Below are 287,726 nucleotides of genomic sequence, written 5' to 3' on the forward strand. Positions count from 1 at the left end.
TGGAATAACGCACCTGCGGCCCCGCCCCCGGCCAAACGCTGAGGCGGCGGCGGGCTGGCGAGGCCGGGCGGCTCGGCTCTCGAGGTAGTCACCTTCCCTTCCCCCGCCATTCCTCCCACCCCCCTCGCTCAGCCACGGAGCAGCGGCCGCGCTCCTCAGCCGCCCAGAAATCTAAAGGGGTCCGTCTCCGGCACCACAACCAAATGGCTGAGCCTCCCTGGCCGGCTGCGCAGCCCGCCCATTGGTCCCTTCCCCCGCCGCTGCTGCCGCCACTGGCTGTTGCCCAGAGATCCTCGGCGGCGATTGGCTGCAGCTCCTGCCGCTCATTCGCGCGACCGCAGATCCCGCCTCCACAGCGATCAGGTTTGTGTGCGACGCGGGTGCTGGGGGCTCGAGAACCGAGCGGAGCTGGTTGAGCCTTCAAAGTCCTAAAACGCGCGGCCGTGGGTTCGGGGTTTATTGATTGAATTCCGCCGGCGCGGGAGCCTCTGCAGAGAGAGAACGCGAGAGATGGAGATGGACAAACGGATTCATTTAGAGCTGCGGAACAGGACGCCCTCTGATGTGAGCATTTGCCAAAAATATCTCTGTCGGTCCATTCTCCTACTTTGTGTATGTGTGTGTGCGTTGGGGGCGGGGGGGTGAGGCACTTTTATTGAGGGGGGGAGAGCCCGGGAGGTGTGGGTTTGGGGGTCGGACTGCAAATGAATTGCAAGGTTGGGGGGTTGCAATACCATCAGAGCATGTTCCGGCTGCCGCCGCCGCCGCTGCCCTTGGTGTGTGACTACCTGTGCGTGTGCTCCCGCGTGTGCGAGTGTGGGTGCGAGAGTGTGCGTGCGAGTGTGCACCCATCGGGGGCCAGCGGGCGCACGCGTTTGGGTCGGAGAGAACGAGGCAAAATGACCCTCTAGCTCGTTGCTCCCATGACTCCGTCTGGGGAAAAAGATTAACGAGGGAGGAGGAGGAGGAGGAGGAGGAGAGGGGCTGCCTCCCGGATTTAACAACAAAAAGGGGGGTTTATATTTTATAAATGAACCCCCCCCCCCGTCCACCACCCCCTCCCGCACCTCACCCCTCCCTTTCACTCTCGCTCGCGCACACACAATAAGTTTTGGGCTTCGCGAGTCCGGTTTAGTTTCTGATAAATGTGGACCGGGGCCCCGGGGGAGAGCGCGTGGGGAGGGGGCTGCGGTGGAGTTGGGAATGGCTCTAGTTTAAAGTGCGTCTTCATTTCTTTGCAGTGATGAGGCGAGAGACGGGGGAGCCATATTTGTAACTTTGTAGTGTTCGTGAACGCGCCCTTTCTCTCCCTCCCTCCCTTTCTCTGCCTCTTCCTCTTCTCCTCTTTCTCCCTCACTCTTTCCACCCCACCTTCGGGCCAGATGCTGATATTTCTTTCCTTCGGAGCGGAGGATAAATGGGAAGAAGAGGGGGAGGGATTTCCGAACGTGCAAAGGCACAGATAATCCCCGCGCCTCCCCACCCCGAGCGATCGCTATTGCAAGTTACCCCAAGGCTACGTCCCGGTCCCCCCTCGCCCCCGCTCCCTCCGGACGCCAGCCTCGAACCCTGGCGACCCCTGGCCGGTCTTTCTCCAGAGGGGGCTCCCCGGCAGCCATTCGGTGCCCGGCCAGTAAATGGGCAAGGGAAACTTTGTCAGGACTCGGGCTGCCCGGAGCTGGTGCCCGTAGTGGGCATTGGCTGAGTCCAGATTGATGCGGGCACCGCGAACACGCAGCTCCGGGAGGGAGTTTGCCTGCCCGTCGCCGCTATTGATTGGGCAGCGGCGGGAGCAGGGCCGGAGGAAACTTACACGGCAGGGAACTGGGAGCCTCGGCGAGAGCTCGCCGCTGAGGAAGTGGGAGGCCAGGGTGGGTTACGCGAAAGCTCGTTTTTTGTTTTTGTTTTTGTTTTCCTGGCTCCCTCTCGCTTTCAAGCGCTGTTTTATGCGAGTTGGCGGCTCCGCGTTAGAGAACCCGGGGCTGAGGCAGAGACGCTGGCTGACTCCTAGTGGCCTTTGGGGACCAGGAGAGCGCGGGCGCAGGGTCGGCGCTCCAGCCGCGGTGGCCAGGGTTCCCGAGTTGGCGGAGCACTGTGTGCTGACCTGTCGCCCCTCCAGCTGATTAAACCCCGAATCCCCGGCGAAGACAGGCCTCGCTTCCTCTTTGCTCTAGTTCCTCCCCCAAACCTGAGTGAGACTTTTGAAAACAAGATCCTTTTTGTGCCTCCCCCCCCCCCCGCCCCCCATCATAACGCAGCTGTGGAGTGTAGACGTGCGGAGCCTGATGGCGCGCAGGGCGGGGAGGGGTGCCCGGCGGAGAAGGCAGGAGTTGCCTGGAACAATTTGCGGGCGGCTTGCCTTTCTCTGGTCGGTTCCCTCCCGGCTGAACCCCAAGCCGGAGGGTTTGGGGGCTGGGTGTGGTGATGGGGGAGGGGTCCCGAGCCGCGGTCTTCCCGCGTACTTTCCGGAAGCCCCCCGTGCGGAGGGGGAAGGGCGCCGAGCAGGGGGCCTGGGTCTCGGCGGGTGGCGGCGAGTGGGGGCGCGGATCGCCCGGCCCACCCGTCCACCCTGCCGGCCACCTGGGAGCGAGCTCGAAAGCGGGTCGAACCGGCTCTTTAAACTTCCGAGTGTGTGCGGGGGGAGGGGAGCGCGCCGAGCAGGGAGCGATTTCTCACGCTTCGCCCCCTCGCCGCCCAGGCGCTCTGCCCACGCGCCTGCCCCGCGCCTCGAGGCCGGGTGGGGCTCGGGGAGTGGAGGGGGCACTTTCTGCGCGTTTGGGGAGGAGGGGAGAAAGCTCGCTAATGAGGGACAAAAGAGGTGGGGGAGGAGGAACTATTTTTTTTAACGTTCTTAAGACAAATAGCTTCCGGAGAGCGCCCCCTGCGCCCCTGCCCGCCGCGCCGCCCCCCGGGGCCCCCACACACCCACCTGGCGAGCCTCTCCCAACTCCGATCCGGGGGCTGGTGGCCGCGCCGCGCCGCTGGAATAGGATGAGCAGCCATGTTTCCCGGTCTCGCGCGGCCCGCCCCGCCCCTCCCCCACCGCGCGGCGGCGGAGCGCGGGCCCCGAATGCGGGCGCCGGGCTCCCCGCGGCTCCAGCGGGAGGGCGCTGGGCCTGGTGCTGGCGGGCCGCGGCGCGGGCGCCTGCGGTTGGTCCCCGGGGCGGGCCTTTGGGCGTCCGGAGCTGGTTTGGAGCTCGAGGTGTTTTATTATTTTTTTAATGGCCAGACCCGCCCGAGGCCGAGCCCCAAGGGCGACGAGGCATTATTAGGGGGCCTGGGGCGGCCGCCAGGGCCCTGTTCGCTTGTGGCACGACTGCCGGGCGCCAGGCTGCCATTTTGTCACCGCGGCTGTTGTCGCTGCCGGGGGGGGGGGGGGGGGGGGAAGCCTTGCGCCATCACCCCGACGGGCCTGGACGTGGAGGCAGCTTGGGGTGGTGGCCCCAGCACCCTCAGATGCGCTATGGGACCCGATGGGTGTCCCCTCCCCGTGCCACCCGCCTGAGGCTCTGCTGGAGTGTCGCGATCGCTAGCTCGTTCCTTCTAGTGCCCCCCCTGCCCCCCACGGCGCTCCTCAACCCCCCTCCTGCAGTCGTTTTAGACGTAGTTAAATATGGTCCTGAGGACGAACCTATCACCCTGGTGTTTGTTCTTTCCTCGGAATTGATAGGAGGGGGCGGGGGGAGAAACTGAACCGGGGGGTTCTTTTTGGGGAGGGGATGCGCACGCAACTCTAGCGCCCCGACTGAAGCCAGGACCGCCGCCGCTTCCTCGGGAGGGACGCGGCGCGGGGAAACGCCCTGGAGGCTGGGCTCTCCGGGGAAGGTAGGTCTTGCTCCGCGTTTCAGGTGGGTGTTGCAGCGCCCTGCAGGTTGATAGGGGAGCCCCCCTCCCCGCCTTCTCTCCCCGCCTACATTTATTTTTTACCCAGGGGAAGGCAGCTACAGTACTAAATGTAACCGCAAACGGATAAAAGAAGGGAATAGGTTTGCTTTTTAAAAAGTAAGTGATGTCTTTCTTGCAGACTCCCCTTCTCTGGCTGTTGACTGCAGAGCCAAGCCAGACAAGGTGTCCTGTAGGTGGCATCTCTCTGGGACTTTTTAAAGCCGATAGGATGCTGATTAAACACGTCTCTGGTTAAACTGGTGTCTGCATAGAGACTAGCTTTCATGGCAGCGCCCAGCAAAGGCTGCCCAGTAAGCCAGGTTTAACTTTGACCTTTGGAATACATCGCCTGATGTTTTCCAGTCTGACTTACTGCTTAATTGGGTTCAAGTAGGCTGGTGTTAATTCCAGTTTATGCAAGCCAACGCAGAATCCACAGGCTGAAAATTGAGCATTGAGCTCGGGATAGTCATGGTTAGTTATGTTTTGTTACTGAATTGCTGCTGCTGATGGTAATTTTAAGTTTGGGGGCTGGGTCCACAGTAAATCTTGGTTCTGGAACCACACAGATCTGGGTTTGAATCCTGACCCGCCCCTGCCCCCCCCCCCCCCCCCAACAAAAGAGGTAAGGTAAGTTAACCTGCTCCTGTGAGCTGAGCAGATCAACCTAACCTACCTTTCTGAACTTTGGTTTCCTTACCTGGAAAACGGAAGTAATAATCCTAGTTAGTGCATGAGCGACAAATCTGGCTTGATCTGGCCCTCAGGTGTTCAGTCTATGATAGCCTTGTTTTATGAGAGATATGGAATGCAATGGGGCACAACTCTGAACCCCTCTTCAGATTAGAATAACAATAATAGCTAATGCTTTACATTGTACCCATGCTGTGCCTGGCGCAGTTCCTTGTGGATTGTGCCTATCAGTTAATGTAGTCCCCACAACAGCACTATGCGGTAGAAGATACTCTCACTATTCTTGTGTTACGCATGGGGAAATTGAACACAGGCTGTCACAACCAGTCCGTCCTCAGTCTCTACTCTCCGCTGCCCCTCCTGAAGCACCCTTTTTTGTAAAATACCTTAAGGAAGAGCTTTTTTGTTTCAAACTTACCTTAATGGCAGGTGAGTTTCCTGTGTTGACAGTACGAAGACTGGAGGGCCTCCTGATTGAAGATGTTGGGAGAGTTGGTCAGGACCAGAAGTTCTGTGGATTATCTTTTTTTTTTACTTAAATTTATTGGGGACATTGGTTACTAGGGTCATACAGGTTTCAGGTGTGGGTTTTATGTTAACAAGATCTGTACATTGCACGACCCAAAGTCAGATCATCTTCCGTCACCATATATGAGGCCTCCTTCACCACCCCACCCACACCCTGGGCTATCATTTTAAGGGGGAAGCCATACACTTTCTGAGTTTGGTTTAGCATGTCACCTCTCATTAGATTTGAAGCAAATCTGGCCTTTTAGGTATTGGGGGGTGCATTTGGGGTAATGAAAAGACATGCAGGGGCCACTGTTAGGCACTGGTTTCTATGGGATCTTGTATGTTACACATTTTCATTACTCTCCTCTATAGCCAAAAACTGAACAGAATTGGCACACCCTTGGTGTTTAGGACTAATATGCTAATAATACCGCATGGATCATTTCAGTCCTCTCAAAAACTCCTTCAGGGTAGGCCAAGAATTGTGACATCCTGTTCTCCCTGTTGTGAAAGTGAATCATTGAGGGTGGGAGAGAGGGTGAAACAGTTAGATAGCAGGTGAGTAGCAGAGTTGGGTTCTCCTCTCCTTGTAAAACCAGAGGTGGACAGTAAGGACTTTGCAAATTATAGTCTGTTGATGGTGGCCCATCACCAGAATCATGTGGGGAACCTGTTTTGGTACAGCCCATGAGCTAAGAATAATTGTACATATAAACATTATACACTATTTGATGATATGGAACATTTACCTTTGAATCCCAATTAAGTAAAATGTTATTTCCCCCGCACAAAAGAATTCTGTTAGACCTTTATTACAAAAATTATACTCACATATTTTTAATTTTATCAATAAAGGAATTGTGGCCCTGACTGGTTGCTCAGTGGTTAGAGCATCAGGCCAAAGGGTTGCGGGTTCAATTCTGAATCTAGGGCAGTCCAGGTGTGCAGGGAGGCAACCAGTCGATGTGTCTCACATCGATGTTTCTCTTTCTCCCCGTCCTCCTTCCTTTCTACTCTCTCTCTCTAAAAATCAATGGCAAAAATATCCTCACATGGATATTTTTTATTTTATGGATATTATTTTATGGATATTATTTATTTATATTTTAATATATTTTTATTGATTTCAGAGAGGAAGGGAGAGGAGGAGGAGGAGAGAGAGAAACATCAATGATGAGAAAGAATCATTGATTGGCTGCCTCTTGTAGGTCCCCTACTGGGGATCGAGCCCACAACCTTGGCATGTGCCTTTGACAGGAATTGAACCCTGGACCCTTCAGTCCGCAGGCCGGCGCTCTATCCACTGAGCCAGACCAGCCTGAGCATCACGTGAGGATTAAAAAAAAGAAAAAACTAATAAAAAAGAGAATTGTGGAAACTTGTTTTCTCTCATTATAAAAGTGCCTGTGTAGTACTGTCAGTTTTGCCTTTTGGTAAAGTTTACTATTTGGTCCTTTACAGAAAAAGTTTGGTAAGCTCTGGTTTAGTAGAGTAGGCGGAGGGACCCTGAGATCTGGGTTTTTAAATTAAAATTTTTTTTTATTAAGCCATTCATTTGGTTGGTTCTTTGGGGGCTCTCCAAATCCTTGTATGTATGCCCTTTAACTAGTTGACACCTAGTAGAAATCAGTCTCAATCCAAGAACCTGCATTAGAAGAGAAATTCTCCTTGTCGCCCTCTTAAAATTGAACACCCTTCTATCCAGAGGTCCTGTGTAACCAGCTAAAATTCTTTATCTTGCATATTCAGAATATTTCAAAAGGCTTTTGCATATCTTGTAGTTACATGGTTACTTTTTAGATGTCTTCTTAGAGCTAGAGGGTAGGAGCTTTGAACTGCAACGGTTTGAGCTTTGAGGCCTGGTAAGGTGCCACAGCTGTGCACCCAGTGGCTGACATCAGACCCTCAGAGCACAGATCATTGAAAACCACAGATAACCCTGGAATCTCTGGTTTGGGCATGCTGCTCTTACTCCATGCATGTTTCCTGGAGAACGAACCAGCTGAAAAGTGGCTTTGAGCTTCCAAGCCCTTCTTTCTACCTCTAGCCTCGTGTGCCTGAGCCACTGAACGAAGGGAATGGATGTGAGGTTGGCCAGACCTGGGGGAGGAGATGCCAAATCCAAGAGAATGAGGATAGCAAACCACAGACTCAGTTCCCTGCCTTAGCTGCTGCTGCATCACCAGCCGCTCCGGTGACTTACTCTGTCTAGACGTACACAACCCTTCTTATAGGAAACACAGGCACCGGGTTGAGCTTGGAGAGCTGGTCATCCCAGAGGTTAGGTCCAAATCAGTCATACCACATTGACATAGAAAACTTGGGGCTTTTGGTGATCTGTTATGGAGAGAGTGTAGGATTCTCATCAGATAGATGTCTCCTTTTGCCTGCCCTCTCTACCTTGGTGCAGTCACTTAGGAAGGAGAACTTGCTGCTGAGTGCTGGTGAGCCCTGGCAGAATGAACTTGGCCCAGTTGTTTGGCCTGAATTCTGCCTTGGTAAAGAGGAGACTCATTACACTGGCGTCCAGAGGGGGCACTCCCTTACAGATGTTTGCTGCCATGTCCCCCCATTGTGACCTGCCCATCCCCTGCTGTGGCTAGTTCTCTGGTCTCCTATAAAGGACCCCTCCCGGGTCCCTGTCACCACTGCCTTCCTGCCACAAGTAGAGAAACATGGACCTGACTCTGAATCTTAACATTACATTGAAATGTAATTTTATGACAAACGATAAATGCCCAACAATGATGTTTTCATTAAAGAGATGGAGTCTGGCAGGGATGGAGAATTTCAAAGGCAGGTGTTGTTCAGAACTTCTCATTTAGTAAAATTTGTTGAAAAGGATCCACAAAGCACCCAGGGCCATCTGTCCAGACACGGAAGCACCTTCCTTGTATAGAACTAGTTGTCCGATGAGATTGATTAATGCAAAGTCTGTAAACAAGATAAAACTTCTTTGCTCTACCACACCAGCCCCTGTCCTGTGTCTACTGGGCCATACCCTGCAACCCCCACGTTTTCACTCAAATTCATTTTGTTTTGGCTCTACCGCTGCCCTGATATACTTGTCTATCTTCTCCTTTACCCAAACTTGCTCCAGGCAGCAGATTTAAAAGATCAGCTTACTTACTATCTTTTACTCTAATTTGGATTAAAGTCAGGGCTTTCTTTCCCAGAGTTGTTTGCATTTGGAGATTCCAGTTTGGTGAGGAAATTACCAGAGAACTCTTAGAAACTTGAATGCTGTTCTCAGCTTTGCTGTTAACTAAATCAGGCATATTGTTCAGCTGCTTTGGGCCTCTATTTGCTTCACTCATAATTAGATTAGTGGCTTTCAGACTTTTTGATCCGAACAGTAAGAAATGTTTTATACCACTGCCCAGTGTGTAGATCAGCAGTTCTCAACCTGTGGGTCGCGCCCCCTTTGGGGGTTGAACGACCCTTTCACAAGGGTCGCCTAAGACCATCGGAAAACACATATATAATTACATATTGTTTTTGTGATTAATCACTATGCTTTAATTATGTTCAATTTGTAACAATGAAAATACATCCTGCATATCAGATATTTACATTACGATTCATAACAGTAGCAAAATTACAGTTATGAAGTAGCAACAAAAATAATTTTATGGTTGGAGGTCACCACAACATGAGGAACTGTATGAAAGGGTCGCGGCATTAGGAAGGCTGAGAACCACTGGTGTAGATACATACATGTCATTTGAAAAACTTGACAGTGAGCTCCCTTACTGCGTGTAAAACACTTTTCATTAAAACAAGTGTGCTGACTTTGACCCATATATTGGTTTCATTAATTGTTTGTGTTTGAAAGACATGTAAAATATGAACATTAAGGTTCCTTCACACTCACATATTTTGTGATTTGATTTGGGGGAATGAAACCTGTCTCCCGAGGGTCAGTGATTTCTGCGTTGTTAAGCCAGTGTATCTCAGAGTCCCATTTTCTCAACCTGCTCTCCTTTCTTCTAGCTCTTTCCTAACCAAAACTTTTTCATGGCATTAAAGAATCGTTATCCTAAATTCCTACTCTGGATGGATGCCTTCCTGTGTTCCTGGTTGTGTCAGTGACCCTAAGCCAAGCATGTTCCTCCACTCCCTTCTCTCTACCCTCATCACCCACTCCCCCCATCCTCTGGTGTAGGCACACTGTGCCGGCTGCCTGGGGGCTCCCACATTTATTGGCCGGGGTGGAGGAGAAAGGTTGTCAACAGAAGTTTCACTCGGCTGCTACTCCCACCCAGACTGCCTGCGTGTTCCTCCTGTCCCCCCACTCCTTCCAGCTGTGGTACTTGGACAAGCCCCCTCGCCCCACCTTCCCTTCTTGTCTGTGTAAAATGACGATGTGACAGTACCTGCCACAGCCTGGCACACAGTAAGCGCTCAGTGAGTGTTATATGTTGTTGTTATGGTTTGTTCCGCTAGAACACCACAGTTGTCACCCACTTAAACCTTACATTATCAACAGACACATTATAAATATAAAAAAGTAATGTTTGTTTCAATGGGAAAAGAGGTTAGAAGCTATAGACCAGGGTCCTCAAACTACAGCCCGCAGGCCACATGCAAATACAAATATTGTATTTGTTCCCGTTTTGTTTTTTTACTTCAAAATAAGATATGTGCAGTGTGCATAGGAATTTGTTCATAGTTTTTTTTTTAAACTGTAGTCCGGCCCTCCAACGGTCTGAGGGACAGTGAACTGGCCCCCTGTTTAAAAAGTTTGAGGACCCCTGCTATAGACTCAAACTTGCCAGAAGTTATTTTTCCCCACAAGCAATTCCACAGTAAATGTGTTGCTTCTGAATGTGAGGATCACTATCCCATCTAAACATCGTGGCTCAGCCTGGCATTGGATTGTCAAGTTGTTTCTGCTGAGGAGAATGTCACGACTTGCCGTTCTCCTGGCAACTCCTTTAGTCACTGCCCTCAAGCAACTGTTTTAGGCTCTTCTCAAACTGCCCACTTACCTATCCTCTCAAACCCTTTCCCTCCTAGCTCAGTGGTCGGCAAACTCATTAGTCAATAGAGCCAAATATCAACAGTACAACGATTGAAATTTCTTTTGAGAGCCAAATTTTTTAAACTTAAACTATATAGGTAGGTACATTGTTATTAACTTAATTAGGGTACTCCTAAACTGGCCTTTCCTAAAAACGTCCTCAATCTGAGGGGTCGACCTCAGCGAACGTACCCCCACTTCTTCTAACGCCACTTCTTCAAAATAGACTCGCCCAGGCCGAAAACCGACTTCTGCACCTGGGCCACGAAGTTTCAATCGCACTGTACATGTGCGCCCGCACGTGGTATTTTGTGGAAGAGCCACACTCAAGGGGCCAAAGAGCCGCATGTGGCTGAAGAGCCGCAGTTTGCCGACCACTGTCTTAGCTGCATCCTCCTTCCTTACAGAGAAAATTAAAACCTCCTGGTTTCCAAAGAAATACCTAGAGACCAAGTCCATGCCCAGCTCAGCTGTCCTTTGGGTCTCATCCGTGCCTGCCCTCTGGTCCCTTTCTTCGTTCTGGGCACCTAGCCACTCTCTTGCAGGGATGCTTCTCCAGCGTGGGATGTTTCTCCCACCTTAAAACAAGTGGAAGACCGCCCTTGGTTCTTCTATCTCATTGTGGCTGTTACCTATCTCTTTTCTTTCCATGCAGCTTATCGCATTGTCTATAACCACCTTCTCCGTTCCCTCCTCACACCTCAACCCTCTTCAATCTGGTTTGCTTCCTAAACAGCTTTCCCTGTCTTCTCTTATGTGGCCCCTCAGCATCAGTACTTACACCCTGACCTTCCTGAGACACACTCCCTCTTGCCCCTCCCTTTCTCTGTTTTCCTCCTATAGCGAGGGCTGCTCCTCAGTTCCTGGTGGCTTTGCCCTCCTCTGCAGCCAGGAAGCACTGGACTCAGTTAAGCCTGGGCCCTGGGTCCCGTTCTGTGTTCCCTCCCCATAAAGTCCTGTCCTCCCTCCCCAACAGCTGCAGTTTACATCTCTGGCCCTGACCTCTTGGCTAAGCTCAGGACCCACTGAGTACCTGCAAAGCACCCCACATTCAGTATGTTCAAAAGGAGCCCATGACCTCTGTAACCTCTCCCTTCCCCCTCCCGACATGCACACACGGGATCTTCTTTCTAGCTATCACAAGTTCTGTCGACTCAAAATATTCTCCACTGCTTGCAGCCAATCTCCCTGCATCACAGCCCCCTGGAAGCTATGCTTCAAGCTTCAGCCAGAATGCTCAATAAAACAGATGAAATCATTACCCTATACTTAAAACACATCATTGTTCATAGGATAAAATCCAGAGTCCTTAGTAAGACCAACAAGGTCCTGCATGGACTGGCCACTGCTGGCCTCACTGCCTTTTATTTCTTCAAATCTATTCCACGCTGTAACTGCCACCATCACCTACTTAGCATCTAATCATCTTTACCATCTCCTTCATCATCCACCCCTCCTCAGCTCTAGGTCTGGTTCTTTTGTTAGAAAACTCTTATAGACATTTCCTTCAAAGTGCTTGAGTTTGTAATTATGTATTCCTGAGTGTGAGTGTTTTAATTAGCATCTCTCCCCCTGCTTAGCTGGTAAGCTGCTTGATTTAAAGGACCTGGTCTGCTTTGCACTGTGTATTCTCAGAGCTCAGCACTGTACTTGGCTCACGGTGGGCATTCTAGAAGTGTCGGTTGGATGAAGGAACCATGGGATGTGTAGGTTCTTGTCATTTTCATTGCCCTCTGTTTGGTGAGCCAAGCACAAAGCCACTGAAACAAAGCATCTGAAACGACTAGAGGTTTGGTGCCCTCAGCTCTCCCCTGGATGGGTGTGAGCTTCTGCCACTGGGTGGGTGATTCATACTTTCTCAGCCCAGTGCTCTTCAACTTCTTCCAGTTTTTTATATCCCACTAGAGGCCTGGTGCACAAATTCGTGCACAGGTGAGGTCTGGCTGACCTGCCTCAATTGGGATGATTGGGCTGACTGCTGGGGGGGTGGGGGGGGAGTGGGAGGGCAGGGCAGGGGCAGTTGGCTGGCTGGCCCCGCCCCCTGGTTGAACTCTTGGTCAAACTCCCGGTCAAACTCCCAGTCGAGGGGACAATTCGCCTGTTAGCCTTTTATTATATAGGATAACAGTAAAGAATTTGACCGAGAGCCCCAATATATTTACCAATTAATTACAGATTATTCACACACACACTACAAATGCACATTATAAAATGGAACAGTAAAAATTAAGAACAAGTTAAAAGATATTAAAAGTCCTAATATTTTTTTTTCCTACATCCCAGTAAAAGGGGACCACTGCTTTAATCAGTTGCTTATTTTATTTTTAATTTGGTCATGAAAGTTCACGTCATACAGGAAATGCCTATGCCTTACCAAACACTCTTTCTGTAATTAGATCTTCCCAGCCCTGGTGTGTGATGGGTAGGAGTGGAGAGCATTTTTAATCCTTCTTTGACAAATGGGAAATGCAGTGGTTTGCCTGAGATTCCCCAGCAAATCAAGTGTCCATTTCTGCATGTCAGCTAGGTGTGCCTGGTTAGACTGTGTGCCCAGACCTACCCAAAGCTCCCTCAGGTCATCCCTTAGGGTTCAGCAAGGCCAATCCCTGAGCTGTCCCTGCACATCTGGAGCGGCCCAGAGGGTCTGAGGTGAGGATTCCATCAGTAGACCTAGGCTGCTCAGTGGAGGGGAGAAGTCTCTCTCCTACTTACCCTCAGGCTGGGAATAAATCGAAGGCAGGATCAGCTTCAGGCTGGAAGAGGGGGGATCGAGGGCCAGTGTGAAACTGGAGGACACAGGCCTGAGTGTTTGTGTGAAGCACTTTAGCAAATTGGTGCGGAGACCCAGCAATCACAGGTGTCTAGGACTGTTTTTTTGTCGGATTGTGCTGCCTCCTGCAGAAGTCATGGGAGAGAGAAAGAGAGTAAGTAAGGGTGGTGGGTTTGAGGCAAGATCCTGTAACAGTAAAATTAAAGGGATTATTTTCAGGGGCTTGCATCTCAGGGAAGGACTCATCCCATGTTACGTAACCGCCTTGACCTGAGTTATTGGCCTCACCAGCAGTCCCAAATGATGTGACTGGAGGGGGTGGTGAAGGGAGCCCACTTTCACCGACAGGGTCTGTGTGCCCAGCATCCAGAGTGATGTAGGGAGTTAAAGGAATGCTATTTGGATATCTGTGTAGCAGATTGAATTTGTTTACTCCAGTTCCTGTGACCCACTCCCACCTGGGCCAGGAGGAGTGGGTCACAGGAAGGTGGTGGTATGGGTTTCTGTGGTTGAGGGGGATGGTGGAGAACTCAACATACAGATGCGGGCGGGGGGTGGGTGTAGTTAGGGGAGCAGATTGCAACCCCAGTTGTCAGAACCACCAGGGAAGCATTTATAAGAAATTCCCAGGCTCTGCCCAGCTAAGGAATCCTCCAGGGGGGTGCCCAGGCTGTATTTTTAGAAGGCTCTGAACGGGGCTCTGGGGCACAGTTGGGAGCCACCACACTGAGGCAGGTGCAGCATTCACAGCAGGTAGGAAGAAGTAAACTAAGGAGGTAAAAGGAGAGAAAAATGGAGCAAGGAAAACGGGAAATAGAAAGAAGGATCCAGGACTTAACCTGCTGGGGGGCAGGGATCCAGTCCTTGGCCCGGCCCCCCACAACCCCCATGGCCACGCAGTTGACACACATGCACATTCCTGCTCATGACACTTGTAATGTTTCGTTTCCCTGTATCGTGCTGCCGCCGCCAGAGTGTGGAGTGGGTTTATTGAGCAAGCCTGGACTTGGCCAGCGGGATTTCTAGGGACTTGAGAGGCGGGCCTGTGGGCCTTTTGTAAGGAGGGGCCCTCAGGGCCAACAGTCGGGTGTGGTGGGCAGTGCCCGGGAATACGGAGCTCCATGCCTAGAAGATATCTGGCAAGTACCCTCTTCGAGCCTCAGTTGCCTCATCTGTAAAATGGTGACGAACAAAAATATCTGCTTCCTGGGGGGGGGGGGGGGGCGTCATTAGAACGGAGAGAAAAGAGGTTTGTGCCAGATGTGTGTTGTGGACAGCCTCTGAAGGGTAGTAGATTCTAACCAGCCCAGGCCTGAACAAGCTGTTTGGACAGGGGAGCCAGCCTGTCTGAAGGAGGCCCCTTACTGGGTGTCTGAGCTTGTACATGGCGGGAGCAGTTCTTGGGAGAGCTGCCTTTACCTGCCCCTGAAGGAGGCCTCACTTGAGCTGCTATAGCAGGTAGGAGGGGGCAGGGGGCCCCCGGATAGGGGGCAGAGCCTCCATGTTTGAGGTGGGGCTGGAGCAACATCAACCTAGCTGCGGACTTCCCCTGCCCCAGGGCCTCCCTTTCCCATCGTGGGGTCAGGGTTAGGGGTTCTCTGCCTGGCTAGCCATTCATTTCTGGAGCAGTTGCTCTGTGCCAGTAGCCCCTCCTGCCTCTTAGCTTACCTCCTGGCTGCAGAACTCAGTCTGCTCCCCCCCGCCCCCCCAGGCCTTTACGTTTCGTTCAAACAGCTCCTGAGAGGAGGTCTCCTGGAAGTCAAGAAAGGGAGCAAATTGTGTCCTTCCCAGGTGATTTGAAGATGTGGAAGCCTCAGGACTTCCAGGTGATGCTGCAGCATTCTGTCAGCTAGTTCTAGTAGCACTCACTGGGTGTGCACTGTGGCTTTGCTCCCATTGGGTTGGTCAGTGTCTCTTCATCCTCCCTCTCTGGAGGGCAGTAGGAAGGGCTAGCAGAGCCCGGCATAGCTCCCCTGCAGCTGGGTGCACCAGAAAGGCTTTGTGATGACGTCATCTGTTCGCCAGCCTCCAGCTTGGCTGCCTGTGCGAAAGATCTGTCTGTTCTGGCACAAGGGCCTGTTCCATATGGAGGGCCAGGAACTGGCCATCACACTCACCCAGGGCATTCCTCTCACTTCTGTACACCTCCCTTTTAATGGAATTTTGGGTGCACACTGGGTGTGGCCTGGGAAGAGTGGGAAGGCATGCACTTGGGCAGAGCTCCCCAGCTGTCTCTGGTAGGCCTGGAGAGGCCTCTCTGCAGGGGTTGGCCTGCTGCCATATGATTGGTTCTGCTTCTTTTAGCTCCCATCCAGTTTGCTGCTCTGTGGCAGACATGCCCTTATGTGTTTTGATTAAGAGAGCTGGTGTGTCAGCACGTCTAGGTGTGGTCTGTGAGTCTGGGGAGGCTTCTCCTCAAGTAGGGCCATCCAGGGCTGCTGTTTGGGGTGGAGGTAGAGGAGCAGGCCTGGGAGCTGAAATGGAATGCTGTTCTTGTAGAAGCAAAAGGGTGCTTGGTTCAGGGCAGGCAGCTGACCTCTGTAGATAGATGCGCAGGAGTCTTCCCTCAGTTCAGGTGCCCAGTGTGACCATTCTCAGGGGCCACCACAGGAGACCGTCAGATGTGGGAGTGAAAATGCACCTTCGAGTTTGACCAGCAGCTGTCTGGCCTGAAAGGTGCCCACTCAGCCGGAAACCAGGCCTATATGGGCAAATGGCTTGCCAGCCCCAGGAGGCTTATTAAGGCCACGGGTGTCCCTGATGATGAGCAACATGGCCTGCTAGTGTTTGGTGAACCTGAGTGATGAGGGTGATTTCTGCAGTAGGAAACACTGTGTGTGGAAGGGCCGGCCACCCGTTGCCGCAGAAGGCACACCGCGCTTGATTGCGCTTCACAGATACGATATTCTTCAAAATTGAAGGTTTGTGGCCACCCTGCGCCAAGCAAGTCTGTCCATGCCATTTTCCCAACAGGCTCTTAGCACTTTTTAGCACTAGAGTATATTTTAGTTAAAAGTATACACATTTTTAAAGATATAATGGTGTTGCACACTTAATAGACTATAGCAGGGGTCCTCAAACTTTTTAAACGGGGGGCCAGTTCACTGTCCCTCAGACGGTTGGAGGGCCAGACTATAGTTTAAAAAAAAAACTATGAACAAATTCCTATGCACACTGCACATATCTTATTTTGAAGTAAAAAAACAAAACGGGAACAAATACAATATTTGTATTTGCATGTGGCCTGCGGGCCGTAGTTAGAGGACCCCTGGACTACAGCATAGTGTAAATATAACTTTTATATGACTGGGAAACCAAAAAATTTGTGTGATTCACTTGATTGCAGTTTGCTTTGTTGAGGTGGTCTGAAACCAAACCTGCAGTTATCTCCAAGGTCTGCCTGTACTGATTGAATGCCTGCCCTGTGCCTGTTCTGTTCTCTGCATTCTGCATACGGCTAGCATTGAACTAGATGAGCACATCATTTGTACTGCCCATGTGGGGCTAATATCCCATTGAGGGAGACAGTCAGTAATCCAAGCAAAGGCATAACCGCTGGTGTGGTGGGTCCGTGACGACAAATCAAACTGTGTTAAAGGGAGTGGGTGACCCAGGAAGGCCTCTGTGAGGAGAAGCAGAGACTCACAGAACCTACACTGGACTTCTGGGCCCCCATGAGCCAGAATCTTCAGTATCTATCTGATCAGTAAGTACCCATGAATCACCTGCTGATGAGCAAGCTGAGGCCAAGTGAGGTTAAGATGCAAATTCATGAGGTGATTATTAGGAAAGATGAAATGATACAAAAGAGGGACAAAATATAACTGGCCAGTATTCTGCTCACAACCTTGGGTATTTGCTCTGGCCAGCTTACCCTCTGCCTTTTCATCTCAGAATGTGTTTTATTATCCTCTTGAGACTCACACTTTGAAAAATTTATACTTCCAGATTGCATTTATTAACAATAATATTTTTTCATTTATGGCTGAGGGTGTTGGGGTTGGGAGGCAGAAATGCTAAACACATCTATAACTGCCAGTCAGCCTCCAGGCAAGGGCTTAACCACCTGGAGTTGGTGTTCTGCCTGCCTAGGCAGAGGTATGGCCCAATTTTCTTAACCACAGGCTCTCACTACTGTCCCAGTGGGGTTTCCATTGGTTTTTTTGAAATGGCAGTTTTGTGGAGGCCCCCATTGTACTTTGGATTCCGTCTGGACCAGGCCCTCCCTCCTGTTGAGGGTCCAGATGCCTTTGGGTGGGCTAGGGAGAACCTACCAATGCCTCTGACCAAAGATGGTGAGGCCGGACTCAGGGTGCCCAGGGTTTATTTGAGCGGGAGAAGCCCACAGTTAGTTCAGGTCACAAATCCAGCCCTGACCCACCTCTTCCAAGGATAAGGCTGAGCATTAATTGGCTGATAGTTTTCATCTAGAAGAAGCACGTTCCTGCATGAATTCGAAAGGGGCTTCTGGTGAAGTAAGGCTTCCTTAATTAGCCTGTTAGGGAACCAGCTTCCCACTATTATGGGGGCTGAATAATGTGATGCCTACTCTTCTGCTTCAAGCTTCTAAAGGGAAGGACCCAGATTGTCATCTCTTTACTAAACATTGAGAAACAAAACATCTCTTCTATGTTTTGTTTATTTTTACCTATTGAATGTCTATGTGCCAGACACCCTATTTATTCATATTTAATCAATACAGAAATACTACAGAATGAGTGGGATTATCCCCACTTCACAGACAGGGGACTGAGGCTCAGAAAACTAGTTCAGTAATTAACTCAAGGTCAAGTAGTCCTGAGCACAGCCGTGCTTGGGGGCAAAGCCAGGTCACTGACTTCAGAGCTGTGCACAGAGCCTCAAATCTTCACTTTGACCTCCTGCCTTCTTCCAGCCACATTGGGGCTGCTGAGTATTTCCAGAATATGGAAATACTCTCGTCTCCTCACTTCCATTTCCTTTCTCTGTCATAACAGATGATGCCAACGTTTCTGATTTTTAAAAATGGTTTTTTGTGTGTGTGTGTGAAATAGAATATATATTGAAATGAACAATAAACCCCCATTAAATGATTATTTTACATTGTTGGGGAAATCCCTGTGAAATCCACTTTTCCTGTGTCTGCCCTTACCTTTCTGTGCCAGGGTCTTAATGAGTATGTCTGGATTTCTCTTACACTCTGACTTGCTTCACGCATGAGGGCTTGTACGCGCAGCTGAGAAGCATGCCCAGGGTGCCTCAGATACTAGAGGGTCTGGAAAGTGGGAGAAGGCCACATGGTTTTCCAGTAAAAGTCGGCTAAGGCATAATTAGGGACTGAGGTGCTGCCTCAAAACCAGCAGCAGTGTATTCTGACCTGTGAAAAAAGTCGTGGTGGTTGTGGAGCAGTCGTGGTGATGCATGTGCTTTGCCTGGAGCACCTCCCTGTCCTGGCCATCAGCAAGACCCCCTTCTGGGACAGGAATTAGGTTTTACCCCTTATTGAGCACCTAGTATAGGCCTTGCATCATGCTAGCTAGTTAGCAAGCATTCCTTTTTTTTTTCTTTTTCTTTTTTTAAATGACCGGAATCGACCTGGGACTCTTCAGTCCGCAGGCCGATGCTCTATCCACTGAGCCAAACTGGTCAGGGCAAGCATTCCTTTTTTGATCCCTCAGAACACACACCCCTAAGGTGTAGGTATGGCTGCCCATTTTTAGCCGGGGAATCAAATGGCCTTCAAGGCCCACTGAACTAGCTGCCCCTGTGTATTGTAGCAGTCCCTTCTCATCCCTTGCAGACTGGACACTGAGGCAGAGGGCAGGGATACCTTTATCATTGGATCCCCAGTGCCTGGTGCACTGACAGGCATAGCTGAATGTCTTAATAAATTTGAATTTGAAGATTAAAAAAAATTGTTGGCACTTGGTAGGTTCTGGAGTAGCATTTCTTAAATGAGTGGAGGGGAAGTAACTTGCCTACATAGGTACAGTAGTGAGTCCATTAAATTGGAGAACTCCGAGGCTCTATGATGGCTGCCCATGTAGGTCAGAAGTGGGATCAGATTCCAGCTTCTTGGTTAATAAGCTGGGCGAATGGGAAGTGACATAAGCACCAGCTTATCTGTATTGTAGAATTATTAGAGCAAAATTGGAAGCAACCCAAATATTCATCGATAAGGGACTGGTCAAGAAAAATGATGGCACACCTGCACAGTAGAACACAATGCAAATAAGAAGCGATAAAAATAAGATTCTGAATTTGTTTTTATATGTGTAAACAAATCCTGGTGAGGTGGTTAACTGGATGGGATGGGAGAGAGAATTAACTGTTTATACTTTTTGATTTTGAAACCAGGAGAGTGAAAGTGTTACTTTTTAAAACAAATTTTTCTAAATAACAGAAGTGACTTTGGACCAGCTATTGTACTCATCTGGACAGTTGGATTAGATCGAGGCTTCCTGTGGAGTGAAATGTTGCATATATTGTGAATCTCCAGCTTGTGTAGGCTTTTCCAGGAGACCCTGGCCCTGTCTGACGATGGTATGATGGTATATAGTCCCTTTCATTGGTGGCTGGGACCTGGACGAGCTCAGACTGTTAGAGAAGGTCTGGGTGGAGCCTTCTGCAGAGGTGTCAGGCCTTGTTCCTGGGAGTTTATCCCATGAGAACCCTGCCCTGATGTGACTCAGTTGGTTCTTCCCCAAAAGTGAAGGATTACAGTGAAGAGAGGCTGTTCTGGAGCATTCTGGCAAACTGCAGTTTCACAGGAAGAAAAAAGTGGCAGAATGTTTTCCCAGATTATTTTTAATGCTTTTCAGTTCAGCAAACATTTGTTGAGAGCTGCACGCAAGGCAGTGTGGGGGAATCAGAGCTGCATCACACCTCATCTCGACTCTCTGGGTGCAAAGTCTTGGGTAAGAAACCTTGTAAAATTCCTCCCCTGGCCCCTCCAGGATAGCAGTTTACCTCCTCCGGTCCCACGGAGACCATGGGATTAGTAGGAGTTCTTTGCATTTTACAGATGAGGAAACTGAGTCTCAGTGAAATCTTACCCACATCCACACAGTTCCTAAGTCGTAAAGCCCAGATCCAAACCAGATTTTCTGACTACTTCACATGTGCCCAAGCTCTCATAATCAGCACATCCTGCCATGGGATATTTCCCAGGGGTGTACCCCGTTTCTACCTGGAAACATTGGGCAAGCACAATCCTGACGAAAGCTCCTTCTCTTTTTTCCTTTAAGAAAGGGCAAGGGAAGTCCCAGGCTTATGGTTGGGTCTTAGTTCTTGCCCCTTCAATGTGGTCCAAACAATGTTAATTCCTCTGCCTATGAAACCCACCACCCTACCAGCAGTTAAATGCAGTATATCCCAAATTTGTGACAGACAGCTGCCTTCTCCCCACCCCATGCTCACACCACCACTTCCTCTTCTACACACTCTGTTGCCGCCACCTGTCCTCCTGGCTGTCCCCCAGAAGACCAAGCACACTCCCCACTCTCAGGGTCTTTGCCCTGTCTATTCCGTCCGCCCAGAAGACTCTTCCCAAGGTCTTCCCCTGGTTTCAAGTCCCATTGAAAGCTCAGCTGTGGATAGGCTATCCCTGGCCGCCCTTTCTAAAGGAGTGTCCCTTGTTGCTGTTGCTATCCTCCCCCTTATTTTCTTTGTAGCACTTACGTATATTATGTATAGGTATATACACTTATTGGCTTATTATCTTGCTCCCCCACTAGACTGTAAGCCTGAGGCCAGGCACCTAGTTTTGTTTACTGCTGTATCTCCTATGCCTAGCATGGGTGCCCAGCATCTAATAGATTCTGTAAATATTGTCAAATGAGTAGATGGAACTTGTGGCCTAAATTAGTAACACTTCTTTAAAGAGGAAAGAATCGCCTGGCTGGCATGGCTCAATGGTTTGAGCATCAACCTATGAACCAGGAGGTCACAGTTCAATTCCCAGTCAGGGCACATGCCTGGGTTGTGGGCTTGATCCCCCAGTGTGGGATGTGCAGGAGACAGATGATCAATGATTCTCTCTCATCATTGATGTTTTTATCTCTCCCTCTCCCTTCCTCTCTGAAATCAATCCTATATAATAAAAGCCTAATATGCAAATTGACTGAACGGTGGAAGGCCCCAGGCCAGCCAAGGTGGGTGCCAGCGGCCCGGGGCGGGGGGGAGGGGTGGGGGGGGGCTCGTCACCCCACTGGTCACCCTGCAGATCATCCCGATCGCCGGCCAGGCGTAGGGACCCCAGCCATGCATGAATTTCATGCATCGGGCCTCTAGTAAGAATATATTTAAAAACAAAAGAGGAAAGAATCAAACTATAGCATTGTAAGAGAAGAAAAGACCCAAGGCTCGTCTCTTTTCAGTGCTTCATCATGCAATATTTTTCATTTAATAACTGTTCAGCACTGTTTATGTGTGAAGTTCTTTACAGACAGTCCCTTAGTAGCCTCCAAGGAGCTCACTTATTTTTTATTATTTTCAGAGCAGCCCATTTTATGGAACAGTGTAATGATTTAAATACCCTATTGTATTTTATTTTGGGCCTAAAACTGCCTCTTTGTAATTCGTGCACAGTGATCTTAGTTCTTCACCACCGAGGAACACAGAATAAATGTGCTTCTATTGCATATGACACTCCCTGAAATAGCTGGAGAAAGATAGTGACCAAGAGTCTTTCCGACCCTCCAGCCTAACCATCCCTAGTTCCTGCCATTGCTCTCCCAAGTGTCGGTTTTCAGACGTCTGCCCTCTCTGGTTGCCTCCCTCCAGTGTGTAATGCTGCAGGGTTCGGAATTTGAAGTCCGGCCCTATTGGAGCAGAGTGTTTTGTGACGCTGAGGCAGGAATGTTGGTCCCTCCTGCTTGTTTCTGTCAGCACAGCCTGGGGTGGCCTGGTCTGTGCTGACCACCTTGGAGGACCTCCTCCATGAGCTTCTGGTGAAGACTAACACATTAGATTCTTTTTGACGTCATCTCTGCTCATCTAGCCCCTCTCTGATCCTCAAGGATTATAAAGATTGTAGGGTTTTTATATTTTAGCATTTTGAGATTATAAAGCACCTGTAGATCTGTGAACGACAATGAACTCAACTCTATTAAAAAAACACACACACACGGGAAAGATAGGTCAAGTTCTGTCATCTAACAATAAAGATTAAAAAAAGAAAAGTTCTATCACCAAAATGCAGGTGAAGAGGGAGGAGGTCTGGAAGTAAAGCAAAGCCTACAGCCTGTAACTTCCTCCTCTCTCCCCGTTGTTGACTGCCTGTGTCTTTCTCAGGCCTGTCTGCCTCCCTCCCATGTTTCATCCTCCTCTTCTCCCGGCAGGGCCTCGCCTTCCCATTCCTTCCTTGCTTTCTCTCATTCCATTGCTTTCCATTTCCCCCCCTTCCAGTTACTAGACATAGGAACTAACATTTACTTCTTAGCATTTCTTCTACTTCCATCCCCAATACTTTTATCGTAAGCATTTAATTTATAGACTTAGGCAAGTTGCACATACAGAATTTCTCTAAGGGAGAAGAAAAATCAGGTTAAATTGCTTCTTGTGTGTGACCTTGGATGGAAGGAACGTTCAGCCCCCAGCCTTAGGTTCTAATGCATGACTGGTTTCCGTTTCTGCCAAAATCAGCGGTTTCCGACTGGTGGTTGGACACTAGGGCTCAGTGCAGCAGTGTTTGCTCTGTTTCTGTCACTGCCAATATTTTTGTCACTTCGGGTAGGGCTGGCAGGGAAGGAGGCCAAGGTCGAGGGTTTCATCTCTGAGGCCACTTAGCTTTTCCTGCCTCTTCTGCACTCTATTCATCCTGGGGTGAGTGGAGGCAGGGCGGGAGGGAGGGAGCTGAATTCAGGCAGGGGGCTCTTTTCCTAACAGCTTTTTTCTTTTTCCTACTCTGTTTCCTCTGGCGTCAAGGCGTTCCCTATGGAGAGGCTTTGAGTTAGGGGTGTGGGCCCTAAGTTAGGAGAACGGAGGCTGGCCCAAGGCTGGATTCTGCAGTGGGCTGACTCTAACCTGGGGCGAATCACTGGGTTGGTTCAGTTGCCTGAGAAGCTGGATTGGATCCACTGGTTCCCCAGCAGTGGCAGATGTAGTTCCTTCATTCTCTGAAGCGTTTTTTAAAAGCCAGTTGGGAACTCGGCAGAGGCCTAGTACCAGGGCCGTGGGAAGTGCCTCGATCTCTGAGTCTGAGTGGTGTGCTCTCTTAGATGGGTGATGGTGGTGGGCGGGGCTGGATGGAGGCTTTGAACGGCCAGCTTATGGATCTTAGTAGTAAAACTGAGGAAATGAGTGAACTTTTGTTTTGCAGGCCGTTCTTCTACTCAGGGTAGCTGTTCTGGTCCACACTATACCCATGGCAGAGACCCTGGGCTGTGCTCCCTTCTCACACCCTGCAGCAGACAGCCCCCGCTGTCCACAAGTGGTCCCAGCCCAGCCAGACTTAAATCCTTGAATCTGATCGCAGTAGCCAAAATCAACCGCATTAGTGAGCTGGGACAGAGGGCCCAGGAAGCCATTTTAAAAAATATATTTTTTTGCCCGGCCAGCATGGCTCAGTGGTTGAGCGTTGACCTATGAATCAGGAGGTCGTGGTTCAATTCCCGGTCTGGGCACATGCCCATTTGTGGGCTTGATCCCTGGTAGGGGGCATGCAGGAGGCAACTGATCAATGATTCTCATCATCGATGTTTCTGTCTCTCCCTCTCTCTTCCTCTCTGAAATCAATAAAAATATTTAAAAATTAAAAAATATGTTTGTGTTGACTTGCCCAAGAGTGGAGTTAGTGGGGCACTTTGCTTTAGAAAGTGAGTAAGGGGTCAGTCAGCCTTTGCCCACCCCACTTCTTCCTCTCCTCTAGCTGGAGTGCCCGGTGTTTCTGAAAGCTAGCTCCTCCAGGCAGAGCACCGGGGCCGCTGAGACCTTAGAAAGGCTGTGTCTGGAGGAGAGGAACAGGGATAAAGACCGTCAGATGTCCTGTGGCCGAGCCGTGGCTCTCAGGGGGCCTGGTGGACAGGGACACATTCCCTGGGAGGGTAGAACTCCACTTGTCTCTGGACAAGGTAAATGCGATGATGCCTGGGGAAGCACTTTGTTTACTGTACCATGGGGAAGAAATGCCAGGTGGGGAAGAAATGCCAGGTGGGGAAGAAATGCCAGGTGGTGTCATGGTGCTCACTGCAGGTCAGGGAGCCCGGTAGAGGGGTGAGGCAGGGACAGACTACCTTCAGAGGAGGCACAGGGGGTTTGGTCAGAGAGCCATGATGGTGGGGGGGCTGGAAATCCTCCTCTGGATTTGCACTTGATCCCCATGGCCATTAAAAGCTTTGGGACAGGGACCGATGGGAGGTGATGAAAGCGGCGTTTTAGGAAGATTGACCAGGATTTATCCACCCCTGCTCTCTAGCCCTTCCTCTTCAGTCTCCTCGTGGCCAGTGCTGTGGTTCTGTAATGAGGTCATTGTGGGTGGTGTGGGTTTTTTAAGAATCACAGTGTTGTTGATCAGAGAAGGGACCCCGTCAGCTGAGGTGCCTGCCCCCCTGCTGCCTTGTGAGATGGCTGACGGACATCACATGGAGGAAGCCAGACTCCCACATTTGGAACACAACACCCCAGACTTCTGGGGGCTGTTTTTGTGGTCCAGATGTGTTTTAATCGACTACATGACTGACTTTTGCATTTCAGTAATTATCAGGGTAATTGCCCAGTGTCCTGTATTTCCTTTCTGGCATCCCTTAGTGATGAATTCTGGGCTTCTTTAGCCCATGAAATTTCCCACCTACTTTTGGAGAACAGTGACTGAGATTGGGTATGGGTGGGACTAACAAGTGTGTGGACTACAGGATTTTGGAGCCAGAAAGAATCGCACCTCTGTACTCAGGCTCCATTGTTCAGTATGTGGACTAGGGGCTGGCAGAAGCCCAGAGAGTGGACATGACCTCCCTCAGCGCGCAAGCAAGGTAGTGGCCAAGTGAGCACCAGAGTCCAGGTCAAACAGCGTGTCGAGCATCCTTTGCACTGCACCTGCCCACATCTTCTCCCCTTTCCTTCTGCTGGTCCCATTCACATGCCACCTGCTGGGACCAGGGTCTTCACTGGACTGTGCTTCCAACTTCTGCTGCTTCAGACCTTCCGGGTCTGCTGAAGGTAGGAAGGGACCACTTAGAAGTTGCAGCCTGCTGGATTTTTTTCAATTGATCATGCCACCCACAGATTCCAAGAGCCTCATCTCTCCCTTCTCAACTGCTCCCCACTTCCTGGCTCCCAAACAGCTTTCTAAGCCTGTATTCTCTTGCTCTTGGACTATTTTCATTCCTGTGCTCTTACATCAGGCAGTGCTGGTGCAGGGCTGGGCAATCAGGGAAAGCTTCCTGCAGGAGGTGGAACTGACAAGTCCTTGAAGTGGAGTAGATAGCTGGAAGGGAGAAATGAGATTTTAGGGGAGGAAAGCAAAGGCAGAACATCAGGGAGGGGCCCCAGCCTTGTTGAAGTTCACAAGAAGTTAAACAGGTCCATTGGAAGGCCCAAAGCCCAGGTCCTACACCCACCTGGGCGGGTCCCGGGGTGGTTCCGGCTCAGAGGCTGTCCTGGCTGGAGGAAACATCTGCAGTGGAACCAGCTCCTCTGTCTTGGCGAGACAGCCACCCAGTCCTCCCCACACCCGCCGAGGAGGTAGGAATCCAGTTCCAGGCGGCCAGGGAGCCAGTCACAGGGTTTATGTTAATGCAAGCCCTCCCCCAGCCGGCGCGCAGCCTATTACCCTTGCCGGCCGACAGCTTAATTACCGCTGCTGCAGCGCCCCTGCTTGCGTTGCTCGGTTCCCTAAAATAATAAGGATGGCGTCACCGACTTCCCGCGGCCATGTGCTCCCACCCCGCCCGTGCCTCCAGAGCTCTATTGTAGGAAACAAAATCCAGACGCTCAGATGCTTTTTTTTTTTTTTTTTAAATCTTGGAGAGATTTTCTTTCTTCTTTCTTTCTTTCTTTCTTTCTTTCTTTCTTTCTTTCTTTCTTTCTTTCTCTCCCTCTCTCCCTCCCTCCCTCCCTCCCTCCTTCCTTCCTTCCTTCCTTCCTTCCTTCCTTTCTTTTCTTTCTTCTCTTCTTTTCTTTCTTTCTTTCTTTTTTTTTTTTTTTTTTTTTTTTTAGTAATGTGGGCCCTGCCTCTTTTTAAAAGATCTTTAAGTGGGGTGGACACCTGTCTCAGCTACCATCAAGGCTGAGGAATACCCTCCTCTTAACAGAAACTGAAAGCTACATGGACGATTCCTGGGTCTTCCACAGGGGACTGGCTTCTGACAAGAGCAGCGGTACGGTGTACATGGTTCAGCAGAAGAATCACCCAGCCTGGGGTTCCTAAGCCCTACGCAAACTCTGGTCCTGGCTTCCTCTGAGAAAAGGGCTAAACTAGGCCAGTATTTTGCAAACCATGGGTTTAAAAATTTTTTTTAATGTACTAGAAAGGAGTAATTTTAACAGGGTAAGTTTTGTTTCAGTGTGTGTGTCTATATGCACACAAAAAGGTATGCCCTGAGTCAAGGTGTAAATGGATTTTTTACTGTGCATTGTGGTCAGCAAAGCCACTGGCCTAGATGATCCCTAGGCCTGTCTAGCTTTCGAAATGTCTGACTTTTCTCCCAGAGCCTGACTTTTACCCCATGGAACCTCACTGATTTTTGCAGGTTTTGTCACACCAACTGTGAAGCAAAACTGGATTTTATGGTTACAGAGACAAAATCACAAGCATTTATCACTCTAATCGAACATGTTGGGAGAAGCCCGTTTCTCCTCTACGTTGGTGCCTCAAACAGTCTGGCCTTCTAGCTAGAAATCTGCAACAGGGGATGGCCCATTTAAAAGCTGACCTATTTAAAACCCATGAGCGCGCGCGCGCGCGCGCGCACACACACACACACACACACACACACACACACACACACACACAACCACCGCAGGGTCAATTTGATTTGAGTCTTCTCTTCTGTGCAAGGCTGGAACTGGAAAACTAAATTGGTCAGGGACTGACGAGGTTGAAACCAAAGCTACAAATATGTACTGAAGTCTTGCTCAGTGAAAAAAGACAATCAAGGGTTGAGGTTAGTGGAAAAAAATAATCAAAACAAGGCGTGGATGTAAAATAAAGGGCTGGGTTTGGGGTACACTATCTTAGTTCTCCAAACTGTTAAAAGGCCTTGTATATTCCATGAGGAAGCCTTGCACACAGCTGAGGTAACTCAGATCTGCTGGGGCCTGCCTTTGTTCTCATTATCTCTCTCTCTCTCTCTCTCTCTCTCTCTCTCTCTCTCTCTCTCTATATATATATATATATATATATATATATATATATATATTTGATTTCAGAGAGGAAGGGAGAGGGAGAGAAGGGTAGAAATATCAATGATGAGAGAGAATTATTATCAGCTCCCTCCTGCATGACCCTACTTGTGATTGAACCCACAACCTGGGCATGTGCCCTGACTGGGAATTGAACAATGATCTCCTAGTTCATAGGTCGATGCCCAGCCGCGGAGCCACACCAGTCAGGCTGTTCTCATTCTTGTGCTTTGATGGGGGACACAGCAATAAATGTGTCTGGATCAAGGGGAAGGAAAATGGCTTTTTCCAGAGCTGGGATGTTCAAAGTATTATTTCATTTAATCCAACCCTCAGTGATCAGCACTCTGGTCATTGCAGGAGCTCAGGAGGGGTGAGATGAGCAAGCAAGTGGAGAATGGATTTGAGCCAGGTCTGTCGTGACTCCAGAGCCTGCCTTCTGTCCACCTCTCCACCTTGCCTCAGGAAACACTGGGAAAATAAAGAGCAGTTCTCACTCAGCTTCCTTTTCTCTGGTTCTGGCCCCCAGAGGACTATGTTTGAGGCCCAAGTTGTCCATGTAAATCAGTGCCAGCTTCACAGGCATATGACTTGCACAGTCACACAGGACCCCATGCTTAGAAGGGCCTGCTCTTGGGTTTAATGTGCTGCTGTCACTGTCCTAGAATTCTTAATTTTTGAGTAAGGGTTCTCACATTTTCATTTTGCTCTGGGCCCTACAAACTCCATGGCCAGTCCTGGCTTTGATATGTGTGTCCCCTTTCTTGGTCTTTCTAGGTCCCATAGTATGCCTCCTAGCTGGCACACGGGACTGTAGTTGTTTACCAGCTGTCTGTCTCCTAGCCAGCCACCACACCTCCCGCTCACTGTCCCCTCAGCATTGGCCCAGGTGAACAGTGACACAGGAGCACCCTGTCTGGAGAGAGGGGCAGAGCACGGGGTCAGGAGGGAGGAGTGTGCGCAGTTCACTTGTCTCGGGAAACAAGACATACTGAAAACCATCGCTGCTGCTGCTTACAGAGGGAGGGTGTTCCTTCAACTTGTCTTGGACCAGTTACATTGGAAAGTTCATGGCTTGACTTGCTCTGTGTGCCCCGCACCTACTGTTGTGCCTGGCACGATAGACAGGACATTTGTTAAGCAGTTGCTCCAGTGTCCACTCCCCGCTAGGCTGATTATGGAGAAGGACAGTCCCTGACCTCTAGGAGGCTCGAATGCTTAATACACAGTTAAATGATTCATGCAGCAGCTGCCTTTGGTGCCCTGGGATGCTCAGAGCTGGACGCAGGGGAAGGCCTTCTGGGGAGGGGGGCCTTGTGCAAGGATGAGAACGGGGAGCAATGAGATTGGAGGACGTAGGGGGAGAGCCAGAGTGGAGGGCCTCCACGTTAGTTTAGGGACTTGAAATCCCCCCCCGCGGTGTCCACAAAGTGGGAATGTTTTCTAGGGAGAGTTTGCATTTTATAGGTTAACAAATACCCTTCTGCAGAGGCTGAGCCCAACATCTCAGGGATACAGTCAGGGTTCATTCAGCCCGTCGGCAGGGTCCTTGGCCTCCAGTCAGGGCCTAGTCCCAGGAGTCCAGTGTCCCTGCTGTCACAGAGGCCCCTTGGGAAGCAGAGCAGGCTCAGAGTGACTGACGTGACTGGCCAGGCCCAGGCTGCAGTGTTGGGAACACAGGAATGGCCAAATTGGAGCCACTGTAGAGACACGATTGCACAGTTTTGCAACAAGCAGTGGGCTCCTCAGTAATAATGTGTTCATGTGGATCGTGGCCCTCACAGCTCTCGGTGGTGAGAAATGGCCCCTGCGCTCTTGCTTTGTGGACAAGTTTTTCAGGAAATACCGGGGCCGGGCAGTCTGACTTCTAGGGAAGTTCTTAGTGCCCCACTCGCATCTCTTCGGGGCCGAGTGTGGCTATTCAGGCTTCTCTGGGGTGTCAGCACTGGAGGCATGAGGCAGAGGGTCCTGTGGAGGTTTGTCATTGGCGTGTCTGAAGAGCTCCTGATACACGCAGTGTCGTCCCAGCTGTTGAACTAGAAAGAGAGTAACCACATTCGGATATTTTTAAACAGCCAGTGGAGTTGGGAGAGAGTCTAAACCCAAAGTACAAATTTCCGGTTTAATTTTAACTTTGCACTTAGCTCACACCCAGGATTTGGCAGGAGGAAATGGGCCTTAATTTTTTTTTTTTTTCAAAGAGAACACTCCCTGGAATGTCAGGGATGCTCTCTTCACCTGGAGGGGTTTGGAGCAGTGGTTCTCAACCTTCCTAATGCCGTGACCCTTTAACACAGTTCCTCATGTTGTGGTGGCCCCCAACCATAAAATTATTTTTGTTGCTACTTCATAACTAATTTTGCTACTGTTATGAATTGTAATGTAAATATCTGATATGCAGGATGTATTTTCATTGTTACAAATTGGACATAATTAAAGCATAATGATTAATCACAAAAATAATATGTAATTATATATGTGTTTTCTGATGGGCTTAGGCGACCCCTGTGAAAGGGTCGTTCGACCCCCAAAGTGGTCACGACCCACAGGTTGAGAACCGCTGGTTTAGAGCTTGGTCACCAAGCAGAGACAGGAGGAAGCGGGTGGCAGTTGCGGCAGTTCAAAGTGGTTTAAGGAATGCTGAGGCGCGTTGGAGGTATGGATAGATAACCTGTTCCTATTCGGGAGCTCTAAGAAGTGTGGCCCTCGTCCGAGGTAGGGGTGGGCCCACTGACTTGCGCTGTTGGGCTGGCGTTTTTGTTTTTCCTGTTTGGTCCATTTCAGACTTTTCACAGGCAGCTTACCTGCCATCCCCATCGACCCACAAAGAAGGGGTTTCCCCCAGTGTGGTTCGTACATTTTGGTGAAGGCACCCTGGGGTCTAAGCCTAGACTTGCCCCTCCTCTTTAATCTCACCCCAAAGAGTGCTGGGTGAGAAGGAAGGAAATGCAGGAACCCCGGGGATCCTGCACGCCCCACAGACCTACAAACCCCACAGACCTGGCCCCCAGACACCACAGGCCTCCCTTGCCAGTGACGAAGCAGCCTCTTGCTCCCTGGGGAGAGTGGGGTCCCCCAGCCCCTCTCCAGATCTGTGCTCCCTGACTTCAGCCTCATCTGAGCGAGGGCTGGGTTGTTTTGTGCTTTGGTTACTGAGGAAGTGTAACCAGGGTGGGGACTGCTGGGAGTGGCCCCCACCCGGCTGGTGGAACAGTTAAAAGAGGGGTAGAAGGGGAGCAGGGGGCTGCCAGGGCAGCTTGTTCGATTGAGTTGGGGCTCTGGGAGTGCCTGTGCCCTATATATGAGAATGTCAGAAACCATCGGGAGCCAACACTGACCACCAGGCCCAGCAGACACCCTCCTGTGACCACTCCTGCCCTTGAGAAACGGGAGACTGCCCTGTGGAGCCACTGTGGGTCTAGCGCTTAGAGGGTGCCTGCTGAGGGCTCAGGAAAGAGCCCAGGATTGTTATTAATAACACAGTAGTAATAGTAGCACTTACTTGCATATTGGTCCGGAGAGGAATGGCCACCAGTTTGGTGTGGTGCTGGAGCTGGAGCCTCTGTCTGTAGAATTCCCAGGCAGCACTGCGCTGCTCCGGGAAAGAGGTCGACTTCAAGAAGGAATTCCCTTGACTCTCCAGCACCACCTCCCCCAGCTCTGGGGCCTTCTCCTTAGCTAATGGCCTTAAGAGGAGACGGCGTTGACCCGGTTAGAGAACTCGCATGTCTGAAATCGTTGAGGGCGGATTGGAATCCGTTCTCATATTTGTCTTTCTTTGGTGGAGGTTACGGAACTCCCAAGACCTTCCAAGGAAACAGTAACTAAAGAAAATGGTGGGCCATGTAACTCTGGCGTTTACTACAGACTGAAGGAGGGTCCTCCCTCCCCCAGTACAGTTGCTGTCCCTCCATCTGCTCTGCTCCCCTGAGGCCTGGCTTCCTGGCTCTACACTGATTTCCTGCCCTAGGGTAGGACTTATTCCCAGGCATTCTTGCCACTGACCTTGAGAAGGTGACTTGACCTGGACATCTGGCCTCTCCTGGGGACTGAGAGAGTGGGAAAGGACAGGAGAGGCCCCAGGAAAGGTGGGCCTTGGCGCCAGTGCCTAGGTCCAGAGCTTCTAGCCGTGAGGGGTTAATGCTGTGCTGTGCTCGGCCCCTCCTTGCAAACTGCCACTGTTCTGGGCTGAGCCGCGTGCATTGCTCCAGCAGGGAGGAAGAGAGCACTGTTGTGCCCTGAGCTCCCCTAGTCTGCCCACTGGCAAGGGTAGCCTGAGGAGGGGCACGGCAGGCCTGCTGTGGGTCTGTTCCCCCAAGTTGGCATTTGACCCAGAGATGTCCTAATCAGAGGGGCACCTGGAGGACCTTGGCAAGATGGTCATCCTGGGCCCTGCAGGGAAGAGCTATGCAAACTGCTGCAGGGAAGCGTGGGGCAGCCTGGCAGGCAGGTTAGAGGGTCCGACTGCTTATCCCCGAGAAGAAGAGGCTCTGAGGGGCAGCAGTGACCCTTTGGACATTCTAAGGCTGCTGCTGAGAAGGACGGGCCTATCCATGTGACCCGGGGGTGAGAAGTCAGGCCTGGGGGTGGAAGTCCTAGGGCCAGCATGGCCAGGTGGCAGCAGTGCGTGTTTCCTGGGGGCTGCAGGGAGCAGGCAGGGGTGCTGTGTCAGGCCCAGGTGCGGCCAGGAGGAATCATCTGTAAGGTGCCTGTCAGCCCTGGGGGGCCAGGGCCTCTCAGCCTGTCAGGGACCCTAGTGGGTAACTGGCATCTGCCTGCAGGGCCAGCACCCCGGCTGCCCTGGTTGACTCCCTGGGTCAGTTCAGGCCTGAGACATGATCGCTCTTCTCAGCTAGTGTCCGAAAGCCTGGCCTCCGGCGTCAGCCAAGTCTGCCTTCTAACAACCTAATGAGAGGGCGGCTCTTTTATCAGTTCTTTCTGCCTCATTAGAAACAAAGGATGGGGCCCAAGAGAGGAGAATCTAAGACCCCTAATAGGGCACACTGCCTTCCGGGAAGTTGGGCAGCGGGCAGAGCCATAGAAGTGCCTCCAAAGACCAGCTTTTGGACTTGGTTGCCCTCAGCATTTCGCTATGGGTCCAGCCTGGCTTGTGGATTTCCATTCTCTCCTTCCACATCTACTCAGGTCCCCAAAGGGCAAAGCCGAGAGCTGAGATATCCGATATGGTAGCTGACATGTCTCTTAATATTAATTGAAATTAAATTAAATTTAAAACTCCGTTCTTGGGTCTCACCAGCCACATTGCAGGTGCGCAGTGGCCACCTGTGGCTAGCGGCTCCCCTCTTGGACAGCGCAGGGTTTCCCTGGCCGCAGGAAGTTCTGTGGGACAGCAGTGGTCTAGCGCATGGAGAGTTGGAGGAGCTCGGTGATTGTCTCTCCCTACCCTGGGGTAGGCCAGTTAGTGACCATGGTGACAGATTCCAGGCCAGGGGGGCAGGTTATGACTGGTGGCGAGAGCGGTGTGAGAGCAAGAGAGGGAGGTACGCCAGCAGGAGGAAGGTCACAGACACATGGAGGGGAAGGGAGCACAGGGGCTGAGGAGGGGAAGTAGGGAGCTGGCATCAGGCCGGTCCGGCTGGGGCCATGATGGGCGTGGGGTGAGACTCAGAGGTCCCCTGGCGTTAGAGCGAGGATCTGGAGGCTGTGCTGGTGCATGGTAGGGTTGGAATGAGACCACCAGTGTTGCCGATGCAGCAGGGCTTACTGAATTTATCTTCTGCCATTCAGCCGTGCCTCCCGTCTGGAGTGGCCCCTAGTTCTGCAGCTCCGCTCACCTCAACCTGAGCTCCCGGGTAGAAAGACCAGGGTGGGCATGTGCAGTGCTGTTTTAACGAGGGCCGCTTCCTGGCTTTGTCTCCCTGCCCTCCAAGGAGGCCTGACACCTTTCTGCCTTGCCCCGTTCCTTCCTCCATTCACACAGTCCTTCCCTTTCCAGGTGAAAGAGCTTGTCCTGGACAACTGTCGGTCTTGTGAAGGCAAAATCGAAGGCCTCACAGATGAATTTGAAGAACTGGAGTTCTTAAGTACAATCAACGTAGGCCTCACCTCAGTCGCAAACTTACCAAAGTTAAACAAACTTAAGAAGGTAAATAGAGTGTAGAGGAATGTGTGTGTGTGTGTGTGTGTGTGTGTGTGTGTGTGTGTACATACGTGCACGTGTGCCCTCAAGCAGGCGGTGGGGGTGGGGAGGAGGAATGGCCATCACTTCATGTTTAGGGAGCGTAATTGAGGGTGTATCCAGCTGCCTGCCCCGCTGTCTGCCAGGCTCTGAGCATAGAGCCTTCATTTTAAGAGCTGTTTCTGCTTTTTATTTCCCTGCCTTGTTTAGCTTGAACTAAGCGATAACAGAATCTCAGGGGGCCTGGAAGTATTGGCAGAAAAGTGTCCGAACCTCAAGCATCTAAACTTAAGTGGCAACAAAATTAAAGACCTCAGCACAATAGAGCCACTGGTGAGTCATTGGGTCCTTCCCTCTCCACAGGGCGGGTGGAGGGCGGGATGATAGCAGGGAATGCTGCTTTTGTATAACGCCCCCCCCCCCCCCATTTTACTTTTTTTACTTCATTGGATTCTCACTATGTACTGTGAGATAGAGTTTGAGCAACTATTTCTGCTTCATCTATCAAGAAACTGAGACCTAGAGAAGTTAAGTGACTGGGCCCAGGTCACACAGCCAGGCTGGCAGTCTGGGTGAAGACCAGGACCCTAGTCCAGTGATGGCGAACCTCATTTTTTTTGGTTGATTTTTTCTTTGTTAAATGGCATTTAAATATATAAAATAAATATTAAAAATATAAGTCTTTGTTTTACTATGGTTGCAAATATCAAAAAATTTCTATATGTGACACGGCACCAGAGTTAAGTTAGGGTTTTTCAAAATGCTGACACGCCGAGCTCAAAAGGTTCGCCATGCAGTGTCTGCTTCATTCTGGAAACTGGAGCTGACATTTCTTCAAGCTCCTAGCCCCTCTTTGGGGAGGGAGGATCCATCCAAGAATTAGGCTGATCCCAGAGGAGGCAAATCTGTTTTCTCCTTGGTCACTGACTGCCCCGAGGCTGGTGCCTCTGAAGGGTGAGAGATGGCTTGGCCCCGACACAAGCCGTCTGGGGTGGCAGAGAACTGTGGTCTGGGAGCCTCATGCTGGCCTTCCTCTGCTGTCTTCCTGGAGCTGAACACACCCCAAACATTCTTACTAGCCGGAACGGGCAAGTCCTGGTCAGGATATCAATTTTTACATAAGCAGGATCTGAATGACTGAATTTTCTTGATTTTTTTTTTAAAGGAGGTCAACTGTAAGATGTGTCATTGGTTCATTAGTAGATTTTTTTGAAAGATAGAAATATTACTACACAAAATAAACACACTTATTGTAAATATACACCCAGAGTCACTTCATCCGCCATGCAACTTAGAATCAGGGAAAAGCCCTGAGGGTCTTTTGTCACGTTTCCCTTTTCTGAGGGTGGAGGTTGGAGCATTCCTCAGTTGGGTTTGTACGTTCTTGTCCGAAAAGCACTCTTTGCCCTCTGTGTGTGCTCGGGGGGCTGGTGGATGGCCCCGGTGGCAGAACGGGAAGCTACACATTTTCTGCCCATCTGTGCCATGGGGTCACCCGCTAGAATGGCCTGCCTTCCCATGGAACTTCTTGTCAAGTCCTCCTGATGGGAAAGCAAAACAATTTTGTATATCTGAAAGTCTTAATTTCATTACAAAAGGAAAAATGTGTGGAGGTCTATCTGTGTGTTTGGGAGGTGAGGGACCAAGTGTATAAAACACTGTGAATCAGTCATTGTTAGAGATCAGATATAACACACACACACACACACACACACACACACACACACACACACACACCATGCTCCTCCCACCCAGACCACACGTTTTTGTAGCTTTCTTTTCCTAGTGATCAGTGTGTCCGATGGGTTACACTCACCACTAAAGGGTGGGCAACTGCTTTGGTTGGGGGTGCTGGGCTCACCTACCCAAACCACAGCCCAGATTCCCTCCCTGCCCTTGCCCCTCGGCTGAGAATGGTCAGGTCTCTATCGTGAGCTCTTGAAAGAGCAACCTGGTTTCTGACATTGACCCTGAGGGACAGTGGCTTTAGTCACCTGTTAGGCCTGGCCTCACGGGAGCAGGGGCTTGGCCTGGGGCAGGGTATTCTTGCTATCTGTGACCCTTCCGCTTCCTGGGCCTCAGTTTCCTCAGACACCGAGCAGGAATATATGAGCTTAAACCCTCTTGGATAAAGCTTTGCCAAAGCAAATGTATTCATGTTAAGTGCCATGAACAAAATCTGGATCCTATGCCGGTTTTTCTCTTGTCCTTTTTGACAGGCAGCATGGTGGAGAGTATGCACAGGGGGGGAAGCGGGCCTGCCAAACCCCAGTTCTCTATTTCTTCAGCTGGAAAACAAGCGAATAATTATTTCTACCTTATCAGGGTTCTGAGGACAAACTGAGTTAATACACAAGTGCTGTGTTGACTTCTATTATTCTAGCAGCAGGGGTTAGTATGTTGGCTCATGCTGCCATGTTAGTTCCCGTCTGGCCCTTCGTCACAGGGGCAGGCAGCACAGCTCTTGTCTCATGCACCAAGAGAGCCCCACCTGAATTTCAAGCAGAATGAAAGTGTGGGCATTGGATGAGATCTTAACGATAAAATCCAAGCCTTCATTTTCCAGGTGAAGAAACTGAGGGTGATGTGTTGGGTGGACATTGTGGCCAAGCAGGACCAAATCAGAATTCTTTACCCCCTGTGGCCTTTGCTCTTCACACTGTCTCACTTCATCCCCACCTGTTCCCCTGGGTGGTGTCCCCTCTCCCCACCTGTCCCCTCCTCTCCTGCCTCCCACAGGTCACTCACTGCTGACTTTATTTTTCTGCTTCCAGAAAAAGTTAGAAAACCTCAAGAGCTTAGACCTTTTCAATTGTGAGGTAACCAACCTGAACGACTACCGAGAAAACGTGTTCAAGCTCCTCCCACAACTTACATATCTCGATGGCTACGACCGGGACGACAAGGAGGCCCCTGATTCCGACGCCGAGGGCTACGTAGAGGGCCTGGAGGAGGAGGACGAGGAGGATGAGGATGGTGGGTGGCCAAGTGAAGGCCAGGGCAGGCCCGGTTCCTCCCTGCTCTACAGAGGGGTGGCCTGGGTGTTGGAGGCCCCCACTGGCTGCTGAGGGGTGGGACTGTCAACCTCCTTCCAAAGCTATGGAGAGTGGGGCTCTCTGCTGTGCTTACCGGTGTCCCTAATCTGGGCCATTGGTTGACTCCCCTAAAAGAACTGCGTGAGCCTGAGAAACCCTCAGACTCTGACTGTATAGTAACTTTTTAAAGACCATCTAGCAGAAGCCTCAGTTGGTTTTTTTGTTGTTTTTTTTCCCCCTTTCCAAAGTCCCACTGGAAATGACTCTAGACTCAGACACTGTCCAAGGGAGGGGTGAGCAGAGAGAGGAAGGTGGGGTATGGTCTGAGGTGTCCAGTCATGGAGCTGGAGAGGTTGTGGGGCCCCCTGGTGGCTGCAGCCCAGAGAACCACAGTCCAGGACTTGGGGGTGTGAACTTGTGAGCCCCAGGGACCCGGGCAAGTAGAGGCTGCAGGTAGCATGGTGGGCTCCCTGGCAGTGTGGCGAGCAGCCAGGGCGGCAGGGAGGGAAAGGAAAGGGTGCCTTCTCTTACCTTCCCTCGTCACCAGCACAGTGTGGCTTTTCCATGGGTCTTCATGGCCAGAGTACAGTTGAGAATGGACATTACTTACCTGGTTAATTCAGACCCAAGATTTTGGTTTTCCTTGTTAGATGGGAGTATTTTGCAAGATATTCATGCACTTTGTGACACAATGTAAAGGGCCCAGGACTGGAGTCCTGAGACCAGGTTTCTGGGCACAGACTAATGTGCTGTGTGGCCTTGAGCAAGTCGCTTCTCCCCTCTGCCTCAGGTTTCTTGTGGGGGTGGGGACCTTTTTCTGCCAAGGGCCATTTGGGTACTTATGGCATCATTCGAGGGCCATACAGAATTATCCACTTAAAAATTAGCCTGCTATATTTGGTCAAACAATTAACTCACCCCTAATGCCTTGGCAGGGCCAGACCAAATGTTTCGGGGCCTTATACAGCCCGTAGGCTGATGTACCCCACCCTTGCTTTAACGTGAGCAGTTTGGCTGGATGCTCTTTGTAAAAGAATTAATTTCTCAGCTTTCCCGGCTGTGAAATTAATTCAGAACTGTTCCTCTGATCCCTCCATTTCTCCGTGGCCTCAACCTCCACAAAAGATCTCTCGTTTTTGTACAGCTAGGGGAGGAGGACTTGTTGCTCACACCACTTCAAGGGCTTATCTTTTAGATCATTTCAGGATGTGTTCTGTCACCTTCAGGCATCGAGGCTTTGGGCCTTGGTGGGGTGTGAGGTCATGGACCCCACACTGAGGACCTTACCACCCCTGCCGGGCCCACCAGGCTGGGGCCTGTGCTGTGCAAGGGCGGAGCCAGCTCACCACCAATTCATTCTTGTCCCCATTTCCACTGCACAGAGGAAGAGTATGATGAGGATGCTCATCTAGTGGAAGATGAAGAGGATGAAGAAGAGGAGGAAGAAGGTGAAGAGGAGGATGTGAGTGGAGAGGAAGAGGTAAGTGCCTGGCTGGGTGGGGTACCATCTCCCTGAGCCCCTCTTACTTGCTGCCTTTGAGTCAGTCCCAGGAAATGCCCCCGTGACCCTGGGAAGCCCAGGAGCCCTGGTTGGGGAAATGAGTCCATTTCGGGGCCTTTATTGGGCTGGTTTGAACGAGGCCAGACTTGCAGCAAGCCCTGGGAAGGTGGATTAGGAGCGGGCGAGAGGGGATTCTGGAGGCAGGTAAAGAGGGGACCTCACCTGCTGGGGTAAGCCTGGCCCTCATTTCTGTGTGAAAATTAGTTCTTCCTGCAACCAGGTCCCCATTTCCTGCCCTCTTGCATTCACATGTTAATTCACTGAGCACTCACAGTGTATTAGGGAAAATCAAAGACTGCCCTGAACTGATGGATAATGAAAGACACTGCTGGGTCCCAAATCACAGTGACAAGGGTCTAGTGCACACAGTGGAAGTAGTGCCATTTTCTTCACACACTGACTGGTTCCTAGTTGTTTGGTAAGTCGGTGCTGTGTCTGTGAGTGGTAACATAGCACAGAGATTTAGCTGTGTGTCCCTGGACAAACTCCTTGACCTTTCTGGGCCTATTTCTTCATCTGTGAAATAGCCACCTGGATTGTAAATGGGGATCAACTCACTACACTGTCAAGAGGATAAACTAATTTATGAGTAAAATGCTTAAGGACAGTGTCTGACTAGGATGTTTGACCACTTGCTATTTTAGGCTTTCACACCCTTCCTTCTCCAAGATGCCGGCTCAGCATGCTGGGTTTTGTGTCGGGTGTTCTGAATCTCTCTAGAGCAGAGTCATTTTCCATGATTTGTTCAGAATTCTGCATCAGCTCTTGCTGATTATAAAAGTTAGACGTGGGGAGGTTTAAAATGATAACAGCATGGACAAGGCTCCTGGTTTCTCCCGGTTTTCTGTCTCCTAATTGAGCACACAGACACCCGCCTGCCGAGCACACCCACTTGGGCAGGATCTCCCAGCCGGCACAGCCCAGGCTTGGGAGAGGCAGGCAGGTCCAGGCGGGAGGAGAGCTGGTCGATGGGCTTGGTTCCTGCCTGGTCTCGGTGCAGTTGCCCTTCTCCCTGAGTGTAGGCTGCTAGGCTCACCTCTGAACCCTTAGGAAAACAGGCCTCCCCCGCTCCCAGCACAGGGCAGTAAGTCGTGTTGACTAATGGGCTTCTTTGTCTTGTTCTTCCTGCCACAGAAGCTGCAGCGTGCAGGGTTGGGGTGTGTGTGTATGTGTGTGTGTGTGATCTCATTGACCATCTGCAGATTTCCAGCTTTCAGTAAAGGAGAGCTTACACACACACACACACACACACACACACACACACACACACACACGTCTCAGCAAACAGACTGATTAAGGAATTCTTTTGTGACAAAAGGATATTTCCCTTGACAAAACGAAGTCTATCACCAAGTTCTTTTTAAACAATGGCTTGCCTGATGCTTTAGGAACAGTGTTCAACAGGCAGAGATTTAACTGGCATGTAACACGGGAGCAACAGAAAGCAAGGGTCCTGTGCTGAGAATGAAGTCACACACCTGGCTGGATCTTACCAAGCTGGGATGATGCCCTCAGTTGAATTTATTCTCCCCTCCCAGTGGTCCAAGTTTGCAAGATGGTGCTGGGCTGTGAGGGGTGAGGTTGGACTTGCCCACAGAATCTGTGTTTGCTGGAACTGGGGTCTTCCTTGAAGCCAGCACTAGATTGAGGACAGATGGAAGGATGGCCTACTTTCCATGGCAGAGAGTCTGCTTGGGAACCTGTTCTCCTAAGAGAGCAGCGCATTGATCAGAATGCTGCCTGAGTTGTAGGGACTTCAGCTCAGGAGCTCTTGACCTGGGGTAGGAACCACAGCCCCCTAACATTGTTTGCAAGTATTGTATGTGATAGGGGTATTTTCTGGGGAGGAGTTTAAAGCTTTCCATAGAATCTTAAAGGGGGTCTGTGATGGGAAAGAATGTCCTTGCATGGGGCTCTGAGAGGCTGGGGATGACCTGCCTTTTTTGAGATCAGTGCTGGGGAAAGTGGCTTCCTCAGCAGGTCCGTGGCCTGGGGCGCTACTGATGACGGCACACATCTTCTCTCCTAGGAGGATGAAGAAGATTATAACGACTGGGAAGTAGACGATGAGGAAGATGAAGAAGAGGCTGCTGGTGGTATGGCAGCCTTTGTACTCTTGGCTGGTGGCAGCTAGCCCGTTCTGTTGACAGTAGATTGTGTAGACCCCAGGGACCTGGCAATGGGCAGAACATACCCATCTGAGGCTGCAGGTGCCTGCCTGGCTTTGCAGATGTCCTGGCTCAGTTGCCAGGAGGGCAAAGCTTCCTAGATGTCTGGTCCCCTGGCTTCGGGGGGGCGGGGGGGGGGGAGCGGGGGGCAGGGGGAATCAGAGGTAGGGCCACTCTTTAATCTGAATGCCTTTTCCTTACTCTTCCAGAAGAAGAAAAGGGTCAGAAGCGAAAACGAGAACCTGAAGATGAAGGCGAAGAAGATGACTAAGTGGATACCTATTTTGAAAAATTCCTATTGTGATTTGACTGTTTTTACCCGTACCCCCCAAATCCTGACCCCCGAAACTTATTTTTTTCTGATTGTAACGTTGCTGTGGGAACGAGAGGGGAAAAGTGTACTGGGGGTTGTGGGGAGAGGGTGGGCGGGAGGGGGTGGAATAAAATACTATTTTTACTGCCACTCTTTATTTTTCCCCCTACTTTTTTGTGTCTGTTTTTGTCCCTGTAATTGCAATAGCTGAGTACACACCAAGTGAGCGTTTGTTCCATGCCCTCGGAGAGGATGGTTTGGAGGTCTCACATTTCCTGGCATCTCCCGAGTCTCTTGAGTTGGTTGGAAGGCCGAGGCTGCCTCAGTTTGGTTTCTCAAAGCCCAGGAGCGACTGAGCACCAGCCACATCTTACCTCTTGTTCTGGTTCACGTGGTTTCTGCATTTCTTGGGCCTGTTAGAGACATCCAACGCCCGCCCTGGTTTTAAATAGCAACCTAAAGGCGTATTTTGGCACTGGCTGGGGACAGTCCCCATCTCATTCCCTTTCCCTCTTCACAGATGGTGGTGGGCTTCGTTCTACGAAGAAGACTCTGATGTCGCTCTTAGGAGTAGGAGCTATGAGCCAGAGAGCTGAAAACAGCAGGCTCATGAGTAAAATGGATTTGGTGGTTAGAATGAAAAGAGAAGAAGCAAACCCTTAACCGTTAACCTCTTCAAAAGATTTTTAAAAAACTCCCCTCTCTTGTTCTGTAAAATATTAGAACGCTTTGTTTTACAAAATGACAAGAGAATTCTTCCACATGTACTCCTGTGCTTAGACCATTTTTACAAACCTAAGTGCAGGAGACGTCGCTGCATGTCGGCTGGGTGGGTTGGTTTGTTTTCATACGCCCGAGCACGGACAGACGAGCGCAAAATTGTATTTTCTTACCTAGTGGGAATCTGAGATGACTGCAAATTCCTAGTGAATGTACAGGTTTGCTTTCATTGTCCTCTTCTGGATTGCTTTAGAAGTGACGTGTTTCCTGGCCCGTGTTTCATCTGTACAAAAGAGCATCTGCACCAGTTCCTTTCCTCCCCCTCAGAAGAGCCAAACTTTGAGTTTTATGTCTGTTTGTCATTGATAAATTTCAATAAATCTTTTTATACAATTTTTTTGGGGATGGCTTCTTTGAGTCCAACAGGCCATTGATCTAAGATGCATTCCACACCCCCTGCTCGCTGACAGGGCTCCCTGACCACATAGCTCTTCTCATGGGACGTGTAACCCGGTACTGCGTTTGGACGCTTTGGTCTCAAAGCAAGACTCAGCGGTGTGCGTTCTTCATGAAAAGCTTCATGTTGGAGGGGGGAGAAGTGTAAAGAGAAAAAGATAAAAAACCAAACAGTCACTAAAATGTTAGGCCAACCTTGGGACCAGACCTTAGTCTGAGTACCTTCCATTGTTTTGTTGAGACTGTAAAATAGAACATAGGCCTGGGAGCCTCAGGAATGTGTGGACACATTTGTTCCTTATTGACTTAGCATTGTTACGATCATTTCTCTACCTCTCACGGGTCTTCAAAAACATCTAACCAGGACAGGTAGCGGTCCACTAACTGTTCTGATGTGTTCCATCCTAACCAATGGTTAGATGTTATGTCCAGCTTAGCACCACAGTGGACATTCTGTTACACGTTTTGAGGATTTCTTAGAACAAATGCTTAGAAGTAGTGTCATGGCACCAAAGCTGACATGTCTAACACCCGCATGCAAGGTGCTGTGTTTTCCAGAAGGGTTATGCTAATGTGCTGTGGTAGTTTATACATAGGCACATGTCTTCATCCTCAGCCCTGTAGCCTGGAACCCCATGTGAGCCCTGGCTCCTGTGCAGTTCCAGTAGGTGAGGTGCACCTCACTATTGGGAAACCTCACCCCACCCTCTGGGTGGTGTCCTGGGACTCCTGCACTTCGCTTTGGAGATATCTCCTGACTGCGTGTGTAGGATGGGCGGCGGCCTCCCAGAGGCCTGGTGCTGTGGGAAACGGGGGCCGTGAGGCTGAACGAGGTGGGCACGTTCTGTGCCTCCGGAGCTGGTGAAAGAACACGGGAGTGGGGTGAAATCGAGAGCGGCTCAGGCCTGGCCTTGGGTTTTCTGGCCCTGGCTCCCTTTCTGGGGGTTTTAAGGATCAGTTGACTCACACAGATATGGAAATAGATGCTATAAAAATGGAAGCTAAAATAGACTATGACTGGGTTCATGCTGATGGGACTGAGGGAGGCGAACTGTCTGTCAATCATACTGAACGTTCACATCAGCCTTCGAGTAAAAGTCTCATTGTACCTGTTTCATAGATGAGTAAAACCCAGGCCCAGGGACTTGAAGGTAAGAAGAGGTGGAGCCAGGGTGAAACCCAGGTCTGGACAATTACCAGACCTTGTCATGAATGGCAAGGAGGAGGAGGAAGCTTAGCCAGAGGGGAGAGGCTGACGTTTATCGAGCTCTTGCTGTGTGCCAGGTACTGTGGTTTACACGCAGCATCTCGTTCTTACTGAATTCTCACAGCCCCCTTAGGCAGGTGCCATTACCCAGGCCATACAGCCAGAGAAGAGCATCAGGAGTAATCCAGGGAGGGGTGGTTCCAGAGCCAGCCCCCTCGTCTTAACACTGGCGTGTCTCCTGCTTCCCCGAGACACCTGTATGAGCCAGCTGTGTAAAGCAGTCACCTTGCCCAGTGCACCTGGTGAGTGAGGTTTCCCCACTGAGTGCCAGCAAGTGCCCTATGGACCCCTGAGAGCTGAAATCCCCCAGTCATCAGTCACCCCTCTCATGTCATGAAAGAGGAAACTAGAACCCAGAGAGGGTGAGTGATGTGCTCAAGGTCACACTGCAAGGGCCCGTTCCTGGGCTTCTGCACCAAGTCTCCGGAGGCTGGCCGGTTGCGGGGAGGCCAGCTGTTGAGTCAGTAGATACACAGCAGTGTCTTCCAGGAGGAGCAGCCCAGCCTCGGGTGGACAGGATGCCGCGCGCGTCAGGGCACATCCGTGTGTTGTCTGTGGCTTTGAGTGCATCCTATGTTTTTTAAGTATTCATAGTGGGTTTGGTTCCCCAATAGTGTCAGGCTAGTCACCCCTGAGAAGGGCATTTCTTGACGCAGACTAGTGCCTGGAGAGGAGGATGCTGATGCTGATCCTAGATTATGAGCTCCTGCTCTTGTCATAACTTATATCCATTGCCTCCCTCTTCCTCACACGGATTTCACAGAGGAAACCAAGGCTCAGACAAGCTAGACAACTAGCCCAGCAAGTAAGTGGCAGCTAAGCTTCAAACCTGTGTCTGGCACTGGAGATCTTGTTCTTATCCACTGTGTTCAAAGAGCCAGGCAGACAAGCAATTTGGTTTGTCTCATTTGCTGACTTGCAAAGACTGTTTTTATCCTGGTTCAGAGACTCATTGTTCCTGGTTGGAAGGATTCCCACAGTGGGTCCCTATAAGCAGCTTTGGGCAATGGTGTCCCTGAGTCCCTGGACCAGCCCTTGGACAGGCCTCTGTGGCAACATGGGCTCAGGGCTGACTGGGGCAAGGAGAGGCCTGGAGATGGTTGGACAGACGAGGGCAGGTCTGAGGCTGATCAGCCTGACTGAGGCCCTCTAGGCTGCCACCTGTGACTTGGGAGCTGATGCCAGGGATGCCTGTGGAGTTGCCTGCCAGGCATCCTCTCCTCTTGGTCTGAAAAAACCACTGCAGAGACTCCCATGGACATGGCCCAACCCCTTTCCTGAAGTTCAGGTGGGGCTGATGGTCACCGATCTGGTTCCTGGGCTGAGCAAGTGACCTAGTGCTGGCCAATCAGCATATTCCATACTCTGACCAGAGTGACTGGTACAAGGAAGGGCCTGGGACACAGACTGGTTAAAATGAGGTTTGGTCCCTGAAATTTAAATGATGAACTTCCTGCTGTGGGTATGGGGCTGGGATGAGGGAAGCTTAGGGGAGTGGGGGCCAGTACAACGAGTGAGGACACCAACACGGATTCAGAACTTACCGTTGGGCCTTGCACATCGTTTTGCTTCTTTCTCATAAAAACCCTATCAGGCAGTAATTATCCCCATTTCAAAGATTGAACACATAAGTACTCGCTAAATATTCGCTTAGCGCCAGACACAACACTCCATGCTTTATAGGAGTCAACCTAATGTTTCCCAAATTTCTCTGATAAGAATCCCTAGGGTTTGTCAGACTGCCAGGCCTCCCTCACCCCTGGGAATTCTGGTTCTATAGCTCTGGACTGGGGCCTGGGAATCTGTGTTTTAACAAGTACCCAGAGGATTCTCATCATTGGGGACATTTGGGAAATGCTGCATTAAACGTAATACCCACAACAGCCCAGGGAGGAGGGTGTTATGGCCATGCTCACTCAATGTTGAGGAAAGGAGGCTCAGAGAAGTTAAGTAACCTGCCCAAGATAACACAGGTGGTGAGTGACAGCTGGGATTTGAACCTGGGTCTACATGATGTTCACACTTCTTGGAGAAAGGGGATGATAATAACTACCTGTGTGTCTCACAGGTCATGAGATGGAGGGAAAGGTGGGAAGGAACATTACAAAGTGGAAAGCAAAACTACTTTTGGAAAAGAGAGAGATGCCAGTGTTATGAAAAAGAAGTCTCAGCAACCCAAATATTTTCTGCGAGGAAGGGAAAACAGTCCTACAAACCAGTTGTCATTAAGATAATCTATATGAAAGTGGTTCCCTCCAACCCCCCCCCCCACTTTTAAAATTTACATACAATAAAATTCACTGTGCATCAGCTATCACGATACAGTATATTGAAGATCTTAGTTGTAAAAGGAAGTGGATTTGCACTAAATCTTGCTGATGGCTTTCGCAGGGCCCTCAAGCCTTGACCAGGGCTCAAGAGTTGGGAGACCTGGATGCTCTCCCAGCCCTGAGACCAACTCGCTGGGTGATGGCAGACAAGTCACCTTTACCTCCTGTAAGAAGATCCATGCAGACTAAATGGCTTGACAGCCTTAGTCAGTAGTTTGTTGTATATTCTTTCCCTCGCCCTGAGGCCTTCAGGTAGGTCTCTCTTGACATTAATAAAGGTGTTTCCTGCCAAAACGACGAGGCGGCGGCAGGAAAGATCAACGTGGGAGAAACAGCTTCTACGGCAGGAGCACCCGGATGCAGAATCCACTAAAGGGCCTTCTGAGGTCTGAGGATTGCCTGGGCCCGTGAAGAAGCCGAGGTAAAACAGCGCGGCACGTGTGATCTCATTTCCTTCTCACAGCAGCGTTCTCTTCGAGGTAGTGATTCTCCCCAATTTCCCGATGAAGAAACGGGTTTAGAGACATTATGAAACTTGCCAGGATCGCATCGCCAGGAAGGCACTACTGCTATGAGCACGCACAGCTTCCTGGCCTGAAGGATGGGGGCATTCCCTCAGTTCTCAGGGCCTGTGCAGCCTACAGCTCACTGCAGCAAGATTCATCTCCGAATCTTGGTTTGACTAATTTCACACCTTTTCTCAAGAATCCAGCTCTCAGGCCCCAGCGCGGTCCTCCCACTCATCTCTGCAGTTCCCCAGACTGTGACAACACCAGTCTCCCCACAGTCCCTGGGAACAGATGTCGTGCAACAAACATGACTTGAACCTCGGGAATAGGGAGAACTGATTTCTACCTCTGGAGACAGGGACCCTAGATGTTTTGGGAAAAAACAACAGCAACTCCTTCCAAAACTTGAAAAGTAGAAAGGGGCAGCATGCTGGGCTAGAGCGAGGAGGCCTGTGTGACCCGGGAGGAGCCTCCTCTCTATAGGGTCTGCCTCCCAGAAGTGACAGGAGATAGAAAGCATGTTTGTATGCTGGTGGGAATGATCCAGTGCAAGGGGAGGCATCAATGATGAGAGAGAGACAGAGAGTCTCAGAGAAAATCAGAGGCCTGGGATCCTGTGACATAATAGAAGTTCAGCCTTTGGTAGAGGAAAGGACACTTCATCTTTTGAACAGGAGAGAAAGGCTATCTAGTCCATGTAGGTGGGTGAATGTGATGGAGAGAAGACGGCAAAGTTCCTGTCTGCTTTTGCAGTAATTAAGAGGCAAGATCATCAGTGGGGGATGGGGGCTGAGAGGGGCAGAAGGCAGGCAGTTGTTCTGGAGGGTGGGAAACAACCACTCTCAAATGCCTGGGAGGGGCGAATGGCGACCATGACTTAATTTTTTGAATTTTTTTTTCATTATTTTTTTGGTCTTTATTTATTTTTATTTTTTTAAATTAAACCTCTATTGTTCAGATTATTGCAGTTGTTCCTCTTTTTTCCCTCCATAGCTCCCCTCCACCCAGTTGCCACCTCTCCCTCTGCCCTTATCCCCCCATCCTCATCCATAGGTGTACGATTTTTATCCAGTCTCTTCCCCCACCCCCCACACCCATTTCCCCCCCCGCCCTGAGAATAGTCAGTCCACTCCCTTTCTATGCCCCTGATTCTATTATAATCACCAGTTTATTCTGTTCATCAGATTATTTATTCACTTGATTTTTAGATTCACTTGTTGATAGATGTGTATTTGTTGGTCATAATTTGTATCTTTACCTTTTTCTTCTTCTTCCTCTTCTTAAAGGATACCTTCCAGCATTTCATATAATACTGGTTTGGTGGTGATGAACTCCTTTAGCTTTTTCTTATCTGTGAAGCTCTTTATCTGACCTTCAGTTCTGAATGATAGCTTTGCTGGGTAAAGTAATCTTGGTTGTAGGTTCTTGCTATTCATCACTTTGAATATTTCTTGCCACTCCCTTCTGGCCTGCAAAGTTTCTGTTGAGAAATCAGCTGACAGTTGTATGGGTATTCCCTTGTAGGTAACTGAGTTTCTTTTTCTTGCTGCTTTTAAGATTCTCTCCTTGTCTTTTGCCCTTGGCATTTTAATTATGATGTGTCTTGGTGTGGTCCTCTTTGGATTCCTTTTGTTTGGGGTTCTCTGCGCTTCCTGGACTTGTAAGTCTATTTCTTTCACCAGGTTGGGGAAGTTTTCTGTCATTATTTCTTCAAATAGGTTTTTAATATCTTGCTCTCTCTCTTCTTCTGGTACCCCTATTATTTGGATGTTGGTTCACTTGAAGTTGTCCCAGAGGCTCCTTACACTATCTTCATATTTTTGGATTCTTTTTGCTTTTCTGGTTGGTTGTTTTTTACTTCTTTGTATTTCAAATCTTTGACTTGATTCTTGCGATCCGCTAGTCTGCTGTTGGATCTCTGTATAATATTCTTTATTTCAGTCAGTGCATGCTTAATTTCTATTTGGTCCTTTTTCATATCCTCGAGGGTCTCACTAGATTTATTGAGGGTCTCACTAAATTTATCCGCAGTTTCTAGAAAATTCTTGAAAAACCTTATAACCGTGGTTTTGAATGCTATATCCAGTAGTTTGCTTTCCTTCATTTCTGTCATTTGTGACCTGTTTCTTTGTCTCCGCATTTTGGCTGCTTCCCTGTGTTGATAGGGTGGCTTTCTTTGCTAGGTGTCCTATAGGGCCCAGTAGCTCAGCCTCCCCAATTACCTGAGGTAGACACTCTTGGTGCACCCCTTTGTGGGCTGTGTGCACAGTCTTGTTGTAGGTAAGCCTTGATTGTACTTGGTATCACTGGGAGGAATTGACCTCCAGGCCAATTGGCTGTGAGAATCAGCTGTATCTATGGTGGGAGAACTTCTGTGCTGGAGACACCCTTATGGGGCTAGGCTTGCTTCAGTGGGGCTTTGGTGCTCACTGAGTCTGCCCCCCAAGTGTGCCCCTAATGGATCTGAGGAGTTGTAATCTGGATGGTCCCACTCTGACCACTGGGTACACTGGCACTTGGATCTCTAAGGAGGTGCTAATTTAGCCTCTGCATGAGGCTACCCAGCAGGAGCTAAGGAGAGATCTGCAGATTCCTCTTCTTAGTTTGGGATTTGGAGGTGCCCAGATGAGGCCCAAATGTGAAGCAATGCAAGCTGCTATGGGGCCTTGGGCCTTCTTTTGGAAGTTCTGGGTCTCTCTGACCCAGCTGCAGATTGTTAGGTAATTTTAGATTGCAAAGGGCCAGGTTATTCATATGCAAAAGCCTCTGCCGCAGCTTGAGTGGGGCGGGGTCTCAGGGAATCAACAGGGCGGAGCAAACAGCTATGGCAGATCCTCAGTCCTTCCCTAAGAGGCCCCAGGTCTCAGTGTCCTGGTAATCGCTGCAAGCACCTCTGAGAGAAAGCCACCCTCAAGTTCTGACTGATGCCAGACAGTCCAGTTTCTCCCTGTATAAGTCTGGGTCCCCAGAGACTCATCTGGAACTGGAGTTAGGGCTGTTTGGAGCTTGTGTCTCCCTCCCGATTGAAAAAAGACAACCGGATCCTCAGTTGCCAGCCCTTTCCACGTGTGCCTCTGTACCTCTGCACTTTACTTCTGCACCTCCTCTGAGTCTTAGTGTGCTTTTCTCTTTCCTTCTAGTTGTAGAATTTCCACTCAGCTAGCCTTCCTGTGGTTCTGGATGATGTCCGTTTTGTCTTTTAGTTGTATTTTTGAAGTGGTTGTGCAAGGCAGCAATTTCCGGTGTTTACCTATGCCACCATCTTGGTTTCCTCCAGTCATGTCTCTTTAAAGGAGGAGGGAGGAGAGATGGAGCAGTGATGGGGAGCCAGAACAATTCTCAGTTCCAGGATTGGGGCGTATGAGGGAGGGGGACCTCTGTGGCCCAGAAGACTGCTGGGGAGAGGGGTCATCAGGTTAGAACCAGGTTTGAGTTAACACAAGAGAGGAGGTCCATCAGCTGCTTACTGATGGACCATACAAGGCTCTGGAAGGTCTGAGGAGGGAAAACGGTGGAAAATAGGCCTTCTTCCTAACACAACTTCCTTGTGTGTTCAAGTTGGTGGTGGGGCAGGGCTGGGGCAGGTGAGGGGGCCAGGGTTTCCCCTCCTTTTTAAAATTTACATACTATAAAATCCACTCTGGATCAACCATCACCATACAGTTCAAGGTGGGTGTCCATGGAGGAGCTGGTTCTATTATGTCTGTTAGTCATGCCAGACTCTTTGGAGCTTGCTGGCTTCTCCTCTCAGGGGCTGCCAGCTCCCAGTGGCCCCACGCTCCTGACTTCTCTAGGTAGAGGCGATACCCTGTGCCATTGGCTCAGGCCCACCCATTCTGAGAACTGTTCTGGTTAGAAGTTCCCTAGTGGAGCATTTATTTAGCATCCACTAGCCAACTCTCTAGGCCAGATGTCCCCTCTTACTCGCACTCCTTCGGCCAATGCTCTAAACTTCATTGCTGGAATTCAGGTGGCAGGCAGGAAAGCTGCAACACCACCACCAGCCTAGCCTCCCTGGGACCCAGCCCCTCACAGACTGTGTAGCAGGCATTTTGGAGAGTTGCAGCAAAGACTCCTTTGCCCTCAAACATAAAGGTAGCTCCAGAGCCTCAGCCATTCAGTGGACACTGCTGCTCTCTGCGCTCCCACCTTCCCCCCACCAGGCAACCAGGAGGTGCCTGAGCTGGTTAATCACCAACAATAGGGAGCCCCCTGTTGGTCAGGTTCTGGCTTGGACACCAACCTCTGCTCCAAGCATCTGCTCAGAGATCTCCAACTTGAATTTATAAGCACTATCAACTTGCAGAAAGAGCTGTCTGGGCTCCCTTTCCCAGAGGGGCCATGGGCATGCCTTCCCTTGAAGCTTCTTGGATTATCTGCAGAATCTGAGTTTGAGTTTGGATGCCCACACCTCACCTGCTCTAGGTCTCCTGTGTATTCTTGCCTGCCTGGAAGAGCCTCTGGAAGTATCTTTGACCTCCGTACTGAAGGCTCCTGACCAGTTCCAAGCTGTTGCCATGCATTTATTTGTCTTTTTATCTTTTCAAAATATACGTGTATATCAAAACACCAAGATGTACACATTAAATATACAAAATTTCCATTTGTCAATTATACCCCAAAAAGCTGGGGGGAAAGAAACAAAGTTCCTAGTAAACTGCTTTTATTTTGAAATCTAAGCATACATGTTTTTAAAAGAATATTATTGTGTTTATTTTTATTTATTTATTAAAAATATTTGTATTGATTTTTAGAGAGAGAGGAAGGGAAAGAAAGAGAGAGAGAGAAAAACATCAACGTGAGAGTGAAACATCAATTGGCTGCCTCCTTCTGCACCCTGCCTCCCACTCCACCATTGAGCCCAAAACCCCAGGCCCAGGCCCCAACCCAGAATCAACCTGAAGCTTCTCCATGAACAGAATGACGCCCAACCAACTGAATCACACTGGCCGGGGCAGCATGCAGATTTTTTCTAATTTTTATTTTGAATTGGTTTTGGGTATATGTCTTAGTGGTTAGACAATCATATACCTAGTGTTCCCCTTAATGTTTCCAGTACTGTAACTGGCACTGTGTATAGTTTTGAAAATATTATTGACTATATTTCCTAAGCTATACTTACTTCCCCGTGACTATTTTGTTACTACAAATTTGTGCTTCTTAATCCCTTCACCTTTTTCACTCAGTGCGCCAAACGTCTTTCCCCTCTGGCAACCACCCATTCACTCTCTGTATCTATGAGTCTGTTTTAATTTTGTCTGTTTGTTCATTTTGTTCTTTGGATTCCACATACAGGTAAAAATCATATGATATTTGTCTTTCTCTGATTGGCTTATTTCATTGAGCATAATATCCTCTAAGTCCATCCATGCTATTGCAAATGGTAAGATTTCATGATCTCGTAGCCATTCAATTCTTCAGAAGGCAAAAATACAGAGTTCTCACAGAGAGAGAACTTAAATAGGAGGAGAGACTGATAGTTCTGTTAACACTATGGAGTCAAATTCTGCCCCCAAGATCAATATTTAGTGAAATGGACCACACCACAGAAAACATTAAACAAGTAGTTATTGATCATCTGCCAGCCATAGTAGAAGGTATTGGGTGGGACTACCAAGTTAGGGACACTTATCTTCTACCTTATTTCAAGATGGCAGACAAGCACAATTTGGACTTGAGGTGTCCCTTGAGATTTTATAGTGACAAATTAAATTATGCCAAAATTTATCAGTGGTCACCCCACCTGATAATTCTTAAAATTGTATCATAATGGGAAAAGGCTCATGACACTTTAAAATGTACTAAGTTTCCAGGAGGAAATATAGAGTGGGAAATGTAATAATACTACTAGTGACCTGGTGCACGAATTCCTGCACATTGAAAGGAAATTAATTAGAAGAAATATTTTAATATCGCTACTCACCCTTTCTCTAGAAGTGTCAGCAAAATTCACTGTCAACAATGACAGATGGAAACACACGTGTGTGATTGGTGCCAGTGAGAGCTTTATATGTATTGTGCATGCACAAGTCAACTTAGCCTTTTATATCTATCTATATAAAACCCTAATATGCAAATCAACCAAATGGTGAAACAACCTGCAGAACTACAGGTTGGCGGCGAGTGGGGCCAGCGAGTGGGTGGCACCAGGCCAGCCAAGGTGGGTGCCAGCAGGCAGAGGGAGGTGACCGGCAGCGGCGGTGGGGGGAGGAGCTGGCCTGCAAGCAGCACGAGGCCACCAGCTAAGGCGGTTGCCAGCAAGGACCCCCAGTTTCCCTGCTGGTTGCCCAACAGATCAGCCCTGATCACTGGCCAGGCCTAGGAACCCTACCCTTTATATTGGGAACAGTCTCTTAGATTTAAAAATTAAAACCTGGCAAGGCTATTCTAACACTGGAAAAACAGGATGATGCAGCAATGACATGCATGGACTCTGGCTCGCACATATTGTGGTGTGGTCAGCCCTGACTCTGACACTTATAAGTGTGGCAAAGCCAATTACTTAACTTCTCTCTGCTTCAGTTTTTCCACCAATAAGATGAGGAAAATGGTACTACTGTCTCAGAAGGATCATGTTATGTACTACTTTTTATAATCAGGGCAAAAAAATGGAGCTGCTCATACAACAGCAAGATGCCTTTCACCTGTACAAAAAGTACGGTCACTGGTGCATGCAGCATCCCAGATTGCAAGAGGGATGTCCGACTGTTGGTTTAGGCCCATAAACCGGCAGTCAGATATCCCCTGAGGGGTCCTGGATTGCTGGAGGGCACAGGCCAGGCTGAGGGACCCTCTGCCCCACCATGCATGAATTTTGTGCACCAGGCCTGTAGTATATAGAATAAACTTGTTTAATTAGACCTGCTTTCTGATTTAACTAAACTTTTTCCAGCCTAGTGAAGCACCCCAACTTCTCTTTCAGGTAATTGTCAGGAACACAGCAGTAAATATCAACACGAAGCAGATTATTATTGTAGATCATGCAGGGAGAACAAAGGGTAAAATATTTAAGTGCAGCAGTGTTTGACTATATTCTGCGCAGTGACAAAACCTGAACTCATTTTCAAGGTCCACCATTTCTTACTTCTTTTCAGTTGGGTCAAGTTCTAGGCTTTCTAAATCTCCGTTTTCCAGCTAATGAAAACAAAATAGGATTCCACTGAGTCTCCTATCTACCTATTCCAGGATTTCTGTGAGGATCAAATGAGATGAGGCACAGGAAAACACTTCACAGACATTTGGTTAAAGTGTAAATGTTTCCACCTGGCTATAAAGCAAGTTGTGTTCCTGAGCTGAAGAAACTGCAAGGAGGCTAGTCACTAGGGAGTGGAAGCTGGGTGATGCTATGTGATGTCATTACCTGGCTCCCACAGCCACCATTTCCGGGCTGGGTTGGGCTGTGGGCTACATTTTGTGCCAAGGAGTCTTGGCTGTGTTGGCTGCGATTTGGTGCGATGTTGCTCCAGGGTGGTGGCGGGCCCTGTGTCCCACTTGGGTGAAGCCGAGTGCTGCTTTGTCAGCACCAGGTCCATGCTGCCATTTCTCCATAAATGGCTAGTGCGTGTTACAGCAGCTCCGGGGTTGAGCGTCTGCCCCCTGGTGGCCAGTGCACATATAGCGACCAGTCAGGTGGGCAGAGGGACACTTAGCATGTTAGCCTTTTATATAGAGAGATATTTATTGAAAAGAACAGAAAACAGTCAGTGCCCTCGGCGGTCCCGGATCTGTCTCTTGCTTCAATAGTGTTTGGATGGAACAGACCCAGGGACGCCCCTTCTTACAGCCTCTGACCACTCTCCTGCGTTTCATCCAGTCACCACCTTCAGAAACACCTCCGGGACCAGCCAACACATCGTTTTTTTCTACCTTAACTCCTTATTGTTGAACAACTGCAAGCTCCCAAATTCATCAGAATTATTCCACTGAGCTGGAGGCTGCAGTCAACTGCCTGGCCAACATGCATCTGCAGGCCTCCTACACCTATCTCTCTCTGGGCCACTATTTCGACCTTGACGATGTGGCTCTAGGGTGTGGGCCACTTCTTCCACGAGTTGGCAGAGAAGAAGCACAAGGATGCTGAGTGTCTGTTTAAGTTGAAAAACAAGTGCGGCGGCCGCATTCTCTTCCAGGATGAGCAGAAGCCTTCCCAAGATGAGTGGGGCAAAACTCAGGACGCCATGGAAGCCGCCCTGGCCTTGGAGAGGAACCTGAATCAGGCCTTTGTGGAGCGGCAGGCCCTGGGTTCTCCCCACGCAGACCCTCAGCTCTGTGACTTCCTGGAGAACCACTTCCTGGGTGAGGAGGTGAGACTCATCAAGAAGATGGGCAACCACCTGACCAACACCCGCAGGCTGGCCTGCCCCCAGGCTGGGCTGGGCGAGTGTCTCTTTAAAAGGCTCACCCTCGAGTCCGACTAGGAGCCTCTGGAACCCAGAGGCCTTTCAGAAACCCCTCTGCATTCCCCTGGTGTTTCTGGCTTTTAGCTGAGCCTCTTCCTGAAACTATTAGTCATTCTTTTAATCACCCTGGAGCCCTCTCCCATGCATTGGACCAAATGAAACAATAAAGCTGTTTGCAGAAAAGAAAAAAGAACAGAACACAAATTAGCATGCATACAAGTAAGCACAGTATGTTCATATTATCATATGAAAAGATAATATGCTCTCCAATTCAATAAGAACAAAAACTCCAATGAAAAAATGAACAAATTATTTGAACAGACCACTTCACAGAGGACTTCACCAATGGTGTGGGCACATGAAAAAGTGCCCATATCAATAGCCATCAGGAAAATGCCAATTAAACCCACAGTGAGTTATCACTCACTCCCTCCAGAATGGCTAACATTGAAAAGACTGATAACACCAAAAGTTAGTGAGGATGTGGAGCAACCAAATTCTCACGTATATTTGGTGGATGCATCAATGGCGCAACCTCTTTTGGGAAAGTTCTGGCAGTTTCTTCTAATCTTATCATTGTTTACCTATCCCCTGACCCAGCAATTCCCCACTTATATGTTTACTCAACAGAAATAAACATGTTCACAAGAAAATGTTTACAGCTTCTTTGCAATAGCCAAAAACTGAAAACAACTCAAATGTCCAATAGCAGGTGAACATAGAAACAAATTGTGGTATCCTATATAATAAGGAGGTAATATGCATATTAACCCTCACACCCTCGCAAGATGGCTGCCTACAACCAGGCTGGCAGTGGGGTTAGTGAGGGACGACCAAATGACTGAACAAGCAGGCTGCGTGGGGCGACCAGGCTTGCCGGGGGGGGGGGGGGGGGGGCATGAGGGGCAACCAGGCTGGCAGGGGGTGTGCAGTTGGAGGCGACCAGACTGGCAGGGGGGGCAGTTGGGGGTGACTAGGTCGGGGGGGGCAATTGGGGGCAACCAGGCTGGCAGGGGGAGCAGTAAGGGGTGACCAGGCCAGCGGGGGTCAGAGGGGAGGCAGTTAGGAGCAACCAGGCCAGCAGGGAGGGGGCAGTTGGGGGTGACCTGGCTGGCAGAGGGGGGCAGTTAGGGGTGGCCAGGCAGGCAGGCAGGTGAGTGATTAGGAGACAGCAGTGCAGGATTGTGAGAGAGATGTCCGACTGCCCGTTTCCAGCAGTCGGACATCCTCTGAGGGATCCCAGATTGGAGAATGTGCAGGCTGGGCTGAGGGGGACCCCCCCCAACTTGTGCACGAATTTTGTGCACCGGACCTCTAGTATCTGTATAACAGTATTACCCTCCCTATAAAAAAAAATGAATTACCAATAAAAACAACAATCCAGAAGAATATCAAAACTATTATACTGATCAAAACCAAGTCAGACATAAGAACATACTATATTATTTCACTTGCATAAAATTTAATAATAAGGAAAACTAATCTATAGTGAAAGAAGTGAAACACTGAGGTGTGGGACTGGGGACTGATGGGAAAGGGGCAAGAGGGAATGCTCTGGGGTGATGGAATTATTCTCTATCTTGATTAGAGTGTGGGTTACATGTGTGTACATTTGTCAAAATTCATCACACACAAGATTGGTGCATTTCACTGGGTGTAAATTTTAACTAAAAAATTAAGAACCGTAAGTAAATTGTATTTAACTTTAGCTAATGTTATACAAGCTGAAGTATTTAGAGGTGAAGGGCACTGATTTCTGGAACTTATTTTTAAATATAGAAAACAATAAGATGGGTTGATGGATATGTGACAAAATAAATATAGCAAAATGTTAACTATAGAAGCTAGATGGTAATTATATGAGTGTTTTAATGTACATTTTTTAGGTTTACTGTATGTATGATAAATGCAAAACAAAGATACATTATAGAATTAAGATCATGGATGATTTTTTAAATCTCCTAAAACAAGCATGTCAAATTCACAGCCTGTGGGCTGCATGTGGCCCACAATGAATAATTTTGCGGCCCAGCCAATATAACGGTATGTATGAAAATTTTTAATAAAAATTTTGTAACTTAATTTTTATAATATCCTGTTATACATTACTAGAGGCCCGGTGCACGAGTTCGTGCACCAGTGGGGTCCCTCGGCTTGGCCTGCGGGATCAGGCCCAAACCAGCTCTCCGACATCCCCTGAGGGGTCCTAGATTGCAAAAGGGTGCAGGCCAGGCCGAGGGACCCCACCAGTGCACAATCGGGGCTGGGGAGGGACGTAGGAGGTTGGCCAGCTGGGGAGGGACTGCAGAAGGGCTCCAGGATGTGTCCAGCCCATCTCAGTCCCAATCGGCCAGACCCCAGCAGCAAGCTAACCTACCGGTCGGAACGTCTACTCCCCGGTGGTCAGTGCACGTCATAGCAACTGGTCGACTGGTCGACTGTCTGCCCCTGGTGGCCAGTGCATGTCATAGTGAGCAGTTGAGCAGCCTTAGCATATCATTAGCATATTATGCTTTGATTGGTTGAACGGCCAAGCAGACGACTGGATGCTTAGCATATTAGGCTTTTATTATATAGGACTACAGTAGGTCCTTGGGTTACCTCGGAGATCTGTTCCTATGGCGCAACGTAATGTGATTTTTGCTGTAAGTCGGAACCCACCTACATAAGCACCTACGTCACTCACATGGAGCACATACACAGCAGTAATGAAGTGAAACAACAACAAAAATTTAAAAGTAAGATAATTCCTGACCTTTACTTGTGGTAAATAAATAATAAAAAACAAAGCACATATGTCGAAATGACGGAACTTTTTTTTTTTTTTTATAAATAAATGGGAGATAGTGATGTAACTACAAAACGATGTACGTGGAGTCCAACGTAACCTGAGGGCTGTCTGTTATTAATAACGAACTATAACGTTCACTAATGACTGATTACTATAATTGTGTTGCATTCATTTCACTTACGCGTCTTACACACAGGCACACCATTTCTCTCTACTAATACTAGCAGCGAATATTTTAGCAGCCGATTACCACGTCATTAGTCTTGGACTGACTTGTTTGGTGTGCGCAACAGGAAATATTTTGCTTTCAAAGAACAAGAAAAATAGGTTTATTTGCATTATGCTTATTAATTTGTGCAGTTATTCAGTGTCTGGTAATGTCCAAGAAAAAAATATTAATTTTTATTAAAATGTTCTATTATTCTATGTTAACAATTACTCATTTATTTCAGCCCTTTGCATTCAGCATGTGTCTATTCAAATAAAACTACATTTCTATGAAATTTTAAACTTTTGTTTTTTTGCCGCCCACATAAACTTAAACCTTGTTTATTTGGCACTTGTTAGCCTTTGAGTTTGACATGCTTATCCTAAAACATTGTGCTTGCTGGTTTGGCTCAGTGGATATAGTGTAAGCCTGCGGACTAAAGGGTCACAGGTTCGATTCTGGTCAAGGGCACATGCCTGGGTTGTGGGCTCCATCCCCAGGAGGGGGCATGCAGGAGGCAGCCAATCTCTAATCACTCATGTTTCTTTTTCTCTCTCCCTTCCTCTCTGATATCAATAAAAATGTATTTTTAAAAATCTCCTAAAACATTAACTTTGTATTTTATATTCAACTAAAATACTTTGACATCATTCTGGTATTACCAAACTGAAAAAAAAGGCTTATTATAGAAATTTTGGAATATGCAGAAAAGTAGAAAAACTTGTTTTCATCTATAATTTTATGACTCACAGAAAATCACTTAATGACATATTCATATTTTTACTTATATCTTGAACGTTTCTCTGTCATTAAATATTCTTAAAAATATGATTTTTAGATGGCACTATATTCCATTGTATGCATGTGCTATATATAAATGGTTAATCACCCCCTATTGTTAAACGTTGGCTTGTTTCCCAGTTTTTCTATTGCAAACAAAGCTGGGGAGAACTTGCTGTGCATTCATCTTTGACCACACTTTGATTTTTCCTTAGGATGAATTGATTCCTTGAAGTTGGGTTACTAGGTCAAAAGTTAGAAACGTTTTTTTTTTTTTTTTTTTTTACATCTAATACTAGCAAATTGCTTTCCAGAGAGGTCATAGTAATTTATACACCCCAGGCACTTTAGGAGAGTGTTTATTCCCCTGTATCTTAGTCACCTTTGGATCTGTTTTTTAAATTTAGGTCTTATGGGGGTTTTTTTTGGCCAATTTCATAGGAGGAAGACTGTATCTTATTACTATTGTTTTCATTTGTATTCCTTTGAGTACTAGTAAACATTTATTTTTCCAATTGTTTGAAAATTTTACTGCTATCTTTTTGTTATTGATATCTAGTTTGATTCCATTGTGTTCAAAGAGTAAACGCTGCATGATTTTTTTTGTCCTCACCCAAGGATATTTTTAGAGAGAGTGGAAGGGAAAGGGAGAGACCCAGAGAAACATCGATGTGAGAGGGGAAACCAGCAACTAATGTACATGCCCTTGTCTGAAATCGAACCCAAGACCCTTCAGCCCATGGGCCGATGCTTTATCCACTGAGCCAAACTGGCTAGGGCTACTTAGCATGATTTTTTTACCTAATTTTTTTTAAAAGTATTTTATTGATTTTTTTATAGAGAGGAAGGGAGAAGGATAGAGAGTTAGAAACATCAATGAGAGAGAAACATTGATCAGCTGTCTCCTGCACACTTCCTACTGGGGATGTGCCTGCAACCAAGGTACATGCCCTTCATGGGAGTCGAACCTGGGACCCTTCAGTCCACAGGCTGATGCTCTATCCACCCAGCCAAACCTGTTAAGGTTTTACCTGATGTTAACTGAGACGCTCGTGCTTTCTTTGGAATGATATTTGTACAGAAGCTGTATTTCCTAAAGAGCTTCTTTAAAATGGAAAATGATGAGAATTCTAGTTAAATGCCCTTTTAAAAATATAGAAAATTCTTAGCTATCCATAATGAAAAAAACCTAAGAGTGCAGAGACCAGGTAGCACTGCTAAATTCACTGATTTTGCTTGTTGTGGGTGAACAAATGAGTAAAACAATAGAAGTGAATCCTAATAACTTTGATATGCCTGACTTGAAGCTGGCTTATACCAATCCTTGCAGAACTTATAGCAAAGAACGGAACTACAGTTAGAGGTCTTCTCCTAGTTTCCAATTTGTGAGAACAATTCTCTCCAGACTGTAGACTGCAGAATTTTGCTAGATTCCTCCAGACCTCACATTCACAGAAACATCTTAAATATAAAATTTTTTATCTTCTTTCCAAATGAAATTGTACATAGAACCACACAGACATGCCAATAAAACGGAAAGACGATGTTTATCCAGGGACTCCGAACTTATGGCCCATTCCTGGACCACATTGCTGACCGTGTGCTATGAATTATTATTTTTATGAATTCTGTAATTATCTTCTGATTAACACAAATATAGAATTTTCTTGTTCCTGTTGTTTTCTTTATGTTAAAGGAGTAAATTTACAAATGTAGATATTTAGAATATGCTGTAATTTTTGTGTCCCTATTGGGGCATTTCTTCATTTTTTAACTTACCAGGAATCCAAAAAAAATGGCATTAGCTGAGTCCTCTTTCGATGGCTTAGGAACTCTTCAGGGATCCCTGAGCCCTTGGAGCGGAGCATTCCCTGAACGAGGACGACTAGATTCATTCATATCAGCTGTTACAGAACCGGGAGCTTCCCCCTTGCGCTGGGACAGCCCTGGAAGAATCAGTACTGGCAGGATGATCGCTTTTTACCCACCCTCTGAAACATCAGGCTCAAACACACCATTTAATGAAAACAAAACATATCCCGTCACGTCCTTCATATGAGATGTAGTAGGGGAGCTTCACAAACAAAATACAAATTAAAAGTAGACACTTTATCATCTTTTCTGGAAAGCCAGAAGCTTAGTCAAAATCATCTGAGAGCCAGTGCCACCACTGCGTCGTACAAATACAGGCGATCCAAGCCCTGGCCCTTAAGATAGGATTTTGGAGGGAACCTAGATATTCAAGAGATTTAGATCCTCCAAATTACGATGAAAGAAAATGTCGGAAGAGTCCATGGCCTTAGTAAATTGAACACTATAGTGAATTAAAAGACTTAAAAAATCAATATACAACACATGCTAGTCCACTGTTCACTCACTGGAGGCAACAGCCCGAGACAGCACAGTGGTCACAGAGAAGGGCGGAGTACGCATGGGTTGTACGTTAGCATCCTGCTATTGGCAGGGTCAGGCAGATCCATATATCAGGTGCCATGATGGAAATCATGGTATTTGTGATCAGGATTAATGGACGTTTTCATCTGTTATCTGTTGTTACTTTAAAAACAATAAAACAAAATCTTTTTGAGGCTTAAAAGATAAATACTAAAACAGTAAGTGAATATAGAAATCTCATTAACTGAATACCCAGGGCCACTTCTCTCACACCACTGGTCTATTAATTTTAAGCAAAGTTAAAAATTGCTGTTTTGTTTTAGTCTAAATAGGTAATATACCCACCTGGGTCAAAAATCAAATAACATTAAAAGGTGCACATAAAGTCTCATTCCCCCTCATCCACCAGTTACTCAATTCCTACCCACTACCTACTGATACATTTGCATTGTTTTCTTTCGTTATTTTTCCATTTCTTTTCTTTATTCCCCCTAAGATTCCATCTGCAAATATAAAGATCTATATCTATAATAATAAAAGCATAATATGCTAATTAGACCAGACAGCCAAACGACCTTCCGGATATCCTTCTGGATGAAGCCAGGACTTCGAGGGAAGCTCAGGTCCTGGGTGCCTGCTGGCGGCTGGAGGGAAGCCCACCTGGGTCTCTGGTACCAGAGGGAAGCCAGTGCCAGCAGTCGGGAGAAGGAAGGCCTACCCTTGCACGAATTTCGTGCATTGGGCCTCTAGTCCAATCTAATAATAGACAAACATGGTAACTGACCATACCTTCTCTATGCCTCCCATTGGCTAATCAGCATGATATGCAAATTAACCGCCAACAAAGATGGTGGCTCATTTGCATACTGCAGGCAGATCCTGCTGCACCACCCAGCCTGGGGCTGACGGCAGCGCGATCCCCAGCCGATGGCTGCCCCAGCGGGAGATCCTGGCTTGCTGTGTGTGGGGCGGGGTGGGCGGGGTAGGCGGGGCAGGCAGCAGCCCATCTGACTGGCCGCTCGACCCAGGGTGGGATCTGGGCCTGCCATCTGTGACCGGGGGAGCGGGCCTAAGCCAGCAGGTGGTTATCTCCCGAGGGGTCCCAGACTGTGAGAGGGCATAGGTTGGGCTGAGGAACCCCCCCGCCCCCCACCAGTGCATAAATTATTGTGCACTGGGCTTCTAGTAAAAATATAAAAGGCTAATATGCAATTCGACCCAATGGCAGAACAACTGGTTGCTATGATATGCACTGACCACTAGGGGGCAGATGCTCAATGCAGGAGCTGCCCCCTGTTGGTCAGTGTGCTCCCACAGGGGGAGTGCTACTCAGCCAGAAGCCCTGAGCCAGGCTCACGGCTGGCGAGTGCAGGGGTGGTGGCCATCAGTCAGACATCCCCCAAGGGCTCCCAGACTACAAGACTACTCTAGTATTATTATAACTCCATCCTTTTTTATTTTTTAACACAAAAGGTAGATAGAGAGCATTAAGAGCATGATCTCTGAAGCCAGACTGCCAATGTTCTAAACCCAGTTCTTCTACTAATTAGCTGTGTCTTTAAGAAAGTTTCATAACTTCATATTGCCTCAGTTTCCTCATCTGCATAATAAGGATAATAATAGCCTCTGCTCAAATGGTTATTTGAGGATTAAATGAGCTAATAAATGTATAAAACCCTTAGGACAGGACCTGGCACAGTGAGCTTCCTGGGTGGGATGCGTAGTAAGGTGTCAAGAGTCTAGGAGCATGGGCCCTCCAGCAGGACTGCCCAAGGTCAAATCTCATTTCTTTCCCTGTAAAGTGTAGGAAATAATAGTGCTTCCTCCTACCAGTTGTTGTGAGAGTGAAATGAACAGTGCCTCGCACACGGTAAGCTCTATTGTATTTCATCAAATCCAAGATGCCATGGATTGTAAAACACATCATCATATTGTAGACCAGGAAAGGAAAACCATTCCAATTAAATTATGACATGCCTTTGACTGTAACACATCCTTATTTCAAAAATGTTACAAAGTGAAAAAACGCATACCTTAGAATTGAAGAAATATGGGATACAAGTGTTAGCTATCACATTCTTATTTTCACTTAAAAATACATCTTGGGTATTGTTCTGTATTGGTACAAAGAAAGCTTCCTTTCTTTTTTTTATAAATGGCTATATAGTAATCCATTGTGTGGATGGGCCATAAATTATTTAATGAGTCTCCTATTAGTTTCCAGTCTGTTGCTGTTACAAACAATACCGCAATGAATAACCTTGTAGACATGTCATTTTGCAAGTCGGCTAGTATATCTGTAGGATAAATTCCCAGAATTGGCATCAATGGGTCAAAGAATATATTTTTTTGAAATTTTGACAGGTATTTCTAAGGTCAAGTTTAAGTTGCCAAGCTCAGTGGATAGAGGTCAGCCTGTGGACTGAAGGGTCCCAGGTTTGATTCCGGTCAAGGGCACATGCCTGGGTTGCAGGCTTGATCCCAGGGGGTGGGGGTGTGGGGGTAGGGGCAGGGGGGGTGTGTTCAGGAGGCAGCTGATCAATGATTCTCTCTTATCATTGATGTTTCTATCTCTCTCTCCCTTTCTCTTCCTCTCTGAAATCAATAAAAAAAGAAAACAAATTTTTAAAGTGTTTGAAAAGGATTGACCTAATAAAGGGAAGAACAGAAGAGTTCAACCTTAAAGGGGTGGGAGTAAGAACAATCTCATTCACTGCTGGTGGTCATGTAAACTGATCAATGTTTGAAAGGCAATTTGGCATATCTCTGTATTCTGCTTCTGGAAAGCTATCTTACAGGAACACTAGCACAAGTCAAAGATGTACATAATAACGAAGACAAGCGCTTGTGCTGTGGCAGACTCAGTGCAAAGTGCTTTACGGATATAAACTCATCCAGTCCTCACAGCACTACGAGTTCGGGGCCACTGTCCCAGTTTCACAGGCATGAACACTAGAGATGCAAGAAGAGTAAAGCTAATAAGCTGTAGAGCAAGCATGTCAAACTCAAAGGCTAACACGGGCCAAATAAACAAGGTGTAAGTGTATGTGGGCCCCAAAAAACAAAAGCTTCAATTTTCATAGAAACATAGGTTTATTTCAATAGACATGCTGAATACGAAGGGCTGAAATAAATGAGTAATTGTTAACATAAAATAATAGAACATTTTAATAAAAATTAATATTTTTCCTTGAACATTAACTTTCCAGACACTGAATATCTGCACAAATTAATAAGCGTAACACAAATAGACCTATTTTTGTTGTTCTTCGAAAGCGAAACATTTCCTGTTGCGCACACCAAACAAGTCAGTAGAAGACTAATGATGTGGTAACCGGCTGCTAAAATATTCGCTGCTAGTATTAGTGGAGGGAAATGGTGCGCCTGTGCATAAGGTGCATAGGGAAATGAATGTAACACGATTATAGTAATCAGTCACTAGCGAACGTTGTAGTTCGTTATTAATAATTTTGTATAACAGGATATTGTAAAAATTAAGTTACGAAATTTTTATTAAAACGTTTCTTACACACCGTTATATTGGCTGGGCCACAAAAATATTTGTTGTGGCCCGCATGTGGCCCATAGGCCACGAGTTTGACATGCCTGCTGTAGAGAGGACTGGACCCAGGCAGCCTGGTACAAGCCTGTGCTCTTGTTTTACTTTATTTTTATGTTTTTATTGACTTCTGAGACAAAGGGAGAGGGATAGAGAGATAAAAACATCAATGGTGAGAGAGAATCATTGACTGGCTGCCTCCTGCACTCTCCCCACTGGGGATAGAGCCCAGGACCCGGGCACGTGCCCTGAGAATCGAACCGTGACCTCCTGGTTCATGGGCAGATGCTCAAGCACTGAGCCACGCCAGCTGGGCAAACCTGTGCTCTTAAGCTTATACAGATGTTATTTTGAAATAGTGAAAAAAAAAATTTGAGAAGCCTGAATGTCCCTGAGTGAGTTAGTTAATATTATTTCAAACCCACACTGTGGGAAACAATGATAAAGAATGCCCTGGCCGGTTTAGCTCAGTGGATAGAATGATGGCCTGTGGACTGAAGAGTCCCGGGTTCAATTCCAGTCAAGGGCAAATACTGTGGGCTCTATCCCCAGTGGGAGGCATGCAGGAGGCAGGCGATTGATGATTCCTTCTCATCATTGATGTTTCTCTCCCTCTCTCTCTCTCTCTCTCTCTCTCTCTCTCTCTCTCTCCCTCTCCCTTCCTCTCTGAAATCAATAAAGATATATTTTTTAAAAAATGAAGTAAATTTTCATGTATCAAACTCAACATATGTCCATAGTGTATTATCCTGTAAAAAAATTAAAAGGAGGCTGCAGGGCAGTTTGCACAGCATGAGTACATTTTAATGTAGGTGAATATGTGCTGTATCAATCAGGTAGGCAGATGATAGATAGACAGATAAATAGATCCTATATAATAAAAGGCTAATATACAAATAGACCAAACGGTGGAACAACCGAACAATTGAACAACTGGTCGCTATTATGTGCACTCAACACCAGGGGGCGTGCAGGGAATATGGCGGGCTTTGGCAGCAGGCGACAGAGCGCGGAACATGGTGGGCATCGGCCACAGCGGGATGGTGGTGAGTGGGGGGCGGCAGGCCAAGGCGGGGCGCTGGTCGCTGTCATTGTGTTGAGCCTCTGGTGGTTACTGAAAATTTTTTGCTCCCACATGCCGTGGTCCTGCCTGGCACTGGCACCTGCCGCCAGTGCTGGAGCTGCCGCTTGCACCCTCTGCCAGTGCCCAGCACTGGCCCTGATTGTTCTGCGCTGTCAGTGGGTGCGAGTGGCGGCTGCTGGCCCCAATCACCCCTGAGGACTTCTCCACCTCCCCCAGCTCCTGAGGGGCGATTGGAGCAGCAGCGGCCACTCGCACCCACTAATGGAGCTGGCCCCGCTCACACTGGCCTCAATTGCTCTGCACAGTCAGCGGGTGCAAGCTGGGCCGGCGCCGTCAGGGAGCGGTGGTGGCAGGAGCAGGGCTGTTGGCAGACAGGGGACCAGGGGGCCACGGCAGGAGGGGCTGAGCAGTGGTGCAGAGGATGGTCCGAGACCCGCCCCTGTGCCCACCACAGCCTCTTGGCCCACAGTTCCTTTCAAGGTGCATGAATTCGTGCACTGGGTCTCTAGTAGAATGGTCTGGATAACTAAACAATTAAGGATATTCACTCCAAATACTCCTGGGTGTGAGAGAGTGATGGGGAAGGACTCCATTCTGTATACTTCCAAATTACTTGAATCTTTAATAATGAGCATGTTCTGATATGAGCTTGTTGTTGTTGCCAAGAGGACATTTAAGCCCTGGCCATACAGCTCAGTTGGTTAGGGTATCATCCCAATAAGCTGATCCCCCATCAGGGCACATATAAGAAACAACCCATGAATACATAATTAAGTGGAACAACAAATCAATGTTTCTCTCTCTCTCTCTCTCTCTCTCTCTCTTCCTCTCTCTCTCTCTCAAATCAATCAGTAAAAAATGTATATTAAAAAATAGGGCATTTAATTCCATACTCCTAAAATTTTACTTCATCTTTGAACCAATGTCATCAAAAGTGGTTGGGTGTAAAGTACGTATAGACCGTGTGATTTAATGAAAAGAAAAAAAGAACCAACTCAGATTCAGAAATAAGTAACACTGACCCACACTGCCAAATTCCTTGGAAAATGATTCGGCAGGATTGGCTACTAAAGTCACTTATCAAAAACTGATACTCTTTAAATGATTAAGAGATACTCCAATTTTCTCTAGCATTTTTAGTATTGTTTCCTCCATTTGTAAGTTATTTTTACTCCCTAGAATCTTCCCAAGCTGACTCGAATCTCTCTCTAAACACCTGCCAATTAAAGTAAAATTTAGGATATTTTGCAGTGTGATGTGCAAGGTGTCCATGAAGGGGACTCCTATTTTGAAAGGTCCAGTGTAGGCTGAGATGGTGGGTTAGAACCTGGGCTAGTCCACCTGTGCTTTCAGGAGAGAATGGCACAGACTCCCAGAAGAGAGGGGCCCTCTGGCACCAAGATGCCCACCTGGGAAGGAACCCTGTCCTACCCTCTCACACTCATTGACAGTGGTGCTCTCCAGGAAGGAGAATCACTGAAAGATGCAGGTTGGACCTTGGGATAAAATAATTTGAAAACGTATAAAGGTAATTCTTTTTAAAGAACTTTAAATTTTATTTTTTAATTACAGTTTACATTCGGTATTATTCTGTGTTAGTTTCAGATGTACAGCATAGTGGTTAGAGTCCAGCCGTGAGCAAACTACGGCCCGCGGGCCGGATCCGGCCCGTTTGAAATGAATAAAACTATTGAAAAAAAAGACAGTACCCTTTTACTTAATGATGTTTACTTTGAATTTATATTAGTTCACACAAGCACTCCATCCATGCTTTTGTTCCGGCCCTCCGGTCCAGTTTAAGAACCCATTGTGGCCCTCGAGTCAAAAAGTTTGCCCACCTGTGGGTTAGACAATCGTATACTTTACAGACTGTCCCCCACCCCACCCCCGATATTTCCAGTACCCAACTGGCACTGTACACAGTTATCACAATATTATTGACTATATTCCCCATGCTGTACTTTACATCCCCGCGACTGCTCTGTAACTACCAATCTGTGCTCCTTAGTCATATTTGAAGAAACCCAAAACACTAATTCGGAAGATTATATGCACCCCCGTGTTCACTGTGGCATTATTTACAATAGCCAAGATACGGAAGCGCCCAAGTGCCCATCCATAGGCAAGTGGATGAAAAAGTGGTGGTACAGCTAGGACGCAGCCAATCAATGATTCTCTTTCATCATTGATGCTTCTATCTCTCCATCTCCCTCCCTTTCTGAAATCAATTTTTAAAATAATAAAAAAAATAAAATGTGTATCGTGGGTGCCCTGTTTTACTGTCCCATGCCTCACCTCCTCATGATTACTCTTCCCTGGTATCTTGGAGGTGACTTGAAGGGGTTTTTTGAACTGATATGGTTCCTGAACTTGCAAATTCCCTTTGTGTCCAGAAGCCACACTCTGTAGGCAAAATAAATAGCCCCAATATTTTATCAGTGCTTTTTAAATTTTTTTTTAATTTTAATTTTATTTTATTAAATCTTTATTGTTCAGATTATTACATTTGTTCTTCTTTTCCCCCCCATAGCTCCCCTCCACCCAGTTCCCACCCCACCCTCTGCCCTTACCCCCGCACTGTCCTCATCCATAGGTGCACAATTTTTGTCCAGTCTCTTCCCGCATCTCCCACACCCCTTTCCCCACCAAGAATAGTGAGTCCATTCCCTTTCTATGTCCCTGATTCTATTATAATCACCAGTTCATTCTGTTCATCATATTATTTATTCACTTGATTCTTAGATTCACTTGTTGATAGATGCGTATTTGTTGTTCATAATTAGTATCTTTACCTTTTTCTTCTTCTTCCTCTTCTTAAAGGATACCTTTCAGCATTTCATATAATACTGGTTTGGTGGTGATGAACTCCTTTAGCTTTTCCTAATCTGTGAAGCTCTTTATCTGACCTTCAATTCTGAATGATAGCTTTGCTGGATAAAGTAATCTTGGTTGTAGGTTCTTGCTATTCATCACTTTGAATATTTCTTGCCATTCCCTTCTGGCCTGCAAAGTTTCTGTTGAGAAATCAGCTGACAGTCGTATGGGTATTCCCTTGTAGGTAACTGAGTTTCTTTCTCTTGCTGTTTTTAAGATTCTCTCTTTATCTTTTGCTCTTGGCATTTTAATTATGATGTGTCTTGGTGTGGTCCTCTTTGGATTCCTTTTGTTTGGGGTTCTCTGCACTTCCAGGACTTGTAAGTCTATTTCTTTCACCAGGTAGGTGAAGTTTTCTGTCATTATTTCTTCAAATAGGTTTTCAATATCTTGCTCTCTCTCATCTTCTGGCACCCCTATAATTCGGATGTTGGTACTCTTGAAGCTGTCCCAGAGGCTCCTTACACTATCTTCGTATTTTCGGATTCTTTTTTCATTTTGCTTTTCTGGTTGGGTGTTTTTTGCTTCTTTGCATTTCAAATCTTTGCCTTGATTCTTGCGCTCCTCTGGTCTGCTGTTGGGAGTCTGTATAATATTCGTTATTTCAGTCCGTGTATGCTTAATTTCTAGTTGGTTCTTTATCATAACATTGAGGGTCTCATTAGATTTCTTGTAGATCTCAATAACTTTATTGGCGGCTTCTAGACAGTTCTTGAGAGACCTTAAAAGTGTGGTTCTGAACTCAATATCCTCCATTGACAGTTTTGTCCTGTTTCTTTGTCTCCGCATTTTTTATGCTTTCTTGGTGCACCCCCTAGTGGTCTTTGTGCGCAGTCTTGTTGTAGTTAAGCCTTGATTGTTGTAGTTAATACTAGGGGGATTTGACCTCCAGGCCAACTGGCTGTGAGAATCAGCTGTGTCTGCAGTGGGAAAACTTCTGTCCTCTAGGGAGGTGCTAATCTAGCCTTTGCCTAAGGCTATCTGGCAAATGGCTCTGCGCAGGGCTTGGGAGGGGCGGGGCGCACAGGATCAACAGAGTGGGTGGAGGGAGCAGTTATGGCTGCTCTCAGTCCCGTCCCCAGAGGCTCTGCCTCTCAGAGTCCCAGCAGCCGCTGCAAACCTCGGAGAGAAAGCTGCCCTCGAGTTCCGACCGATGTCAGATAGTCCCGCCTCTCCCGTTTGAGTCTGGATCCCTAGAGACTCGCCCAGAACTGGAGCTCAGAATCTGAGACTCCCTCCCGATTGAAACAGACAACTGCCCTCAGCTACCAGCCCGCTCTGCGCGTACCTCCGCACCTTTGTATTTTTCGCACTGCGCCTCCTCTGAGTCTCGTATGCTGTTCTCTTTCCTTCTAGTTGAAGAATTTCCCCTCAGCCAGTCTTCCTGTGGTTCTGGGAGATGTCCGTTCCATCTTTTAGTTGTATTTTTGAAGTGGTTGTTTGAGGCAGCTAACTCTGGTGTTTACCTATGCCGCCATCTTGGTTTTCTCCTAAAGTGTTTCTTACTGGGTTTAGGTTGCAGTTGCTTGCGAGCTTGATCCCCTGTCAGTGCTTTTTTATAACTTAGAACTTTTAAAAATTTATACTGGCTTATGGTTCAGAACTCTGTTCTCCACACTGTAGTTGCTTCCTGGTTGGAGGAAGGAACCACGGTTTGTCACTGATGGATTATGTGACTGAGGAAGCTTCTCCACTTGTCATGCTAGCCCTAGCCTACCTCTTTCTTGACCACCTCTCTCAGAATTGACCTCTTTTTCCCCTCTCTGAATTCCTGCAATAGTCACTCATTCATTCTGTACTCAATATACTTAGTAACTATCTTATTAATGACACACTGGTACTATGCCAGGTGCTGGATATGAGATGAGGAACAAGACAGACATGGTCCATCCATCAGTGAGCTTACAGAGCTACCTTCACTCTTAGAAGAGACAATTACATAAGTCGTGAAGTGTGGTGAGTGTTAGACTGGGGAAGTCAAAGTTGCTAAGGTGTTACAGCATAGTAAGATGCTAGGAAAGTTCCAGGACAAGCAGCCTAGGGAAACTGAGACAGATAGTTAAACAGCAGTTTGTGGCCACCGAGTAAATCCTATCTTCTCTAAACCAAGGATACTTAAGAGTAAATGGTTTGTACTTTTCCCCAACTAGAGGGTAAATAGCTTAAATCACCCTACTCAGGGAGACAGATAACAGAAATCCAATTAAGTGCAAATTTCCAACCACACCCAAGGACAGAGAAATGAACAGAATAAATCTCATTTTGGTACATCAGCATAAAGCTGATGAATATTCTATTGACCCACCACTAAGACCTCTCCTAAATGCCCAGCCTTTAGATCCTCTGAGAATGAAGGTCCCAGTGCACTCTCCCTCCAGGGAGCCATTCCTTCTCCCTTCCCCTCCCCCACAGACACTAAGGGACCTCACCTCTAAGGGACCCCATGATATTTTTGCTACAGTCAATAAATTCTTTTTATTTTATTTTATTTTATTTATTTTATTATTTTATTTTATTGATTTTCAACAGAGAGGAGGGGAGAGGGATAGAGAGTCAGAAACATCGATGAGAGAGAAACATCGATCAGCTGCCTCCTGCACACTCCCCACTGGGGATGTGCCTGCAACCAAGGCACATGCCCTTGATCGGAACCAAACCTGGGACCCTTCAGTCCGCAGGCCGATGCTCTATCCACTGAGCCAAACCGGTTAGGGCATACAGTCAATAAATTCTTGCTTGATTTTCTACACTTTGTCTCTTGATTGAAATCTTTCCCTCAAGAAAACAAGAACCGAAGTCTCCGCATGTCACCTGTAACCAGGGAGTAGCAAGGAGTAGGTTCTAATCTATTCCAGGAAAAGGAAGGACCTTTCGGGGGACGTGGCATCGAAGCTAAGATCTAAAGGATAAAACGAAATTAGCCAGACCAAGAGAGTGGGCAGGAGTGATGCAAGCAGAGGGGACAAGGTGTACAAAGGCCAGGAAGCAAGAGCATGCCTGGAAACAGCTCCGGAAATCAGGAAAACAAAGCAAGAAAGAAGAACCTGTGTGAGACGTCTTCAGACGCCAGTCAATTCTCCAACACCAGCTGAGTGTTTAACAATTCAATTCTGAAACTAACTACTTAGAGTTGTTAGTGCAGACCCCACAAAACCGCCCCTATCTCAGATGCTAGTTGCAGCCTCAGGCCACCTATATTTCTGACTGACAATAAATTGGAGGTTCCCACTATTCCCTCCTTGGGTTTGATAATTTGTTATATCAGCTCACAGAAATCAGGAAGGCACTTTACTTGCCAGTTTATTATAAAGGATACAAGTCAATAGCCAGATGAAGAGGTTCAGAGGGAGAGGTCAGGAAGGTCCCCAGCACAGGAAGTTGGAGTACACCACCCTCCAAGCACATGGATGTAGCCACCAACTCTAAACCTCTCGGGATCTTGTTTTTTATAGACCTTAATCTCCAGCCTCCTCTCCCCAACTTCCAGGAGGTCAGTGGGTGGAGCTGGAAGTTCCCACCTTCCATCACTTGACTAGCCCCATCCTGAGGTTATCTAGGGGCCCCACCCTAAGTCTCTGTATTAATATAAACTCAAGTGTGATAGAAAGTGACTCCTTATGAATAACAGAAGATACACCTACCATTCAGGAAATCCCAAGAGTTTTAGGGGCTCTGGGACAGGAAAAGAAACAAACACCAAATGCTTATTTTATTATACAGTATTCTACAGGAGCAAAGAGTTTCAGGTAACAAATGGAAAGAGATGAGACTTGAGAGAAAGGAGACAAGCTAGACTTGTAGATGAGGTTACAGAATTCTACTTCAGATTACGCATTGGGGAGCCACCAAGTATAAAGTAGGGGAGTGACAGAGATGAGGTTTACATGTTATAAAAATTACACTGTTTGGAGAACTAATTAAAGGGACAAGCCTGGAGTCAGAGGACTAGTAAGAAAGCTATTATAGTAATCCTGGTGGAGACAATGATGGCCTTGGGAGATCCTGAAGATGGAAAGAAGTGGGTGGAGTCATGAGAAGGTTGAGCCAGGAATGCACTGTGATTGCTATCATTCTTCCAACAATTAATTGTGCTCTTCCTTCAAACTTTTACTTTTATACAAGACCCAGCGCACAAAATTCGTGCACTGGTAGGGTCTCCAAGCCTGGCTGGTGATCAGGGCCGATCAGGGCCTTCCTTCCCCCCGCTGCTGGCTGCCAGCCAGGGCCTTCCTTCATTCCACGTTGCCCCCTGGTGGTCAGCACACGTCATAGTGAGTGGTCAAACCCCGGTTGGTCGAACATCCAAGGGGACAATGTGCATATTAGCCTTTTATTATATAAGGATTTATTCCTGCTTCTTTAATACTGTTATTTGACTTTTCATGCATTTTTTTTATCTTATCTCTCCAACAGTCCTTAAGAACTAAGATTACCTCTCATATCTAATCCAAATTTAATACTTTGTTCTTTTGGGCCTTAGTTTCCTCATTATGTAGTTGATCATCTATGGTTTTCTGGCTTCATGGGACTATTTTGAAGACCCAATGTTCAATGAGATAAGACAAAGTAGCTTTAAGTAACATGCTAAACACTAGATGATTATTATCCTAAAGAAATTCCATAGCTGCATTAGATTAGCACTGCCCAGAGTTTATGTTGGTCAGTAGTCAGTCAGAAAATAGAAGGAAAAAACTGGTGCACTCTCCTTGTGTGGTTGATTCTTAAATTGTGACTGAAGTTTAATCAATAGTAGCCAGATAATATCGATTTCACCCAGAGAGAAGCCTGGAAAAATGTTTACCATAATAATAGAAAAGAATTGGATAGCTGATGGTTTCAGATGTCTACTGGGGAAATCCTAACACCTCAACTCTATATGTAATAGGTGTTGTTAAGAAAAAATGAATCTGAAGATCTATTTGACTTCATTGAGTGATTCATGAGTCGGGCCGCATCCCATCTAGCAACTAGACAGGGTGCCAAGGGGTTGTACAAAATGGATGGTTTTTATAGGAAGAAGGTGGCACAAGGGAGCTATTAACAAAAAGAAGAGAGACGATTATTTGGGGGAGAGACATCATTCCTTTGGAGGAAGGGTTTCTATTGTGCAGATTGCCTCTTCTTTCTTTGGGGAAGGAGAGGGTCCACAGGACAGGTTACTTTGCTGGTGTTTGACCAGAGAATTCCAGACTGTTTATTAAGATTATGCTTCTGCCAAACAGGTTTGGCTCAGTGGATAGAGCGTCGGCCTGCGGACTGAAGGGTCCCGGGTTCGATTCCGGTCAAGGGCATGTACCTTGGTTGCGGGCACATCCCCAGTGGGAGGTGTGCAAGAGGCAGCTGGTCGATGTTTCTCTCTCATCAATGTTTCTAACTCTCTATCCCTCTCCCTTCCTCTCCGTAAAAAATCAATAAAATATATTAAAAAAAAAAAGATTATGCTTCTGGGAAAGGTAGACCCTGCAATTAGATCTGGTATTAAATCTGGGTCTGGTATCCTGCTCTTTTAGCATAAGTGACAATATTTTGGGCCTGTGGTGTTCTGAACCCCATCTCATAAGGTAGGAAAAACCCTTTCTCCAAGATTCCTGTGAATTCCCTGGACTTGTAAGCCTGCATCACCTCTGCCTTTGCTTTCTTCTGGCTGCACCTTTATTTCTACCCCAGAATTGTCCCCAGAGTTAAACACAGCCCTTTCTCGTTGATGCCCGATAACCCTGCTCCCACAGGGTAGCTTTGTGTAATAGACATTTACTGGAGATTTAGGGGAATGGGTTGCATTATAAAGAGGGTGGATTGCAGAACTGCAGTCCAGAGATCTGTTATTAAAAAGCTTCCCCAGAGAAAAGATGGCGGCATAGGTAAACACCTGAAATTGCTGCCTCACACAACCACTTCAAAAATACAACTGAAAGACAAAACAGACATCATCCAGAACCACAGGAAGGCTGGCTGAGTGGAAATTCTACAACTAGAAGGAAAGAGAAAAGCACACTGAGACTCAGAGAAGGTGCAGAAGTAAAGTGCAGAGGTACAAAGGCGCACGCGGAAAGGGCTGGCAACTGAGGATGCGGTTGTCTTTTTCAGTTGGGAGGGAGACACATGCTCCCGCTCTGAACTCCAGTTCCAGGCGAGTCTCTGGGGACCCAGACACATACAGGGAGAAACTGGACTGTCTGGCATCCATCGGAACTCTTGGACGGCTTTCTCTCAGAGGTGCTTACAGCGATTGCCGCGGGACACTGAGACATGGGGCCCCTTAGGGCAGGGCTGAGGATCAGCCATAGTTGTTTGCTCTGCCCTGTTGATTCCCTGAGACCCCACCCGACCCAAGCTGTGCACAGAGACTTTTGCATATGAATAACCTGTTCAGAGAGACCCAGAACATCCAAAAGAAGGCCCAAGGCCCCACAGCAGCTTGCATTGCTTCACAGCTGGGCCTCATCTGGGCACCTCCAAATCCCAAACAAAGAAGAGGAATCTGCAGATCTCTCCTTAGCTCCTGCTGGGTAGCCTCATGCAGAGGCTAAATTAGCACCTCCTTAGATATCCAAGTGCCAGTGTACCCAGTGGTCAGAGTGGGACCATCCAGATTACAACTCCTAGGATCCATTAGGGGCACACTCAGGGGGCAGACTCAGTGAGCACCAAAGCCCCACTGAAGCAAGCCTTGCCCCATAAGGGTGTCTCCAGCACAGAAGTTCTCCCACCATAGACACAGCTGATTCTCACAGCCAATTGACTTGGAGGTCAATTCCTCCAGTGATACCAACTACAATCAAGGCTTAACTACAACAAGACTGTGCACACAGCCCACAAAGGGGTGCACCAAGAGTGTCTACCTCAGGTAATTGGGGAGGCTGAGCCACTGGGCCCTACAGGACACCTAGCAAAGAAAGCCACCCTATCAACACAGAGAAGCAGCCAAAATGTGGAGACAAAGAAACAGGTCACAAATGACAGAAATGAAGGAAAGCAAACTACTGGATATAGCATTCAAAACCACGGTTATAAGGTTTTTCAAGAATTTTCTAGAAACTGCTGATAAATTTAGTGAGACCCTCAATAAATCTAGTGAGACTCTCAAGGATATGAAAAATGACCAACTAGAAATTAAGCATACACTGACTGAAATAAAGAATATTATACAGAGATCCAACAGCAGACTAGAGGATCGCAAGAATCAAAGATTTGAAATACAAAGAAGTAAAAAACACCCAACTGGAAAAGCAAAAAGAATCCAAAAATGAAGATAGTGTAAGGAGCTTCTGGGACAACTTCAAGTGAACCAATATCCAAATTATAGGAGTGCAAGATATTGAAAACCTATTTGAAGAAATAATGATAGATAATTTCCCCTACCTGGTGAAAGAAATAGACTTACAAGTCCAGGAAGCGCAGAGAACCCCAAACAAAAGGAATCCAAAGAGGACCACACCAAGACACATCATAATTAAAATGCCAAGAGCAAAAGACAAAGAGAGAATCTTAAAAGCAGCAAGAGAAAGAAACTCAGTTACCTACAAGGGAGTACCCATACGATTGTCAGCTGATTTCTCAACAGAAATTATGCAGGCCAGAAGGGAGTGGCAAGAAATATTCAAAGTGATGAATGCCAAGAACCTACAACCAAGATTACTTTACCCAGCAAAGCTATCATTCAGAATTGAAGGTCAGATAAAGAGCTTCACAGATAAGAAAAAGCTAAAGGAGTTCATCACCACCAAACCAGTATTATATGAAATGCTGAAAGGTATCCTTTAAGAAGAGGAAGAAGAAGAAAAAGGTAAAGATACAAATTATGAACAAGTACATGTCTATCAACAAGTGAATCTAAAAATCAAGTGAATAAGTAATCTGATGAACAGAATAAACTGGTGAATATAATAGAATCAGGGGCATAGAAAGGGAGTAGACTGACAGTTCTCAGGGGGAAAGGGGTGTGGGAGATGCAGGAAGATACTGGACAAAAATTGTACACCTATGGATGAGGACAGTGGGCGGAGGTAAGGGCAGAGGGTGGGGTGGGAACCGGGTGAAGAGGAGCTATGGGGGAAAAAGGAGGAACAAATGTAACAATCTGAACAATAAAGATTTAATTAAAAAAAAAAAGCTTTCCCAATTTTCTACCCAGTAGGGCTTTAGTGTCTGGTCATATTGCTTAGTTTTGCTTTTTTCCTCTCTCTTTTGTTCTTCCTGATCCCCAAATTCTTGTTCACTTCTTAGGGGGAACAGTTACGCTATCCTTGTTTTTTCCTCCCCACCCATGTCCTCAAAGCCTCACCTTTTACCCCAAGGGGCCTATCAAGGTATTTTCCTAAACAATGACACTTCCTTTCCTAAAAGGAACTCTGGTGCCAGCTGATAAAACAATAACTTCTCTTATCTGCTACAACAATGACAAGGTTGCCAAATCATGTTTATTCTTTGGGAGATCTGACATTAGTTGGGTCTTCTGGCCAATGAGAAAAGTAACTCTGGTTTCCAGCCATTATGCCATTTGATTTGATGCTCACAAGTTTGGGAGAAAAAATAGGTAGTTCTGATTAGCCCGTTTTATGAGGAAAAGTGTTCAGAAATGTTGGGTGACTGTTGAATACGCTTCTGAGCAAGAGCTTGAACCTTGATCTCAGCTCATTCAATTCTGTTTCCCTTGAGAGTTTTCATGAAGACAGAAAATATCTCTTGTTTGTTAGTCAAGTGAGCTGTTTTGAGAATGAACTTGGTGCCCCTGTGTAGAAGGTCAAAAGAGACACGGGTTATTTGACAGATAGGTTTTTGCATAAGTGCTGGAGGAAAAGATAAGCTGTCAGCAAATGCTTTTCTGTGTTGAGACTGAAATGTTATTCCCCCAAGATAACTATCTTGAGGCTGTTGAGAATGGCTAAGGGTAGGGAGGGGTCCAGCAGGGCTGCTGGGACCCACTTCTCAAGGCCTCTCTCTGCCAGGGACACCAAATCCTCTCCTCTCACATCTGTACCCTATCCTCTTCCAAGGCCCACTTTCTATTCCCAAACATCCGCTGGAAAGCCACCCCTGCCAGCCACACAGGACTGCATCTCTCTCTCCTGGGAATCCACTGACAATTGCTCTCTGCCTTGTACCATTTGTGTGTTCTAGATCAGTGACTTTCAAAACTAGTTGATTGTGACCCACAGAGAAAAACACATATTTTATCTTGTATCTCAGTACACACACACCACCCTCTCCCTCTCTCTCTCTCACACAGAGCAATACACACACATATACTACTGAACACAGTTTCATACACAGATACCCTTATTTTGTGTTTCTACTTAATTCTGTTCTATTCTACTAAAAATGCTGGTTGCAACTCACTCAGTCAATTTCATGACCCACTAAGAATAAGTATTCTTAAACTCTCGGCAATTCAGAGTGTGGTGTTGTATTGTATACCGCAGCCCACCTCCCCCATCTCCCTCTCTACGGCTTCTGATTTTTTTTAAAAAATATATTTTATTGATTTTTTACAGAGAAGAAGGGAGAGGGATAGAGAGTTAGAAACATCGATGAGAGAGAGAAACATCGATTAGCTGCCTCCTGCACGCCCCCCAGTGAGGATGTGCCCGCAACCAAGGTACATGCCCTTGACCGGAATCAAACCTGGGACCCTTGAGTCCGCAGGCCAATGCTCTATCCACTGAGCCAAACCGGTTCGGCTCTGATTTTTGAGTTCAGTTACCTTCATATGGCAGCTGAATATCCCCAGCAACTTCTCATTAGCCTCCTTGCCCTTCGTCTCTCTCTCTTTTCCAACCTCCCCATGAATTTTTCTCAAATGCAATTCTCATTTGATCACTCTGATGCTTAAACACCTCCTGAGGCTTTCCATTGCTTAAAAGTGCATTCCAGACACCTGGTGTGGCTCAGTGGTTGAGTGTGGACCCATGAACCAAGAGGTCACACCGGATCGATTCCTGGTCAGGGCACATGCCCAGGTTACAGGCTCAATCCCCAGTAGGGGATGTGCAGGAGGCAGCGGATTGATGTCTCTCTCTCACCGATGTTTCTATCTCTCTATCCCTCTCCCTTCCCCTCTCTCTAAGAAATCAGTAAAAACATATTTTTAAAAGCAGTGCATTCCAAATAAATAGCCTAAGTATAAGATCCCTTGCAGACTTCTGTCCACTCGCCACCTTCTCCTTGGTTTCAGCAACTTAAGGACTTATGGATTTCTTCCCCATCCACACCAACACCATGCCAGTGTCCTTCTCAGTGACTTTGCACATGCTGTTCCCTGACTGGAATGCCTCCTCTCTCTTCTTTGGTGGAAAATTGCTTTCACTCCAAGAACTCAGATTACTAGAAAGAAGGAAATCCTGCCATTTATGACAACATGGATGTTGAAGGCTTTATGTTTAATGAGATAAGCCAGACAGAGAGAGAGACAAATATTGCATGATAGCACTTCTATCTGGAATCTTAATAGTGGTTACTAGTGACGGGCTGGGGGGGGGGGGCGGGGGGGCGAGGGGGCGGGGATGTTGGTCAAAGGATACAACTTGTGGTAAGTACATTCTGGAGATCTAATGCCCAGCAAGGTGATTATAGTCAACAGTGTATTACAGGCTTCAAAAATGCTAAGAGACCAGATCTTAAATGCCCTCAGCACAAAAAAAAAAAAAAAATGCTAATTATGAGACAGAATGAAAGTGTTGCTCTAGTTGGTTTGGCTCAGTGGATAGAGTGTTGGCCTGCGGACCAAAGGGTCCCAGGTTCAATTCCAGTCAAGGACATGTACCTTCGTTGCAGGCTCCTCCCCAGCCCGGGACCTGGTCATGGCTTGTGCAGGAAGCAATCAATCGATGTGTTTCTCTCACATAGATGTTTCTCTCTGTCTTTCCCTCTCCCTAAACATCAATGGAAAAATATCCTCGGGTGAGGATTAACAACAACAGAAAAAGAAAGTCTTAGCTAATACTATGGTGGTCATCATATTGCAATATATAAATGTATCAAATCACATTCTTGTGCACAATGTCATATATCACTTACATCTCAATAAATACAGCATAGAGCTCAGATTGCCTGTCACCATGAGGTCTTCCTCTGTCTTCTGTGCTTGGCTGTGTATATGGCTCTGATACAGTCCTACTGTACTGACTTGTAATTACTTATTCAAGCATCTGCATTCCTCAGTAAACCAAGGTCAGTGTCTTGCATATCTCAATCTGTTCTATGTCACTGGCACCTAATGTACTAATGAAATGTCATTGTCCAACAGATGTTAATTAAAAATTAGCAAAAGGACACAGTTTTTCAGTTCCATATTATTAATTAAATTTTTCCCATTTTATATGATCTTAGTCTTTCTGGCCATTTTACTGATCTAGTTACATACTACACACGTGCACAAGCATGCATTCATGTGCGAATGTTGAGGGGAGTGGAGAGGGTGGATGTTGGAAATAACAGTCTATCTATAGTTCCTGATGCACAGTATGTCCATCCCAGCCAGAAGTATTTTTTAAAATATATTTTTTATTGATTTCAGAGAGGAAGGGAGAGGGAGAGATAGAAACATCAATGATGAGAATCATTGATCGGCTGCCTCCTGCAGGCCCCCAACTGGGAATCTAGTTCGTAACCTGGTCATGTGCCCTTGACCAGAATTGAACCCAGAACCCTTCAGTCTGCAGGCCGACGCTCTATCCACTGAGCCAAACCTGCTAGGGCTCAGCCAGGAGTATGTATTGCCCATGGGAACATCATGATTCTGATAGCAGAAATTTTCTTTTAAAGTCATGGCTGAGACAATAGTTTGAAATCCAAGAGTTTTGATTTGAAGAGGAGAAAGGGCTCCGTGGCACAGGAAGCAGGTCACAGGGTTTATGCCACAAGCTGTAGACGGGGACAGGGATCGGTGAAGCGCCCATGTACCCTGCTCCTCCATAGGCAGGATCAGGATGTGGGCCACTCGGAGTGGGAGGAGGTCAGTGGGTGGGACCAGACCTGGAAGGATCAGGGAAGGCTAAGTCAGCCTCCAGTGGACCAAGCTCAGCCCAGGCCCCGGTGTAAATCTGTTGCCACCTTTGCTTGTGCAGGGATCCATGTGCGCTGTGCATCTCAGTGGTGGGGAGCTGGGAGTCTCCTGCCAGGACCCTACCTGTCAAGTACCCAATAGAAGTGACACCTGTCCAGAATCTGTTCACCCCATCCAACTACCCACGTGAGTGTGGGGGCATGCAGTCCAGAGGGGCAGTGATGATGGGGGAGGAAAAGGCCCATGACCCATGCCTCGGTGAACCCAACAAAGCAAGCCTGAGGTTCTACCCCAAGGGCAACAGTTGGTGGCAAATCCTAAGCTTTCACATGTCTTTGGAATATCTTTTATTTTAAATCCTCATCCGAGGATAGTCTTTCCACTGATTTTATTTTTTTTAGAGTGGGAGGAAGGGAAGAGGGCGGAGAGAGAGAGAAACATCGATGTGAGAGACACAGGGATCGGTTCCTCCCACATGCGCCTGGGGCCGGGGATTGAACCCTGGACCCTTCAGTTCGCAGGGCCATGCTCTAACCACTGAGCAACCGGCCAGGGATGGAATATCTTTAAAACTAGAAAGTACCTTCCTCTCTTATTGAAAAAGGTTATTATGGAAAAATGCAGCTATTAAAAAAGTATAGAATTTATCTGTTATCCCATCACCCTGAGATAACTACTGGGGTCTTCTCAGTCCTCCCAAACATTTCCTCTGCACTGCGTGGACTTTTAATTGTAGAGTAGAACCTCATTGAGAGCAAGAACCACATCTTGGTCATTTCCTTAGTCCCAGCACCTAGGATAATACTTGGTGTAGAAAAGGCACTTGATAAAATTGTTTTGAATGGAAACTGTCTCAAATCTTCCAGTAGGCGAGGGGCGGTGGGGGGCGGGGGACTAACCCATTGTCATTATCATTGCAGATGGTTTAGCCATAGGAGGAGCAAATATGTGAGAGGCTGGTGGGGGACGAGTTAGGGTGGGCGACCCTCCGGTGCGTGGGGACTTTCACGTGACAGTGCCAAGCAGCCCCACGGGGCAGCCAGGTGTTTCAGTGATGCAAGAACACAAGTGTTCTAAGAAGCCCTGCCTCTGTCAGCAAGTCCAGAGGACACTTACTAAGCAGGTGCGGCCAGCATTGTCTCAGGTCCCCTGTTGGGGGTGGTGCTGGTTTGAGAGAGGTACAAAGAACCTTGCCCATCTCTGCGGAGGGCCCATCTGTTGGCAGCGGGTGCCTCATCTCCCACCCCAGCTCTGGTTCCATGTCTGGGAGCTCCCCTCTTCTCCCTCCGCATGCACCCACATCCGGGCCCCAAGATGCCCATTCTGAAGTCTGCCCTGACCACTGCCCCACCTCCCCATCTGCCCTTGGGCCGCTGCCTCACCAGCTCCTACCCGGCTCCTTGTTTCAGGGCTGTCCTCAACCCTCTCCCCCTCGCAGCTGCCATTCCTGCTTCCAGTCCTTCCTTGGCTCCAGTCTAGGACTCAGGGCTTCGGAGGCCTGGCTGTGACCCCGGGGCTGTATCCGCGCCTGGGACGCTGCTCCTGTTTCTCTCATCAGGAACTTCCCGGACCCTGAGCCCTGAGCGGACTGGAGCTGCTCCGGACAGCACTGGCCTGAACCCCTGCTCCCTCCCCCCGCCCCCCCCCCCCACTTCCTCCCCTCCCTTCAAGTTCCTGGCTTTTCCTTCAGCCACCTCCTCGGCCCCAAGCCTAATCTAATTGCAGACTCTTCAGGCTCCTCCCTGTCATTGTCCCTCGGTGGGAAAGTTGCTCAAGGTCACATCACAGGTCAGGGGCTGGGCTGGGACCAGAGCCTACTACCAGCCCCTTTCCAACTACTCCGGGCAGGTGAGGTGAGCGCCCTCCCCTGGCCGCTCCTTGGAGACAGGTCAGGGCAGAGTTGACTGCCCCCTTTAGAGTGAGTGTCCCTTCTCCTAGACTTGGGGCCTTTCACATCCTGGCTATTCTGTGTGCCTGCTTGGTCATGAGTCCCCGGTGCCTCTGGTTGGGTCATTAATTCTGGGGTGGGGTGGGGTGGGGTGGGGTGGGGTGGCAGGTGGCAGGTGGCAGAAGAGATCCAGTTGGGAAAAATGGGCTTGATAGGAAGGCCACAATCTGCCACCTGCTGGCTAGAGTCAAGCTCCTAGCAATCTCCTCCTGGTCCTTGAATCTTGCCTTAAGCCAGTGGTTCTCAACCTTCCTAATGCCCTGACCCTTCACTACAGTTCCTCATGTTGTGGCGACCCCCAATTTCATTGTTACAAATTGAACATAATTAAAGCATAGTGATTCATCACAAAAACAATATGTAATTACATATGTGTTTTCCGATGGTCTTAGGCGACCCCTGTGTAAGGGTCGTTGGACCCCCAAAGGGGTCGCGACCCACAGGTTGAGAACCGCTGCCTTAAGCACTGTGACCTTGAAATCTGGGATCTCTGTCCTCACCTTCCTCCTCCCACGTGGGCACTCTCCTTTTCATTGTCCCTGTTTCCATCACTCAATCTGGTCACCCCGTTCACATTAGCACCCCAGTCCCAGGGATCTGAGTAGGAAGAGGGTTGGGGCTAGGGCCATACTCAACCCAAAGGGACTATGGGCTAAAGAAGGGGGCGGGGGGAGGTGTTCCAGGCAGTGTGACAGCCAGGTCTAAGGGAGAGGCCGAGACAGGGCTTCCTACCACTCCTCAGACCCGACCCTGTGGATGTTCACTTTGTGTCTCTAAGGAAGGCGACCCGTTTGTGTTTGTTACCGAATTAAAATTCCAAGGAAGTCAGGCTTCAGGTTGTTCCCAAGTAGAAACGCTCATGCACAGAATACAAGGAGCTTCTGCCAACACCCCAGACAGGCGCTCTCCCCTCTCCCTCCCTGCACCACCGGCCTGCAATCCCCAGGCGGGCCAAAGAGGGAGGAAGGGGAGGGAGGTGGGAATGCTTCCTGTGGTCCAGGAGTGTCAGCTCTGCTCCGTGCACCGAGGCTGAGGGCTGGTGGTGCTGTGTGTGTGTGTGTGGGGGAAGGGGGGGGCGGTGTTTCAGTATGAAGTCATTGCCCACAGGGAGGAAGCTGCCACGTTTGGCACAGTCCACTGGCAGTCTGGGGTGTTTGCCCAGTACCAGGAGAGTCTGAAAATGCCCAGGTCCATCCTGGGGTCTCAGGAGGCTGGCTGGATGAGAACCTGGGCGTCAGCAGATCCCACCACTGCCTACTCCACACTGAGCCAGAGGGTAAAGCTCACTCCAGGGGCTGCTAGATGACACGATGCCCATGGAATGACCACTGACCAGGGCCCCTCAAGGGCAGGCCTGATTCTTTCCTGTCTCTGAGTTCCCAGCACCCAGGACTGAGTAGATCCAGCTACCCTAGCGTGTTAGACTGAGTTGAAAATCCAAGTAGGTGTTGTGGGGGGGGGGGGGCGGGGGGAGGAAGCAGGCCAAGGGGTTCAAGGCATAACCAGGAAGGACCTCCCATAGAAGAGGAGTTTAGCCTATGTCCTCACTGGAGAAAAGAGGGGAGCAAGCACCTGGTGGGGAACATAGCAGTAAGGACAGATTCAAAGAGCCAGAGGGACCTGCTGTCCTCTACTGTCACAATAACCAAAGCAGTGTGGTGAGCGAGGCTGTAACTGGCAGCAGGATCAGCGTAACAGACCAGGCATAATATACTCTAGTACATGGAGAACCACAGGACACAGACAGCTAAGGTGGAATTGTCCCTACTTAACAAGTGCAGTTGGGAAAATGAGCTACTTGGGGGGAAACCACATTTGACCCTGATCTTGGACAATTGGCCATAATGAGTAATGATTAAAGAGCTGCCCAGTTAAGCTCAGAACTGGGGATTGGGTGGGACTGAGACACACATGAGACAGGTCACCTGGTCCATCTCCCTGCTCCCTGAGTCCAGGCGGTGGTTGGTGTGTGTGTGCATGTGTGTGTGTGTGTGTGTGTGTGTGTGTGTAAGAGAGAGAGAGGCAGAGAAGCCTCAGTCAGGAACCAGCTCCGTCTTCCTCAGGCTCCCTGAAGGAGCTTATGAAGACCAGACTCTCAGTGACTTTGCGAGCTCAGGATTCTGTGAACTAAACTCCGGGAGTGTCCTTGCTCAAATGCATGTTTAGCAAAAGTGCTTTTCTGCACCACACCCTGGAGGAAGCCTCCTGCCGGTCCCTTCTCCTATTAAACTTCTCCTTTGCACCATTCGTGTTAGGCCGTGGGTGGTCTTGGGGATTTGTCCCATTCTCCTGACTGCTGGTATAGCAGACACTTAAGTGTTAGACCAGGAAGGGACCCTAATGCTGTCTTATCCCCTCATTTTAGAGATGGCGAAAGTGAGGCCAGAGAGAAGTGAATGACTCAATGTCACACGCCCGGTTAGAGGCAGAGCGGGGCCTGGGGCAACCCCTCCCAGTTCCGGTGTCTTGCCCACTGCTCCTTGGCAGCCCTTTATTCATTTCCTCTCCAGCCCTCTCTTCTAAGGCTCTTGTTGCTTTCCTCTGGCTCTTCTGAGTTTCCTGTGGTGTCCATGCTGCTACGTGCCTGTCCACTTTGCAGCCTGACAACTCTGCTCCATGACAACCCTGACTTGGCGAGAGATGAGGGTGTCCCAGTGGCTGCTCAGCGTCCCTTGTCTATGATGGGCCCCAGCCCTCCCCCCAGGACAGACTTGGCCCAGCACTAAGACTGGCTGGAGGCTGGGAGCACGTGCCTTCTCGGGCTCTGGCTCATAAGAGCCACATCCCTGGATGTCTTCCCCACTACACCAGCTGAGTGACCTTGAGCAGGCCACCATTCTGAACCTGACCGCTTTCTTGAAAATGGGGACAATATTAGACTATACCTAGAGCTGCTGTGAATGAAGATCACAGTCAAGTACATGGGATAGTGCTTTGTGAATGGAAATATCATTCCAGTGTGAAATGTTGGTGTCCCCCAGATCTCAACACAGGGCTGATACAGAGCAGATGCCTGCTGACTAATTGTAGAACAGTGGGGGCTATTTTGACACCCTAGGGCAGTGATGGTGAACCTTTTGAGCTCAGCGAGTCAGCATTTTGAAAAACCCTAACTTAACTCTGGTGCCGTGTCACATATAGAAATTTTTTGGTATTTGCAACCATAGTAAAACAAAGACTTAAATTTTTGATATTTATTTTATATATTTAAATGCCATTTAACAAAGAAAAAATCAACCAAAAAAAATGAGTTCGCGTGTCACCTCTGACACACGTGTCATAGGTTCGCCATCACTGCCCTAGGGGATACTGGGTGATATCTGGAGACATTTTTGTTTATCACAATCGGACAGGGGTTGCTGTGGCATCTGATTGGTGGAGGCCAGCGATGCTGCTAACCATCTTCCAGTGCACAGGACAGCCCTCACAGTAAAGCATTATCTGGCTCCAAATGCCAATAGTGCTGAGAGTCAGAAGCCTTCGGAGATGAATGAGAGTCTGAAATGACATCTGCAGATACAGATGTGGTCTGCTGTCCCAGAAGGGCAAAGGCGCTGGGCTGGGGAGTTGGCCATCAAGATACCGTGGTAACCAAGAGCGGGAAGCACCCGGGGTGCAGTGACATGGCCATGCCCGGGTTGATAAGTTGAAAACATTTTATTTCAATTCTATCCTTGGGAGGCAGCATAAATAATCACAGAAAGACCACAAAGGTCAATGGGGAAGAAAAAAAGCTCAGGAAGTGTGGGGAGGAGGAGATGAGAGCGAACACTGTCTAGCTGCAGGGGGCCGGGGGAGAGGAGACCCTGCTTCAGCCGGCCCAGAGGGTGGAAAGGTCATGGAGGAAAACCCCAGGGGTCGAGGGCTTTCCCTGCCCAGGGTGCCTGGAGGGAACCCTGACCTCTGCGGGTGGATGTTCTGCGGTGGCCGTGGGCAAAGCCGGTGTGGAGCACAACGTGTCTAGTAGATCCCAGCCAGCGAGAGAGAAGGATGGACACCCATTTCTTGATTCCGGGCCAGATCTCACCCCAAACTGTGACTTTTCTAGAAGAACAGTGTTTATGGACACTGTGGGTAGTGGGAAATGGAGAAAAGAAACAAAAAGAGAATGTGTAGACCAGATGAGAGGTGGTGTCTCCAGAGTCCTGTGACCTCAGGCCACTTCTCAGTCTCTTCATCTGCAGAATGGACGGAGTGCTCCCTACCCCTGGAGCGGATGCGAGACTCAGATGAGATCCGATGTGTCAAGAACTGTGTAAACTTTAAAGTGCAATACCGGCGGGAGGGACTGTGGTCATTCTACCAGCGTAAGGCTGAGAGTGCTGAGAGAACAGCGGCGAGAGACACGCAGAGCATCATCCACCCCTTGAAGCAGACACCCCTGCTCTGCCTTCCCCAGGGCCTGACTCCACCCTCCTCAGCCCCACTTCCAGGAGGAAGAGGCCTCATCTGAGAGGGAGTCCCCTGGGGGCGGGGGCAGGGCATGGGGGCCAGGGAGATGGAGGGGCACTGAGTGTGAGGGGCCTCAACTAGGCAGTGTGACACCTTGGCACTACTGGTGTTGGGCAGACGGTAGAAGTGGCTTCCAGTTTCATTCTCCACAGATACTTGGGCACCTGTGAAGGCCCCAGGGATTGGCATCTTGATGCAGTGGGAAGGGCCCTGGCACGTTCTGAACACCCTAGGTCCCAGGTCCACTGTTGACCTGTTGGGTGACTGAGTAAGTCATTTCTCTCCAGTGCAACCCTCAGTTCTGTCACTTGTGAAATGAGGACATCATTCCCTACCCTGCCTGCCTCCCAAATCAAATGGGAAAAGGGTATTGCAAGAGCGTTGAAGAGAATCATGGGAAGGCAAGGGGTCATTATGGCCTTGGCGAGCAATCCTCTTAATTCCCTGAAGACAAGAGAGAGAGGGCAAGAGACAGAAAGGAGCGAGGCTGCTTGCAACCCTTGTCAGGTGAATCTGGCTTCCAGGGCTGCAGGGGGGGGGGGGGGGAGGGGAGAGGAGAACAGGTGACACCTGCCATCCAGCCCTCACAGCGTGGTCCATCAGGGATGCGGGCAGCCCTGCAGTGGGTGCTGAGATGTCCTGACAGCAGCCTCCTTTGCAAGGGAAAAGTTCCAGTTCTAAGTCTGCTGGGGTCTGCTTTCCTCCGCTGCTCCCCGGTCCACGGAGGGCACCCCTCAGGGAATCCGTGGCCTTTGCCCAGCAGGGGGAAGCCGAGATTCTGGAGGTGGCAGGAAAAGGGCTGCCAGCGGGGTCCTCCAGGAGAGCCCGGGACTCCTATTAGCATGAGGTCAAGAGGTCAAAGATCAGCTTCCAGTCTTGAGGCGGCAGGCGGGGTCCTCAGGCTCTCCCCAGCTCCCCTCCAGGCGCTGTCTCTGGGGTCACAGGATAAGGGGGAATTAGGGGACGAGTAGAAACAATGGAGAGATCAGCGTAGAAAGCAGCCCGCGGCCAGCTAACAGTTCTTGGGGCTGTTGCGCAAGTTCTTCAGTTCCAGCTGGAGCTGCCGAATGCGGATGTCCTTCTGCGCCAGCTCCTCTTTCAAACGCCGAATCTCATCCTGCTGCCGGAAGAACATGCGGAGGAGCTGGGGGGACCGAGACAAGAGAGGGCGGGGCGGGAGGAGAAAGGAGGTGAGAAGGTGATTTCCTGAATGGGTAACCTCCACACCCCCTCCCGTCCCCCCTCCTGGCTCCTGGGCTGCCCATACAGCCTCAGCCCCGCTCCCCGCCCCCCCCCCCACCTTCCACTGCCCCCCCCCCGCCCCCCGTAGTGTCCCAGGTGACTGATGTCCCCACAGCTCTCCCTTCCCCAGACTCAGCTCACTGCTCCTACTTTCCCCTGAGAGGTAGGAAAGAACATAGACCTGCCGGGGCTGAATTCTGGATCACTGCACAGGCCGTTTCCAAATATCCCAAACCTAACACTTTTAGTTGCCATTCTGAACGGAAACCTTTCGAAAATGCTTGCTTCAGGAGGCGCAGGATACAGATGGAATCCAGCTTTTCCCCCTGCTGACATGGAACCATCACAGGTACACCAAAGTTTGCCCGGGGCAGTGATCCAGTTGCTGGCGTGGGCACAGGCAAAGACAGACCCTCATTTAGATGACCCCTTGCATTAACCTGCCTCTCCATTTCTTCTGTAAAACGGACGGACAGATGCCCACCGAACCCTGAGCCCTGGACGGCTGTGGTTACCAGAGGACCCCACACGCTTGAGTTGAATGGTACCAACAAGCAGTTGGGTTCCTCCTCAAACTTCCTGGGGAGGGTCAGGGTCGCACTTGCTCTTGCAATTGCATACTTCAATTCGATATGCTATAAACTGCTGAAATGTGAGTACAAAAGACAGTTACTGTCCTATATAAACTAAGGTGAATGATTTTAAAAATCTTGGTAAAGGCGATGCTAAAAGTGCTGCTGCTGAATGAGTGAGCTGTGGGTGATGTAACCACAAAAGACGGGGGGCTTTCTCCATCTGGATTGTGTGAGAGTGGTTACATGCATATAGAAACTTCTTCCACATTTTTCAAAACTTATGGAACTGTATACTATAAAGGATGAATATTACCACAGGTGAACTAAAACCCAATAAAGTTGTCTTTTTAAAAAACTGGGGAAAACTTTGAAAAAAACGAGGGTTTTGTTTCCAGATGGACTTTAAGTTCTTCTTGTTCTATGTAAAAGAAACTGGAAATTGGAGTAAAAATGTGATTATTTGAGAAAAACAGCAGAGTTCATCCAGGATGTCCTCAAAGAGACAGTCTTGGCCCTGCATCAAAAAATGTTGAATGAATGTATATGTTTTAAATGAAAACAAGTGGTTTGAAGAATGTATATGTCATTTTTATGATTTCCTCCTTTAACAGATTTTTTAAAAAATACCAACAAACCAGTCCTGGTTTTGTCTGAGGGAAGATATGTTATTTGCTCATACACACTCCTGTGCCTTGCAAATTCTCAAAATTTCTTTGCACATTTTTTTCAACTTTTGTTTAAAAAGACTTTACTGAGGTATAATTGACATTCCATAAATGTCACCTATTTTAAGTGTACAATTCAGTGATTTTTGGTAAAGTTACAGAGTTGTGCAACTGTAAGCCTCCCTCTCGTGTCAGCCACCAGTCATCACTCTACACTTAGACCAACGTGTCTACTGTTTAAGGCCCCATTTTCTAACTGGCTGCTTCCAAGCTGCTGCGAAGATTGAAACTGTGGGTAAAACCAGAGTTAGCAGGCTCTGAGCGAATTTCTTCCCAATGAGGATAGTGCACAGGCTTTAGTGCAGGGAGACTGTGGCATCTGTTTTGTCTGCTCTGAGACCCGCCCCACCCCCTTTTTTAAAGTAACATATTTTGCTCAGGAGCTTTTATTTTATTTTTATATATTTTTATTGATTTCAGAGAGGAAGGGAGAGAGAGAGAGATAGAAACATCAATTTTGAGAGAGAATCTTTGACCAGCTGCCTTCTGCACGCACCCTTCTGGGGATCAAGCCCGAAACCCTACATGTGCCCTTGACTGGACTCGAACCTGGGACCCTTCATTCCGCAGGCCGACTCCCTATCCACTGAGCCAAACCAGCTAGGGCCAGAGATCCTTTATCCTTGTCCAGGTCCTCAGTTCTGATTCATATAGACAAGTCTATAGCTAAATGGTATTTGATTTAAATACCAGTCAACCCTGCCTTCTCCACACCAGTACTAGAACTGAGCTCAGGCTCCTGATATGGCCTAGTGGGCTAGCCAAGCAAATCAGGTACCTTTACCTTCTCAAGGTACACACACACAAACTTTTAATAGAAAATGCCAAACATATACAAAAGTAAAAAGAATAGCACCATGAATCTCCAAGCACTCATCAGTCAGCTTCAACAAATGGCACGTGTTACTGCTTTTCCTCCTTGATATGCACCTATTCTTGGCATCTGCTCCTGCCCACTTCTCCTGCACGCCCCCCCCCCCCCCCAACTTTCAGGGATGATTTAGAAGCAAATCCCATTTATCACATGATTCCATCCAGCCCTAGAAATTTTAACATCCCTCTATAATGGCACATAAACATATTACATAACAATTACCAGTTTGCCTGTCAATTTCCACTTTGAAACTGTGAGGTCCCAGAGGTCAGGAATGGTCTTATTTTTATGAATAATAGTGGCAATCATACGTTGGTGTGACAAGAAGCCTCTAAGGTGCCCCCCACCTTGTTATCCTCTCCCCTCAAGGGTCGAATGGACCTAGTGATTTTCAAATGAGTAGAATATGGCAGAAGTAATACGATGTCATTTCCAAGGTTAGACTACCAAAGGGCTGTGGCACCCATCTTGGACACCCCTCTTCCTCACTCACTCCGAGGGAAGCCAGTGCCATGTTGTGAGCTGCCCCATGGAGAGGGCCATGTGGCAAGGCCCTGAGGGGGCACCTCTGGACAACAGCCATGAGAAACTGAGAGTCTCAATCCAACAACCTGGGAGAACATGAGTCCTGCCAGCAACCAGGTGAGTGAACTTGGAAGTAGATGAGCCACCAGGAGCGACTGCAGTTTGGCTGATACTTCACACCCTCTTGAGAGACCTTGAGCCACAGGCACCCACAGAGACTATGAGATAACACATGTGTGTGGGTTTAAGTCACTGAGTTTTGGGGTAATTTGTTACATGGCAATAGATAGCTAATAGTCAGCCTCGTTGAGCACTTGATGTGAGCCAGGGAGAGCTGATCTCTTTCACGCTCACAGAATCTCATATCCCCATTTTGCCATGAGGAAAGGGACTTAGAAAGGTCAGGAAACTTGTTCAGGCACAGCCAGGAAATGGGAGAGCCAGATGCCAATGCAGGTGGGTCTACACAGCCATCTCCACCTCAGCTGCAGCAAGCCAAGTGTCTGGCACACGGTGGGCGTTCTGTGAGTCCTGGCTGAGCTAAACTGTATTGGCACCACAGACTGAGGGTGTGGTTAGAAAGAGAAGCCCTCGGGGGCATGGACAGGGCCCAGTGACGACTGCTCCTGAATACTCCATGGCAAATGGTACAAAGAACATGTCCATAGACATCCAGTGTCTTCCACAGAACAGGAAATTGTTAGATCTCATCAGTGCTCCAGCGCCAGGAAGGAAGGCAGCGCTGTAATGCACGAGGCTGGCTTTCCTCTGTGAGTCAGGAATTTGGGTCTCCTGTACCAGCAAATGACAGCGACATTCTGCAGTGGGTTCACGAGGAGACTGAGTCCCCTGGTGACTGTGTGGGTTAGTGAATGTGAAGGTTGGGGGCGGGGCATCAATATCCCTGTGATACCCCAGCCTCTGTTTACAGGGGTCAGAGGCAATGGAAGCCAACAGCAGGCTACTGATGGTGTTTGTCTCAGAAAGAAAAAGGCTTCAGAACGGAGCTGGCTTAAAGGCCTGACCCCTAATTGAAATGTAAAGGCCTCACTCTTCCAGGGCCTGTGGAGGTAATAACTCATATTCCTTACCTCGTTCTCTGTCCTGGGCGGGACGTTTTCTAATAAATCTATCCCATTGACCACAACGCTCTTCTTTTCTTTGATAGGAGCCTTAAATACCATTTTTGAGGACTTCTTATAACCTTCTTTCAAAGACATCAGCACAGGATCTAAGAAAGGCAAGGGACATGTTCTCACTGACGATGGATGGACTGAGTCAGCCTCTGCTTGACGGCTGGCCAAGTGTGAGGAAAGTTCCAACAGGAGGATGTGCGGGGATGGGGTGAGCCAGACTGAAGGCAAAGCCCTCACACTCTCGCCTCTTTCGTGAAGCCCACCCCTGCGGCACTTACCTCGGTTGATGCCTCCCAGCCATTCATCAGGGGTCAGAGCTGGCTCCGTGCCTGGCGTCATGGGGTAAATGTCTTCCTGGTAGGAATCTGACTATAGTCGGGGGAGCGGAGGAGGGAATAGATGGGGTGGGGGGGGGGGCTGAGAAAACCCCTGCTCTGCAGTCAGACTTTTTTCCTCGCTGACCTTCAACCATGTCACCTGCTTTCACGCCCCCACGCCTTTGCATCCACAGTGTCTCCCACTTGGAATTCCCACCCTCAGTTCATCAGCAAACAACACCGCCCCCACCTTGGAATGGCCTCCATTCCCCGCCCCGAATTGGGCCTGAAGACCCAAGTCCACAGTAAAAGGGCTACTTCTTCTGGGCTCCTCCGGGGTCACCGTCAGCGGAGAGCAAGCTAGGATTTGAGGCAGAGGGCCCTTGGGAGTCCCGCCCAGCCCCACTCACCCTCCGGGGCACGATCATGGAGATGGGTTCGATCAGGCCCTTGAGAGTCACCAGCTTGTAGAAGCGGAACACCTCGCAAGCCGACACATCCAGCCCGTGCTTGGGCATGACCCCTGTGGACAGTTACACGTGGCTTCCTGGGGCCCAGGGGGTTCCCCCCTAGGTGTCCCTCTCCCTGATGTCCCCAGCCAAGGGGAGAGACCCCAGCGGTTGGCACTAGATTTGGAGCAATGGCCCCTGCAGAGGGCAGCAGGTGGGCTGAGGGCTTCATGAGTCAGTTCTGTCCTGGGTGGTGACTTCTCACATAAGCCTCATGGGCCAGACCTGCTTGGCCGAAGTGCATGGTTTAGAAATGGGGTCTTTTAGGACTGGAAGGGGCTGCAGAAATATTGGAATCTAATCCATTCTTTTTATAGATGAGACTCTTGAGGGTCAGAAGGGAAGGGGCTTGTCCAAGGTCACAGAGTGTTGTTACAATATAAGCCACAGAACCCATCACCTTCTGAAATGAACTGGCTTCCTGAAATGTCTGTGCCCTTGATCCTCAGAGAAGAAGGAGGGAAAAACCTTTTTCCATGCACCCCTCAGATTTAAATGCAGCTTGTCTGCTGTCCTGTCATAGTCTTCTAGGACTGAGAGCAGATGTGTGTATAGGTGAGTGCATGCATGGTCTGTGTGTGTCGTTAGCCACACTGTCCCTAACAGCTGCACCTACTGATCATCTACCGAGGGAGCAGTGTGCAGTGTGGTGTGAGGAACACAACCTTGGGGGTAGGGAAGACCCGGGTTCAAATCCTGGCTCTGACCCTCCTTATGGTTGGGAGTGTTTAGACAAATCATGACCTCAATGAACTTCAGGTTCATTGGTTGGTTAGAGAAGGAAGGTAGTCAGGGATTGAGTGTGAAGATGCTCAATGCTGGGCAAGGTGAAGAGCACAGGTAACATTAGTTTCTTTCTCCATGATGTGACCATGCGTCAAGGCTCTACCTCTCCTCAACTGGAATGGGAAGGCTGCTCTTCCAGACAAGGTCACTCCAGGAGCTGGAGGGCAGTGGTGTAATGGCACCCAAGTGGGATTTGGAACCAGCAGACTGAGCTTGTGCTCTGCCTGGGTGAGTTACTTGGCCACTCTGAACCTCCCAAAGTGCCGGCTGATGGTACATGCTCAGTAGTGGCCACAGGTGAGGAAGATAAGAAATGTTTACCTTTGGTTCCTCCCTCTGTCTCCTCTTCTCCCTGAGTTCTGCTGACGCCACTTTCTACACATCTCCTGGATTCACCCTCTTCTCCCCATTGTCATGCTGTCCCCCCTAGTTATCATCATTTCTTGCCAAGAAATCCACAGTGGCCTCATAACTGGTCTCTCTGCCTCCCTCCTGCCTTTCCAAATCCATGCTCCCGAGTCCACTCTCCCTACAGAAGCCGAGCAATCTTCAACCAGCCTTTCAGATCACATCACATTGTCCCATCCCCTACTCACCCACCCAAGGAAAAGAAAACCCTCCAATGTCAGAACCGCGATGGGCTTCCCATCTGCAAATGGGAATGAAGACACTGCATCCCTTCCCCTCTCCACGAGCTGCTGATGAACAGAGATCGAGGAGGATGCCAAACACCAAGGGAGGATGAGCCGGTCAAGTGGGTGGTGACCTTCACAGGAGCAGCACCTGTGGGTTCTAACTAACTTGCCCATGAGCTGTGACCTTCTAAGTCTGTTATTTTATGCGAGGGGGAGTGTAACTCATGAGCCAAATATCCAGTCCCTTGTTCTACAGCCTAACAGCCAGGGTAGCTTCCTGACCCCTTACCTAGGCCTTTTTGTGGGGCCGGGGAGCGGAACTCCATGAGGTAACTCAAGTAGGGCTTCTCAGTGCTGATCTCATAGTACCGGATGTTTCCATCTCCCTGCGGGCAAGGAGAGAAGGAGGTGAGGAAGGTGTGTGTGTGTGTGTGCATGGGGAGGGTTGAGTAAGCTCTGGTCCAGGGGTCTGCTGAAGAGAGCCTCTACTGTGCCTCAAAGGTGGTCAAAGACCAGGGAGACCTGGCCTCTGGTGGGCCTGCCACAGGGGACCCGCTGGGGGGCGTGGTGCTGCTGCTGGTGGGTCTGTGTGTATAGACAGCTTTCCTGACAGTCAAGGCCATATTGGTCAGAGATCTCCTGGAAGGTGCCTCAAATTCCATCATTAGTCACAGTCCTCTACACCTCAGGCTCTGACCCTTATCCTAATGTAAAACCCTCTCCCATCCACCTCCGAAGGAATTGACATTGTCACTTCAGTAAGAATAAGTGTCAGACTTGAGGGTAGGTTTCAATGGAAAAAGAGTAAGAAAGACCCAGGTTGGCACAGGGGAAGGCCAGAGAGGTGAGGTTGGCTCTTCTTAGGGAAGCCGGGAAGGAGTGGGGGCCTCATGGGGGGAGGGGTCTCCCACAGGCTGCCCAGTCCCTCTCCACCTTCTACTACCTTTCCTGCCAGGTACAGCATGTGCGTGTCAGCGTCATAGAAGGGAAACAGGAGGCCGGAGAGCCCATCAATTTCCTCCTCGATCAGAGGCATGGAGAGGTCCTCCTGCGGGGAGGCGGCCAGCATCAGCCTGTGTCCAGGAAGGAGGGCATCTCACCTTCCCAAATGCCAGCAAAGCCCCCAGAGCTACAACCCTTTTATGCCACCACCCGGCCTCCGTGCAGCTGACCTGGTCCCAGAGGGCAATCTGTCGTGTGTTCCACCTGGAGACCCCGGTCGTGAGAAGCCGCTTCATGTTCCCCAGGAACACCACCCGGTTCACTCTGTGGTTTTTGCAGCTGGCCTCCTGCGGGGGCAGAGAGAGCCGGTCAGTCAGGGCCTGGACACCAGGGTCCTGTAGAAGACGGAATCATGGCCCCCAGGAGATACATCCATGTCTTCATCCCTGGAACCTGTGAATGTTTCCTTATTTGGAAAAAGGGGCTTTGCAGATGTAATTTTAAGCTAAGATTCTTGAAATAATGGATCCCCTGGATTATCCACGTGGGTCCTAAATGCTATGATGAGAGCCCTATAACAGGTGGAGGGAGATTCCACAGACACAGAGAAGGTGACGTGACCTGGGAGGCAGAGCTTACAGTGATGTGACCACAAGCCAAGGAAGCCCAGCAGCCACAAAAGCTAGAGGAGGCAAGAAAGGATTCTCCCTGGAGTCTCCGGTGGGAGTGTGGCCCTGCTGACACCGTGATGCCAGAACTCTGGCCTCCAGAACTGGGAGAGACTCCATATAGCAGCCGCAGGGAAGAAATACAGGTCCTGAAGAGCAGGGGAGCCCCGAGACTGGGAAACCAGGCCTCTCTGCCGTGTCCCACAGTGGGTGGAGCACAGGGGAGGGGGTGCTAACGTTGACCAAGCCCCGGGCAGGGCCTGCAATGTGCCAGGTGCCAGGTGCTCTCACAGGACCTCTTGTTTAACCTGCACAGCAAAACCTACTGGCAGGAACCTGAGAACAGGGGACTCAAGCTGGCTCGCTGTTTGATGACTCACTACACCAGGGGCTCCTACGAAGCTGTCCTCTGCCTCCTCTCCTGCCTCCCAGCTCATGGCACTTCCTTTTCCTCCTAATGCACAGCGGTCCTCTGCCAGGATGAGTCAGCATCAGGTAGAAACCAGAGGCTGGCGGGGCCGTGCACAGACCCAGGCTGGTGCCACCTGCTCTGGCGTTTAGTTCCAAGTTCTACCAAAAAAGTGTAACGAGGAGGAGCCCCTCACCCTCTCTGGGTTCGTGTCCAGGGTGTGAGGTGGAGGCTGGGTTCTCTGCTCTCTGGCACCTCTTCTGCTCCGCATGGGCTCTGGGGTCCATCCAGCTGGGTTTGAACTCCAGCTCCTCCATAACGGTGACATTCCAGTCTCCGACCCCCGCCAAAGCTCAGGGTCCCCACGTGTGAAATGGGAAGCGGAACAGTACCCACCTCAGAGGACTGTCGTGAGGACTAAGTGAGGGGATGATATGAAGCCCGTGGCCCTACATGCCACACAGTGAGCACTGAGTAAATGCTGCTTAATATTCGTGATGCTAGTCACTAGGATAATTAGCAGTAGTAGCTTTTTGGCCTCACAATATGGACTCTTCCCATATAAACACAACCAGGTCACCATCCATCCTTTCCTGTGTAGCAGGTAAATCTCAAATTTAATCCAAATTTCCCATCCCTCCTGGTGACTGGCATGCTCTAGGGGCTCAAGAAATGTTAATTTCTTACCCCCAAATGGCATCTAATCCCTTCCTCACAGTCAAGACACAAGAGACTCAAAAACCAAAACTGGAGTTAAGTTCATCATCAACCTCTGCACTTGGAGTTGTCCCCAGGGCTGGTGTGCCCGGAGGCATTGCCACCAGGCTGGTGCACACAGGTGGCTGGGCTGGGAGTCCAAACCCCTCCTCCTGTGTCCAGGATGGGGCTCGGTCAACACCCATGGACTCAAGTGCTGAAGGTGTCACCAGCCTCATCCCCAGCACAGGCCAGAAGAATCCCATCTGGGGGGAGGGGTGCAGTGGCCAAGAAAGAGAACTAAAGCCCCTCTCCACCAAGGACAAGGCAGAGTTCCTGTGTGAGCCAAGAAGGGCCCAGAACAGACAGGACAGTCAACAGAGGTGCAGGCCAGGTGCATGAGACGGGGGAGCTGGCTCGGCCTTTCCCTAGGCCAGGCTGAAAGCTGAGCCCCAAGCCCCAATACTTTTCCTTCCCTTCAAAAAAGTGGGGCTTCACCTGCAGAACACGGCCGGAGCGGGGCTCGATCACACGCAGCTTCTTGTCCTTGCACGTGGTGGCGAGCAGGCTGCCGTCAGTGTTGAAGGACATGCAGAGGATCACATCCGAGTGGCAGTCGATCATCTTCACGGGCTCACCCACGTCCAGGTTCCAGATGAGGACCTGGGGGGGCAGGCATGCAGGAGTGGGGTCAGCCCTGCTGCTACTGTCATTGGGCATCTGTCCCCGGTCCACGCCCAATGGCCCTGGGAGAGGTGCCCTGTGCAGGGTGGGGGTGTGCTGGGATGCAGGATGGTGTCGCTGAGATCTGTATCAAAGGCTGAAGCGTCCCTGTCTCACAAACCCACTACTGTCCTGGGGCTGTTTCCACAACCAGCAGGAAGGATAAATGTCCTTGCCAGGTCCCAGTGGCTGGCACACCTCTTTTGAGGGCACCCCTGGGGGTAGGGACTGGGGCTCCATTCTCTTTCCTCCAGCAGCTTTGGTTGCTCTTTTTTTCCCCGCCAGGAGAGTGTGGACACGGAGTGGCATTCGCCTCCAGTCCATCAGCATCAGAGAAGGCAGTACGGGTGTTTCCAGCCCCTATGGGCCCCAGGAATGACGGGGTGCATGAAAGATGCTCAGCAGTGTGTCGCGAATGAATAAATGAGTGGATGAGACCAAAGATGCCGTTCTCTCTCCCTCCCCATCCACACTGCCTGCCGGGCTGCCCACCTTGTAGTCATAGCCGGCACTGAACAGGATGTTGTTGGTGGTGGGGTGCCACTCGACCAGCCCCACACGCCGGCTGTGCCCATGCAGCTCCAGGAGGGCCTCTGTCATGCTCCGCTTCAGCCCGCCCTCGGGGATCTCCCAGATCCGCACCTGCAGAGGGAACGGAGGGCCCAGGCTGGGTGGCAGGGCGGGCAGAGGCCCGATGCCTCTCCCTCCCACACCAGGCTTCTGACACCTGCGTGGTGAGGCGCCTCACGGCCAGCGTGGTGGGCAGAGCTGCTGAGGCCTAGGGGGAGTTTCGAGGGTGTGACTGAAGAGGAAAGAGGCCATCCCCTCTCTTCCCTTGGGAGGGTCTGCTCCGAAAAGCCTCTGCAGACCTTAGACCTGTGCAGCTATTGTCACTGGCATGTTATTGTTATGGACTAGCCAGGCGCAGGGGCCACACGTTGAGCAGCTCTGAGCTAGTACTGAATTCTAAAGCCTATCTCTGCTTCCCTTCCCACACCCTCCTAAGAGATCTGCCTTCAGCCCCAGCTCCTGTCTGTACCGTATAGCCTGTCCCTCATCCTGTCCCCCACCCAAGATGGACATCTGAGCAGAGGGAAACCCGTCTGGGAGGTGGGAGGTCCAGAGTCTCCTGAGAGATGAGAAACCAAGGGGCAAAGATTCTCCTTAGATGTTGAAGTCTGAGCTGAACGGATGGGCAGAGCCTGCAGGCAGCTGCTATTTCCAGGCTTATGATGCTGATCGAGAAGCAGAAAAAGATGATCTGCAGAGAGGAGGAGGGGCTCACGGAGAGGCAGCGAGAAGAGACCATGAGGCCCCAGAGGGAGAGACACTGAACAGTTTCTCTGTAATCTTTGACTACCCACCCCACCCCCATTACTTCCACCAGCCCCGTGGGCTTATTTATCAAGCCAAACAGGCTCTGCAGAGTCTCAACGGTTTCATCTAGAGATGGAGGAAATCTTTGCCTGGCCTTGCCCACTGGCAGAATAAAATGAGACACTGCTTGTAAAAGTTGGTAAGCTGTAAAGTTCTCTACAGAACTAAGGGATTGTAAACCTTGTTCTAATTGTTATTATCATCATTAATGCTATTTATTATGATCTGACTGGTGAAGAGGTAAGAATACACGTGACTACAACTCAGGACACCTTTAAAACAACCTTTTTGAAAATGTGAACTCCACCCTTGCTAGTAAGGAGAAAAACAGGAAAACCAGCTTTGAGATACCATTTGTAATCTTCTAAAATAGCCAACTTAAAGAAAGAGCTGGTGTTGGCGGATTATATTGTAGGTTTAATTGGTGTTGGTAGTATTATAAAGCAGTCATCTTTCAGAAGCAATTTGGCCATCTTTAGTAGAAAGACATTTCTATTATATTACCTGACTTAGTAATTTCACTCTTAAAATCCTATCTAATAAAGAGGGAATATGCTAAATGACACTCACGCCATTGCAAAGATGGTGGCGCCCACAGCCAATAAGGAGGGAATATGCTAATTGACTGCCCTGCCCTCAAAGATGGCAGCACCCACAGCCACAAGATGGTTGGCAGGGGAGGGCAGTTGTGGGCGATGAAGCCAGCAGGGGAGGGCAGTTGGGGGGGACTGGGCCAACAGGGGAGCAGTTAGGCTGGCAGGGGAGTGGTTGGCAGGGGAGTGGTTAGGAGGTGATCAGGCTGGCAGGCAGAAGTGGTTAGGGGCAATCAGGCAGGCAGCAGACAAGTGGTTGGGAGCCAACAGTCCCGGATTGTGAGAGGGATGTCCACAGGGATCCGACCTAAACCGGCAGTTGGACATCGCCCGAGGGGTCCCAGATTGGAGAGGGTGCAGGCTGGTCTGAGGGACAACCCCCTTCAGTGCATGAATTTCATGCACTGGGCCTTTAGTCCAATAAAAGCAAAAATCTCTATGCATGAAGATGTTCATTGTAACATTACCTATACAGAAAACGTAGAAACACTCTAAATGACCAACATGAGAACAATCTAATGTCCTATCAGTATGGAATAGTAGCCATCCTGTTATAATTCTGAAGCCTGTTAAAGAAAGCCAGTTACAGCCTGGCTGGCATAGCTCAGTGGTTGAGCGTCGACCTATCCACCAGGAGGTCATGGTTCCATTCCCAGTCAGGGCTCATGCCCAAGTTGTGGGCTTGATCCCCAATGCGGGCCATGCAGGAGGCAGCTGATCAACGATTCTCTCTCATCAATGATGTTTCTATCTCTCTCTCCCTCTCCCTTCCTCTCTGAAATCAATAAAAACATACATTTTTAAAAAAGAAAGAAAGAAAGCCACTTATAGGCAGTCTCAAGGAAGGGAGCAAGGCTGTGAACTGGGTGTGCCGCGAAGAATTCCCTTGGCAGGCTTCTCTTGTTGGTGCTTTCCCCTCGGACTATGGAAATGAGCATTGCTCACACTGTGTTTCCCTGAAGACCCAGCTCTGCACATGCAGACACAGGGCCTTAGGGAGAGAAAGGCAGGCCCAATCAAGGTGTACCATCCTGTTTCAAAAACACGCTCAAGAAAAAGTTTATAATTCGAGACAGTTTAATGCTTTCCCATCCTCACTGTCATCTCCTTAGGCCCCATGGTCCTTCCTCCAAAGGCCCTGTGTGAGGCCTTCTGGGGTGAGGTCTGATCTGGAAATGGCGGGAGGCTGGAGTGGGGACCCGGTGAATAATTCAGTAGTTACCAATAAGACATATCCCTCTTGTCCCCAAATGTACTAGCGGAAGGTGACCTTTGAAGAGAGAAGACTAATATTTGAAGTGCACACACACACACGTGTCTTTCTTTTTTACCCAAATGGATACTATTATACATGCACTTCCACAACTTTTCTCATGTAACAGCAGATAGCGGGCATCCTTCCACACCAGTACACATGATCCACCTTATCGTTTTAAGTGGCCAGGGGGCATCTGTTTTATGATTGTGCCATGATGGATTTAATCAACCTCTAATAGTGAACACCTGGCTTCTGCCCGCTTTTTCCATTCTTACAATTCATTCTCTGATGAGCACAGCCTGCAACACAAGTTTGTGCATGGGTGTGAGTATTCCTGTAGGACACTTGCCTAGAAGTGTTTCATTAAAGTTTCTGTAAAATTGTTCCCAACGCTCTTCCAGTTTCACCAACAGAGTCTGCTTCTTTACCGGGGTCTCTAAAACTCTATTTTCAGAATTGGATTTTTGCCCATTGGATTAAAAGTGCCACCGCATTGCTGTTTGGGACTTGCATTTCTTTGATTCTTAGTAATACTGGGCCTCCTTTGTGTGCACTTGGGAAGCTTGAGAAGCTTTCAGACGCAAGGGGATGAGACTTTTAAAAAAAATATTTTTAATTGATTTCAGAGAGGAAGGGAGAGGGAAAAAGAGAGAGAGAGAAACATCAATGATGAGAGAGAATCATTGATTGGCTGCCTCCTGCACGCTCCACACTGGAGATCGAGCCTGCAATCCAGGCACATGCCCTGACTGGGAATCGAACCGTGACATCCTGGTTCATAGGTCAATGCTCAACCACTGAGCCATGCTGGCTGGGTGAGGGGATGAGACTTTAAGGGACAGAATGATGGGTCAGTGTGGAGGCATTTGGGGGCAAAAAGTCCTGCCTATAAATACCTCATACTGTCTCTCTTTTTTCTTTTTTAAAAAAAATCTTCACCCAAGGGTATATTTTTATTGATTTTTAGAAAGAGAGAAAGGGAGAGAGAGCAACATCAGTGTGAGAGACATATGCACCCGACTGGGTATTGAACCATAACCTTTTGTTGTACAGGATGATGCTTCAACTGAGCCACCTGGCCAGGGCCTCATCCTGTCTCTCAAGGACAGCAGGGAAGCGGGTACACACATGAACAACACGTATTCAGGGTGCAAGTGTTGACTGAGACAGGGCAGTGGCCTCTGGCCTTTGAGGAAGATCTTTGAACCAGAGTTGAGCCTCATTACTTGCACACAGGCCTCTTATGAGCTGGGCCCTTGCTGGCCAATGGGACGGTGCTGAGCTTGCCCCATGCTTGCCCTTGAGCAGCATACAGTGGGGCTGACCCAGTAGAGCACCTGCGGGGGCATAGCTGGGGGAAACCTCAAATCCAGTCTTGGGGGTGATGGTGGGAGGATTGGGAGAAGCAGGGTTAAAAAAGAGGATATCAACCCAGGTTTGAAAATACCAATTGGGGATGTGGGGAAGGGTGGGGACACAGAAAAATGACCAGTGTGTGTGGGTTCAGCACAGTAGTTGGGGAGATTGCGGCAGGTGAGCCTGGCTGGTGTGCAGTAGGCTGGCAGGGGGCAGAGGAGGTCAGAGGCTGTGTGTGTCACACCTGGTCACCGAGGCCCAAAGGACCACTGCTTTGGGGTGTCTCAGAAAAATGAACCCTTCCCCAGAGCCTAATTCCTGAGCAGCCAGGTACCTGAGTGTCCCTGGGTGGTGTCACAGGCCACGTTAAGGCACAGACGCATGGGGAAGCTGGGAAGTGGGGGTCCACCCAGGCTCTAATCTCACTGACAAGCTTGGACAAGCCAGTTAACTTCTCTGAGGCTCATGCTCCTTGTCTAGACGATGCATTGAGGTGTGCGTACCAGTTAGAGGTGTGCGGGTTAAAGTAAACTGGGCTCGGAGTCCTTGTGAGTCTGAGGCTTGTTTGGGTGACGGCTCTGCCTAGTAACCTACAGGCTTAGCCTTGAACTGGATCCCCATCCTGCGGGGCCAGGGCTGCAAGGGAGAAGACAGGGCTGTTTTCACCAGTAACTGCTGGAATAGCGTCCCAGGCGGGGCTCGGGGGACCCTGATGGAAAATGCCCCACAGAGAGGGAAAGAGGCCTCTTGTCTTACCCCCGTTTGGTATCAGCCACTTCCTTCCTGGGACCCGGGTTTCTCATGCGCACATTGAGACAGTGTAAATTAATCTTCCAAATTTTTGTGCTGTTGACATCACTGAATGTGTCCCTAGGGGGAAGAGACTAACTCTGACCCACCGCTACCGCTACCAGTTGGTGCCACATGCGATCGGAGCTAAGAGGAGGGCTGAAGTTCACAGTGGGCCTAGTAGCTGGAAAGGAAGTGCAATCCCTGAGCATTCAAGGGATTTGCTGGAGGAAAAGAGTGGATGGGCGTGGGCGGAGCACTGTGGATCTGCCCAGAAGTTGCTCTGGGACGTTACTTCAATTCCACGGGAAAACCAGCAGAGCCTGGCAAACTGGATTTCTGGAAGGAAGGGGAGGGGAAAAGTGGGAAAAGCATTCTCTCCAGCCAGCCTGCTGTGCCTGGGACCATCCCCTTCACAGACCCCTGGGTCAGAGCCCTGCTCATCTCAGTTACAGGCAGCCAACAAAACATGTGCAGCCCCTCCCTATGTCACCCTTTAGACACTGGGTACAGTCCCTGGTCTCAAGTAGCTCACAGTCTTTGGGGGAGACAGCAGACACGTGCAGACAAGGCTAAGGCAAGACAGCTGATAAGGGCTGTTAACAAAGCTACAAAACTAGCGTCTCTGTGCACAGAGGAGGAGGGAGCAGCTGGCCAACAGAGAGAGCCCTGGGGTCTGGCAAGCTACATTGAAATCCAGGCTCTGAACATACCAGTGAGACTTCAGCCAAGTTACTTAGCCTCTCTCAGCCCCAGTCTTCTCATCTGTGAGAATAATTATACCTCTAGCGGCTAGAGTCTAGCCCTAGCTGGTTTGGCTCAGTGGATAGAGTGTCAGCCTGCAGACTAAAGAGTCCCAAGTTCGATTCTGGCCAGGGGCATGTGCCTGGGTTGCGGGCTCGATCCCTTCCAGTAGGAAGCAGCCAATCGGTGATTCACTCTCATCATTGATGTTTCTATCTCTCTATCCCTCTCTAAAATCAATAAAAATATTTAAAAAATAATTATACTTCTAATCACAGTTGTATGACGACTAAATGAAGATAAAATATGTGCCCTACCAAGCAGATTACTAAAGCACCTAATAGTACATAACAATGCTTGCTTAATATTAACGAAGGGTCATATGCAAGTGCCATGTAGGTCAAATTTTATTTTAATTTATTTATTTTGTTGTGTCCGTCCAATTTTAGATGTGCTTTATATTTTTCATGTGCACTTTGTCTCCCCTTGGTATTCGATGTACCTGGTTGGTATAAAGTTTGTCTCTATTTTACATGCAGCATACATCTCCTCTTTAAAATTATTATGTGATTATGAAGGTGTCTGGCTGGGGCTCTCTCAGGTTTTGACAAATTGAGGGTCATGGCTGCAGGTGACTTTGGGCCTGGGTCTAGTGAGGGCCTGTCAGTGCCTCTGACAACATTGTTCCTAAAGGAAAGAACGTTCCACTTAGGGGATCTGCTTGTTACACAGCAAAGAGTCCTTATTGTCTGTGTCTGTGTGGAGGAGCTCTGAGAAGGCGCTGAAGCTCACCGTGGTCCTAAGTAGCGGGGAGAAGACACAGATTTAGATTCCAACGACTTAGGACTTACTTTTTATTTTTTAGCATGTTTTGTTTGGTTTTTTTTTTACTGATTTTTAGAGAGAGAGGATGGGAGAGGGAGCAAGAGAAACATCGATGTGAGAGAGAAACATCAATTAGCTGCCTTTTGTAGGCACGCTGACTGGGGATTGAACCCACAAACTTGGCATGTGCCCTGACTGGAAATCAGCCAGCGACACCCACCTCCGCCCATGAATGGGACAATGCTCAACCAACTCAGCCACACCTGCCAGGGCAGTTTAATTAAACACACACACACACACACACACACACTCTATTTGCACACACACACACTCTCTCTATTTGGAACAGTGTGGGGTGAAACATTGTACATTATGGCTTCCACCCCCGGGAAGCATCCAGTTTAGCTGTACTACATCACACAGTCATCGGCCTTAGGATTTCCAGCCACTCCACAGAGACAGGGCCTGGGCCGAGATCACAGCAACTCTCATGTCTTCTGCAGCAAGAAGAGAGCGCCGAGGAGGGTCTCGCCGTGTCCCTCTCTTCTGCACCCCTGCCCTTGTCCAGTCCCTTCCTTCTCCCCTGGCTGGAGTCTGACAGCCTGGGTAGGGCATGGTCTGTCCTTCTACTCATGGTCTGTCCTTCTACTCATCTATTCCAGGAAAAAGGTACAGCTCCCTGGCCCCAAGTATCTAGGCTCCTGCAGCTCCCACCTCCCCATTTCTTGCCAATTATTCTGTTTACTATAGAAGCTGAGTTTATCACCACTCACCTACACAAGAGGTAGCATCTCAGTCTATGTTAATGTTGATATCTTCTGACCACTTAACTGTTTCCTAAAGTGAGAAACAAATCACCTCCAACCCAGGGAGGTGCGAGAGGCCACCTGAGGGCCCAGAAGGAAGCATGACTGAGCATCTACTGCTGTGAGTCCCGTGAGGCAGCTGCTAGAGGGTTAATGAAATGTACCTGTGGAGCTGGACACATAGACGGACCCTGCTACAAATTACTATTATTTATTTATTTATTTATAAATATATTTTATTGATTTTTACAGAGAGGAAGGGAGAGGGACAGAGAGCTAGAAACATCGGTGAGAGAGAAACATCGATCAGCTGCCTCCGGCACACTCCCCACCGGGGATGTGCCCGCAACTAAGGCACATGCCCTTGACCGGAATTGAACCTGGGACCCTTGAGTCCGCAGGCCAACGCTCTATCCGCTGAGCCAAACCGGTTAGGGCTATTATTTATTTATTTATTTATTTATTTATTTATTTATTTTAGAAATTAATGATTATTCTTACACAGATAAGGAAACGAAGCACAGAGAGTTTAGGAAACTTGCCTTGGGTTGCACAGCTAGGAAGAGAGGAGCTGGGACTCAAACTCAGGCTTGGAATCGGGCAAACTACCGTGTCCCTCTCTTCTGCACCCCTGCCCTTGTCCAGTCCCTTCCTTCTCCCCTGGCTGGAGTCTGACAGCCTGGGTAGGGCATGGTCTGTCCTTCTACTCATGTATTCCAGGAAAAAGGTACAGCTCCCTGGCCCCAAGTATCTAGAAATCGCCCTCTTTGGGGCACAGATAACCAGCGAGGCTTCCCACTGGGCGGCCACCTCCTCCACACATGGTGGGGGTCTTTCATCGCTGCTCTATCTCCAGGGTGAGGAACGGTGTCTGACAGATAATAGGCACCCGAGACACGCCTGTTGAATGAATGAACCACTGGGAGAACCTGAGACAGCCCAGAGGCCATCCGCAGGTTCAGCAATGAATCACCCCTGACCGGGTGAGCGGGCTAGTCCTTACTCCAGCTGGGGGTGCGCAGGATAGATGAGAATTCACCCCTTTCATCCTGGTTTGGAAGCAGGGCCTGTGGGGGGTGAGGGTGAGGGTGAGGGTGGGGGTGGATTTCTTTCCTGGATTTTGAAGCTCGGCATTCAGCTTAGTCATTTTTGGAAACCAGTGACACAGGGCCTATTTGGGGGCTCACTGAGCAGGGTGAGATGTAGTAGAAAGAACATGTACTGAGTGTCTGGCTCCCAGCCCTCTGTCCACCCCTCACTGGTGCAAATCATTTAAACTCTTGGGTTCCCACTAAGGCTAAGGCTAAGAAAGTAGCAGTTCATGGAGTTCTTAGTAGCCATGAAACACTTTTACATTCATTTTGTTCTCATGATGAGCCCAATATGGTCCCCAATTTGCAGCAAGGCAACTGATACCCAGAAAGGTAAAGGAGCTGGGCCAAGGCCACACATGTAGAAAGTGAAGAGCCAGGATTTGAACCTAGACCTGGCCTCCTGAGCCTGGCTGCTTAACACACCAGCCACACTGCCCGCTTCTCTGCAGCTGCCCAGAGCACTGGTGAGGCCTCTGGGGGCTACTGTCCTTCCATCACTAGGAGTGTGTCACTCCCTCCCGGCTCCAAGAGGCGTGATTCTCAAGTGTATAGGAGGGCAGGGGGGTGGGTGGCTTCCCTGCTTCCAGCAGAGCTGACATCCTGCCCCATCCCACCCCTAGCTCTTCTGGGAGGGGTATCATCTCTGGGGAGGGGGTGGGATGGGATGGGGTGGGTGAGGGCAGCCGCTGGATGGAGGGGCAAAGAAATAGAAGGCGAAGGGAAGATGCTGACTTCCTCCCCGCTCCCCCCCCCCCCCCCCCCCGCCCTCCCGCCCAGGAGACGAGCCTGCCTCCCTCTCTCCTCCGTCACTCTCCTAAGACGCTCTCTCCCCTCCTTGAGATGTCAGAAACCTCTCCCTCTGCGGCTGCTGGAGAAGTGCTGCGAGCAGGAGGCTTGGAAACCCAGAGCGCCCTTCCCTGCGCCTGCCAGCCACCCTCCCGAGCTGCCGCAGAAGCTATAAAAAGCACAGCCCTTCAACAATAGGTGACATCACCCAGCAGCAGCAGGAACTGGATTCTGCCAGATGCCAGGAGAGCTACGGCCCCCACCCTCCCTCGGGACAGGAGCCCTTGGGAACGGGCTGGGGTATACTCCACTGGATCCCCGGAGGGGTGGGTTAGACTGGTGGAGGGAGGCTGGGGGAGGGAAGGCTGGTCCCGAGGGACATGGCGGGTGGGCGTCACTGTCACTGGAGATTTTTCAAGGCATGGGGGACACGGGAAAGGAGTGGGAGGGGGTGGAGGCTCGCTAGATCCCTTCAGTGTCCTCGGAATGTTCTGAGACACGGAGGGGCGGTGGAGGGTGGGAGTGGGCGCACAGGCAAAAGGCATGGGCAAGACCTGCTGTGAGCAGCTTCTCTCTGGGCCCCTCAGGCTGCTGCCCTACCCGGCCCGGGTGTAGCACAGGGCCTGGCACAGGGTAGCTTTGCTGACTGACCTCTTAACCCTGGTTCTGGATGTCGTTTCTGATGTGCAGTAACGTTGACCCTTTGGGCGGAGTGGTTGAGGGAGGGTGTCTCAGGGACCTGCCCAAGAGGCGCAGAGGGACACGCAGGGAGGGATGGGAGGGACACAGAACAGCCCTGGCAGACCCACAGGCTCCTCACCCAGCGGGGAGCTGCGGGCGCTACTGCCTGTGCATCCCCCTCCCGGGACCTGGCCAAGGTGCCCGTGGGCTTTGCACAGAGAGAATGCCGAGAGGTAAACGCTGAGCGCCGATGGATCTGAGCCTCGGTTTCCTCACCTGCAGAGCTACAGCTGGGGGGGAGGTGCTCAGAGTGCTGGCGGGGAGTCAGGAGAGCTGAGACACAGACCCCTGGTGTGACCTGGGCCTCCACCTCAGGGCCTGTGGGCTCCGGGCCAAGATCCTTGGCCCTGAGGCTGGGAAGGGGCAGAGGCCTGTGGGACAAAGCAGGGCGCCAAGCTGCTGCTTCTGGGCAGCTGGACCGGCAACCAGCGCAAGAGCTTAGCTCCTCTGTCTGGAGACTTAACCTCCTTCGCTCTGGATGAGCAGCCTGGGCCAGCCCTGCCCTCCCTAAGCCCCCGCCCCCCACCCCTGTCCCTTCTCTTCACACCCTCCCCTGGGTGCTCCCCTTCTCTATGGAGCCACATTCCAGCACTTGTCCAGCCGCTTGGGGCCCCTCCTTCACAAAGCTGGTTCTGACCCTTCAGCCTCACTAATCCCCCTCCCTGCCCACCCCCCCCCCCCAGGGCTCTCCCAGGGCATGCGGCGTCACCCACACACCGCACACCTGGTGTCCCGGCTTATGTTCAGATGCCTGGGGGAGCACAGGCCTCACTTCAAAGTGCAGCTGCTCACCCTGGCATCCCAGGCTTCTCTCTGCGCCCAGCCTCCCTCCGCGTCCCTCTCCTGCCGCTCCTCTCCCTGGCCAGCTCCCCAGCGCTCCAGCCACACCAGACACCTCCGTTTCCCAAACACTCCCCATGAATTCTGCTGTGGTCTGAATGTTCGTGTTGCCCCAAAATTCATATGTTGAAATCCTAACCCCCAGAGGTGATGCTATGAGGAAGTGAGGCCTTTGGGAGGTGATGAGGTCATGAGGGTGGAACCCTCGTGAACTGGATTAGTGCCTATGAAAGAGGCTATAGAGAGCTCCCAGGCCCTTCTATGGTGTGAGGACACAGTGCGACACCTGACCACCTGGCCCCCTGATCTCTGGCTTTCCAGCCTCCAGAACTGTGAACAATAACTTTCTGTCAGTTATAAGCCACTTACTCTGTGGTGTGTTGTCATACTGGCCTAAGCTGCCTAAGGCGCACGCTCTCCAGGTCTGTGCCTCTGCTCTCTTCTCGGACATCCTTAAACCCTTCCTCTGCCTCCAAAGTCCTCCTTCTCCAGAGTCCAGCTCTCCTTCACCCCCTCTGCCCTGCCTGCACCTTGGTCAGAATTAACCCCTCTCTCCGTCCTGGACACACAGCCCTGTTTGACCTTTGTGGCTACAGTGACTTCATTCTGCACTGCATTTCAGGGAGTGGGGTGTGATGCTGCCTCTCTGCTCGTGGAGTTTCCTGGGCAGGACTGAGATTGGCAGGCACAGCGCTAGGCACAGACCTCCTTTCATCCTCATAGCAACTGCCAAAGGGCATCGCTATTACTGTTACAAAGATGAGCAAAACTGAGGCTCCGAGAAGGTAAATGACACGGCCTGGTCACCCAGCTGGTACACGGTGAAGCTGATTCCGTCCCAGATCAGTCTGAGTCCGTGGCCAAGCTTGCTTTGCAGCCAGCACCCAGGAGCAGGCGGGCACCCTGTGGTCCTTCCCTCTGAAGGGAGCCTGTGTGGCCTGGGCTGGGGCCCTGTGCTTTTCTTGACCACAGGGCACGGATGTCTGGCTTATTAGCTGGGGTCCTTTAGCGTGTGGTGCCCAACTCTCAGGTGAAACAAGGTGCTGAGCTAGACCTGGGCAGGGCCATCAGCACCAGTAACCCCTGCCACCCCCACCCTGACTCAGGCAGAAGTGTCCACCTGCGGTGGAGCCAGGACAGCCAGTGACTCCAAGAGCCCTGGCCTAACCTGTCCCTCCCCACAGCAAGCGGGACACTGCTCTTCTCTGTCCCGGCTGGCTCCCCTGGAGGGACACGAGACACTGGGAGGGCCCTGAGGCTTCCCACAAACTCTGTGGGTTCATGTCATGATGAGACCTTGTAGAGCAGGAAGGGCGTGGGACCACAATTCCTCCTCGACTTCCTGGTTGTGTGACCTGCCCCCAACCCTCAGTTTGGGGGTGGCAGTGCCTGGCTCGCAGGGTGGCTGTGAGGGCTCACTATGTTAAAGTGTCCAGCCCAGACTGGGTGGAGGAGGTCGGTATAAGGGAGCCCTGAGTTTCAGGGACATTTGCTCCCTGATGGCTGTGACAGTCACTCAATACCTTAGTGAGCAGCGACGGAGCCAGCTGTGGTTGCTGGCACTGCTCGGGCTCCCTGCGCCCACAAGAGAAGGATGGGCAGTGCCGCCACCTACCCTCTCTCCCACTGAGCCCAGGCCTTACCCGCACTGACCACTGACCTCTCCAGCCCCCACCACTCCAGCTGCCTCCCTTCCAGCCCCAGAAGCAACCAGTGACCTTGTTCTTCCTGGGCTCCATCACCTTGTGTCCATCCTCTGGCCTGCCTGTGCTCTGACCCTGGTCACTGTCCCCATTTAGCTGAAGAAAGTAACCGAACCTCATGGCCTGTGTCACCACCAATTCTTGATCCTCTGCTCACATGGGCCCTGCTCTTGCTGCTGCTGCTGCTGCTGCTCTCAGAAACCCTCTTGGGGCTTTAACCTTCAGGAGCTGATCAAGCCCATCCCCTCTCCTAACCCCTCCCCACTACTCTCATTGACTAGCTACTGTGCCAGCTGACCTCCTTCCCCAACTTCATTTACCAATGGAGACTATCTACTGTGACTGTCTTTCTTTGGATAACTGATTAGTTGGGCTATATTTATTCACTCACACATTTATCTTTCCATTCACCTTCATCCAATCATCCTTCCTTCCATTCATCTATCTATCCATTATCCATCCATTCAGTCATGTCTTTATCCATCAGTGTAGTCATCCATCCATTCATCTATCCACCCGCCTCACCATCCATCTAGCCATCCATCCAATCATCCAGGCCATCCAATACCCACTAAGCATTTACTAGGTAGTAGGCTCTGTGCTAGATGCTTGGGATTCAGAACCTCTGTTCTCAGGAGCTCACAGTCCAGTCTGGAGACATGAGCTTTGGTGTCCTTTCTAGTTCCAATATCCTGGGAGCCTACGACCTGTACCCAGGATATGCCAGTGAGCGCCAGGTAGATGCTTGTGACCTGACTGAAAGGCTGATCTTCCTTCACCTGGGAACACTAGGGGCTCAGGCAGCCCCTCCTCACAGCTCAGCTGATGCTCTGAAATCCCCTCTTGCTTCTAAGCTGGTGCATTGACAAGGTTCAAGGCCATGTGAGACTAGACATAGGGACCCTCTACAGCAGTGGTTCTCAACCTTGGCTGCACATTAGAATCACCTGGGAATCACCTGGGATGAGGCCCAGAAATCAAGAGTTTAAAAAGATTCCCAGGTGATTCTAATGTGCAGCCAAGGTTGAGAACCACTGCTCTACAGAAATGTGAAGGCGATTGCCAACACCTGATGCTACCTCACCCTGTGAAAACCAGCAGAGCTGGGGGGAAGGCTGGCCAGAAAACAACTTCAAGTTTACTCTCCCTGGATTCTTTAGCTCCCCTCTCCAAATTCTTTCTGCCCCTTTCTCCTTCCCATCCCCATCTGTCCTACCTGTTCTCTCTTCCTCTTCCCTCCATCTCCCCCTGCTCCCTTCTCCTCATTTCCCTTCTTCTATTCCTTCTCTCTTCCAATGAAGTGGTGGGACATGGAATTCAAATTCCGGCCACCATTGTGGGTCCTTGGACAAGTGATGACAGTTCTCAGGCCAGTGTCCTTCCCTAACGCCATGGCTCCCAGGGGACAAGACCAGACGGTGCATTTGCCATGCCCAGCCTGCAAAAATGGCTTTTCTCCTCATGCCTCATTCAGTTCCTTCCCTTTCCCCTTCTTCCCTGTCCACGTTCTCCCTACTGCCTTTCTCTGTTTGAGACCACGGACAGGTGCTGAATCACATAGTTAATCTTGTTCTAATTCTCACCCATAAAATCAACACCTCCAAATGAAATTGCTCTAATGGCACACGATCTCTCAGATAGTCTATGGATTCGCTCCTTGAGTCCTTTTCCTAACTCCCCTCCCCATCCTGGGTCAGAAGGGCAAAGAAGGGAGGAGGAGGAGGAGAGTTTAAGGAGGAAGGTCTCCAGGAGGAAGCAGGGAGAGCCCTGTGGGCCCACCGTCCTCGGGGCACCCCTCCTGCTCACCGACGTGTCCTCCGAGCATGAGGCAATGATGTTGTCAATGAAGGGGTTCCACTTGATGTCCAGCACGTTCCCCTGGTGACCACAGACCTTGGGGTAGTTGGGTTCAATCCTGCCTGTCTGCCGAGAAGAGAGAGAGAAGGAGGTTAGTTTGATGGCCCTGAACGGAGAGCCTTTATTCTGGCTGCTAAAATGTCTGATTCGTGCATGGCCCATGGCCACAGCCAATGGGGCGGCGAGGGCCTGGGGTGGGGGGTGGGGGTGTGTGGATAGGCTGGAGGGGGTCAATGGGGAAAAAGGGGACATATATAATACTTTTAACAAAGATTTTTTTTTAAAAAAAGTCAAATTCATTAAAAAATAAATAAATAAAAATAAAATGTCTGATTTGTCTTTGAGTTCCGGCATCAGGCTGGGCCAGATTGCCCTGTGGCTGTGTCCTCCCCAGCACTGAATGTAATGGGGGTGGGGAGCGGGGGTGGACACTACTGGTCCATACGCCACCTTTGTGCAAATCAGCAACAGGTGCCTCTTCCTCAAGTAAAAACGTTTAGAGTTAAGATGAATGACCAAAGGCTGCTGCCCTGGCAGGACACACACCTAGACACGTGGATGTATGCACTCTCCCCAGTGCCCGCACTCCCCACTGCCCCCAGGAGACCTGCTACCGCAGGGTTTGGGTCAGGAAGAGACGCTCTCCTGCTGTTCCAGGAGCCTGTGTCCACCTAAGCACTGTCGCTTCAGTAACTCATTCTGCCTGAGACCTGAACGGTGCCGCCCCTGATGAGGCAGGCCTGTTCCGTGTGCGTCTTAAACACCGGTCCACAGTGCCCTGTGGGTAAATCATCGCCTTCGGAGTCACACGCGCCAGCGTTTGAATCACAGCTCTGCCGCCTGACAGCCATGCAGCCTGGGGAAAGTCAGTGAAGTTCTCTTAGCCTTGGCTTCTTCCCTTCTGAAATGAGGATAGCAAGGACTACCTCTCAGCATTGTTGGGAAGATTAAATGAGCTAATGTGCTTAGCAAGGTTTTTAATGTGTAGATTGCCGTTATAAAGACTGTTCAATATATGACAGTTATTGTTGTTGGACAGGCTAGGTGACACCTCCTCCAGGAAGTCTTCCCTGATCTCAGTGGGTTAAGAGCTCCTCCTCTGTACGCTCACAGCATTCTGGGCTTCCCTCCGTGATAGCATCATCACGTGGAATTGCAGCCTGTGTCTATGTATGAGCAACTGAGGACAGGGTCTGTGTCTCCAAATCTCCAGCTTTTTAAAAATATATATATATACTTTATTGATTTTTTACAGAGAGGAAGAGAGAGGGATAGAGAGTTAGAAACATCGATGAGAGAGAAACATCGATCAGCTGCCTCCTGCACACCCCCTACTGGGGATGTGCCCACAACCAAGGTACATGCCCTTGACCGGAATCGAACCTGGGACCTTTCAGTCTGCAGGCCGACGCTCTATCCACTGAGCCAAACAGGCTACGGCTCTCCAGCTTTTAATAAGCCTGGCACATAGTAAGTGCTCAGTTCATGATCTGAAAGACATCCTGTGAAGGGAATGGAGTCCACAAAAAATGGAACAAGGAATGTGGGGGTGGGGGATGCTGGAAGGGTAGGTCCCTGCTTAGAGGCTATCAGGGTGACAGGGAAAGGAAGGAAAATTGTAGGCAGAAGCTGTGTCTGCACCTTTTTAAAAAAAATGTTTTTATTGAGTTTTAGAGAGAGAAGAGGTGAGAGGGATAGAGAGATAGAAACATCAATGAGAGAGAAACATCATTGATCAGCTGCCTCATGCACCTTCTACTGGGGATCAAGTCTGCAACCTGGGCATGTGCCCTAACCTGGAATCGAACTAGTGACCTCTTGGTTCCTGGGTTGATGCTTAACTGCTGAGTCACATCAGCCAGGCTCCACCCTTTTAATATTAGTTTTTTGGGGGTTGGAGGAAATAGAGTTCACTTAAGCACTGCTCATCTGCGAATGGTGTTAGGCAGTCAGAGGCACCTCAGGTAGCTCATACCTCACCCTCCTTTAGGTTCCTGGACTGAAAAACGAGGAACAGAACCAGTGTCTGCCAAGGCCCTGCTATGCGTGCCCTATACTTCACCAGCGTGATGGCGCAAGCGTGACTGCAGGGTGCTGTCCTGCCATGACCTCCCCACCCACGTCCTGCCTGCATCTCCATCAGCTCATTTCCAAGCCCTTTGACTTTGGTGTATGACACAGCAGTGGCAGGATGGGCAGAGAAAAAAGAGCCCTAAGAGGAAATGGCCGTGGGATGGAGGGTGAGGGATGAGGAGGAGTGAGAGAGGAAAACGCCTCAGAGGTGGCCCTCCAGAAAGCCTGACTGAAGCTGCACACAGTGGGGAAGTTAGAGATTCGGAGAGGATGGGTATCAGTGAAGAATGGAATCCCCTTTGACATGACGGATGCAATTCAAAGTGGAATATCTTTTCCAAGTTCTTCCAGACCGTTGGACAATGTTTCTGTAAATGAGACTTTAAGCAGAGACTGAGCCACATGAGGCCCTGGGATTTATTAGAGTTACACCTTATCCTCTTTAACGCTTACGACAACCCTATGAGTGAGGCATGAGGAAATGAAGGCCCAGAAGGGTTAAGCACCAAGCCCAAGGTTCCCCAGCTGAACCTGAAATGCAGGCGCCCGCCTAGGGGTGATCCTCAGAGCTGAGCTCTGTGAAGCCCACAGCTCGTCACTGGCCGGCTCCCCTCCTCCAGCTCCCACGTCCATGGGCGGACAGCCCTGCACTGTCTGCTCCCACAGCGCACGTACTCTCGGACTGAGCCGTTCCTGGCATTGGATCCCCAAGGCTGCGTCGGAATGATCCCAGAGCGATGCTGATTGCATTAAGCTTTTGGCACCCAGCCCGGCCCAGGCAAACCGGAGGGGGCACAGACTCAGTCAATAGGTGGCCATCAGCTAACAGCAGCTCTGGCCAGCAGCCGGTGGGTGATGCACCAGAGGGGCCGGTGAAGCAACATCCCTGGAACCTACTCAGTATGGGGAGAGGTCAGAGCCCTGCATGGGGAAGGGAGTAAGTCTTTTTGACACAGAGAAGAATCCTGATGTCATGCATAGGTCCAGGCGGACCTCGCTTTCTACCATGGATGCATCCCCATGGGGTGGGTATTTACAATGATCGCGGCGTAAGCACACTGCTGTTTATGTGAATGGTGACCCTCGAGTTTTGCAGCACACAACCAACATGGCTCTCCGCGGCAGCCTTGCAGGGAAGGCTTTCAAACTAGGCAGCTCTGATTTTCCTGCTGTATATAGTAGGGTTTCGCATAAAATGTTAGAAAGACAAGTTCCACCGGTAAGGAGAAAAGTTTGAAAACCAGTGTTCTATAGAGAAATCAAGCAAATTAAAAATACTATTAACTCCATGAAAAGAAGTTGTATATAAGAAAGCTAATACAATCATAATGCATGATTTATATACAGTATTTACATAGTTGTAATAATGGAAATTCCAAATATTTAAACAAGAGTTGTGCTTTAATGTGCTGGGAGGACAGAAGTGGTGTGTGTGTGTGTGTGTGTGTGTGTGGTAAGAGGGGAGATAGAGCCAGGAGAGAGTCAGATGCCCGTCATCCATAATAGGAAGTCAATAGACAAGGTCTAAGATTTTAAAAATCAAGACATGGCAGTAAAAGCAGGCAACTAAGAAATATGGGGATAAGTGGAAAAAGAAACAGCTAAAAGCAATGCAACTAGCCACTTTAAGGAGTGGGAAATGAGGGATGTAGCGAAGTGGGTCAGGAATGGAGGGTAGGGGCCATGGTGAGCCGGTGAATGTTCAACAACTGGTTCTCCAGGGGGGAAAGGCCCTGGTTTTGAGCACTTGCCCATGTGAGTGGTGTAAATATTCCCACCGTGGCTAATTTCAAGGTGCCGGGAGGATATCACCAAAAGCAGAGTTAGAGGAGAATCGCAGTAGCAACGTTACTAATATTTCTACCATTAGATACAGCCATCCCTGGCATCCTCAGGGAATTGGGTCCAGGACCCCTGAGGACACCAAAACCCACAGACCCGCAGATGCTCAAGCGCCTTATAATGTATGCATACTCTCCCATATACTTTAACTCATCTCTAGGTTACTTATAATACCTAATACAATGTAAATACTATGTAAATAGCTGTTTACATAGTATTGCATTGTTCAGGGTATAAAGGCAAGGAAAAGTCTGTACCTGTTCAGTACAGATGCAACCATTATAGGCCTAATTACATAGTACAGGCCAGCAACAACATAACTTCCCTCTCCATATTTTAGGTCTATGTTTGGTTGAATCTGCCGGTGTGTGTGGAATCCCAGCGTGTGAGAGACATAACCTCAAGAGCACAAACTAGTAACATAATTAGAAAGTAATGACTTTAATATTTAGTACCTCTGCTTTTAATATAATTTATTTAATTGAAAGTTTGCATAATTTAATTGTTAATAATAGCTGTGTTTAACAACCAACTTGCAAAACTGAAAATGTAACAACAGGCTCTCACAGGCCAGGACAAGCTGACTCCCGCATATCACGTGGGGTGCTGCGGGCCTTGTCACACTGTCAGACTTGATGAACTCTGTATAATTATCACTTTGCTAGACAGAAAATTAGAGAGCACACAAGTAAAATGCATGCACCAGGTGTTCTAAAGGACGCCTGTTCCGAAATCTTAAAAAAATGTGAACAATCCAAAAATAAATAAAGATGGAAAAAAATATGTGAACAGTCCTCTTGCAGATCCCCTAAATGCCTGTTTTCTTTTTAAAAAATATTTTTATATTGATTTCAGAGAGGAAGGGAGAGGGAGAGAGAGACAGAACCATCAATGATGAGAATCATCCCGGACATATCCCCTTGACCGGAATCAAACCCGGGACCCTTCAGTCTGCAGGCTGACGTGCTATCCACTGAGCCAAACAAGCTAGGGCCGAATGCCTGTTTTCTGTTCCCGTTTCTGTGTGGGGTGTGAGTAGAGGCCAAATCCAGACCTGGCCCTTGACTGCTGCACAGTGTTACCTTCTCATACTCGTACACACACAATACGCACACCAACACTAACAGCTGTGGTTACCTTATCACATTAATGCAGTCAAACTTTATCATCAGAACCCATCTGACAGCTGAGAAGGCAGAGGTTTAATGAGTGAGTCAAAGCTTCTTGGTGTTTATAACTTAGAATCACAGAACAGTCCCAGCAGAAGGTTCTCAGGGGCCTGGGTCTCCTCTGCCACCTGGTCCTTGAACCACAAACAGAGTTTCAGCCCCAACAGACCTTGTTGTTGCTACTTGGAGTCCTTAGTCACCAGGGAGACCTTCCCACTGTCGGTGGGCCACATCCTAAGGCCTCAGAGGACAAATCCGGTCCCTGTTCGGTGGGACAGGCCTTCCACATGAAATGTGGGATGGCAGCTATTGCATACCCTGAGCTTCTCAGGGAAAAACCCAGGGTTGGGGATTGGGTTGTGTCTCAAATACACTCCATCTGCCAAAGACAGAGTTGGAAGCGGCTGGACGCAGGCCTCTCTACAGGGTGGGAGGGAGTGGGAGGTCACCTGCCACCTTCCCGCAGGTCCACTTGAGAGGGCCGCAAAGTCCTTTAAAAGGTTCATAGGCTTCGACCAATAATTCCACTTTGGGAATTTATCCGAGAGGAATCAACAGAGAAGCACAGGGACACATCCACTGCTGCCCTAGCTGGTCTGGCTCAGGGGATAGAGCATTGGCCTGCGGACTGAAGGGTCCCAGGTTCGATGCCAGGTTGTGGGCGCGATCCCCAGAAGGGGGCGTGCAGGACGCAGCCAATCAATGATTCTCTCTCATCAATGCTGTTTCTCTCTCATCATTGCTGTTTCTCTCTCTCTCTTTCCCTCTCTCTGAAATCAATAAAAATATATTTTAAAAAAATTAAGACATCCACTGCTGTCTTATTTATCATAGGGAACAGTCTTTTAAATGCCCAACAATGGGGCATCACCAAAATGAGGTGCAGTACACCGATATAATGGAATATTATAAGTGCATTTAAAATCGTATCTTCAAAGAATATTTAATGGCATGGGACTTGTTCAAGATATAATGTTTAGTGAAACAGCCAGAACCAAGTTAAATACATAAAATGATCTCTACCTATTAAAAAACACACAGTCTGTACGAAAATACATCAACTTGTTCATAGTGGCCACCTTGGGCTATGCGAATATTAGTGCTTTTCACTTTTCCACAATGAACATTTAAAACTTTTATTAAAAATATAAATGTTATTTATTTAAAACACACACACACACACACACACACACACACACACCCTATAGCTTTGACTGAAGAATATTCCTCTCTGATTTTGGTCAAGCAGGTTTTATTTTTTAAAAACATTTTTTTAATTGATTTCAGAGAAGAAGGGCAAGGGAGAGAGAGATAAAAACATCAATGATGGTAGAAAATCACCGATTGGCCACCTCCTGCATGCCTCACACTGGGGATTGAGCCTGCGTATGCCCTGACCAGGAATTGAACTGTGACCTCCTGGTTCATAAATTGATGCTCAACCACTGAGCCACCCAGGCCGGGCAGTCAAGCAGGTTTTAAAGAAATAAGGTGCAGCTGGAGTCTACCAGGTTTACACGTTTCAGAAGCTTTTGTGGAACATAAATGTCTTTGCTCATTCAGGCTTCTCTGCTCCCTTATTACCGAGAATGCTTTGGAGGCGGGGAATAAGATCCTTTAAATTGAATAAAATTATATAACTAATTGAAAGCGGGTTTCAGTGTGTGTGTGTGTGTACAGCCAAGGCCAGGCCCTCTCCCTGGGAAGGTCGGCAATCGGCTTACCCAGCAGCCTACCCACCCAGGGGAGTGGCGGGTGCTCTGGGCCTCAGTCCAGGCTTTATGTGAACCCAGTGAACTGACTAAAGATGAGATTTTCAAAACAACCTGCATTGCAGCTTCAGCTTCCTAGAATCTTGCAATGCTGCAAAGCTGAATTTTGTGCACAGGAGCCAAATGTTTTCTTACCTGGGGAATCAGCTTAGCAAGGCAGAAAGAACAGACTCTGAGCAGGAGGTAGGGTTTCAAGGCCCAGTTCCATACCCATCTGGCTGGCTGAATGACCCTGAACATGACCCTGGACTCTCTGGGCTTCCCATTCCCAGACCCTGGGCTAATGCCCTCCCACTTCTTACTGTATGAAGCAAGGCACACCTGCTCTCAGAAAGCCGCAGGATGGCAGTACTAATGATAACTAAAAAAGAGAAGGGTGGTAGTAAGAGACCATTTGACAAGTGCTTATAAAGTGCTAGGCCTTGTGCTAAGCAATTTGTATACATTACTAGAGGCCCAACGTACGAAATTTGTGCAAGGGGCTCAGCCCCCGCCACTGCCATGGCTGCCTTGCCCCCGTAGCCCTGGCTTCGTCCAGAAGGTTGTCGAGAAGGATGTCTGGTCTAATTAGCATATTACGCTTTTATTATTATAGACTAGTGGCCTGGTGCAAGAAATTCATGTACATTGAAAGGAGATTAATTAGAGGAAATATTTTAATATTGCTATTTGCCCTTTCTCTATAATAGAAGTGTCCGAGATGAAAGAAAATTAGTAAAATGTATATGAAAATCTTCCTCTTGTCAGAGTCTGGGGCATGCCACGGGACCCAGAGTCAAGTCCCTGCCCACCTGTGGCACCTCAAAATCATGCAAGACCCAGACCCAGCCGGCACCACCCCCATTGGGCGAGATCCAGACCTGGCCGGCCCCACCCTTGTCAAGCCCGGCAATGGGAGGAGGGCACAGCCTCAGGTCTCCTGTCAAGCCCTGCCAGGTGGGTGTGTCCTGAGGTCCCCCATCAAGCCCCCCCAAGTGGGGGGCGCAGCCTCAGGTCCCCTGACCTGGTGCCGGGGCGGGGGGGGGGGGCGCGGCCTGAGGTTCCCCGGCCTGAGGTCCCCTGTCAAGCCCCACCAGGTAGGGGTCATGGCCTGAGGTCCTCCGTCAAACCCCATGGGCTGGGGGCACGGCCTGAGGTCCCACGGCCTGGTGCCGGGGTGGGGGTGTGGCCTGAGGTCCCCCAGCCTGGCGCTGGAGCAGGGGGTGCAGCCTGAGGTCCCATGTCAAGCCCCACCAGGTGGGGAGAGGGGCACAGCCTCAGGTTCCTGCTGATTGCTTGTTAAGGCTCGTTGCAGGAACTCTGCCTCTGCTGTGAGCGCAGCCATCTTGACTGTTATGGCGTGATGGTCAATTTGCATACTCCCTCTTTATTAGATAAGATTTTATTTAATTCTTGTAATAGCCTTACATAGTTGTATGAAATCCTTTTAACCCTCCAGTATCAATCCATCTTATGGAAGAGAAGACTGAGCTCTGGGAGGTGACCTCCCAAAGGCGACACAGCTGGGACGGGAGGAGCTGTCATTTGCACTTGGAGTTGTCTGGCTCTGAGGCATCTCTGCTACGCTGCCTCCTATTTCAGAATGTGGGTGAGACACTTGGTAAATTGGGGGGGGAAATGGGGTCCTAAGAAGGGACTGGCTGGCAACTCCATGTGCCCCTTAAACTTGCTCTTGCTGACTCTCCCTTCCCTCCCCCTTTCTCACCCAGACTCACCCCTCCCCCTAGCGACTCCCAAACTTTGCTACATTTTGGAATCACCTGGGAAGTTTGAAAACCCCAGTGTGCACGTTGCACCCTGTACCAATTTAATCATACTGTCTGGCGGGGGGGGGGGGCAGACATCAGTGTTTTTTTAAGATCCCCCAGCGATTCCAATGGGCAGCAGAGTTTGAGAACCCCTGCCCTAGAGGCCCCCTATTCTGCTGGGAGCCCCTGCAATGCTCATGCATTTTAAGACAGGCTCCGCGGTTGCCTGACTCAGTGTTAACCAGTGTGGGCACGGAGGGTGGGGTGAGAAATCAAAGAACATCATTGCACACTTAATACAGACTCATTTGCAGAAACCACAGATAAAGCAAATAGAAAGATACCGTCACATCAGGAGGACCCAGGGTAATGGATAATGCTGAACCCAAGAGATGGGTGATGAAATGGTGGACCCCAAGCTTCCGGGTGGGTGATGTGTTTGGATATGCCACCCTGGTCATCACATTCCCTCCTCCATGATCAGCCCCATGCATCCCAGACCATCCAATTAGGCTGCCCACAGCCTTCTCTGCTCTCTCTCCGCCGGATGGAAGTTGATATTAAATGAGAGAGAGCCATTGTAAAATAGGCACTGTAGTCCCTCTCCCCAAACCTCTGGGCAAAGGTCAGGTCCCCTGTGGCCCAGCCTTCTGGTCTGGAGGAGGCCATTCCCCCAACTCACAGCCCTTGATACTTCTCGAAGCACTTGCGCTTACATGATCTTAATATTGTCCAGGGAAGTGTGACTCTGGTCACCCCACCGGGCAATGACAGCCACAGAGAGTTTGTGCAGGTGCAGAGCTCTGGGTACCACACGGCCTCCTCAGGCAGGAAAGGAAAAAAGAGTCCTTGTGCCATCTCTATGCCGTCAACACTAGCATTAGCTGCTCCTCCCCCTGCCACAGAGCCAAGCTCTCCTAGAAGGTGGGAGCACCAGGGACATGAGGCCTGTGGGGTTCAGCTACAAGTTCTTCGGTGTCACCCCGTATTAGGCCCCAGGCAGGCCTCATCCTTCCAGAGACCCTGCCACAGAGGGAACCCCAGTGGAAACCCACCCCAAATGGGGAGGGACGAGGTATGAATGACCCTGAGGAGGAACAGAACCCAGTCAAGGTCAGGAGCAGTTCCCAGGTCAGCCCTCTGCTGGGCCCAGAGGCCTGGACGTCTGCTGTGCTGGGGGCCCCACCAGACCTTCTCATGTTTTACAGAGGCTGCAGCCAGGAGTCTAAGAATCCCTCCTTCCATTTGCCATCTGGCCCAGGGAAGGAGAGAAACAGGGACCCTCTGGCCGGAAGCTCCTCCTGCAACGCCCCCTCCCCCCCGCCCTCCCCCCCTCCCCTCGCATTCAGGGCTATTGTTTCTGCCCAGCCCACCTGGGAGTTAGGAGCATCACTACCCCTCTGTTCCAGTGGGAGGGGTGAGATCCAGGAGCAGGGCACTGGGCTCATGTCAGCCCTGCTGCTCACTGGCTGTGCGGCCAGGGACAAGTCTCTGTCCTGCTGGTCTGGGTCTCTCCCTCTGAAAAGTGAAGGTGTTCTGGAGGGACAGAGATAACAAATACACAGTCCATGTGCTACCCACAGGCTTCTGTCTCTGCAGCAGGCATTGCTAATGGCTCACTGGGTCCTGCCTGAGCCTTTCAATCCTTCTCGGTGGCCAGACTGGGCAAATGAAATGACATTTGATTGTCTGCCTGTGGGGTCACATGACCCCAGAGCTCTGACAGCTGTTCACATGTGAGCGCCTTGCTAAGCCTCTAAGACTCGGGGGCCTCTCGGCATTCAGAGCGGATTCCCGGAGGCCTCTGCTACATTAATCCCCACATGCCTTCACCTCTGCCCCTTCCTCTCCAGCCCACGGTGCCCGCAGCCCCCTGAGGTGCCCAGCAGTCTTCCAACTGGTCTCCTTGGTGCTCCCGTCTCTCAAACCCCTGTGTGAGATTGGCATTCTCTAATTATCACTTCCATTTTGCAACTCCTCCAGAATCTTCCACAGTTGTCACCATTTGTCAGAATTTTGGCACTTGGACATCCCAGCCCCCTTCCTGATTTGGGGGACTCTCCCACTGTGTGATGTACTGATGGGATGCAGCGCCTCACCTTTCATCGAGAGAGCTGAAATGGGGCTCCTCCTACCCAGAGTCCTCTGCTGGTTAGAGAGGGGGCACATGGCCCGGGCTGGCCAATCAGAACCTCTCACCCAGGAAGGGCCAGGACTGATCTGACTTCCTGCTCTGGGCCCTCCGGACGCCTGGTGCTCGCCTGTGTTCCAAGTCTGGTTCTCTACTGGCCCCCGCCCCTTGGTTCTGTGAAGGCCCAAATCCCTGCCCACTTAAGAGGGCTAAAGGTGACTTCTGTTGCTAGCAACCAGGAATCCTGACTGAGTCAGCTCCCTTGTCCCTACCTCATCAGATCCAGCTCACCGGCTTGGCCTTTGAGGGGCCCACACTCTGCTCCCACCTCTACCTTTAGCCATCAGTTTGCTCGGCCCTCTTGAGGTCACACTTTTCAGATTATCAAGAGAGGGACACAACTTTAAATGTTAGGTCTCAGGTCCCAATAAAATAGTGACATCTCCCTATATCCCAATATTTTGATGACCACACCTTTTTTTTCAGGCTGCTTTTCACATCTGGCAGAAATACAGAACTTCTTCGCCAGCTCTTGTATGTCCTATCCTTTGGTTTGGGAAAACATGGTCCCCAAATCGAGTGCTCCTCAGTGGCCTCCGGCAGCCTCACTCCCCTTCCCCACTTACCCCACGACACCCATCCTCAGAAGGACCTGCCCCTCTGAGGCTCTGGCCAGCCTTAATCATCCCTCAGGAGCCACCCCGACTCCTGCTCCTGCTAAGACGTCTCCTCTGACTCCTCCACATCGTGTGGTCTCCCTTCTCCTTCAACCTTCCCAAGACTTTCTCCCCATGTCCCACTATTTGTGGTAATGATGCCTATCATTTGCTTCGGGCCTTCCCTGTGTCAGACCTGAAACCAAACAGTTTCAATGATTTACCACAATCACCTTATGAAGTACATATCATTACATCCATTTTAAAATTTTTAAAAAAAGATGTTTTCATTGATTTTTAGAGAGAGGGAGAGAGAGAAACATTGATGTGAAGAACACGACATTGATTGGCTGCTTCCTGCAGGCTCCCTACCAGGGATTGAGCCCCAAACCCTGGCATGCGCCCTGACCAGGAATCAAACCAGCAACTTCCTGGTACACAGGACGACACTCAACCAACTGAGCCACACCGGCCAGGGCTCATGCCATCCGTTTTATAGATGAAGAAACCGAAGCTCAGTGAGAGTAATTAGTACAGTGGCAAAGCCAGGACTCAAGCCCGTCTGTCTGACTTCTGAACTAGAATGTCAGCTGCGTGATGGGCGGGGCCTGGTCTCGCTCTGTGCCGTGACCCAGGGTCTGGAATGATGGCAGGCTCTCATGAGTGTGTGTGGAATTAACGATGCCATAAACCGTGGATCTAATCGGGTCTTCTGTGCAGTTACAAGGGTGCACTATGCACTCCAAGAGGGTTACCAGCCACCTAGCTGCAGCCTTGTGCTCTGGGCCTGGCCACGATGCTGCCCGCTTCTCAAAAGCACTGCCTTGCACTGTCTGCTTTATTTCATGAATGTTGGTCGCCTTCCCCAGGGTAATATTAGCACTTTCATCTTAAATACGATAATCACGGAGGGTTCCCAGCAGAGCGTGGGACACAAGTGAAACCGAAGAAGCATAGACATGCTTCTTATGCCCTCGGCCCCAAACATCAGTCTATATTCCGGACCCAGTGATTCCCCAGCCAGTAGCCTAGATGCCGCGTTTGTCGGCGGTGGGAGTGGATCACGGAGCACCATCCACCCTCCCCTTAGCGGAGCCGCTCCTCTGCCCCACCTCTGGGTTTATCCATGAGCGACCCACCATCCACCAAGAGCATGCAGACTCAGCCTGGGCCCAATGCCCGCCTAGGCACTACCAAGACTGAACCCTGGGCCGTCACAGGCCACACAGAGACCTCTGGCTCAGCCCCTCAGCCTCGCTCCATCAGCGACATCTAAGGGGCCAAAGAAAGGGCTGCACCCCCTCCGAGGCAATGGCCTTGCCAATGCCCTTTAACTGGAAAGTGAGCAGCCCAATGCTAGGGGCCCCGCCTTGTCCCAGGCTTTCTCCAGGCTGTGCCTGCTGAGCTGGGCTGATCCTCGGGCTGGGGGGTGGGAGGAAGGACAGACTGCACTCCAAGCTCCTAGGAACCGGGTCCAGCTTGGCTCTGCCCACACCAGTGCGTGATGAGCTAGTTCCCTCCTCCTGGGACTGCAGTTTCCTCAGGAGACAAAATACATAAGCTCACCCAGCACAGTGCCTGGCACCAAATAATCACTCAGTAAATACCAGTTGCATTATCATCTGCAAAATGAGGATCTGTGTCTCACCTGTCCTTGTGCCACCAGACCTAGCACAGCCCCTGAACACACGTGCTCAGAAGTGTCTGCTCAACAGAATTGAGACACCAGGGCCCTCTAGCGCCAACAGTCTGTGGTTAGAAACAGCCTCCACTCATCCGCCAACACTGACAGGACCCTCCTGGGTTTGGTGCTGGCCACAGAGAGATGAAATCCCTCTTCTGAATGTCAGCTCCGTGACAATCTGTTTTGGTCATTCCTGTATCCCCAACATCGAGCACAGTGCCAGGCAGCTAGTAGACTCTCAATAAATATTTACTGAATGAACACACAACTGGGAAGTAGGTGATATTTCCAGAAAGACACCCCCCTCCGCCCCAACCCCGCCACCAGCCCAGAGGCCAGGGTAGAGACTGGCTCCTACTGTCAAGCAGAGCTAGGCTGCCAGAGGGGCCGCATCCCTCCTATGCCTGCCCTGGGCCTCCAGCCAGATCCATTATCTTTCCAGTCACCTGGGGCTACTCTAATTCTCAACCGATAAAGGGGACAGAGGCCTGGCCTGTGTTGAGCTCTGGGGGATGCAGCCGGGGTTGATTGTGCAGCACCTGTCTGGGGGGCTCCCCACGTGAGACAGTAAGGGCAGCTCCTCTGGGCTTGGCTCTGGGTGCCCCACCAGCCAATCCTTGGGAAACTTACAGAGGCTGCTGCCTTTTCCATTATTGCCCAATGGCCCCGTGACTACCTTCTGGGGGCTCTGTGTGAGGAGGGCAGAGAGACCTCCCATCTGCATAGAAATTGGGGCTTTCTGACCCCCCCATCACCCACACCCTGTGCCGTGGAGCCCCAGGCCACTCTGCCTGACTCCTTGGTGGTCTCCCAGATGGATGGGGAGGGCTAGAACCCACCCAGGGTTGTAGGGTGAGCTGGTAGCCAGAGGCATAGGTGCTGGGGATGTCAAGTACATATTAGGCCTTAGTCAGGAAGGGACAGTGGCGCTTGGGGTGCGAAGGGGGGCTCCTGTCAATTATAGAAGGGCATGAGTATGGCCTCCTGGACCAAAGCGATGGGCCGTGCTAGGCCCCAGGAGGCAGAGGATTTTCACGAAAGCCTGCTCTCAATGCTTGCGCAGAGGAGGAGGCCCCACCCCATGCAGCCTCGTGGCTTCCCACAGTTGCAGAGGACCTGCGGCCCCTTGAGCCAGGGGGTCAAGAAGGGTGCCCTGGTGTCTAGAATATGCTGTTCCTGCCCTCAGCAGCTTGCGCTTTCCCTGGGAAGATGAACTAGAGGAAGGGACGGGTCTGCAGGCGCAAGCAGAGGCTGACTGTCTGAGGAAGGGGGATGAAACAAGCTTGTTTCCCCCCCCCCCCCCCCCCGTTACTGTGAGACCCTCACAAAGGACCGACAGCCAGGCAGAAGGCAGACGCTGAAAGGGGCACTCCAGAGCACGCCGGAGGGGGTACACACACTCCAGTTCATGCTGGATTAGAAGTATTTTCGCCATCATGGCTGCCTTCTTCAGATTACCTTCCGCTCTATTTCCCAATTAAAGTATGGCTCATGGAGCCAAGAACAATGCTGTACTTCTAGCCTGTGGTCTGACCACCGCAAAAGGGAGAGGGAAGATTTCCTCCTTGTCTGGACTCGAACATTTTTCTGCCTTACAAAAGCAGCTCTGACTCTCCAGTTGACTCATATCTGAACTCCACCATTAGGGATTATTCCTTTGGTGCTATACCTTGATGCTCTTAACATATACACACTACTAAGAAGGGCACAGTGATAGGAGATGTGGGTCATTCCGAATGACCTTTGAGAACTTGTCTAGAGGCAGATCTGAAGGAAAGGAGCATGAAGACATTGGTGGAGAATGTGGAGGGGGAGATAAGAAAGAAAGACTAGCCGAAACCAGTTTGGCTCAGTGGATAGAGCGTCGGCCTGCGGACTGAAAGGTCCCAGGTTCGATTCCGGTCAAGGGCATGTACCTGGGTTGAAGGCACATCCCCAGTGGGAGATGTGCGGGAGGCAGCTGATCGATGTTTCTCTCTCATCGATGTTTCTAACTTTCTATCTCTCTCCATTCCTCTCTGTGAAAAATCAATAAAATATATTTTTAAAAAAAGAAAAAAAAAAAGAAAAAGAAAGAAAGACTAGGTGGGTAAGGCCAATGCAAACTCTTAACCTCAGATCTTGCCTGATGAGGTCATTGGGCATCAGTGAGTTTGGTGTTCTTCATGCCATGTTCTACAGAGAAGCCCTGACAGATGAGCTCCCTGGTGGTCAGAGCCCCTGCTCCTCACCCCACATCAGTGTGAGGCCCAGAGAGGGGAGGGCGCGTGCTCTAGGACACCCAGTGAGTCAGTAGGTGATGGCTATGCCCAAGGCCACACCCAGTTCGCAGACACTCAGGTTAGTGCCCAGTTCCAACCTTGTCAGGTCTAGAGGACCTGCTCATAGGAAGAGGACAGGAAGGTCACCCTGAAAAGACATGGGGCATCACATCAGTTACCTGAAGGTGGTTCAGTGGTTTCACTCCCAAGGTACAGACACTGGTGGGGCATTCCACTGATCTCACCTACCTTCCTGGCACATCTGTGTAGGGAATGTCCCCATCCCCTTTCCTGAAGCCACCAGCAGGGAGCTCTCAGACCCCAAAGGGTTGCTTCCTTGCCTGGCCAGGGGATAACATAGGTGGCCAAGCAGAGGAAGCTGTGCTACTGCAATTCCACCAGCAGAGGGCGGTGGCTGCGCTGCTCTCAGCAGCATTCAGAGCTGTAGGCTGTGTGGGAGGAAACTCGGCCCCCCAGCTCTTCCTAAGCTGAGGTCCTAAGACACACTCCGCCCTGGCTTGAGTGTTCCTAGTGCTCAATCGACTAGAAAATTCCTTTTTATATCGAGATGAAAATCCATTTCCTTGTAATTCTTGTCATAGGCGCTTAGCTCTGCTTCTGGGGCCACACAGAAAAAGTCAACGGCTTTTTGCTTTGCAAGCTCTCGGGAGTTGGAGTCCCCTCTCCTAGTTGGCCACCCACAGAGCTATGTGACTTTGGGCAAGACCCTTTCCTCCTCTGGATCTTTATTTTCTTACCTGTGAGACAATAGGGTGGATTCTGGTACATTAATTCTAAGGCTCCTCCCAGTTTTGACATGCCAAACGATGGCTTTCCGTTACCACTGAAGGGCAGGAGAGGGGACGCTATGTACCGCCCACTCTTGGCTTGGGCTTCCCGCACTCACAGTGGTGCCCAGGCACTCTGTTCCCACCCTCCACGCTACAGCCTGTTCTTAGGCCCTTTCCCTTGGGGTCTGGGTTCTCCTGGCTGCTGCATACACACCCACCTCCACCTGAGCTCATCTCCAGCCCAGGCCTCGCTGACACTTTCCATTAAATGCCTGTGACCCAGCTGTCACGAGGGGGCTGCTCACAGGCTACCTTCATTACCACGTTGTCCTACTATCCCGTTCTATCATCTCCTGGGATAATCGCTATTCGTTTTGGTGTACATCTTCCCCAAGCTGCACACAGTGGGCAAGTGGAGTAGTGTCCTTCCATCCCTGCCCACTGCCCCTGTGGGCCCCCAACACGCCCTCCAGGGCTTCGGGAAATTGTCAGGCACAGTCAGAATTTTTCGAGCTGCTGCATAGCCCTCCCCTGCCCCTCAGGACACTATCTCTTCCTGTAAAACACTTTAACCCCGGGATGTGGAGGGAGGCAGCCTTCAAGGTGGCCCTGTAATCTCCACCTCCTGGTACACACACACCCTGGGCAATCCCCTCCCACATTCCACCAGGGCTAATAGGTCTGTGATGCTAACAGAACCTGGCTCCTGAGAGCGGTAAGGGCTCCTGGTTTCTGTCTGGAGGCCTTGCTCTCTTGGATCATCACTGGGGGAGGCTGGCCGCCATCAGAGAGGACACAGCCTATGGAGAGGCTCAGGCGTCAGCAACTAAGGCCACCCGGTTCCCCCAATCAGATGACTGCAGCCCCAGCTGTAACCTCATGGGAGATCCTGAAGCAGAACTACCAGCTACGTTTTGGGGTAATTTATTATAAAGAAGGAGAAAACTAACACAGATATAATTCCCATTTGTTGTGAGGCAGGCAGAGAAGCAGTAGCACCTGAGATTTTGAAATAGTAAACTGAGGCACAGAGCAGGTAAGCCATGTGGGTGAGGCTTTCACCAGCAGGTGGTCCACAGCCAACAAGGAGTGGACCTAACCTGTGAACTTTCTTGGGTCCCCAGTGTGGGCTCCAACCCCTGACATTTTAGAGGTTCCCCCCCTCACTTTTTTTTTAAGTAGTAAGAAGAAAAGGTAGGAAAATTGGGAAATACAGATGAGGAATGACTGATTTTATTTCTTGGTGGATATTGGCTCAATTTTATACTCAGCAGGAGAGAGTTCTGTTTTGTTTTTTCCTGTGGCATTAAGTATTTTTAACATCACCATTTTTAATGGCAGCATTGTATTTCACAGTATGGCTATATCACAGTATGTTATGCAATCTCCTACTTTTGGATGTATATGTGATTTATAATTTGCAACACTTTAAAAAGGCTGTAGTAAACACAGCTGAATCATTGCACACATATGTGAATGTTTGAAAAAATATTTTTATTGATTTCAGAGAGGAAGGGAGAGGGAGAGAGAGATAGAAACATCAATGATGAGAGAGAATCATTGATCGGCTGCCTCCTGCATGCCCCCCACTGGGAATGATGTCTGCAACCCTGGCATGTGCTCTGACCGGGGGTCAAATCGTGACATCCTGGCTCATAGGTTGACGCTCAACCACAACGGCCGGCCATATGTGAATGTTTTGAAGGATAAATTCCTTTCAGTGAAAATGCTGGGTTAACTGGTCTTCACTTTACAATATGCTTTTGTTATAAAATTTTAATTGCCCTCTGAAAAGGTTGTACTAATTTGTATTCACAAGAGCAACTCAAGAGAATGACCGTTTCCCTATAAACCTGGCAGCACAGAATATTATAATGACTTTAACTTCCTTATTTTTAGATGAAAAATAAGATTTCATTGATTTCATTCACAAGTCTTGGATCTGGCAAAGTTGGTTATGTCTTCATTTGCTTACTGGGCATTTGCATTTCCTTGCTTGTGAATGACCTCATTATATGAGGTACTCATTTCTTTTTCTTAATGATTGATAAGAGCTCTTTGTATGTTAGAGATATTAACTTTATATTATTATCCCTTTTCACTTTTAATCCATCTACAAAAACTAATGATTCTAAATATTTCTACTTTGCCTCTTTTTCCCTATTCAGTTCCCTCCCTAGTTGGTCGAGCCACCAAACCTCCCTTGGAATGACGTCTCCAGCAAGCTCAGGCTGATTTCTGGGGCTCAGAGGCATAAAATCATAGCAAGCTCAGAGATGGCCTCACTCATTGCTTTCGGATAAAGTGCAGCCAGGCAGTGAAACACTAGATGTCAGGGGCAGTCACAGGCATGGGTTCCCCTTGTTAGCTCTGCTGGCCCCGGGCTGACTTCCGTATTTATGCAAAGCACTGCAATTTCTTTCAGAGATCACATCCTACCCACTGGGCCAGAAAAAACTACCATCCTCTTCACACCACACCCGCTTTGCCCTGGCCAGAGAGAGGATCAGCTACGGTTCCCATTAGGGAGCTGCCCATTTGCTGGTTGCAAAGATGCCCTTGTAGATTTCAACCACCCAGATGCAAATTAGCCCTGGTTCCCATGTGAACAAGGTGTCCTGCTTCTCAAGATCAAGTCCTATCTCAGGCTTCCTAAGGAATGTATTATTATGTGTATTTCTTTGCTTAGCTCAAGTTTGAAATCCTCCAATAGCTTCCCACTGCATCCCGGTGAAAATCCAAACTTCTTAGTGTGATCTCCAGGATTCTGGATAAGCTAGTCCCTTCCTAACTCTCCAACCGCATCTCCCACCGCTCTCCTGCTCATTCACGATGTTCCCCCTACATTGATCTGTTTGTTTGCTTGTTTGTTTTTTGCCTGGGTCCTTAGCATATGCTATTCTCTCTCGCTGAGGCACTTCCCTGTGGTCTGCCATGACTGGGCTCCCTCCCATCCAAGTTTTCAGAGAGGTCCTTTTTGACCATCTTACCTAGTATATTCTTCCAAGTCTCTATCACGTTACTGAGCTGTTTTCCCCACAGCTCTCACTGTCTGCTATAATCGTAAGGTCTGGTTTGTTTCCCTGTGTATTGTTTGTCTCCTTGCCTGGCCCACACAGCTCCTGACAACAGGAACCTTGTCTGTACATCTTGTTTGTACTGTTTGCATGATCCAGAAGGTTCTCCGGTCTTCTGTGGCTCCCCTTGGTGCTGTTCGCCCCGCCCCCGCCCCCCGCCCCCCGCCCCCCGCCCCCAGCGGTGCCTGCAAATTGCCCAGTGACCCAGGCCATCCTGTTGGCTGAGGCTTGCTGGGTGCCAGGTCCTGCTAACCTCTGGGCCAGCACCGTCCTGTTTTCTTTCGGTTCTATCACCTTCCACTGCGTGACTTTGGGTAAGTTACCTAACTTTCCTGCGCCTCAGTTTCCTCATTTGTCAGATGAGGCAACCCGTTTTGCAGGGTTGCTGTGCGCTCTCAGTAACACTGGGAACAGTCCCTGGCCCATTTACATGCTCCGGAGGTATGAGTGATTGTTCTCATAACAACACTGCCAGTAGATTTATTTCCTCCTGGTTATAAATACGAAAGCCAAGGACTTAGGGTCTAACAGCTCAGCTAGGAAGTAGCTGAGTCAGGATTCTAAGACCTGAGGCCATGACTTTGTCCCGTCACATGTTCAAATTCTATTTTACAGACAAACAAACTGGTGTGAAAACTCCCCTTTCCAGCGCCGCCCTCCCCACACATTCCTGCAGGTGCAGCAAGGCCCACATTACCTCACTCTTCAGTGAGCTCTCCCATCTCACAGATGGGCAAAGTGAGGCTGAGAAGGGCAGGTGGGTGAGCAGAGAAGTCCAGTGTAAACCTGGTTCACTGGACATGCTTCCAGACACCCGAGCAGGCAGCTTCTCCATGTGGGAAAATGGCTGCAGGCTACTGGGCTGGGACCTGCCAGAAGCCTCTGTGTTGTCTGCAGGGCCTCATCCATCAGACCCCTCATCCAGGGCCAACGTTCTGCATCTGGAAGATTGGAGTTTTGGCCAAGACTCGTCACCACTCTAAACCTCAAAAGGTTATCCCATCTGGAAAGATCCTGGTCTAGTACCCTGGCAGTGCCCTGGGTGTTGGGAATAAGATGAGTGGGATTGTTCCCAGCTTTCAGAAGCCCAGTGGGTAGTAGCAAGAGCAGGTATGAAAACAGACTGAGCCCCGTGACCCGTTGTCCCCCCCCCACAACCTACCCACCCCCCCGGCCGCCCCCCGCTCATGGGTATGAGCAGAACCTGGTGGCAGACTAAAGGAAGAAGCCTGGTGGTTCTGGGGGGCTTCCCGGAGGTGGTGGCCCGGAACTCTGCAGGAAGGAGAGGCAGGAATTGTCCATGTGATCAATGAAGGAGAAGGGCATGGAGGTGGGAAGGATCAGGACAGGCTCAGGGTTGGGGTGGAGGGCAGTGTGAGTCCCAAAGGAGGGATGGGAGATTCATCAGAGCCAGGGCAGGGATGGACTTAATCCAGAAAGGGAGGAGAGGCCCTCGGGCTTTGAGAGTAGGGGAGGGCCCCATGACAGTGAGGGGAGATTTGGGAGAGGAGAGGCTGGGAGAGGAAACTTCAATGCCCGTCTGCCACGGACCTTCCTTCTACAGGTGCAGACTGGCTTGCGACTGTGGCTCCTCTCACCACCCACAGGAGGAGCTGAGAGCCGGAACTCACCCAAGGTCATGCAGCTGGTTTCTGGTAGGGCCGAGATTTGCACCCAAATCTACCTGATTATAAAGCTGTGTACTTTCTTTATTATCTGTTTGTTGTTGTTGTTGTTGTTTAACTCAAGGTGGTGACTGCATTAATAGAAATAAAAAATGACAATGCAGAGGCCCCTTGTCTGCCACAGGGTGGAGAGAGACACAAAGCTGCTTGGCCCCTTCCTTACTCACCCCCCACCCCAGCCCCCACCCCCGCTGTGCTGGCCACTCCAGCTGTCCAGGGCAGGAGGGAAGCACCTTCTCAGGCCACTTCCTTTCCTTTGTCTGGGGCTGTGCCAGGAGGGGTCAGCTGGACAGGAGCAGGCGATGGAGAAAGAAAGGAAATTCCCACCAGTTGCCAGGAAAGACTGTCTCTTGGAAATGCTATGCCCCCTCCTTGGGTCCTGGAGAAGTTTAGAACAGTGCGGGTGGGAGAGGCTGTCATCCTTTGCCTCCTTTCACCTGAGCATCACCCCACCTACGTCCTAAAATCTCAGCTCCCTCTACTTCTGACCTCCATGTGACACTGTGTAGGGCTCTAAGGTGCCTGGGGCCTGCCTTTCAGCATCTGTACATCTGAGCACCATCTGACGACATAGCATGTTGTTGTCAGGTCCTGTGCCAGCTACACAGAATGTCCCCAAGGAATTCTGTGTCTGAAGCCACTTCCCCATCTCGGATAAATGGGCCGCCCGGCAGTGGTAAGTATAGCCAGCTGTTACGGTAGAACTGAGATGGTGTTCACTGCAAAACGATTTAATCTTTGAGGAATGTTTGAAAAGTTTTATAATAAAGTGTTGGGGGGAAAGCTATCTTTCTCACCCCAAAGTATTTTTAATGGATAAACATTTGATTATTGGCATTAAAGTTAGGAATTAGACGCCACTATTATCTAACACTTTCCTGGAGGAACTATCCCATGCAATCAGAAAAGGATACGAAAGCTATAAACATTATAAAGAGGTAACATTATCACTACTTGCAAACGGTAAGAGAGTATCCTTAGAAAACCTGAGAGAAAACACTGAAAAATTTGTGAATTTAGTAACATGGCAGCCTAAAAAATTAACATACAGAAACCACTGGCTTTCAAATATACAATCACCAAATAGAAGATATAATGGAAAATGGGCCCTATATATAATACCAACAAAAAATGCCAGAAGATCTATATGAATAAAACTTAGCACACTACAGCGGGCACAAAAGCCTAGGACAAGTAACCAATGTTCATAGACAGTTTGATTCAACATCATAAGATTTTCTACTCTTAATTTAGTCTATGAATTTGACATAATCCCAATAAAAATAAGATTTTTTTTTTGTATTCACATAAGCAGATTCTAAATACTAAAATAAACAAGCAGGAAGAGGCAGTTCACCTTTGAGAAAAGATAATGATGAGTGATGAGTATTTTATTGATATTTTTGTTTGTTTCTCTTTCTTTTTTAATTTTTTAGCATTATTGATATGAAAACATATTACAAAGCCTCAATAACACAGCATGGTGGTACTGATACATTAACAGAGATAAGCAGAAAAGAATGGACAGCCCATAAATAAACCCAAATACATACAGAAATGTAGAATGTGGCCAAGACTGCACCTCACATCCGTGGAGGAGAGATGGATTACTCACTTCAGTGGTATAAAGACAACTGGGTGGAAAGAATAAGTTGAGCCTATACCTCATACTTTACTTCAAGATAAATTTCAAAAGGTATCAAAGATTTAAATATAAAAACAAAATTATAAAAGTACTGGGAGGCCTGTCAGAAAACTATTTTATAACCATGGAGAAGGCTTTTCTAACCATGGCCCAGATCCAGCAGCCATAAAAGAAAAGACTGGCAAATTAGAATTACTGACATTTAAAAGGAGAAAACTGCATTGAAAAAACCCTTTGAAAGGTGCATTTGCAAGTCATATCCCAAACAAACGGCTAACTTCCCTAATTCACAAAGAACTTATTAAACCAGTAAGAAAAGAACCAATGGCCCTACAGCAAAATGGATAAGGGATATGAAGAGACAATTTACACAAAAAGGAAATGAAAATACATTTTAAACCTATAAAGATATTTCAACCTCATTTTTAACAAAAATGCTACTTGAACCTACTCTGAAAAAGTTTCCCACACATCATTTCAGCAGAAATTTTAAAAGTATGGTAACACCGCATTTTCAGGTGGGTAAGGAAGCAGGTACATTTATACTTTGCTGGTGAGAATGTAAATTGTTACAACCTCAATGGGAGATAATTTTGTCAGTATCTATCAACATTTCAAAAGCACATATTATGCCCTCCTTGTTTGAAATTAATAAGGTATATTTATCTCCAACAAAAGAGAGAGATCTTAGCTGTACAGTTCATCAAATTTTTACACATGTGTACACGCATGTAACTTTCACCACAATCAAGATTCAGGACATTTCCATCACTCTAAAAGTGTCCCCACACACAAAATGCAACCATTACTCTGACTTCCATCACCACAGGTCAATTCTGCCTGTTTTCGTACTTTGCATAAGTGTAATCACACAGTAGGAACTATTTTGTGTTTGGCTTCTATTCAACATGTTTTAAAGACTCATCATACTGCTTGGGTAGCTATAGTTATTCTTTTTTTTAAAAAAACCTCACCCGAGGACATTTTTTTCGTGGATATTTAGAGAGAGTGAAAGAGAGGGAGGAAGGTGGGGGGGGGGGAGAGAGAGAGGGAGAGAGAGAGATCTACTGGTTGCCTCCCACACATGCCCCAACTAGTGCCTGGGACCAAACCTGCAACGGAGATACATGCCTTTGACCAGGAATCAAACCCTTCGGTCCATGGGCTGACGCACTAACCACTGAGCAACTGGCCAGGGCTCTACAGTTACTTTTTCACTGCGCTGTACTATTCCACTTTATGAATCTACCACAATCTGTTTATTCTGCTGAGGGATGTTTAGATTGTTTCTAGCCAGTGGCTTATGCATAAAACTGCTATGAACATTCTTATACAAGTCTTTTTTTGTGGATACATATACCCACTTTTCTTCGTTATAAACTTATTTGTGGAATTGCTTGGTCCTAATGTAGACATCTGTTTAACTTTATTACACCTCTCAGAGCAGTTTTTCAAAGTGGCTGTGACGTTTTACACTCCACCAGCGAAGTATGAGAGTTCCAGTTGCTCTCATCCTCATCAACACTTGATATCGCTGGCCTTTCCAGTTGGGCCATTCTGGGGGGCGTACAGAATAACTCGTGCTATTAATTTGCATTTTCCTAGTGAGTAATGATGGGCACAGCCTGTAGATAAACAAGTCACACAAAAAGGAAGTGCAAATAAGCCTTAACCATATAAAGAGATTTTCAGCCTCAGTCTTAATGAAAATGCTAACTGGGCCTACTTTGATGAAGTGGCCCCTCTTCACTGGCTTCTTGGCCATTTGGACATCCACTGTTATGCAATGCCCATTTTAGTTTTGCCCTAATTTTTTAAAACACAGTCGTATGTTATGGATACCAGTCCTTTTTCAGCTATATGCATTGCAAATATTGCTCCCTTATCTATGGTTTGCTGTTTCTCTTTCTTAATGGTATATTTTGATGAGCAAAAGGTTTTATTTTGATGAAGTCCAATTATCAGTTGTTTTTATAATTATTGCTTTCTGCGTCCTATTAAACAATCTTTGCCTGTTACAATGTCAGGAAGAAATTCTCGTGTGTGTGTGTGTGTGTGTGTGTGTGTGTGTGTGTGTGTTGTATCCTGGGAGGAAGCACATACCTCCTGAACCATCAATGCAACATTTAGAAATTTATTCTACAGATCTGTACCACAAGGCATGTCCCTAATTATTCTGTGTGGCACCGTGTGTGACAGTGAAAGTATGAAAGTCATCTAGATGCCCATCAGCAGGCTCTATCTATGGCTCAACAAAAGATTGTACATCCAAGCAGTGGAATATTGTGTCATGTAAGAATGAATGAGGAAACTTTCTGTATTTAATGTGGAAAGATCTCCAAGATATATAATTGCATGGAAAAAGGCAAGACACAGAGAGAACAATGGGCACAGTGTGCTGTCTTTGTGTATAAAAGAATATATATATATATATACATATATATATATATATATATATATATATATAAAATTTCAGAAAAGACACTTGAGAAGCTGTTAACACTGGCTGCCTCCTGGTAGAGGAATTGAGTAACTGGAAGCTATGTGAAAGGCAGACTTTCAACTGTGTGTTCTTTGATTGCTTTGGAAGTTGAAACCATCTGAAGGTTTTACTATCTGGAAATAAATACTTATTTATAAATAGATGTTATTCTAAATGGGTAAGATTTTCCATATGTGGACATTGGTGAGATAGGGCAGTCCACAAGGGGGAAGAGCTGGAGCAAAAGTGTGGACAAGGGAAAGCAGACTGCAAAGCCGGTGTGCCTGGGGGGGGTTACGAGCCCTTCACAGACCTTTGCTCAGGGTCTCATCATGGCCTCGATGTCAATTCCAGGGGCTTTTGTTGTCCTGGGGGTATGCCCTCATGGATGTCCTATAGTACTGAGTCCGCAGGGACATGCCTGCCATTGTGTTGGGGACACTTCATCCACCCTGTGTCATTTAAACCTCATTCTGATCCCACGGGGCAGTCTTAGGATTGATGTCTATTGGACAGAAGAGGAAAGTGGAGCTCAGAGAGGTTAAGTAACTTGCCCAAAGTCACAGCAGCCTGACTGGTCCCAGGGCTGGCATCCTCCCCGCTCCAGAACACAGTTAAGACCAGGATGGGAAAAGGGAGGATGGAAAGAATTAAGCACCCAAGAGTAATCAACCAGGCACTTCTATGGCTTTTCCTGGGGCAGCCCCAGGTTGCTGTCTGGCCTTGGGCCCCATCAGCACCCCCTATCTGCCCCCTCCCACCGGCCGACTGCAGGAAGGAGGCACAGATGGCAGGCGAGGATGAGGCCCCCAGCCAGGCTCACCCAGCTGTCACGTTGGAGAGCACCGTGCATCTCCTCCTCCTCCCGCCTTGAACAATTGGGAGCCAGCCAGCCTGGCCCCAGCTGTTCCCTCTCCCTGGCCCAGGGCTCCTGCCAACCCACACTTCGGAGGCCTTTGTCTCTGGTGGAGGAGAAACACAGACTCCCTGCACATCAGAGCTAGACAAGACCTCAGAGGACACCGGGTGCCACACCACCTCTTACAGATGGGGAAACTGGGCCCAGAAAAGCCAAGGGACCTGCCCAGGTCACCAAGAACCAAGCAGAGAAGTGGGGCTTCCTCACTCCCAGGAAAGCTTGGGATTTGGGGGCACCCCACAGGGTGAGGGGTGCTCAGGCAGGCTGCATTACCCCCTTCCCACCGAGCTTCAGCCAGGGCAGTTCTGTTTGTCCTGATTTTATACAAAGACCTTCCTTCTGCGAAGTCACAGTAGCCTAACTGCTTATGTCTCAGAGGTCTGCCTTTAACCTGGGCCTGCAGACCCTTTAGCAGGTCTGTGAGCTGGGGTCACAGGAAAACTGCATTTAAATTGTTCCTAGTTGCTAACTAAAATTTAATATTACGATTAGCGGAACCTATAACTTTTCATCAACAGACAAGACCGATATTTTCAGATCCATTACCCTGGTACCACGATCTCAAAAACTGTCCACACTCCTCGTTGCTTTGAAAGCACAGGACTTGTCAGGTCCTCCACTTGATCGTGTTATTTAATATATTACCATAAAGGCACACATGCTACTATATTATAATTCCTGCATGCATTTTGATAACTCTATTTCAATATAATTGGTCCCTTTGTTATCTTATTTATTCTATTTTATGGACTTAAAAACTTTACTCTGGGAAGAAGTCCGTGGGCTTTTCCAGACAGCCCAGGGGCCCATGCACCCCTCCCAGGTTAAGGACCTGTCTTATTTGGACAAAATGATCCAGTGTTAAGCACTAAAGCTTGAAAACTTTTACACCATATCTGAACCTCATAAGACGGATAAGATTGAGGCTGAACTCCCTCCACAGAAAGAAGTGATGGGGGTTGGGTGTGGGGGGGGAGATATAGGGGGAGTAGGGAGGAGGCACTGGTGCCCAAGGTGAGGAGCCGTGTGCATGCTCTGTACCAGGCACCTCCCATGCTTTAACATGTCACTGAATCCTCAGAACAGTCTTGGGGTTGGGACTAGCATTTCTCCCATCTTGCAGGTGAGGAAACTGAGGCACACAGCAATTAGGTAACTTGCCCAAAGCACATGGCCAATAAATGGTGGAGCTGGGATTAGAATTCAAACTGACTGACCCCAGACCCTTTGTGCCCCATCACTGGGCAGCCTGCCTCCCTGTCTGGGTAGATGCAAGTCTCTTATGGAACGTCCCTAAGGTGTTGCTGCTGCTTGGGTGCTTCTCTTTTGGGGGCTGGTGGCGGGAGTGGGGGAGAGGGTGGGGGGGATAGGATTCTGAAGGGGTTGCTGCCCCAGCTGACTGTCTGACACATGGGGCACGAACTAGCTGTGCGGCCTTGACTAAGTCTCTTGCCCTCTCTGGTCTTCAGTGTCTCCATCTTTAGAAGGCAGCATTCTAAGCACTGCCGTCCCTGCCTTCCCCCTCTGGTGTTTACCTGCGGGAAAACCCACTTAAAGACTTAGGTTGCTTAGCAACTGAAATCAAGGTCTTGGCTGAGTGGAATGGAAAGGGGGGAGGACAGGCTAGCACCAAGCCTTGCTGATGCCACAGAGCCCTGTCTGTTTTGAGAGGCTGTGAGTGCTGTGACCTCCCCGCCTCCCCCCCTCCGTCAGGTGACCTGGCCCTTTAAGAGCCTTGGGATGGGGTTGAGGTCAGGGACATGTGGAAGGGCATCCTGAAAAGTCAGGCCTGGAGTTCTCAGGCAAGGCAAACACACTCATCGTTCTGGAAGCTGCCGTGGGACAGGTCAGTTCGTAGGGGTCTTAGCCAAGGCCTCAGGGCCCCATTGGCCCCCCTGGGAGATGTTATTTCAAGCCAGTCACCTTAGCTCCACTTGCCCCCCCCCTCCCCCCGCCCCCCCCCCCACCCCCTATATCACTTTTGCTGGTGTTGGGAGTCCAGGGACACCGGAGGAGGGAGCTTCTAAAGCTGTGGCCTCAGGCCTGATGGGACAGGCGAGTCCCCCGAGGGTGTGAGGCTGGTGGCCCAGTGGGAACAGATCTCCCTGCGGCCTGGAATCCACTCTTAGCAACACATTCCTGTGGGTCTCAAGAGTTTGGTTTCCTTAAATCTGACCTTGACCTTAAACGAATGCAAATCCCTTTAAAGGGAAGCCACCATGATTACCAACACCTTAGTAGGTCTGAGTTTTGGACCCTGAGAAGTGGCCCAGTGCAAGGATTTCTGGGAAGGGCAGGAGGGTGTCCAGGCGTGCGGTGCCACCTTGGATAAACACTTCTCTCTGGGGCCAGGATTGCTCATGGCTACCCACGGGAAGGTGTGATTTCTGGAGCCTCCGGATCTGGCAATTGTGCCCGTGTAGACGGGACTGGGGCCCCAGGAGGTGGGCATGGACTGTGGGGCTTGTGTGGCTTCAGGCCAGCTCCGCACAGAGCCTCAAACTCATGCCCTCACAACCGGCCTGTGCTTCGGCTCAGCCACGTAGATTCCAGAAAGCGCCTGCCCCTAACGTCCAGCACCTCCTTCCCTCCAGGAACTGGGAGCTTGTTCTAGTAGCTATGATAATAGACATAAAAGCACTATAGCCTTTATTGAGCACTTGCTGTATACCAAACACTCGGGTGAAACTTTCCATGCTTGATCTCATTTAGGCCGGAGAAGCAAGCAGGCTACCTCGGCGGGGCGTGACCCAGCACAAAGCGGGCCCAGCCCTCCCCTCCAAGACCTCTTTCCTCCAGGACGCAGCCTGGTACAGCCCATCAGGCATGCTCTGAGGATACACTTGTCACCATCACCACTTGCTTTCAGCACAAATGACTCGGCCGTGGGTGCCTCCCCGTAGGCAGGTGGGCTCACTGCTGGGAAGCTCGTGGGCGGTACCGGGCAATGGAGGCAGCAGTAAGGAGGCCAAAAAGAAGCCTCTCCTTGCGGGCCGCAGGTTGGGAAGCCCACAGGCTATTTCTGGGCCTTCATGGGCAAGAAAGGGGAGGGGAGGGGGGAAGCCGTTGGCGTCATAGCTCCTACTGACTGAGGACGCACCGTATTTCATCATCTCGGCCCCCTAAGAAACAGGTACCGCTGTTACTTTAGAAACAGGGAGAGTGAGGCACAGAGAGGTTCCATGCCCAGGGGTTCACAGCTAATGTGTGGGAGGCTCCAGGCCTCAGAAGAAAATGGAGAGCAGACCAAGCCAACTGCCGAATTGGTTTGGGTCCAGGCCGGTGCCCATGGGCAGAGTCAGGGCCCCCAGCCCGAGTTCACAGAGCCTAGTGACCCAGCCCTATTTTCCCAGCCTCCCTGGCTCTGCAGGGAATCAGAGGAGTGACGCGAAGGAGCAGCGAGTGGAGGCCCTGGCCCGAGGCAGAGGGGTGGATTCCTTGACCCCCCCCCAGCATACCCACCAGCCCGGCCGCAGCTCTGGTCCCTCCCTGGACCTCAAATCCAGATAACACCCCATCCCATAACCTTGAAATAAAGGAAGGAAGCCACATTTTCCCTGCTGCTGAAGGCCTTGCCTTCACTTTTCTCAAAAGCAAGCAGTCATTCTTCCAAAAAAGGGAAAGCGCAAAGCAAGGCTGTCAATCTCGGCCTCAGACAAACGGCATAAAGTTGCGACTTCTCTCCCTCCCCCTTTCCCAAAGTCACTTACTGTACATTTGGGCTGTCACAGCCTTTGAGATGCAAATCACAGCAAGCAGAAGGCAGCTTGAAGAACAAAGAACCATTGAGGAAAGATCAGAAAAATGAATTTGGAAAGGCTCCCTGAATTCCCCCAGGAGAAGGGGAGTCATATCCACAGAGGGGAGCAGTGATGAAGATTTGGGGCTATTTTATGGGGCAGTTGCTGTTTTCTTGGGTCCTCAGTGCCTGGCCTGTGCCGAGTGCCCAGCCCAAGTCCCAGGACTAAAGGAATGATGCTCTCTTGTCTGGTCCCCTGCTCCAGGACACCTCTCTCCACCCCCCCTTGCTCACAGAAATTGCTGGTCAGTCCTTCAGAGAGGAAGCGTCCCCTAGCGCCTAGGAAGTGCCCGCTCTCCTGGCTTCCAGCGGAGAGGGACACATGTGGCCCGGCACATCAGAGGGGCTCACAGAGTATTGGTGGGATTCACGTTCAAGGAAACCCTTGGAGACATGCAAATGGCCGTAAGAGTAACACAAGGCACATCTGTACACATGCCTCTCCCTCCCGCTGTCAGGCGGCAGGCGTGTGGCTGGGAGAGCCCTGGGTTGAAATTCTGCCATCTGTGTGCCGTGGAGATTTGACTTCTCCAAATCCCTGTTTCTTCATCTGTGAAATGGGGAGAGTAACGGTACTTTCATCATGGGACTTGAGGTGAGATTCAAAGACAGCAGATGTGTTGGGCCCTCAACAGCTCCCTAGGTGATTCTACAGCCCCGGCTGAGGACCCCTGGGAGGACCCAGACTCCCGACGTGCGAGCCAGGCTTCTCTCCCTCCTAGCAGGTGCCAGGTAGGGGACCAGGGAGCGGTCTTCAGCCATCCTCTCGGGCGGTGGAGCTTGGGCATGCAAGGCCATGCTTCCAGCTTCGGGCTTCTTGGGCCTGGATCGGGCAGCCGGGTGGAGGGTGGTGGAAAGGCCGGTGCACCTGGGGAGGCCCAAGTGGTTAATCAGGCCTGGGCACCGCGCCGGTCTCTGGAATATTCATAAGGCCCCTCCAGCTGTGCCAGGCAGTCAGGGTGCTGATTGCTCCCCCATCTGCAGCTTAACATTCCACTCCAGAGAGGAGAGAGCTGGCGGCGGAATACTAACGAGGGAAAACCAGGCTCTGGCCCGCACAACAGCAGCCCGAACAGGAGTCCGGGAGGACAAACCCACTGCTCCGAGCTCTGCCAGCCAGAACTTCTCCTTCACCAGCGACGTGGGCCGTGGAAAGAGTGGTGGGAGCTGATTTCAGGGCCAGCTCCTGCACTGACCAACTGTATGTCCATCTCTGTAGCCTCAGTTTCCCCACCTGTAAAATGGGGATGGTTCTGCCTACCACCCGAGAGGATTGACGAAGACAGAGTTTGTTGGGCCTGAGCGCTGCACACATTGTCTGGGGGTGCTGTGGACAGGGCTTCCTACCCTGGAGAATAGTTTTTACTCACAACAAGGGACAGGGAACAAAGGGAGAAGCCTCTCTCCGAAGGCTCAGGAATTTCGGGGTCCCTGGCTCATACTGGTCTCATCTGGCCCAAACCTCTAGAGAAGCAAGGAAGGAATGAGAAGGACACTGACTGCAGAAGGAAAAGGATTCGGAAAAGATCGACAACAACAATGTTCTGTGGCCTTTTGGTTGCTCGGGACAACAGTCTGGAGCCATCATGGGGACAATGCGCGGAGGGGCAGTGTGCCATGTGAGTTCACAGCTCCTAGTTAACGCTGCAAGCGATGATTAGGGTTCATCGAGAAAGGCCCACACCTCTTCTGTGTTTGTATTGAATAGCACAGGAAACTGGTTTTTTAGAGGGATTTCTATCAAACTGAGGGAAAAACCTGGAGCTAAAATAATATCACTTCCTTCCCAGAAAATCGACCAGCGTGAAACAGCTCATCTCTGCTGAGATAATGAGATGTTCCTGAATGCAGCATTATTGCTGTTGTTTATTAGCCCTGCCTCCCCACACCCAGCAGCCAGGCTCTTGCCTGCAGGCCCAGCTCCAACCACAGGGGGCAGGAGACTGACAGCCTTGGTCCAGGCAGCAGGGGAAGGGGAGTTGGCCCTGATTCCGACGCAGCCCCTCTTTGGGGAGTGGGACCCTGCTCCACAGAATCTGGGGTCCTGGCTCAAAGGAAATGAACCACTCAGATCTAGAAGCTGCCTCATCCTCCCAGCCAGCCATCACCCCACCCGCACCCATTGCCCTCACTATGAAGTAAGTTTGCATTTTCTCCACGAAATGTTACTCTGGGAGAGAACATTTGCAACACACATAACGGAGTGCTGAACGGAGCCAGCTTTGAGCTGTGTGACCCCGAAACCTCCGGGGCTCCTTCTTCACATCAGCAAACTGCTTTTATTAGATTTCCACCCCCCGCCTTAAAGTACAAAACATTAAGTGTTCATCTAAGAAAAATTTAGAAAATATTGTTATGGAAAACAAAGACAATAAAAGAGCACTCACGCTCCCAATACTCAAAGATAGCTACTTTTAATATTAGGTGTATATTCTCCCAGAATTTTTCAGACCGGTAGATGGATACATAGACATTTTAAAATGGGATATTTTAAGCATTTTACTTTTTTTTACCCTCAAAGTCTGGTCTGGGGCCTCTGGGATCGCCAGGCCTTTTTCGGGCGTCTGCTGGGTTAAAACTACTTGCAGGACATGAGCTGCCTTTTCACTCTGCTCTCAGGAGCGCACAGTGGGGTCTTCCAGAGGCTGCCTGATGTGTGATGTCACAACAGGCGAATGCAGATGTGCATATGCAAATCCTGCTGGTCTCTTAGACTATTTAAGAGATTTGCAAACATGTAAAACAATGCCATTCTTCTCATTAATTTGTTTTTGTTTTGGAAAATATATTTCCCTCAGAAAGATAAGTGTGTTTTTTTGGAGAGCATGAAATGGTTTTATTGCTGTTATTTTAAGTAAATTAACATACATATTTTTGAAGTTCCTTTGTCTTTATTTTAAATATTGATAGATATAGGGCCCCTAGAAGCAGAGGCTGTTGGGGGTCTGCAATAATTTTTAAGAGAGTCGGGTGATTCCGAGGCTGAACCCTTGAGAAGGACTGCCCTACAGCATCAGCTTCGATGACTGCATGGTGTCCTGTGTGGCTGCCCCTGATCTGTTCATCATTTCCTTATCGACAGACCTGCAGGTTGTCTCCAATTTTCACTATTATAAAAGTGCTGCACATATCTTGGAGTACTTCGTAAGGTGAAAAGTTCATGAAAGGAGAGAAAACAACACAACCAACTGACAGCGTGAGCCAGCACTCTCAGCCCACTATTAATCAAATTACACAAGATGTATCAGAGAGCATGAACAAATAAAGTTGAAAGCTATGTGTACATTGACCATATATGTATGCGTACAGATACCATGTATATTTCTATAGAGGAAGAAATACTCTGTAAAGAGTACTTTCTCTTCCACTGTTCATGGAGAGTTTACAAAATCTGATCATATGCTAGACCAGTGCTACTGACAGTATAAAACTGGTACTATTACCAGAAATGGAGCCGAAGAATTTAGGAACTTTTATGCAATTTGAGAGAGGAGTTTTATTTTTGTTGGAAATAATAAAAAGTTGGTGCTTTTTTTAAAAAAAAAAATTCAAGTACTAAAAAATGCTACAAACATTACTGGGAACTATTTCTGAGGGATGGATTCCTAGAAGTGGAATTGCTGGGCCAGTGACATACGCCTTTAAATGTTAATTGGTATTGCCAAGTTGTTTCCATTTACCTCTTACCATGTAATACACCAAGAGTGCATTTGAGTCCCTGCTCTCTCACAACCCTGGCAATACCAACGACTATTGCTCTTTTAAATATTTTTCTATTTAGTAGGTTAAAAGATATATTTTGTCTTTGGAGAATTGCTTACTCATATCCTCAACCCATTTTCTATTAGGCTCTTTTTCTTATTGATTTCTCTGGAACCCTTATATATTCTGGACACGAATCTTTTGTCTATTATATTTTTAACTATTGTACTCAATTGTGTGGTTTGTCTCTAATTTTGCTTACATGAATCATTGTAGTACGGAAACTTTACCTTTTTAACAAATTATTCTACTCTATTCATCATTTCCTTTATGGCTGGGGGATGCGTGTCTTGCCTTAGAAAGTCTTTCCTCATTGTATGATATTTAAAATGCTCTCCATTTTCCTTCAACATACTTGCAGCTTTCCCTTTTCTTTAAATGCTCAATCCATCTGGAAATAACGTTTTGTTATAATGTGAGGCACTGACTGTTGACCTTAGCGAGCCATCAAGTGGAGTATGGCCGGGGGCCAGCAATGCCCTTGAGCCCCGTACTAACGTTGCTGGGGACCTGCAGGCTGGGGCTGAGCTAGTCCCTGAGGGAGACAGATATGTGAGCCCATCTGGTTTGGGAGGGAGGCAAGCTGCATTTCAGAGTCCTTTAGAATGTGTGAGAGCCACTGAGGACATCTGCAAAGTTGAGGAGCAGAGCTGATGATTCTCCCAAGAAAGCAGCAAAACATCTTAAACGTGCCGTGTGGTTCACAAGCTTTCATGTCCATTATCCCACTCCATGCCAACATCTCGTGTGTAGGGGGAGGAGAATCTAGGATCCCCATTGCGCCATCACAGAAAAACAAAGTGCAGAGAGGGTAAGCGACAAGCCCGAGGTCAGTCATACAGCCGGCAAGTGGCAGAGCCCAACTGGAACCCAGACCTCCTGCTGCCAAGCCCATTGCCCCTCGGACCCATTCGTGCCTGGGGCTCTGTCCTCAGTCCCTGTAGCTGCCCCTTTTGGAGGAAGCGAGGATCTGGCCGTCTCTCCCAGATCCGGGCTCCCCCACCGTGGGTAGGAGAGGCTGCAAAGAGCCGGCCTCCCCACCAGCTGACGTGGATTGCAAGAACCCAGGTTCCTCGTGGCCCCCCTCCCCTGAGCAGTTTGGCGAAAGTGGGAGTGGAGATGAGTCAGGCCCGGAAGGGAGAGCTCAGCCAGAAACAAGCAGGACTGACAGCGAGCACTTTTTCTGAGGCATGTGACCTCCCCCGGGCCTTTGGGGACTCTGCCTGGATGGCAGAGCTGCAAAATCTAGGCTTTGCCAATTAATTAGCTATATTCACAAAGGCAGCCACGGGGGGGGGGGGGGGTTACCTGTAGATGGAAGGTGGGGGATGAGGGAGAAGGGAAATGACAGCCAGCCTGACAGTGGAGAGCTCACATTGGATTTTTTGTGTTTGTTTTTTTAAAATATATTTTTATTGATTTTTTTACAGAGAGGAAGGGAGAGGGATAGAGAGTTAGAAACATGGATGAGAGAGAAACATCCATCAGCTGCCTCCTGCACACCCCCCACTGGGGATGTGCCCACAACCAAGGTACATGCCCTTGGCCGGAATCGAACCTGGGACCCTTCAGTCTGCAGGCTGACGCTCTATCCACTGAGCCAAACCGGTTAGGTCTCACATTGATTTTGTTTTTTTTAAGTTGGCCGTTTTTTGTAGATACCCAATGTGCCCATGGCTGAGTCTTCCTCCCGGCTCCAAATCCAGGACACAGAATGGGAGAGCTGGACCTGCTCTTGGAGATCAGATGGTCCAACCACTCAGTTTAATGAGAACCCCAAGCACCTCAAGGAAAGTGACTTGTCCACGTGCACACCTTTGGGGAAGTTCTGGGTATAGACCTCAGGTCTCCTGGACCCCAGCCTGCATTTGTTCTGGTGAATCTCAGGAATACTGGGAAGGCACAGACACTGGACACATGATGAGGAAGTAACAGGTGGTTGGGGGGCGGGGGCGGTGCAGAGAGAAATAGGGGCAACCGCCCAACAGTGATCAGAAGGGCTTCCCTCTGCCCTGGGCTGCAGCCGGGCACCTACCTGCTCCAGGGGGATGACGAGGAAGGAGCCTCCTCCCGAGCTCTCCGTGACGATGGCCAGGAAGCGGGCGTTGACGGCACAGAAGTGGTTATCGTGCACATTCTTGGTGATGGGGATCCCATCGAAGCAGTGCTCCCGGTTGGCCACCTTCCCATACACGTTCCGGAACTTGGAGCTTCGGTATTGCGGACGCCAGGACATCTGTAAGGGGCCAGGACAGACAAGGGTCAGGCTGGTCACTGCTCCCCGAAGGCTCTTGGCCGGACACCGGGGGACAGAAGCTGCTTCCCAGGGATGCAGGGGGCCCAGCCCTGGTGCTGCCCTCAGGACCAGGGAGAGGGGAAGGACTCTCCCAGGATTGTACGCCGGACCCTGTGCTAGAGGACTTACTTTTTAAATAAAGAACTACAGGAGCGAAGACGGGGTGAGGGTATTCACACATTTCCTGCTGTCAGTACACACACTCATCCCACCGGCCAGAAAGGATGTAGCTAGTGTCCTTTCTCTTTGATGTGATGGAGCAGACCATCCACCCAACAACCGGCATGCACTGCCTCCTGTGTGCCAGAAACTGCTCATTCAGCACAGGAGATGCAGGCTGGGGAGGCTGGGCGCTCACAGAGAGAATGCTGCTGACGGCAAGCGGCCCCTCTATGTAAACAGAAGCAAACAGCCACCCATTATCATCTCCGCCTCTGATTCTCTCAGGCTTCTAACCCACAAGTGCACCCTAAGAAATAGTTCAGTCCCATATGCCATCATCACTGTCACCGCCAGGCACAGACGGGTGAAGCGACCTGTCCAAGGTTACCCGCTAAGGAGTCGGACCATGAACACAGCTCTCCTGGCTGGAAACCGGAGACTTCCTGCTATGGCAGGTTGCGATGGATGATTTCGCTGAGCCTCCCTCCATGTTATTTGTTAGAAATGCGGATTCCTGGGTCCCAGTCCAGACCTACTGAACTCAATATTTGGAGGCTGGAGCCCAGAAATGACCATGTTCATCAGCTCCCGACCCTGCAGTGAGATGGAAGTTTAGGAGCCCCTGTTCTAGAGAGAGGAGTGGTGCTCCTCACACCTCTCGGCCCACCATCCGTGACACAGGCTCCAACCAACCGACCGTCAACCAGCCAGCTGGTTCCCACGGCACGCCTGTCCCGTGCTGTGCGCAAGTGGTTGGGTGAGGACCCCGTGGGCTTCCCGCAATGGAGTCCAGCTTCACCTTAGGATGGCGCCCCCCCATGGGGAACCCTACAAATGGACGCCGTCACAGGTGAACCCCTGGCAGGTACGGTATCCAAGCAGGATGAGCGACAAGTGAGAACCCAGCCCGGGGCCTGACGGGCAGCAGGAGCTCAATAAATGCTCTGTAAGAGGAACACGCTTCTGGCCTGGCTTTGCCCTTGTCCATCGCCTCCCCTTCCTGCCAAACCTCCCGATGCGCCCCGAGTCTCTCACCCTGAAAGGACTGAAAAGGAAGACTCACTTCTTCACAGGAAGTTCCCAAGGAGAGGAGGACAAAAGGAAACACAGCCACAGAACCAGGAAACCAGCTCTGGGAATCTGACTGACAACAAAACTTTGCATTTGATTCAAATAAAGCCAGGAGCTCAGCCACAGATGCTCCTTTCCTGGAGGAAGGCGTTCAGAGCCAATGCGGGGAGCCTCCTCACCTTTCCTCCCACTCTCCTCCACTCCCCCAGGTCCCCCTACCTGCCAGCCTCTGCCCCCGCTGCAGCCCACTGCTGCCTGCCTCTCCTCCCTGCAGACGCCTCCCCAAGACCATGCAGGACAAGTCCTTCTGTAAGGCAAGCAGCCTGCTGGTCACTCCTGGCTGCGTGGGCTCAGGCAGGCCCCTTCCACTCTTGTACTGACTCCACATCAGGATTATATCAGCGCTTCCCAGAGTGGAGTCTCAGGGGGTCCCTACAGTTCCTTTACATAGTACAGAGATGAGAGGTTTTTTTAAAAATATGTTTTTATTGATTTTTTTAGAGAGAAGAAGGGAGAGGGATAGAGATATAGAAACATCGATGAGAGAGATACATCATCAATTGGCTGCCTCCTGCACGCCCCCCACAGGGCATCAAGCCTGAACCCAAGCACGTGTCCTGACCGGGAATTGAACCCGTGGCCTCCTGGTTCCTGGCTCGACACTCTACCACTGAGCTACACCGGCGGGGCCAGAGGTGAAGTTTTAAATTATAGTCGTTACGTGTTTATTTTAACTTGCATTAAAAAAATATAACTTGCATGCCAAATCCATGATTTCACAGATACCATTATTAATGAGGCTAAGTTAAAAAATAATGAATCAATTCAAAGAAAAAAAAAACAGTGTGAAAACTATAATCTGGATAGAACATGGTCTTAGCAAAAATTCAATCTGATCGGGAAGTGCTGGAAATCGCTCCGTCTCTTCCAGGTAGAACAAGCTAGATCCCAGAGTTCCCATGGAAGAGAACGGAGGTGGCGATCTTGCTCATTTCAACATCTCGTTGCTTGCTGGTGCAGCTCTGCCCTGGCATGCCTTTGCCCCCTCTTCTCTGCCCGGCCCACCCATAGCCTTCCCAACTCACCCTGACTCCACCACCCAGAGCAAACCCCTCAGAACCCCTGGACAGCTAGCAGCTCTCCGTCAGCTCCGAGTCCAGACCTGTCACAGCTCCCTCGGCCCGAGGGCCGGTCTCAGCTCTGCGATGGCAGGCAGTACGCCACGGCGTCTGAGCAACACTGAAAACTGTTCTGTGCTTTTCCTGGGCAGCCCCGGTGGGTCTGGTTGCCGTGGGGAAACCTGCTGGGCACTGGGCCTCATGACAGGCTGAGCCCCTCCTGGAAGGGAATGAGCCTGGTGGGGAGACGGGCGCGTGCAGGTCAGCCTCCACCAGAAGGTGAGGCTCAGGGAGCCGCTTCGTAGCCGCGTGTGGTGAGCAGGACCGAGAGCTCTTCTCCACCCCGAGCACAGCCCATGGCAGCGGGGCACTGGCACGGGCGAACAGGCCTGTTTCTAACGGGCCCAGCTCTGTGCTGCCCCAGTGCTCACCTCATTGCAGGGTCTATGGGTGGTGGTGGGAGGGAGGGTAAGAAGCGCCAGACTGAGCTCCAGATGCAAGTGGCATCTCTGCTGCTGCCCAGCTGTGTGACCTGGGCAAGCACTTAACCTCTCCGTGCCACCTCCAGCTATAAAGGAGGCCAACAACGCCCGCTGCCTCCAAGTGTGCGGACGAGCCAGTGCCAAGTTGCCGTGATGCGCACAGCACGGGCCTGGCACCCCCCTGGATGCTCACTTAATAGGGCTGAATAGGAGGCAGGAGAAGCCGGCTGGGCACTGTGTGGAGTACAGTCCATCCCCCGCCCCCCCGCCCCCGCCAGTATCCATTCCAAACACTCCAGAGCCCTGCATGCTGAGGGGCCAGGTCTGAGCCCAGCCCTCGGTCCCAGCCTGCATCCACCATGGCTGGGCCTCCTGGGAAATGTGTGAGTCCAGAACCCCTGGGACAGGAGGGCTGGCCACAACCCTCGACACCACATGCAAATTTCCCTGGGGGGCGGTGGGGGGGAGCTTGCCCTAGCCAGCCATCTCTGCGTCCCTTTGCCCATCTGACTTCACTTCCTCCTCCACCTCTCCTCTACCCTTCCCCTTCCTATCTTTTCCCTGTTCTTTCCATGTTGTCCCACTCCCTGCCCTTTCTTCCCTCTCTCGGCCATCTCCCTGGCTCCCCATTCGTGTGGATACAGCAAAGAGGCATCTGTGGCCAAGGCTCCCTGTGGGCACACTCACATTCTTCGTGAACACATTCATGTTGCCCCTCACAGCCCAGCCAGCAGTTCTGAGCTGGATGTTGCATCGGGGGTGGGGCGCAGAGCCCTCAGGCTGGGGGTGTGCACTCAGCTGGCATGTTCTTTAGTGAGTATGTCTCCTGGTGTGGCTCTACCCACCCAGCAGATTCTAGAACAATACAGGCTGCTTCCTGGGAAAAGTGGAGAGTGTCTTTCCAAGGGCTTTGTCCTCAGCAAGCCTGGCACTGGCCTCTCCCCACTGGCTGGTAGACTGGGCTGGATCTCCATAGAGATTCTCTGTGCTGGGCCTTTGGAAGGACTGATGGCTGGAGGCTGGGCCCTTGCTTATCAATGGTTTTTCCTCACTGAGCCTGCAGCTTCCTCCCCGGGAACCCACAGCAGGTGCATGGCAGAGCCCCGAGGGACTCTGGGGTCCTGTAGATCTGCTTTCCATGCCACTCCTGCTAACCTTGGGGAAGACAGTTTGCCTCTCTGAGGATCAGGTGCTCCATTTCCAAAATGTGATCCATCATTTCTAACGTTGTGTGGTTGTTTGAAGAATAAAAATGAGATAATTTAGGTGCAAGGTCCCATTCAGGATGAAAGATCACTGCTGCTCCCGCGGGCCCTTCTACCGAGAGGTGCCCCAGAAGCACCAACAGCATCATTCACAGACATTTGGTGGCAAACAAACTGTAGGGTCACAGAAATGAGAGATGCGGGAGGTGAGAGGGGCCAGGGAGGGCTTCATGGAGGAGGGGTCCACCACCTGCTCTGAGGGAGCACCAGGCACTGCGCACACCCTGGTTAGTCTCATAACCCACCACCAGGGAACCCCAGGGTGCTGGTCTAGGGTGGGAAACAGACTCAGCCAAGTTCAGCCAGCAAGCCCAGGGCTGATTTGAACCTGTTCTTTCTGACTCTGCAGCGCATACTGTTTGCTCCAACTTCTTATTTCAACATACACAATAGTTAAGAGAATGGTGCGATAACCACACACCATCTAGGCCAGCGGTTCTCAACCTGTGGGTCGCGACCCCTTTGGCGGTCGAACGACCCTTTCACAGGGGTCGCCTAAGACCATCCTGCATATCAGATATTTACATTATGATTCATTCAATAGCAACATTACAGTTATGAAGTAGCAACGAAAATAATTTTATGGTTGGGTCATAACATGAGGAACTGTATTTAAAGGGCCAGAAGGTTGAGAACCACTAATCTAGGTGAATGATCGTTTTGCCACACTTGTGTGTATGTGTGTGTGTGTGTGTGTGTGTGTGTGTATACTTTTTTTTCCTTTTTCTTTTATAGAATCATTTGAAAGGAAGTTGCATACATCATGACTGCTACCCCACTATTGCATAGCATGCATTTCCTACAAAGGACAACTTCCTAATTAGCACATCATGATTATCACGTCTAAGAAAATTAACAATTCCTTGATATGATCTAATACCCAGCCCATATTCGAAACTCTCCAAAATGCCCTTTCCAGCTATTCCATATGTTGAACCCGGGTGGGGAGCCACATTGCTCCCATGTGATCTCTCTTTTGCCTCCTTTAAATCTAGAACACTCCCATAATATTAAAAATACATATTTTAAAGTGACATTGACTTTTTAAAGACACTAAGTTAATTATCTTATAAAACAGTGGTTCTCAACCTTCTGGCCCTTTAAATACAGTTCCTCATGTTGTGACCCAACCATAAAATTATTTTCGTTGCTACTTCATAACTGTAATGTTGCTACTGTTATGAATCGTCATGTAAATATCTGATATGCAGGATGGTCTTAGGTGACCCCTGTGAAAGGGTCGTTCGACCGCCAAAGGGGTCGCGACCCACAGGTTGAGAACCGCTGTTATAAAATGTTCCAGCAATTTGTCTCATGTTGCTCTATGGCATCTTCAAAATCATTCCTCTATTTCCCAGAAACTCCAGGAGTTGGGTGCAGAGCCTTGATTCAGTGCAGTTGGAAGACACTTGGTTATTCATCGGTTTTGCTGGGGGTGAGGCTGGGAGGTGGGGGCAGAGGAAATGTGCGCGCGCACCCCTGGCAGGGCTAGACCGTGAGGGCTGGCGGACAGTGCCAAGGGTTGTTTTGGAGAGTGGTGGACAGAGGCTAGAAGACCTGGGAGGCCAGACCAGCTCCTGGCACAGAACTGGCCAAAGAGGGGCGTTGGCAGGGAGGTTTGACCTTCCCACCCGTGTTTACTAAGGGGCTGACTTCACTCTGAGGTCAGATGCCTGGGTGTGCAGGCAGGGAACAGAGGCTCCTCCTGACTCTGTGAGGGGGGAGGCCACGCTGAGGCCAGGACTAGAGGAGCTGCAAGGCCTCAGAGGGAAACAGAGGGGGCAACCAAGAGCTGACCCGACAATCTGGCCCTTTGCCCTTTGCCCTTGCTCCCAAACCCAGCCCACATCCTGGTGGATTCCCCCAGTCAAGGGAGGCCAGAACACACTCTGAGCTTTTCAGGACAAAACTGAGACACACTTGAGCTTCCCCAAAGGGAGGACTTTGTTAATGGTCAGAGCTGCCTGAGATGGAATAGGAAGCTGCCTCGATAGATAATGAGTTTCCCAGCCCTGGAGGGGCCACGATTCAGGGGGATGACCTCTCGTTAAGGGTAATGTGGAACAATGGGTGGACCTAGATGGCCTTCCAGCCCAGAGATCATAGCGCTCCTCTGCTTTATGCAAAACACGGTGCTGAGACAGAGAGGAGCATAGCTGGCCAGGGACCAGCCTCTTCTGTAAGCAGGGATCACAGCGCTGCCCAGCGGGTTTGCTGTGACCCTGAATGACAACGGCCGTCACGGCAAGTGCTCTCTCCGCCTAGGGCATCCCGCAGAGCTGACGAACGCTCTGCCACTTCGTTTAAGCTGTGGATGTATGTTTTCTCTCTCCTGCTACTAGATGGTAAGTTTTCTGACCATCTGTCTCCTCCTGGCCCCTGTACAGCCCCATCCCACCCCGGGCCTGGCCCAGGACTCCTGTCTGGCAGGAGACGCCTAGTGACTCCGGTTAACACTCTCTCAGTCCAGTGGGAGGGCAAGAGCGAAGGTCAGGCCCCAGTGCCCGGGCCTTAGATGCCGTGGGTGCAGCCTCCCTCAGAACCTGCCCCGGCGGGGGCTTCAGTTGAGGTTCTGAGTTTCCTTTTCAGGATGATGCTCCATCCCTTCCCCCAGGACAAGGGTCTGGTCCTGACCCTCCCCCATGCCCACCTCTGGGTCCAAGCCTTTCACTGAGTGTTTGTCCCTCTGGTCACGCAGCCCCATCTCCTCTGAACAACTTGTCACCAGGTGGCCAAGGCCTCTGCATTCAGTATGGCTCTCAGGCGGGGGCTGATGGGTACCTCGTCGCCGACAGCACAGCATCAGCAGGGGGACAGGTGCCTGCGGAACTGCCCCCCACGCCACTCACAGCTACAGCCACGACCCTCTCTAGACACCCCCTCATTCTCTTCCTCCCCCAGCTGACCAGTGGGCAGAACTGGGCAGATACTACAATCCCATGAAAACATTTAGTATATATGTCACTAATTTGAGGGTTTGTAAGACCAGCCGGAAGTCCTAAGCTATGAAAGTTGCAGAGCCAAGACTTCAGCCAAGAACTTCTGACTCTTAATCCACGGCTCTCCTCCTTCATCCTCTCCACCTACACTCATACCCCTCCACCTCCCCCCACACACATTGTTCCATATAATACAGGGCAATACACAAAATTGTGAAAACAACAACAACTGTACAGCTGGTGGGGTTTTGAGAGCCAGAAAGACTCCAAAGATTTCTATCGTGCCTCTGTCATTGGTTAGCTGTGTGACTTTAGGCTAGTTACTCAACCTGTCTGAGCATCAGTTTCTTTATCTGTAAAATGGGAACAATGTCACCCAGCTCACTGGATGCAATGGAGAAGCCGAATGCAAAGTGCCTGACAAGGTGTCTGGCACAGGGTGGGTACTTGCCATACACTAGTTCCACCTTCTCCCTTTCTCCTGGAAGGGAGAGGCTCTAACCTCAATTGAATGTTTACTTGGGGAGGCCAGACTCTGCCAGGAGGAGGAGGGGGCTGGGCCAAGGGTCAGGGGAAGGAAGGGAGAGGCTCTGGCCTCCAGATGTGTGCAGCAGCTGGGCCCACTCCCTGGAGGCCTCTGCCCGGGCCCAGGGCCATCCTAGTCTCCCTCCAGGAGTGGGAGGGCCCGGAAGGAAGAAGTATTCATTTTGCAGCTGAATGGCCCTTATAGCCCCTTAAGAAATGGAGGCTGGCTGTTCTCTCTTCTGAGATAATCACTATGTACACTCCACATGGAAGCAAATTGTATCCTGTCCTCTGAGGCCGAAAATGATTTATTGTGGCCAGTGGCAGCGGGTGTAGTTTCTAGATGATGATGACTAAAATCCAGTCACTTAACTGGAACACAAAAATGTATGAGGGCAGTTTTTCCTTTTCTCTGGCTCAGGTGCGAGGGGAGCGCATGGCTTCATCCTCGGAGAGCTGTTCGCCGGGGCACCCAGGAGACCTGCCTCTATGAGAGCCACTCCCTGCCCATTTGCTGCCAGAGAAAGGCTGGCATTTTCCGTCCTGTTTGAGTCACTAACTGTGTGGCCTGGGACAAGTCACCTTCCTTCTTCAGGCTCAGTGTCCTCTTCCATGAATGCGGGTATCAGCCACCCTTGCGTCCTAGAATCCTTGGAGGACATGAGAACACAGGGCACAGATACTATTAGGACCCCTGCTGCATTCGCCCAGAACATTCCAGGTCCCTGAGTGAAAATCAATCCCCTGGCCCTCCTCCACCCCTGGGCCGGCTCTGCTTCCCCAAGCCCCGGTCTGGGCACACAGGAGGGACACAGAGCATGTTCCCAAATGAGGGAGCAGGGGTGAGTCACCCAGGGTCCCGAGGAGCTTGCCAGGCTGGGCAGGAATTACCGATGCCTCTCTTTCAGTTTCCTCCCGCATAGAACGAAGGGCTAGGGTCTTCTCCTTTTAGCAGGAGAACTCCTAAATGCAAAATGGGCAAAACCAGAGCTGTCTGTGTTCAAGTCAAGAAGGACGCTGGGACTTCAAGCCACGGCCCTGGGACTGCACTGTGACACGCGATCTGAGAACTCTGTGAGGAAAGAGGGCCAGCTCACCACTAACTCACCGTGGGCCTCAGGCACATCTCTCCTGCTCCTCCCACAGGAGGTGTTTGGCCCAGAAGGCCCACCACCATCTAGTTCTGCCATTCCATGGTCTGGCCCCGGACCCTGAGTTCTCACTGGTTTCCAGGACCTTGGAGAAGATGGAGCCATTCAAGAAATTCCCAGCACAGAGAAGGTAGACCACACATCTCTCTTAGATGCTCTCTGATTGCTGGGTCCCCTGGATTTGGGCCTCCAGGGATCCAGGAATCCCTTGAAGGTCTGCCTCTGAATTCTTTGACCCCTACAGCACAACCAAGGGCAGCAGGGGCGCAGGACAGAGGGCTGGCTCACTGCCCCCGTCCCTCCGCCAGAGCTCACCGCCCAGCAGCACAGGTGGTCAGGAGGGAAGGCTCTGCCGCCAAGGGACCTACGTTTGCATCCTGGCTCCACATCACCCAGGCCCACCCGGAGGAGTCAACGAACCTCTCTGAGACTCAGTTCCCTTTATCTGTGACACGACCTTGTGAGGGGGTTGTTCCCCCTTCTCACTTCCTTCAGGTCTTTTCTCTGAAGTGACCTCTCAAGAAGACCTGCCCCGAGCACATGTCATTATCAAGCACACTACATATTGTACTTGCCTGGCTGGTGCCTTCTCCTCCACTAGACTGGCAGCTCCAGGAGGGCAGGGTTATGTCCCTTCCGTTCGCTGCTGTGTCAGCAGTGCCCACAACTGTCCTTGGCACACGGTCGCCACTCGAAGAGTGTACCTGCCAGTGGGCCCAGGCAGTGGTGTGCTGGCAAATGGTTACCGCCCAGCCCTCGGCGGGAGGGGTGGGGGGCCCTGGCTTGCAGTGTCTGACAATTTCCAGGGTGAAAATGTTCCCACCGTGGCTGATTTCAAGGTGCCAATGTGGCATCACGGAATGTGTACTTGGGCTACAGTTAAACTGCAATGGAAACAGGACAGGAAAAGAGGTAGAAGCCATCAAGGCAGGCAGACGGATTGACATTGGAGGCTACATAAACTGTGTGGTCTTTACCACTCCCCTCAGTACAGCATCCCCCAGGCCCCTGGTCTGGTGACTGCCTCACTGGGCTACGCAGCGGAATCGTCTGAGGAGCATGTTGCAAATGCATGTAACTGCGGACACCAGCGTGTGAGAATATCTGCTCTAGCTTATGTGCCTAACAGGAGGCCAAAGCTGCACCATTCCATCTGCTAGCTACTAGTCACCGCGACTGTTTACATTCAGATTAATTAAAGTTACATCAAATTAAAAATTCAGTTCCTCTATGTTCTATATCTTGATAGAAGTATAGCTTACACAGGGGTATGCGTTTGTCAACATTGATGATATACTTAAGATCTCTGTGTTTCACTTTACGTAAACTGTATCTTAATAAGGTACTTTTTTAGAAAACAAAAAATAATTCAGTTCCTTAATCAGACTAACCACATTTCGAGTGCTTCCTAGCCGCACATGGCTGGTGGCTACCACATTCAACAGCACAGATTACAGATCATTTCCTTCACAGCAGAACAACTCCTATTGGGCAGTGCTGGGAGAATAGCAATTAGCCCCCAAAGTCACAGCCTAGAAGAAAAGGATCAGACTGAACCCCTCCCCCCCGCTAGGAGTTCCTGGCTGGGAGGCACAGGGACCATGGAAGGTCATAATCTGTAGTCACCCCATGACTTTCTCTCCACCCTGAGCATGTGTTGGATGCCTGGGTTCCAGGCCAGCTCTCTGGCCAACACACAGAGCCTCCCAGGCAAGCCCCTCCATCTTCTCAACCATGGAATGGGGATTCCTCCCCTCTGCCCAGCTCTGTCCTGCCTCCCTTATGCTCTCAGGGGAGGGGAGGGGTCAAAGTCCAGTGGGAATGCACATGAAATGAAGAAAGTCCAGTTGGAACATAGGATGACATCTGCAGACGGGGGTCCCCTGGATTTGGGCCTCCAGGGATCCAGGAATCCCTTGAAGGTCTGCCTCTGAATTCTTTGACCCCTACAGCACAGCCGAGGGCAGCAGGGGCGCAGGACAGAGGGCTGGCTCACTGCCCCCGTCCCTCCGCCAGAGCTCACCGCCCAGCAGCACAGGTGGTCAGGAGGGAAGGCTCTGCCGCCAAGGGACCTACGTTTGCATCCTGGCTCCACATCACCCAGGCCCACCCGGAGGAGTCAACGAACCTCTCTGAGACTCAGTTCCCTTTATCTGTGACACGACCTTGTGAGGGGGTTGTTCCCCCTTCTCACTTCCTTCAGGTCTTTTCTCTGAAGTGACCTCTCAAGAAGACCTGCCCCGAGCACATGTCATTATCAAGCACACTACATATTGTACTTGCCTGGCTGGTGCCTTCTCCTCCACTAGACTGGCAGCTCCAGGAGGGCAGGGTTATGTCCCTTCCGTTCGCTGCTGTGTCAGCAGTGCCCACAACAGTCCTTGGCACACAGATCCTGCATCCATGGATGCTACATTCTGCCCGTCACCCAACGCAAGTCCGGCCAGACACGAAGTCTATTCCTGGAGTCGGCTTCCGTCCTGAATCCCCACAGCCTTCCTGTTCTGTGAGCAGGCTGGGCATGTGAGAGGAGGCTGCGGCCTCCTCTGCTCTGAGCTCTTCAGGAGAGCTTCCCACCTCTCCCGCGATGGCCCCTGAGCTGGGAAGCCTTTCCTGAAGCCCCCAGAGTCAGCCCTGTCTCATCATCTCATCTGACCCTCTTCCCGGCTCATCACACTAACAACAGCAGCCAACATTTATGAAGTGCTTGTGCTTACGATGCGCCAAGCATTTCACATCCACTACATCCTGTAATCCTTATAATAACCCCATGGATCAGACACAACCATCCTCCCCCTGCAGCTGGGCTTGGCCAAAGTCACTTAGGTGGAGGAACGAGGGTCTGAACTCAGATCTGACCCAGCATCTCTGCTTCATGTGTTCCCCGCCGACCACACTGGATGCTCTTGAGGGCAGAGACTGGGTCTCATTCTTCTTCATCTTTCCAGGACCTCCCATTCGTCTTAATACAGTATTGATAAATATTTATTAAATACATGAATGAGTGAAGGAATAAGAGGACAGGAATAAGGAAGAGTGACTGTCTCTTCCCCTCAAAGCCTCCAAAGCCCCCTGGGTGCTCCCAGATCACAAACTTGTCCACCCCTGACGGGATCTGCAGGATGAGATCCAATCTGGGTGGAAAGCCTGGGAAGGAAAGGCCTGCCCCCCTGAGAACCAACTTTTCCTACATATGGTCCTGACACAAAAAGGCTTTCATGGAAGCACAGCCTGCCTGGGCAGCACAGGGCCCTGGGCCCCTAAAATCCAGCCTCTCCTTCCACAGACGGAGGCCCAGAAGGGGAAGTGACGTGTCCAAGGTCACACAGCAAGGTCGCCTAGAGGCCAAGACACACTGTGGGAAATGGGAGTGGGGGTAGGGAGGTGAGGGGTAGGACATGGTGCTGCCACGTTACCTCTCTCAGCAGGCAGGCCATTGGGGTTTCTGGGCTGGGCAGGCCCCACCCAGGGAAGCACCCACTGTCCACCGGGGTTCTGAGTTCTATATTCCTCTGCCTATGGAGGGAGGAGTGGTAGAGCGCAAAGCACAGGCCCAGCAGATGGTTTCTATTTGCAGCCACGGAGCCCAGTCTTGCCAGACTCCTGACCTATTTTGAGGAACTGAGGGCCCCACTGGCTCAGGGATGGCCTCCTACTCACACCCCTTCACCCACAGCTTGGCAGAAGATCAGATGGATGGTTCAGGGCCAGCGGAGAGGGGGAGTAGAGGAGGAAAACCTTGGACAAGGAGGCTGGGTGGATGTGTGCAAGCTTGAACCCTGGGGAGGGAATTCTGTCTCAGAGTCTCCTGGGGTACTTGTGACATTCAGGTTCCTGGGCCCCACTTCCGGCCTGCAGAATCCCACTCTGGGGCTGGGCCGAGGAATCTGCATTTCCACCAGGCTCCCGAGTGAACTGCCTGTGGACTGGCAGCACAGGCATTATCCGGGAGGGGGTTAGAAATGCAGAATCCTGGGCTCCACCTGGGACAGAGGCAGCATCCACAGTCTAACAAGATCCCCAGGAATGCAGGTTGTTAAAGCTGAGAAACTGCTCTCCTCCAGTGCGCCTCAAATTTGAAGGTGCAGCAGGAGAGCCGGGGGAGCTAACACAGACCGCTATGGGCGGGGCTGAGGATGTGCATGTCCAACAGTTGCCAGGAGATGCTGAAGCCACTCCAGTCCCTGATCTGTCCTGCAAGGAGAGTTGTGCCCTCTGAAGCCCTGTCTCTGTGACTTTCCTAAGTCATTTACCCTCTGAATCTCAGTTTCTCCATCTGTAAAATGGACATATAATTCTAACCTTTTCCCTAGGATAGTTGTGAGGCTCCAGTGTGTGTGAAAGTGCTTTGTGAACTACTACACAAATACTATGATATAAATCAATTTGATTAATCAATCAATTGAAAAGGACTTTAGGTGATCTCCTTTGACCTTGACGGTTGTCCTGCCTTTCAGCGGGTCAGTGGGAGAGCTGGGCCTAATGCAATCCTTGGGGGCTTTATCCTGCATTCCCAGACTGCCAAGCACAAGACCAGGCATGCGGTAAGCACTCAATAAGGGCCAGTGGGGTTCAACCAAAGACTTCTGATTCTCAGCCCGATTCTCTTCCAACTGCAGTCTCTCTTGGTTAGGTAAGGCTAAGCAACTTTTTTAAAAAAATTATTTGATAGTTGAGTCAAAAGGTCGAGTTGAGTAGATGCCAGGCATAGCTGCCATCCCCAAGGCTCCTCACCAGGAAATGCCCACCCTGACTCAGAGTTCCTGGCTCAGCCGTGACACACGGGGGTGCCCTCATTGCAATGGTCCCTTCTAAGTATTGTTTCCTGTAGCCAGGAGACCCTCAGACCACCATCCCATAGTCCAGGACTTTGGGTCCGTCACCTGGCAATGCAGAAAGAAGACGGGCTGATAAACTGTCCCTGGGGGAATGGGGAAACTTGGCTTGGGCCTTTCCCTTGCCAAGAGATACCATATTTTTCCGTGCATAAGATGCTATTTTTTTTCTAAATTCGTTAGACTTAAAATGGAGGGGCGTCTTATTCACGTAAGTCAGCTGAGGAGGGAGCAACCTATACCTTGTCAAACAGGCTTCCTCCAATCATGAGCCTTATTGTTACTGATGTCAGCTGATGCCATAATTGGAGGTGGAGGTGGAGAGTGCGTGTGCAGATGAAACACGGACTGGAGCATTCTGAGCCCATAAAGATGTCAAAAAATTAAAAGATAAATACCAGTAAGCAATTGTCTTACTCTGCAAAATTCAAACTGAATGTACTCAGCTATGCAAATGAGCATGGAAATAGAGCTGCAGAGAGACCATTTGGACCCCCTCCCACTGAGTGTATGATCAGTGGAGAAAACAGGAAGAACAACTCAAGATGCCAAAAAAGAAGAAGGCGTTAAGAGGAAAACCAGCAAAATGTTTAAAATATTGATTTCATAATTTTGGGATGGAAAAGTGGGGGGCATCTTATACATGGGGGTGTCTTATACACAGAAAAATATGGTAATTTATCTAAATTGTTACCAGGGGCAGGCACAGAAGAGAAGGGTGGCCTGTGTGTGATGTTGTAGTGTCTGTTAGAGCACAGAGGTAGCCGGCCAGTCTCTCAGTGCCCCAGCTGAGAAAGAAAAAATTGAAAATCTTTACATTACTGTTAATCACTTGAGTATAAAATAGGGCAGTGTATTCACTTGCCCACAGAGAAGCAGACACCAGCCACATGCACAGAGCTTATATAGAGACAAACTTTGCATTACCTACCTTGCACTGTCCCCAAGGGATGTGTGTGTGGTATGTGTGATGTGGTGGTATATATGATGTGTGTGTGTGTGTGTGTGTGTGTGTGTAGGAGTCACCATTTTCTCCTGAACTTTGATAACAATTCAAGGGGCCTCATCAGCTGAGGATTTAAAATTACAGTAGAAAATTAAAAAATATATATATATTTTTATTGATTTCAGAGAGGAAGGGAGAGGGAGAGAGAGATAGAAACATCAATGAGGGAGACTCATTGGTCAGCTGCCTTCTGCCGTCCTGCACGGGGTCAAACCCGGGCATGTGCCCTGACCGGGAATCAAACCATGACCTCCTGGTTCTAGGTCGATGCTCAACCACTGAGCCGCACTGGGTGGGCTACATTAGACACTTTTTTATTAAACTGCATGCTACTGAGAAAATAAAATGGCTTTTGTTTGGAAAACCCTCTAATTGATGATTGTCTCATGATGTTCTTCTCTACCTTTCATTCATTGCTTCGTAAAAGGAATCTATCAGTTAATTTAGGACCAGCAAGGAAATGAGAGTCTGTCTGGGTCTTTGGCCAACAATTCCCTACAACAGCCTCGGTTCCCCAAACTCAGGAGGGATGCAGCCTTACACGGTGGCCGTGTCCCACACGACCTCCAGCTCGACTCCAGGAGGAGGGACCCACACTCAGTGGTGACAGGTGCAACCACCCAGCTCCTTCCTTGGAGGGTTTACATGTGAGCTGTGCTGAGCCCGAGGTTGGCAGTAGAAGCTGAAGCTGAAGCCATAAGCTGAGAGGAAGGCCAGAGAGGAGGATAGATGAAGTGTGAAGAGGATCGTCTTTATTTTTTGGTGTTAGTGTGCACTTAAGATGTTTACTTTGCACTTACTAATCATGACCTTCCCTCTCTTCCTCCAAGTGGCGGCCATTTACCCAGAGAGGGGTTAGGACTGTACATACAGGAATTCAAAAAATTCAGGTTCTGACATCCGATTCTCTTCCCACTGCAGTCTCTCTTGATAAGGTAAGGATAAGCAACTTTTTAAAAAAAAGGTTGTTTGATAGTTGGGTCAAAAGGCCGAGCTGAGTAGATGCCAGCCACAGGATTTTGCAGCTACACAACAGACGTAAGTGCCAGACTTGAGAGGCCTTCCTAGACTCCCCTCTGCCTCTTTTAGCAAATGAGGAGTCTCGTCTGGCTGCCCGGATGGCAGGGAGGCCCTGGCCCAACACCAGAGGGAGGGAGAGCCCACTCCTTGAGGACAGAGTCTGAGAAGGGAAACAGAAAGGGAAGTGCATGCTTAGATGTGTGTCCTGATTTTTTTGCACTTTGGGCTCAAATCTTAGGTGCACATGTGCTCGGTGGGTTAAGGGTGGTGTAGGGGGTAGCAGGGGTTCTCTCCAACTTTTTGGTTGAGATTCTAGAAGGAGATAGACCACTATTCGATGGCCCTGGGCCAAATAAGAGGTGGCCTCGTGGAATTAAGAGGCCAAGGATACTGGCCAGACAGGCTGGAGAGAACCAAGCTGCCCCTGCTCACTCCAGAGGGAGGACATGGACAATCTAATAAGCACAGGCCACCAAGAGGTTGCCATGGTGCCTGGCCAGTGTGACTCAGTGGTTGAGCATCGACCTCTGAACCAGGAGGCCACCGTTCAATTTCCCGTCAGGGCACATGGCCAGGTTGTGGGCTTGATCCCCAGTGTGGGGTGTGCAGGATGCAGCCAATCAATGATTCTCTCTCATCACTGATGCTTCTCTCTACCCTCTGCCTTCCTCTCTCTGAAATCAATAAAAATATATATTGATGAGAGGCAAGCAAACTGTGTCAGAGGTTATGGGAAAGAGATTCTAGGCCTGGGGCAAGGTGACGAGTGAGACAGAGGCCTGGCTGGGGATGGACCCTACCATCAGGGCCAAGAAAAAATGCACCATGAGTTTGTCAGCAGCAAACTTCAGTGGCAGAGGCCCAAAGAATACCCCGGGATGGGACAACCAGCCACACCTCAGTGGGCGTCAGCTAGGACATGTCTAAGGACCAGCACAGAGCCGGGGGTCCCCCTCCCCTGATACCTGAGGTCACTTAAGCCCGGCCATTGATAGCCCCAGATGCCTTAGGACAAAAGCCAGAGGAGGAGCTCTGCCAGAGGAGCCCTTTGGGAGCATTCAAGCAGAAGCCAAATTACCCCCGAGGCTGGACCGTTACATGACAGGACTGTTTAAATTACTGAATCAGACGGACTCCCTTGGATGAGGCTGAATGTGTTTATCACCATGACCCTGAGAGGTGGGGCTCCTGAATGAGATCAGATTAGCTTCAGAGAAAGTAAAGAATCTGTATCTTCTTTGCATCCAAGTGGTCAGGGCTATCTTACCAGGCTGTGAAGGCTGTGCACTGCCCCATGGAGTTATGCAATGGGGGGGGGGGGGGGGGAGAGCAGACACAGCACGTCCCTGCACAATGAAGTGGCTGCAGAAGCAGGAGGTAGAGTCGGAGAGCTTCATCGCCATCCCAGAGGCCAGGCCTGAGCAGACAAGATGGCCACGGGGATCCCACACATGGTAGCTCTGAAATGGCATTCCAGCCTTCTGACGCCTGGTCCTGTGGCTGCCCCTGGGAGCCTGGGAGGCTGCCTGCTGGTCACTCTCTTGCCTCCCATTACTGATGGTCAACAGAGAGAGTCTGTTTCTAGCAACCAAGAGAGCCCACCTGAGCCACGGGGAGGGACACAGGGCCTTCCTAGGGCAGCTGCTCTGAGCCATTCCAGCAGCCAGTCTACGCTGGCAAGTGTCTACGCTGGCAAGTGGAAGTCACTCATCCCTGACAGGTCAAGATAAGGCGCTCCCCTTGCCCAGGTGTCACTTTCCCCGGTGTGTTCACTGGTGCTGGAAGGTGAATAAATTGGCCCCATGTATCTCTGGCCCTGTTCCCAGGACTCCCCCCTCCTGAGCGTCTGCAGTGTTTCCTGGCTGTAGCTCCTGGTGGGCACTTGGTTATACTTGGTGGTCTGATCGGTTCTCTTATATGTGAGCGAACGCTCTGAAGGCTCTAAGCGGGCCCATGTGCCAGCTCTGAAGCCTGAACAGTGCAGAGACTCTAAAATTAGGCCTGGGTGGATGTTCTAGTACCACCACGTACTAGCTATGGACCCTACACACCTTGGACAGGTTCATTTGCTTTTTGGAACTTGCAGTTTCATCAGTACAAATGGAGGATGACACACCCACTCCTCAGGGCAGTTCCCACCCTCTCCGTCTCCCTCAGCGTGCCCTGCACACACTGTCAGTAACCAATTGTTGGATAAGACTTGACTGGCTTGAAGTCAGGCATAACTTCAGTGGTTCCATGACTCCGCCAGCTGGGCGTTCCCTGGGAGCAGCGGGACAGGTGCCTGGATAAGGGCGGTGTGGCAGCTGCTGCTGACAGGCTACCTGCCAGCTGTCCCCACCCTTTTCACTTACCTCCACAGCAGGAGGGCCATGACTGTCCCAGGGCCCCTCACACGCAGGAGAGGCCCTGTGATCCAGTTCTGTCCTGGGGTACTTCTGGGAAAAGTCTGTTCTCTTGAATGAAATAAAACACATAAGAAAATCTCTTTCTTGATATACTGGCGGACACACTGCTTCCTGCTTTCATTTGCATTTGGGACTGGAAAGCCTGGGGCTGTGGCAGCCACCTTGGGCCCATGAGGTGACAAGCCTATGACCAGATGAAGAGCCAGACCAGAAGGATAGAAGAAAGTCTAGGTCCTTAATGACACGGTTGAGCCACAAAACTAAGCCTAGAGACTCCTCCCTCCAGGGCTCTTGTTCAATAAACCACACATATGCCTACAGCTTGAGTCATTCTGGGTTGATTTTTGTCGTTATTTGTAGCCGAAAGGACAGAGGGTGAAGAAGAAAGGGCAGGAGGGAGCAGATGTCGGAGTCTTTCCACACTCTCTCCTTGAGGTCTCCATGTCTCAGAGGCTCCGCCCTCACCGCCAAGAACCCAGAAATCCTCAGGCGGCTCAGACACACATAGCCCTGCCCATGGCAGCAGCCTGCCCCGGCCACAGGGCAGGGAGAACCGGGCCCTCCGCTCCCTTTCCACGTTTCCTCTCGTCTCTCAGCGGAGTTCCTCGGGGTGGGCCACGCAGCCGCCCCTGCCCCCCGTGCAGTTGCTGGAAGAGCTCGGGGGTAAGAAGGATGGCCACTGGGGGGAAAAGCAATAGTCAGAGTCAGACTGCCCGTTGCGACACAACCACCCACACGGCACCTCCCGGGTCCAGCAAACCAGTGAGACTTGAAAGGAGGCCCCTCCCCCCACGTTTGTTCTTTATTCCTCTGACGGCTGTCATTATGATAGAAACCATGAGGAGGCGGGGCGGAGACGAAAATGAGGTCATGTATGTAAAGCATCTGGCACAGGGCCTGGTGGGCAATGAGCAAACACCAGCACCCTTGCCTTCCCCTTCCAACAAAATGGCATGTGGGTGACAAAAGACGGCCATTGGGCAGCTGCTAAAGGGTGGCGGTGCCTCCGTCCTTTTGGGATTCTTTATATATATATATATTGACTTCAGAGAAAAAGGGAGAGGGAGAGAAAGATAGAAACATCAACGATGAGAGAGAATGATTGATCGGCTGCCTCCTGCACGTCCCCTGCTGGGGATGGAGTCCACAACCTGGGCATGTGCCCTTGTCTGGAATTGAACCCAGGACCCTTTAGTCCGCAGGCTGACACTCTATCCACTGAGCCAGCCCTTTTGGGATTCTTGCTTTTTGAAGTACTCTTTCTGCTTTCCCTCATGGTACACACACACACACACACACACACACACACACACACACACACGCTCCTGGCACCTACCCTTCTGCTGGTCCCTGTCCACTTTATGAGCATATTACAAAGCCCATGAAGTTGCTCAGTGCTCAGCCTTTCCATTCACGTCATTTCCTCCAGTCCTGGCCCCAGGCTGTGTTCCTGCTTCAGGCCCTCCTGGTCACTATGCAAATCGAAGCCAACGCACTGGCACCATCTGGCCTCTGCAGACTCACCTCTGCAGAGAAAGTCTCTCTACTCACCTCTCCCCTGGAGTCAGGACCACCCCAGTCCGTAGGGCACTTTTGTGAAAATAGCAAAAGGTACCCCTTCCTCTTGGCAGGCACAGCTCTGGGCCAGGGCCCACAGCGCGGTGAGCAGTACACGGGCTGAATTTCAGCCTCCACTTGCTCCTCTTGCAGGTGCCCTTGCGCAGGCACAACTCCCACAGCTGTGCATGCGGCCACGCGTGGAGCCTTTCCAATTACCTTCCAGTGTTTCTGACCTAAATGCTATTCTCGGACGTTGACTGCAGAACTTCCAATGTGGAGCAGCCCCGCTCAGGGGCAACAACTGTACAAACACCAAGACCTACCTAGTGCTCCCCCAGCACGCTCCCACGGCTCACCCAGGGCCTCCTTTAGGTCTCTTCTCTGCCAACACCAGTTAAAGCCACAGTCCCTCTGCCACCCAATTCCACTTCATTCCTCCCGGCCCTGTCTGGAGGTAAATCACTCAGCTGTTCTCATCCCACCCTGGTTAGAGGCCTTAATCCTCACAAAAAACCAATGAGGTAGATGTATTATCTTCCCCTAATTAGAGGGGAGGGAATTGAGGCCCAGAGGTTAAGTAACTTGCCCGAAGTCACCTCGGGACGAAGGGATTTGAATCCAGGCCTTCCAGCTCCACTGAGTGTGCACTTAACAAGCAGGCTATGGGGCTATCATGGGAATTAAACGAGATAAAGCGTGCTTGGCACACAGCAGGCACTCAATATATGGTCATTATGTTAGCGCATCATTACTGTTGGACATTTATCATCATTACTACTCATTGTGCAGTGCCGCCAAACCAAGCTGCCCCTTCTTCCCTTCTCCCCCTCCCTGCAGCGCTGATGTGGCTGCATTTTTAGGTGGTGGATGGGAGTCTTGGTATTCCTTATAGAAGGTTTCCTGCTGGGTTTCCAGCTGGGGGGCAGGGAAAGAAAATTTGGGGTACAGAGGAGAGGGCAAATAAATGCCCCTGGCACAGAGCCTCATCAAACTGACGGTACATCAACACACAGCAAGTCACATAGGCTATAGTAGGATGGGGCTGGGATATTAGGGATTATCGGGGGGTCTGGGGCAGAAAGAAAGCCATCCCTTTGAACCTGGGAGTCTTGGGTAGGGAAGCAGATGAAAGAAGACCAGGCTGCCCCTGAAAGATTCAACTCGGCAAATGATCATTGAACCACCTACTACAATCCCTGAGGCCCAGTGCAAATGCCACTTCTTCCAGGAAGCCTTTCTAGATGTCCCAGTAGAATCAACTCCTTCCTCTCCTCAGAACACTATATTTCAAGCCCAGCCCTGCCCATACACCTACTTTGTTTCAGATTCACAGGGCCTTAAAGAGGCTGAATGTCTTTTTGACCATAGGCTTGTGGGGAGCAGGGGCCAGGTTTATAATATCTGTATGTACAGTAGAGGCTTAATGAATGGTTGTTGCGTGAGCGGTGAGGAATGAGACACAGGTCCCACCTGCTCTGGGCTGCTCTATTCTGTGACCTCATCACGGCAGAGCAGCTAGGTGGTGGGTGAGACCTCACAGCTGGCCCAGAAGGCAGACACGAACGCTCGTGAAAGTGACAGGATGATGGGAGACCGCTACCCCTTTCCACCAGGAGGAGGGCAGCATCTTGCCCCAGGCCACCTTTCCTTCCCCGGCCCTGGGCTCGGTCAACACCCGGTCATCCCCTCAGGGAAGGTGCAGCCCAGGCCTGTCCAGGCCCCTCTTCCTTCTGCCGCCCGGCAGATAGAGACCAGACTGGTCACAGTGCCTCCCACCAAACCGTCGTCCCGGGCCTCCTCTCCCACTAACTCATTAAGCTGCCGTCAGATTCATCTCACTGTCCAGGCGCGTGGTTACTCTCCCTCAGGAATGTTCCAGATCAAGGTCAGTGGTGGTTACACAACCATACGCAGCTGCTAAAACACACAGACTTGTACACTCAAAAGGAAGGCTTTCGCTGCATGTTAATTACACAGTAAACCTGACTTTTAAAAATTCCCTAAAGAAATGTTCGCTCTGGTCCTGGATAAAGAAAGTTGCATAAAAGAAACTGAGGGGATTTTCCAGTTTAGAGACTCCTAAGCCCTGTTTGGTGGCACAAGGAGACCTGGGTCCCTCTACCCAGGCAGAGGCACACTCTGAACCGCCCTGTAGGGGCCTTAGTGGCGCGGAGGGAAAGGGTCCCTGGACAGCTGCCACTGTCCTGCAGTGTCCCCACTCTGGGTAGAGGTGGCCTTTAGTCGTCAGCATTGAAGTTAAAAATAGAGACCATCCCAGATCCACTGAATCAGAATATCGGGGGGGGGAGGGGGCGGGGGTCCCAGAAACCTGCCAGTCTGATGTTTGAAAAGCCCCAGAGATGCACAACTCATATTTGAAAAACATCATATATTGGTTTTAAGCCCTAGAGATAGCAGTTCCTCATAGAGTCCCTGGCTGGAGAAACACTGAAGATTCTAACGATCTGTGCATCACCATTAGTATTTGTGTTAGAAACTGTGTTTGCTGTCGATTTTAATATCTTCCCTTGATAGGGTGCTTCAAGCGTGCAGAGCACCCTGGCATGGATTACCTCATCTAAGCCGACAGCTGGCTGTTTCTTTTCTTTTCTTTAAAAAATATATATATATATATTATTGATTTCAAAGAGGAAGGGAGAGGGAGAGATAGAAACATCAATGATGAGAGAAAATCACTGATTGGCTGCCTCCTGCATGTCCCCTACTGGGGACCGAGCCCACAACTTGGGCATGGGCCCTTGGCCGGAATTGAACCTGGGACCCTTCAGTCTGCGGGCTGACACTCTATCCACTGAGCCAAACCGGCTAGGGCCAGCTGGCTGCCTTTCATCCATTTATCGAATGAGGAAATAGAATCAGAGAGAGGTTAGGTCACCTGCCATGCTGGGGCAGGGGCAGCACCTTCGACCCTGGTCCTTTGAGCCCATCTCTCCTCTCTTCCACAACCCTGCCCCAAGAGCTCAAAATCCTTCCCACTAGAGGCTGAACCCCAGGAGGGCTGGGCAGAGTGGGAAGAAGAAGAAAGGGTTTCTTCTCAGCCCAGCCTCAAGAAACCTGTTTGTGCTCCCTAAGCCCAAAGGGGAAGGGGCTGCTGAGATCTGGGACGTAGACAGCAAGGGGTGGGCTGCTCAAGCACCACCTCCAATCTCACTCTCAGCAAAGGGTACAAACTGGGGTGATCTGGAGCTATGACCCAGCACGCAGTCCCTGCACCCAGCTCCTGGGTGCTGCATGGAGAAGCCCAGGACCCTGCAGGCTGTCCTTTCCGCCAGGAGTCCGCTCCAGTGCCTGAGACAACCCATGGACATCATCCGGGCCGGCCGCAGTCCACATCGCAGCTGGGAGAGGCTGGCCTCACCCATTTCTGTCCCTTGGGGATGGGACGAGGTGGGGCTGAGGAGGAGGGTTGTGGTTGGGGAGGGCTGGCGGTCAGTCATGTCAGCTTGTACAAGTTAGATACTCCCTGGGTTCCCGTGTGACCTTCCAACCATGTGCAAAGGGCCCACAATCTCGCTCCAGCTGTTTCAATTTTGGCCCCAGTTCTGCCGCTCTGGCAAGTCTCAGGGCCTCCATTCCAGAGGCAGTGCAGGGTGGAGGTGAAAAGAACTGGGCCATTCCTTGCTGTGTGACCCCAGGCAAGCAACATCTCTTCTCTGCGCCTCAGTTCCTTCATCTGTAACATGAGGATGATAGTAATAGTGCTTAAGGCACAGGGGTCATGTGAAGATTCGATTTCATAAAGTATACAAATCACCTGGCACATTCCTGGCCTTTATACATTTTAGCTGTCTCCTGGCCAGTGTGGTATAGTGGTTGAGTGTCAACTTTTGAACTCAGAGGAAACAATCTGATTCCCAGTCAGGGCACCTGTCCAGGTTACAGGCTCAATCCCCAGAAAGGGGTGTGTGGAGGCAGCTGATTGATGATTCTTTCTCATCATTGATGTTTCTCTCTCTCTCCCTCCCACTCTAAAATCAATAAAAATATTTTTAAAAATTTTAGCTGTCATCATCACCACCACCATCCTCAGCTTCCCAGTCTGTTAAGTGGGAATAATCCTAATCCCTGCCCTGCCTACCTCACAAGGGTGCTATGAGAGAAGGTCAACAAAACTGTAAACTCCATGAGGACAGGGCCTGTGTCTCCTTGTTTTCCCGATGCATCCCCAAGATTTAGAATGGTGCTTGTCAATAGCAGGTGCTCAGCAAATATAAATGAATGAATGGATGGAAGGATGGAGCGTGGGGATATACCTTGTGACTCCAAAAGCACTCCACAGGGGTGAGTTGCTTTTGTTTCTAATGAGTAGTCAGTGATGTCCAAAGACAGAACGGATTGTGTTGGGAGGTGGAGTTCCTTATCACTGGAAGCAATTAAAGAAACTGGAAGGTCTCCTGGCACAGGTGTCAGAGATAAGACTCACACAACAGGTTCAGGTTGAACCGGATGACACCTTGAGAGTCCTTTCCAACTCAGAGTGAGTGACAGGCTCACTCTTCCCATCCCAAATCCTTCCAGCCAACAACAGCCCTCAGTCAAGTCTTGTCTAGTCAAATCATACTCAAAACCAATCATCACATCCTCATACGGTAGTCATATTCTCCACCAAGATGGATGGTCTCAAAAATACACTCATGTCCATACACACTTACTCCACCTTGCACACACAGCTACTCACCCAGCAGTTGCCACGTCATCATAATTGAGCTCTCACTACAAAGTAGGCTGTGGGCTAACTCCTCCTCCTACGTGGTCTCATTGAATTCTTACTCCTAAGAGGAAGGGCTCATTATCCTCATTTTAAAGATGGAAAACCAAGGCTCAGAAATGACTTGCCCAAGGTCACATGGCTGGCCGGAGCAGAGCCGGACTTTGAACTAGCTCTGTCTCCTCCACAGCTTGTCCTCTGGAGCCACACTTCCTCCCAGACACAAACTAACAACCCAACAAAGCGAGTCCAACTGGCTCTCACAAGGTTGCTTCCAGCCCAGCCATCATCCCAAATTTTAGGGGCAGTGGGACCAATTGGGCAGCCCACCCACTGGGAAAGACAGACTGTGAAGTCAAAGGCACCACCTCACCTCAGGTGCACTGGGCGGATCTTGCCGGGTTCATGCAAGTGTGAACCCAGCAACTGGACTCCTGCTCGCAGATGGTTCTAACCCACCTTCGTAGCTCATCTTTGCTACTTCAGCCCTATATGGAAGCCAAACTGGACCCTTCCTGGTCACCTCTGGGTCAGGAGTGCCTTCTTCTCTTTGCCTGGCAAATCCTATTCAAAGGCACAAGTACAGTTCAGAAGCCTCTGCGAGTCCTGCGAGGAAGAGCTCGCCACTCCCTCCTCTGTGCTCCCTGCATAACACTTGGTCCATCGCTCCACTCCCGCACTTACTGGGTTGTTCTCTGGCTACTTGTTATGTGTCTGCCTCCCTCACCAGACTGGGTCTCCTGGGGTCAGAACAGCGTCTGAGTCAGTGTGAGAGTTCATCTGTGAGCACCACAAAGATGCCCAATAAAGACTGTGGTTTCATTACTTATGGTCGGGAGGGTCCCCACACAGGGCGCTGGCAGGGTTCACAGCGGTCACATAGTTGGGAATGTTCACTGCTGATATCATCCGTCCACACTGAACAGGCCCATTGGCGAGCAGGCGAGGAGAGCATCCGGGCTCCTCAGAAGCCAGAGCTGCGTGGAAGGGAGCAGCGTGATGCTCCCATGGAGCTGGGCCAGCAGGCCGCTCTGCTTTCACCCAGCGACCTTCTACCATGTGCTAGGGGGTTTCATCACAGAGACGGCTCCCTCCTGGCCCTGCCCGGCACACATGGTGGCAAGGGCTGGTCCCACCGTGGCTGGCTGGGTGATGGCAGGCCCACACTCTCTCTGGGCCTCAGTCTGTTCATCGAAACAAAACAAAAACACAGCAGAAACAGGAACCCCTGCGGTGTCTGCCTTGTAGGACTGGGGTAAAGGGGAATGAGTTAGTAAAAGACAGAAGGCATTGAGAAATATACAAATGATTCAAAAGAAAGATGCAGGGCTAGTCAGCTGGCGTGGTTCAGTAGTTGAGCACTGACCTGTGAACCAGGAGGTCACGGTTCGATTCCGAATCAGGGCACATTCTGGGCTGTGGGCTCGATCTCCAGTGAGGGGCATGCAGGAGGCAGCCGACCAATGATTCTCTCTCATCATTGATGTTTCTATCTCTCTTTCCCTCTCCCTTCCTCTCTGAAATCAATACACACACACAACACACACACACACACACACACACACACACACAATGCAGGGCCAGATGAGGTTGGAAGGGAAAGGCACTCTGCACTCCTGTGGCTTAAAATAACCTACAAGACCCACAGACGGACAGTGGTCTCTGGGCTGCTGACCTGGGTGGAAAGATGCTGCCGCTGGCTCCTGCAGAGATCCCTACCTCTCCTTGCGCCCATCTCCTATGCTGATGCCACGGTCATCATCCCCAAATAAAGCTGTGACATTGTCACTTCCCTTTCTCAAAAAAACGCATAATGTTGTTCTCTTGCCTCCAGAGTAAACATGGGGGCTGTTTTCACACATCCCCATAAACTAGCCCCACAGTATCTTTCGGGTCACATCTCTAGGAACCTCATGTTTGGATCTCAGTGGGACTGCCACAGTTCCAATCTTGCCGTACCATTTAGTAGTCGTGTAACCGAGAGCAAGTTATAGAACTTCTCTGAGTCTCAATTTCCTCGTCTGTAGCATAGAAAGTTCTTGTCTCGTAGGATTATCCTAAGATGAGATACCCATGAACGTGGTGACCCAGGATGAGTGCTGCTCACATGCCAGGCACATCCGTGCTGGCCTTCCGCAGGGCACGCTCACCTCTCCTGCCTGTGCTCACGCTGTTGCTTCAGTCTGACTGCCTCCCCCTTTCTCTGTGGACTGAAATCCTATCATATATCCCGACCCAGCTCAAGTGCCACTTGAACTGGGGGCCCTTCCTGATTTTCTCAATCATAAGAACCCATTCCTTGCTCTCTTTTCCCACATCACGTAATTTATATGCAATATCATAAATGCAATAGTATGCAACACTCAACTAGTGTTTCTCACACTGGAGGGTCATCTCCTACTCGTAGGTTATGAAATCAAAGTGATAGGTAGCTATCAACATTACAAAAATAAAACAGTAGAAAGGCGTAGAAAATATCAGAGTTAATGGCAGGACTTTGGGTTTTGTGTGCATACTGTTTGTGTGTGTGCCTGTGCACACATGCACACTCATGCTCTTGGACTTGGTCACAACATAAATTTATTTTATTTATTTATTTATTTTTGGTTAATCCATTCCTGAGGCTGTTTTTCCATTGATGAGAAGGAAAGGGTGGAAGGGAAGGGAAGAGACAGAGAGAGAGAAACATCTATGTGAGAGAGACATATCGATTGATTGCCTCCCATATGCACCCTGATCAGGGCCAGGAATCGAGCTGCAACCCAGGTATGTACCCTTGATCAGAACTGAACTCGGGACCTTTCAGTCCATGGGCCAACGCTCTATCCACTGAGCCAAACCAGCTAGGACATAAAATTATTTTTTTTTAAATATATTTTATTGATTTTTTACAGAGAGGAAGGGAGAGAGATAGAGAGTCAGAAACATCGATGAGAGAGAAACATTGACCAGCTGCCTCCTGCACATCCCTCACTGGGGATATGCCCGCAACCCAGGTACATGCCCTTGACCGGAATCGAACCCGGGACCCCTCAGTCCGCAGGCCGACGCTCTATCCACTGAGCCAAACCGGTCTCGGCTAAAATTATTTTTTAACAAGAGTTGAGCCACAAAAATATCTGGAAGCCATAGCATTAACTATAGGCTCCTGAAGGGCAGGGACCGAGCCAGTTTTACTTCTGTGCTCCCAGCACTTTGCACAAAGCATGGCACATCACAGATACTCAGTAAACATTTACTGAAGTGAACTGAAAATCCAGTAGCCCAGACTAGTGTGTTTATTAGGGTATTCCAGGTGCACAAGAGTCATCTATAAACCCCCATGTTCAGCTACAACGTCCAAGGCCCCGTTCAGGCACAGGACCCACCCAGCAGGATGGCAGCCATCCAGTGGGGACTTCAAGATCAAGGTTGTTGGGTGTGGGTGGAAAAGAGCAATATGGCTTAGTCCAGGCTCACCCAGGACCCTCTTTCAAGACTCTACTTTCAGCTTCTAAAAAATGGGAACAATGATGCCAGCATCCGCCATCCCCCAAGAAGAGAACACAGTGAGGAAAGGCCTAGCGTTCATCTGGTCCTCCTCTTTACGTCGAGTTTGCTGAGGACTAACAAACAAGCACACACTTATACACACTTATACACATACACACAATTCACACAGAAACACACTCACAGACACACACACATGCACGCACACATGCTACTCTTCATTTCAGAGGTGGGAACATGAGGGCCCAGTAAGGGCAAGTGATTGCCCACGGTTACATCGCACATTAGTGGCAACCTAGAGCTGGGGATAGAACCATGTCCCTTTGTTCCCAGACCACAGTGAAGAGGGCACAAATGAGGCATTAAACAGAAAAATGCTTAGAGAACCATGGACAGTCCCTTTCCAGAGTGAGAGGTGGTGTTAAGGCCCTGCTCCAGGATCTGCAGAGACAAGAGGCCACAGTGGCTAAGGTGTCTCTCTCCTCCCAGGCTGCCTCTGGGTTTCTGGCCATCCCCAGGGCCACCTGTGCCAGCAGAGCACCCTGCCCAGCTTTGTAAAGCTGGAGGGAACCCACGTCATGTGAAAGCATGGGCTTGGCGGCAGACAGATGGCTGTAACTTCGTCCCAACAATCCATGAACCACTTACTTAACCCCTCTGAGCCCTGGACCCTCATCTGGTAACCAAGGTTACTGCTCTCCACTTCACAGTTCATGGAGGATTAAATGAGGCAAGGTAAGTTAAGTACCTGCTAAGTATGTGTACACATTAGTTCCTTCCCTTCCCTTCTCCCTTGAAACCTTTCATTTTATCCTCAGAGATTTCTTCCAAATAAAAACAAAACACCTCTGACCATCTTCTGCTTTGGCACCTTCGATGTCCCTACACTCAGAGAATAAAGACCAAACTCCCAGCCCAACACTCAGAATGGGTTGGATCCTATTTCTTTATCTCTTCAGCCCTTTTGTCCATCAATGGGATGGACCAGTCACCTATCACTTGGGATCACAGATTTTGCTGAGAATGAACACACACACACACACACACACACACACACACACACAGCACACAATTACACACCCAGCACTCTCCCCTCAGACTTGCCTTCCCCATATCCTCCTTTCAAAACCCTATGCCTAAAGCAGACCCTTGTGGTTGGAATTAGCCTGTGTGTTAGGTTCCAGAGCCCAATGAACTCCACACTGTGTAATCGCTCCTCCGGAGCCTGCCTGTCTTTCTCATGAGATCGTGAGCGACTGTTTCCCTGGCTGCCTTGAACTTGAAGTAAGCCATCACTCTGCTTCAGCTAGGAAGGCCTGCAGTGGCGCCTGGGACACCTCATCTCTCTCCTCTTGGAGGCCCCACTGCAAAGCCCATCTCCTCTATGCAGCAACCCCCACCATCCCACCCTCTGGGCATCCAGTGCCTGGTAAATAAAACTCTGTGGGGGGCCAAGCCCTCACCCAACCCAGCTCCCACACACAGAAGCTTTGTCTGAGCTGCTGATGCATAATACATGGGCGCAGGCCCAGACCAGCCGCGCGCCCATCTTGGACAACAGGCCCATCACTAAGAGGCTGTGAGGGACACATCCAGGACACAATGTGCCCCAGTCAGAACTGAGGGCAGCGGAGAAAGGGCCTGCTGGGACCCTGGAACCAGCCCCTCCTCCAGTGCACAGTACAGGGGTGGAGGGGAAGGCGGTCCCCAGAGGCCCCACAAGCGGGGTGGGGGTGGTGTCCTGAAATCCTCCCAGCCACTTTCCAGTGCAGCCTCAGGCCACGTCCCTGGCTCTCAGGCTTAGCTGCTTCTCCCCTGTGAGCCATGGAGAGTCCTCCAGGACCCCTCCTTGTCATGGTCCCCATGTTCCTTCTTTAAGAGTTACTACAGCAAGTTTCCACCTGTCAGGGTCTAATATGCTCCATGGGGTCTTGGCTCCTTGATCTTGGCGGGATCAGAGGCCCCTCACCTACCCACACTCATTTGTCAGTGGGAAAACCATGTGGGCAGAACAGAAAAAGAAAGGGGTGTATGAACCACCTGCTATACTTCCTAAAACAAGCTATGCACAATTTTATGTGATAAAACAACACCCTTTCTCTTGCAGGATCTTTAAGTAGGATAAATCCAGATGCAGCCCATTTCTATATATGCAGAATTGGGGAACTATGTGCACAGTTGCTTTAGCAATAAGGATCCGGGCGATTTCGTGTTTGAGCCACCATGCAAACACACTAAAGATGTGTTCAGAGATTCTCACTGGCACAGATTCTCATTCAGGAGGTCTGGGCGAGAGCCCAGGAATCAGCATTTTAACAAGCACCTAAGAGATTCCAATGTAGGTGGCCCACAGATTATACTTTTAGACACAGTGGTTAATGAAAATTATACGTTTCAAATATACAAGTAAGTGACACACACTGGTGGCTCACCGAACAACGCACAACAAACTACATCAATAATGAAGCTAAACTCACAGCAATTTATAATGAAAAAGCAGGAGCAGTAACTGAATATTGGAACAAACTCAAGATGACAAGGATGACCTTAGCTGGTTTGGCTCAGTGGATAGAGCGTCAACCTGTGGACTGAAGGGTCCTGGGTTCAATTCCGGTTAAGGGCACATACCCGGGTAGCGGGCTCGATCTCCAGTAGGAGGCTTGTAGGAGGTAGCTGATCAATGATTCTCTCTCATCATTGATGTTTCTATCTCTCTCTCCCACTCCCTTCCTCTCTGAAATCAATAAAAAATCTACACTAAGCCAAAACCGGTTTGGCTCAGTGGATAGAGCGTCGGCCTGCAGACTGAAAGGTCCCAGGTTCGATTCCGGTCAAGGGCATGTACCTGGGTTGCGGGCATATCCCCAGTAGGAGATGTGCAGGAGGCAGCTGATCGATGTTTCTCTCTCATCGATGTTTCTAACTCTCTATCTCTCTCCCTTCCTCTCTGTAAAAAATCAATAAAATATAGTTAAAAAAAAATTCTACACTAATAAAAGACAAAGATGCTAATTGACCATACCTTTACTATGCCCATCAGCCAATCAGAAGAGTATGCAAATTAACCCAACAAAGATGGCCATTAAATTTGCATACTGCAGGTGGGGCGGGCAGCACGAGACACTGCCCCCAGGATCAGGCTCTCGGATCCGTGACCCAGCGAGGCAGGACCGGCAGTGCCCGATGCTGACCGTGGGATTCGGGCCTCAGATTCCTGACCTAGGGACCAGGCGAGGGAGCAAGGTGGCAGAGAAGGGAGGGAGCCGAGAGCAAAGTGGTGAAGGGAGGGAGTGAGGCAGCGGAGAAGCGGGCTTCCCTCCCTTCTCTGCTTAGCTCTGATCTCAGGAAGCCCTATTCTTGTAGGAATAGGCCTGAGGAAGCCCTATTCTTGCAGGAATCTTCCTGCAACGGGCATCTAGTATATATTTATATTTTAAAAAGATGGCACGGATGGCAAAGAGTCCTTACTGAGAATTTTGGGAGTTCTAGCAATCTATACAGGTGCACACAGGAGGAGCTTTGCCAGGGACTGCAAAGGCACCAGCCATCTTCATAGAATACTGATTTCAAGACCAATAAATTCTAGGGATTATTAACACATTGTATGCGGGAAACGTATTTATACGTTTTACGTTGACTGGTGGTAGAGCGCGGGACACGTATTTTATAGACGCGGGATACGTTTTTCATAGACTAGCAGTAGAATGCGGGTAACGTATAAATACATAAACTAAAGTTATCATAATTTTATTGAACGTTGCCATTTGCGCAAAAAATTAGCAAAAATGGCCCACACCACCTGTTAGCGCGTGATAAAAACTACCCACAAACAATGTGTTAATTTGGGTTTATAAATACCATAATTTGCTAATCCTTGTTTCATACAGAAGGACATTTGTAAGCAGCCTTTGGTTGTGTATGACAATAAAAAATCTGTGGAATCATGCTTCATTGGCTCTTGAAAATCCAAGGGAGTGTTTGTAATTCTGAATCTGTTCTCAGTCCTTCAGGGAGAGCCTTGCCACCCACTACAGGACTGAAGACTTGTCCTTCACGATTTTCTGCCTTCCCCTTCTTTTACCTGTAGCATCCCTCAGGTGGAAACATGGACATGGGGGTGAGTCACACTAGATGACGGAGCAACAAGAGAGAAGGAACCTGGGCTGCTAACCCTTTGAAAAGAAGAACCACCTTAACAGTCTGTACACATATGTAGACTATGAGATGTGAGATAAGTAAACTTTAGTTTTGTTCATGCCACTTTGGGTCTTTATTAGAGCAATCCAAGCCTTGTCCTAACCAAAACACTGTTTCATGACCCCGAGGTAGGGGGAGCGGTTAAAGGAGTTTGATCTTTGATTTTGAGAGGCCAGTTCAGAGAAAGCATACAAGCTAGACTTAAGGTGTCTGTACCTGCCTCTTCTGGAATTCTTGGGGAAGAATGCCATCTGTCTCTCCCCAAATTCTGGGAATGCCAAAATTATAGATCTGTAGAGCTGGAAGGATGCTAAAGATCTTCCATTCGCACTCCTCACTGACAGGGAAAAACTCTGAGGTTTGAGGAGGGGAAGTCATGTGTTCAAGCTTAGTTAGAGAGCAAGTTATCAGCAGGCCAAGACTTGAACCCAGGTCTCCTGGCCTCACCCAGTTCACTGCTTTTTCTAGACTTTGTGCTCCAACTGCCGGAACTTAGGGGTATGCAAATCTTACCAAACAACCTTCCCCCACCCCAACAGCTCTCCTGCCCACCCCAGACTTCATGGCACACACTCCTACAGCATCCATTCCAGTATTTGAGGGCTCTCTTGCAGCACTAGGCATTTCTCATTTCCCTACTCTATCCTGTTCGTTCGTTCTCTCTCTCTCTCTCTCTCTCTCTCTCTCTCTCTCTCTCTCACACACACACACAAGTAAATGGAGTTACTTACAGCTGAATTGTTCTTATGATCATCATTTCAAAGTGTATGCACAAAGAACTTCATAGAAAATAACAACTTGGTAAGTGTAACGTCCATCTTTATTCCTCTATAATCATGTTGGTCCTTGCCCATATGCATATGTGTCTACATCGAGAGCCTTTAAGACCTTCATTCATTTTGTCTCATTACACCTATCCCTGGGAATCAATCACAATAAACAATTAAGATTTCACATATAAGGATATTTCTTTGAAAGTAGAAAATTGGGATCCACCAATGTGGCTCAGTGGTTGAGCGTCCACCTAGGAACCAGGAGGTCATGGTTCAATTCCCGGTCAGGGCAAATGCCTGAGTTGCGGGCTCAGTCTTCAGTGGGAGGCATACAGGAGGCAGCCGATCAATGATTCTCTCTCGTCATTGATGTTTCTATCTCTCTCTCTCCCACTCCCTTCCTCTCTGAAATCAATTAAAAAAATCTTTTTAAGTAGAAAGTTGGACTCATCTAAATGCCCAATAATAAGAGGCTAATAAAATCAAGTACATTTATGTTCTTATGACAGACTATGTTATACAAGCATGAAAATCATGCTTTTGAAGCATATCCAGATTTAATCAAATCTAATCCAATATAGGATTGACCTTTATTTTATGCTCTTCTGAAAAAGAAAAACATGTAATAATGAACTATGACATGCTATCAATTGAAAACATATCCCAATTTCAGAGGTCACAGAATGTGAAATACAATATTAAATGCAAAAGATAGGGCATACTGATACATACTCAGAGAAGAGAAACACAGTGAAAGGTAAGCATCAAAACACAAAGGGTGGCATCTTGGGAGGGGAGGATAAAGGGTGATATTTTCTTTCCATCTTTACATGTTTTCATTTTCCAAATTTCCAGAATAAACATGTCATTTTTATAATGTGAAAAAGATATCCCTTCAAAAATAAATATGAAAGTGAATGAGGGGAACAGGTAAAACCACGCTCGGCATGAGCACGTCCGCAGACACGAGCTGGTTCCCAGAGCCCCATGAGCTGGTTCCCAGAGCCCCATGAGCTGGTTCCCAGAGCCGCACTCGGGCTGCTGTGCTCCTTCGTGCTGAAGACCCACAGCTGGCTTCACTTTGTTGTTGTTCGGTACAGGAATGTTTCCCAATGTTCTGCTAACACAAATAAATCCTTGTACGAAATGCTTCTTTTACTTTCTCTCTTGGGCTATCTCCTTGGCCGCTTCCAGGGTGTGGATGGAAGGTGCTACCTGACATCTCTGGGTGTTAGTTGGCATCTCCGTGAGTTGGAGTTAAGGGGGAGGGTGGTTCTAAGGCCCATTTTCACTCTGATGTTTTGTTTCTACATGTGAACATTCTGGACTGACCTGATGCCATGTTGGCCTCCCAGGCCCACCTGACAGAACCTGAAATGTTTTGGCTGCTGAGCAGAACATCGTACTCTGTAAGGCAGGGGTCCTCAAACCACGGCCCGTGGGCCACATGCAAATACAAATATTGTATTTGTTCCCGTTTTGTTTTTTTACTTCAAAATAAGATATGTGCAGTGTGCATAGGAATTTGTTCATAGTTTTTTTTTTAAACTATAGTCCGGCCCTCCACCGGACTGAGGGACAGTGAACTGCCCCCCTGTTTAAAAAGTTTGAGGACCCCTGCTGTAAGGTGATAAGCCATTTTAATCAGTGGAACAAAACTTCAGTTCTTTGAGAAATGGGACCCTGGGAGAGATGTACCCCCCAGTATGGAAGATGGATGCAGGATCTAGTCTGAGACCAGCTTTCCACAAACAGAACTTAAAGGCACAGGGTGCTTATTGGGGCGGGGGAGGAAGGATGGGAGGATAGGAGGAGGTGTATGGGGTGGGGGTGGGGGATGAAGGAAATGCAGAAGAACATGACACCAAAGGAAAGGGCATGGGAGAAGAGACCTGGGGCATGGGAGACAACCTTCTCCAGAGAAAGTAGCAAGCTTGAATCAAGGACTCCTGCCTGCAGAGCCAGGGAAATGCCAATCTCTACCATTTTTGGATGCCACACCAAACTCCCTGGAGGCATTGAATCAGTAGGAAAAAATCCAGGAGGAGGTGGGAGTTGAGCAGAGCGGTGTGAAGATGGAGGATTCTTACATGGATCCACATCCACGTGAGGATGTGCCCCGGTCATGCCCAGGGCCAGCAGCCCCAAGGGACCAGCCAACATTCAGGAACTGTCAAGAGCATTGGACTGGGACGAACAGACTAAGGTTTGAAGTGTGACTCTTTCAAGTAACCTTCTACCTCCTGCCCTCCTGCTCAGTTTCAGGAAATAAACCCAGTGATCTGTAATGTCCCTTCTGATTTCAACATCTTAAGGGTCCAGAAGAGATGACAGCCAAGTCACTTGTGTTTTTTAAATTTATTTTAAAATAATAATTGTATATATGTAAGGTATGAAAATTATTTGATGACATATAACAATGAAGTGATTGCTGCAGTCTAGCTCAGTAACGTATCATCTCCTCACATGGTTCCCATTTTTGTGTGTGTGGTGAGAGGTCTGAATCGACTCTTTAAGCAAATTTCAAGTATTCATTACAGTATATTAGCTAGAGTCATCATGCTCTTCATTTGACCTCTAGACTTATTCATCTTACATAACTGCAACTGTGTGCCCTTTGACCAACATTTCCACATTTCCCCCACCCCCCAGCCCGTGGTAACCACCGCTCTGCTTCTGTGTATTCAGCTTTTTTAGATTCCACATATACGTGAGATCATGCAGTTTGTGTCTATGTCTGGCTTATCTTCCAATTTCATCCATGGTGTTGCAAATGGCAGGATGTCCTTTTTAAAAGCTGAATAACATTTCATTGTGTATATACTGCATTTTCTTTTCTTTTTCTTTTTTAAAAAAAATATGTTTGTTTTGTTTTGTTTTGTTAATCCTCACCTGAGGATATTTTTCTATTGATTTTTAGAGAGAATGGAAGGGAGGGGAAGAGACAGAAACATCGATGTGAGAGAGAGGCATCAATTGGTTGCCTCCCGCATGTACCTTGACTAGGGTCGGGGATCGAGCCTGCAACCGAGGCATGTGCCCTTGACTGGACTCAGACTCAGGACCCTTCAGTATGTGGGTCGACACTCTATCCACTAAGCCTAACCAGTTAGGGCTACGTTTTCTTTATCCATTTATCCATTGACAGACACATATGTGTTGTTTCCGTATCTTGGCTATTTGAATAATGCTGCAATGGACATGGATGCAGATAGCTCTTTGAGATACTGATTTCACTTCTTTTGGATATATTCCCAGAAGTGGAATTGCAGGATCATACGAGAGTTCTAGTTTTAGTTTTCTGAGGAACTTCCATACTGTTTTTCATAATGGTTGCACCAATTTACATTCCAACCAACAATGTACAAGGGTTCCCTTTTCTCCATGTCCTTGCCAACAATAACCTATTTTTCAAATCATAACCATCCTGATGGGTGTGGGGAAATAGCTCCTTGCGGTTTTGTTTGCATTTCCCTGATGATTAGTGATGCTGCGCACCTTTTCATACACCTGTTGGCCATTTGTATATCCTCTTTGGGAACAAAGTCTAGGCAAATCTTTTGCCCATTCTTTGAGTTTTTTATTTTTTGCTATTGAGTTGTGCGAATTCCTTTTATATTTTGGATATTAACTCCTGTTCAGATATACGATTTGGAAGTATGTTCTCTGTAGGAAACCATTTTGTAGATGGTTTCCCTTGATGTGCAGACTTTTTAGTTTGATGTAGTCCCACTTGTTTGTTTTTGCTTTTGTTGCCTGAGCTTTTGGTGTCATCCAAAAAAAAATCAGTGCCAAGGCCAACGTCAAGGAGCTTACTGCCTATGTTTTCTTCTAGGAGTTTTATGCTTTCATGTCTTATATTTAAGTCTTTAATCATTTTGAATTAATTTCTCTGTGTGCTATAAGATAAGGATCCATTCTTCTGCATGTGGATATCCAGTTTTCCCAGCACCATTTATTGACGAGCCTGTGTACTTTCCCCATCATGCATTTGTGGTGACCTTATAGAAAATCAGTTGACTATGTATCTTGGGTTTATTTCTGAGCTCAAGTCACTCATTTTATTCATCAAACAATTACTGAGCACTTTACTTGTGTGAGGCCCAGCATTAGGACCACAGGAGCCGCACAGAGGAATGGGAGGAGGGAACCACACTTCTAGCACATTCACTAGTTGTCAGGCATGGAGCTACCCTATCCCCAGTGACAATCCTCAGAGGCAGGTATTATGTTCCCGATCCGACAGGCTCAGGCGGTTAGGCCATCTGCCCAAGGTCACAGTGGCTGAGTTGAGAGGCCAACCCAAGTTAACGCACTGGGCCTCAGCTTCCCTCTGAGAAAAAGCACCACTTTTGCCTTCAAAGAACCCACAATCCAATGAGTGTTTGAGTTAGATAACTAGAGTTTGAGTAAGAGTCAGAACAATGGCTGATTGAGAAGGACAGAGATGGGGAAGGAGTTGAGGAAAATCTGGCCTGGGAGTCTGCCTGGGCTTGACTCAGATTCCAGATTTGAGTGCAGAACCAGGGGCAAGAGAGGAAATAGCACAAACAAAGGCATGAATGGGGAGAGGGTAAAGTTCATGGGCCATCGGGGAAAGAGCAAGGAGTCTGTTGTTGCTGGAACAAGGGAGTCTGGAGATCAGCGTGGGAAACAAGCCCCAGAGGATGCGTGGGGCCAGCAGCAAGGGGTCTTGGATGTCAGATTAGGAGCAGCAGAGAGGGGTGCACTGGGACCTAAGGCAGCCCCCAGCCCTTCCTGCACAGGCTCCTGAGGAAAACGCAGAACCTCAGGGTGGCAATGGCACAGCACTTGCTCTGTAAACCAGGCACTGGAGACCCCACGCCATCCTGCGGAGCCCCAGCAACTCTTACAAGCTACATCCATCCACATTTCCCGGGGGCCCCTGGCTGGGGCCAGAGGACAGCAGCTCCGTGAGGATAGCACTCCTTTTGGACAGATATTCAATACGTACCCAGGAAGAGGTGCTCCATAAATATTCACCTAGTTCCGTGGTCGGCAAACCGTGGCTCGCAAGCCACATGCAGCTCTTTGGCCCCTTGAGTGTGGCTCTTCCACAAAATACCACGTGCAGGTGCGCACGTACAGTGTGATTGAAACTTCGTGGCCCATGCGCAGAAGTCGGTATTTTGTGGAAGAGCCACACTGAAGGGGCCAAAGAGCCGCATGTGGCTCGCGAGCCGCAGTTTGCCGAGCCGCAGTTTGCCGACCACTGACCTAGTTAATTCTGAATAACAAATGAAACCGTCACCACATTCATTTTTCTCTCTGTGCCAGAGTCTGTGGCCTGGTTTCTACCAAGAAAACTGGGAGGTGGAAGGGAGAGGCTGGTTGCACAATTACAGGGCCCCTGGGGATGGGCTAGCTGGCCCGTCTGGATGACTCATACGGATTCCAGGTCCAGCCAGTGTACTGAACGGACCTCTTCGCACTTCCCGCCCCATTCCATCCTGTCTGCCATCATTGCCAGTGACGAGGCCCAAAAGGCCCATCCACATGGCGTGTGGCGAAAGGCAGGTCTCCAGCCCCATGTCCTCATCGCCTGACCCCAGCTCACCCCAGGGCAGCCGAGCAGCAGCCTCCACCAGCAGCTTTTATGCCTTTGCTTAAGTCACACAGATGCTCTGGGAAATGAACAGTAGTGAGGGGGCCAGTGGCCAGAACAGCGGGCCCAGGACTGGCATCGGAAAGAGCTGGGCGGCCGGCAGCGAAGAGGAGAGGCAGACCCCAGTGACTTCCAACTCCACATCTTCCCCATCTGCAAGGAAATCGTCCATCACAGGCGGTCCAGCTGCTCTTGTGTTGGGCAGCTGCCAGGTGGGAGGCAAGGCCAGGCCCCTGAGTTCAGAGATTTCCCTTCCTTATCCTCTCCATCACCCCTGCTCTGGTTCAGCTTCTCATTACCTCCTGCCGAGATGCCTGATGTGGGCCACAAACTGAACCCCTGTCCCGGAGCTCACGCAACCAGGGCCCTCTTCTTACTATAGGCCCCGTGGGGGAAGGAAGAAAGACGGTGCCTGTGGGCCTGGTGTGACCCTGTTCACAGGTCCTCTCTCCCCTCTGGAAGCAAGGGCTCAGGACAGGGAACGCTGAATGACGAGGACATAGTACATACGCCCCGCAGCATGGCTGTGCCCGGTCCTGACAAGGCCCCACACTCAGGTCATTCCTGCAGCCACGGTTCCTTTCCCCTCTCCCTGCCTCGTCTGCTCACACCCCAAGCCTGCAATGCCCGCTGCAAGATTGTTACTGCAAGTCCATTTCCTCTCTGCTATCCTTGAGGACGGGGCCTGAGTTTGGGTTCTCTACATGCCTGGCACTGAATAGGAGTTTGAGTAAATAACTCCTGTTACAGTGCTTGTGAATGGTTGGATGGAGGACTGGAATGGTGGACACGGGAGGCAGATGATGATGGTGAGGATGAGGAGGAGGAAGAAGAATCCCAAGGCCTCTCCCAGAGCCCCTTCAATCCCACTGTGGGAAGTGTGGGAGAGGGCATGGGCATGGGCACGTGGGAGTCTGGACAAAGCCTTGAGGTTCCAAGAACAAAGGTTTGAGGCTCCAACCGTTCAGGATTCAAACATTCTAGTTCCTGGGGGCATTCCCTCTCCAGGAGAGGAAGAACAGAGGGGAGATGTTCCCTGACCTTTGATCTTCAGATTCTGCTCCAAAATCCCTTCACTGCACAAAGAGCCAAATCCTTGAAAAACAGAAATGTACCAGCACACACACACACACACACACACACACACACACACCTGAGCCCTCGCCAGCCTGCGGTCAGCATGCACAGATGGGCCTGGCCAGGGGAGCTGTCCCCAAGGCCGAAGGCTTCCAGGAACCAGAGCGTGGGGGAGGGAGAACCTGCCTTGCTGGCCTTTTTCCCAGGGGCCTGGAAACTGTAACTACTGCCCCTCAGGTCTGGCCGTGGGCAGCCAGCCACAGGAGGCCAGACCTTGCTCGCTCCCCCCTTGAGCACTGCCTGCCTCTGACTGCTAGCTCTGGGCCTGCAGTGGTCCCGGTGAGGCCACCAGGCCTGGTTTCGGTTGCCTCCATCCAAGGGAAGGGAAACACTGGCCCAGGGGTCGGTTGCAGGAAGAGTGTGATAAGTCCTCTTGCAAGGGCAGCATTGCACCCCTTCCCTAGTTGTAGGCCAGTAGCTGCAGCTGAGCCCTAGGAGGCCTCTGTGCACACATGGTCCTTCATTCCCAAGCCCCAACTTCCTGCGATGCTAGGCTGGAAGGCATTTTTTCCTTTGTTGTTGTTGTTGTTGTTTATATTTTTATTGATCTTTAGAGAGAAAGGGAGGAGAGAGAAAGACACTTCGATATGAAAGTGAAACATCGATTGACTGCCTCCTGTACACCTCCTACCAGGGAATGAGCCCGAAATGCAAGCATGTGCCCTGACCAGGAACTGAACCTGCGACCTCTTGGTGCATGGACAACACCCAACCCACCTAGCCACACTGTCCAGGGCCAAGGCATTTGGTTTTGACTGAAAGATGATAAAGGCCCTAGGGTCTCAGGAAAGGCAGGGACAAAAACATCATGTCTGTTCCCAGAGACTCAGCCTGACAACCCTTAGGGGAAGGCTGGAAGTGACAGCCAGAGATGCACTTTTTGGAGAGACTCAGGTGGGTTCTATGGGCCCTCCCCTTGAATCTGGGATAGAAGTGACCTGTGTGATTCTGGGACTAAGTCATAGAGGTCATGCTTCTTCTGCCTTGTTCGCTGGAACACTTGCTTCAAGTCATCCTGCAAGAAATCTGACTGCTCAGAGGCTGTCATGCCGCCAGGAAGCCCAGGCCACACAGAGATGGCACGTGTAGATGCTCTGATCCACAGCCCAGCTGTGCCCTGCCTTCAAATCATCCCAGCCCAGGCACTAGACATGAGAGTGAAGAAACTTCTGGAAGATTCCACCTCTCAGATGTTCAAATCACTTCCTAACCATTTGCGTTTTCCTAGCTGAGACTCCAGACGTTGTGAAACGGAGTCAAGCTATCCTGGTGTGCCCTGTCTGCATGCCTGACCCACAACAGCCAGGCAGCCCTTGGCAGCCCCTCTACCTGCTCCAAAGGCCCAATATCTGTCTCCAGCCTGGTGAGTGAGGGAGAATGCCAGGAGGGGCTCGGGACGTTTGGGGAAGGTGTCTCCCTGTGGTGTCCTTTCTGTGGCTCTGAGTTAATCCAAATTAGTGGAGGACGTACAGGGCACCTACAAAATCCCTGCTCTGTGCCAGCAGCTCCAGGGGATGCCAAGAACGCCTTCCCGCCCAGCCCTCTGTGCTCAAGGAACTCACTCTCTACCCAGAGCCAGACTGGGGCTGACCAGAGATACCGGGGACAATGTCACCCCATGTCCAGTTTTGCTCCAGACATTTCTGTGTCTGTCCCAGTTTCAAATATTCTGCCACCTCATCCATGAGCTATCAAAGCATCTCTGTCATTTCACTGTTTCTATATCCAAACTGCATTTTCTACATGGCCTCTTCCACCCAGAAGCCGTGCAAAAATCCTGCAGACCATGCGCCAGAATTTGGGGTATGGAAAATGTTTACTTTACGAAAAGCGACTGATGAACAACTGTTCTGTTCAGTTCAACACAACAGACGCCTACAGCCTGTCGCCCGCCTGTAAGGCCCTGTGCTGGGCTCTGCGGGGCGATTGAGTCATGGAATCCCAGAGCTGGAAGGCCCTCATCCACGCTGCTGAATCCAGAGGCCAAGGCCTCACACTTGCCCTCTGGACAGCGGTTGGTGCAATGACCACTCCCTCCTCCTTGACCTTCCCTTGGCCACACCTTCTCTGAAGGCTGTTCCCCTTCTCAGTCTCAGCCACGGAGAGCTTCTAGCTCTCGCCCAGCCACTCCTCTCACTTTAACACCCACCCCCACTGGGACAACCCCACCTCAGAGATTCTGATTCACCTCTTCTTTGCCTGACGTCATCCACACTCCGGGACCTAAATGCCATCTCCAAGCTGCTGGCTCCGACATTTCCACCCCCAGCCCGGGTCTCTTTTCTGAGCTTCATATCCGTTCATTTGGATTCTCCCCAACATCTCCGACCTAGCATGTCGGGCACTAACTACTGATCCTTTCCCACCCCAATCTGCTCCTCCTCTGCCACCATGACTCCCAGCAAATGGGACTTTCGTCCACTCGGCTGCACATCCCACAACCTGAGAGACATCTGTGAAGCCCCTTTCTCCCGGGCCCACCTCTAGGTCCCGTCACATCTCCCTTCCCTTTTCAGCCTAAGAGCATCTGTATTGTCCAGAGAACTTTCACGCAGTTATGACCACGGTCTGCACACAGCTTTGTGAGCCCGCGTCCTCACTTAGCAGGAACGTTCTCCCACGTTGGGATGGCAGGTCGGTATGAGTTTAATGGCAGCAGAACGTGCCCTGGAACAAATGCTGCCTCATTTACTGAGCCAGGCCCTTGTGGTGAGGCCTTTATTTTGCTTCCGTGTTTCAATTGCTACAAATAACGTGCGATGAGCATCTCTGTGCACAGAGCCCTCCCTGCCTTTAGATGATCTCCTTTGGACACCGTCCAGGAGTGGGATGCCTAGGCCACAGGATAGGGACATTTTTATAGCCTGTGATGCACGGTGCCAAACTGCTCTCCAAAAGGGTGATATTCCTTTACTTTTATGTGTCTTTGATAATGGCTTATACAACTTTGGGGTATGCCACCTAGGATTCTCGGGACAGTCCTGGGCACCTGGGAATTTAGAGTTTTTCCTTTTTTTTTTTTTTTTTTTTATTAAGAGGAGGGGGATGGGAAAGGCATTGGCAAGCTTAGTCCTAAGGGCTTTTAAAATATATTTTTTTTATTGATTTTCTTAGAGAGAGAGAGAGAGAGAGAGAGGAAGGGAGAGGGATAGAGAGATAAAAACATCAATGAGAGAGAAATATTGATCTGCCACCTCCTGCATATTCCTCACTGGGGATCGAGCCCACAACCCAGGCATGTGCCCTGATCGGGAATCGAACCGGTGATCTCCACTGAGCCACACCAGTCAGACTCTTTTTTTAAAAGACTTCTTAAAATGTTGCTTAATCTTCTCCTAATTACCAATGTAATAAATGTACATTATAGAAAACCAAACACGGAATTGTGTAACCAAATAAAAGAAAAGCACCTATAATTCCACCTTTCCAGAGTTCCCAGATGACATGCTTTCTGAGTGTCAGATGCTGGGATGAGGAGCTCAGGGTGAATATGAGGTTGTTGTTTTCATCACAGCATATACATGCTTAGACCCTGGCCTTTCCAAGATGCTCCCTGAAAAGGGCAAGCACATGTTCTAGTTACACTACTGAGATCAAATCCCACACTTCACCACCACATTAAAAAAAAAAAAATAACCATTTGCCCTGACCGGTTTGGCTCAGTGGATAGAGCGTCGGCCTGCGGACTGAAGGGTCCCAGGTTCGATTCCAGTCAAGGGCATGTACCTTGGTTGTGGGCACATCCCCAGTAGGGGGTGCGCAGGAGGCAGCTGATCGATGTTTCTAACTCTCTATCCCCTCTCCATTCCTCTCTGTAAAAAATCAATAAAATATATATTTTAAAAATCTTAAAAAAAAAATAACCATTTGCCCAGCCAGTCTGACTCAGTGGTTGAGCATCATCCTATGAATCAGGATGTCACGATTAGATCACCAGTCAGGACATATGCCCAGGGTTGCGGGCTCCATCCCCGGTAGGGAGTGTGCAGGAGGCAGCCGATCAATGATTCTCTCTAATCATTGATGTTTCTATCTCTCTTTCCCTCTCCCTTTCTCTCTCTGAAATCCATAAAAACATATTTGTTAAAAATAACCTTTAAACTCCTGGTGTAAAAATTCCACATAGAACTGGAAAGGCATCCTTAGGGACATCCTCAGTGAGGACCCGTCTTTGTTCTTCATTAATAGGGTTGCTCTCCTTTGCCACAATCTAGACAGAATCTTTCAGACATAAGCTTGGTTCTTTCAAGGTGGGGAAGATGGTCTGGGGGTGGGGGAGGCTGGCTATGAAGTGTCAAACTGGTTTCTCGACCTTAGAAGCTGATACCGAAAGCTGCTGGGTACCGAAAGCAGGTCCCAAAATGTTCTGAACCATGGCTGGCACCCCTGGAATGAGTGTTGAGAGAAGGGAGCACCCAGGGTGACAACATGGAGGAGCAGACCCTGCAAGGATAAAGAGGCACAGCGCGGGTTTCCTGAGGATTACCCAAGCCTGGCCTGTGCTGTACCGATGTAAATGAAATGTCATGCTCACAGTGCTACTTGTACAAGGAGTTAGCATAGTGACTACTATGATTGGAAACTGAGGGTTTAAAACCGTCCACTTCACACCTGGACAGTAGAAAGGGCCAGGACTTGGGTCCCGTAGGCTGACTCCACGGCCAGGGCTCTTCTTCTGAATCTCCTGGGTGTACATGTTCCATATGAGCCTCCAAGAGAGAGCAACAGCCTTCTGAATTCTATGGCACGGCACTCCTATCTCCAGGTTCCATACTCCTCGACCTCCCAACTCAGATCCAGGGTCCCATGTGTATTAGTCTCTTCCGGCTGCCACAACAGAGTGCCAAAGCCTAGATGGCTTAAACAACCTCACAGTTCTGGAGGCTGGACATCTAACACCAAGGTGCCAGCAGCTTGGTTTTTGTGGGGGCCTCTCTTTGTGGCTTGCAGACGACCGCCTTCTCACTGGGTGCTCACAAGGCCTTTCTACTGCGTACCACACATTCCTGGTGTCTCTTCCTTTCCTTATAAGGGCATCAGTCCTATGGTATTAGAAGCCCACCCTTATGACCAGGTTTAACCTTAACACCTCCTTTAAGGGCCTGTCTCTAAATACAATCACATTGGCAGTAATAGCTTCAATATTTGAATTTGGGGGAGACACAATTCAGTCCATAACACCACACCAACCGAGCTCTGCTCAGAGAAATGCAGACTCGTGACATCTTCCAGATGACTTTGCACTGTCCGTGCAGCTCATCCTCTATAAAGGCTCCTTTGTCATCATGCCTCATATGAGCATTATAACAAGCATGTTTTCTCTTAGTAGATTATGATTATTTGGATGGCCAACTTTCACCATCTGTATGTACTCTTCCATTCATTCATTCAGCTCATTCATTCATTTGGTCGGCCACTCAGCTGTCCAGCAACTAGTTTAGTAAGCACCTCCTAGCAGCCAGGCACTGTGTTAGCCCTGGGAGCCCAATGGTGCATAGGACAATTCCACATCCTAACTCGACCATCCTACCCACTGCTCTCTCCCCATTGTGCTCCCTGAGCCCAGGCCACCTGACAGCTCTCACCTCCTATCCTAACAGACCTTTGACAAATCCTCAGTGGACAGGAGGCTCTTTAACACCTTCCTGCTCAGGGGAAGCAGATGGTGTTAATCCAATGGGGCAACTGCTTCTAGGCAAGAGATTGCAAAGCTGTATGTCCCCTTCTAGGAAAAAAAAATTATACACTTCCCAACAGGGGAAATAAATGTGTGCTTGCAAGATTTATACAAGCAGTCTCTCCTTGCTCAGCACACAGGCATGCTTCTCTGAAATATTTCTACTGGAAAACAGAAAGGAATCGCCTCTAGGTGTTCTTAGGTTGCTTGTCTTACTGAACCTCCCTTCATAAAACTCCCACCTCCCTCCTTACCCCAAAGGGGGCAATAAAAGGAGGAGACACACCATAGAAGGCAAAACCCTGGGACCCCCACCAACCAGAGCCCTGGGAACCATGGCAATGAGTTGGATCCTGCTTAGCTTGGTACATGATAGGGATAGGGAAGAGTTAAAGACACGCATTATAAAGAGTAGCCAGATCCCTTTGGGGGCTAATCTCTCTCTTAGTGGCCTGGAATTTCTCTGTCAAGGTGAATTAAAACATCTAGGTTAAATGTGTGTGTCCAGCGTCAGACTTAACTTGGGCCAAATATCCCAATCACTGCAATACCCTCCTTGCCTCTCACTGTTCCCTTTCACAGCACCAAGTGTGACCTTAAATGAAAAAACTGACAATATTTTTGTTTTTTGATCATAAAAAAATACATGCCAACGTGATGTTATTAAAATATAAATCTGGCGTTGCTCCCCTGCAGTAAGCAGTCTCTCCCTCACCTGCAGGGTCAAGTTCTTGGCCCTCACGCATTGGATTCTGCTGGCCCTTCTTAGCCTGGGCCCTGCCACAGCCCATCCATGCTCCCGCTGCCTTTAACTTCATGTTCCCCAAAGCCTTTGTCTCTCTTCTCCAGGCCTTTGCACCTGCCACCTTCTCCGTTCCCCCCACTTTGATCATTCTTCCCAGCTGTTCACGTGGCCAAATCCTCCTTCAGGACTCTGCTTGGGGCCCCTTCCTCAAGCTGACCACCCGGCCCCCCAGACTGAGTCAGCTGCTCCTCCTCTGGGTCCCCACATACCTCCCCCATCCTGGCATCCATCACACCATACAGCACCAGTGGCCTGGTCAGACCTTGTGCCACGCAGCCCCGCAGTGCCCTTGACTCTAAGTTCCCTGCAGGCCAGACAAGTCTGCCGCATTCATCACTTTATCCTTGTGCACACGGGAGTGCTCAGGGGATGCTGGCTGGATAAAGCCCTAGTGGTAGGCAGGCCCGCGACCTCTTGGTGCCAGCCTTCCCTACAGCCCAGGAGGCCAAAGGCGGTGTCTCGTTCATTCATTTCTACTTCTTCAGGTTGATGGTGGGCCTGCGGACAGAAAGGTCCGGGTTCAATCCTGGTCAAGGACACATGCCCAGGTTGTGGGCCTGATCCCCAGTAGAGGGCGTGCAGGAGGCAGCTGGTCAATGATTCTCTCTCATCATTGATGTTTCTATCTCTCTCCCTCTCCCTTCCTCTCTGAAATCAATAAAGAAATGTTTTTTAAAAAGTATTCATTGTATTAAGGGGAGGGGCCGTGGAGAAGCATATAGGAAACAGCTTTCTGGATAGATGTTCAGTCTCCACTTGGGTCTGTCAGCTGTTCACACCCACACACCCGCACACCACCATCCCCCCTGACGAAGACACACAACTCCGCAGGGAGTGCCACTGCCTCAAAGGCCAGCTGGGAGGTGTCCTGTCCTTTTTAATTAGAAGTCAGAAGGCAGCTTCCTCCCCGCTCATTCCTGTCTCTCCAGGTCATTTCTGGAACTGAGACTCAGCAGGACAGCTCAGAGGGAGGTGTGCTGGGTGTGGAGAAATCGCTGGGTTTGCATCTCTCCCTACCAACCCTCTTCCCGCACCGCATGGTCTTCCTGTGGGGGACCAGGCTGGGGGGCTGGAGGGCCAGGGGTCAGGAGCCCAGCGGCCAGGATGCTTGGGGCTGGGCCAGAGCTGTCCCTGGCTTACTGTTCTCACTTCAAGTCTCCTTTTCTTTTGCATTCCTTCGCCAAGGGCCCAGTTTCAGGGTGCCCCCTTCGTTCTCTGGTAGGGAAGCAAAGCACCCGCCGCCTGGCATGACCCACAGTCATAGGCGGCTCTCTGAAGGCCCTTGGGAGCCACCTCACCAGAGAAGCTCCGAAAGCACAGACAGGTTAGCAAAGACCCCGTTCTCTTTCGGACTAAGCCCCATGGAGGTCCGGGTCTGGGGCTCTAGAGAGGAAGGCAGGGGGTTCCCATGCTAGGAGCCTGTCACCTGATGCGAAGCAATCTTGACGTGTACTCAGCAAACCACTCCTGGCAGGGTGTGCTGGAAACGTCCCTGAGGCACAAACCAAGCACAGGGATAGAACGGGGCTGAGAGAGACAGACATTCCAGGAAGGTGTCCTGAATGAGGTGGCATTGGAGCCAGGCCTCCAAGGCGGAGTGCAACTTCCACATTTTAAAGATTTACAAAACAAACGGCACTTAAATCACTGGTTCTGTGAGTGTACGCGCATGCGCGCATGTCCGATGAAGGGCCGTTTGTTTGGGAAGGGAAGGGGAACGCCAGCCAGCAATGAGGCTGTTGGATCATCTGTAAGTACTTTTTATCCCTGCAGTCCTGGGAGGAACTGTGGCTACACCACAGCGGCTGTCACAGGGGTCTCAATGGCTGCAGCACAGGCTGCCTCCATCCCTTCGCGCAGCCCAGTTCCCCTGTGGAAGGCGCCTCCACCAAGCAGCAGGGACAGCAGCAGCAGTCCACCCCGAGGGGCAGGCAGGGGACCCTGAGTCGGTCTCCAAGGATGAAGTTCATTAGGGTGCATCCTCGTTGCCATGGAGACTGGGTCCACAGAGCCCGGCTAATAGTCCCTGAATTCACTCAGGCCTCGAGCACAATTAGACAAGATGAAATTCTGAATTGGACTTAATGAGACCCGGACGTCCGGAAAGCATATGGCAGCCTCCCAGGGGAGCACAGCGCCCCAGGAGAGCACACTGCTGTCACGAGGTCACCAGGCTGCAGCCTGTCTTGGGCAGGAGGCCTGGAGGCACTGGGGAGCACTGGCCCTCCTTCAGAATTCTTCAGGGGCAGCACAGCCTCTTTGTGAGCGGTGCTGGGGGGTGGGAGCAGGAAGAATAAGCTCCCTGTGTAGGTCCCAGGCCTTCCGGGATCCTTTCTTCTGCACCCTCTGATGGATTAGCCAACAAATGCATCTCACACGGCTAAAGCTACATGGCATGAGCAGAATAGATCCTTCTATCCACGCAGAAAACACAAATACGTCATTCAGAATTCTCTACTGGAACGTCTATGAGCCAGACACAAGGGAACACGCCATGGGATCCACAACATCGCACGCTTCCTCCCACGCAGGGCACAGGCCTCGTCCTCTGGCTGGGGAGACAGGGTGTGGGCAGCTACAATGATCTCAACACGGCTGTGACATGGGAAGGACAGTGTATTGTGAGGAGAGATCAGAGAAGGCTCCATGAAGGAGGTGGCATTTTGGCTGGGCCTTGAAAGTAGAGAGAAGAGAAAAGCACGAGTTTGAGGGCAGCAAGCAGACTGGTGTGGCTGGAAGGCAGGCTCTGGGCCTGGGCCAAGGAGGTAAATGGTGGGAAGCCAGAGGCGGGGAAGGCTTTGCAGGCCTGGTCAGAGTAGAAACTTTCTCCTGGCAAGGCTCTGCACAAACCCCGTAGTGCAGATCCGTTCCCAGCCTAGCCCCTCGGTGCCCAGCAAAGAGAGCGGAGGGAGAGGGGGAGTTAGGTCTGCTGTAGAGTTAAAAGGGGGAAATGAGGAGTTGGAGGAGTTGGAGAGAGAAGGCTGCTACAGAGAGACCATCCCGCCTGATGGCTCTGGGGGGAAGCTCACCAGGCAGGGACTTGCCTCTCTGGGGCACTCAGCTCCCTGGCTTTTCTGAAGTCCAGGCTTTTTTAAAAAGCAGGCCTACTCTTCTGAGAAAATGAGATTTCTGTCCTTGGATCAATTTTTTTCCAGGAGGTTATTAGTAAAAATCACTGACCCTGCATGATAGAGGAGCTGAGATGGCAAAGATCCTGTTTGTTTTCCCTCCCTCCCTCCCTTCCTCCTTCCCTCCTTTCTTCCCCCTCCACCTCCCCACCCCTCTCTCTCCAGGAACCCAGCTCAGCTCCCCCAGAGCAGGACACACCAATTCTAGCCAGCTGCCAACCTCCTCTCCAGCTGCCACCCCTCCTCTCCAGATGCTGCCTGCAGAGCCTGAGGCACTGGGCTTCGGCCTCTGCAGAGTCTGATTTTCTGGGACTGAAAATGCTTGAAAAGCTACCAAGTCTGGGGCACAAGGTAGATGGTCCAGTTGCAGAGGGAGGGGCTGGATCTGGAACACAGGCCACTGGCCAGAGCCACTTCTTCCTCGTGGCTCTCCATCGCCTTCAAGGGCAAGGCCAGGGGCCCCAGTCATCCACTGATTTCTACTTCATACTATACACCTCCACCGACTCTTCAACCAGCACCACCCCGCGTCCTGTTTCCTCTCCAGCCCTTTGCTGCTCCCCCCAGGCTGGCTCCGGCCTGTCGCTTGGACCACCACAAGGCCCGCTAACCAGTCTGCTGCCCCCAGGCTGGCCGAGAGCAATGGGTCTAACCCTGCAGGTCCCAGAGAGGGGCAGGGACAGGCCACAGCACAGCCAGAGGCTCCTCTCTGCCCTGGTTCACCTCAGTAACTGCACTGGAGCCTCGCATCCATGGCCACGAGAGCTTTTTTTCATTGTTTTTATATTTTTGATGGGAGGGAAACAGACATTAGGGAGTTCCTCTGGCCAATGCAATGCTTTTGAGGGGCAAAGAGCCAGGCAGCTAAGAGCAAGGGATCCGAGCTCTACCTCAGAGCAGTAGCTGTGCGAGCTTGGCATGTTGCTTCACTCCTCTGAGCCGCAGTTTCCTCAGACACAAAATGGGCGCGGCAGAAGCACCCACCCTGCGCCCCAGGCCGTTGAAAGGGTGATAAGATGCATGGAAAACAGCACGGACCCCGGAACATGGTCAGCAACTACATAAACACCCGTCATTAGCACTCTGATACCGACGAGTGCGAATCCTACAGCACCTCCCTCCTCGCCCCTCCAAGCCCAAGCCAGCCCAGAACAGACGGCCCGGCTGCCAGCACCGCCGCTCCCTCCGTCACTTCTCCTTGACCCAAGAAGGCTGTGCCTCTTAATTGCTCTTTGGTTTTACTCAATTTGAAACGAGCAGGGCACCAATTCCCTGCAGGAAAAAATAAATATGCTTCTGCTCAAAATACTAATGAGGCTGGGCGCCAGATGAGGCTGGCTGGCAGGGGAGGGTGGCCCCGGCGGATCCCTGAGCCCTGCCGGCCCTGCCGGAGGACGCGGCCCAGTTTGGAGCATCCTCCAGGGGGCAGGTGGGCGGTGAGGCTCCGCTCACTCCCAGGCCCAGGTCAGAGGCCAGCGAGCTGAGGGGCCCCTTGGGAGGGGTGTGGGAACCCTGCTGTGGTCACGCCCTGTGGACTCATGGATCCAGTTCTTCTCCAGAAAGTTCCGGTACCACCTGGCTGTTGTTTCCCTTCCCTTCCACCAAAGCCTGCAGATACCTCTTCCCTGTGCCACTGAGCCCTGGCTCCGTCCCACATCAGCTCAGAGTGGCTGCCAGGATCCATTCTGCACCATCTCCCTGCTCCTGTCCTTCCTCCGCTAAGCGGCCACTCTCTAAAAGTCAGTCAGGCCCAGTGGGTAGAGCATCGGCCCACAGATTGAAGGGTCCTGGGTTCGATTCCGGTCAAGGGCATGGACCTCAGTTGCAGGCTCGATCCCCAGCCCTGGTCGGAGGGGGTACAGGAGGCAACCAATCAACGTGTCGCTCTCACATCAATGTTTCTCTCTCTATCTCTCCCACTCGCTTCCACTCTCTCTAAAAATCAATGGGAAAAAAATACCCTTGGGTGAGGATTGACAAGAACAAAAACTCAGTCAGTACACATTAGTGAAGGAAGCAAGTGCCAGCCTGTGGGAGGCTGGACTCACTGTGGCCAGATCCAGCTTCACGCTCCTGTCTACCCCTCTCCCCTGATGCTCCCCAAAGAGGGCCTCACGGCTGCCCCTTCAATGGGAGGTGGCCTCCTCTTCACAGCCCGTGAGCATGCTGCTCTCTCAGCCAGAAAGATCTCCCCAGGTTCCACCACGTGCCTCCCTCTCTCCCCTCTGGGCCCCAATGTCCCCTTTTCACAGCCACCCTGTCCCCTTGCTCTGACCCCTGGCCCCGCTGCATTAGCTTGGATACTGCTCACCACCACCTGACATCCGAATATCTGCATATCTGTGTTCTGTCCTGTGTCCCCACCCTCCAGGCCAGTCCCCCGAGGGCAGGGACTTCCTGTGTCTTGTTCAGGGATGTTGATGTGCCCTCACCTAGAACGTGGCTAGCACAGGACGTGCTCGCTGAGTGTCTATTCTCATGTAATCTAGTGACTCCCTCATGTCTCTTTCCCAGGAAAAGCTCATTTCTGACTCAGGCACTCCTAGCCCAGCCTCCGCCTTCACCCCCTCTCTGGTTACTCCCCAAGCCTCCTCCTCACCTTCGCAGCCCCTGGCCCTTCACATTCAAACCTCCCGGGGTGACCTCCAAGCTCTGGAACACCCCAGGAGCACGCTGCCCTTGCCTTTACTAATGCTGCACCCCTCTGCTCCTCCCTTCCCTAAATCCGACTTTCCCTCAAACCCCACCCCTCTAGAAGGCCTTGTCCTGCCTGCCCATGCCCCATGGCTTCAGGACCCGGGCCCCACGCTGTTCCAATCACTGCATTGCATCTGCCTGCCTCCCAGGCAGAACTCACCTTCCTTAAAGTTCAGGGAAACCAGTCCCTCTGTGTCCCCTGAGCCAGCGCAGTGCCTGGCAGGGAGCGGGTGCCTAGGAGACGGTAGTTTGTATTAAGGTTCCGATTGTTCTAATGCTAAGAACTTACTAACTATGCCTCTAGCAAGGCCCACCAGGGGAGACAGGAACAGCAGCCAGCCACAGAGCTGGGAACAGAACCCCGGCCCTGGGAGAAGGCCCAACCAGGGGTCCAGCTGAGGGCAGGGGCCCCGGTGCCCTGAGTGTGGACAGCGATGAGCTGAGGCCAGCCACAGGCCCACGGCATGGAGGAGACACAGACTTTCACATCTGAAGACAAGGCCAATCCCATTGTCAGGAGCAAGCGCTGCTTTTCTCCTTGGTGCCTGCAACTCCCAGGGGATGTAAACCGGACACCGCATCCCCTTCCTGGGAGGAAATCCTGTCAGAATTCTCAGGGACATGGGACAGCAGAGCTCAGCCGGAGGAGGAAGAAGGAAAGGGGCCCAGGGTGGGCCTGGGTCTTGGGGGCCCTCCCTCTGGCCTGGCCCCACAGGCCACCGCTGAGACTGCCAGCTGGGCTGGCCACCAAGTCCTACTCCCATTCAGCTCTCTGTCCTTGAACGCTGCGTAGCTGTGACTTCTGTATGGCACACTGCTCCCTACACCTCTTCCTACCCCTTCACTGCCTCAGAGCAAAGCCGTCCCACAGCTCATCTGACTCTAAACACTACCAAGGGGCGCACAGAACTGAATTGATACCTCCCTCTTTTCAGAGTTGGAAGCAAAGATCCAGAGAGGTTAAGCAACTTGTCCATGGTCACACAGCATGTTAGAGACAGAGCCCGGAATAGAAACTAGGTTGAGATTTCAATTGTTATTATTTGGACTCACCAGGAAAGCATGTGCTGAAAGGCTTTCCTGGGACTAGAGGCAGGAGGTTGAGAGGACTTTCTGTCCCCTCTAGAAATCCACCACCACCACCACCACCCCCCTTTCCTTTTTAAGTACACAGGCTCTGTCTGGCTTTAAACTCAAAGAAATTCCATCTCTGCTCACTGGCTCTCAGACACGGGAAGCAGCCCGTTCCCTGTGGCTTCTTCCCCAGAGGATGCGTTCAATAAACAGAGCCCCTTTCTCATCTTCCTGCATAAATATTTCAGGAGACTAAGAAACAAACAGATCTGCGTTTGATCTGCTGCTGGCTACCCAGAAACGGAGGCTGCTCTACCGCAGGCAGGACCCTCACTCCCCTCCAGGCACCGAAGCGTCCACCAAGCCCTGGGAAACACAAGCTGGCAGGGACGGCCACCTCCCTGCAGGCCTGGTGTGGGCTGGAGAGCAGAGCCCCGTTGTTACCAGAAGCACCCCCACCCCCGCTCACTGTTCCTAGAAATGGGAGAACATGGTCTGCTCAGTGTCTGTTCTTGGAGATGCTGCAGTCGCTGCTGCCCAAGAGCACACAGCAGGGGACGCGAGGTTCCTGCACAGACCGGAAGAGGGTGCAGAGCCTGCAGGAACAGGTGGCCGCAGTTCTGGCTGGAAACCTGGGGGACTCAGTAGGCTGGTCCCCCTTAAGTCTCCCCGAAACACTCCTTTTGTTTATTCATTCAAATTCGCGTTCACGGAGTACGTTATCCTTGGACCCAGAACATTCAGCAGCTCCCCACTGCCCCCAGGATTCTGACTTCCCAGACTGTCATTTCCTGTGCTTCCCAACCGTGCCCCACCCTGGCTTCCCAACCACATCTCTGCTCAAGTCACACTCACACTCCAGTTAGCCTGGCTCCCTTTCCCCCATATGAGTCCTTCCCTTTCCTAAATGTTGTCCTGCCTCTACCTTTTCTTCTCCCCCATTCTTTTCTCTCACCCATTCTTTTCTCTCGCCCTTCTCAGGATGGCACATGGGCCACCTCCTCCATGAAGCCTTCCTTGACCATCCCACCCTACAACCATGATCCCCCTCTCTTCCCTGAGCTCCTTCATGGCTCGCTGCCTCTGCTGCCACTGGGAACTGATAAGACACTCTCACGTGTGAGGTCTTATCATTCCAACTCAGTTACAAGCGTCTAGAGAACTAGGCTCCAACTTCTGTTTCGGCCAAGAGTCTGGGGATCAGCGCTGTGCCTGGGAGGAAACTCAGCTTTGAAGAAACGCCGATGCCCAGGCCTCGCCTCCCAGAGACTCTGAGTCTATTGTTCTGGGGGAAGGGCGGGAGGAAGGACCAACTACATCATTTGTAGGTCCCCTGGATCAATGACGGTGAGGAATTTCCAGACAGCGACAGAACGAGCATCTCACAGGTCCCGCACCCGTGAAGCTGGCCCTCGGCACAAGCACGCAGACGTCCCCAGGTGATGTGCAGCCAGCACTGAGACGCTCTGCTAACGGCATGGGCGCCCCGCACCGCTGAGCTTCCACAGCAGCCATGCACCTGCGTCTCCTTCACCTCCTGTGCTGGGCTGAATACAGGATGGATGGAGAGAGATGGCACTGAACCAGAAAGCTGGGGCAAACCTTTTGTCTGTTTTTGTTTTAATCAACTATAAATATATTACATATTAAATATTAACATTATACATAAATGATAATCATTTTATATAATAAAATATTAGCATTCAGATACTGAAATATATCCGCATTCCGACATGCCTAGAGTGCACAAATCTTAAGTGTTCAGCTTGAAAAATGTTTACACAAGCATACATTCGCCTAAAGCACTGTCACTCCGGAAGGTTCTCTTATGCCCCGTCTCAGTTAATGCGACAGCCCACCCCCACCCCGGGCACCACTGAAAACTGGGTAGAATTTTCATCAGGGAGGCTGTCCAGCTGCATGACCTCTCAAAGTCACAGTGCAAGCTCGCAGCAGCGCCGCAGCTCGAACTCTGGACATCAACGTCCACGTTTCGTGCACTTTCACAGGCCTCGGCAGTCTGGACGAGCGGACTGGAGACACAGCTCGGGAGACTGGCAGCGGGGTGGGGGAAGTTGGCGGAGGGAGGTGGGTAGGGCTGGGCCAGAGGCTGGGCAGCGGGGCATAAGCTCACTCACGCACCCAGCCTTGAGCCAGGTGATGTTATCCTAAGATGGCTGGGGAAACTGAGTCCCAACCAGCGGGGGAAGTAACTGACCCAAGATCATACAGCCACACAGCACCAGGCCTGGGGTCGGGGTGGGAGCCTCCAAACCCCACTGCAGTGGTCTTCTCGCCACGCCATCGCCAAGTCTTCTTAGAGGGAGATTTGTGGCCCTCAGCCCTCCTCCTCTGTCTGCTCAACCTCCAGATGCAACCATGGGAAAGGCCAGTTCCACGGAGGGGTCCCAATACAATCTCCTTGATGGAGAGGGACACGTGCAGCACCCACTCCCAGGCATGGGGAGACGCCTGCAGGAAACCTGGGCTGGGGGCCGGAACCGCACCCCACCTCGCGCACACGGCTTTGTGAATGACCACTCTCCTCCCTAGATGTTTCTTTCCTGCAGCGACTGTGTCAAGCAGCAAGGATGGACCGGCTTCCGGCACCTGCAGGCCACATGGGCTGGGCGGCCACCAAAAGTGCCTGTCATTCCTCTGCTTAAAACCCCTCTCGGGCTCCCCTGGCACCACAGGGTGAGTTCACGTCCCCCAGCTCCTACCTGCCTCTCAGCCTGTTTCACCACCGCTAACCTACCCTTTCCTCCCAGCAGCATCCCACTCTTGTCTCTGAGAATAAGCCACCACATGTTCCCTTCCACTCCTGTGCTCGCACCATCCCCTCCACCTGGGATGCCCTTCCCTGCTCTTCCTCCGCCTCCACCTACTCAACCTTGAAGACCTGAGCTAAGATCTCCCCCTCCCAAAACCTTCCCTGGCCTCCCCACCTGGTCCCCCAGAACTTCAGAGTTCTGTGCGCACATCTTTGTCCCTGCCCCCCACATCCCTACGCACCAGCTTCCTTCCCCCACAGCTGTGTGTCCTCCTGAGCGGCCAGTCTCCCCCACTAGACTGGGGTCCCCCGAAGGAAGGGACACGGGTTCATCCCTGCATGCTCCGTGCCTCATGCTTTGGGCCTGGCACACAAAAGCTCAGCAAATGATTTTTTAATGAATCTGGGGGATTCGTTAATTTGATTAGAGGTGAGGGGTGTGCAGGGTGGTCAGTGGTCAGGGAGCAGGACAGCCAGGTGGAGAGGTACACAGAATAACGGCCATCTTCTCCACTCCCATTTCCTGGCAAAACCTGCTCCTGGAACCAGCGGTCCTCTCTGGCCTCACTTCCCCCTCAGGGACCTCTCCTCTCCTTACTTCGAGTCCTGCCATCTATCAGTCAATGCCACCCACTGAAGGCATTACCTCTCCCAGGCTAATTTACATTTTAATAACATCTAAAAAGCCCAAAGGAACTGAATTCTGCACAGGGGCTCTGGCACGGGGGCTGGGAGGGCATTCTGGAAAAAGCAAGCACACAGCTTGCTCAGTCGTCCACTGCCAGGCCAGCGGGCTGCAACCAGACACACCAGGGGCAGGACACAGACTCCCCCTTCCCTATGGTGTGAGCCCGGGCAAGGGCTGCCCTCTCTGAGGTTCAGTTCCCCGCTCTGTAAAGTGGGGATACCAGAAGCGTTGTGGGGTTACATGAGATAAAGAATGTGTCATGCTTGGTGTGCAACTCAGAACTCGCTGCATCGTTCCTGCTGCTTTTCCAAAGCAAAAGCTGCAGAGCTTGCAGCTCCCACAGCCAGTTCCTGCACTGGTTCTCCAGGGGCCTGGGATGGTGGCTTTGTTGTGGCTCCTGAGCACCTCCCCCGCCTCCACCACCCCCCTCCCTCCTTCCCTCCACCCTCCACCTTTCATCCTCCACCTTCTTTCCCTCCCTCCCTGCCTCCCTCCCTCCAAGTCAGAGTTCCAGGGAAAACTTTGCCTAGAGATTTCTCAAGCCTGTGATAAGGTCTGGCCAGCAGAAAGCTCTTAGCAACCCAGGCTCCCAACCCAGAGGCCCTTCTAATGGTTTCAGAGAAACAAAAGAGGGACAGATCGCCTTCAGCCCAGGGTGCCAAGAGGGCCGGCTCTCCCTTGGCTTCCAAGAGGGAGAGTGGGGTTCACAGGCCACTTCGGAGGCCAGAGTGGTGGCCTGGACGTAAGACACGCGGCTGCCAGATCCCGGTAATCACAGGCCCCTGGCTGAGCAGGAAGAGCCTCAGCAGTCGCTCCGCCTGCCTCCGCCATGACCAAGCCTCAGAGCGGGGCACTCCTGGCCGGTCACTGGGGGGACCAAGCCTCCCCATTCAGGTGCCCCCTGTCATCTAGGCCAAGCTCTCCAAGTCTCCTTTCTGGAATTCCCCCCGCCACCCACTTTTCAATCAGTCCTTGGCCTGGTTTCTACTAGAAGCCTAGAAAAACCCATGGAACGGAAACTCATCCACCCGGAGCCTGCCGTGAACCCAAGGGGGCTCCAGGTCTTGCTTGGCCACTTGTGCCCCCTTAGGCAGACCTTCTAGGGCAGTGGTTCTCCACCTTGGCTGCGCATGAGAACCACCTGGGGATCTTTTTAAAATCCTGATTTCTGGGCCTCGTCCTCCGGAAATTCTGTGTCTTTGTTACTAATGTTGCGGACCCCACCCCATGACAAAGAAACAGAATTTCCGGAGGACGAGGCCCAGGAATCAGGATTGTAAGAAGATCCCCAGGGGGTTCTAACGTGCAGCCAAGGTGGGGAACCCCTGTCCTAGGGCCTCAGTTTTCTCCTCTGCAAAATGGGGCGGGGGGGGGGGACCCCATTACATCTCTTTAGAGTCCCTTCCGGCTCTAGAATCCATGGACCAACAGGAAGTGGACGTTGCCTCCGCAGCAACACCAGGACAGAGGTTAGGCCTGCTGCAACCCGAGCCGATGTTATATCTTTACACCTGGTACCCCAAAGTCTGGACCACACCCTTAACGAGTGCCGGGGAGGGACTAAGACCCCTGGCCTCGGCAAGCTCACAGTTACACAGTCAAGGCCCACGCTCATGAAACAATCAGCAAACGCCATAGGTCAGGCCTGTGCCTGCGGTGGTGCAGCAGAGACCGGGGAGCCCCAGGGACCCCGAGGCAGAGGAATCTCCAGACCCTGAAAAGGCCGGTTTCACAGAGCGACGGGGGCCCTGAAATAGCCTCAACCCATAGCAACTTCAATTTGTTCTCAGATAGTATAAAGACTATGGCAGGAAGGCTGACCCAGGGCCGTCAGAGGACAGATTTGTGATAATAAAGAGTTATCAGGTACACAGAAATCCCCTTTCCCAGAATCCCATATTTCTCAGAATCCCAAATTTCCCCTGCATTCCCGCAAACAGACCTTTCACCTGGAGGTTGGCAGGGCAGGCATAAACAGCATTTTCTTCATGCAGTTGGACAAAAAAACTCAAAAATTAATTATTTTTTGTCCCCTTCCACCAACACCTTTCTTTCTGGCTGCTCCACGTCCTGGAAATTCCCCGGGTCCCAGATCATAAAGCTATTAGTTCTGAAATCACACTCGGGGTGTTTAAACGGTTTTCTGCAAAGGCCTCAGCTAGTCAGATACCCCTTTCCATAAGCCCAAGAGAAAAGTGGATCTGAGCCCCCAGGAGTGTCAGATGTGTCTGGAGCAAAGGTCAAGGTCATTTGCCAATGCGGGACTGGGTCTTGCTGTCCAGAGTCTCAAGCAAGACTGTGCCCTGGGTGGGCCTGTCTTCCCTGCCTTCCACAGGGAACCAGGATGATTCAGATCAAGGTTTAGATCTTTACTTGGCTCACTTTTCAAACGAAAGCAGGACACCCAATTTTTATCACCAAGCATATTAAAATAGCCAAAACAGAACAGGAAGCGAGGAAAGCAGCTTTTCATCTGCAAAACCAGCCTGACAATAACAACACATAGAGGCCTTTAGAAGAGAGGAACTCATTTCTTCCACCAAAGGGGTCTGAGTCAGTTCTGAAGGCAGCGTGACAGCAGGAGAAGCAGGTTAGCTGTTGGACAGAACTGCCTAACACCGAAGGCCGTGAAACCCCAGTGGTGGGATGGGGCGGGGGGGGGGGGGGAAGGGGGCGTGAATTTGACATTACGATGAACCACCCCCTTCCATGACACCTGCAAAGCACTTTACTTCTTTTTTTCCATATTACTTCCACATTACAGCACCCTAGAAAGGTTGAGTACTAACTCCATTTTTTACAGATGAGAAAAGAGAGGCTCAGAGACACTGAGGGGCTGGCCCAAGGTCACACAGTAAGGAACAGAGTCAAGAGCCTCCAGATCCCCAGCTCTGTCAGGAAAATGTCCATGTGATATTTTTACTTTGCCCAATTAGGACCATTTTTAGTTTTTAAATCTTTGTGATGATCTGGATTGGGCCTTGGTCTTTAAAGTAAAAAAAAAAATTATATATATATATAGCTCAGGGAAGGTGCACATTTTACATGGAGTGTGTGGCACAGGATCATCCCAGCCCACAGTGGCCAGACAGAAGGCCTGGGGGGCAGGCTCAGCCCCTCACCAGCTTTGGGGACATTAGGAACTATTACCTCCCGTCCTCTCTAGGCCTCTGCTGCTGCAGCTATAGAAAGAGGACCTCAAGGGCTATCATGAAGATCAAATGAGTAGATATATATGAAACACTTCTTATATGCCTGCCAGAAAGAACACACTCGAGGAAGGTTAGCTACTTCTGTTGTTTTTGTTGATTTCACTGTTGGTTCCTTAAAAGCAGGGACCTAACACCTGGCAAAAGGCTGGGAACTGCCTACTTATAAATTGGGATTTATTAAATGAATCTAAATTCAGGTTAGGAGTCATTCTCATGTTCCTAGAAAGTGTGGAGCGCCATGGAGGCAGAGTGCTGCACCTGATGACCTCAGCTGGCTCTGGAGTGAAACTCTGAGCCTGGGGGCTTCTTCCCAGGGATTTGTGTGAGCACCCACCCAGCGGGAGCCTCCCCACACCCCCTCTGCAGTCAGCCAGAACCTCCAAGGGTCTCACCTTCTGCCTCACACAGGGGCCAGTAAGTTTAAGCCTGAGCCAGGAACTCCATGTAAAATGTGCACCTTCCCTGAGCTCAGGCAGGGCAGAAACCAAAATGCAGCCACCACCTCGTGGACTTGTAACATTAAAGTTACAAGCATGCCCAGTGCATGAAATTCGTGCACGGGAATGGTCCCTAGGCCTGGCCTGTGATCCAGGCCACCTCCCCCAGCTGCCTGCAGCTGCCCCACCCCCTAATGCCACCTACCCCCAGTTCCCCGTTTGCCATTGGGCAATCGGAGCCTGCCGGCCAGGGAAAGGGACCAAGAGGTGGTCAGTGCACCTCATAGTGACTGGTCGAGTGGTCATTCTGCTGTTAGGGTCAATTTGCATATTACCCTTTTATTATATAGGATTATTATGTAGGATAGAGAACTGGTGCACGGGTGCAGGCCAGCAGGCCTGCCCTGATGGGGGCCCCGGATCAGGGTGAGGGTCCCCACTGGGGGGCAGGCGGTTTGCAGGCCAGCCATGCCCCTGATTGAGGTGGGAGGCCTCTGCTGGGGGGCAGGGCTGGGGTGAGGGGCCATGGGCAGTTTGCAGGCCTGCCCTAATGGGGGCCCCTGATCTGGGTGGGGGTCCCCCCTGGGGGGCTAGCCAGGGCAAGGGGCTGCGGTCATTCTGGTCTCTGGTCATTCTGGTTGTTCTGATGTTTCGGTCGCTGGGCTTTTATTATATAGGATAGTTTTACTTTAAAGACCAAGGCCCAATCCAGATCATCACAAAGATTTAAAAACTAAAAATGGTCATAATTGGGCCAAGTAAAAATATAACATGGAAATGTTCCTGACAGAGCAAAATTTCCTTTTGGAAAAATAAATGACCCCTCCCTGAAGCTGCCTGTGAGCCAGGAGGGCCCCCGCTCTCCCTTACACAGCCCGGGGAGGCTCTGCGAGGGGGGCAGAGGGTTGGACAACTGAACGTGGCACTTCCACCCCCTCCTGCCCAGGTCAGTTTAAGTGGCCCAGCTCCCAGCCATCCTCCCCGTGACCATCAAACCACAGGAGGCGGGAGGGAAGAGCGGCAGAGTCAGGAGGCCGGGTCTTGCTTGCCCAGCCTGCATTCCACATCGCTGGGTGACTTTCTGCTGCTTACTTGGTGCCTCTGTGCCTGCTTCCTCCTGAGCGGAGTGGGGATGGCAACAGTAACCTACACCATGAAGTCCTGCTGAGGATGACATGAGCTCATACATGTACCGAGCCCTCGCCAATGCTGCAGGAAAGTCCTGGTGCGCTGTTTTTGACTCCAGGGATTTGCTGTGCTGTTCCCTCTGCCTGTTACCTCTCCTCAGCTCCCTCCTTTCACCTGCTGCCTCCCACTCACCCTTCATGATTCAGCTTAAAGTCGCTTCCTGACCCCCTGACTATGTCAGTCCTCTGTTGTTACTCCCCAAGTTTGCTGTACTTCTCGTTTTATAACCCCCAGGACATCCATCGTCAGCATTTCTTTAATTTTCTGTTTTCTGGATGTTAATAGCTAACACTAGCTGCTTCACGTGGATCAGCTCGTTTAATCTTTATAATAATTCTTTTAAGTACTACTATTATTAATCCCAATTCATGGATGGAGGAACAGATGTTCAGAGAGGTTAGGCAACTTGCCCGAGAACACACAGCAAGTAAACGATGCAGTGCCATCTGTCTAATTCTAAAGCTGGCATTCTTTAGAGTCGGCACCCCCCTGGGACTCAAGGGCCATATCATATCGAGAGAAGGCCACTTCTGGTAAGGGCTGCTGGCCCTTCAAGGAAATGGGGCCAGTGGTCCTGCCTCAGTCACACCTTGTTAGGCCCCTGGGCTGGCCACCTTGCCTAAGCAGCCCTATCTGATGTCAGACACCACATGTAGGAAGCCCTCCTCACCAGCACCCTCCCCCAAATTATTTATGTGGTCCCCAGCTCCAGCAAAGGCCACAGGGAAGTCTAAGCAGGACACACCCACAGTGTCGCCTTCAAGGCAAGCAGCCTTGAAACACAGCTCAGTGCCAGGACCACAGACACACAGACAGGAGCCCTCCACCTCGGGGGTGGGAGCAGAGCAGAGTGGAACCCCTGCACAAGAGGCCGGGCTGGTGGGTGAATGTGTGCTCTGGGCTCAGACAGCCCAGGCACAGAACGCCCCTCCCCCAACCACTAAACTTGCCACCTTGAGCAACTCACCTACCCTCGATGAGCCTCAATTTCCTCCTCTGGAAAATGGCATCATCCGCTGACAGATTCAACCTCATGGTTGTACTGGGTAAGTGCGATCATGCATGCCCAATGCCTGCTTAATAACTGTTATTCTCTCAATGATGGTGATCAACCCTCACAGGATGTAGACCAAGCATGTCAAACTCGCAGCCCGCGGGCCGCATGCCTCATTTATTTGGCCCGTGCTAGCCTTTGAGTTTGACATGCTTGATGTAGACCACTAGGTGATCGGATTGAGAATGTTATGGCTTAAAGTCAGAAGATGTGGATGTGCATCCCAGCTCTGACCCACATTAGCTCTGTGACCAGGCTGTGGCCATCTCTCCACTCAGACTCCATTTAGTCCTCTGTACACAGGGGGAACCCCACCGTGGGACCTTCGAAGGGATTCGGTGCAGTAACCCATGCTTGTAGTCTGTAAACAGGACAGTCCTGAGCAAGCCGGTGCCTCCCACCAGGGTGTTAATTGGAAGGAGGGTGCCAGCCAGAAACCAATTCCGAAGTCCCTCCAGGGGCCTCTGTCAGGGAGCAGAGGGGAGGGGCCCGGAAGGTTGGGTGGCAGCTCCTCCCCTACTTCCCACCCTCCTCCCCCACTCTTGCTCCTTCACAGCTGGTCCCACACTCCAGGCCCACAAAGGGGAGGCTCGTTGTAAACAGCTTCTTTTCATGTGGAAGCCACTGGATTTACATCTGTCCTTCCCTGGCAGGGCCTGCTCCAAGCCAGCTGCTCTGAGGCCTGAGTCTGCGGGGTCCACCGGCAGAGAAAGGCAGGGGAACAGAATAAACTGATCTGGAGACGAGGAAAGGAGAGGGTGCTGTGCACACGGGGAATGTGCACATTCTCTCATCTCATGGACACCAGACAAATTCTGTGGCCAGCACATCCAAATCAGATTCTGGCTTGCGCGGTGCCAGGAGCCGGCGGCAGCTGAGGCCATGTCTGCTACAGACTAGCCAACCGGGAGAGAAATGGAAAAACTCACTCCATCACTGAGCTGCCAGGGTCTAGAGCTGCCAGGCCGTTGGTCCAGCCAGTGTCCACACTCCCAAACTGGCCGAGCTCAAGTCTAGGCTCACTCTCCACAGGGCCACCCAACTGTGGGGTGATTCTGGGGCCCTGGGGAGCCTCACAATCCGTCCCACGAGCCTCTAAGAGATGCCATAGGTGCCAAGGTGGCAATGCCCCCGGGCAAGAGAACATAAGCCTGTGGATACCCTCAAATAACTCACCAGAGCTCTTCTGGAGAGTGAGTTTCATTGCCTGTAAGGAGAGATCATCAGGAAGGAAAGAGTCTGCATTTATTGAGCAAGCAGGATAGACCTCTCGCCTGGACTTCAAGGCTCCTTGCTCAGGACATCTCCTTCATCTCCATCTCCTCAGAGGTTCTGGACAGCGGGCGCAATGGCTTACGCGTTCTTTCACCCCAATGCCTAGCACAGGGCCTGGCCTCGAGCAGGGGCTCCAAGGGTGCTAGCTAAAGAAATGAGTGAATGGGGGCCTCACACCCTCTGCATGAGAATGCTTGATATCTGGAAGAACTGACAGGAAGGAGGAGGTATAATGAGAGCATGAAGTAGAGAGGCAGAAACCCCACCCCCAAGTGCAGGGAGTTTGGTGTGTGCCTTTTAACTGAGGCTCTGTGACATGCTGGCTCTCACATCTCTTCTCCAGTAAGAGCCAGACAGGAAAGAGGTGCTGGGGAGAGGGATGTTGGCCGGGGGTGGGGGGGGGGGGCGGTGGAAGAGAGGGAGGAATGGGGCCTAGGCATCTCCTTCATAGGCTAGATTCTGGGTCAAGGATTTGGAGGTAGAGAAGCCTCGCCATCCCTCCCTTCCCATCCTGATCCTGGGTATAGCTAGGGCTCCCATATACCTTCAACCCCAACATTTGTCTCCAAGGGAAGAGGCTGCCCAGCAGAGGGAAAGCCAGACCCCAGCCGACCAGGTTGGCCTGTACAGTGGGGTCACTGGAGTGGGCTGCCTGTGACTGGGCTGCCTGAAATCCCCTCACAGGGCGGCCAGGGGTAAGGAGCACTGGCCACAGTCAGGAGCACCAGGCTCCAGACCCTTCAGCCTCCAACTTGCTGAGCGACTTTAGGCAGCTCCCCATTCTGTGCCCTGGGCGTCAGCTCCTTCTCCTGTCAAGGGAGAGGGTTGGATGATTTGACAGCACAGACATGCTGTTCTCCTACAAGCCACTCTATAGGGGCCCTAGAGTCACGTGATCTTTGTCAAACAATTAACTGTTACTAGTTACCTGGGAGAGCAACACCGTCCTCGTTCCTATCACACTGAGCAGGCGCCAGGGCTGCCAGCAGTGCGCTGAGCTCTGCCAGGACAGGGGCAGGCGAGAGAAGGCTGACCTGAAGGAATAAGGTCCAGGAGTGGCTGACATGCTGCTTGTGGACCTGAAATCAGGTCCCGGAGAGGGAGTGCTGGCCTCCTCTTTGCCCACATCCTCCGGCTTAGTTCTCCTGAGGTATGGCAGGCACTCCTGGGGCTCAGGGTACTGTATTCCTGACAGCTGACCCACCAAACCAGCCTCGAGAACTGGGAAAGCACTGCGCTCACGGGCTCCAGCCTAACAAGGCACACCTGGGAGCCAGGACGCCCAGTCACACCGCCACCACCTTTCTTACCCAGAAGCCCCACCTCTGGTCACATCCCAGACAAAAGCCAGGAAATCACACCAAGGCCCTTTGCTCATAGCCACTGACTTGTACTCTGCACACAGTGCTAACCGTTTTCTTCTGGTTTGTTTTGTGTGTGTTTTTTCCAGGTGGCGGCAGTTTAGGAAAGGGTGTTAAGAACAGGAGAAGTACTGCTAGTCTGGCATCTTGCTGACATGGAATACAGATAGAAAAATTACTAAAAGCAGGCACAAGAACTCAAAGAGTAAAATCATCTGGAATAAAATCGTCTTGTTACTAGGAAAGCAGCCCTACTTCTTCTCCCCTGACTTGCCCATGGAAGGATTCTAGACTGAACCTGGGAGGAGGTGAAGCCTGGCTCTCCTGTGGCTGGCCAAGGTCAGGGAAGCTGTTTCTGGTCCCTCCCACTCCTCTCTCTCTCTTTTTTATTCCTTTCTCCTCCTCCTCATTACATAAAGAAACTAAGGTCGCTTATTAGACACACGCAATAAAATACAGTTTGAAAAGTCATAACCAGGAGCAAAGCCAGCGGGCAAGGTCACCATCTGCATGGCTCTGTATCTCTAGTGCTGATTAGGGCAGAAGTCCCTCCAGGACCTACCCCCTCACCCCCAGGCTTTATATGTAGCTCCACCAGCTGCACCCCACAATGAAGGAGAATAGGGATATGCCTGAGAGGCAGGGTGGTAAGGGGTAAAGCAGAGGCCCGCCTCCCCTCAGGAAGTGCTACTGACCATCTAGCAGCATGCCCCTCTGATCTCGCCTCCGCTGTCCAGGATCTCTGGACTAGCAAGATGATCTCTTGCAAGCCACACCTAACCTCTGACACAAAAGCTCAGTCCAAGTGCAGGGAGCTAGGCTCCCCCAAAAGGGATGACCTTGTGCCTGGAGGAGGAGCAGCAAGGGCTGAGGTCTCACCCTCTAAGCCAACGGTTCTCAACCTATGGGTCACGACCCCTTTGGGGGTCGAACGACCCTTTCACAGGGGTCGCCTAAGACCATCGGAAAACACATATATAATTACATATTGTTTTTGTGATTAATCACTGTGCTTTAATTATGTTCAATTTGTAACAATGAAAATACATCCTGCATATCAGATATTTACATGACGATGCATAACAGTAGCAAAATTACAGTTATGAAGTAGCAACGAAAATAATTTTATGGTTGGGGGCCACCACAACATGAGGAACTGTATGAAAGGGTCGCGGCATTAGGAAGGTTGAGAACCACTGCTCTAAGCCATTGCCTCCCCGGCCCCCCACCCCCAGTTTGTAAGTAGTGATCCCACCTCCCAGATGTCCTTTCGGGATCTTCTTCATATCTGTCTTGTAACCAAACCGCCTCCCAGAGAACAAAGAGCCCCCTATCTCCGTGAGAGCTGGCTTCCTTGCTGAAGCTGAAGATGTCTAAAGGCCCAGCAGGAGGAACTCTAGGCATCTTCAAACCCTATTCCTCCATTTCACAGATGGGAAACAGAGACCCAGAGGTGGAACTGACTGGCCCGGGTCACACGGCCTTCTCAGTGGCTGCCACAGGACTAGAGGCCAGGCCTTCCGACGCCCAGAGCACTGGCTTCTTCTGGAACTTGTAGAGGCACCTCCTCCAGCAGGCTCCCAGGAAGCAGGCCTGCACACAGGCCCCTCTCCTGCAGCCGCCTGCTCTGCTCCTCCAGCCCTCCCCACAGGAACGCTCTGAAGGACTGGCAAGGGTGAAGAAGACAGGGTTACGGTGGGGGTTTTATTTAATCCCCGGAGCTGGCTTAGACTGATGCCACGCTGGTTAGAGCAGGAGGAGAGAGACACAGAGGGTTTTGGTGGGGATGGGAAAACAGTACTGAATACTCACTGGGCATTAAGAAGGCAGGCCTTCCCCGTGGGCTTAACAAACAAGTACCCACCTTCGTGGACTCCCTACCCCAGGGGCTACCTCCAAGCACTGACCCCCTACCATGGAAATAATCCAGTCTCCAGGGTGCTCAACACTGCACAGCAATGGGAAGGTCATAGGCCACAGATACGACAGACCTCAGGGCAAACCCCAGCTTTGCTACTTACTCACTGTGTGACCTTAAGCGAATCTTGTATCACTCTGAGCCGCAGTTTCTTCCTCTGTTAAAGGTGCTAAACACACCTGCCTTGTAGGCCTCCTGGGTAGGTAGGCATCCTGGCTCACATGCATAAAGAGACGCAGGGGAGGCACTGAATCAAATCTCAGTGCCATTATTACACATCTCACATCCTTTATCTCTCATCCCGGCCTACCCATTCTTCTTCTTCCCTTTGACATTAATAACCTTAATAATAATCATCCTTCCCAGATGAATAGCCTGTGTAGCGTTTCAAAACACTAAGCATCCTACTCGCTGTGGGTCACGGCAGCCCTGCCAGTAGTAGCCAGAGCTAAGGTGGACCCCCAGCCCCCAAGTTCATCTTCCCACAATGTTTCCAAGTCCCAGTTTTGGAATTGAGCCCAAATACCCTGAACAAATATGTTGTCTTGTAGCAGATCTCATGGGGGCCTGGGTGGCCCCTGACTTATCAGACGGAGCCAGAACTACCCCTCCCGTTGCTACCATGGCTGACCCTCCACCTGGTCCACTGCTCTGACCAGAGCAAACTGCCCTTCCCATTTGGCCTCCAACTCTCCAATCCTGAGAGCCAGCTGGACAGCGAGTGGAGTCTGGCCTTGGGTGCATGGATCGCCAAACCCAAGGCCAGCGTCAGGCTGTGAGCTCCTCACAGGGACAGAACTCCCTCAAAAGTGTGGGTTCACATCCTTGATTCATTTGTTCTTCAACTGCCCAGCACTACCCTCAGGATCCATATTATCATCCTCATATTCCACAAAAGGAAACTGAGGCCCAAAGAAGAAGGGCCCAGGCAAGATCACCCAGGGTTTGGGTAGAGTGGGGAGTGAGTTCAGGTCCTGCTAGTCTCCTGGCCCTGGGCACCTTCCAGTATCCTGTCTGCTTTCCTCTTCACCACTTCCTCCTCAGAACCGAGAAACCCCAAAGTCCCTCCAATAAACCTGGCCCCCATGGCAAGGTCCAAACACCCTCCTCAATGTTGAGGCTGCCAGAATGCCCATCTTCTCCTCCCTGGCACATTCCCTCCCCGCATCTTCAAGCTGGTCACCTCTGAACCTTTCCTATCCCCACTAGCAACTCCCGGGGCTGGGGAGCGCCTTCTCCATTGAGTGGCGTTGGCGAAGGGCCAGAGTCCCTGGGATTGGCGGCAGAGGCCGGCAGGTGTGGTGGGCTTTCCCCTCCAGGGGCCTCCTCTGGGCGGCAAGCCCATTCCCACACCGCTGCCAGCACCAGTCCCTGCCAGCGCCTCTCCCCGGGGCGCGCTCCAAGGGGGGACACCAAGGAGCTGCCCAACACTGCTCTCCAGGGGTTAAAAATGCAGCATCCGAAACAAGGGTTAAAAATGCAGTCCTGGGGTTGGGCTGGCCAGGAGGCTTGTTGTCCAAAGCGCCACAGCGGGCCGCCAAAGCCGCATCCTCCCCCTTCCCTCTGCGGTCCTTGGGGGCCGGAGCGACTCCAGCGACTGGGGGAGCTAAGGAGGCGCACGCCGCACCTCCCCGGCATCGCGCCCCCTCCTCCCTCCCACCCCCGCGTCCCCGCAGCCCGGGCGGAGGGCTGTCGGCGCCGGCGGGTCCCGGCCGCTTACCTTTGTGACAGTCATGCAGGAACTCGGGGCGCTGCCGGGCGCGGGCGCGGCGTGCGGGGGCGACGGCCGGGGTCCGCCTGCGGCCCGGGCGGCGGCGGGAAGGGGTCCCGCGCGGTTCGCGCGCTCGCGGCCGGGGCGGCTCTGGGCGCGCTCCCCACGCCCCGCGGAAGGCTCGGCCGAGCCGTGGGGCCCGCGCTCCGGGCGGGCGGGCAGCGCGCAGGGACCGCTCGTCGGCGCTCGCCCGCCGCTCTTCGCTGATGTCAGCCCCAAATGTGCATTTATAATAGATGAGCCTCTTTCGCCGCAGGAAGGCGAGGCAGGAAGAAAGGGAGCGAGGGAGCGGGCCCGGGCTGGGGGGCGGGGGGAGGAAGAGGGGCCGGGAACTCGCTACAAAGGAGGAGGCGGAGGGAGGAGGGGGAGGAGGAAGCGCCCGCCCGCCCGCCCGCGGCCGTGCCCCGCGCCTCCGGCCCGTGTCGCTGGCCGCTGGGCACCGCCGCTCCTGGGCCTGGGCCGGGCGCGAGGCGGGCGGGCGGCCTTAACCCCTTCCGGCCCGCGGACGCCGGGCGGCTGGGCGAGCGGGGGCCTGGCACCTGCTGGCCGGGGAGAGGGCGGCAGCCCGGGTTCTCAGTGCCCCGCTGGCCCGGGGGCGCTGGTGAAATCACGCGCTGGGCGGCCGAGGCGCCGCGCTGGACCGCCGGGTCGCCCCCTGGAGGTTCGCCAAGTCGGCCCGCGGGCCAGGAGGGGCGCTCGGCTCCGCGGAGAGGGGCGTGGCAGCCTCCAGCCCTGAGTCCGCCGCGGCCCTTCCCCACGCAAACCCCAGGCACAAGGTCGCCGAGTGGCTTGTGTACGCGATTGTTTGAATCCAATTCTCCAAGCGATTAGCTGGCCCAGGGGGAGCAGAGCCAATGTTACGGAGGAAGAAACAGCACCGGAGTGGAAAGTGACTTCGACAAGGACACGCGGTGGGACTGCCCCCAGGCGTTTCTCCGCGACCCGCGGGGCGCAAGCTCTCCACGGCCCTGGTACCCGTGGCGATAAGAGATGCCTGCTAGTGGCTGGGAGGGCCCCTGCCCCAGGTGTGCCCACACTGCCCTTGGTGCAGCGCTGGTCGGGAGAACACAGGTGCCACCAGTGATGTGACCTAATCCTGACCTGGGTCACACCATATCCTGGAGCTGTTGCGGGGGCTTGAGGGACAATCACCGGAAGGTGACCCCGCCACCGGAGTACCTGAGAAGAACCTGTTTGTGCCTACACTGAACCACTGACGGCTAAGACTGAGCAGGGGACAGGTTAGCTCGGATGGCGCGGATGGCGCGTGCAGGGCTTTTTGATGCATCACCACCTCACTGCAAGCCCGGAAGTGCTGGCTTCCTGTTACACCAAGATTTACATCCAAATTAAGTATATCACAAGGCAGTCAACTCGGTGGGTGACCACCTGTGTGTACAAGAGGCCAGGAGAACACAGGAGGCCTGATGCCTGCCTTCAAGAAGCACACTTGCTACACTACCGCAATAAGAAGGGGCAGCTGTAGAGAGCTTTGTGGATCATCACGCTAACTTTCTGTGCATTTCCTCTTGTGGTCCAAAATGCCACAGTAGGAGACAGGAATTACCATCCTCATGTTGCTGAGTGAACAGAGGGGAGGAGACCTGCCTAAAATCACACGGTGATGAACAGAACTCGTGTATTTTGGATCTGTGTGTTCCAGGGCCACTCGGCCTGGATGCCGTATTTGCGCCCCCGCCTGTCTTAGCAGCTGGATGAATGCCTATGAGTCCTGGTTTCACACCGGAGGACTTTGAGTAACTTCACTAAATCTCTTGGGTAGCAGATGTTGCCACCCGCCTCGGGCATCTCATTTGTGCAGAAATTCCAAGGTGTTGCCCACGCTGGACCTCAAACCTTGACCACAGTGTTCACGCCACCCTTCTGCACTAACCCAGCCCTCCCTACCTCTCACCATCCCACCTCCTTGCCATACTCTGACAACTGCCGCACCCCTGGTTCCACCAGTTGCATTTGGCTGTGAGTATCTGGACTTCTTTTCATGGGCTTCCTGTTGGTGTACACGGTGAGCTGGGAAGCATCCTGCACACAGGGCACATCTTCCCTTACTGGGTACCCCTGGGCAGTCTGTAGGTGCTCAGCAAACATTGACCCCCAAAACAAATCAGTCAACATAAACCTTAGGTCTGTAGCAGAAGGAATTTAGATTAGACCCACAGACGCATTTGCTCTCAGCAAGCTGTCCAGCTTCAAGAGGGGTCACAGTCCCTGTCTGGACTGTCAGCCTCGAGACAGGAGGATGCCCCTAAAACCTTTCCAGGATCTCCAGCCCTTGGAAGCCATTAAAAGGCAACTCAGAGACACGAATCCCCTCCCCCCATGGCTGTGACTTGTCCACCTTTATCTCTCATGGATGTTTCAATTCCCAGATTGCCATCCTCGGCTACCCAGCATGCCTCTTGGCACCCTCCCCACCATCCACCAGCCTTACAGACTCTGGGAATGAGACAAATGCTTAATATCAGCTTGAGCCAAATGTAATTAGGAACATCAATCTGCTGCCCACAACCCACGTGACAGGCTCCAAAGGCAGAAAGAAAATGATTCTAATGCCTCCCATGTTGCCGGCTCACCCCTCGTGTCACATCTCTCCATCCGAACGGAGGCCTGGAAGAGGAAGCGTCTCAAAGAACTGCGTCCCCTTGTCAGGTCAAGGGCTTGGCCTACAGGAGACTCTCAGAAATGTGTGCGTTTTCTCTGGTGCAGTGTCTACACCACAATACCTCCCACTCGGGGTCCCCAGCACATGGCCCATCTTCATTTGGACTCTCCCCAAAGCAGAGCCTCACAAAGGAATGGGACGCTGGTGGTTTAATTGGAAGGTGCCCTGGGAAGCAGAAGTGGAAGAGAGGGCAAGATGTGGGTAGTGAGATTGGGAAGGAGGAAGAGCCAATAGAAAGACTGGCTTCATACTGTGTGTTCTCAAGGTCACGGCTGGAGGAAAGGGGGCCAGTTCCCCAGAGACCTCTGGGATGTGTCCAGGATTGGTTGCCCGAGTCAGCCAGCAGGCATTTACCCACAGGCTTCTCTTCCTCCCTGTTTGAGGGCTGCCCCTTGGGGCATTACTTCAGCTTGAAGAATGCCCTGGGGCAGAAGTGGAAAGACCCCACCCCACCCCCAGCTTACCTGATGCAGTCAGCTCAAGTCTGAGCTTCCTCAAACCATCCACTGAGCTGCAGGTGACACCAGAGGGAGGCTGAGGGAATGTGTTACGAACTGTGGAGTAACTAAGAGTGTGCAGTCATAGATCCGCTCTCCTCGAGACACTTTCATGGCTCCCTGCTTTGGACCAGGCTCTCTCCTCAGCCTCCAATGCCTTTACCCCTCTTTCTCTGTGTAGCAAACTCCTATTCCCCTTTCAAAGCCCAGCTCAATGGCACCTCCTCTATGGATTAAATATATTTGTCTTGTGGTGTGTGGGGGAGGTTTGTTTTTATATTTATTATTATTTTTTTTTGTTTTGTTAATCCTCACCTGAGCATATTTTTTCCGTTGTATCTGGAGAGAGGGGAAGGGAGCTCCCAACACTTGCAGCGTGTCCACATTAGATACCACGGCACCTGTCGCTGCTGCCTTTCAGTCCCTCATCATTTGCAAAGAGCAGGCTTGGGACCAGATGGCTGCCAAGCCCTCCTCTGCCTGCTGCGAGATGTTCTGAACTCCAGTTCGAAAGAACAGACTTATCTCCCCAGTCAGCGCTGCCCTTCGCTTGTGCAGAGCCTTGGGCAAATTTGCGTGTGTGGGGAACCCATGTCTATATAAACAATGTGATTTTCAAATGTCACATAGATCTCTTGGCCTGTATGAGATACTGTGATTTATTGATGAAGACATCGGGTAACGATCGATAGAGAACAGGTACCAGCGTGTTTGCTTATGTCCAATCAGTGCTTGTGCAGAGTCTTTGTGGGCCCAAGAGCCATCTTTTCCTCCTCAGGCCCCGGAACTAGCTCTTCCTATTCTTTATTGTCAACTAGGTCATTCCTGGTCCATTTCTTCTCCCCCACCAGGAGAAAGAGGTTCTTATTCATAGTGCCATGGCTTTTAGGCACCTGTTTGCACTGAAACAATATGGACCTTCTGGCCCCTGCAGTTCTCTGCTACCATTTATTTAATGCCGGTTGCATTATGACCCGTGACTCTGGATCATCCATGAATACTGGATTCCAGTGACTCTCTCGCATGCTCTTCATCTGCCTCACTGATGACCATAAATGCAAGCCTTACCCAGTGTGCAGGAGATGAGAAGGGTCACTGATTGACCATTCAGAATGTTAGAGTGTAAATGACAAGCCCTTTAGGCCACAGAAGACGGCAATGGGGTGGACTGATGCCATGGGTGCTCGTGGAGGTTGGCACCAGGGCAAAGGATGCTTGCTACCACCGCTGCCACTCTTGCTGTTGCAGATGAGAAGTGACGCCATGGTCAAAACATAGATGGGCAAGAGTCATCTCACAGACCCTGGAGTGATGGTAGCCCAGAAGCCTGAACTTGACCGGGTCTGATATGGGAATCACTCATACTCAGCATGCCAGCACCATTCTAGTGACCCAATTGCTCATGACCTTGAACCTGCAAAAGGAATATGGCACCAGCCGGACTGTGGGACCAACCTGCTCAGCAGACCACCCTCTTGGAACTGGAGTGTGCATAAGTGGCACTGGTCTCAGGACTCCTATCCTGGCCTCCGTGGGGATCTACTCGAGTGTCACTGTACTAATTAGGCCTCCCCTGACGGTCCCAGAAATGCCCCCACCCTACTCCCTTTATCCCTTATCTTGCATTATTCTTAGCACCCCTGATATGTCTTTACTTCATAATTACTTTGCACATTGCCCCCAACATACCCACAGCACAAAAGCTTACAAAGGGGCAAGGATTTGATTTTGTTTACACCAGTATCCCCAGGTCCCAGCACAGTGACTGGTACAGCTTAGATGTCTGTTAAATATTTGTCACTAAGACCATTGTCCTGGTAGAAGTAGCAGTGATGGGAGGGAGGCAGCCCCATGAGGAATAAGATGTTGAGGGAAAGAGTCAGGCCATACGGTCCAGCCTCAGCTTCTTCCTGGAACAAGCTCCCCCAGGCTAACGGTGGGGTGGACTCTTACACAGGCTCACGTGGCTGCTAAGCAAGTGAGACAAGGTGACACTGTGTAGAACCCCAAGGAGGCCAGGACCGGAGTCCTGTGGATGTCTGGGGATAAGGAGTCCTCCCGCGCCCTGGAGGCCCAAGGGGCTGGGCAGTGTGGGAGAGGGGGATGCTGCGATGCTGCAAGGTGACACACCTGGAGCTCACAAAGAAGCCAGCTAAACATTCCTGGGCAGCTCTTTCATGATGTTTACCATCAGATCTCTACCCCCAAGTCTACCCCAGCCCCAAAACTTCCTCCCACCAGGACAAAGCCTGCCAGGGCACCCCCTGAAGTGGGAAGAGTCATGCTTTCTGCCATCATCAGAAACAGGGACCTGAGATAAGAATCAAAAAGTGACCAGTTCCCGGAGCCTTCCCTGTGCTGGGTGCTTTAGTCCAACATCTCAGTCCATCTTCACTGCAGTCCTAGAGGGTTTCCCTCATTGTTCAGAGAAGGAAATTGAGGCTCAGCGAGCTGGAGCCCAAGGTCATCGCGAACGGTGTGATGGCGACAAGATTGGACTCTGGGTCAGCCTGGCTGCACCCTGGGCTTTCCGCTCACCATGTGGGGCTCTGGCTGCTGGGACCCAGATCCTTCCTTAGTGTCCCCTCAGCATAGCTTCCACGGTCTGAACCCCAGGGGAGAACAGAAGAGCGACTTTCCAACTTGAGGTTCCCGAGGGCCTTGGACCAGCCCACCTTTGTGGGCACGTTGCTTCTCATCATCTCAGGCCCTACCTAGTCTTGTGTCTGGCTTATTTGTCACTACCCAGAAGTCTCCTCCATGCCTTATAGTTTCATGATCAAGACCCACAATAGCTCCTTACTCATTCTATGGGGCCAGAATTACCCTGATACGAAATGCAGACAAAGCCATCAGGAGAAAAGAAAACTCCAGAACAATATCCCTATGAACACAGATGGTCTGATTCTAAATCATTCTCTGTGACTTGCAGGTACTTCCTGTGCTCAGTCTCCTTTGATCCTCCCAACAACCCCATGAAGTTACACTCATTTTTCAGGAGGGAAAGTTAAGGCTTGGAAGCTAAGTGGCTTGAAGGCAGTCACATATCTAGAAAGTGGCAGATCTGTGTTCAAACCCATTTCCAAGTCCAAGCCCAGCTCCTCCCACCACACCACACAGCCATCCAAAAAGGGGATGAGAAACAGCTGATGCTGCAGATTTGCCCTTTTGTTCCAGTATCACCTCTGTTTGCTTAGGTGACTCACCAGGGTAGCCTCTCCCTGCGGGTGAGTCCCTTCCCCAAGCCTGCTGGGAGGGCACAGAGCCCGCAGGGAAGTGACTCCTGAGCCATCGAACACACCTCAGCCTGCACACTGTGAGAGTTATGTGTGTGGGACGAAGGTGCCGTGGGGGGGCAACCTGTCACTGCCTGGGAAAAGCCGTTGTGTGCCTCTCCGCACCTCAGTCTCCTCACCTGCAAAATGGGGTCAAAGCTCCACAACACTGACAACACCAAATGCTGGCAAGGAGGAGGAGCAACAGGGACCCTCACTCACTGTAAGTGAGAATGCACAATAGCCTAGCCACTTTGGGAGACAGTTCGGCAGTTTCTTACAAAACTAAACGTACACTCACCATGCAATCCTTGGTACTTGCCCAAAGGAGAAAACATATGTCCACACAAAAACCTCACATGGGTTTATAGTAGTACGCAATTTCATTCATAATTGCCAAAATTTAGAAGCAACCAACGTGTTCTTCAGCAGGTGCAAGGATAAATCAACTGTGGTCCATCCAGACAATGGAATATTATTCAGCACTAAAAAGAATTGAGCTCTCAAGCCATGAAAAGACATGGAGGAAATTTAAATGTACAGAATGAAGCGAAAGAAGCCAATCTAGCCCCGCTGGCGTGGCTCAATGGTTGAGTGTCTATCTATGAGCCAGGAGGTCGCTATTCAATTCCTGGTCAGGGCACATGCCTGGGTTTCGGGCTTGATCCCCGGTAGGGGGTGTGCAAGAGGCAGCTGATCAATGATTCTCTCTCATCATGGATGTCTCTCTCTCTCTCTCTCTCTCTCCCTCTCTCTCTCCCTCTCTCCAATCTGAAAAGGCTACATACGGTATGACTCCAACTGCATGACGTTCTGGAAAAGGCAACACTCCGGAGACAGTGAAAGATCCGGAGCCACGGGGGTGTGGGGAGGGAGGGATGAGGAGGAGGAGCACAGAGGAATTGTAGGACAGTCAGATTGTAATGGTGGGTCCATGTCAAAACCCACAGAGAGCACAACACCAAAAGTGAACCCCCATGTAAACTGGACTGTATGTCATTATGGTGTGTAGGTCCCTGGATTGTAAAACTGCCCCACTCTGGTAGGAATGTTGATAGTGGGGGAGGCGGTGTCTGCATGGGGGCAAGGGTATATGGAAACTTTCTATTTTCTGCTTAGTTTTGCTGTGAACTTAAAACCGATCTAAAAAATACAAATCTATTTTAAAAATTGGGGCCCAAACCACCCAGGCCTCAGGCTGGGCTGAACAAGCGAAGGCCCATGGAAACAGTTTAGAGGTCAAGCTGGCTCTTGCTATAAGGGGTTGGGGCTACTCTGTCACGGAGTCCCAGCAGTGCCAGAAACCCTCAGTGGGAGTCCAGGTGGATCATTTTGACTTTTTGAGTCCCAATGTTCTTAGCTACAAGCCTGGACAGTAACACTCGTTATCCCCATCCCCATGACAACCTCTCAGAGAGTAAGTGGCAAGCCGTGATGATGAGGATGATGATGATGCCACCATTTATGTCTGGATGCTGTGTTAAGCACTCTGTACACATTGTTTCATTTAATCCTTACAACTGATGTTACAGACGAAGCATGGAGTTGGGGGAGGAGACAGTGGGATGGGGAACAGGCAACTTGCCCTGAGCTGGTCAGTGGCATAGTAGGTTCTGGAAGACTCCGTGCTTGTACTCAGCCTCCAGCTTTGCCCTCATGCCTCCCAGGCTGGCCCTGGAGCACACAGGGGTGGCCCCATTGCCCGCTCACTGGAGACTGACTTCAGAATAACAAATGATGATCAGAGTCAACCTTTCTGTAGGACTTACTCTGAGCCAGGACTATTCTTCAGCCTGTAATAATGCACCATTTCATTTCATTCTTACAGTAGCTCCCTGAGGTAGGTACTATTGTTATACACATTTTACAGATGAGAAAACCGAAATGTAGAACTCGAAGAACAGAAAATGTCAGACCCAAGAGGAAGTGTGGGGCTCAGCTGCTCCTGGTCCTTTAGGGCAGTGGTTGGCAAACTCATTGGTCAACAGAGCCAAATGTCAACAGTACAACGATTGAAATTTCTTTTGAGAGCCAAATTTTTTAAACTTAAACTATATAGGTAGGTACATTGTTATTAACTTAATTAGGGTACTCCTAAGGCTTAGGAAAAGCCACACTCAAGGGGCCAAAGAGCCGCATGTGGCTCTCGAGCCACAGTTTGCCGAACACTGCTTTAGGGGACATTCTACCTCCCTTTGGGTGGCCTCAGGTCCTCCAGCTGCGTGTGTGCGTGTGCGTGCATGTGTGTGCGTGCGTGCGTGTGTGTGCGCATGTGTGTGCGTGCGTGTGTGTGTGTGTGCGTGTGCGTGCATGTGTGTGTGTGTGTAATGCGCTCAGTGCTGTGCTGTTGCTGCATTGCTTCCTTTTGGGACCCACCAAATCAGTAGTCGAGAGAGGCCACTCCTGAGCTCCCAGAGCCCTGTCTCCTGCTGTGCTCGCCCCAGGAGTGCCTGACAATACAACCCGGGATGACTTTTGCCCCCACATACCAGGCAGGGAAGGAAAGTCAGGAGCATGGAGCCTAATTTGCCCCTTAACCTCGGAGGAGGCCTGTGGAGGAGGGAGCAGGGGAGGAAGGCAAAGCACCGGCCTGGAGGCAAATCCATTAGTGCCCTGACGCCCTGCAGGTTGGAGGGAGTGGGAGACCTCCTCTTGGTACCCACGGGACCTGATTTTGAGTGGGCGTTCCTCGGAGGACGTTCTGTGTGGTGCCTGGGAACACAGGGTTTTAGAAGTAGCCAGATCTGAGTCCAAATCCCGGCCTTCCCTGGCTGCGAGCTTGTTTGAAATACTTAGCCTCCCCAGGTAAGAGGCCCCAGTTTCCTCCCCTGTCAAATGGGGATAATGGCGGCAGCCACCTCGGAGGGCATCGCCTGTACCTGGCCTGGGTCAGGGACTGGCAGGCGGTAGGACTCAGAGCATATTAGCTGTTTCTCGGCTGTAAAGTGGGGTTTTTGTTAGTACCTGCCTTGTTGTCAAGGTTAAATGAGTAACATATGTGAAAAGTGCTTAGGAAGGACTCTGGCAGAGAAACGCTGAGCGTTTTATTTATCAGCATCCCCTTCCTCCCTACCTCTCCTCCCGGTCCAGGTGGCACCTAGGGCCTGGAGAAGGGGGCTACTGAGCCGGGATGCAAAGTGCAAAGCTGGCATTGTTCTCAGCTCTCCCCAGGGCGCTGGAAGAAAGGTGGTGGAGGAGAGCTTGGGCGGCAGGAATTTATTAGCACCAATTAACAAAGGAGGCTCCTTCTGCTCCCACCCAGGCTGGCGGGAAGGGGCGCACTGTGGAACCATCAGCTGGGGCTGGGGCTCCCCAGCAGAGACCAGGCAGGTATTATTCCTAACAAAACGGTTCCGGAAAGAAGTGAGGCAAACGTGAAGCATAGGAGGGCCTGCTCCTCGGGACCAGAGGCAAAGGCTCTCCCAGTCAGCGGCCTCCTCGTGCATCTGACACCCAGAGTGGGGACCATCCCTCACCCCACCCCCACCCCACCCTTTCGGTATAATCTTGAGATGAAAGAAATCATTAAAATCGCTGGGAAAGAAATGCAGACACTAAAATTTTTTTTTAACTTCATATGTATGTTCATGCCAATAAAAATTTAAAAAATAAAAATACGAAAAAGGAAAATAGTAATGGATTAATACTTTTAAATTACACTACTGTGCTTTTTAAAACAGGGGAAATCTTACATTACTGTATTAGTCTGGCACAGTAGCAAATCTGTGACTGACATCCAAACTGACCTCAAATTCATGTTCAGCTGACAGGAAAGCCATATTTGCCCACAATTACTCACAATTCATTAAAGAACACTTTTTATTAATTTTAACTTTGAAAACTTATTTTTACATGAAGCAACAGATAATAAATAGTTAGGAAAAGTCTTAAATATAAGGATAGATTTGGTAGAGATTCTAAAAATTTAATTTCACAAAAAATTCTAGAAATTACAATACTGTTTATATCTTTCTTTAGTATTGATTGCAGTGGTTTTCAAATGTTTCTTGCCAAAAATTTCTGGTAAAATACCTTCTCCAGAAATCATTTTCTTTTTGGTAAAACCTTCAGAAGATTTTTTTCTCCAAAAATCAGAGAAAATGGCTGAAAGAGAACATTGACATGATTTGACCCATTGCTCTAGAAAAATGACAGACTTGAGTAACTCAAGTTCTACTTCATTTTTCATTGACTCTGTACACATTGATAATTTTGAATCTACTGAGACACAAAACTATGGTAGAAAATAGTCTTAAAGATTTCACCAGAATTAAATTGTTCTCTAAGCAATTCCATTTAGAAGCTTAGTTTAGGTGTGTCAAAGCCCACTGCATAATTAGGGGTTCTCCTAATAGACTTAATGTCGAAAACAATGTTTATTAAAGGGTAAATAATAAAACATACTAACTTACAATAAACTCCTCCCACACACCTTCAACAATAAATACAGCGATTATTTAGAAAAGCTAATGTACAAAAGGAATATCGGCCTATAGATATTTTTTCTTGTAACATCGCTGTCTAGATTTGGTAAAAGGGTAATACTGCCCTTGTAAAATGAGTTAGGAAGGGTTCCTTCCTCTTTGATTTTTTGGAAGAGTTTGAGAAGGTGGTGGTGACTTTTCTTTAAATGATTAGCAGAATTCACCAGTGAAGCCATCTGGTCCTAGGTTTTTCTTTGTTGGGAAGTTTTTCATTCTTGATTCAATCTCTACGTCTTATAGATCTGTTCTGATTTCTTACTTCTTCTTGAGTCAGTTTTGTAGATTGTGTCTTTTAGAAATTTGTCCACTTAGGTTACCCAATTCTTTGGCATACAATTGTTCACATTCTTTTATCTTCTTTATTATTTTTATAAAGTGGACAAATGTAGTAATGTCCCAATTTTGCTTTTGATTTTAGTAACTTAAGTCTTATCTTTTTTTCCTTAGTCTATGTATTTAACAGAGTGTCCATTTTGTTGATCTTTTCAAAGAAACAAACTTTTGGTTTCATTGATTTCTCTGTTATTTTTCTAGTCTCTATTTTATTTGTGCTCTAATTTTCATTATGTTGTTTCTTCTGCTGGCTTTGGTTCAATTTGCTCTTCTTTTTTATTTTTTTTTAAGATTTCAATTTAGGTTATTGATTTGAGATCTTTCCTCTTTTATAATGTAGGCATTTAAGGCTATAAATTTCCCTCTAAGCACTGCTTTGGCTGAATCCTAGAAGTTTTGGCATACTTTGCTTTTGTTTTCATTGTCTCAAAGTATTTTCTCATTTTCCGTGTGATTTATTCTTTGGCCCATTGGTTGTTTAAGAGTGTGTTGTTTAATTTTCACATACTTGTGAATTTTCCAGTTGTCCTTCTGTTGTTAGTTTTCAGTTTTATTCCATTGTGAGCAGAGAAGATACTTTTGATTACTTAAATTCTTAAAATTCATAGAGACTTGTTTTGTGACCTAACACATAATCTATCCTGGAGAATTTTCCACATGCACTCGAGGAGAATGTATGCTCTGTTTTTGCATGGAGTGCTCTGTATATGTCTGTCAGGTCTATTTGCTTATAGTTCTGTTCAAGTTCTCTATTTTCTTATCGATCTTTCTTTTCTAGTTGTTCTATACATTATTGAGAGCAGGGTATTAAAATCTCCAACTATCATTGTAGAACCATCTACTTCTCCCTTTAATTCTGCCTTTATATAGTTTGGGACTCGCCTTTTTATAAATATATAATGTCCTTCTTTGTCTCTTGTAACAATTTTTGGCTCAAATTTATTTTGTCTGATATTAGTGTAGCCAGCCCAGCTCTATTTTGATTACTATTTGTATAGAATATCTTTTTTTACCCTTTACTTTCAGCCTATTTGTGTCTTTGGGGAGTTTCCAGTATAAGGATGCCAGATTTAGCAAATAAAATTACAGGATGCCCAGTTAAATTTGAATTTCAAGACACAGTAAGTACGTTTTTAGTGTAAGTATATTCCAAGCAATTTTTGATATGCATTTATATCTTTAAAAATTATTCACTTTTTATCTGAAATTTAAATTTAACAGGGCATCCTGTATTTTACCTAATAAGATTTTAAAGACAGATATAGGCCCTACACTCTGGGAACTTCTGATCTGAGGGTGAAAATCAGGGCCTAACCTGGAGGGGCTCCCAGTTTAAGAGAGAAATACAATCCTTGCGCAGGGAGCTTACAATCTGAAGAAAAGGGAGAAGGAAAGAGGTGGCACAAACTTACCACGAAGGCAAGGGAAGTTAGCCGGGACTTCCCAGCAAGGTCCTTTCTTGGGTCTCCCAAGGTTTCCCTATGGGGAAGCACAGGACTTGGTTGCAAAGTCTGTAAGGAGGATTCTCTGAAAGGTCGGAGGCCTAGAGTCTAGGGCAGCCGTGGGCAAACTATGGCCCGCGGGCTGGATCCGGCCCATTTGAAATGAATAAAACTAAAAAAAAAAGACCGTACCCTTTTATGTAATGATGTTTACTTTGAATTTATATTAGTTCACACAAACACTCCATCCATGCTTTTGTTCTGGCCCTCCGGTCCAGTTTAAGAACCCATTGTGGCCCTCGAGTCAAAAAGTTTGCCCACCCCTGGCTAGGGGAACCTTGCCGAAGGCGGCAGCCCCTGCCTTGACTTTTCCAAACAAGTCCGAGCCCTTGGGTGTTTTACTGGAATCTCTATGTTTAGTCTTCAGACACAACCTTGTAGAAGCATGTGCTTTCTCAAGGATACTTACCCTGCTGATTGTATCCAATAGTTAATTTTAGTTCAAACTGTTACAACAGTAAAAGCCCAAGGAGACAGGCGTATGAGGCTGTTTGGTTGCTATAGCCAAGCAGTCCCTTAGCCCTGTCTTTCGCTGGTCAGTCCCGGCATTTCCCCGCTCACACCTCTTTGTTCACCAAGTGCCTAACACCCAACCTCCAGCCAGCCTGCTTTTGGAGCAAGGTCTGTGGGAAAACAGGGCATTCCTCCTCCATACTCACACATTCATATGCATGTGCACCAAATCAAAGCACACACTCATGTCACACTCACAGGTACACCTTTACTATATAGTAGACACTAGAGGCCTGGTACAACAAAATTTGTGCACGGGGAGGGGGTCCCTCAACCCAGCCTGCACCCTCTCACAATCTGGAACCTTTCGGGTGATGTTCAACTGCTGTGATCAGGCCTAAATGGCAGTCAGACATCCCTCTCCCAATCCGGGACCGCTGGCTCCTAACTGCTTAGCTGCCTGCCTCATAGCCCCTAACCACTCACCTGCCTGCCTGATTTCCCCTAACCACTATGCCTGCGTCATAGCCCCTAACCACTCACCTGCCTGCCTGATCACCCCTAACCGCTCCCTGGGGGGTGGGGCCAGCCTGGGCAAGGTGCTGTGGTGTTCTGGTCTCTGGTCATTCTGGTCGTTCCACCGTTTCAGTCGCTGAGCTTTTATTATATAGGATTCCCATGCATCACTATATACAGAGGCCCACCAAACACACTAGCCCGATAAACATAGGCTCATACACTCAGCCCCACTGAAACATACTCCACTCACACAAACACATGGCCCTGCACACATTGGCATACATGACCCTGTATGCTAATAACAGATCACAGCCAGGACAAACCTCATATACGCTGCCTGTCCTTTCTGAGGCTCTAGGTGTGTGTGTGTGTGTGTGTGTGTGTGTGTGTGTGTGTGTGTGCATTTTCTCCTGCCATCTCTGTCTGGATATCTGTCTATCCTCCACTCTCCCATCCCAGCCGTCTGCCTCTCTCCCTGCAGGAAGGCTGAGGGAGGATGGGCAGGCCTGGTCTCCATGACAACCAAGGACCCTCTACCCTGGTAGGAGAAGGTGCTGGGAGGCAGTGTTGGCATTTGCTCAGGCCCTTGCTGAGCGGGACTGGGGTGAGGGTAGTGGAGAGAGTGGGGGGAGATGACCATCTGGACCTGGGAGAGTGGAGCTGCAGGCACTACCCAGGTTCTCCAAAATGGCAGATGGGCATCATGGTGGCTGAGGGGAACTGGGAGGAGGGCAGTCCAGGGTGCCATATGCAGGAAAAGCCACACTCCACCCCTCACCGTATCTCCCTGAGCATCCTCAGATTTAACTGATTCTGGAAAACCCCTCTCAAAGCTCCCTTTCCTGGAACCCAACCAGCACTGAGAGGTGGAGTTGTGTTGGGGGTGAGGGGAGGGGCATAAACACCTTAGAACCCACAGACTCTTGTACCCTTTCTGTGCCGTTCCCCTGGGGGACGTGTCACCCCTCCTCCACTCCTCTTTTGGATCCTTTTCCTGGGGGCTGGTGGGGAAGATCACCCTGATTGTGCCATGGGACATCCAGAAGAGTGGGTGCTAATTTGTGCAAACCCCACAACTGTGAGGAGAGCTGGGCTCGGGTTCCTCTGGGTGCCTCACACCGAATGCATTGATATGAGACCTGTTTATGCCCAGCACCCTGCCCTCGAGGTCCTGAAAGCTGGACTTGAAAGGGAGGGGTGTAGGGAGGGCAGCTAAAGAGGGGCCCGGCCAGCAGAGGTGGAGGACCGAGCTCTGAGAGAGGAGGCTGTGTGCTGCTCTGGGCTCTTCAAGAAGGAACTTGCCCGTCAGCCTCAGGGAGTGCAGCTAGCGGACAACCTCCAGCACCTTGTCCACCGGATGTGAAGCCCCATCTTCCCAAGCACAGCGAGTTTCAAGGGCCTGCTGGTCGCAGCCCATCCAGGACTCTCACACGGGTGGTCTGGGTTCAGAGCTCTGTTGAGTAGGGGTTGGCAGGGACTTGGTCAGATTTGCATCCGGTCTGAGGTTCCCCTGCCAATCCTGCTGCCTTCCTCCTTATTTCACAAGTTCAAGTCTCAGCTTGAACTCCAAACTTCGTTTCAATCAATGTCTGCTTACCAGAGGACCCAAACGGACACAGATGCCGAGAGAAGTGTGTGTGTGTGTGTGTGTGTGTGTGTGTGTGTGTGTGTGTGTGAGAGAGAGAGAGAGAGAGAGAGAGAGAGAGAGAGAGAGAGCCCTGTTAACAGTGTTCCTCCGAGCCCTCAAGCTCCTAAGCATGTGGGACACCCTGCCCCCTGGTGGAGACTCCTTGGAACTGCACCTCCATCCAGACCGGGAGGCCTATGAGAACAAGGAATGGTTTCAGGGCAGCCACTGGCTCAGACTGTTCCCTGTGAGAATTCAGGGGTCACTGTACCAAGAAGGAAGCTGAGGCCCACGAGGGAAAGGATAAAAGACAGAATTGGGGGACATCTTGTCACCACCAAGGTTGTTCCCTCTGCCTTCCCCCATGTTGTTCCTTCATCTCTTCAGCTCTCTCCTCCTCTCCTGCGTCCATAGCCAACCCCACCCCCTCCCCACCCATACACCCTTCCTCACTCGGGCCTTCATCCCCACTCCCAGGACCAAGGTGGCCAAGGTGACTGTCTCCCCACAGGCCCCCTGGCTTCGTCCACTTCTCTGCAGCCAGGTGACCTTCCCCAAGTACAAGCCAGACCCTGTTAAACGATCCTCAACTGCAGGACCCCACACAGACCTCCCACAGTGCCCACGTGCCCACCACTGGCGGTACGTCTTCCGGGCCTTCCAGAGACGTGCTCAGTCTGCCTGGGAGGTGTGTGCTACAACTGTCACATCCACCATTCACTGCTCCCCTGTCCTTGCTTGACTCCCTGAACAGCATGACTCAGGCCGATGGAGTCCTGCTCAGCAGTGCCACTCTGATATCAGCTGCCTGGGTTCAAGGCCCAGCTTTGCCATCCACCAGTTCTGTGACCTGGGACACTTACCCTCTCTGTGCCTCACCGTGATCTCGAACATCATGGCACTTGCCTTACAGGCACTTACCTACATGGGGAGCACTCAGACCAGTGCCTGGCCTGCAGGAAGCCCTTGGAGAAGATGCTCTTCTGGCTCAGATGGTGCCTGACTTTTGCAAAGCTGAGCATGACCTGCTCCCCCACCTGCATCGCCATTCCCAGATGTATCTTGGGTAGATTAGCCTTGAACCCTAGCTTCCTCATTGGCAACCCTCCTCGGTTTCTGTTCAGAATTAAACTCTATTTATAATTCTCTGTGTACCCCCTTCAGAGGCTGGAGAAAATGTAAGTGGGACAAGATCACGTGTCAAGATCTGTATTCCCACCCGCACTTCAGTGAGGCAGGTAGGCTTGGCATTCCTACCCTCGGGGGCAATCACAGCACGGTCACGGGCAGACCAAAGCAGGAGTTGCCAGCAAGAGCCACGCCTACCTTTGGAGTTTTGTTTCCAAAAGCAGGAAGTCAGGGTGTGTGTGTGTGTGTGTGTGTGTGTGTGTGTTGCGGGTGGGGGTGGAGGTGGGGTGACTCCAGCCAGCTGGTGCTGGAAAGACTCAAAGACTCGTAGGCACACACTGCACACAACCTCCCTCTGATGGGGCTGTCACTGAGGCAACTGGTGAGTCTGGTTGCCTAGCAACAAGGCCCTGCCTCCCCCATGCCTCCTATGGCCATTTCTGCCCCTTGGGGGCTCTGTGCCCCTCCTGGATTGCTCCAGCGTGTAGTAGGAACCAGATTCCCTCTGTGTCCTAATACCAAGGGTAGCAGAAGGAAGGGACTGCTTTTGCGACTGTGGTGGCTGGGGCGGGGACCCCGCATCAGGACAGAGGAGCCCAGGTGGGCGAGGTGAGGAAAGCGGAGCGAGTGGTGTCTCAGCCTCAGCCTTCGCTGGGTGTCTTCCCTTTTCCGTTCTTACTGAAGTGAAGCCGGAAACACCCGCCCCGGAGGCAGGGGAGTGGGTGCGATGGCCTGGACCTACCTCTTGCGTGCCGAGCATTACCAGCAAAAGACTTCTCCAGGCTCTGTTTCCCCGTCTTTGAGAGGAGAGTTGGGGCAAGATGACTGCCAAGGCATTCTGTGATTGCAGAACCTCAGGGTAGAGACGAGCAGAAACCAAGCTTCAGGCCCCAGCCAGGTTTCTGCACACACACTCCTCCCCCCGCCCCCAGGACTGCAGCATCTGGTCTTGGCCTATGGGGGGGAGGGGAAAGGGACATTTGGTTCTGGGCCTCACATTCATGAAGGACCCCAAATCTAGATTTTAGATGTCATATGAAAAGAAAGTTCTAATCACTGATAAGTAAGTGGAAAGCATTAATCTGTAATCATAAGCATTTAAAATAAGCTGCCGTCTTTGTAACTCTAGTTGTCAGTTTTCATTTTTCAAATACAAGGGTTGGCAGCCTGGGACCCTTTCCCCTGGAGAGTCAGGAATAATTTCTCCACCCAGACACACACCCAGCACGCTTCCCCACCCAGCACCCGCCCCCACGGGGACAGGTGACTGGCAGGTGGCCTGGGTTCCAGCCAGCTCTGTCACGAGTGCAGGAAAGCAGCATGCCCTCTTTAGCCTCCGGATCCCTCTCTGGAGAAGGAGGGAGCTAAACTCTCCAGAGTCCTTTCCAGCTCAGGTGTCCTCTGGCTCCGAGGGCCGCCCTGCTTGCTGGAGAAAATGTTCCCACAAGCGGCTGGAAGAACTGCTCTGAGACAGCACCACCTGCTGGCCATTCTAGGAATGACACCCACCCTTTCTCAGGTGACTCCCGATTCCCTGAAACTTGTAACAGAAGTTGTCCTTACTTTGCACCTGGGTCATTTCATTAAAATTTTACAATGAACTATATGAAATCGGTAATATTGTTTTCTAACTTTATAGATTATTAAAGTGAGCTTCAGAGAGGTTAGATAACCTGCCTAAATTGGTAAGGGGCGGGGCTAAAATCAATGCTGCCATCCTGACTCCATAGCCCTGCACATCACTAGCCCCTCAGGAAGTGGAGTTTCCGGAAGGGGTCCTGAGGCCCAGGCTGACTGACTTGCCAAGGCCACGTGGCAAGTCAATGACAAAGTTGGGAAAGAACCTACATCAACTAGAAAGAGCATTCCGTCCCAGGGGCTTGCTTCGGGGACTTGTATGAGAAACTATTTTTATGCTGGCAGGAAAGAAGTAGCTTCAGCTCTGCCACAGGGAGAACCCTCAGCTTCAAGGACACCCGGGGCCTGGCATCTCCCCGGCCCGCCTCTTTGGAGGACTCTACCTTTTCCCAGGTCGGGGAAACCTACCAAGTGTAGCTTGCACCATCCGGGAAGCAGGAGTCAAGGAGCTTAGCCAGACGGAGAGGAACTCAGCTACCTGCCCATGCTCACCAGCAGCTTCGGAGGGGCTGGGACTACAATGGAGTGAACCAATTGCCCGCTCAGAGCATTCCCACTTCATCCTCCCTGTGGCCTTCACCCTGCCTCACAGAGGCCCGAGCTGGTGTGGCCAAAGGCTAGCCAAGGGCCGGAGCAGGAGGAGGTGGGAAGGGGATGGAAGACTTTGCTCAAGACAGCAGAAGGTTTTGGTGCCACAAGAAGACACATTAAAACAACCAATCAACCAAGAAGAGGACAGAAGGTCCAGATAGAAAATGCCAGGAAGGAAGATTGACAGATTAACAAATGCCAAACCAAATTCTCAGAGAGCTGCGTACTACACAAGCAAGATGTCCTCAGCGGGCTGGCATCGCTGGCCCTCATCGAAGGACAGTATAAACCGTCCTACATGTGTGAAGACTGGAAGGTAATGCACCAACATACGGACCGTGCTTATTTCTGGGTAGCAGGATTGTTAGTGATTTTTCTTCTCCTTGATTACATATTGTTTCTAATTTTTTCTGCAAAGACTTTGTATTGCTCATATAATAAGCCAAAAAATAATTTGTAAAAAGGAAGCAAGGAGGAGAGTATCTTTATGATTTGGGGAAGGGAAGGAAGAATTTCTTAAACTACAAACAGCACAAAATAAAGAAAAGATTAGAAAGTTAGACTAAAGATATTCCCATGTATATAACAGACAAGGGATGAGGACATGATGTAGAAAGAACCCCTATCAATCACAAAAAATATATAAATAATTCCAGATAAAAATGGCATCTCCCCTGCCCACCTCTTTGGAGGACTCTACCTTTTCCCAAGTCTGGAAAACCTTCCAAGTGTAGACGAGGAAATCCAAGTCATCATCAAACACATAAAAAGGTGTTCGACTTCACTGGTTGTACCATTTCTCATTCATCATGTTGGCAAAAATGGAAGCCTGAAGGTATTGCGACCTGGTAACGATGTGGAGACACGAATACTCGCAGATGCAGCTGGAAGGAGTGTGAAGTAGTAAGGCCACTGTGGAGAGCAATTGGCAATAAGTGGTAAATTTGAGAATGCCAACAGCAGCTTCGTTTTCAGATATATCCCTAGAGGAACGCTGGTATATACGCTCAGGGAGAGGTGCATGCTGTGTGTGCCAGGCCAGCTTGTACCAGCTCCTAAGACCTGAGGATGTTCAGCTCTTCCTAACTCGGCCTTCAGTGATGTCATGTCCGTAGCTTGAAGTCAGTCAAGGTGGGAGTATTTACACCACAGAAATTAGCAAACACCATAAACCAGGGCTTTTTCCCCCTAGAGAGATGATAGTTAAACTTTATCTGCACACCACTGCAAATATGTTTTTTGTATCTTTGATTTTAATAGAAAAATATGGCCTAATCTACATGTTTAGTAATAGGAGACTAGATTAATAAAATGTGGTATATTTATTCTGTGAAATATTATACAGAAGTTAAATGAATTAGATTTAGATATCAACATTGACCAATCTAAAAAACATACTGTAAGCAAAGAATAAAAGAGTGACAATGAAATGTTCAATAGGATATGGCTATGTCGATTAAAAACAATAATTGATATTATTTATGGGACATATGTCTGTATGTTAAATACTGGGAGGATAAATACCAATTTCATCGTGGCAGTTCCTTAGGGAGAGGAAAGTGAGAAAAAGGAGATAGAGAACTTTATTAGAGGTGTTTTATTTTTTTACTTATTAAAGGAATGTCAACAAAATACTAACAACGGTCATTGTAAAGGTTGTGATTGTGTCTGTATTTTCTATCGTTTTAAAATGAAGGAAGTAGCGCTATGGACTTTCTTGCTCCATTTCCGGTTACTGAGGCTGTAACTATGGATGCAGCTGTTTCAGATGGACTCTGGTTAGGAGGAAGCCTTGTTCCAGGGGCAGCTGGGAGTCTGGCCCGTCTCTATCTGAGGGACACTGAGGAATTCCAAGTGCATGCTGTAGCCGGCCCTCTTCGCATCGGCTGTCAGGAAGCTCCGTGGCAGCTATTCGCCCTACTCTCTAGCAATTATACTGGACCTCCCAGTTTGCCTCTATCTCATTCCTTATTTTTACCTTTTATTTCAGCATAATTTTCCCTTGAATGTGATTTTTGCAAGTGTTTGTTTTATAATTTACTTCATTTGTTTTACATTGAAGCTTACAAACTGCTTTGAGTCATTTCTGGAATGAGACTGTTATAAGTTAACTTATGTTTTCCAATCCATTAGAATGATAACATATGATCCAACAAGAAAGGGAGAAAATGTCCCGAGAGCTGGCCTAAAGTATTAGCTAACATTTATAGGTGGAGTTTTTCTGTCCTGACCTCAAAGACCAGGTGATGGAATGGACAGGGGCAGACACTAGCTAAGGTCAAGGCCACGGTCAGTGGAGGAAAAGGTCAGCATAAGACCAGGGAAGGGCAGGAATAAGGCAGGATCAAGAGCACAATAAGACAACATTTCATTCTCCCTCCCTCCCTCTCTCCCTCCCTCCCTCCCTCCACATTCATTCATTCAATAACCACTGAGCACCAGGGGAAGAAGAAAATGCATTGCACTGAGCAGTGAAGGCAGGCCAGGCGGGAGGCCAGCAGCAGCTCCTGGTGGCCCATCTAGACACCTCAGGCTTTCGAATGACCAAAACCCAGCGTGGGAAACCAACACAGAGCAGCCAGAAGAGCTGCCCCCACACAGAAGGGACTCCCCGGAGGTCTCTGGAAATGCTGGGAATCCTTGGGTAATGGATTAGGGCCCAGTTTACAGAAACTCATCCCACACACCCAAATGGGTGCACAGTATTGGAAAGGTGAGGAACAGAAAAACGCAGCGGGGTGGCAGGACCTTGAACCCAGTACTGGGAGGTCTCCTAGCCAATCTCTCAATGTCTCTGGGCTGGGTTTCCTCGTTTGCAGGACGAACATGACAATTCCTTGTCTGGTCACCCTCCTGGCAGGAAATATGAGGGCAGAGGGGATGGGAACGTAGTGGACAATCAACAAGAGAGCAATTCTATATTCAGACAAGAGCCCCGAGTCCATTTTCTGCCCAGAGAACGGAGGCGGCGAGCCCAATTCACTGTTGGCATTTGGCCCTGGAAAATGAATGGCATGAGCTGGCAAAAGAGGGAGAGCAGAGTGGGGGAGGTCTGGGGTGTAGGAGACTCCCCGCGGAGGAAATGAGACCTTGAGGAGGAAATGCCAGCTCTCTGCGTGGCCACTGGCCATGACGGGCTTTCTGGGCCCTGGCACCGCTCTGTGCCACTTTCCTAACCACAACCTTGGGGCTGGGGGCTGGGGATGTCTGGGTCTGAGCCCAGAAAGCGACCTCAGCCCCCATCACCCCTTGGGCTGCCCCAGCCTCCCGGACAGGCCTCATGTGCCCCTGTGGTGGGATGATGGGAGTTTTCTCTCCCAAGAAAGGGATGTTTCCGCCAGGACCTAAGGAAGGGGAGCCACTTGGGCTCCTCCAGATGCTGCCGGCTGGCTGTGCTCTGCTCCGTCGTCGTCGTCGTCGTCGTCCTCCCCCTCCCTCCCCCCCCCCCCACCCCGTGGAGCATTGGATGGTGAGAAAGGCCGATGGGGAAACCCACTCTTTAACTCAAGAATTTTAAAATGTGAAGAGCAGCCACACCCACATAGGAGACACAATTCAATTCATGATTCACTCAAAGGGTTGAATGTGCCCCCTAGTGTTTCCAGGACTGCGGTGGCAGGGAGGCCACAAACTGCGGAGTCAGATGGACCTGAGACCTGACATCTACAGCAGCAAATGCCTTCCCACATCAATGCGATGAAAAGGTGGAAACAAGTGAACGAAACACCCAGGTTCAGAAGTTGGAGAAGAAACCATGAAGGCCCAGGGGCAGAACCTTCACTTACTTGGACCTTCCTCGTTTCCTGAGTGCTCCATGTGTACCAGGCACCATGGCTTCTGTTTATCACCGCCCTTCAGTCCTCACAACCCTTCGACGGAGGAACCATTGTCCCATCACTTTATGGATGCAGAAAATGAGGCGCAGGAAAGGTACCAAGGAGTAGGTTACTTAAGCTCGGCTCCACCGCCTCCAGGAGGCTGCTCCCCGCCTGCGGTGTGCAACGCCCGGTGGGGGCACTGAGGAAGCACAGAGATGGTTCCCCACCTCCCCCCGCCAAGAGTTTAGGATCAAGTTGGTGTGTGGGGCCCCCCCCCCTCGCCCCCCGTCCATCTTGGAAGCCAGCTCAGGTGCTCTCCCCGAGGCAAAAGGATCGCTTGTTCTGTACACGCATGTCACACAGTGTCTAGACTTTGTTTACTTGGCTCTCCCCTCATTCAAGGGGGGCTCCCTGAGGGCACAGCCTGAGCCCTAGGCATCGCTAGCTCAGAGCCCGACAGAAGTGAGGGGCTCGGTACGTACGCGTGTGCCAGGGGATGAGTGAATAGGTGGACTGAATTATGACTAGTGCCCTTAGGTCCCTAGTGACACACACGTACACACACGTACACACACTCACACTCACACAGCATCTGTCACATATCGTCTCGATTACTCCCCCCAGTGAGTCACCTCCTGAGGAAGGTGCCATCATCCTCTCCCTTTTACAGTCGGGGAATGAGCCGCAGAGAGAGCGCCACGTGCTCAGGAGGGGCAGAGTCCGGGTGCCCATGCCACACGTGGGTGCTGGCGCCCTCGCGCTCAGACACCACCCTTCCCAGGTGGCTGTCTACAACGGGGCGGGAAGAGCATGGGGCGGGCGGAGGGTCACCAGGGTGGGGTCTGAGATGCCCTTTCGACAAAGGGATGGGGAGAATATTCAGGAGGAAAGCATGGGACTTACCCAGCAGAGTGTCTGTTCTGACTAGAGGGTGGGGACAGTGAAGGAAAGGGTCCGGGGTGCAGGGGGGCTTCATCCCCAGCCACCGTTGCAGGCTGCTGGGCAGGAGACTGCCAGGTAAAGCTGGGAAGACTGGACTGGCATTCACCAGCAGGCTGGGTGCGGAGGGTGGAGGGAGGGGCTAGGGCAGGAAGCAGACGGGAGATTTCGACAGCTGCCTTGAGGGGAGGAATGGAAGCCCTGGGCTCAGAGACAGGCAGCGGGGGCTGGGAAGGAGGCATAAACTCAAGATCCTTATGAGGGGAGGGTCCTGGGGAGCAAGCAGGAGGATCTCTATGGGAACTATGGACTCTGCCGCTGGGAAATTGGCCTTGCTGGCCGTAGAGTTGCATTTTAGTCATTCCCACAAGCCCCTGGGGTGAGGGAGGAAGGAGGGGAGACAGTGGAAAGTGGGGGTGGGGGTACAGCAGCCCCTCAGATGCTTTTCATCTCTGTGTGTCTGCAAAGTCAGGAATGGGCTCAGACACCAAGATAAACAACTCGCTGACCTGGCGCAGGCCTGAGAACGATGCTGATAGTGACTGACTCAGCCCCGGCTCCGGTCCAGGGGAGACGGTTCCCAGCCAAGGAAAGGGAACACGCCAGCCACTGTTCTGGAAATTTCCACTCACATTGTCCTCAGAAAGCTGAGGGCTAGAGAGGGGACACGACTTGTTCAAGCTCACCTGGCAGCGCAGATCCAGAGTTGGAGAATGCCTGCCTGGGACCTCAGCCCAAGGTCATGGGATTGCGGGCACTTGGGGCTCCCAATGCCACCCCCTGCTGGACGCTTCCTGAGTGCTCTGCTCTGGCCGGTCTGATGCTTTCTGGATTTGCATTGCCCGGTAGTTAAGAGAGTCCTTTGTTCGGCAATAGACGCTGACAGCCCAGGGGCAGTCTGGAAGGAGGCTTGTGCTGTTGTTGTTAAATCTGCCAAATGTGGAGCATTGATCAGCAAACACACTGCCCACTGATGATCACGCAGGCACCGGGCTGGTTGGAAATCTCCCCATTCCCCTGCTTCGTGGCACCTGGTAAGCTTGTCCGTCTCTGTGCTCTTTGGAAGCCATGTGCCTTTCCTCCACCCGTGAGAAGTGAGCAGAAGTGACACCCCACCCTTCGGGGAAGCCTTAAGAGCCAGAGGGCGGTTTCGGCCATGTCCCTTCCCGCTCAGCAACGATGGAAGCCGGTGTTGAGATGGAACCTCGGATGGTTTGGTTGCCGAGCGACTACCATGAGTGAGGTCCCCTTCCTTCTGGTCCACATGGGACATGTAGTGTGAGCCAGACATTAACTCTTGCTCATTTGGGGGCTGTCGTCAGCATAGCTTAGCCTATCGGATAGGCCTTATCCCATTCTGACTGACACAGAAACTTGGTTTTGGAAGTGGGTGCTGTTGAGACAAACACCTAAGAGATGAGGCATTCTCTAGAAGGTCCGGTGGCAGGCAGTGAGGAGACTGGTGTTGGAGGCTGGGAGGATGGTGCTCCATGCAGGGGAGCAGCATTGGGTAACATCGTTGCCCGTGGTCACCTGGAATGCACTCCAGGGAAAGGACTTTGAAGACAGAAAGTTAAACGTGCGATTTGGCAAGGCCATGCAGGGAAGTGATGAGCTCAGAAATCATGTGGCTAAGGGTGGGTCAGCCTATTCGTAGGTGCACAGTGGGGTGGGATCTGCAACCCTTAGGGTCTTCCAGTTCCAGCCAAGAAGAAGTCAGACACTGGTTGACTGGCCTCCCTGAAACAACTGAAAATATGAAACAATGGCTTTCCATGCACCGGACCTCAGGCAACAAAGAACAGCGGTCCCCCAAACACAACAAACACGCGAGACGGTCCACGAGGGCCCCATCCCGCTGCCATGAGAGAGTCTCCAGTCCCGGGCAGGGAGAAGGAGCCCAGACAGAGTCTGAGTTGAGAAGACAGGACTGAATCTAGGGAGACCACGGCGGCTGGAATTCACAGGGCACAGCACGGAGAGGAGAGAGCCACGCAGAGAAAGAGCTGCAAAGCCTCCCTCCTGTCCTCAGCAGAGTCCTGAGATGCACGGAAATGTGGGGAACCACAGGAGCCAGGGGAAGAGCCACCTGGAAGGACTAGAGCAGTGATGGCGAACCTTTTGAGCTCGGCGTGTCAGCACTTTGAAAAACCCTAACTTAACTCTGGTGCCGTGTCACATATAGAAATTTTTTGATCTTTGCAACCATAGTAAAACAAAGACTTCTATTTTTGATATTTATTTTATATATTTAAATGCCATTTAACAAAGAGAAATCAACCAAAAAAATGAGTTCGCGTGTCACCTCTGACACGCGTGTCATAGGTTCACCATCACTGGGTTAGAGGGAACAGTAGCGGAAGCTCACCCGGGGTCGGAATAATGCTTACGCACCAGGCAGACTGAGCTGGGCCGTACTTCGCAGGGCAGGGGGCAGAGCACTCAGAGGGGCCTGCCTCAGCAGTGGGGGATAATTAGCTCTAAATGATACTATTTTGATGAGACTAAATCACCACTGGCACTATGATTATGGTACTGACTGCAATGATGTAGACTCCTTTGGGGTCAGCATATTACTATCTTGTGTAATGATCCAGCTCTCCATCCCTTTTTCCGCTATCCAAACTACTATGGAATAATACAGTTTGACATCCTTGGTGTGAACTCATCCTCAATGTGCTATGCCTCCTCCTAGTCTCACTAGCACTTAAAAACAAAGTGCTACTACTTGGCCCCACCAGGACTCTCAGTTCAAATGATAACCAGGGCCTGAAATTCCATAAATGTACCTTTTTATAAAATGCTTAAATAGATCTATGTTTTTCAAAGTGTTGAGCACAGAACCCTGGCGGTTCCTGAGACCTTTCGTGGGGGCCTACAAAATGAAAACTATTTTCATATTAATACAAAGATATTATTGTTCCTTTTTTCCTATGTTGAAATTTGCATTGATGGTGCAAAAGCAAATGTGGATAAAACGGCTGGTGCTTGAGTGTGAACGAGGCAGTGGCATCAGCTGTAACAGGAGTCATGGACTGTGTTTCTCACCACCACACACTTGCAGACAAAAAAAAGCCAGTTTGGCTTAAGAATGTCTTTGATGAAGCAGAGAAAATTATTCAGTGTATTAAATATTGAACCTTGAGTGCATGCCTTTTTAATATTCTGGTTCTGTGTGACAAAGTGGGGAAATGCATAAAGCAGTTCTGCTGCGAGCTTAAGTATGAGGGTCGCCTGGAGGACAAGGACTCATGTGATAGATTGCATTGTGAGCTAAGCGAGCCCCTTTTTTCATGGAATATTATTCTTACTTCAAAGGCAGACAAAGGGGAGTTATCCAGATTTGGGCATTTGGCAGACACAGTTTTGAAAATGAATGAAATGAGCTTACCACTTCAAGGAAAAATGACTGACAATAATTGTTGCCAATTATAAAATTCAAGCTTTCAAGTGCAATTTAGAATTTTGGAGAACTTGTATTTGCCTCTACGAGGTTGACAGTTTCTCAATACATTGTGATTGTTTGTAACATTAATATAAGGATGTTGTTTTTTATATTGTATACTAAGATGTGTCAACATTTGGAAGCTTTACATAATAACTCAATGAATCAATATTTTCAAAACGACCAATGAATGATGTTTCAGGATCGTGCAGAAGCAAAAGATCCATTTAAAGTACAAGGCTGACATGTGGAGTTTGATGTAACAGTAAGAAAAGTTCATTGATATGATTTTAGATTCCTCATTGCAACTAACCTTTAAGAAGTGAGCACATGTTGAGCTTTGGTGCACGGTCCAAGAAGAACAGTCACTATCACATTTAAAGACTATGTAAGCACCCCTCTTCTTTCCAACTACAGAGCTGTGTGAAGCCAGGTTTGCTTTAAAGACAAACAAACACAAAAACTTGCAAAAACAGCTTTACTGAGATATCATTGACATATAAAAAGTGTATATATTTAAGGTATACAACTTCATGTTTTGATATATATTCATTGTGAAAAAATCTTCACAATCAATCTAATTAACATATCATCACCTCACATAGTTACCATTATATGAGTGTGTGTGTGTGTGTGTGTGTGTGTGTGTGTGTCTGCGGTGAGAAGCAGTTTTCTTCATATGCCTCCACCAAAACAACATATCACAATAAATTGATTGCAGAAGCAGATAGGAGACTCCAGCCGTCTTCTATTAAATCAAACATGAAAAATATTTCCAGAAATCTAAAACAATGCTACTTTTTTCATTAATTTTGTTTTGGAAAATGTTATTTTCCATAAAAATGCATTATTAATACCTAATGGGTTTGTTGTTATTTTTAAATGATTTAATTAATAAATATTTCAAAGCTTTTTTCAGATTTTCCAATAAGGTAATTATAGATAGACGTAGCCCATATGTACCAGTTATCAGTTTACTGATTATTAGTCCTTCAATGCCAGCTGTGCAAAAATGGAGCGGGGACCTTTAAATATGCTTGTTCATTGCCAGCTGGCGCAATGTTAAGCTTTGTCAGTAGAGGGTGCTAGAGAGACACTGAGCAGGAAGCGGTTTCCTTTCTGGTCCAGTGTGCTCTCTTGCAGGCTCCTGCAGCCTGGGCTTCTACAGTTCCTACTTCTGTGACATTGTGACTAAACTTCCTTTTTGGTCCCTGAACCATCTCCTATGCTATTGAAACCTATGAATGTAAAATAGCATAATACCATTCGTAGGTAATGCAACTGTTTAAATGCAAAAACTGGAACAGGAGAGTGTGATTGCCATTCTGTGATACAATCAATTAAAAGAATTAATAGTTTTCCAAACCATCAATGCCTCAGGACTTTAGTCAGCTCGGCTAATAGAAATGAGGACGCTGAGCCATCTCTCCGTCTCTCTGTGAGGAGCTGCAGGCTGCTGTCATGGTACCCAGTCTCCTCCTTAGGGAACTCAATATCCTGCCCAGAGTGCCAGCACTCCTAGTGGGTCCTGGAATCCTCACCTTCTCTGCCACTGGGTGTAGGGAGGTTTGGAGATGATAAAAAAGCTAACTTTTTTTTGTATTCATAAACTTGTGAGTTTCCGTTCTCTAGGTAAAGACCTATTCCTGTAGAGCCGCGGTCCTCAAACTTTTGAAACAGGGAGCCAGTTCACTGCCCCTCAGACATTCCACACATGCGCACTGCGGGCCCGGGACGAGTCGGCTGCTAAGCAGGACAGGCAGCGGCAGCAAAAGCACCCGCGGGCCGGATAATGTTTTCGGCAGGCCGCATGTGGCCCGCGGGCCGTAGTTTGAGGATGCCTGCTTCAATTAAAATAACAGACAGCAAGAACCAATGTGGGGCCAAGTCAGCTGGGGTGATATGGGCTCTGACCGTGCAGAGGAAACGGAGTACAACCCATGAGTTATAACAACCACAGACTCTAGAAGTGGGCGCCAGGGCAACCTCCAGGACCTCCTGCCAGTCCCCAGCCCAAGGAGCACTCAGGCCGGCTCCTCTGCGCTGAAGTCAGCGGTTCCAGAGGACATGGCCTGAATCCAGTGGCCCCCTCTCCCTCAGCTGCTATGCCCTGGACATTTTTACCTAATGAAACCAAGCATTGTTTTTGAAAGACTAAATTATTTGATGCAATTAAAATTGTTGGGGTAATTTGTAATGTTTCTTGCCTCTATCACCCAATGAATAGTGACTGGAAAAAGATCAGATCAATTATTAGGGATGAAAAATAGAATTATATATTTCTTTGAACATCTGAAGGTAATATAAGTAACTCTGAGATCCTGCTCCCTGGATATACTTTGTTATTTCCCCTAAATAATACCCACTCTGTGAACAAGACTCTTGCCTCCCCCTATACCAGATATCCAATACTCTATAATACTTACTAAATTGAATTTACTGAACCTCAATATTGCATTCTATAGTGGGAATTGGCAACCTTTTTTTGTACAGGGTCAGATCATAAACGCTTTGGGCTTCACAGGCCACATATGATCTCTGTAGCAGCTACTAAACTCTGCTGTTGTCGTGTAAAAACAGTCGTGAACAATATGTAAGCATAGTTGTGCTCCAATAAAACTTTATTTACAAAAACAAGCAGTGGGCCGGTTTGGCTAATGGGCTATACTTTGCTAAGTCTTCCCATGCTGTTGCCAATTACTATCTCTGGAGACAAAGGGCCTCTCTTTTTTTTACCTTACAGGCAAACTGTAATCCAGAACCACAAGGAAAGGAATTCTGGGAAATGCAGTTCTTGGTTTCTCCTCTTCAAGAGGGTGACAGTGATGCATAGTTGGCCACAGATAATCCAGTCTACCAATGTTTCTGAATTACAGAATATTCACAGGCCAAGATGCCAGAATGACAGACACCATATCTTCAGAATCTCCTACTATTCATTGAATTGAAACAATGGATTCCGCTTGCTTAAATGAGGCAGTTGAATTCTCTCTCACATCCTGAATTGTTGGGATGGTACCCCCAGGATCAGGAGCTCAGGGCCCTTTCATCTCAATGCTCCATCATTCATGGCTTCTCTGCCAAGGTCATTGTATAGTTCAAGGTGGCCCCTGGAGTCAGGTCCACACTCCAGCCCTAGGAAGGAGGATGGATGGAAACAAGGACATAGCCCCTCCAGATATGGACATTTTTTTAGAACTTGTGTGTGCCACTTCTGTTTACAAAGTCTAGTCACCAGGACAAGTCTAAATGCAAGAGAGGGTTTAGAATTTAGTTATTTCAGGTGGCCATGGGCCCAGCTAAAATCAGGTGGTCTATAACCAAAGAAGAACATGTATGAAAAGACAAGCAGTGGTTTTTGATGCACCAAGGTTCCAGTCACACCTTGTAAAGGCTAATGTTCTGCAGCCACACCATGTTGTTAAGGCCACTTAGACAGTCACACGGCATTCTTACTGGCCAAAGTTCTGAAGAGCTGGGCTATTATATGCCAGGATCTGAATCACATACGATCCTCAAGGTTCTAGTATTAGATAAGACTTCCTCAGGCCAAAATTCTACATTCACATAAAAACTCACAAGCCAAGAGTAAAAATCACAAAGTCCAGTAAACCAACCTTCCCAAATCACATGAGCTTCTTTGGATCAAGTCTCCAGATTATATAAGGTTCCCACAGAATAAGCTTTCAGACTCATGCAAGATTCTTATAGGCTAAGGCACATGGAGATAAAAATTCTAGAATTACCCTATATCTCTTATAGACTAGGATTCCAGAACCATACAATGTTTTTATAGAGCAAGTTTCTGAAATAACACAGTATTATTACATAATTTTCTGATAGCCAGGATCCTAGAATCAAGCATAGTTCTTTCAGGCCAAGTTTTCAGAATCAAAAAATGTTTTAATCAAGTTTCCAAAATCTTGTAAGTTTATCACAGGTCAAGTCTCCACAAGCACACAAGATTGTGAAATGGCATAGTATTATTATGAGCCAATATTGCAAATCATGTAACTTTCTTACAGGCTAATGTTTCAGAATCGCCCAAAGTTTTTTTCATGCCAGTGGATCTAGACTCACACAGAATTCCTAGAGCCTCCTGTTCCATAAACCCACACAATTCTCAAAGACCCAGTTTCCAGAATCTTGAACAACCTGAGTTCTGGAAACCCAAATAACCCTTACATTCCTGGTGTCTGGTTTCTATGCTGGCATTGAAGGTGACTGAGTCCGCTTTCAGTGAGGATTCACAAAACATTACCCACTCCAGTGCCTGTGGCAGGCGCTCTCCCTCTCTCTAGGCATCTCCAACTGTCGCATAATCCCTAACGGTTCTAGAAGTGTTTATATATTTGTGAGAGGCAGGAGGAGCAGAGAGGTGGTATCATCAGTGTATGAAGGGTTAGTAACAATAATAATAATAATTAGAACAATATTTATTAAATTCCTGCTATGTGCATCATACTTGTTATTGACATATTTTATCTATTTAATCATTCTAGCAACCCTATTTGAATTATCATTATAATTAACATTTATAAATATAAAAGCCTAAGCAACTATTATGACCGAACAACCGAAATGACCGGTTGTTCTGGTCAACCAGTCACTATGACATGCACTGACCACCAGGAGGCAGACGCTCAACACAAGAGCTGCCCCCTGGTGGTCAGTGCACCCCCAGAGCCAATCTCCCATGGCCAGCCAACCTCCCCAGGTCCCTCCCCCACCTTGGCCGGCAAATTTCCTGTGGTCCTTCTCCCCCATCCTTCCCCCCATCCGGCGGGCCCCGGCCAGCAGGCCCCGGCTGGCCCGGCCCCAATCAAGACTGGGTGAGATGGCCCCAATAGGCCCTGATTGCCAGCCAGGCCTAGGGACCCACCCATACATGAATTTCGTGCACCAGGCCTCTAGTCATTAATAATTATCATCAAAACTCTCTTTTTTTCCATGACCAAGCTCAGTTCAGAAAAGTTAAGCAACTTGTCTAAGGTCATCTATATATATAAAAGGCTAATATGCTAAGTGTCCATCCAGGTAATGACGTCACATAGCAATGCCCGGCTTCCTCTCCCTAGTGACTAGCCTCTTTGGAGTTTCTTCAGCCCAGGAACACAACTTGCTTTATAGTCAGGTGCAAACATTTTACAGTTTAACCAAATGTTTGTAATGCATTTTCCCATGCCTCATCTCATTTGATCCTCACAGAAGTCCTGGAGTAGGTCGATAGGAAACTTGGTGGAATCCTATTTTCTTTCCATTAGCCAGAAAATGGAGATTTAGAAAGCTTAGAAACTTGACCCGACTAAAAAGAAGAAATGGTGGACTTTGAAAATGACTTCAGGTTTTCTCACTGCACAGAATATAGTCAAACACTGCTGCACTTAAATATTTTACCCTTTGCTCTCCCTGCGTGACCTACAATAATAATCTACTTTGTGTTGATATTTACTGCTGTGTTGCAGACAATTACCTGAAAGAGAAGTTGGGGTCCTTCATTGAGCTGGAAAACGTTTAGCTAAATCAGAAAGCAGGTCTAATTAAGCAAATTTATTCTATCTATAATAATAAAAGCGTAATACGCTAATTAGATCAGACAGCCGAACAACCTTCTGGATGTCCTTCCAGATGAAGCTGTGGCGGCAGGGGTTGAGGCAAAGGTGTTAGGGGCAATAAGGCAGGCAGGTGAGAGGTTAGGGGTGATCAAGCAAGCATGCAGAGTGATTATGGGCAATCAGGTAGGCAAGAGAGTGGTTAGGGACGATCAGGCAGGCAGGCAGAAGCAGTTAGGGGCAATCAGGCAGGCAGGTAGGCGAGCAGTTAGGAGCCAGCAGTACAGGATTGTGAGAGGGATGTCCAACTGCCGGTTTAGGCCTGATCCCTGGGCCTAAACTGGCAGTTGGACATCCCCTAAGTGGTCCCACATTGGAGAGGGTGCAGGCTGGGCTGAGGGATACCCCCTCCCCCATGCATAAATTTCATGCACCGGGCCTCTAGTATGTATGTATATGTATGTATGCATATATATATTAAAGTGACTCATGCATGCATGGTACATATAAAGCTCTCGCTGGTGCCAATCGCATGCGTGTGTTTCGATCGGTCATTGTCGATCACGAATTTGGTTGACACTTCTATTGTAGAGAAAGGGTGAATAGCAATATTAAAATATTTCTTCTAATTAATTTTCTTTCAGTGTGCATGAATTCATGCACCAGGCCACTAGTACAATTATAAAATGGTAGATTTAAAATTATACGCCTGGTCGTTTGCTCCAGGACTACAGGGGGATGCCTCCAGCTTTGGAGCAGAGCATAAGGAAAAGACCATAATGCCCTTGAGATTTAAAAAAAAAAACACTACTCAATTTCAACAGGAAAATTATGAAAGGAACCATCTACAGAAACGATCCTTCCTAGGCATGAGTAGAAAATGAGGAGCGAAGGAGATCTGGGGAGGCATGAGTCTTAATAAGGGCTGGTGAAGCCTTGAGTGCATTCCCATATCACTGAGAATCATGTAACAAGACTCATCGCGCTGGCACGTGGAGAAAGAGCAGATGTACTGGCAAAGGGACTGTAACCGTCAGTGAGTTTTCGAAGGGTAATTTAGCAGTTTGGAATCAGCGATGAGCAAGGAAAAAGGATGCCTGATTGGCTGACACGATAACTCTGGTTCATTTGGCAGACAAATTCCTAAGGTGGAAGTGAGTACACCATTCAGCAGTCATTTGTTAGGCTTCCATCATGTTCCTTGGTTTGGAGATAAAATATGATTAAAATGTATAAGGCAAAATATTTGTCTTTAAGAAGTTCTACTGTAACAGGAGAAACAGGTGAACAACAATCAAACAGAAGTGCAGTTATGGGAGGCCATCATGCATGTGTGTGCGGGTGCACTTATACACCCAGAGAGGGGTGAGTGGAGAAGGCTTGATGAGATGGAGATGGTGGGCTGGATCCATAAAGACAAGCTAGAAGAAGTCTGCTAGGTGGGGCGAGACTGGCAGAAGTGGTGGGAGGCCTTCCCATCCAGAGGACCCACCAGACACACTGGCTCCCCAGGAGAAAGGACACCTGTGTGATGGAGAACCGTGATGAATCCTGCCTGCCATGGACATAGAGCTCATCTTAGGCAGCTCAGGAAGCAGGGAGACTAGGGCCAGACTGAGTCTTGCTTGTATCTATCAAAGGCCACAGAAAGCCATTGAACGTGAGGTTCTAAGTCGGGGCGCTCTGCACAAGCATGCGCGGGGTGTGGTGAGGCAATAATCACAGCGAGGTCCCCACCTGTTGGTACCTTCGCTAGGCTCTCACATTTGGGACACAGATATTTCATACTGTTTACCCGAACACATTTTTATTATTATTTTAACAACTGTCATGCCAAATGTAACCTTTGAAATGTTGAAAAGATACTGCTTTTTGAGACAAAGTTTGGGGAGCTTTGGCTGTTTACCTCCATGATCTCATTCTACCCCAGGGAGAACCAGCTCAAGTTTGACTTCTCTCCTCTTCCCACAGAGGAGTGGCAGTATCACCAATCAGCCAATACTCAACGGTTCAATCCCACTGGCTTCAGCTCCACAGTCTAGTTACTCTACTGATGAGTCTACCCCTGGTTCTTGGTTAGGTTTATCTGCTTATTTGTTCATGCGTGTGTGTGTGTGTGTGTGTGTGTGTGTGTGTGTGTGTGTGTTTAACCTGCAAACTTATTAATCCACCTCTGTTTCTCCCAACCTAGTTGAGAGTTTCTGAATTAAAATTCAGCACACTAGATTTCCAAGATAAAGTAACAGAATTCAGAGTTACCTTCTCACCATAATAAACTAGTAAATGGATCAAAATATATTAAACAATTGTTTTCAGACACTGGTTAACAGGCAGCATGGGAGTATGACCCATGAGACTGGGAAAACAAATAAGATGAGCCCAATGATATCTATGGACTGTGTCTAGAGCAGTGATGGCGAACCTATGACACGCGTGTCAGAGGTGACAAGCGAACTCATTTTTTTGGTTGATTTTTCTTTGTTAAATGGCATTTAAATATATAAAATAAATATCAAAAATATAAGTCTTTGTTTTACTATGGTTGCAAAGATCAAAAAATTTCTATATGTGACACGGCACCAGAGTTAAGTTAGGGTTTTTCAAAGTGCTGACACGCCGAGCTCAGAAGGTTCGCCATCACTGGTCTAGAGGCACATTCTAATCTAGACTGTGATGTGGAAGGAAATCTATGGCCTTGTGCTGAAGAGACAGAGATCAAATTTCAGGGATGTTGAAGTAGCTAAATATAATGTGGATATAGTTCTAGAGAGAAGGGAGCTATGCAGAAAACAAAATTTAAAAAAAATGCATAGGGTTTCCCTTGAATGTTTGCTGAATTATAAAGCATGCTCACGGAGGCTGAAAGTCTATGACTTCATACAAAGAACAACTGTGTGTTATTTTTTTTAAGTTGAAAGTTTGCTGTGTTCATACAGGTGAGGAGATGTTTAGGCTCCAACCAGACACAGTAAAGTTTTATTGATCACCCAACAAAGGTTTAAACAAGTCTTGAAAGAAAGCAAGTTAATCCTTTGGCATTTAACCTCCTGATATAAAATCACAACATTCTTCACAGGAAAATACTCAACTGCATAATATTCACAATCAAATAAAAATGTAATTAAAAATTACTATACGTGCCAAAAAAATAGAGCAATGTGACTAAAAACAAACAAAATCAAGTCAGTAGAAGCAGAAACAGAAATGATAGTGATAACAGGATTAGCAAGCAAGATTTTTAAAGCAGCTCTTATAAATAAACTCCATATGGTCAAGAACTTAAAGGAAAATATGAACATAATAATGAAAAAGAGAAGACCAAAAAACAAAAAAGAACCACATGGAATTTTTAGAGGCACAAATACAACATGTAAAATGAAAAATTCACTGGATGGGGTTAACAGCGGATTAAAAGAAAGCATCAGTGAACTTGAAGATACAGCAATAGAAACTATCTAACCTGAAGCATAAAAATAAAAAAAGGCTGAACAATAAGTAGAGCCACAGTAACCCATGGGACAGCAAAAGGCAGTCTAATCTGTATGTTGCTAAAGTCCCAGAGGTGAGGAGCAAGAACAGAAAAGTATTTAAAGATCTATTGGGAAAAACATTTTCCAAATTTGTTGGAAAATATAAATCCATAGATTCAAGAACCTCAATAAATCCCAATCAGAACAAAAACAAAGAAAACCAGATAAAGGCACATTATGATCAAATTGTTGAAAAACCAATAATGAAACTATTAAAAGCATCTAGAGAAAAAAGACACTATGTCAGAGAATAAAAGATAAGACACTACAGGCTTTTTTTGGTCACAAACTATGTATACCAGGAAACAATGAAATATATTTTTAAGTGTTAAAAGAAAAAAATACTGTCAACCTAGAATTCTATATTAACAAAAAGCATTCTTTAAAAATGAAGTCTAAAGGCTTTTTCAGACGAACTAGAGCTAATAGAATTCATTACTGGCAGAACTACAGTACAAGAAAGATTAAAGAAAATTCAAAATATTGATACTGGATGGAAACCTGGACCTGTTGAAAGGAATACAGAGCATAACAAATAGTAAATATCTTTGTAAATTAGTGCATTTGCGAGTACTTGTTAGGGAGTGACATCACCCAAATGTCAGCCTAGGTCATTCCTCCCTTTACTCCCCCTCACAAGAACAACTAACAGCTATTCAAGAACCAGACACCCCCGAGAGCAATTTACTTTCTCACAGTTCTGGAGACAGGAGGCCAGGATCAAGGTGCTGGCTGGTTGGTTTCGAAGAGGCCTTTCCTTGGCTTGCAGATGGCTGCCTTCTTGCTGTCCTCACATGGCCTTTTCTCTGCACACACACATCCCTGGGGTCTCTTCCTCCTCTTATAAGGACGCCAGTGCTATTGGGTTAGAGCAGTGGTTCTCAACCTTCCTAATGCCACGACCCTTTAATACAGTTCCTCATGTTGTGGTGACCCCCAACCATAAAATTATTTTTGTTGCTACTTCATAACTGTAATTTTGCTAGTTATGAATCGTAATGTAAATATCTGATATGCAGGATGTATTTTCATTGTTACAAATTGAACATAATTAAAGCATAGAGATTAATCACAAAAACAATATGTAATTATATATGTTTTCCGATAGTCTTAGGTGGCCCCTGTGAAAGGGTCGTTCGACCCCCAAAGGGGTCGCGATCCACAGGTTGAGAACCGCTGGGTTAGAGCATCACCCTATGACCTCACTTAACTTAAGTACCACCTTACAGACCCTACCTCCAAACACAGTCCCTAGGGGGTTAGGGATTTAACATAAGAATTTTAGCAGGTACATCGTTTAGTCCATAACAGTCTTCATCAAAATTAAAAACTTCTGCCCTTTGAAAATTATCTTTAATAAGTGAAAAATAAGCCATAGTCTGGGAGAAAGTATTCATTTTACATATATCTGACAAAGGCCTCATATACTGAATATATGAACTTTTAGAACTCAATAATAATAGAGAACCCAACTAAAAATGTTCAATAGTCCTGGCCAGTGTTAAGTGGTTAGAGTATCGGCCCACGCACTGAAGGGTCACAGGCCCCATTTCCAGTCAAGGGCACATACCTGGTTTGCAGGTTCAATCCCTGGCCCTGGTCAGGGCACATGTGGGAGTCAACCAATTGATGTGTGGATAACACTTTAAATGGGTGCATTTTTACTGTGTATCTATATGCATGTATGTGTATGCATACATAAAATACCTCCATGAAGTTGATTAGAATAAATTTTAAAACCTAGCAAGCCAAGTTTGACTCTCTGCTCAGCAGCCCATTCTATAAACAGTGTTGACAGTTTTGACCTTCTTCATGAATTGTTACATTCTGTACTGGAACAAATGTGAATTAGACTGAACTCGAGACAGGAGTTTCGAGATCTTCACTGAGTGAGCAAGTAACAGAAATTGCATTTCCACTTTTTAACGAATGAAAAATATTTGCCCCGAACCCTGCAAAAGACTCTGTCAAGAGTTGCGTTTGTCTCAGCTTGGCAACCATAAAGCCTTGTTGAATCCTCCCATGGCGCAGAAGGAGGGGGCACCAGCCTTTTCCAAGTTTTGACAAGCTCGTCGGTATTTGTTTCAAACCATTTGTAGTCCTTCCTGACTTTTTCAGCAAGGTTTCACAGGCAGCTCATCTTTTCAAAATACTTCAGGATTTGCTTAAAAAAAAAAAAAAAGTTATATTTCCCCCTCCCCCAGCCAATAAGAATGGCCTGTTCAGAAATGGCTTCCATTTACATGCCTGCTATTTTAGACCATAATCAGCCTCATTAACTGTTAAATGATGTCAGTTTTCTTTTAACTTTGCGTTTTGGTGAGCGTTTTGCTAGGTGAAGCTGCCTGTCTGAGAGGGGCAGATTTGTCTCATTTCGTTACACCCAGATGTGCCTAAATATAAGACAAAGGAGACCAAATACTGAGTAAGACTTTCAGTGAATTTATGTTGTACTCCGCATAAATTCCTGTGGGTTTCTTTTGGCATTTAATTTGTTGTTCTCAGTTCCTTTTCAATGAAATCTGATGCAATAGTTAAGGGCCAGTGTCAGGCCGGGAGCCTCCGTCTCTGATCAGCTGCTGCGATGCAACATAAATCAGGTCAATTTCTTGCACTTCCATTGTGCGCTCCGATCTTTGGTGAGCTCAGTGGGTGGCATATTCAGAAGAAGGTCTGGCTTCAGGAAGCCTACAGTTAAAAAGAAGCATGAATAGTGGCTAGACTTGGAGCTCAAATAACTAAATTTTATTTAGGATTCCTCCGCTTCATTAGCAGTACTCATTCAAGAACTCATTTAACTTCTTTGTTAAATACATTAATGATCTTCAGTGTCATGATTTTTTAAACAGGAAAAAGTATTTCTATTTACTCTATAGGATTGGGGTGACGGTCAAAGAAGATAATGCTTTGGATGTCCGTTTATAAAATACTAGAGGCCTGATGCATAAAATTCGTGCAAGAGTAGGCCTTTCTTCCCCCGGTTGCCGGCACCTGCTTCCCTCTGTTACCCGGGACTTGGGCTTCCCTTGCAGCCCCAACTTTGTCTGGAAGGTCGTCTGGAAGGCCTAATTAGCATATTAGGATTTTATTATTATAGATAAGTGCAATAAAATTGTAAAAATCATTTATTAGAATATGATTGGGGAGATAAGCCTAAGGTGACTCAGCAAAACTGCACGAACACACTTATGGTTTGTTTGTTTATGCCCCCATAGAACAAGGAGGGGTTAGGAAAAACAACAGTTTCAATTAATTTGAAAATCATTAAAACAAGTTTTAAAAGATGACGAAGCATACTTCCACTTCTGGCTACGATGAAGGAGCTCATGTCAGATAAAAATTTTCCTTGAGATCAGCTGAAACAGCTGGATAAAATGTTTTTTTAAATTTCTTTAGAGTTACAAGGTAGCCATGATTCAAGAAGCCACGATTCTGCAGAGGGAAAAGACAGCTCTTGGAAAGATCCCAACATTGGTCACCACTTTTCCCTTTGGGACATCTCGTGCAGAGGGAGAGGTGGAGGAGTTCAGGAGAGGTTATCCACAAAGAGACAGAGAAGCTAGCACAGCCTCAGGTTATCCCACAGAGAAGAGAAACTACAAGCACAGTCTGGGCTTCCAAGGCAGCCAGGACTTGAGGAGTCAAGATCCAAGAGACGAAGGAGACCCAGAGAAGTTAGCCTGGCAGTGGGATCTTTTCTCCTTGAAGCAATTTCCAGTTCTCAGCTACACAGGATAAGAGGCTAAGAAGATGAGTAAAAGGTGGCTGGAGTCCTCGCTGGTTTGGCTAAGTGAATAGAGCAGGGGTCCTCAAACTTTTTAAACAGGGGGCCAGTTCCCTGTCCCTCAGACTGTTGGAGGGCCGGACTATAGTTTAAAAAAAAACTATAAACAAATTCCTATGCACACTGCACATATCTTATTTTGAAGTAAAAAAACAAAACGGGAACAAATACAATGTTTGTATTTGCATGTGGCCCACGGGCCGTAGTTTGAGGATCCCTGGAATAGAGCATCAGCCTGTGGACCAAAGGGTCCCGGGTTTGATTCCAGTCCAGGGCACGTACCTCGGTTGCAGGCTCCTCCCTGGTCCAGGCCCTGGTTGGGACACATGTAGGAGGCAACCAAATGATGTGTTTTGATATTTCTCTCTCTCTCTGACTCTCTCTCTCAAAAAAAAAAAAAAAAATCAATGGAAAAGTAGCTTTGGGTGAGGATGAATTAAAAAAGGTGGCTGGAAAAATTCCATGGTCCCTGGGGGACAAAAATTTGAAAGAGGATATGCCAAGGATGAAAGGACCCAGGAATTACCCAGGTTCTCTGCTGGGACCACTGCAGATCAACCAGACGAAGATCCCACTTACAGAGGCTGAAACCAGGCCTCAAGCCAGTGCAGCCCTCACTTGAAGGAGCTGGACCAGCAGCCCTCCTCCAGCCACTTGCCGGAGGATAGGGGGAGTCTCTGTGGAGGACGTCCTGCAAAGCCTCCACCTGTTTTAGTGTCAGTATTCAATCAAAAATACTAAGTGTACCAGGTCACAGGACCAAGAGATAAAAGCAGACAGGAAAACACACCACAGATAACCTAGATGTTAAGGTGATAAGACGTGAACTTTAAAATAACTATGATTAAGGTCCATAAAAAGATATAACAGATGGATAATTTTACTTGGAAACTGTAATCTATTTTTTAAAAAAGAATCAAGCAGAAATTCTAAAGCTGAAAGAGAATATAATTCAGAAGATTAAGAATCTAATGGATGGCTCCAGAGTGAACTGAAGGAGAGGAAGAGGATTAGTTAAGTCATAGTTAAGTCAATAGGAAATATACAGGCTGAAGTCCAAAGCAAAATACTGAATAGAGGATCAGACACATATGGAACACAATGGAAAGTTTAAATAGAGATTTCAATCCATATCATTCAATACATACACGCTCGTTTCTCCTTCTTGGAGACCCAGAAGAAGAAGAGAGAAGAACAGAGAAGTGGTATATGAAGAAATAATGACCAAGACTCTTCCAGCACTGACAGGACATAAAGCTAGAGAGTCAAGAAGTGTTACAAAGGCCAAACAGTATAAATATACAGAAAATCTCACTTCGGAACATCAGAGTGAATCTTTGCACACTAAAAAGAAAAAGAGTGTTCTTAAAAGTGGTTCATGGTAAAAAGATATATACCTTCAAAAGCACAATAAGATAAGGATCAGAGAAAATGGACTAATATCTCCAAATTGCTAAAATCATCATCAAACTAGAGTTTTATATTCAGTGAAAATAATCTTCCAAAAGTATAGGCAAAATGAAGTTATTTTCAGACAGACAAGAACCAAGAGGATTCAGCACCAGTAGACCTGCACTAAATAAAACTAAAGTGAGATTCAACTGACAAAATTCACCTACCCAGCATACATAGAATCTGCACCTCGCATTAAGAAAAAGCATTCAGCCCTGACCGGTTTGGCTCAGTGGATAGAGCATCGGCCTGCGGACTCAAGGGTCCCAGGTTCGATTCTGATCAAGGGCATGTACCTTGGTTGCAGGCACATCCCCAGTAGGGGTGTGCAGGAGGCAGCTGATCGATGTTTCTCTCTCATCGATGTTTCTGGCTCTCTATCCCTCTCCCTTCCTCTCTGTAAAAAGATCAATAAAATATATTTTTAAAAAAAGAAAGAAAAAGCATTCATATCAGGTGCGCATGAAACATTTATCAACATTGACCACATGCTACCCCATAAAGCAAATCTCAACAAATTTCAAATGGTGGAAATGATTCAAAGTATGTTCTTTGACCATAGTGTACTAAATTAAGGACAATAAGAAAAAAACAACTAAAAAATTCCCAGATGTTTGAAAACTCAGCATTATGCTTCAAATAATAGATGGATTTTAAAAATCACAATAGCAATTAGATAATAGTTTGAACTGAACAATATGATAAATATAACATATCAAAATGTATGAAGCTAAAGCTGTGCTTAGAGGAAAATTTATAACCTTAAGTATGCCTATATTAGAAAATAAAAGCTGAAATCAATTTATTTAATATTCATCTAAAGATACAGCTAAAGTCAGGCTTAATGTATTAGAAAAAAAGAAAGGCTAAAAATCAGTTATGTAAGTATTTACTTCAAGAAGTTAGAAAAAGAAGACCAAATTATTACCCAAAGAAAATAGTAGGAAGGAAATAATAGATATAAGAGCAGATAATAGTGAAACAGAATATAAAAGGAAAATCAACAAAGTCAAAAGTTGGTTGTTTGAAAGACTAATGAAATTGATAAATCTGTGGAAAGACAGGTCAAGGAACAAAGAGAGGGATATGGATTATCAATGTCAGTAATGAAAAGATAAATATTCATAATGAATTTATACAGACCATAGAGCAGAGTGCGTAAGAGTGCAGCCTCTAAAACCAGATTGCCTAGGTCTCAGGGTTTCAAAACAGAGTATCACTCACAATAGCCAAGCTATGGAAACAATCTAACTGTCCATCAACAGGTGGATGGATTAAAAAGATGTGGTATATATACAATCTAATATATATATATATATATATCCCACGTTCAAAGGCTGTTAAATCGCGTTGTTTACCCATATCTTCAGAAAAAAAAGTCACATCTACTGTCATGGGAAACAACCTGCTTCCCTATTTATAATGGTTTGGCCCTCTAGTACCTTCAGCGTGAAATTATAGCTAATTTGCCTACAAACATCAGGTGGTCATAATAATTTAGCCACTCAGTGTATAATAATAAAAATGTAATATGCAAATCAACCAAATGGACAAACAGTGGAACGACTGTCTGGACGGCCATGCTATGACCCCCTCTGGCACCAGGCCCGCCAAGGCGGGTGCAATGCGATTGGTTGGGGGTCCTGCCATCGTCCCACAATTGTCCCGCCAATTGCCACTGGCTAGTGGGGCGATCAATCAGGGGGCTCTGCAATCGCCTCAAAGAGGGAGGCCCAGGCCACCCTCTGCAGGGCAATCGATTGCGGGGACAGGGGGCCTCGGTGATCGATCACCCTGCAGAAGAAGTCCCAGATCACTGGCTGGGGGGCAATCGATAGGGGGGGGCTCCACAATCACCCCAAAGAGAGAGGCCCAGGCCACCCTCTGTGGGGCAATCGATCGGAGGCTCTGTGGAAGAGGGGAACTGAGAGTATATGGCGGAAGACACAGGCAGCGCCAGGCCAAGGTGGGTGCAGGCAGGGGGCGGGGCCGTGAGGCATCCGGGGCTGTGAGGGCCTACCCTTGCACGAACTTTATGCATTGGGCTTCTAGTCCTATATAATAAAAGGCTAATATGCAAATCAACCAAAGGGTGGAACAACCAGTTGCTATGACATGCACTGACTACCAGGGGGCAGACGCTCAATGCAGGAGCTGCCCCCTGGTGGTCAGTGCGCTCCCACAGGCGAAGTGCCGCTCAACCAGAAGCCAGGCTCACGGCTGACGAGTGCAGTGGCAGGAGCCTCCCCCACCTCCATGGCAGTGCTAAGGATGTCTGACTGCCAGCTTAGGCCCACTCCCCTCAGGCCTAAGCTGTCAGTCGGACATCCCCCGAGCACTCCTGGACTGCAAGAGGGTGCAGGCCAGGCTGTGGGAGCCCTCAAGTGCACGAATTTTGTGCACCAGGCCTCTAGTAGAATATATTTCAGCTATGAGGAAAAGGGACATCCTGCCATTTGTGACAATATCAGTAGACCTTGAGGGCATTATGCTAAGTGAACTAAGTCAGACAGAGAAAGACAAATACTGTGTGATATCACTTCAATGTGGAATCTAAAAAGTCGAGCTCAAGCCTTTACAGGGTAGCTCAGTTGGTTAGAGCATTGTCCCGATATGTCAAGGTTGCGGGTTTGATCCCCAGTCGGGGCACAGACAAGAAACAACCAATGAATGCATAAATAAGTGGAACAGCAAATAGATGTCTCTCTCTCTCTCTCTCTCTGCTGCCGGAAGTCAATTCCAGCATGTTCAGCAGGGCTGAATCATCTGGAGTGGTAAAGGCATTTCCCCAAACCTGAAAAGGACGCATTAAATTGATTGTTTGCTGCCAGACAGCCCAGGGCATCTTAATCTACATGTTATTGCCTCCTACTGGCCAAACACTGAACAGCTGTGGGCTAATTCTCCCCATTCTGACAATGGACTGTGTATAGAAACCTGACCCTTTGAAGTGTATATCTCTGCCTCACCTCAGGACAATTTGCGTTAATAAAAAGCATGGGGTTCTGAGACGAGGAGATCTTAGTTTCCTTTAAACTAGGCTCCTCTGACCCCCAATGCCTTTCAAAATTATGCTTCGTCTCTGGACTCTTTAAGCTACACGCAGCCCCTTCTCCAGATTGCTGAACCCTTCCATTATATCTCAGTAAAGCTGGGGGAAAAATAGAATAGAATTACCAATGTGAAGTTGATATGTGGAATTAACCTGCCTGATAGTTTTGGAAAATTCTTGGCCATTGTCTTTTCAAATATGGCTTTTGCCCGTTTCCTTGTTTTTCTCCTCCTGGGACTTCAATCACACACGCTGATGGATGTGGGCTTCCCTGGGTTTGTACACTTTCCTGAAGAATCACATCTCTGGGCCTTGTCTATCCTGGCTGTATTTTCTGCAGGTTATGGGATCAGGTTCTCCTGAGGAGTCCCCTGTAGGACACCTTTGTCCTGGGGAGGGGGGAGGGGCGGGGGGGGGGGCCTGTGCCCACAGTGTGAGGGACTCCCCGTGCGCACACTGCCTTTGTCCCTGCATATGCAGGCTGGGGCCTGGAGCAGGACAGCGGGCATGCTGTCTGAAATCAGCGACTGGAGAGCAGAGGCCCCCCCACCCCAGGCTCCTCCTCCGGGACCTGAGGTCATTCCAGGACGTTGAACCAAGGCTCTGGACACCCAGGATCTGAGGGATCAAGCACATCTGGCTTCCTCTGTGTCTATAAAGGCCCCTTGACCTCTCTTTCCTCCAGCCAATCCCCGCCCCACTCCCCACCAGAAAAAAGCAAGACGGGTCATCGCAGGGTTACCAGGGAGCCCCTGGGAAGCCCTCGGGTGGAGACCAGCCCAAAGCGTGTCTCCAGCTGCAGCTGAAGCACATGCCCAGATGGTCCCAATTCTAGCAGCAAGACTGCACGGAAACAAGGGACCAGAGGCTGCCTGCTGGGAGCAAGGGCAGGGGAGCCTCAAGGCCAAGGGAAAGAAAGGGAGGAGAGGGAAGACTGCCTAGGAAACTGGGGGGGAGTGGGCTTAGGAAGACAGAGGCAGGGAAGGAGGCCAGGGGAGGAGAGGAGCCAGGGGAGGCAGGAGAGGGCAGAGAGGGGAGGAGCCTGCCCTGGGTCCTGCCCCCCACACCTTCACAGGGGGCTAAAAAGGGCTTGATGCTGCCCGGGTGGTGCCTCCAAGCTTAAAGCAGGAAGCGTTCACGGTGGGATTTCAGGCACAGGGCTCTCAACCTCCGAGACACCCTCCATCCCAGGGGCCTCTCATTCCTGGCCTCGGTCTAGGATTCATCCCAGGAAGCTGGAGCCTAACCCTGGCCGCCGAGAGCTGAACTGGGAGAACCTTTTCTCGTGTTTTCAAAAAGCCTCTTTCAAAACAACTTCTCTTCAGTGAGGAGCTTGAACACCAGAGAATTAAAGAATTAAATCAATTGAACTCTCAAAGAATGACAACCGCCTCCCCGCCCTGGTTCCAGCTCCCAGGAGCTTCTCTCTCACCCCGGACCGGACCGGACCGGACCGTGTGCTCAGACTCCCCGTGGCCTGGTGAGGACAGGCAGTGTGAGGAGTATCATTTCAAAGGCGGACGGCCAGATCGATAATAAATCACCGCCACCATGTATGGTTTGGCCCGGTCGCCCTTCTGGGAACGGGGATTCAGGGCAAAGGAATCCGCCCTAATGGATTTTCCAACGGCCCAGGCCTGCGCTTTCGTGACTCTGGCTCTCCCAGGCCCCCTTCACCTCTGCCCGGCCTAACCAGGACCCTGTCCTCCTCGTGGCCTGAGAGGCAGCCCCGGGCCCTGGGCCCTCTGAGAGACGATGGAGAAGGCGGTCCATCCGGTTGGGAGGGAGGAGAGCAGAGCTACCAGCTGCAAAACAGAGCGCCCAGCCTGGCCACCGCTGGCAGGGGAGGTGGCTTTCCAAGTGGAAAGCGGTGAGAAATATGTTGGAATCTGCCTCCACAGTCATGGAATTTTTAAATGTCCTTTTCAAACACATGCTTTGAAAAAATATTTAAAAGCAGGGGAAATTAATTAGGGCCCTTTTGTGCTGGAATCGTCCTCCCAGAGCTCCTCTAGCAAGAGGAGTAAAAATAGAACCTGTGAGGGGTTGAAAACGCACTGCACACAAAGATCATATTTAAGAGCCCAACTAGGCGTGACTGTCCAAATAGGAAGAAAGGAGCTAATTATTTCCATCGCTGCAGAGGGAACGGCCGTCTTCGGGGGTTGTTGAGAGCAGCCTGAGAACTGGGAAGCCCCCGGGGGCCGGGGGGAGAGGCCTTTCCCCGGGACAGACCCTGCTTGTGCCCTCGGATAATCATCACTTTTGTCCTGAGTCTGTCACGGAGGAGGAGCGAGGAGGTGGGGAAGGGGAAGTGGAGAAAACCAAAGAGTGTGGAGGGCATTAAACAGCGCTTCTACTTATGCAGCGATTTGACCTCTTAACTATATTCTTCCACTCATTTGACCCTCAACAACCCCCCAGCAGGTAGGCCTGCTGAGTCCGAAGTGACACAAAGGTGTTACTGGCAGGCAGTGTGAGGCCACAGCCAGGTGTCTGACTCCCAGCCTGGCCAGGCTCAGGGCAGCACAGTGGCGAGTGTGGGCTCTGGAGCCAGAGAGCTGGGGAGGAAGTGTCTGTTCAGCCACTGGAGGTGGAGGGTGCGCCCTAGACCAGGGCGAGCGGAGCAGGGTAGCCCTGAGCAAGGACCCGGAGCCACCGGCCAGCGTGTGACTCCTGACTCTTCTCACTGCGTGACTTTGGGCCATTTACTTGAGCTCTTCATGCCTCCGTATGCTCACCTGCCTAAGGTTGGGAGGATTGAAATGAGTGCTTTCATGTAAAAGCTGGGCCCGTAACTAATACGCCTAAAATGTTGGCTGTTCTGAGCGGTTCCCTTTGCAGATGAGGAGGCTCAGAGCGGGAGTGCGCTTTGCCCGAGAACACATGTCTAGTAAGAGGTTGAGCCTGTTCTCGAAGAGTGTGTGACCCCAAAGCTGGTGCTCGTCTCTCTGTACTTGTAGTAGCCACATTAGGAGACTCCAGGAGAACAGTGATCACCCTCTATCGTCGTCGTTGTCATCATCATCATCATCATCTTCATTATCCACCACCATCCCCTACTTTTTAAAAGCACTTGACAGTTTTAACTACACATTTCAACAGTCTATCTTATTTCATCTTCACAGAAATTCTGATTCCCATTTTACGAATAAGAAATCTGAAGTTCAGAGAGAACGACGACTTACCCAAGATTGCTCACTCCATGGTGGAGCAAGCAGCACTTGAACCCAGAACCCTTTTCCACATAGGAGTGCCATGGGGTAGCGCATTCGGCGTGTTGCCCTAAAGCAGCCATGCATGTTCCATTTTTCTGGGTTCGCCTCCAGCTTCCTTGGAAAGGGGGCCTGGGGGTGGGCCTGGCTCTGGGAGCAGGGCAGAGCCACCTCACAGCAGTGTTACCTGGGTGTGTTGGAAGCAAAGTGACAGGCCACCCCAGGGTGAGTGGCCCCTGTGAGGGGGCAGGGCCAAGGGCTGCAGTGACCGAGGTTGCTAAGCAGGATCTGGCCAGAGCACCCCACTCTCCAGAGGCCAGAGCAGAGGCCCTTAGGCAAAGGGGTCAGGCCTGGGATCTCTGCAGTGCATAGGGTAGTGAGAGCTGCTCACTGGCCAAGGCCCGCATAGGCCCCCTGGGGGCTGCTCTCTGGTCCATGGGCCCAGCCGCACACTGACTTCTAACCTCAGGCAGGACTGAACTCAACCCTGGCCACCCACAGACCCTTAAAACTAGATACAAACGGGTTCCAAACCTCAGTCATAGGGTGACCATGAACCCAGTTACTCCACCTAGACGCTGCCTTAGAGACGGACTCTGAGCATGAACCTCAAGGGTTGGCCCTAACTGCCATGAGCTAACCACACACTGGCCACAGGCTGACCTCTAACCCCAGTTCCAGACTGAACTATTGCACCCTGGCCAGCCTGACCCTAGAACAGCCAGATCTAAAGCATGTGTCATTGGTCATACAAGTAAGAGAGTCAGGGGGGTTTACCCAGCACATCTGCACTTAGAGCTCCATGAGGTTGGGGGTGAGGGACAGGGCCGTCTCTAAGACACATAAGTAACCAGTGTTCTCTGAGAAAAAGCCTGAGTTGAGGAAAACATGTGGCGAGATGGTCCCAGCCACTCCTCCAGGCCTGGGCACCACCCCGATGGAAATCCTAACAGAAGGAGAGAAACCTCCTTGTTTATAACATTGCTTTTAAAACTGATAAGAACAAGACAAAAAAAGAAAAGAAAAGGAAATTACAGACTGTTTCACTTATTGATATCGTAATTCTTCATAAAACATTAGCAAATTATTTTAAAAACAGCACATCATGACTAAGAAGTGTTGATGCCAGGAATGTCAGGATGGTCCAGTGTCAGGGAACCTATCCTTGTATTTCACCACATTAATAAGCGGAGGGAGGAAAAATCCCATGATGTCTCAACAGATGCATAAACGTATTTGAAAACTTCATCTCTTTATATAAAAACTCTTAGAGACCAAAAATAGAGGGGACCTTCTTTCATTTTAGAAAGGTTCTCTAATCCTACAGTGAATATACTTAACAAGAAATTTCTTTTTTAAGTTTAGATACATTCTTCTTATGTTAAGGTATCAGACAGGGGTGCCTACCATGACTGCTATTATTCAATACTAGAGGCCCGGTGCACAAAAATTTGTGCGTTCGGGGGGGAGGTGGGGGGGTCCCTCAGCCTGGCCTGTGCCCTCTTGCAGTCTGGGACACTCGGGAGATAACGACCTGCTGGCTTAGGCCTGCTCCCGGGTGGCAGAGGACAGGCCCAAACCCTAGGTGCAGCCCCTGGTCGGGCTCAGAGCAGGGCCGATTGGGGAATTGGGGCACCACCCCCAGTCATGCACAGAGCAGGGTGGATTGGGAGGTTGCGGTGCCACCCCCTGTCACGCTCAGGGTAGGGCCAATTGGGGGGTTGGGGCACGGCCCCCTGTCACACTCAAGGCAGGGTAGATGGGGAGGTTGTGGCACCATCCCCTGTCACGCACAGAGCAGGGCCCATCAGGGGGTTGGGGAGCTCCCCCCTGTCACTCACAGAGCAGGGCCCATCAGGGGGGTTTGGGCTCCGTACCCTGTCACGCACAGAGCAGGGCCCATCAGGGGGGTTGGGGCTCCCCCCTGTCACTCACAGAGCAGGACCCATCAGGGGTTTGGGGAGCTCGCCCCTGTCACTCACAGAGTAGGGCCAATAGAGGAGTTGGGGCACCGCCCCCTGTCACACACAGAGCAGGGAGGATCAGGGGTTTGGGGCGCCGCCCTCTATCACCCACAGAGCAGGGCCAATCAGGGGGTTGGGGCGCCGCCACTCTCACACTCAGGACAGGGCCGATGGGGAGGTTATGGCTCTACCCTGTCACACACAGAGCAGAGCCCGTGGGGGGGGGGGGCGCGGTTGGGGCGCCACACCCTGTCACACACAGAGCAGGGCCGATCAGGGGGTTGGGGCGCCACACCCTGTCACACACAGAGCCGCAGGGTGATCAGGGGGTTGGGGAGCTCCCCCCTATCAGGCACAGAGCAGGGCTGATCAGCGGGTTGGGGAGCTCCCCCCTGTCATGAACAGAGCAGGGTGGATAGGGAGGTTGTGGCCCTGCCCCCTGTCACACACAGAGCCGCAGGGAGATCAGGGGGTTTGGGCGCTGCCCCCTGTCACGCTGATCCGGTGCTGGGAGGCATATTACCCTTTTACTATATAGGACAGAGGGCTGGTGCATGGGTGGGGGCTGGCTGGTTTGCCCTGAAGGGTGTCCTGGATCAGGGTGGGGGTGCCCACTGGGGTGTCTGGCCAGTCTGGGTGAGGGGCTGAGGGCTTTTTTCAGGCTGGTGGGTGACCGAAGTTCCCAACCACTTCTTTTTCTCTTTTTTCTTTTTTATTCTGGGCCAGCTTTAGCTCTGGCTCCAGCTCTGAGGCCTCTGCTGCTGAAAGCAGGTATCTGGTTTGTTTGGGTTCTATAATCTCAAAACACTGTATCAACTCCAGCTCTGAGATCCCGGCTGCTGAAAGAGGGTTTCTGGGGTTTTGTTTAGCTTCTATATTTGTTACAATGTTTCAAACTGCAAGCTTAGAGGCCGGCAAGGCAGGTGGGGAACGTTGGTTTCCTCAATCACTGAAGCAAGCAAGCCTCATGTTAGCTTCCAGCTGCCTGGCTGCCGGCCACCATCTTGGCTGGCAGTTAATTTGCATATCTCACTGATTAGCCAATGGGAAGGGTAGCAGTCGTATGCTAATTACCATGTTTCTGTTTTATTAGATAGGACTAGAGGCCCGGTGCACAAAAATTTGTGCACTCGGAGGGGGGAAGAGGGGTCCCTCAGCCCGGCCTGTGCCCTCTCGCAGTCTGAGACCCCTCGGGAGATAACGACCTGCTGGCTTAGGCCTGCTCCCGGGTGGCAGAGGGCAGGCCCAATCCCTAGGTGCATCCCCTGGTCGGGCTCAGAGCAGAGCCGATTGGGGAATTGGGGCGCCGCTCCCTGTCATGCACAGAGCAGGGCGGATCGGGAGGTTGTGATGCCACCCTCAGTCATGCTCAGGGTAGGGCCAATTGGGGGGTTGGGACACGGCCCCCTGTCACACTCAAGGCAGGGTCAATGGGGAGGTTGCGGCGCCACCCCATGTCACGCACAGAGCAGGGCCAATCATGGGGTTGGGGTGCTGAACCCTGTCACGCACAGAGCAGGGCTCATCAGGGGGGTTGGGACTCCGTACCCTGTCACTCACAGAGCAGGGTCGATCAGGGGGTTGGGGAGCTCCCGCCTGTCATGCACAGAGCAGGGTCAATCAGGGGTTTGGGGAGCTCCGTCCTGTCACTCACAGAGTAGGGCCGACAGGGGAGTTGGGGCCCTGCCCCCTGTCACACACAGAGCAGGGCCGATCAGGGGATTGGGGCGCCACCCTCTATCACCCACAGAGCAGGGCCCGTTGGGGGGGGGGCGTTGGGGCGCCGCACCCTGTCACACACAGAGCAGGGCCGATCAGGGGGTTGGGGAGCTCCCCCCTATCAGGCACAGAGCAGGGCTGATCAGCATGTTGGGGCGCCTTCCCCTGTCACAAACAGAGCAGGGCGGATAGGGAGGTTGTAGCCCTGCCCCCTGTCACACACAGAGCCGCAGGGCGACCAGGGGGTTTGGGCGCTGCCCCCTGTCACGCTGATCCCGGTGCTGGGAGGCCTCCGCTGATCCCGGTGCTGGGAGGCATATTACCCTTTTACTATATAGGATAGAGGCCTGGTGCACGGGTGGGGGCCGGCTGGTTTGCCCTGAAGGGTGTCCTGGATCAGGGTGGGGGTGCCCACTGGGGTGCCTGGCCAGCCTGGGTGAGGAGATGATGGCTGTTTGCAGCTGGTGACACACCCTTCAGGGCGGGGGTCCGCACTGGGGTGCCTGGCCAGTCTGGGTGAGGACCTGAGGGCTGTTTTCAGGCTGGCAGGTGACTGAAGCTCCCAACTGCTCCTTTTTTTCTTTTTTCTTTTTTATTCTGGGCCAGCTTTAGCTCTGGCTCCAGTTCTGAGGCCTCTGCTGCTGAAAGCAGGTATCTGGTTTGTTTGGGTTCTATAATCGAAACACTGTATCAACTCCAGCTCTGAGATCCCAGCTCACTGAAAGCAGGTTTCTGGGGTTTTGTTTAGCTTCTATATTTGTAACTATGTTTCAAACTGCAAGCTCAGAGGCCGGCAAGGCAGGCGGGGAACGTTGGTTTCCTCCATCACTGAAGCAAGCAAGCCTCATGTTAGTTTCAAGCTGCCTGGTTGCCGGCTGCCATCTTGGCTGGCAGTTAATTTGCATATCGCCCTGATTAGCCAATGGGAAGGGTAGCGGACGTACGCTAATTACCATGTTTCTCTTTTATTAGATAGGATAGCACTGGAGGTTCTGGTCAATGCAATAAAATAAAATTTAAAAAGAGGATTGTAATATGATTACCTTCAAATAAGAACTAACACTCAGCAGACAAACTAATAGAACTAAAATAAGTAGTTCTTCAAGATGGTTGGATCAACCTACGAAATTCATTAGCATTCCTCTAAAATACCAAAAATCAATGACAAAATATAGAAAATAAACTTCTATTCACAACAGCAGCAAACTTACAAGTCATCTAGGGATCAACCACAGCCGATGCTTCTCAGGTTCTGTCCAGGGGAAGTACCCTCATTTCCCGCTGGGCATAGCTCCCAGGAGCCACAGGCATGGCTCCATGATCTCTCCAGGCAAAGGACTTGAGACAGGTGATGCGTCTGCTTCAGGTTCCTAGGGCTGCTGTCACAAAGAACCACACACAGAGTGGCTTTAAAGAACAGAAATGTATTCTCTTATGGGTCTGGAAGCCTAAAGTCCCAAATGCAGGTGTCAGCAGGGTCATGCTCCCTCTGAAGGTGCCAGGGGAAATCTATTCCATCCCTTGTTCTTAGCATCTGGGGTTGCCAGCAGTTCTTGGTTTACAGACGCATCACTCCAGTCCTGCCTCCCTCGTCACATAGCATCCTCCCGAGTCTCCTCTCCTCTTCTTATTGGGACATCAGTCACAATAGGTTAGGCCCTCCCTAGTGACCTCATCTCTACTTGATTGCACCTACAAGATCCTATTCCCAAGTCAGGTCACATGTACAGGTACCAGGGGTTAAGACTTCAACATATCTTTTTTTTTTTTTTGCAGGGGACACAATTCACCCACAGCAGTGCCCTGTCCCACAGCACAGCAGCGCGTGCCGCACTGTAGTATTGCGGTTGCTGGCCCGCCTGCCTATTCCTCTACCAGAATGCAGGCTCTGTGATGCCAAAGCCTAACAGTCCCACTCACCATTACGCCCCAGGCCTGGCACTGAATGCATAAGATATCTTTGGAATGACTGCGTGCCGACGTAATGAGCACCTGGATCCCGGCACCTGTGGCACCTGCTTGCCCCTTCTTGCCTGACTGGCCTGCCTGAATCAGATTGCATCTGCCACATCACACCCAGTGAGCACCAGGGAGGAGTCTTCGTTTGAAAGGAGTGGACAGTGGGGGTCACAGAGCCACCTACCTCTATGCAGCACCCCGGTAGCACAGGGTGCACACTCAGCCCAAATGGCCCACCTGCAAACTCACTTGGAGGCTGCAGCCCGCGCTGCTCAGGACCCAGGACGGCAGCTGTGCAGGCTCACTTTCCAGAGGGGAGGGGGGAAGTGCCGCACAGAGAGCACCCCAACCGTCATCTGACTCCTTATCTGAGAGCTTCCTCACCGGAGTCAGAGGTGGGGGCGGGGGGATGTGGGAGGGACAATCAGGAAAAGCAAACCCCTTCGACCTGGTTCTCATTTAGAAACCATGAGCCCCTCCACTGAGGTCGCCTGGGAGAGTGACAGCACCAAGAACAAGGCAGAAGCTGAGGGCCCCGGGTTAACTCGCTCCCTGGGTTTGCATGAGGGGATTTGGACTCGCGCGTGGCCCTGCCTGTGTCGGTGCAGATAACTCCCCTGATCTAGAAGCATCGCTCCCTTTAAAGTGCTTGGTGGGAGGTGCTGCGAGGGTGGCCTGAACGCTTCATGGGGAACCTCCAACCAAAGAAGCACAAACTTCTGCAAATAGCTGGGACAGCAGCGTCTGACACAGTTACGTCATCCCATCAGTTCATTTGCTCAGCGGCCTTGGGATCCTGGTTGGGGGTGGGGGTGGGGGGCAGGAATCGTGGGAAAGGGATGCAGCTGCCACAGATCAGGCTGAAGGCTGGGCTGCGGTTGCAGGGCCCCACGCCTGGGCTCCCTGGTACCTTCTGGCTGGAGGCCTAGTTTATAACAATCGGATTCCACCCCATCCAGTAAGACCCCAGGCCCTGGAAGTTTCTAGGAGGGTGGAGGCTTCAGGGAGCCTGGCTCAGGGGTCCTGGGCCCCAAAGTGATGGCTGTCCGGAGGCAGAGGGCTGCCGAGCCCGGGAGCTGAAGACAGGCCATGGGGCCTGCAAATACCATTACCCCAAAGAGACATGTCTGGCTGTCCAGAACTTCCAAGTCTTTTGATGAAAACCAACCTGTTAACGCTGCAGGAATTTGCTGCTGGCGCTGGAGCAGCCCACTCCCCGGCCTCCTCGGGATGGAGTTTCCAGCAGACCCAGGCCAGATGTGGGCCAGCGGAGAGAACACGAGGGCCCGTGCGAGCGCGGTTCAAAGACAGTGAGCAGGATGGGGATGGGAGCAGCCTCTGAGGTCTGGACAGTCCCCAGAGCAGACATAACATCTACCTGGAAAAGATAAATTAAAACCCTTCGCTGGCTGGCTGACAGAGCCCCCCTCCTTCCAGGCTCTGCCCAAAGCTCCCCCTTCGCCAGGAGACCTGTCTTCCCCTCAGACGCCCCCCGGACCACTCTGCGTGGCCACCACATGCGCAGATAGCCCACAGCTCCGGGCACAGCCCAGGAAACACCTGCCCAGCCCCACAAGCAGCCTCAGGTGCAAACCCTCTTCATTTTCAAATCCACAGATTCGGTTTGTTCGAATCCCCAAACACCTCCTGGGCTGACAACTTGACTGTAACCTCATAGAGGCCCTGAGCAGAGTCACGCAGCTAATCTGCTCCCAAATTCCTGCCCCTTGGAAACGGTGTGAGACAATACATGTTTGTTACTTTAAGCTGCTAAGCTTTGGGGTAATTTGTTGTGGGGCCACAGGTAGCTAATGCGGGGCCTCTCGGGGCCTTGACGATAAGCCGCTCTTATTTAGAGCTCGCATTTGCTTTATGCATATTCACTCGCTTCATCCTTAGCACAACCTGGACGTAGGTGTTCTCATCCCAATGACAGATGAGGAATGTGAGACAGAGAGCAGGCTCACCCCAGGGCCCTCTGCTGGCCGGTGGGGAAGCCAACGTTTGGCCTAGACAGGCTGGCTGCAAAGCCCGTGTCCTAAACCCCCACCGAGAGGAATACCGCAGAGACATGGCCCCTCAGGTATCCCTGCACCCAGAAGCTCAAACAATCCCACCAGTGCCCACTCCCCTCCCCGTGCACACCAGCTCTTGGGGCTGACTTCCATCTTAGGCCTCTGTGTGTGGCCAGCAGCAGTATGAGGGGCACACCCCCAGCTGTTCACATGAAAGTCCCAGAAATGAGTCTCACTGAGCTACCTGGAGTCATATGCGCACCTCCAGTGCCCTCTGTGGCCCAGGGCATCTGATGCTCTAAAACGCCAGAGCCCGGTCGGGTCCAAGGCCCCACCTGGGAGCCAGGCCTGGAGTCAGCACTCCAGAACCCCTTGGCCGAGAGTCGAGGAGAAGGCATTTGCCCAGAACAGGGAACAGGTGCAGCACAGCCAACACACCAAATGCCCGAAGCAGCATTACTTCCTTCCAGTGTTTTCCAGGTGTGTGTGTGTGGGTGGGTGGTGGTGGTGGGGGGGGGGGGGGGCGGGGAACAACTTCATTAAAGAATATTCGGGAAACACACACACACACACACACACACACACACACACACACCCTATGCCACACCCAACACAGCAATTCTTTTTATCTTGCTTATTACCCCCAGGCCTTGCCCGCACACGTGCACCTTGTGAGGCAGTTACAGCCACAGTACAATTCTGTCTCCTTCTCCAGTGATCAGCCTGGAGGTGGTGTCACTGATTCCTTCCATAAAAGACATAAAGGAGTCTTGTTACTCGGGGTGTCTGTCCGCAATCCTATTGTTTCCGGGGTGTGTTTTGGTCGTTTGGTTGGTTTTCTGAATTTGGTTGGAATTTGACCCGCGAGGCTCTGTGAGAATGAGGGGGGTTGTTTCTGGGGTGCTGGGATGAGTAAGACTAGGAGGCCCTAGCTGGTAGCACTGACCTCCCCTCTCCGCACCGGCCCACCCTGTGTGAGTCCTTGGTCAGCGCCTGGACCTGCACGCTGATGGCCGGGGTCCTGTGGAAGCCCAGTGGTCACAGCAGGAGCAGCCAGCACAGTGCACTTTTTGGAGCACGTTCTCTCCATGCCAGGCCCATGCAAAGCTTCCTGCTCACGTGCTTTCACTGAACTCTCCTGCCGACGCTGCGATGTAGGTACCATTACTGCCCTGCTTCACACGTGGGCTACGTAAGTGACCTCATCAAGGTCACACAGTTAGGGAAGGTGGAGCCCTGATGTAAACCCACTAGTCAGACCCCATGTTCACAACCACTTAGAGAGGGGGAGGGGGAGGTTAAAGGGCACAGACCGTCCAAGTTAAATCCATGCCTTGTTACTTACTGGCTGTGTGGCTCTGAGCAGTTTACTCAAGGTCTCCGTGCCTTAGCTTCCTCGTTTGTAAAGTAGGGTAATTTAGTACCTGCTTCACGGGGCTGTTAGAAGGGTGCATAGTAACTGCTCAGTACATGCTAGCTATTAGCATCACACTGATGCAAACTCTTGCGGAAAAGTCGGACTTCGACAAGGGGGCTGAGTGCCCAGTTCGAATGGGGGGCACTGTGCTTGGTGCTGGGTGGGGTGCAGGAACAGAGGCACATGGGGTGTAGTAACAGATATATACACCAAAGCAAGATGACTATGGTTCTTTCTAGCAGAGCCTACAGATGTGTGCTCAGAGACAGACGGACAACCGCTCAACTCTGGGTGGAAATCTGGAAGGGCTTCCAGGAAGTGGCAGCTTTTGACTTAGATCGTGATAGAAGCCCAGGGCCATACAGTCAGATGAGGAGAAGACTTTTTAAACAGAAGCAAGGAGGTAAGGAGGGTGTGGGGTCCTGGCATGTGACCGGAGGGTCAGCGCTGGAACAAAAGAGGGGGGAGGAGGGATGGGAGTGGGTGAGGAACCTGGAGTGCCCAGCGGGGGCGCACAGGAACTTGGAAATGTTTGCTCCAAGAGGCAGAAGCAGAACAGGGGTGTTTACAACAAAGCCCTGCAGCCTGGGCCATGCTCCCCGCCACCCACCTCTGTGCGTTCAGGTCCCCGTGGTCACAGCCCGGCCCGCTGCCACCTGGGTGGGCTGTGTGCCTGGCACAGGATCACTGGGGCCAGCTCACACGGACCCCAGGAGGGAAAGCAATCACCTCCCTCAGACTTCATACCCCCCCCCCCAACACAGGCGGCACTATTAGCTCGGGGCTCTGGGTAGGGTCGCTGGCTGTTTACGACTTGGGAAGAGGAGTTTCCTGGAGAGCAGAGGCCCTTTGGGTTCCGTTTGAAGGCCACTTGGGCTCTTGGAAAGGGTCTGGGTGATGGCGTTTTGCCCTTAAAAATACGGTGAAGACCAGAGACCGGAAAGAACTCTGATGATGTTCTTCCTTCTTCCAGAGACCTGCCTAGGCCCCGACAAGACGCCCAGACTTCGGAAATGTGGGAAGCCCTCCGTCAGGAAGAGCTGCCTTCCAGAATAGGGGCCCCCTAGCACCCCAGTGCAGGCCAGCCTGCTGGAAGCAGGGAGAAGACCACCAGGCCCTTGCCCACGTGTGCAGGGACCCGACCGTCTGGCTCCTGTGTGACCAGGTGTTCCAGTGTTGGAAGGAGATGGGGCCATGCACCCGCAAGCTCTAAGGTCCTGGGCTGATGTTGTGCCCTCGGGTTGGGGGTGGGGGAAGGGCATGGGGAAGAGTTTCAAGTTGCTTCCACCCTCCTTACTGAGAACCGTGGCTGTCTCTTTGATGCCCACGCCCAGACTCGAGGCCTTTACTCGTCTCATGTCCCCGTGGGCTGCCCAAGAGTCCAGGCCACGCAGAGAGATGGCTGATCTCTAGCCCCTGGCTCCTTGCCAGGCAGGCCCCAAGCGGTCCACGTCCTCCTGCTCTGTGAGACGGCGGCTCCTGGATGCCTCTTTCCTTTCCCAAATGTTCCTCCAGCCCCTGCCCGGGCCGCTCTGGGCGCCTGGCTTTTCCAGTCAGATTCCCACCTTGGGGTCTGGGGGCTGTCCCCAGAAGGCTCCCCTTCCACGGAAGTGTCACCTGCCAGGAAAGGGAACTGGGCACCACCTGGAGGATTTGTCAAACTTTGGAAAGAGAAGGGATTTAGAGAAACTTTGGGACCAGAGTTTAGAATCTGGCAGGGTGATGAGAAGTAAAGAAGAGGGGAGTGGATGTAAGAAAGGGCGAAGGAAGCAGGGGTGGGGGGTGGGGGGAGGAAGGGGGGAAGGGCAGGAAGAAGGCTCTGGAAGGAGGGGGAGATTCTGGGAACTCTTCCTCACTAATAAGCCGAGACTTTCAGCAGCAAACACTCCTCTCCTGCCCTGAGCTCCATCCTGCCTGCCTGAAGGCCCTGGAAAGGCCACATCTACCCTGCCACTGGCTGGCCATGACATCGAGTCTTAACTTCATCTGCTCTGGGATGGCTGGACTGCTGGCTATGTGATGTCATTTCTTTTTCTCCTGTTTTAGTTATGAGTTGCTGTTTACAGCCAAAAGCATCCCAATACACATAACAGTGTTTAATGAGAGAATTTATTAGCTACTCCCTGAAAGCAGAGACGTGTGGACAGACACAGGCAAATATTTGACTTGCGGCAAGTGGGAGCGCATTGCACTTGGAATGACCAGAGCTAAGGTCCAGACCTGAACCTCTGCCTTGGGCAAGTCAAATACCGTCTCTGCGTGCTCGTGTTCCCACCTGCGACATGGGAGAACGACACGTGCCTCGGAGAAAAGGCGTGGGGCCTAAGGCAGTGCTCATCAGCCCCTGTCCTTTGCACAGCTGATAAATATTTGTGGGTGTCTGATCTATAAAACTCCATTAGGTCAGAATCATTGCCTCCGTTTCCGAGTGGAGGACACTGAAGCCCAGACTGCCCTATGGTTTGCCCAAGGCCACACCTGGGCTCTGTCTGCTGTGACCTGGGAAGAGCTGAACAGCATTCATTCACCCTTTAGAGGGAGTTGGCTTCAGACTATCCAATGGGTAGTGGTAGCTAAAACCCAGGCTCCAGGAAAGAGGCTAAGGTTGGGGAAGGGACGGTCGCTTGAGAAGGCTCTGCCTAAGGCAGGTGAGCTAGCCCAGGTGCTATGCCATGGCGAGGGTGCACAGGCTACCACACCAGAGCTGGGAGCTGGCACCTTCAGAGTTACTTGGTGTTGGGCAGAGTTCTGGCTGAGGCCTCAGGAGACCTGGGTTCAGTTTCCAACTCTGTTCTTTCTAGCTGTGTGATCATGGGCAAGTCCCTTAGCCTCTCTGAACCTCACTTTCCCCACCTGTAAAATAGCAACAATAATCCTCGCCCATCCCACGTTGGTATTACACAGGCCAACCGAGGCGCTGCGTGAACTGTAATACATTAGAGAAGTCTAAGCGACTGCTTTGGCGGGGGGGGGGGGGGGGGGGGTCCTTGAAAAAGAAGACCTGTATCTGTTGACAGACAAAGCACAAAGCTGCTTGCATGGCGGGGCCTGGGTCCTGCTGTGGGGTCGCTGGGGATCTGTCCCAGCTCCAGGAGACACAGCACTTTGCCTGGAAAACATCGACAAAGAGTCAGAGCATGCTGAAGGGCAGCCTGTTAGAGACCAGCCTGGCGAGCCCACCGTTAACGAGGTGTGATCCTGCAAGTGCAAGACCTGGCTGGCTTCAGCAAGAAGCCTGTTGGCTTTGATCCCCCTTCTCCTATAAAATGTTATTTCTGCCCCTCAAATTCCTAGACGGACGAATCAGTCTGGGCTGCCTGTGGGATTCGAAAAGAATAAGTTTTCAAAAAACCTCACTTGGGAACAATGGTCAGAAGTGTCTGGGTCTCAGAGGAAAAACAACACGCTAGCCCTCCCGCCCCACCCCCACCCCCACCCCCCGCCCCCAGCAAGTGTTTCCCAAGCATCCGCCCCCTCAGGCCTCCCTGGGCCTTTGCCTCCCAGGAGGCCCGTGTTTAATGAGGAGCTAGTTCACCCTGTGCTTCTGAGGCACGAAAATGTAATGGACCAGACGCGCCAGCTGAGTCCTGCAGATCCCCCGACACCCCTCCCTGGGAATCGCATGGCCCAGGGCGCTGAGGGCTTGCTCTCTCCACGCTTGTTCCTCTGAGGAGCAGCGTGGGTGTCCGGCCTGCTGTGTGGGAACAGTGGCACTCGACTTGTTTTAATTGAAATTTTAATTCTAATAGCAGCAATATATGGGATTCGTTTTAAAAAGTCAAATAGTACCATAAAATGTGTAGCAAAACAGCAGTATCCTGATTTGGAAAATGACTCAACCATTTCAGCACTTTCTGGAATGTGTTAACCTGCATGGTTCTACATCATGAGCTTATAATTCTGATTCTTGATTTTCCAATTTTATACATTAGCCCTTAAGTGTCAGAGATGATAACGTAGTTCTCTTACTCTTCTCTCCCAACTCTAACACACACACACACATACTCACACATACACACACACACTCAGACCTATACCTACACACACATACACATACACAGTCACATATACACACTCACACACACACATACTCACACATACACACACACACACTCAGACCTATACCTACACACACATACACATACACACAGTCACATGTACACACTCACACATACACATACACTCACACACACACACTCAGACCTATACCTACGCACACATACACATACACACAGTCACCTGTACACACTCACACATACACATACACTCACACACACACACTCAGACCTATACCTATGCACACACATACACACAGTCACATATACACACTCACACATACACTCACACACACACAGACACACTCAGACCTATACCTACACACACACATACACATACACTCACACACACACACACTCAGACCTATACCTACACACACACATACACATACACTCACACACACACACACACTCAGACCTATACCTACGCACACATACACATACACACAGTCACATATACACACTCACACATACACACACACATTTCCTAATGCTCAACCTTTCAATGTAGTCGTATCACAATTTCTACTGAAATCTCTATTCAGTATTGACCTAAGTATGACTATAGCACACAGAGTGTACTATGATTACATTTTCTTTTCCTTTTTTTATTTTGAGCAGCTTTTCCTTTTTTCCAGGAGTTAATAATGGCTTTTCCCCTTTCATTTGTGGACTTTCCATGAACCTGGGATTAATTCCACCCCTAACTTGCAGTCGGAACTACAAACATTTCTCCAAGTCAGTCCCCTGGGAGCTTGGCCTCTTCCCCCTGCGCCCTCCCTTTCCGGGCACTGCCCTCCTGCTCCGATCTGAAGTGGTTGCCCCTGGGCCTGTGTGGACCTGGCACGCTGGGCAACAACAAGGACACGCGGGGTAAACAGGGTGGAGAAGGATCGCCTTGGTCAGCGGACTCCGCACAGCTGGGAGCCGTGCACCTGGGCCCACGAGCGTAGCAGGCGCAGTGTGCTCGGTGCTGGTGGACAGTGAAGAGGGTCTAATGAGTGTGACCCACGCCTGCCGGCTGGGAACGGGAAGCAGAAAACATTCATTCTGATCATGGAAATCAGAGACGTCTTCCCGGCGGAGGTGGCATATGAGCGGGGCCCTGGGAGATCCGTAAGATTTTAATATGCTGAGGAATGGACAATCCCAAAATGATTTGAGGCAGAAGAAACAGTATCAGGAAGGGAGCAGAGACCTTGAGTGTTGCCAGAGCATGAAACGGGTGGAAAGGATGTGCTGGGTGTGAGGCTGGAGGTTAGGAGCAGGTCTGGGTACAGAGGGTGAGGGGGGATGTGCACACGGGGATCCCAGGGCGTGAGTGCAAGCAGTAGTCACACACAGATCCGTGCATTCCCTTCTTGTGCTCTGGCAAGGAGTGTGCACGTTATCCTTTGCTGAAACAGGCCACTGAAGATCACAGTTTTGAGCAAGACAGTTGTCCCTCTGCTGCGGGACAGGATGAGCAGAGGCCAGAGGGGAGAGTTCAGAGACGGGGGAGGATCACAGCAAAGAGCTGGAGGAGAGATTCTTACTCTATAAAACAGAATGTGCAAAAATGTCTTATTTTGTTAAAGTCTGTTTTATTTTCCACTGTATCCCCAGAACCTAGATGGGTGAATGCACACAGTGGGTTTGGGTGAATATTGATGAATGAATGAATGAATGAATGAATGAATGAATGAATTGAATGAATGAATCTCCCTAGGCCCATAGTTCAGCCTTTGCCCCAGGGAGTGGGCCCATAAACCCACTGACTTCCAGCCCCTTTCGCAGTGGCTGGGAATCTCCAGTCTATTGCTGCAGGGGAAAGAAGGTTGAGAAAGAAGATCCGGGAGTCACTCCCTGTCTGTCCCCTTTTCTGGCACCTTCTCCTCCGTAAGCTTAGCCTTTGTCAGAAGTCTCCAAAGGAGATTGTGTCACATTCACTCCTCTTTTGTCCCTGCAAACATCCCCGGGGAGAGGAGCCCAAGAGCCCAGCTTCAGTCTCAGGGTGGGAAAGAACTCAGTGTGAAAAGTAAAGACCCAAAGAGGTCGCATCCTCCCGATTCTGCCACCGAGTGGAAGTGAACACAGATGAGCATCTCTGCACTCAGCCGGGCCTGGCATGCGATGGGCGCTCCAGCCTTCCCACTCTTGTCAGTAGCCCCTGCCCAGTGCCGCCTGGGCTCTTCCTTGGGCAAGATGCTGTGCGAGCCTCCCTCCCTCCCCAGGTCCCAGGCAGCAGAGCCCTGAGAATGATGCCAGGTCAAGGTCATGCTCCCGGCCACCTTGGTGAGGTCTCCACTGGCTCTGAGCTCTCTGCACGCTCCACTGCCAGGCCCTGGGGAGACAGGCTGTGAGGTCACCTCTGGCAAAGGCACTTCCTTTCCACATCCTCATTTTCTTGAGCCAAAGCAACCCGTGATTTGGCCTCCAGGGAAAAGGAGTAAAGAAGAGTGTTCAAAGCAACCTGAAGGACACAAGGAAAGGAGGTCTGACGGGAGTGGGGTCGTTGCTCTCTGCAACCTACTAGTTCTGTGTGAGCTCGGACTAGGTTATAAACCTCTCTGGGTCTGTTTTCCTGTCTGTAAATGGAGAATCATTGTCCCTGGCTCTTGGGCAGTTGTGAGGTTTAAAGCAGACAGGGCTCGTCCATAAACTGTGTTTTCACTCGTCTGCAGTGAGATAAAAGTAGAAACAGAGGGTAAGAGTTCAGAAACGTAGTCCTTTGAAATTGCCGGACATCCAAGCCCAAGATCAGGGGACCTGACCCACTGGACAGGGTGTAGACCAAAATATTGATCTTCATGGAACTAGAAATACATTTTAAAGGCACAAATTAAAGCCAAACTCCTGGTCCTTCACCACCAACAGTTTGGGGATCACTGTTGCAAAAACGCTAAGCTACCCAGCTCAGGGCATCACGATCAGAACAGAGGAAGCTCAGGGCAGCGTCGGGGCTGGTGCGCTTCCGCCTCCAGTTGCACAGGTTGGTCTACTGCAAACTCACCCTTCCTTTCCTGAGGCCTCTGTGCCCGGCACCGGGCTTAGGGCTGAACTGTCACCTTTACTCATGCCTCCAGCTCAGCCCTCACATCCAACCAGTTGGCAAGTCCTAACTCCGCCACGGCCTATGTGTCCCTGGTTCCTGCCCCCTTCCCTCCCGTCCCTCTGCCACCAGCAGAGACCTTCCCCTCTCAACTCCGTCCTCCACGCTGCCTGCAGGAGTTGTTTTAAATTTATTTAAGTAAACTTTTTATTTGAGAATCATTTTAGGTTAACAGAAAAGTTTTCATATACCCTTCACCCCATTTTTCCTACCATTACTGGTACCATCCTAGGGTAAATGTGTCGCGGCCAGTGACCAACATTGGTACATTACTGTTCACACATGTCTATGTTCATTAGTTTTCCCCTACATGTTCTTTTTCTGTTCCAGGTGCTCATCCAGGAGGCCTCATTGCATTAAGGTATTAGCCACCTCTGGTCTGTGACAGTTTCTCAGCAGAGAGCGTCTTTTAAAGCAGACCTCGTGGAACCCTGCTCGGGAACCCTTCAGTGGCTCCTGTGCCAGATGCCACGGCCTTTCATGATGCCCACACTACTTGCTCTCTTCTTCCAGCCATTGCGTTCTCCTCCCTCTCAGCTCTGGCTGTGGCCTGGCATCCCAATCCAAAGGCCTGAGCGCGAGCAGAGCCAACCTGGAGTCTCCGTCTCGGGGCCGGAGGTGGATGGCCCAGCTCAGCAGGCAGGCAGAGTGGCTTGGCAGCTCTCCAGGCTTTCTCACCCTCTTTTCCTTCTCAGTCCGTGAAAACCCTCCTTATCCGTCAAGAACCAACTGGAGTAAAATCTCGTCAGCCTTTCTGATCGCCTATGCGTGGCTCCTCCATGGCTCACTGTTTCTGCCTCTACTTAGCATGGATTCTGTTCAACTTCCATATCTTTCTTCCTACTCCATAATTCCCCCTCAAGCCTGGTGGCTTGTAGTGCAGAGTCAAACAGATAGGACCGACCCAGTGACTCTCCACTAGACAAGCGCCTTAGCCTCTTTGTGACTCGATTCCGTTATCTGTAAAATGAGGCCAACAATTTGCAGTCACAGGCTTGGGTTAGAGGTTAAGAAAATAATATGTGCAGAGCATGTCACATAGTAGATGCTCAATAAACAGTGGTGATAGTAATGTCCCTTTATATCTACCCCAGCCCACCCCTCTATAGAGGCTGGCAATCACAAAAGCTCCATCATCCTGATAAGGTTTTAGCATTTGTAAAAAGGACACCCTCCCCCCCCCCCCCCCCCACAACACACACACACACAGAAACGAAGCCGAATCCAATGGAATAAATCACAAATGATGGAATTTCAGGCACCAGCACAATTGGTGTTTGGGAAAAGTCATTTCTTGTCTGTGCTTCTGAAGTCACACCCATCTGACTATGAACCCTGGCCACGGTGACTTTGAGCCCTGGCCCTGGAAAATCCTCACCAACTCCAGATTCCCATACTCTCCCATACACAGGCCCCATTTGGGCAGACATGACAAGCAGGGTTTCCAATCACGCAGGCACACTGCTGTCACATTAGTCATCAGATGTCAGCATCTCAGTGGACAGATGGGGAAACCGAGGCCCAGAGAACAGAAAGGGCTTTCCCACTGTCCGGCATCATTCATTCATTCATTCATTCACTTGTTCGTTTGTTCGTTCATTCATTCATTCAATAAACATTTGGGGTATATCTTCTCTAAACCAGATCCCATGCTGTTGGAGACAAAATGATGAATGTGATTCCACAGTTAAAAAAAAAAAAGCAGGCAGGCTCAGTGATGCAGGGATATCCCCAGAATTCCTTCCAGCAGCTGCATGCACCACCCTAGAGGCAGGGTGGCTTTGTGGAAGGCTCCTTAATAGCTCTGGCCAATCTGTATGGAGCCTGAATCTCCACCAAGTGTCATTCCTTCCAGTTAAAGTTGTATCTCTGGGAGCCTCAGTTTCCTCCTTTGCCTCACAAGATCAAATGAGACCACACTTCTTAAAACACCTGGTTCTTCCCTTGTGTGTGTGACACACAAAAGATAATCTAACAAAACAATCCTATCTACTAAAGATGGAATAAGCAAATTGACTGTCACTTCGCAACAAAGATGGAGGTGCCCACGGCCAATAAGGAGGGAATATGCAAATTGACCCAACAAAGAGGGTGGCAGCCAGCCTGGAGCAAAGGCGACAGGCAGCCGCCAGAGCGAAGGCCCGGGTTCTGGGTGCAAGAGGAAAACCGGTGCCAGCAGCCAGGGGAAGGAAGGCCTATTCTTGCACGAATCTTTATGCATCGGGCCTCTAGTTTGGTCATATTTGTCTTTTGTTGTTTTGTTTGTTCTGACATACGTGGCCAGCTGGCATTAGAGGAGGAGAGTAGGGCAGGAAATAGACTCCAAGCAGGGGTTCTATGGAAATTCACTGGTGTTGTCAGCCACTGAGATTTAGGGATTATTTGTTATCACAGCATTACCTAGACTATCCTGACTCATACAAGGCCCCTTTGGGAATCTGATAAAAGTTTGGACCACAAGAAAACTGCACATTTATGCAAAATTAAGAACCTTTCAACTTCATTGTCATAAGAGTTCCTCTGTGTTTCTCAGATCCTTGATGCCCATGGCCTCCTCTTCTCAGCCTTGAAATCCAGGCACCTGGGTGTGAGTGATGCTGGGTCAGGGGTCACAAAGGGTCAAGAGGCTGAGCTAGGACAGAGGGGAATTGGCCCTGTCACCATGGTGCAAGGCCCCGGGTTGTGGAAATGAGTCAGAAGCTGGGGAAAGGGCTTGAGCCCAAGCTTGACTATTTTGGATGCTTCCTTGTATCTGAACTTGTTTTCCAGATGCTTTCATGGGCCTAAACTTATGTTTTGGATACTTTCTCCTGCCAGCTACTTTATAGCCCCGCCTAGTGTGACAACATCTTATTATCAAAGGGCTGAGGAAGAAGGGGTGCTTGTTGCTATTGTGAGCAAACACTGCATAAACAATCAGCTCACATGTCCCAGAGCATGTGACCAATGGCCTGGCGCGAGTGGAATTTTGAGGTCAAGGAAGCATCACTTGGAGGCACCTCCACAGGTGGGAATAGACAGTATCTGCCAAGGCCACACACCTAGGACAGAGGGTCACAGCTGCCAGAGGAAGCTTTGAACAGGAGGGGCTTAAACAACCTAAAGTGTCCACACTGGCAGCTTGAATCACACTTGGAGCCTCTCCTGGGTCACACATTCCCCTCTGGCTGACCCAGCTGGTGAGTTCAGAGGGCTGCCCTGGGATGTCTCCAGTCAGTCAAGGACGTGCTCTTGACAGTGAACAGTGGGGGGTAAAGGCAGGACCTTGGCCTTGGGGTCAGGACTTCTGGTTCAAATCCTGGCCTCACCATCAGGCTCTTGGATGACAGGGCTAGGTCACCCCTCTCTGGGTGCCTGCCTGTCTGGGCATGAAAGGTGCTCTTTCCAGCTTTGAAGGGTCTCACTCAACAGCCTTTGCCAAGCTCAGGGTTAGGACTGGCTTCTCAGGAGTTGGCAAGTGGCCAACTGGGGGAGCCTGACCACCTCCTCCTGCCAGATGCTCACAGCTCAGCCCCTGGGCAGGGGCCACAGGAAGTTCTATTTTCCTTTATAGCCCCACTGGTTATTATTATGCTACTAGTGTCCCGGTGCACGGATTTGTGCACATTGAAAGGAAATTAATTAGAAGAAACATTTTTAATATCGCTATTCGCCCTTTATAATAAAAGTGTCAACCAAATTCACGATCAACAATGACAGATCTAAACACACGCATGCAATTGGCACCAGCGAGAGCTTTATATGTATCATGCATGTGCAAGTCAACTTAGCCTTTTATATATATAGAATAAACTTGTTTAATTAGACCTGCTTTCTGATTTAGCTAAACTTTTTCCAGCCCAGTGAAGCACCCCAACTTCTCTTTCAGGTAATTGTCAACAACACAGCAGTAAATATCAACATGAAGCAGATTATTATTGTAGATCATGCAGGGAGAACAAAGGGTAAAATATTTAACTGCAGCAGTGTTTGACTATATTCTGCGCAGTGAGAAAACCTGAAGTCATTTTCAAGTCCACCATCTTTTACTTCTTTTAAGTTGGGTCAAGTTTCTATGCTTTCTAAATCTTCATTTTCCATCTAATGAAAAGAAAATAGGATTCCACCGAGTCTCCTGTCTACCTACTCCAGGACTTCTGTGAGGATCAAATGAGATGAGGCACATGTAAACGTTTCACAGACATTTGGTTAAACTGTAAAATGTTTGCACCTGGCTACAAAGCAAATCTGGTTCCTGGGCTGAAGAAACTCCAAGGAGGCTAGTCACTAGGGAGAGAAAGCTGAGCTTTGATACGTGATGTCATTACCCGGCACTCACAGCCACCATTTCCGGGCTGGGCTGGTCTGTGGGCCGCATTTTGCACCATGGGGTCTTGGCAATGTTGGCTGTGATTTGGTGGGGTGCCTCTCCAGGGTGGTGGTGGGGCCTGTGTCCCACTTGGGGGAAGCTGAGTGTTGCTTTGTCGGCACCAGGTCTATGGTGCCTGTTCATTTTTAAATGGCCAGTGCGTGTCATGGCAGCTCCTGGGTTGAGCATCTGCCCCTTGGTGGTCAGTGTGCGTCATAGCTACCAGTTGGATGGACACTTAGCCATATATATATATACTAGTGGCTGGTGCATAACATTCATGCAGCGGGAGAGGGTCCCTCAGCCCAGCTTGAACCCTCTCCAATCAGGGACTTCTTGGGGGATTGGGCCTAAACCAGCAATCGGACATCCCTCTCGCAATCTGGGACCGCTGGCTCCTAACCGCTCACCTGCCTGCCTGCCTGATTGCCCCTAACTGCCTCTCCCTGCCTGCCTGATTGGCCCTAACTGCCTCTGCCTGCCTGCCTGATCACTCCTAACTGCTCTCCCCTGCCAGCCTAATCTCACCTCCAACTGCTCTCCCCTGCTGGCCTGGTTGCCCCTAACTTCCCTCCCCGGCCGGCCTGATCTCACCCAGTCTGTGTCTCTCTTTGTTTTTCTCAGCAGTCCTCCAGGCCTCCCTGCCTCCCTGCCTCCCTCTTCCTCTTTCCTGGCTGGGAGCGGGAAGGTCCAGTGGGGGCTGCTCCATCCTCTGCCCACCCTCCCTTCCATCCAAGACTCTTCAGGCCCAGTCTGTTTTGTTCCTCATTCTGAGAGAGGCTCTGAGAGTGAGCTGGGAGGGAGAGAAAGACAGGGAGAAAAGGCTGTGAGCTGGTGGGTGCTGTGTGTGTCTCTGCGTGTGTGCGGTTGTGAGTATGAGTGCTGGCCCAGCCTCTCCCATCCCCTCTCTGCTGCCACAAGTCCCCACCCACCAGATCCTGCTGCGCACGCAGCCTGGGCATTAGGTCGAGCCTCTAGTCGTTGTGGATGTGACAGACCCAGGGTTTTTATATATTAGGATGTAGGACCAGAGACCACTCACCTGCAAAAACAACAAAAGACCGGAGGTTCCAGCATTAGAGCTTCACACGCTTAGGATGACAAAGTGTTTCCTATTAAAATGCAAATGCCCCAAGGCAGAAGTAACTCCTAAAGCTGTTGTCAGTTATGTACACCTTAATATGAACTGATTAATAGGCCGTCTTGAGAGCCAGCTGGCAGGGGACAGATTTGGATAAAAGGGAGAAAGGAAACTTGGATGCCTAGAGGGTGGGAACACATTTGTGTGGGAGCATGGTAATAAAATGGGTAATAGCAAACATGATACATCATGTGTTATGTGCCAGGCATGACTCTAAGCAATAGATATCAACATAGATATACAGATATATTCATTTTATTCTGACAATAGTCCGTGGTGCACACCTTGTATCATCACCATTTTGCAGTGAGGGCACTGAGGCACAGAAAGGTCATGTGTGCTGGCGTTTGCCCACCAGACCCACCCTCCACCTTTCTCCCCTCGCTCTGTGCCCTGAGAGGCAGATCTACTCTCAGCTCCTCGTCTTCTGGCTTCCGGTTGGATTCAGCCAATGGGGACACTGGCAGGAGGAGAGGGAGGTCAGAGCATTTGCTTGGCTTCCTCCCTGCTGGACACTGTTTCCTCCTCTGGCCACGGCTCCCTCCCTCAGCCCTTCCCCCTCAGCTACAGCTCCCACCCGAGCCCATCACACACTCCCTGCCTGCACCGAGGGGTGGAACAACATGCTCTGTAGAAGTCCCGGGGCTGCCCCGTCCTTTGCGACTCCCTCACCCTGTGCATGCCTCTGTAAGCAGCCCCTTCGGCAGACTCTGCTCAGTTAAGCCCTGTGAGGAGCTCTGTTTCCTGTGGGACCCTGCTCAACTTCTAGTAAGAGGCAGAGCCAGGATTCAAACCCTGGCGGTCCAGCTGCAGGCTAACAGGAGCCTCTGTCAACAAAGGCCCGCAACCCGCAGAGCTGCTGCACAGCAGGGCCTGTGGGATGGAATCGCAGGCCTGGGCCCTAGGGTCAGTGTCTACGGTGAACATGGCCGGCCATGTCCTCGGCTCAGTAGGATGCTCTCACCAGGTGAGGTTCACAGCCGTGAGACTGACCGAGGGTCCAGAACTTAACTGCCACTCATCCTGCGCTCGGTCTTGAGGGCTCTTTGAGTGAAATGACAGCCACAATCACCCAGCACCACTTAAACCAGTGATGGCGAACCTTTTGAGCTCGGCGTGTCAGCATTTTGAAAAACCCTAACTTAACTCTGGTGCCGTGTCACATATAGAAATTTTTTGATCTTTGCAACCATAGTAAAACAAGGACTTATATGTTTGATATTTATTTTATAAATTTAAATGCCATTAAGCAAAGAAAAATCAACCAAAAAAATGAGTTCGCGTGTCACCTCTGACACACGTCATAGGTTTGCCATCACTGGCTTAAACTCTCTCCCATCACCAGCTGTTTGAACACGCATACTTTAATCCTTGGAAGTCCTGAAGCCTTTATAGGAAAGGGCGTGTGCTCACGTAGCAAGGACATGCAGACCCAGAGGAGAGGAATCTTTACTACTGAGCTTGCCGTCAAGTCCTGGGTGGGCCAGGGAGTTCTGTAGAGGTTATCTGGGCCACCCCCCTGCACCTGGGTACCCGTTCCTGAACCAGCCTAAGCAGGAGGCCATCCATCTGGTCTCCAAGCATGAAACCACCCTGGCCAGCCCAGCATTCTCTTCCTCTTCCAAACGCATAGGATGGATGGGTTTCTCCCTAAAGCTCCACTCACTGTTCTGAATGGGGGCCCCTGCCAGGGTTCAGCGTCTCTGATTAGACTGTCGACGAAATAACACGACCCTAAAATGTAAAAAATTGGCCCAAGCCCTGGGGGATGGCTACGGTGACCTCTGTGGCTCCTCCCACACCAAAGCACAGCAGACCACATGGAAGCCAGATGGGCCTTGAGAGGGGAAACTGAGGCTCCCAAAGGGGTGTGATTTGCACTAGTTCTCCTGGCTCCCAGTCCCCTGGCATGGCTCTGGCACCCAGCTGCCAGAGGAGGCATTCTGTTCTGGGCAGACAGACAGATGATTTCCACTGGGAAGAGCCAAACGTGAGGTTGGCAGAAAGGGTCGGACGCAGTGTCCTCACCACCACCGACATTCCAAGGCTCCTCTGTCGGAAGCTTTCTTTGGAGCCTAAAAGCTGGTAATTGGGAGAAGTTGGTGTGACTCATGTATCAAACTCTGCTTTTGTTTTTCTTCTTTCTTAAAATTCTCAACTATTGGCTATTTTTATTTCAGGGCCAGATTCAATTTCATCGTTTTTTTTCTCCTTTCCTGGGATTCTTTGCTCTGTTGCCATGGGAACCCTGGCCCCCTTCCCAAGCTGTCAGGAAGGTGCCTGCTTGACAGTCAGGGAGATGATAGAGGGGCTCAAAGGCCACCGCAGCAGCCGCAGCCGGAGCAAGACTGAGCTTCCAGGGCACACGCCTCACCCTGGGCCAGCCCGGGACGTCTGCCTTGCCTGCCCTGGGTTCTTGTCCTCAACTGACC

General features: G+C 50.0%; 2 protein-coding genes and 1 pseudogene across 3 annotated transcripts; 2 read left to right on the plus strand and 1 right to left on the minus strand.

The window, feature by feature from the left end:
• The first annotated feature begins 357 nt into the window (after nucleotides 1-357).
• ANP32A (acidic nuclear phosphoprotein 32 family member A) lies at nucleotides 358-41,534 on the plus strand. Its single transcript, XM_081113316.1, has 7 exons — nucleotides 358-564; nucleotides 33,160-33,309; nucleotides 33,553-33,675; nucleotides 36,117-36,318; nucleotides 37,760-37,857; nucleotides 39,968-40,034; nucleotides 40,316-41,534. The coding sequence occupies exons 1-7, from the start codon at nucleotides 511-513 to the stop codon at nucleotides 40,375-40,377; spliced, it is 756 nt and encodes a 251-aa protein (XP_080969442.1). The 5' UTR covers nucleotides 358-510; the 3' UTR covers nucleotides 40,378-41,534.
• A 12,124-nt stretch (nucleotides 41,535-53,658) lies between these two features.
• Nucleotides 53,659-54,118, plus strand: LOC308514247 (ferritin light chain-like; annotated as a pseudogene). Its single transcript has one exon. The product of its transcript is annotated as a ferritin light chain-like (transcript).
• Nucleotides 54,119-85,384: 31,266 nt separating this feature from the next.
• Nucleotides 85,385-216,286, minus strand: CORO2B (coronin 2B). Its single transcript, XM_081084086.1, has 12 exons — nucleotides 216,018-216,286; nucleotides 147,257-147,457; nucleotides 111,675-111,791; nucleotides 97,449-97,598; nucleotides 96,732-96,896; nucleotides 94,691-94,807; nucleotides 94,462-94,566; nucleotides 93,808-93,904; nucleotides 91,999-92,111; nucleotides 91,550-91,640; nucleotides 91,227-91,366; nucleotides 85,385-87,338 (listed from the first exon to the last, which is right to left on the minus strand). The coding sequence occupies exons 1-12, from the start codon at nucleotides 216,030-216,032 to the stop codon at nucleotides 87,207-87,209; spliced, it is 1,443 nt and encodes a 480-aa protein (XP_080940212.1). The 5' UTR covers nucleotides 216,033-216,286; the 3' UTR covers nucleotides 85,385-87,206.
• Nucleotides 216,287-287,726: the final 71,440 nt, after the last annotated feature.

The sequence above is a fragment of the Myotis nattereri genome (assembly GCF_964212035.1).
Source record: "Myotis nattereri genome assembly, chromosome: 1".
Lineage (NCBI taxonomy): Eukaryota > Metazoa > Chordata > Mammalia > Chiroptera > Vespertilionidae > Myotis > Myotis nattereri.

Excerpts from the sequence above, each read along its gene's own strand:
- ANP32A (XM_081113316.1), top strand. The coding sequence starts at position 511 with ATGGAGATGGACAAACGGATTCATTTAGAGCTGCGGAACAGGACGCCC. Across the intron at positions 33,676-36,116 it reads TCAGCACAATAGAGCCACTG|AAAAAGTTAGAAAACCTCAA; the intron begins GTGAGTCATTGG and ends TTCTGCTTCCAG. Across the intron at positions 36,319-37,759 it reads GGACGAGGAGGATGAGGATG|AGGAAGAGTATGATGAGGAT; the intron begins GTGGGTGGCCAA and ends TCCACTGCACAG.
- CORO2B (XM_081084086.1), bottom strand. Across the intron at positions 111,792-147,256 it reads TCGTCATCCCCCTGGAGCAG|ACAGGCAGGATTGAACCCAA; the intron begins GTAGGTGCCCGG and ends TCTTCTCGGCAG. Across the intron at positions 94,808-96,731 it reads GCTCCGGCCGTGTTCTGCAG|GAGGCCAGCTGCAAAAACCA; the intron begins GTGAAGCCCCAC and ends CTGCCCCCGCAG.